Genomic DNA, 240,917 nt, shown 5'->3' with positions numbered 1-240,917 from the left:
GAGGGGCATTGTTCTCTCACCACCACCCTCCAAAAGGGTCGCATCTGGATGGATGATGAGACCTACTAACCTAGGCGTATATTCTGGTCGAATTAAGCCAAGGTTGAATTAAGCCAATGTATGCACCTGAGATCTGTTGCAAGAAATACATAGCAATAACAATGCTGGTAACACACCTAGTCTAGACCCTACCCAAAAGGCACGGGGATATTTTAACGTATCTGAAACAAAGGCCTTACTCTTAGATTTGTGGCCCTCGAGTTCCATAAATATTTACTGGCCTTTCAGGCCCTGTGGTAGCCACTAATTAAAAACAGGCCCTGCCAACGAAGAGCTGCAACCAGTGTAGGGGGGGGGGGGGGCTATCGTAAAGGCAAAAGCAAGGAACTGTGGGACACAAAGAAGGGGTCGCCCTCTGGGAGAGAAGAGACAAAGGAGGCTTCCAGAAGGCAGGCCTGCCGGCACAGAATCTTGCAATTCTAAGTCTTGCGCTCAAGGTTCAGAATAAGTCCTTGTGTTATTGAACGACATAATGTTTAGGAAAACACTTTGTAAACCATCGAAGCTGGTAGAACGGAGAGATATTACCGTTGTTTCTAAATCCCCCTGCAAATAGGACAGCCACTCTCTAACCTAAGACCCCCCCCCAATCACCACACACATGCGCTTGTTGACATTTGCTATAAACATTATACAATAAGTTTATAATAACATTTCCAAAGTGATTATGTCATCTGCCTTTTAAGAAGTCTCCACTTGGAACTGGAACCCCTGGACACTGGCTTCGTGCCACCGTGGGCACTGTCTGGCATAGTTTGAGTGAGTGCTTAATGAAATGAGCAGTAATGGCCGCAAATGATTAGAAAAATAAGGGTCACAATTTGTCATTAGCCTCCAGAAACGTCCCTGTGACTTAAACATTGTGAGGCAAGAGACAAAGAAAGGGCAGTGGTGCGGCCATAATGGTACTGGCCTGCTGACCACAAATACGAGTGTTCTAGCCAATTCTACTTCCTCTCTACCCTAAACTTGAAGCAATGTTTTTTTTTAAATGGTTTTGGGGGGCGCCTGGGTGACTCAGTCGGTTAAGCATCCGCCTCTCGGTTTCAGTTCAGGTTATGGTCTCACGGTTTGTGGGTTCGAGCCCCGCATCAGGTTCTGTGCTCACAGTGCGGGGCCTGCTTGGGATTCTCTGCCTCCCTCTCTCTCTGCCCCTCTCCCACTGTCTCTCTCTTTCAAAATAAATAAACATTAAAAAACATTTTAAAAAAATGTTTTGGGGCGCCTGGGTGGCTCGGTCCGTTGAGCCTCTGACTTCAGCTCAGGTCATGACCTCACGGTTCATGGGTTCGAGCCCCTTGTCAGACTCTGTGCTGACAGCTGAGAGCCTGCAGCCTGCTTCAGATTCTGTGTCTCCCTCTTCTCTGCCCCTCCCCCGCTCACGCTCGGTCTCTCAAAAATAAACTTAAAAAAATTTTTTTTAATGTTTTGAAGGGGGTGGTGAGGCTTAGGAATGTTGTTTCTTCAACATCAGTGTTTTATTTGTAATTTCTGTGTACTTTTGCTCAAAAAGCATCTTAGACTGAATTAGGCCACTGCTCTGCTCTGCAGGAGGATGAGGACAAGATGAGGACTTTTCAGGAACTGCCACAAACAGCTCTTATTTGGGCTTTGTGTAATCAAAGTCATAATGAGTCAACATCACGTTTAGCTCTAGTCCTTAATTCTTTGAGCCCTGATGATTCGGCTAATCACCTTTCTTTTCGCCTTGGCCTGACGTGACTGGAGTTCTGGGCTGATCTATGTACCTCGGCCTCTCCAGCTGGCTTTTGGGGTCTTTGCCCTTTTCCCTAAGGCTTTCCCCTTTTTTTGTAAGCGGAGTCAGAAAAGGGCACAGGCCAGGAAATATCTGGGGGGGAAAGAATGATGTTCCTCTTGCCACGGTCAGGTCTCCTTCCAGCCCGTTAGAAATGGCCTCCTGAGTTTCTAAAGGACACAGACACCAGCATACATACCAAGGGCTTAGCTACGAATTCTGGCCCCTTAGGTAAAAATCTCACAAAAGGTCTTCCACCTTTTATCAGGCGAAACCCCAACAGATGCTCACAGCCACTGCAGGGCAAAGAAAAAAAGGAAATAGCAAATAGGGAACTTCCCTTCTTCTGACATTAGTGCGCAGGTTCCCAATCAAGGTTGGTTTTTCCTCCCAGGGGACGATTGGCAATGTCTGGAGATATTTTTGGTGGTCACGCCTTGGGCTGGGGTGGGGGGAGGAAGGGGGGGCGTGCTATGGGCGTCTAGTGGGTAGAGGTGAGGGATGCTGCTGAACATCCCTGCCATGCAGGGGACCATCCGCCCCCCCCCACCAAAAAAAAAAAAAAAAAAGAATTATCCAGTTCGAAATGACAATAGCACCAAAGTCGAGAAATCCTGAGCTAGCAGACTCTTTGTTTCTTTTGTTCTTGGCTCCTAGCCACCCATTGTCCTCATGCCCACCACCAATTAGTGAGAGATTAATGCTAAAAGTACTTGTCCTTGATACCTCCCTTTCCTGTATCTAGTGCTTGTGGTTTTCCCGCCCTGCCTCCAGCCGTGCAGTCGCTGATCTCACAAAACATCTCTCGGGTCTATTCTCCTCCTTCCTCCCCTCCACTGTTCTCATCAGGTCCTATTGCCTCTCCCTTGTGCTATTGCAAGGGTCTGCAAATCTCCCCTCTGCGAGCCAGATCTTCCCAGTGTGCGAATCTGATCATTTCACCGCAGAGAACGTAAAGATGAAAGTGACATGGCCACTGTCGTGCTCTCAACGTCTGGGTTTCATCGACTTGAAGGTTCTTGCTCTTCGGCAAGTCGTTTCCTTTTTAAATTTTTGTTTTGAGAGAGAGAGAGAGAGATGGCAAAAGTGAGCGAGGGACAGAGAGAGAATCCCACGAGGGGCAGACGGGGGTGGGAGGCGGAGTGGGGGTAGGGAAGCAGGGCTCACCCGGGCCTCGTATTTTACCAGAAGCAGGGCTCGAGCTCACCCAAAGCGAGGATCGAGCTCACGAACGGTGAGATCGTGACCTGAGCCGAATCAGACACTTAATGACCCAGCCACCCAGGCGCCCAGTAAGTGTTTTTCTTCTACAGGTTTGGTGAAGCTCACCCAAGAGAGTGCTTGTTTGCACAAGGGGCCTGTGACAGGATCCTTTGGGTTTTAGCCTGAGGCAGAGAGGTGTGGTGCTGGGACGTCTGCCTGGGTCAAAGTCCCGAAGCCCATCCACGTCCGGGTCTCCAAACTTTACAGTGGCTATTAAACGGACTCTTGGATTCAACAAGGCACCCATCTGCTCAGAACCGTCCACCGCCCTCCAAGGCCCTTCCCTATCCCCCCTTTCTAACCTCATCTTCCACTGTTCAACCCAATGCAAGCTTCTCTGGCCACACTCACCTCTCAGCTATTCCTCACACGAGCCAAGTGCACTCCTGCCTCAGGGCCTTTGCCCTGTCTGTTTCCTCTGCTGTTTGCTCCAGCCTCCCCGGATAGCCACAGTCTTACTCCATCATTTCATTTAGGTGGCTCCCTGAGGCCTGCTCTGGCCACCGCGTGGAAAATTGCAAGCCCCACCGACACTCACTTCTAGCCCCCTTTCTGGGTCATTCCGCCCCGTTACACCGGAATGTAAGCTTCGTGTTTTCTGATTTGTTCCCAGCTGTATCCCCAGCACCGAGAACTATACCTGACACGTAGTTCATACACAATAAAGATGGGAATAAATATACAAAGGAAGAAATCGCACTGTGCCAAGTGCTCTCAGGGATCCCAACCAACCAACCAACCAACCAACAAAACGCAACCATTCTTGCCGTTGACCTTGGGAGATTCCCAGTCTCAGGTGTGGACAGGTATAGAAGACAATTAAGGAAAATGCAACAAACAAACAAATGTAAATGGCAAACATGTTCGTTTGTGAAACGGGTCTCAGAGAAAGGCAAGACAGGCCAGTGTGGCGGGAACTGCTTTTGAAGACTTCTTGGACTAGATGGGAATTGAACTAGGCCTTGAAGGATGACCAGAACTTGAGAGAGACAAACAGGAAGACAGAGAGAGAGAAAGAGAAAGAGAAAGAGAAAACGTGAACAGCATTTTATGGCTGGATCTTATACGCAATAAGGAGCCACGGAAGACTTTTACGAGCAAGGTGGTGACATTGTGAAGGTGATATTCGGGAGGGGTGCCTGGGTGGCTCAGTCGGTTAAGCGTCCACCTTCGGCTCAGGTCGGGATCTTGTGGTTGGTGGGTTGGAGCCGCGCGTCGGGCTCTGTGCTGACAGCTCGGAGCCTGGAGCCTGCTTCGGATTCTGGGTCTCCCTCTCTCTCGGCCCCTCCCCCACTTGTCCTCTCTCTCCCTCTCTCATATATAAATAAACATTAAACAATTTTTTTAAGTTCAAAAATATCTTTAAAAAGTGATACTTGGGAGATACTGGTTTTCTTGAATTATGAAAACTTCCCTAATTCTTGCCTGGAGGCAAGAAGGCTGGAGAAAGACTGAGGGGTTGGCACTCCGGGACAGGGCCGGCCGCCAGGCCAACTTCGGGCTCCTCCACCAAACCCCAGGGGCCGTGAGGTTGGTTCTTCCCTGGGCCCCACTCCTCTGTGAAAGAGCATGCCCTTGGGGCCTGGCACCCCGTTCTTTCTTGCACCCCTTCAAAGCGGGCGATATCCCCTCCAGTCACTCCCTTCAGGCTGCAAGCTCTTCCTCTCTGGCATCGGCCCTGTTCTGCTTTCCGACGCTTCGGTGTCCGAAAGAGGAAGAAGAGCCTCCATGCGTCAGCATCCAGGGCCCCACCTCTGGCTCTGGGTTTGGGGTGTTTTCACTGCTGCCACTACCCCAGCATCTCAGCCGGGACCCCCCACGACCTTTCACTGCACCCTCTCCCCCAACCTTGCGCCTAACCCAACTTAGGCCCTGCCCCCTACCCTGGCCCAGCCACGATCTGTCTAATCTTTGCACACTGTCGAGGGCAGCCTTTATTTTTTAATTTTTAAAGCATTTGTTAAGTGTATTTATTTATATTGAGAGAGAGAGCGGGCGAGGGAGAGTTGGGGAGGAGGAGGGAGGGAGGGAGGGAGGGAGGGAATCCCAAGCAGACCCCGCGATGCCAACACAGAGCCCGATGCAGGGCTCAAACTCACGAACCATGAGACAGTGACCTGAGCCAAAAGCAGCAGTCAGACGCTTAACCGACTGAGCCACCCAGGCGCCCCAAGGGGCAACCCTTTTAAAAAACAAAAAAAATTTTTTTTTACCTTTATTTATTTTTGATAGAGACAGAGCACAAGTGGGGAAGGGGCAGAGAGAGAAGGAGACACAGAATCCGAAGCAGGCTCCAGGTTCCAGGCTCTGAGCTGTCAGCACAGAGCCTGACACGGGGCTCGAACTCACAAACCGCGAGATCATGACCTGAGCCAAAGTCGGACGCTTAACCGACTGAGCCACCCAGACGCCCCTAAGGGGCAGCCCTTTAATTGCGTCACCACTTAGCTATCCTTAGTGTCTGTCTCTCCCATCTCAGCCTCAAGACTCCTCGGTTTAAAGATTCAAATGCGGGGCGCCTGGGTGGCGCAGTCGGTTAAGCATCCGACTTCAGCCAGGTCACGATCTCGTGGTCCGTGAGTTCGAGCCCCGCGTCGGGCTCTGGGCTGATGGCTCATGAGCCTGGAGCCTGTTTCCGATTCTGTGTCTCCCTCTCTCTCTGCCCCTCTCCCGTTCATGCTCTGTCTCTCCCTGTCCCAAAAATAAATAAAAAACGTTGAAAAAAAATTAAAAAAAAAAAATAAAGATTCAAATGCTTCGGGGCGCCTGGGTGGCGCAGTCGGTTAAGCGTCCGACTTCAGCCAGGTCACGATCTCGCTGTCCGTGAGTTTGAGCCCCGCGTCGGGCTCTGGGCTGATGGCTCAGAGCCTGGAGCCTGTTTCAGATTCTGTGTCTCCCTCTCTGCCCCTCCCCCGTTCATGCTCTGTCTCTGTCCCAAAAATAAATAAACGTTGAAAAAAAAAAAAAAAGATTCAAATGCTTCATTTGCATGTTAGTTCTCTGCACCTTCTTGCCCTGGAAAGTCTCCATTGTTCATTTGCCTGAAGCATGTGGGATAAACAGTATTTACATCTGAACCTAGAAACCTCCAGTCCCTCTGGCCTCTTAGCCACCCCCTCGTTCACAAAGCGCCTGGGTGGTGGCTCAGTTGGTTGAGCATCTGACTTCAGCTCAGGTCATGATCTCGCGGGTTCCTGAGTTCGAGGCCCACGTCGGGTTCTGTGCTGACAGCCTAGAGCCTGGTAGGATTCTGTGCCCCGCTCTCTCTGCCTCTCGGAGGAGGCCATTCGCATAGCTGTGATGCAGTGCAGAGGAATCAACGCTCAGAAGTCAGTTTGCCTTTCTACCTGTCATTTCCCTAAAGAAGCAAGGAATTGAGGCCTCAGGGTTCACTTGGAAAACACTGGGCTTGGCAGGGGCAGGGGGAGTGGGAACAACAAAACTCCTCCTTAGTCCCGAACTGGCCGATCTCTCCCACATGCCTTCACCTGGATCGCCTTTTCCGATTGTGCCGTTTGGAACCAGACCCCTGCGTGGCTGCAGCCCTCCCGACTTGGTGGCACCCCCAGGGCTGAGCCGGGCCGTGTGCACTGCGGGGGCCGTGTGCACTCTGTGCTAAGAACCAAAGCCCAGCCTCGCCGCCACTTCTCAGCCACAGAAGCGAAGGCCAGTCGTTTAAACTTCTCTGCGGCCTCAGTTTCCAGGACGGTACCAATCCTTGCAAATTTGACGAGGTTTGCTTTGTGACCCAGTGTATCGTTTACTTCCGTAAATGTCCGCGTTCGAGGATGAGCGTTTGAGGAAAACGTATACGGTTGACTCTTGAACAATGTGGGGCTTAGAGGCGCCATCCCCGGGGGCGGTTGAAAAATCTGCAGATAAGTTTTGACTCCTCCCCCCACACTTAGCCTACTCCCCCCAAATAGCCTACTGTTCATGTGACGCCTCCCCAATAACATCAGCAATCAATTAGCACACATTTTGTATGTTTTATGTATTATATACCGTCTTCTTACAATAAAGGAAGCTAGAGAAAAGAAAATCTTTGTAGGAAAATCATAAGGAAGAGAAAATACGTTCACAGCACTCTGCCGTATTAATTGAAAAAATCCGCGCACAAACGGACCCGCGCAGCTCAAACCTGTGCTGTTCCAGCAGCGACTGTATTCTCAAATTATTAGTGTTCTACCTGTGCCCGTTAAGTCAAATTTGTGAATCCTGTTGGTCACAATATTCTTGCTCTTTTTTGCCCGTTGGACCTATCAGTTGCTGAGAGACCAGTTAAAATCTCCCATTACGATACCATGATGGCAGATTTCTCAAATTCTCTGTAGACAGTAGTTCTTTTTTTTAATTTTTTTTTTTAAGTTTATTTATTTTTGAGACAGAGAGAGACAGAGAATGAACGGGGGAGGGGCAGAGAGAGAGTGAGACACAGAATCGGAAGCAGGCTCCAGGCTCTGAGCCGTCAGCCCAGAGCCCGACGCGGGGCTCGAACTCACGGACCGCGAGATCGTGACCTGAGCCGAAGTCGGACGCTTAACCGACTGAGCCACCCAGGTGCCCCCTGTAGACAGTAGTTCTAATACATTTACGCTTCTTTCTACCACTGATTTTGTGCCATTTGTCCCGCTTTTTTCTGTTTCTTTTTGTCCTTTCCTCTCTTGACTTCTTTCCAATGTTGTGGGGCCCTGGGGAGTCTGTTTCTCCTTACAAGAGCTTGTACCTTCGGGGTTTAGTTGTAAGGATTCAACGAGATGAAGAAGCTCACACCAAATGTTAATCCAGTGCCTAACATATAGTAAACACCAATAAATGGGAACTATTATTAGAAGGTTCTAGTACTCTTTCATCTTTAGGGTTCCCTCGTCCCTTACGGTTCCGCTTCTATTGTTCTCCTTTCTGCTGACATTGTCCCATTTGTTCTCAGTCCCCTTTCTTTCATTTCTCCTTTACTACCAATCGGTTGCCTGTTTCCTCTTACTTTTTCATCCCCAGGCTTCTCTGTGTGCAAGACGCAATGGCGAAGCCCCTCCGGGAAGCGAGTCACTGTGGAGGGGCGTGGTGGCACAGCGGGGTCAGGAGGCAAGACAGCACTGCCTTGTCCCCTGATGCCCGTTCCACAGGGTGACAGAGGCACCGCCTGGCTGGCACGAAGCGAACCCTGCGTGTCACTCTAGGTTGGCCACGGTACAGTTGGGTCAGCTGGGCTCATTGGCGTCTGTGAAACAGGTACAAAGCCATAGAACTAACTCACCACTTCGGGTACAGTCTCATTCCTCAGTGCCTTCGCCTATAGAATCCAGCTGGGGCCCAGGAGTACTGCTGTCGGAACATGGGTGTCACCTCGCTAGGAATTTGTGTACGTACAAACCGGAACCTGGAAAGAGGAACCATTTGCGCTTGAACACACTGCGGTCAGAGGAACATTTTGTCATCATCGTTGTGACAGAGGTGCAACTAAATTTAACAAGCTGTGGATTTGTTTGCGCTGGCGCGTGCGCGTACGTGTGGGTGTGCGTGCGCGCGCGCCCGTATGATGCTTGGAGAAAGCAACCCATAGATGTTTCCGAAAAGCAAAAACTCCCCAGACCAAAAAAAGAAGCCCTCTTCTGATGTGGTCTTTGCCCTGGCCATCCCTTACTCTTGTTACTTCAGAGTTTTGCTTTTTCTGTGTCCTTCGTAGCATGACAGTCTCTCAAGATAGATTGTGTCACCGGAGGAACATTGGCCCTTGGTGGAGTTTTGGGTGTTTTTCTCTTCTCTGGTGGTTTCCACACTTGGATTGAAATAAACAGGGGTGTCGGACTTCCATATTTTACATGGGCCTCGCTCAACTATAATCTTTGATAGCAACTGAACAGATGCTTTGCCTTTTCACAGGAAATTTTAAAGAGATGCTGTTGATATTTTTGAAATCTCTTTCATGCAAAAGTGCCATTTCCACTTCCAATGTAGAGGAAATGCGATACATTCCTGGCTGTTGGCATTTATGATCCCCAAATGCCTCTCTATGATTCAGAAGTTCTAAAAAAAAAAACAAAAACAAATGATATATAACATACTGGGTCTGTCTTCGTGAAAACAGGAAACAGGAAAACTTAATTTCTTCGAAGCCACAGAAAGGATATGGAGTAGAAGGTGAGATCAACATATGATGGGGGTAGAGGTGCAAAGCGGGAAAAGGAATAGAGATATGAGAGAGAGAGAGAGAGAGAGAGAGGGAGGGAGAGAGAGTCTTCCAATTTGGGTAGTCAGATAAATATTTGATTGAAATGACTTTTTTTTTAAACGTTTTATTTATTTTTGAGACAGGGAGAGACAGAGCATGAACAGGGGAGGGTCAGAGAGAGGGAGACACAGAATCCGAAACAGGCTCCAGGCTCTGAGCGGTCAGCACAGAGCCCGACGCGGGGCTCGAACTCACGGACCTCGAGATCATGACCTGAGCCGAAGTCGGCCGCTTAACCGACTGAGCCACCCAGGTGCCCCTGATTGAAGTGACTTGGAGTGGGTTTTACTTCCCCTAGTATGCTCCAGACCAGGGACTCTCTAAATGTTTACTCTTAGGACCCCTTTAAACTCTTAAAAATTATCAAGGACCCAGGGCGCCTGGGTGGCTCAGTCGGTTAAGCGCCCAACTTCAGCTCAGGTCATGATCTCACAGTTCATGGGCTCGAGCCCCACATCAGGCTCGCTGCTGTCAGCACAGAGCCCGCTTCCGATCTTCTGTCCCCCTGTCTGTCTGCCCCTCCCCTCCATGCACACACATGCGATCTCTCAAAAATAAATAGACATTAAAAAAGATTATCAAGAACTGTAAACTCTGCCTCAGAGTTTACTTCCTGGGGAGCCTAACCTGTGACAAGTGTCCAGCACAGCACCTATGACATTTGTGTTTAAATTTTTTTTTTACGTTTATTTATTTTTGAGAGAGAGAGAGAGAGAGACAGAGCACGAACGGGGGAGGGTCAGAGAGAGAGAGGGAGACACAGAATCTGAAACAGGCTCCAGGCTCTGAGCTGTCAGCACAGAGCCTGACGGGGGGCTTGAACTCACGAACCGCAAGACCATGACCTGAGCCGAAGTCGGATGCTTAATCGACTGAGCCACCCAGGTGCCCCTGACATTTGTGTTTAAACTATCGAAGCAACTAGTTTCCTCAGTTACAGGTATACTTGACCTTGAACAAACTACATCTAATAGCTTTTAGACACGCGTGGGGATTATTCATTTTGTTAACAGATTTTTTAAGTCGTTTAAGGTGTTTCTCGACCCTAGGATTTATGGAAAACTAAGGTGTAATAATTAGGGAAATGCAAATCAAAACCTCAATGAGATGCCACTTCACGGCCATTCAGATGGCTATGATTTTTTAAACAACAGGAAAAAGGGGGGCCTGGGTGGCCCAGTTGGTTCAGCGTCCAACATCCGACTCTCTTCAGCACAGGTCATGATCCCAGGGTCGTGTGATTGGTGGAATGGAATGTTAATCAGTCTTAAAAAGGAAGGCAATTCGGACACGTGCTACGACGGTGTTGAACGTCGAAGATATTACGCTAAGTGGAATAAGCCAGCGACAAAAGGACAAAGATTGTATTACTATTCCTCTTCTAGGAGGTCTCTAGAATGGTCAGGTTCATAGACACAGGAAGTCGACACGTGGTTGCCAGGGCTGGGGGAGGGGGAAATGGGGAGTCATTGCTTCGCGCATACAGTTTCAGTTTGGGATAATGAGAAAGTTCTGGAGATGGAGGGCGGTGATGGTGGCACAACCGTGCGAATGCCCTTAATGCCACTGACCTGTACACTTAAAACAGTTAAAAGGAACCAAGAAAGAAAGAAAGAAAGAAAGAAAATGGTTTAAATGGAAAACGTTAGGTTATGTGTATTTTAGCACAATAGAACAATGGAAACGAGTTTTAAGGTATAAATGTCTGTAATCTTGCAATACACTAGTAAAAGGTTGCTTAAAAGAGTTAATGAATCATTCCTTCTTATTGCCAAATAAAAGTTCATTGCATGGATTATACCACCTTGAAAACGTGAGGCTCTGTTTCCGATTCTGTGTCTCCCTCTCTCTCTGCCCCTCCCCCGTTCATGCTCTGTCTCTCTTTGTCCCAAAAATAAATAAACGTTGAAAAAAAAAAAAAAAAAAGAAAACGTGAGGCTCAGCGAAAGGAGCCAGTCATTCAGTAGGCTCCGCCCCCGACGTGGGGCTTGAACTCACAACCCTGAGATCAAGAATCCCATGCTCTACCCACTGAGTCAGCCAGGTGCCCCTGAATTCAATTTAAATGACTGAATTACATCTCAATAAGGTGGGTGCTCACAAAAAGGTTAACGAAAACCAAAATAATAGAAAGCCTCTCTTGAGGAATGTCTTTCCGAATTGACCCAGGAAATTGAACTTTGATGCCTCGGTGTGGAAAAGTTCATGGGTTTTCTTGTATTTCCCTTTGATCATCCAGTAAATATTTAGCGAAAACTGGTTGTGGGCAAATCACACTATTGAAGGTACAGAGCGATCTCCAAAAAAATTGTTTAAAAATATTGTGCCTGCATAGATCGATGGGACAGAACAGAGAGCCCAGAAATAAATCCATGCTTACACGGTCGGTTAATCTTTGATAAAGGAGACAAGAATATACAATGGGGATAAAGACAGTCTCTTCAATAAATGGTGCTGGGAAAACGGGACAGCTCCATGCAAAAGACTGAAACTGGACCACTTTCTCATACCATACACAAAAATAAACTCAAAATGGATCAAATACTTAAATATAAGACTTGGAACCATAAAACCCCTAAAAGAAAACCTACGCAGTAATCTCTTGGACGTCGGCCTGAGTAATATTTTTCTGGATTTGTCTCCTGAGGCAAGGGAAACAAAAGGAAAAATAAACTATTGGGCCTACATCAAACTGAAAAGCTTTTGCATAGCAAAAGAAGCCATCGACCAACCGAAAAGGCAACCTCCTGAATGGGGGAAGATATTTGCAAATCATATATCTGATAAGGGGTTAATCTCTAAAATCTTATAAAGAACTCATGTAACTCAACACCAAAAAACCCACAAATACCTGACTAAAAATGGGCAGAGGACCTGAATAGGCATTTTTCCAAAGAAGACATGCGGGTGGCCAACAGACACACGAAAAGACGTTCCACGTCGCTGTTCACGGGGGAAATACAAATCAAAACCACAATGAGATGTTACCTCGCGCCTGTCAGAATGGTTAGTATTAAAAAGGCAAGAAAGAAGTGTTGGCAAGGATGTAGAGGAAAGGAAATCTCGGTGACTGTTGGTGGGAATGTAAGTGGGTGCAACCACCATGGAAATCAGAATGGGGGCTCCTAAAAAATTAAGGATCAAAATGCCACGACCCAGTAATTCCACTTCTGGGTATTCACCCAAAGAAAACAAGATATAGAAGCAACCTAAGTGTCCGTTGGTAAATGAATGAAGAAGACGTAGCATGTATATGTACCCACACACACCCACACACCAGAATATTCTTTTTTGTTTGTTTGTTTATTTAGTTTTGAGACAGAGAGAGACAGAGCATGAACGGGGGAGGGGCAGAGAGAGAGGGAGACACAGAATCCGAAGCGGGCTCCGGGCTCCGAGCTGTCCGCCCAGAGCCCGACGCGGGGCTCGAACTCACGAACCGCGAGATCATGACCTGAGCCGAAGTCGGACGCTTAACCGACTGAGCCACCCAGGCGCCCCCACACCGGAATATTCGTACTCAACCATAAAAAAGAATAAAATCTTGCCATTCGCGACAGCGTGCCTGGACCCGGTACACTATCTGAAATAGACAGAAAAACACAAGACTTCCCTTACACGTGGAATCTAAAACGCAAAACAAGTGAACAAACAAGCAACAAGCAGAAAGAGATTCGTAAATATAGAGAACAAACCGGGCGTTGCCAGAGGGGAGGGAGGTAAGGGGATGGGTAAAATAGGCGAAGGGGATTAGGAGGCACAAACTTCCACCTATGGAAGAAATCAGTCATGGGGATGAAAAGTACCACATAAGGAATGAAGTCAATAACACTGCAATAACTTTGTATGGTGACAGGTGGTAACTACCCTTAGGGTAGTGAGCATTTTGTAATGTATATAATCGTCGAATCACTATGTTGTACACCTGAAACTATTGCAATATCGTAGGTCAACTATATTTCAGTTAAAAATAATATGGTGTCTTTCAGAAGCTTGCTCTCTGATTAAGGGGACAAGCCATACACACGTGAAATGACATTGATCAAGGCGATGCCATGTTGGAGTGCCTGGGTGGCTCGGTCACTTGAGCGTCCGACTTCGGCTCAGGTCAGGATCTCGCGGTCCGTGAGTTCGAGCCCCGCGTCGGGCTCTGCGCTGACAACTCAGAGCCCGGGGCCTGCTTCGGATTCTGTGTCTCCCCCTCTCTCTGCCCTTTCCCCACTCATGTTCTATCTCCGTCTCAAAAGTAAATAAACATTAAAAAATAATAACTAAAACAAAATGATCCCACGTGCCACATACAACCAGCCGAAAGTATCACTGTAAAATTAGTCATACTGAAAATAAGGTCTTTGAGTGGCTAAGGTCAAGGGATCTGAAGCCAGAGTGCCTGGTGTGAATCCTGGCTCGATCACTCACTAGCTGTGTGACCCTGTGTGAATTATTTAACTTCTCTGTGCCTCTGCTTCCTCCTTTGAAAATGGGGGTGATTATGATAATAACAGCACCCACTTCAGATGGGTCGTTGTGAGTATTAGGTGTGTTAATGCATGTAAAGTGCTTAGAGCCGACCCTGGCACATAGCAAATGCTTGAAAAAAGTATTAGTTACTGCTATTTGTGGAAAATGGTGAATATTGAATATTTGTGCCCCGTGAAAAACCTTAAGCATACATTAAAAGATACTTCTTAACCGAGCTGTGGCCCTTTGGACAGAGATTTCAACAGCACATATGACAGGGTGTGTGATTCAGGAATGTCACAGTGTTATTGGCTTGCGGTATCCAGAATGTTCAGTATCCTGATTGGGCACAAATTAGGGATTCAATTAGTACTAGAATGTAATGAAACAAATTAGATTAAAATGTTATCCAAAAAGTATAATGAGATTATAGTTTTTGCTACTTTCTAATTTTTTTCTCAAAATGACTGGGTTTCTTTTGTCTTAAAAAATTTTTTTTTCAATGTTTATTTATTTTTGGGACAGAGAGAGACAGAGCATGAACAGGGGAGGGGCAGAGAGAGAGGGAGACACAGAATCGGAAACAGGCTCCAGGCTCTGAGCCATCAGCCCAGAGCCTGACGCGGGGCTCGAACTCACGGACCGCGAGATCGTGACCTGGCTGAAGTCGGAGGCTCAACCCACTGCGCCACCCAGGCGCCCCGGGTTTCTTTTGTCTTTATATTTGCATTGTTAATATTTCAAGTATACAGAAATGCATAGAAACAACATGATGAACACACATATACCCATTACTTAGCCTTATTAAACTGTAACCCTGTTTACCTGAGTTTCCTTTCTCTCTAGGAATTAAAACATCATAAACAGAGTTGATACACCATGTCTCCATAGAGGTACCATTATCTTTAAAAAAAAATTTTTTTTTAATGTTTATTATTTTTGAGAGAGAGACAGCACATAAGCGGGGGAGGGGAGAGAGAGAGAGGGAGACACAGAATCCGAAGCAGGCTTCAGGCTCCAAACTGTCAGCCCAGAGCCCAATGCGGGGCTTGAACTCACGAACCGTGAGATCACGAACTGAGCCAAAGTCGGGCGCTTAAGGAACTGAGCCAGCCAGGCGCCCCATATATCTTGTTCTTCCATTCTATGTGGCTTCTGTTTCTCAGGTCACCTCATGGTCCAAGATGGCTGCTCTTGCTCAAGCCTTCACTTTTACATTCCAGCCAGCAGGAAAGACTAAGAGGTTAAGAATAAGAGACCTGGCAGTTGTCTTTTTTTTTTTTTTTTAATGTTTATTTTTGAGAGAGAGGGAGAGAGAGACAGAGACAGAGCATGGGCGGGGGAGGGGTAGAGAGAGAGAGGGAGACACAGGATCTGAAGCAAGCTCCAGGCTCTGAGCTGTCACCACAGAGCCCGATGTGGGGCTCGAACTCACAAGGGGCGAGATCATGACCTGAGCCGAAGTCAGACGCTTAACTCACTGAGCCACCCAGGTGCCCCGCAGCAGTTGTCTTTTAAGGAACATGCTCAGTAGCTTCCGTATGACATTTGCTTTTATGTCCCTGGTCAGAACTTAGTCACAGTAGCTATTATTCAGGGTGGCCATGTATCCAACTGAAAATTAGGAGTTCTCTTACTGTGGATGTACGGGAAAATGATGTTGGGGGCTAACAGTCTTGGCCACAAGGGTCAAACCTCATGTCAGTAGGTCACAAGTTGCCTGCACACCACCCTGGGTTTTAGCTCTCTTGTCCTCTCTGGCACCCGATTTTCTTGTACTCTCAACTGTGCCTTTCAGCCATTTATCCGATAAATATTTCGTTAAGCACCTACTATGGGCCAGAAACTGTTTTCAGAGCTGGGGTTACAGCAGGGACCACGACAAGGGCCCTGCCCTCACGATGCTTACATCACAGTTGAGGGAGACAGACCATAAAGGAACCAGAAAAGGCAACACGGAAATGTCGGAGGGTGTGGATTGGTATGGAGACAAATAAAGCAGGTTGCGAGGCAAATGATCGGGCTGAGAGTACAGCAAGCAGTTATTTCGGGAAGGCCTCTGCGGTGAGGTGACATTCGAAGAGAACCCCGCATGGAATGAGGGAGAGACCTATGGCGATGTTTCGGGCAAGAGCATTCCGGGCAGAGATAAGAGCAGGTGCAAATGCCCTGGGGTGGAAGTGGACATGGCGTGTTCAAGGGCCAGCAAGGTGGCCTGTGTGACTGAAGCAGGCTGGGAAGGTCGGAGAGGGATAGCAGCGGTGTGCCAGAGGTCTGCCAGGGCTTCGTAGACTTTTGTTTTTACTGGAGCGAGTAGCGAGGCCACGGGAGGGTTTAAATGGAGGCAAGACGGGATCTGCCTTATGTTTTAAAAGGATCACTTCCGCTACTGAGTTGAGTTGGTAAATGGTGGATGCAGAAGACCACGGTGGTTGGCCAGGCAGGGGACGCAAGTTATTTGAACTAAGACAGTAGTAATGGAGGGGCGAGAAAGGGTAAGATTATATTTTGAAGGTACGCCAAAAATTTGGCTGAGGGGTTGGTTACAAGCAAGGCGTAAGAGAAAGAGAGAGGCTGTAGAGGCGACTGCTAGGTTTCTGGCCACTGGTGGAGGGGCGATGCCATTTCCTGAGATGGGCAAAGAGCAGGTTTGGGGGATGGAAATCGAGTCCCGTTTCAACCAGGTTGTATTTGATTTATGGGCATCGGATGTTTGAGTTTAGAGAAATCTGGGTTGAAGATACGATTTGGGAGCCATCAGCACATACATGGCCATGAGATTGGATGAGATCACCAGGAAAGGCAGCAGGGAGGTTGATAGATTTGGCAACAGGAGGACAAGGACATTCTCTTCTGATTCTTCCTGGTGTTTTTTTTTTGTTTTTTTTCAGTGAAATCAGAAGAATGATTATTTGCCAGCGGGGTGGTGAGATGGTGAAGAGGAAACTGGAGGTTTGGGGAGACGGGAGACAGTATATCTATTCATGATGTTTTATATATAAATATATATATATATATTTAAATTAATTACTTAATTTCTAAAGTAGGCTCCATGCCCAATGTGGGGCTCGAACTCATAGCCCCGAGATCAAGAGTCTCATGTTCCACTGACCGAGCCAGCCAGGTGCCCCGGCACCCCCGTGATGTTATATTTTATAAAACATTTCTTTTTGTTTTAAATGTTTATTTGTTTTGAGAGAGGAAAAGAGAGAGAGAGAGAGAGACAGGGAAAGAGAGAGAGCAGGGTAGGGGCAGAGAGAGAGGAAGAGAGAGAGAGAGAATCTCAAGCAGGCTCCACACCATCAGCACAGAGCCCCATGTGGGGCTCGAACCTACGAACTGTGAGCTCATGACCCAAACCAAAATCGAGAGCTGGACGCTCAACCGACCGAGCCACCCAGGCACCCCTATTTTAGAAAACATTTCTAAGCGTTTGTCATGGGGAGGGGTTTTGCATTATCCAATGAGCAGTTTGTTGTCATAGCTCACTTTTATGAGGAAAAGTGGTCCTTTTTTTTTTTTCATTTTTAGAGAGGGAGAGAGAATCCCAAGTAGGCCAGGAGCCTGATGTGGGGATCGATCCCACGAACCATGAGATCATGAGCTGAGCAGAAATCAAGAGTCAGACGCCTAACCAACTGAGCCACCCAGGTGTCCTAAAAAAAGATCCTTTGAAATGAAAAGGCATGTAGCTACTTAAATCATCCTATCCAGCATAAGCCAAGAGATGCTTTATTAAGAAACTGACCTTGGGGCGCCTGGGTGGCGCAGTCGGTTAAGCGTCCGACTTCAGCCAGGTCACGATCTCACGGTCCATGGGTTCGAGCCCCGCGTCAGGCTCTGGGCTGATGGCTCGGAACCTGGAGCCTGCTTCCGATTCTGTGTCTCCCTTTCTCTCTGCCCCTCCCCCGTTCATGCTCTGTCTCTCTCTGTCCCAAAAATAAATAAACGTTGAAAAAAAAATTAAAAAAAAAAAAGAAACTGACCTTATTAGACAACAGAAAAAAAGGAAATCGAAAACCTGAAAATGTTTCTTACGTTCCAACAAATGAATAAAAGAGAAATGATAAAATAAAGGCTTTTTCCTTCTTTACATAGAAGGAGTGATGTCAGAGATTGATTTCTGTTTCTTGCTCCCACCAAGACTCGGTGACTGTCATCATGCAGGCAGGGTGAACTCCCACGTTGTTTGGCCTCTGGTCACGTGTCCAGAGAAGGCTGCTTCTGTCCAATGCCGCACTGTATAGGATAGACAGGACGGAGGACTAGAACTTGAGAGGCAGATGTTTCCGGGGTCCTTTGCAGATTAGCTGTGTCCTAGGCACATGCAGATAGTGTGGTTCCAAGCGAAAGTAGGTCCAAATGTCCCATCTGGAGACCACTGGAAAAAAGAGGCCAGACCCAGTCCAGCCAGTCCCCGAGGTTAGGCAGAGTCGGCGTGCGCTCAAGTCGTCTTTCCCATTCTTTTTGTAGTCCTTTCCACTGGGACTGCATTACAGAACACCATGTACTCTCTTCTCCCAGGCCACTGCAGAAAATGGTGGCATACCTTAACACATTGCATCTCCGGTGCCAGATGAAGGAAGGAACAAACTCATCTGTAGCTTATGCTGCATACTGCGAAGAACCTAAAAATATGAGAAGCACAGGTATTTTCATGTACCATAGCTGTAGAGGATCTTTCTTGCAGTCTTCCATTCTGCTTAACTGTCAGAAAGCAATGTGCGCAAGTACCTGAACTAAAACGATGTAAACATGGATGTTTGCCAACCATTTGCAGCTTCCCCTCTCCAAACTGCCCATTCCTGTCCTTTACCCATTTTCCTATGGGGGAATTCATCTTATTGATTCGTAAGAGCTCTTTTCATATTAAGGTTATTTATCCTTAATCTGTCATATGTGCTACAAATATTTTACTCATTTCTTCCTTTGACTTTACTTATGTTTTTTTTTTTTTAATTTATTCATTTTGAGAAAGAGAGAGAAAGAGAATGAGAATGGGAGGGGCAGAGAGAGAGGAAGAGAGTGAGAATTCCAAGCAAGCTCTGCCCTGTCAGCACAGAGCCCGATGTGGAGCTCAAACCCACGAACCGTGAGATCATGACCTGAGCCAAAATCAAGAGTCACATGCTCAACTGACTGGGCCACCCGGGCACCCCTACTTATGTTTTTAATTTAGCTTTTATGTGATCAAATTTATTAGTTGGTTTTCCTTTTTGACTTCTGGATTCTGTGTCTTCCTTAGCAAGACCTTCCCAACCTCAAGATTGTGCACATGGTAATACATGTTCAATTCTATTTCTTAAGGGTCTTGTTTTTTACATAATAAGACTCTGATAAACTTGACATTTTTTGTGTGTGTAAATAGGGAGGTAGGGATCCCTTAAATATTGTGCAAATACTTAGCCAGTTATTCCAACACGTCGGTTGAATAATCCCGACACAATTTATTGATTTATTTCTTGAAATGCAATCTTTGTCATATAGATTCGTACATACACACGGATCTTTTCTGTGACATCCTTCTGCCTGTTTTTATATTGGCAAATGCCCAGTTCCTAAAACATCTGTGAAGACTTACTTTTTTAAGAGCATTTTTTTAAGGTTCGCAGCAAAATTGAGGGGAAAGTACAGAGATTTCCTACATACCCTGTGCCCCTACATATGCGTAGCCTCCCCCATTATCAACAGCTTCCATCAGAGTGGTATATTTGTTACAAACTGGCGAGCCTACACGGACACATCATAATCACCCCAAGTCCATAGCTCACCTTAGGGTTCACTCTTGGTGTTGTACATCTTGTGGATTTGCCCAAATCTGTAATGACGTGTGTGCATCATTATGATATCATAGAGTATTTTCGCTCCCCTAAACATCCTCTATGGTTCATCTGTTCATCCCTCCCCACCCCCAACCCCTGGCAACCACTGATCTTTTTATTGCGGCCACAGCTTTGCCTTTTCCAGAATGCCATAGTTAGAATCAGGCCGTATGCAGCCTTTTCAGATTGGTTTCTTTCACTTAGTAGGATGCAATTTAAGGTTCTTCCATGTCTTTTCATGGCTTGATGGCTCATTTCTTTTTAGCGCTGAATCCTATCCCACTGTCAGGATGTATCACAGTTTATCCATTCACCTAGTGAAGGACATTTTGGTTGCTTCTGAGTTGTGGTAATGACGAGTAACGCCGCCATAAATATTCACGTGCAGGTCTTTGTGTGGACATGAGTTTTCTTTTTTTTATTAAAAGAAAATTTTTTTGAATGTTTATTTATTTATTTATTTATTTAAAAAAATTTTTTTTTCAACGTTTATTTATTTTTGGGACAGAGAGAGACAGAGCATGAACGGGGGAGGGGCAGAGAGAGAGGGAGACACAGAATCGGAAACAGGCTCCAGGCTCTGAGCCATCAGCCCAGAGCCCGACGCGGGGCTTGAACTCACGGACCGCGAGATCGTGACCTGGCTGAAGTCGGACGCTTAACCGACTGCACCACCCAGGCGCCCCATGTTTATTTATTTTTGAGACAGAGCATGAGCGGGGGAGGCGCGGAGAGAGAGGGAGACCCAGAATCCGAAGCAGGCTCCCGGCTCTGAGCAGTTAGCACAGAGCCCGACGCGGGGCTTGAACTCACGAACCGAGAGATCATGACCTGAGCCGAAGTCGGACGCTTAGCCGACTGAGCCACCCAGGCGCCCCTGGACATAAGTTTTCAATTCCTTTGGGTACATACCAAGGGAGAGTGCCGGATCATGGGAAGAGCATGTGTCATTTCTAGAAACTGCCAAACTGTCTTTCGGCCGTTCTAACAGGTGCATAGTGTTATGTCATTGTTGTTGAAATTTGCATTTTCCTGTTGATGTATCACGTGGAATAGCTTTGTAAATGCTTCTTCTTTTTTTTTTTTTTTTTTTTTTTTGCAAATATTTTCTCCTAGTCAGTGGCTTTTCTCATTCTCTTGGCATGGTCTTTCAAAGAGCAGAAGTTTTGATTTTAATGAGGTCCAGCTTATTCTTTCTTTCATGGATCTGTCCTTGGTGTATCTAAAAAGGCATCACTCTGCCCAAGGTCATCTAGGCTTTCTCCTATGTTATCTCCTAGGAGCTTTAAACTTTCTTTTTTTTAATTGGTTTTAATTTTAATTTTATTTTTTAGAGAGGGAGAGGGAGGGAGAGAGAGAATGAGCAGGGCACGGGCAGAGAGAGGGAGAGAGAGAATCCCAAGCAGGCTCCACACTCAGCTTGGAGCCTGATGAGGGGCTTGATCCCACGACCCTGGGATCATGACCTGAGCTGAAATTAAGAGTCGGATGCTTAACTGACTGGCCACTCAGGCGCCCCTAAACTTTCTTGGTTTTATAGTTTTGCATTTTACGTTTAGATCTATGATCCATTTTGAGTTAATTCTTGTGAAGGGTATAAGGTAGGTGTCTAGATTCATGGGCGGGGTGGGGGGGGGTTGCATGCGGATGTCCGGTTATTCCTTAACCATTTATTGAGTAGACTATCTTTGCTCCATTGTATGACCTTTGTTCCTTTGTCAAAGACTAATGGACTCTATTTATGAGGGTCTATTTCTTTTTTTTTTTAATTTTTTTTTCAACGTTTATTTATTTTTGGGACAGAGAGAGACAGAGCATGAACGGGGGAGGGGCAGAGAGAGAGGGAGACACAGAATCGGAAACAGGCTCCAGGCTCCGAGCCATCAGCTCAGAGCCGGACGCGGGGCTCGAACTCCCGGACCGCGAGATCGTGACCTGGCTGAAGTCGGACGCTTAACCGACTGTGCCACCCAGGCGCCCCTGGGTCTATTTCTTTAAAAAAATTTTTTTTAATCTATTTTTGAGGGGGGAGGGACAGAGGATCTGAAGCAGGCTCCGTGATGACAGCAGTGAGCCCAACATGGGATTTGAACTCATGAACCATGAGATCAAGACCTGAGCTGAAGCTGGACACTCAATTGAGTCACCCAGGGGCCCCTATGAGGGTCTATTTCTAAGCTCCCTATTCTGTTCCATTGATCTCTTTTTCATCAATATCACACTGTCTTCCTATCACCTCACAGTAAGTCTGCAGGTTGGGTAATGTTGGTCCTCCCATTTTGTTCTTTGGCAAATGCCCACTTTTAACTAGCTATAGATTATTTAATTAGCTATATCATTTTAATATCTGATAGGGCAAGCCTTTCTTATCCCTCTTTTTTAGGGGATACTCTTTTAGCTATTTTTACATTTTTGTTCTTTCTGATCAACTCTAGGATTGTTTTGTCACATTAAGAAAATCCTTTTGGGGCGCCTGGGTGACTCAGTCGGTTAAGTGACTCTTGGTTTCAGCTCAGGTCATGATCTCACAGTTCATGGGTTCAAACCCCGCATCAGGCTCCATGCTGAGAGTGCAGAACCTGCTTGGGATTCTCTCTCTCTCTCTCTCTCACTCTCAAAATAAACATTTTTTAAAAAGAATAAAAAATCCTTTGGGGATGTTGATTGGGATGGCATTGAATGAATTTACAGATAGGAAAGAAGTCGTATCTTTAGAATCATAACAAGGTATGTGTCTCTATTGATTCATGACTTTATTTTTACATCCTTCAGAAGATAGTCCTCTCAGGGTGCCTGGGGGGCTCAGTCGGTGAAGCATCCCACTTCGGCTCAGGTCGTGATCTCACAGTTCATGGGTTCGAGCCCCGCGTCGGGCTCTGTGCCGACGGCTCTGAGTCTGGAGCCTGCTTCGGATTCTGTGTTTCATTTTCTCTGCCCCTTCCCCGCTTGTGCTCTCTCTCCCTCTCTCTCTCAAAATTAAATACACATTAAAAATTAAAAAAAAGAAAAAGAAAAAGAAAATCGTCCTCTGAACCTAGCTACTGCTTGTGGTCTGCAAGCAGGGGGGGTGGGGGGAGGGGCAGATCGTTGCAACTAAGGACAAGCGCAGTCACCAGGAGGAAAGTGACCTCCCAGCGGACTTCCTGGTGGGATGCCCAGCCAAAGGGGCCCTGAGGACAAACCATCTGGTGGAGTGGCCATCGAGGAGTCCAGCGAGGCAGGCGGTCCTTCTTAAGCGGCATGACTGGCATTAGGGGCTGGGTAAACTTTTGCGTGAGGGTAGGGGCCGCCTGTGCATAGTAGGATGCTTAGCCACATCCTCGGTCTCTGCCCACTAGCTGGCCTGCTTCCCCTTGGGACAGCTAAACATGTCTCCAGACGCTGCCAAATGTCCCCTGGGGAGCAAACATCACTCCCAACGAAGCACCAAGGTCTCGGAGCCTATGCGGCAAACTAATAACCGACGGGAGCGTGTGTGGTCAGCCGGCCGGGTGCCGGCGGTGGAGGTGCCCGTTGGCCTCCTAGAAAGGGGAAGCGCGACATCCCCCACCCCCACTCCGCCACATCCTGGCGGCGGCGGGGGAGGGATGCTCGGGTAGCCGACTTGAAGCAGAGCAGGGGCAGAGACCGATGCGCTCGTGCCCATCTGATGGAAGAAATCGTTGCCGGGGAATCGCCTGGCAGGGAGGGAACCTGAGGGCAGAAAAGGTATCCATCTCTGAGAACTGCACGTTTGGGGTGGAGAAAGGGAAACCATAATACTTCCAGCTCGAGAGGTTTATGTCACGAAGACTTGGCCAATCCCGACTACATGTCAGTCTCCCCGGTGGGGGGGGGGGGGGGGCGGCAGCGGCAGACTTATCGAGAAATGCCTTTACGTGAGCCGAGCCGGAGTTACGGGTCATGGTTACGGACGCTGGTTCACGCAGACAGCGCGCATTGGAGGCCTGGTGTGAGGAGAGCACACGGCACACAGGTACGGGGGTGCTTTTGAAGAGACGAGAGAGCTTAGCGGAGGAGGACAGGGTCTAGGGGGGTATCAGGAGGCAGGGGCCAGCACCTTACGAAAGGAGGGTCGCCTGGCTGGCTCAGCGGGCAGAGCATGTGGCTCTTGACTTCAGCGTGAGTTCGAGCCCCATGTTGGGCGTCAAGATTACTTTAAAAAAGTAAAAATCAGTGGGGGCACCTGGGGGGCTCAGTTGGTTAAGCGTCCACTTCGGCTGGGGTCAAGATCTCATGGCTCGTGAGTTCGGGCCCCACACCGGGCTCTGCGCTGACGGGGCTCGGGATTCTCTCTGTCTCCCTCTCTTTCTTCTGCCCCTTCTGCTTGCTCTCTCTCTCTCTCTCTCTCTCAAAACAAATAAATTCAAAACAAAACAAAACTCGGTTGAAGGAGGCAGTGTGTTAGAGACTCTCTAGAGGGAATATCGAGGGAACAAGTCTCACCAGTTCAATTTCTTATCCAAAACCACTTTTGTGGGGGCGCCTGGGTGGCTCAGTGGGCTAAGCTTCCAACTCTTGATTTTGGCTCGGGTCATGATCCCAGGGTCGTGGGACTGAGCCCCTCGTCGGGCTCCATGTTGAGCATGGAGCCTGCTTAAGATTCTCTCTCTCTCTCTCTCTCTCTCTGCCCCCCCCACACGTGTGCACTCTTCGTCTCTCAAAAAAATAAATCCAAAAAACTTTTGTGTAGTTCTGACTTGGAGAAGGTGGCACTAAGCAGAGAGGCCATACAGTGGGGGCAGGGAGGGGGGAGGCAGGAGGGAGCACTCACCGATGCTCAGATGTGCATGGCACCCGTAAATAACTAGATTGTGTCCGAAAGGACAGACACAGGGGCAGGGCTGGTTAACGGCCAGCGTCCGTGTATATTTGTTGGTGCCTGTACCGCAAAGGGAATAATGTCCCCGCGCGCGTGGGCACAGATCTCCATCCTACAGCGAGATCTGGCGAGGCCAGAGGTGATCTGTGGAATATCAAATGGTAAAAAGGGCCTGACCTTGACCCATCCACTGTCCCTGCCCCACGTGCACTAACAATGGAGAGAAGGGTCCAGAGACACGGAAGATGCGGTGGCTGGCAAGATCCTGTTACGCTTTGGGGTAGGTTGTAGTCAGAACGAACACGTATGACGTATAGACGTGCCAGGCATCATTCTCTACGCTTTACACACGTCACTGAGTTTTCATGTTAGGAGGTAGGCACAATCCATACATCCATTTTAGAGATGAGAAAATGAAGGCATGGGGGGTGGGGTGGGGGCTAACCTAGCCAAGGTCCCACAGCTCGGTAAATGAGGGCCGGGATTCTCACTCAGCCAGCCGGCCTTCGGGGTCTGTGCGCTTAACCACCATAGGCTGTACAGAAGAAATGTCCAATCTCTCAAAATGAGAATCATCTAGAGAACGACCAAAGCTCCTGGGTAGGCTCCAGGGACCTGTCACTAGCCCATCCCCACCAAAGAGTCTCATCTAGAAGCACGGCTGGGCACCTGGGCGGCTCATTCGGTTAAGCGTCCCGACTTCCGCTCAGGTCATGATCTTGCGGTTCGTGAATTTGAGCCCCGCACTGGGCTCTGCGCGGACAGCGTGGAGCCTGCTTGGGCTTCTCGCTCGCTGTTTCTCTCTCTCTGGTGGTGGTAGGGTAAGATAGAGGGAGCCACAGGATCGTGCTCTCTCCCTCTCTCTCTCGAAAATAAAGAAACGAGCTTAAAAAAAGAAACTTCCGAAGACTCAATCCAGTTAGTGACAGAAAAAGACTGCCCTTGGATTATCCACTTATCACCTCCCATCTGCCTGCCTGCCTGCCTGCAGATTACTGCCTGGATCCCTCACACCCCGGCTCACAACGGGTTACCAAACACATACGTAATGAATCAATGACCTACAATTCCCAGACTGCAGCCCTGTTCGTATGATCACTTCTGTTGGTTTTCTATCAAAGGCACATGCGGTCAGCGTGCAGGATGCGTCCAGGGCCTTTAAGACTCGACCCTAAGAGATATCCTGAAGCAGTGATGCTCATAAATTCCTACAGTACATAAAGAATGAGACTTGTAGATCAGATGTCAACCGAGGTTGGTTGAAAAAAGTTCTCTCAGGGGGATGAAGCGAATTGAGCATGAGTTTTCTGAACAACAACCACCACCAAAAGGCTGATCCATTCAGTTGGAGTCTCAGGCCAGAGGATAAAAGAACCTGGGAAAAACAAGATGAAAAAACGTGGCTGATTTTACGTGAGCTCTTTGCACATTCCTGGCAGCAGTGATCGGTTTTAAGGGTCAGAGTTCATATGACAATTAGAATGAAGAAGTTAGTTTTTCAGCTTCCTGTTAAACTCTTTCTCAACACACACACACACTACTTCCTATGCATCCTTCAGTGCCGTGTTCATGCCCTGTCTTCTCTGCAAAGCCTTTATTTTTTTTTAAAATTTTTTTTCAACATTTATTTATTTTTGGGACAGAGAGAGACAGAGCATGAACGGGGGAGGGGCCAAGAGAGAGGGAGACACAGAATCGGAAACAGGCTCCAGGCTCTGAGCCATCAGCCCAGAGCCCGACGCGGGGCTCGAACTCACGGACCGCGAGATCGTGACCTGGCCGAAGTCGGACGCTTAACCGACTGCGCCACCCAGGCGCCCCTCTGCAAAGCCTTTAAAAGAACAAAAAACAAAAACAAAAACTTTAAGAACGCTACGTTCAACCCGGGGCTCGAACTCACGCCCCCAAGATCATGAGAGTCGTGATCATGAGCCAGCCAGGCGCTCACAAAGCCTTTTTTTGCTCTACATATAGAAAATCTCTGCCTATTCAAGCACTTGTCATCATCGCCACTGATTTGCTATTATCAGACTTCTTCATACCATCTTTCTATGCGACTAAGTCTTATCTCCCTCAACCACAATCTCTCTTGAGGGCTGAGATATCTGTCCACATTGCCTTTGCATATAACGAAGGCTCCAGAAGTATCTGCTTGTCTAAACCGGCTTCATTTTCTGGAGACTGTTCACGCACATATTCCGTGCCAGGAACTTTTTTGGTCCCAGGGAAACAGAGGTGAAAAATCAGACAAGGACTTCACCTCTACGGAGTTTACCTTTTCGGTAAAAAAGTGGACGATCTAAACCTTCTTGTCTCTCTAGAAAGTTGCAGGAAGTTGTAGCTGGAGACCATAAGAAACAGTACAGAGCAGTTGAAAACACCGTGGATTGTGAGTCGTGATCTACGTTGGCCTCATCCCTAATTTGATATATATCTTGAGTACGTTTCTTTAAAAAAATTTGTTTGAAATGTTCATTCATTTTTGAGAGACAGAGAGCACGGGCGGGCGGCGAGGGTGGGTGGTGGGGTAAGATAGAGGGAGACACAGAATCGGAAGCAGGCTCCAGGCTCCGAGCTGTCAGCACAGAGCCCGACGCGGGGCTCGAACTCACAGACTGCGAGAGCACGACCTGAGCCGAAATCGGAGGCTCAACCAACTGAGCCACCCAGGCGCCCCGAGTACACTTCTTAACCATTTGTCATCTATTTCCCTGTATGTCATATACGGATCACATAGTTACTGGGAGAATTGGATCAAAAAAGATGCAAATACCTGCCGGAGGGAACTTCCTCAATCGGACAAAAAGCATCTATGAAAAACCCACAGTTAATACCACACTTAAAAGTGAGACTGGCTGGCCTAGTCAGAAGAGCATGGAACTCTTTCTTGATCTAAGGGTCGTGAATTCGAGCCCCACATTCGGGGTAGAGAGGACTAAAAAACCCAGAAACTTAAAAAGAAAAGTTAGGGCTCCATCGGTTAAGGGTCCGACTCTTAATTTCAGCTCGGGTCATGATCTCACAGTTTGTGGGATCGAGCCCCTTGTTGGGCTTCACGCTGGCAGCATGGAGTCTGCTTGGAAGTCTCTCTCTCCCTCTCTGGAAATAAATACTTAAAAAAATAAAAGTTAAAGACTGAAAGCTTTCTCCTATAGTTACCGTGTGACCCAGACTAACGCCATCTTGGACAAATCTGCCCCGATGACCTGTGACATGAATGAAGCCTTCTTGAGCAGTCCCTTCCCCCACATTCTTTATTTAACCATACCCTTAAGTACACCCTTGGGGCATAATGTCCTTGATAGGGGTCCTCCTGGATGGTCCGCAAACATATAGTCCCTAGCCTCTAGGGCTATAAAAGCAGGTCTCATGGGAAGGTGGGATTGCCCTAAGATCTCACCATAAGTCCTCTTAATAAACCATTTCCTGTCAGGCTGGATTTGTCAGCCTTTTTCTTCAGTCTTAATGGCTCCTACAGCCTTCGGAGGTTGTTTTGCATATACTACCCCCCCTCCTCTCTTTCCCCCTCTTTCATGGAACAATCAGTAATAAGACAAGGATGTCTGTTCTCCCTGATGCTATTTGATATTCTACTGGAAGTTCTAGCCAGGTTCTAAGTACGAAAGTGAAATAAAAATAATGAAGATTGAAAAGAAAGAAGTAAAACTATCTCTATTTTCTTTCTTTCTTTTTTTTTTTAATATTTATTCTTGAGAGGGCGAAAGAAAGAGCGTGAGCAGGGGAGAGAGAGAGCGAGAGAGAGAGAGAGCGAGAGACAGAATCTGAAGCAGGCTCCAGGCTCTGAGCTGTCAACACAGAGGCCAACGCAGGGCTTGAACTCACGAACCACAAGATCATGACCTGAGCCAAAGTTGGATGCTTAACCAACTGAGTCACCCAGGCGCCCCAAACTATCTCTGTTTTCAGATGACATGATCTTATATAGAAAGCACTAAAGAATCCACCCAAAAAAACCCTGTATTAAAGCTAGTGAATTCAGCAAGGTTTCAGAATACAAGGTCAATATAATGAATCAGTTGTATTTCTGTAAGCTAGCAATAAACAATCTGAAAATGAAATAAAAGCTTCACTTACAACAGCATTGCAAAGAATAAAATACTAAGGAATAAAATCAACAAAATATAAAACTTGTATACTGAAAACTCCAAAACATTATTGGAAGAAATTAAAGAAGACCTAACCAAATGGTAAAACGTCCCGTGTTCAGGGCTGGGAAGGCTTATTATTGTTAAAACGGCAATAATCCCCAAATTGTTTTATAGATTCACAGCAGATCCTACTAAAATCCCAGTTCCCCCCACCCCCTTTTTCTTGCAGAAATTGACAAGCTACTCTGATCTCAAAATTCACATGGAGATTCAAGGGCCCCAGGAGATCCAAAAAATCTTGAAAAAGAACAAAATTGGGAGACTCACGCTTGCCCATTGAAAACCTTCCTACAAAGCTATAGTAATCCAGACTATGTGGTAACCGGAATAAGGATAGACGTATAGACCAACGGAACAGAGCTGAGACCCCAGGGAAAACCCATGCTTTTATAGCCAACTGATTTTTTTTTTTAATTTTTTTTTCAACGTTTATTTATTTTTGGGACAGAGAGAGACAGAGCATGAACGGGGGAGGGGCAGAGAGAGAGGGAGACACAGAATCGGAAACAGGCTCCAGGCTCTGAGCCATCAGCCCAGAGCCCGACGCGGGGCTCGAACTCCCGGACCGCGAGATCGTGACCTGGCTGAAGTCGGACGCTTAACCGACTGCGCCACCCAGGCGCCCCTAGCCAACTGATTTTTGATAAGGGTGCCAAGACAGTACAAGGGGGAAAAGAATAGTCTTTTCAACAAATGGGTGCAAGGACAACCAGATATCCACAAGCAGAAGACTGAATTTGGACCCCAACCTCTTACTATCTACAAAAATGGAAATGGATCAAAGACCTAAAAGTGAGAGTTAAAACCGTAGAACTCAAAGAAAACACAGGTGTATATCTATCTCTATGACCTTGGATTAGGCAAAGTCTTCTTAGATACGACATCACAGCACAAGCCACAAAAAAAGAACACAGGCAAATTGGACTTCATCGAAATTAAAAAAAACTTGTGCTTCGAAGGATGCCACCATGAAAGTGAGAAGGCGACCCAAAGGACAGGAGATATATGGAAATCATAGATCTGATAAGGGACCTGCATCTAGCACATATAAAGAACCCTTACAACTCAATAATAAAAAGACAACCGATTTTTGAAAAATCGGTGACGATCTGAACAGACACATCTCCAAAGAAGACATAAAAATGGCCAATCGCCACATGAAAGATGCTCAACGTCGTCAGCCATCAGGGAAATGCAAATGAAAACCACAAGGAGAGACGACTTCACACCCACTGGGAAGGTGATAATCAAAGAAGCAGAGAGGGAAGAGTGTTGTAGAGAACACGGAGAAACGGGAATCTTTATACGCTGCTGCTGGGGATGTAAGGACCGCAGCTACGAGAGAAAATAGTCCAGGTACGGGCGCCTGGCGGCTCAGTCAGTTGAGCATCTGACTCTTGATTTGGGCTCAGGTCATGATCCCAGGGTTGTGGGATCGAGCCCCGCATTGGGCTCAGTGCTGCGCATGGAGCCTGCTTACGATTCTCTTTTTCTCTCTCTCTCTGAAATAAAAAAAAAAAAATAAAAATAAATTAACAACAACAACAACAGAGAAAATCTGGGCAGTTCTTGGAAAGGTTAATTGTAGAGTTACAATATGACCCAGTAATTCTACTCCTAGGTATACGTCCCGGCAAACTGAAAGCCTGTCTACCCAAAAGCTTGTACGCGAGTGTTTACGACATTAATAATAGCCAGAAAATGGAAATAGCTCAAATGTCCATCAAGTGAGGAGTAGATAAGATGCGGTGTATCCATACAAAGGAATGTCGTCCAGCCTTAAAAAGGAATGGAGTGCCGATCCATGCTACAGCATGAAGGAACCTTGAAAACACATTAAACGAAAGAAGCCAGTCACGAAAGGCCATGTATTGTATGATTCCACTTCTATGAAATGTCCAGAGCAGGCAAACCCAGAGATATGGAACGTAGATTCGTGGTTGTCAGGGGCTGAGGGCTGACTGATCGGCATCGGGGAGAGGCTGCTGGTATACATGGGGTGTCTTCTTTGCGGGGGGGGGGGATAAAATGGTCCAAAATTAATTGTGGTTGATGGCTGCACAGCTCTGGATATGCTAAAAACCATTGGATTGTGCATTTTAAGGGAGTGGGTTGTGAGGCATGTGAATTATAGCTCGACAAAGAGGAAACACATAAAAAAAAAAAAGCACACTGGAGTAAGTTTTCCAATGCCACACATGGAGGCAAATCTCTCTGTGGGACTCAGTCACCACTTCAACCAGGGGCTAGATAAACACACATGCACTTAGAGAGCGACCATTACGTGGTTGAGGGCTAGAAAAAAAGCCTTTATTGTAACTGGAACCAGATAAACAAAGCACTCTTGCTGGCCAACTCTCAGGAGAGGGGAAGAGCCTTTGACACAAACCCACTCCCCATCCCCAACCAACTTTTATTCTATGCCTGGCCCTTGCTGTTTTGATGGCTCAAGTGGTGTACTTTCAGCACAAGACCGAGACTGAAGGCAGCCCACCATTTTGTGGGTCAGAACCCCAGAAGACGTAGCGGATTATTACTATTTTGAAGAGCTTGGAAATGCCTATTACTCCAATACGCCGCTCAGATTCTTCACCTCCGATAAAACTAGTATTTAGACACGAGAAGCCTGGGTTGTTACACTGACCTATTTAGTTTGTTGATTAACCAGTGACTCATCTCTAGTCCCACGATACAGAGGTCAAGGTTCCAAGGCTATTGCTACCACAGCTGCTTTCTATTTCAGTTTTAAGAAGATGTTTACATGATGTATATAGGCAGGCAAATCACATAAACATGGTCACAACAACAATCCCGTCCACAGAGACGATGCCACTGGCGACAGCTGGTTACCAGGAGAGTTTGCGTGGACTTAGGTTCTCTCCGGGTTGTCACCGCCGCGATAAACAAACACTATCAGGGATGACTTATTCCGGTTTTACAATGCGCTCAAAGACCTACCAAAACAGTTGCTTCCAGGGGGAACTGGATTCAAGCTTGACTGGAAAACAACCAGTATAGCAGAAATGTATTCTTTTGACGCGAGTTAGTTTGTAGAGGCCGGGTCACTTCATGAAATCATTCAACTATACAAACAGTAATACCTAACACAGATCGTGATTCCAAACACACTTTCCTGGCTTCCTCTAGCCCAGCCCACCTGGTTCTCTACAGCTTGCTGCCCTTTGTCCGAAAGCTGGGAGAAATAAACCCTCGTGACACGGTGTCCCCACCTGGGGGGACTCATTGGCCACAGGACACAAAATTATCCTTCGGGTTTCCCTTTTTTCCCCTGAGCCATCAATAGCCCAGGGCCGGTATTTCCACATAAGGTCTCTTATACTTGGTATTTCTCCATTCTTGGGCTTATCTAGGGGGTTAGGGCCTCATAATTAGATTGCTGCAATAGCTAATTGGTTTCCACATTTCTATCTCCCTCTGCCTCAGACACATCTGACAGCAATGTAAAGTTGTAAATATCTAAACGTAAGAACGAATCAAGCGATCTGTCTAAAAACCTTTGACTGGCTCCCCCATGTTTCCTGGGTAAAGTCCAAACACCGTCAGCCTGCCATTCAAGGCCTTCCACCATCTAGGTCCGTGTTTTCATTCTAGGTTTATATCCTCTACTACTCCCTTGAACAAAACTCGTCTCCTCGGGGGCGCCTGGGTGGCGCAGTCGGTTAAGCGTCCGACTTCAGCCAGGTCACGATCTCGCGGTTTGTGGGTTCGAGCCCCGCGTCGGGCTCTGGGCTGACAGCTCAGAGCCTGGAGCCTGTTTCCGATTCTGTGTCTCCCTCTCTCTCTGCCCCTCCCCCGTTCATGCTCTGTCTCTCTCTGTGTCCCAAAAATAAATAAACGTTGAAAAAAAAAAAAAAACTCGTCTCCTCGACACCCCCTGGACTCCCGCTATTTCGTTTTGCACTTCTGTGCACGAGGTTCCTTCTGCCTGGAGTGCCCTCTCATCCTTAAGAGCCTGTCCAGGGCTTCCTTTTGTCCACAAAGCCATCCCTGAACACCATAATCCATAGCGATCTCTCATTCCTTGAATGTGATGAAAGGTAAGGACAGTGTGGCTCTGTTGGCAAATGCTCAGGTAGGACTTTTCTGGTCTCAGGCTGTCAGTTCTTGTATTAGGTAATCTTGTGTGTATCTTGCCTCCGCAACTACACTGCAAGCTCCTTGAGCACACGGACCAGTTATGTTACTTTAAAAAATTACCCATGGTACAGAACACTGTGGTGGGGGCCGTGATATGGGGCCAGCTGTCGACTAAAGACCACTGAAATGTCCCCAAGAAGCCTCATTCTAGGTGACGGCTCCTTACACACAGATACCAAATCTAATCACTTTAAACGTGAAACTAACTCTACGGGTTACTCCAAGATATGAAGGAATTACAAACTGCTTCTGGAACACTTCTGAATCCCCTATGAAAGTACAAAGTTAACCTTCAATAAATAATTTCATGCTCCCCTCAAAGCTTCAAAAGGACACGTAAAGAAAAATGGCCAGCCAGGAGCATAATCCCTAAGATTTACTTGATCACAAAGCATTTAAAAAAGCCAAGGCTCCATGCAATTCATTTCTATTTCAGTGTCTTTTTTTTTTTCTCTGCAAAATAGGCTAAACTAGATAAGGAAACTATGTCTAGAACCTGAAGTTTACATGAAAGCCGGTCAAAATGACGTGGGTAATTCCAGCAAAAGAAGTTCATTACATCTTGGTTTCTCTTGAATGATTTCGGCAGTCTGAGAGGTCTTCGTGGTTAGAAATGTAATCCCTAGCTAGCAGTCGCTAAGTCTGCGGTGGGTGTGTATCCTGACCCCCACCAGCCAAAATGCTGCAACCATCAAGTTCTATCAAAATACGTGCCAATCTTGCAAACTGGAAAAAAAGAGTCATTATAAAATGCCTACCTGCCTCTGCTGCTTTGAAAGCTCTGAAGTTGCATAGGGTGCACTCACTGTGAATTCGCAGGAATGTTTTATCTAGTTTTGTGGATGGCCCCCGATGACGAAACCCTGGCAACAGATGCCGCCTTCCTAGGGAAACCTATGTCATATATGAACCCTCGTCCTGCAAGTCGGAGAGAGCCCGCCTTGATTACCTACCCAGCTTCGCTGGATCAAAACTTGAAGGAACGGTTAAGTGTTGGTATTTCTAGGTACAGCCTTTCCTTGTGCAAGTCTCCGCTTTAAGTAACAATTTTGTCTCCTGGAGCCTCGCCTTGACTGCCAGCAGGCAGGATTTCAAGTGCCCTCCCCACTTTGAAATATCCATGTTTTCTGGAAATCTGGTCACTTTTGTGCTCTCCAAGGACTAGCATGATCATGCCGTGGGCTCCTCGTCAAGAAAAATGCTAAGTTCAAAGTATTGTCTCCTTCACTTCTAATTACAAATAAGTTTTACCTTTTATTGTGTTCCATTATACAATTTTACATAGTACCATGGTTACTGTAAGCGATAATTAAGCAAACTGAATTCACGTTGTTGAGCTCTGCTTCTCCGTATGTAGATTTACCTAAAAAAGTACAAACCGAGCACAGTGGTGCAATTTACCAGGCACTTTCAAGTTGCTTAGATATTTACAAATATGTAAGCACCCTGTTTGAAAGCATGAAAATTTTGGTGTCAGGAAGAAACACTCCGTGTGTATCACATCTTTACATTGGAACGTTTGCACAGCTCCGCTCATTCCTGAGAAAGGTCACAGTCTCGTTGTCACTTGACAGTTGCACGTCCTCATATTTCAGCAGTGTATCTTGGGGAACCATAACCTCTGTCACTCGACGTACCGCTAATGGCACAAAATACATGTAACGTGTTCCTCATCCAAGGGGAATGTATTGTGTCTTCTTGTAATATCTAAAACAAACAAAAGAAACGTACGTGTTTATCACGAGGCATAATGGCCGCTGTCAAGAAAGTATGTGCATGTGAAATTACAGGCATATTTCAATTTGTCACTGACACTTAGCTATTTAAAATGACATAAAGCAGAAAGAGCAAAGGATAACGTTACCGACTTAAGTCTTCAAAGCTGTATTACAGAGGCCGCATATTAAAAAAGCAGAAAAGATCTGGTTACTCATTTGGAAAAACAAAAGACTGTGAAATGCAAAATTCAAGAAAAAGTGAGAGGTAATGCGATCTTGAAAATATTTTTTAACGAATACTCATAACAAGAGCTCTAAACAGTGGCTCTCAGAATCACCCGTAGGGCGTTTCAAACACACAGATACCCGTGCTCCTTACCGAGAGACTTGGAAAATAATACCCAGTAAAGTCACAAGTGCGTATTTCTTTTCGAAAGATACACTACAATTACATAAGCTGATCGATGCAGAGGATTTTTCATGGAAATGAAGAACTCCATACATACAAAATATAAACTTTATATCCCATAAGTATATAAACATATATATTCATATTGATACAGAGATTTAAAAAATTTTTCCATCTTGTGTGACCAAAAGCAACAGAAAGCTCCTGCGTGGATTAGATGGAAGAAAAGAATACCATATACATCACATCTGACCTCCTTACTATGCGATCCCCACTTAGATCTCAAGCTTTCGATACTTGGTTCTCAAGTCAGCTTTTGAAAATTCAGTATTAAGCCCACAAACTGGTCTCTGGTGACAGCAATGAGTCACATCGTTTGTGTTGCTACAAACCACGTCTTGTAGAAACTCCATAATAATTTCCTCTTACAAAATTTGTAACTCATGACACTAATCTGAGAGCCAAGCAGAGGTTGGAGGGATGACTAATTATTTATCCACACCTGTCAGATGTGATAAGCCAATATGGGACTCACTGCGTAGAAAACAAAACATAGAGTTGGTAGCACTCTAACTCGTTAAGAAATCTGCAATTATGGGGCACCGGGGTGGCGCAGTCGGTTAAGCGTCCGACTCTTGATTTCGGCTCAGGTCATGATCTCATGATTTGTGAGATCGAGCCCCATGTCAGGCTCTGTGTTGACGGCTCAGAGGCTGCTTGGGATTCACTCTCTCCCTCTCTCTGTCCCTCCCCATTTTGCTCTCTCTCTTTCCCTCTCTCTCTCTCTCTCAAAAATAAACTTAAAAATGGATTTGCAATTAATAGTTTTTTAACTTTAGTTTTTTTTTTTAATTTTTTAACGTTTATTTATTTTCGAGACAGAGAGAGACAGAGCATGAACGGGGGAGAGTCAGAGAGAGAGAGGGAGACACAGAATCTGAAACAGGCTCCAGGCTCTGAGCTGTCAGCGCAGAGCCCGATGCAGGGCTTGAACTCACGAACCATGAGATCATGACCTGAGCCGAAGCCAGATGCTTAACCGACTGAGCCACCCAGGCGCCCCAAACTTTAGTATTTTAAAAAATGTTGATTTATTTACTTTGAGAGAGAGAGAGGGAGTGCAAGTGTGGACAGAGAAGGGGCAGAGAGAGAGAGAGAGAGAGAGAGAGGGAGAGAGAGAATCCCAAGCAGGATCCATGCTGTCAGTGCAGAGCCTGACAGGGGGTTCGATCTCACGAACCATGAGATCATGACCTGAGCCGAAATCAAGAGCTGGAGGCTTATACTGGATTCGACTCCTGAAATCATTATTGCACTATATGCTAACTTGGATGTAAATATAAATAAATAAATAAATAAATAAATAAATAAATAAATAAGTTGGAGGCTTAACCGACTGAGTCACCCAGGTGCCCCTGCAATTAATAGTTTTAAGATAATATAAATCCCCTTTTCAGAGTCAAAAGCTTGAAGAAGTTCTAAAAATAACTGTATATTGTGGTATACTGTAACAGATTATACCGAAAAGGGCCAAGGAATCTCCAGGCCATATATCTTTTGTCAAGTCATCATTTATGGAGCACAACAGAATAATTTATATGTCACAACACAGCTACACTTTATTTTATTTTGTATTATTTTATTTTCCTTTGGGAAATAACGTAGGCCAAAGTGTGACTAAAAAAAAAGGCTCTCTTTTATGGAGAAAAAAAAGGCTCCCTTTCCTTCTAATAGGAAAGCCTGAATTATAAAAACTCACTATAAAGTCAACATTTACTCAAAACGAGGCACACCTAAATATGATGCATTAGGACAGGACAGCTCACGTAAATATACACCAATAGAAACTAAGATTTTTCTTGGTTATCTATCAATGTATAATGTCAAGGATCTAAAATATAGGTCTCTACAACTAAATAAAATAGCCACGGCTTATGGGAATTAAATGAGAGATGGGAAACAGGACAGCAGATTTGTAAGATCCATACTTCAGGGGGGAAAAGAACTTTATTACAGTGACTGCTCTAAATCTCTTGATCACCGAAATAGCAGTAAACTGAATAATTTGTTTTCAGTTTGAGTGATTTAGAGTTCAAGGCTAAGTCATGCAGTTGCATGCAAATCAAGTAACCGCAATAGACTATACACTGGCTTAAAGCAGCGTGTGTCAGTGTTGTGTCTTTTGTGAAGAACTTTCTGCTGATTTTCTATGGATTATGAAGAACAGAAACCCATACACTGGACAGCTCCTAGGAACAGATCATGTAGTTACTTGATGAAAATACGCTTCTGAACAGTGATGGTAAAGAAAGGTATATCCCTACGCTTCTGAGCTTGAGATACAGACAACAGGGGCCCCTGAGTGGCATTATCAGTATGTTAAGCGTCTCTTACTTTAGGCTCAGGTCGTGATCTCATGGTTTGTGGGTTCGAGCCCCACGATTGAGCCTGCTTGCGATTCTCTCTCCCTCTTCCCCTCCCCAGCTCTCTCTCAAAAAACAAAACAGACAAAAAAAAAAAAAAAAGGAAGAAGAAGAAAGAAAATGAGCCTCCTGGTCATTCAATGCAACCTTGTGCTAACTAAATTTCCCACAGCCTTCCCTAAAGGGAAGCATACAAGATAAATTTGGAGAGGCAGAGCTTGATTCAAAGTCAACTAGCCTGTTTTCCTAGAAATATCTCTTCTTTTCCTCATCATTTCCATGCAGTTCTTTGGACACTAGCCACTGCTGGCTTATTTGTAAGTACACCCTTGGTGTGACAATCTCATCTGGGGGAATGCCTTCATCAAGCAATCACTGAAACGCAGCTACCAGGACAGAGAAGGTTCTGGAACCAGCTTTAAGAATGTGTTCTCAGGGTGCCTGGGTGGTGCAGTCAGTTAAGCGTCTGATTGGCTCTGGTCATGATCTCACGGTTCGTGGGTTCAAGTTCTGCGTCCAGCTCAGAGCCTGCTTTGGATTCTGCGCCCCCCCCCACCCCTCCCCCGGTCGTAGTCTGTCTCTCTCTCTCAAAAATAAATAAACATAAAAAAATTAAAAAAGAAAAAAAAAGAATATGTTCTCTAAAGAAGGGTTGTAGTTTCCCTTGTTTCTTTTAAGAAGTCTTAATTCCTTAAAAATTCAGAGTCTGAAGAATTTCTGAAGCAAATATTTATCTTATTGGGTGTTTTCATTAGTAAGGATATGAAGGTGACTTTAATAATAAGCTTACTAGGCTCAATCACTGAGGGATGAGACCATAATGCTAAGACTTTTACAAACATGTTGAAGATGTTAAAATACTTAAAGTAACAATCCATGTATACAGTGGTCAGGGTTCTGGCATAAAAATTCTGACGTTTAGGGGCACCTGGGTGGCTCAGTCGGTTGAGCGTCCGACTTCAGCTCAGGTCATGATCTCAAGGTTCGCGAGTTCAAGCCCCACATTGGGCTTTGTGCTGTCAGTGCGGAGCCCGCTTCGGATCCTCTGTCTCCCTCTCTCTGCCCCTCCCCTGCTTGCGCTTTCTCAGAAACACATAAACTTTAAAAAAAAAATAACCTAGGAACACTCTGGCTTTAAGATAAATAGATGTATAAAAGTCCTAACAACTTAATTATGACGTAATGTGGCTGGAAGTGGCGAACAGGTCTCGACTTCCCTATTTTTTAGGTTGTGGTTTTAATAAAGTAGCTGCAATTGTCAGGAACACTTAGTCATAGATGAAAATGCTAACAAGTTTTATGAAAACAGAGTTTTGGGTAGGCTGTTCAGGCATTAAGACAATTCTCAGGTTTTGGAAGCCTCTCAGAACATCACCTAAACTATAGTTTCTTATGGCTGAGACAGGGATATTCTTTTTTTTTTTTTAAGTGTTTTTTTATTTTATTTTTGACAGAGAGAGAGAGAGAGAGAGAGAGACAGAGCATGAGTGGGGGAGGGGCAGAGAGAGAGGGGGAGACCCAGAATCCAAAGCAGGCTCCAGGCTCTGAGCCGTCAGCACAGAGCCCGATGCGGGGCTTGAACTCAGGAACCTCGAGATCATGACCTGAGCCGAAGTTGGAGGCTCAACCGACTGAGCCACCCAGGTGTTTTTTGTTTTTGTTTTTGTTTTTTTTGAAAGACAGGGATATTCTTTTAGGGATTTGCCTCCCGTGCTCATCATTTTGCTTCTTGAGAGACTCTTACCCATGTTGACAGTAGAGCAGGTCAGATTTGCTCAGCTCATTACTTTCAATAGCACTGTGGCCCAAAGAACAAAATGGCTAATGACCGATAATTGCTTTAGCAACTGCTTCAGATAATGACTTCCCAGGCCATTTGCATTATATCATTGAAACGATTAAAGACAGTAGGAGCGAATGTGAAAACACCGACGGGACCATTTCAAGGGAATACATTTTGAACTAACAGATTCGGCTGAGTAACACTTCAGGGGCCCCAGATCATGTTTTCATTTTCAACCACCCTAAGACTTGCCTGCTCGTGGATAATGTCAGACAATTCTTTTACCATGTCTCTGAAATTTGACTTTAGCCCTTCATGGTATTCAATTTGATCCTCTTTAATTAGCCGCTCATTTAGCTCAAGTGCAATGCTGCATGCCTGTATGAATTTCCTGTAGACAAAAAGCAAAGACAATAAGGGTTTCGTCATTTATTCCTACAAAGTCTCACGGACCATCAATTTGATATTCACTTTAACCATGGCTTGCCTAGAAGGAAAATTAGAATCCTGTATTTGCTCACTGCTACTCTTTGCTGATGCCACTTCCTGAGTCTGAAATACCTTTTCCTTTCTTTCCCACCTTTCCCTTCTGGTTTCTTACTTTCTTTAAAACCTGGCTCAAAACGCAGGCCTTCTAGAAAGCCTATTTGCTCAGTCACTTGATCTTGTATCAGCTAACGTTATTGTGCTCACGTTAATTTGCATGTGCAGACAACGAGTCGTGCATTCAATTCAAAAGTAATTTATTTGGGGTTAGTATGTACCCAGTACAGTACTGGGTGCTACAGGTAAGAGTTATCTGCCCTGTGCTGGGAGCGGGGACAAAGATTGCGGGGGCGGGGAGGAGTGAAATCGGTGAAGGAGATTGAGAGCTACAAAAACTTGTTATAAAATGAGTAAGTCACAGAGATGAAAAGTACAGCCTAGGCAATGTAGTCAATAATGTTGTAATAACGTTGTATGGTGACAGATGGTGTGACCATACTTCCCGCGGGGAGCACTGAGTAATATAGAGAATTGTCAAATCAGTGCGTCATAGGCCTGAAACTAATAACACTGCATGTCAACTACACTTCAATAATTTTTAAAAAGTGGGGACAGTCGATGACTCATTGTAAAAGTCTTTCTCCATCATTTCAGGTGTTTATCTATTTAAATGCCCACGATCGGGCTGCAGGTCTTAGGGGGCAAGGTACCTCACTGCCCATTTGCTTTGTATCCCTATCATAGCAACTAGTAGAATCTTTCTGCACATGCCAGGCATTAACAAATACTGGCGAATGAGTGATTACTGGTTACTCTGCAACCTGGAAGGGCTGAGAACACACCGACAGGAAAAGTAAATGAAATAAACCAGCAGCAAACGAGTGGATAAGTTCTCTTTCTCCTTGGTGTGTTTTACTCAACCCGTCTCTCTTATTCTGAATATAAACTCTACATATTAAACAGATTTGTAATGCAAGACCATTCAGACATGCCTGGGGATGCTCAACTCAAGCCCTGGACCAGCAGAATCCCAACTGGAACTAAGAACACAAGATAGGAGGGGCGCCTGGGTGGCTCAGTCGGTTGAGCGGCCGACTTCGGCTCAGGTCAGGATCTCGCGGTTCCTGAGTTCGAGCCCCGCGTCGGGCTCTGGGCTGACAGCTCAGAGTCTGGAGCCTGTTTCCGATTCTGTGTCTCCCTCTCTCTGCCCCTCCCCTGCTCGTGCTCTGTCTCTCTCTCTCTCTCTCAAAAAATAAACATTAAAAAGAAATTAAAAAAAAATAAAGTACCATTAGAGGGTCACTTAGCTATTGTAAAAAAGAACAGAATGTCTTTTTTTGGAAGGATACCATTTGGTGAATATTTTGGTTTCTATGAGGAAGAAAATGGAGTCAAAGATAGAGGTCTAAAGGGAAAATGACAAAGCACTTACCTAAACATGTCTTTCAACTCATTTACTTTCTTTGGTGGATACTTGCTAGCTTGACTATCATTTAAGAAAGCTCTTGCATATGCTAATGGACCAGCATTTACCTAAATTACAAAGGGAGAAAAATAAGAGAGTTGTTAGAATGTAATCAAAAAGAAATGTCTACATTTCTCTCTTTATTATTTTTTTAAGATTTTATTTATTTATTTTTTAAGGAATCTCTACACCCGACATGGGGCTTGAACTCACAACTCCAAGACCAACAGTCGAGATCAAGAGTCACACACTCCACTGACTGAGCCAGCCAGGTGCCTCTGCACTTCTCCTTAAAAAAAAAAAAAAAAAAAAAAAAAAAAAAAAAAAGGGGGCGCCTGGGTGGCGCAGTCGGTTAAGCGTCCGACTTCAGCCAGGTCACGATCTCGCGGTCCGTGAGTTCGAGCCCCGCATCAGGCTCTGGGCTGATGGCTCAGAGCCTGGAGCCTGTTTCTGATTCTGTGTCTCCCTCTCTCTCTGCCCCCTCCCCATTTCATGCTCTGTCTCTCTCTGTCCCAAAAATAAATAAACATTGAAAAAAAAAAATTAAAAAAAAAAATCCCTGGGGCGCCTGGGTAGCTCAGTCGGTTGAGCCTCTGACTTCGGCTCAGGTCATGATCTTGCACTCTGTCAGTTCGAGCCCCGTGTCGGGTTCTGTGCTAACAGCTGCGAGCCTGAAGCCTGCTTTGGATTCTGTTGTCTCTATCTCTCTCTGTCCCTCCCCAACTCATGCTCGTGCTCTCTCTCTCTCTCTCTCTCTTAAAAGAAATAAAAATTAAAAAGCCCCCTCGATGCATTAAAAATCTGTACCTGAGAACCATATTTACTATTCTTACTGTAAGCTTATTCAAAAAAAAAATGACTAAAGCCAATAATCTGCAACGATCATATTCCAGTAAGGTACTTAATGACTTCTGCTCTGTAAATACAGAGCTTGGCTGCAGTCAGAGGAGTTTATGTTAAAGTCTTCTGCCATAATGCAAATTTTATGGCCGCTGAACATTTTTTTCGGTTAATCGAAAACTGCACAGGTGTTTGCACTCAGTAAGCGCAGAATACACACCGCGGTTCATGCTTGCTCTGTGCCCTCAGGAAAGCAAGCCTATCGAGAAACGTCTAAGACGTATTCAGCCACCGACATACCTGCACTGAGACACAACCCTGCAATTTCAGCTGCAGCTGAATCATGTCCACGTCGGCAGAGGAGCAAAGTTTTTTCAGCTCTGCCGTCTTATCTTTGATCTCATCAGTCGCGACATCGATGGGCTTTAAATGAATCTGCTGCTCATAGTTTATAGGGATCCTCTTCTTCACATACGGAAAGGAGTTTGAAGCTGTTAAAATGTTCAGATTGGTTGTGGTTATCTTTAAAAAATGATCCGTTCAAACGGCCAGGTCAAAGGAAAAAAAAAAAAATCCATGATGCTTAATTGCCCCCACCATGCTTTCTCTAGAAAGTACCGTAGGGTATCAGAAAGCACCGCAGTACTTCGGGATTGAGGGGGAAATTCTTTTTATCAGATACCCTAGAGCAATCGTGAATTACATATGGGGAAACTCTGGTATATAACATTGCCATGTCTGTGCAAGCTAGTGACAGAACAGCAGAAAAATGAAGGATTAAAATTTCAGTTCACACTTCCCTGCTGGCCACCTGCTACTTGTGTGTATCAAAAAGAAGCAAGTCAAACAAATGTTATCTCGCGAGGTCCTACTTACTGGTCAAGATGGTGCGGCGTTTACACTGTTCTTCTATGCAGCCTTGCTTTTTGCCTGATAATGTATAAGGTGCTTCAAAAACAAATCTGTTGATATTATGATTTCTTTCAAACTCGGTCTTTCTTTCTGTGAGTTCTTTGTCATCAAAGTAGGGCTTCACATAAGTGACTTGGATATGAGCATATTTTGGATCGAGATCTTTAGCGTTCACCTATCAAGTAAGAAAGTTTGGCTTTTTTTAATTCAACGGAAGGGAAGAGCAGGTACAGGTAAGATAATAAACTCCTTGGAGACTACTTGAGGAACACTGTCATTAGGATTGTGCTCCCAACTGAACACACACCTGGAGGAGAGCTTTATTCTTTTCGTAAGGATCATTTCCTCCTGATTGTAAAGAAGTTACAGAAACTTACATGGAAATTACAGAAATGTAGGAAGATAATATAAATTGTAATCCTGCCACTCAGCAAGGACCGTCGTTCACATTTTCACAGATTTCCTTTCAATCTGTACTCTGTGCACACACATTTACAAAGCTGAGGTCACGGTAGACGCTGTTTCATACTCTGATTCTTTAAAAATACATTACAATGGTTAACTGTACATTTGAATTCTGCCTCCATAAAAATAAGAATCTGGAGAGGATTCTGAGAAGGCAGGAGAGCACCAGAAATCTATCTTCCTACTTAGGCAACATTTACACGGGCAGAATCTGTCTGCTCTAACTATTTTGGAACTCTGGAGTCCACTGAAAGCTTGTAACCTGGAGGGGAAGGCCTGGACGGAAAATCGCAGTTAGGCCTGATTTTTGTCAATTTCAGCTCTTGGCACAACCCGTATCCTACCCCTCAGCCCCATGGCAGGCAGCTGTGCACATGTTCCCGAAACAGCTTGCAGGAGCCAGGGTGGGCAAGAAGGACCCTGTCTTCCAAATACTGGGGACCTGTGCTCTGACTGCTGTTTCTGATTATAGGGGTACAAAGAGGATACAGCCATTTTCGTTATAATCCCCCACCCCTGGCTGAACTGACTTCCAGAGGACTTTTTTTTTTTTAAGTTTGTTTGTTTATTTTGAGAGAGAGAGAGAGAGAGAGAGAGAGCGCACATGTGTGCAAGTAGGGGAGGGGCAGAGAGAAGAGAGGGAGAGACAGAATCCTAAGCAGGCTCCAGGCTCTGAGCTGTCAGCACAGAGCCCGACACAGGGTTCGAACTCACAAACCATGAGATTATGACCTGAGCTGAGATCAACAGTTGGAGGCTTAACCAACTGAGCTACCCAAGTACCCCTGACTTCCGGGGGATTTAAAAGATCTCTCCCCTTTATTTTTCCTTTTCCCTCTTGGGAGCCAGACATTGAAGACCAGGGCACTCAAAATCAACTGCATAGAGGAGGGAAGTGAGAAACTCACTACACATGCCCAGGGGAAGGTGCAGGTTCAGAAAAGACCCGAGAAGACCCTGAATTTAGGCAGATCCGTGATACAGAGACAGCCTACGGCAATTAAAACAAAACCCAGCAAATCCTGGAAAAGGGGGAGAATCTGATTTCTGGAATGATCACAGGATCAGTCCAAATGTACAGTTTTCAACAAGAAAAAAAAATCACCAGGCATCTAAAGAAACAGGAAAGTATGGCACATTCGGAGGGGAAAAATAAACCAACGGACACTTGTCTCCCCAAAAAGACCTGATAGCAGACCTACTAGAAAAAGACTTTAAAATAACTGTCTTGATGATCAAAGAACTAAAGGGAGCTGTGGAGAAAGTCAAGAAGACAATGTATGAACAAATGTCAACATCAATAAACAGGTAGGAAACCTAACAAGAAACCAAACCAATTTTTGGAGCTGGAAAGCACGATAAATAAAATGAAAATTCACTAGGGGGATTCAAAGGCAGACTTGAGCGGACAGGAGTTAATAGTCACAGAACCTGAAGATATGACAATCATGAGGAACATCACCCCGTGGACCAACACGCACACTGTAGGAGTCCTGGAAAGGAAAAGAGATGGAAAGAGGCAGAGGTAATAGTTGAAGAAATAATGGGTGAAAACTTCCCAAATTTGATAAAAGGCAGGAGGACTATAAACAGCCAAGAAGATTCTGAGTAGGGTAAGTCAAAGAGACCCACACTGAGCCACGTTAAAACCAAACTGTCAAAGAGTTTTGGAAGAATCAAGAGAGAAGCGACTCATCACACATAATAAGGAAGTCTCAATACGATGATCAGATTTCTTATCAGAAACTTTGGAGGCCAGAAGGCAGTGGGTGAGTGTAGTCAAAGCGCTAAAGAAAAAAAATCTGTCAACCAAGAATTCTGCATTAAAAAAAAAAATTTTTAAGTTTATTTATTTTTGACAGAGACAGAGCGCGAGCATGAGCTGGGGAGGGGCAGAGAGAGAGGGAGACACAGAATCCGAAGCAGGCTCCGGGCTCCGAGCCGTCGGCACAGAGCCCGACGCGGGGCTCGAACCCATGATCCATGAGATCGTGACCTGGGCTGAAGTCGGACGCTCAACCGACTGAGCCACCCAGGCGCCCCAGAATTCTGTATTTGACAAAACTGCCCTTGAAAGTGGGAAAGAAATGAAGATAGTCCTCAGCAAAGAAAAGCCGAGGGAGTTTGTTGCCACTAGAACCGTCCTACGTAAGATGCCGCAGGAAGTCTTGCAGCTTGAGATGAAAGGACACCAGACGGTAACCTGAAGCGGCGTGAAGAAATAAAGACCTCAGTAAAGGTAAATCCGTGGGCGATTATAATAGCTAATGTTATTGTGACAATGGTATGTAACTCCATTTTTTGCTTTCTACATAATTTAAGAGGCAAATACATTAAAAAATTATTGGTCTAAAAGCTAGTATTGTTGCAATTTTGGCTTGTAACTTAAAAATTTCGTTTTCGGGGCGCCTGGGTGGCGCAGTCGGTTAAGCGTCCGACTTCAGCCAGGTCACGATCTCGCGGTCCGGGAGTTCGAGCCCCGCGTCGGGCTCTGGGCTGATGGCTCGGAGCCTGGAGCCTGCTTCCGATTCTGTGTCTCCCTCTCTCTCTGCCCCTCCCCCATTCATGCTCTGTCTCTCTCTGTCCCCAAAATAAATAAATGTTGAAAAAAAAATTTTTTTTTAAATTTCGTTTTCTACAGAATTTAAGAGACTAACGTGTTAAATCATTAGCTTATGGTTTTGGGACACACAAAACATGTAATTCTACAACATCACCAACAGGAAGGGGTAGGGAAGGAGCTGTTAAAGAAGCAGATTTCTTGGTATGTTATGGAAATTAAACTGGTATAAATTCGAATTAGAGTGGTATAACTTTAGGATGTTAAATATCATCCCCATGAAAACCATAAAAATATACTTACAGGATATAGTCAAAAGGAAATGGGAGACAAATGTAACCATTCCACTGTAAAAAAACATCAATTAAACCAAAAGAAGACAGTAATGCAAAAAAAATGAGAGACAAAAAAGCTATAAGGCACATAAGAAAACAAATAGCAGAAGGAAAGAACTCTCTCCTTATCAGTAATTACTTGAAATGTAAATGGATTAAAATGTAATCAAAAGGGAGGTTTGCAGAATGGATAAGAAATTATGATCCAACTATGTGTGGTCTACAAGAGATTTATTTTAGGTCCAAAGACACACATGGGCTGAAAGTGAAAAACAGAAAAAGATATTCCATGCATACAGTAACCAAAAGAGAGCAGGAGTGAATATACTAACATTGAACAAAGTAGACTTTAAATTTTTAAAGGTCACAAGAGACAAAAAAAAGGACATTGTACAGTGATAATAGGTTCAATGCAGCAAGAAGATAAAACAATCATAAACATCTACACATCTAATAACAGACCATCAAAACATATAAAGCAAAAATTGACAGAGTGCAAAGGATAAACAGTTTTACAGTAATACTTGGAGGCTGTAGCACCCCACTCTCAATACCAGATACAGCAAGCAGACAGAAGGTAAGTAAGGAAGTAGGGGACCTGAACAACACACTTAACCAGCCACATCTCACAGACATATACAGAACACTCTACTCAGCGATAATATGCATTCTTCTCAAGTGTACATGGGACATTTTCCAAGATAGGCTGTATGTTAGGCCACAAACGAGTCTCAATAGATTCAAAAAGACAGAGACCATAGAAAGTATCTTCTCTGACCATGAAGGGATGAAGTTAGAAGTCAATAACAGAAGTAAAATAGGAAAGTTCATAATTTTGTGGAAGTTCAACACTTAAAAATCAATGGTCCAGGGGCGCCTGGGTGGCGCAGTCGGTTAAGCATCCGACTTCAGCCAGGTCACGATCTCACGGTCCGTGAGTTCGAGCCCCGCGTCGGGCTCTGGGCTGATGGCTCAGAGCCTGGAGCCTGTTTCCGATTCTGTGTCTCCCTCTCTCTCTGCCCCTCCCCTGTTCATGCTCTGTCTCTCTCTGTCCCAAAAATAAATAAACGTTGAAAAAAAAAAAAAATCAATGGTCCAAAGAAAAACAATCACAAGGGAAGTTGGGACATACTTAGAGAGTAATGCAAATGAAATCACAACATACCAAAGCTTACAGGACACAGAAAAAGCAGCGCTAAGGAGGAGACTTATAAACACAACATTACAAAACAGGAAAGGTCTTAAATCAACAACATGACTTTACAACTTAAGGAACTAGAAAGAGAGGAACTAAACCCAAAGCTAGCAGAAGGATGGAAATAAAGGTTAAGCAGAGATCAATGAAATAGAAAATAGGAAAATAGGGGCGCCTGGGTGGCGCAGTCGGTTAAGCCTCCGACTTCAGCCAGGTCACGATCTCACGGTCCGTGAGTTCGAGCCCCGCGTCAGGCTCTGGGCTGATGGCTCGGAGCCTGGAGCCTGTTTCCGATTCTGTGTCTCCTTCTCTCTCTGCCCTTCCCCCGTTCATGCTCTGTCTCTCTCTGTTCCAAAAACAAATAAACGTTGAAAAAAAAAATTTAAAAAAAAAAAAAAGAAAATAGGAAAATAGAGAAAAGCAATGAAACCAAAGGTCAGTTCTTTGAAAAGATCAATGAAGTTGACAAATCTTTAACTAGATGGACTAAGAAAAAAAAAGGACACTCAAAAGTGCTAAAATAGGAACTGAAAATAAGGACATCACTACCAAATCTACAGAAATAAAAAAGATTGTAAGAGTACTATGCACAACTGTATGCCATCAAATGAAATAACCTAGACGAAATGAACAAATTCCTAGAAACACACAGCCTACCAAGACTAAACCATGAAAACAAAATAGAAAACTCTGAATAGCGCTATAACTAGTGAGGAGATTGAATCCATAATCAAACATTGTCTGATGGAAAAAAAGCTCTGACCTGATGTCTTCACTGATGAAGTCTACCAAACACTTAAAGAAGAACTACCACCAATTCTCAGACTCTTCTAAGAAACCGAAGAGGAGGGAACACGCCCTGACTCATTCTGTGATGTCAGCATTACTCTGAAACCAAAGCCAGACAAAGAAAATCTATAGACTAGCATCCCTTACGAACGCTGCTGCAAAAATCCTCGACAGAATATTGGCAAACAGAATTCCATGGCATATTAAAAAGGATTATATGCCATGACCAAGTAGGATCTACTCCCGGAATGCAAGGATGGTTCAACATATGAAAGTCAATCAATGTAAATACAACCACATAAACAGAATAAAGGGGGAAAAAAACTACATGATCACCTTAATTGATGCAGCACATGCATTTGACAAAGTTCAGCATCCTCTCATAATAAAAATACTCAACAAGCCAGGAATAGAAGGAATTTTCCACAGTCTGATCAAGGGCCACTATGAGAAACCCAGAGCGAATGTTATACTCCATGGTGAGAGGCTGAAAGCTTTTCCTCTAAGATCAGGAATAAAGCAAGGAGGCCTGCTTTTGCCACTTCTATCCAACACGGTGCCGGAAGCTCCAGTGAACGGCACACGCAAGGATGGTGAGAGCAGTGAATTAATTCTACGCTACGTGTCCATGCAGCAAAAAGCGTATTATACTGATCACAGTTCTATGTGGCCATCAACATGACTTTTGACGGATATAGGAATGAACATGATTTATTGGATCGGTCCCTCATCAAGAGAGTCTTCGGTTGTTTCCCAATGTTTTGCTATTGCAAAGAATGCTCTGATGAACATCCCTGTATTTAAAACTATGTGCGTTTTTTTTTCCTGACTTAGTCCTCAGGGTCAATTCCTAGAAGTTGCTCAGTTACAAGATTTACCTGGTTTTAAGGATTTTGATATATATTACACAATTACCCTACAGAAAAACCTACCGGTTTGTATATCCACAAGAAGTGACTGACGTTGGAAGAGGGCGTACCCTTGACTACATTAATCCTACCTTAGGTCCTCCCGTCCTTCGAAGGGGACCACAGGAAAGAACGGTTCTCTTCCAGAGACATAAAAATTATGGTAGTTATGGGCCCTTTCATGAAGAGTCTATATTCCATGTTTATATTCTGCTGGAGGCAAAACTCAGAACTGTCCGTGCTGGACTTTCCACCTGTGGGCTCTAGATACCCTCCCCTCTATCAGTCTCCCCATGAACCTGACACTATGCCCAAGCCCCTCTCTCAGTGTTCTCTCAACTCAACTGGCTTGTGACTTGAGTGTTGAGGACTCTGTCAGTGTCGTTGCACTTTACGACAGGCCTGGTTCTGTGTTTAGTGTAGAAAGCAAACATTGAAACAAACAAAAGAGACAACAAAAACCTCTCTGGAAACAGTCTCTGTATCCTTTTTTTTTTTTTTTTCTCCACATATATGGGAGACGGCCAGGAGATACAAAGTTCCTTAGCTTCTTTTAGCTTCTCCAAATCCATTCTATCTGTTCTTACGTAAATATCTAAAAGCCTGTATCTGGAAATCTTCATCTTTTTTCTCCCAGTACATAGCTAGATTTCTCGACAGAGAACACACTGGTGGTTGCCAGAGGGGAGAAGGGTGGGGGGCGAATGGGCAAAATGGGTAAGGGGAGTGGGAGATACAGGCTTCCAGCTATGGAGTGCATAATCAGGGGAATAAAAGGCACAGCACAGGGAGTACAGTCGATGGCATTGCAGTAGCTTGTACGGTGACCGACGGTAGCTCCCCTGGTGGTGAGCACAGCGTAACATACCGAGAAGTTGAGTCACTATGTTGCACACTCGAAACTAATGTACCATCGTGTGTCAACCACACTCAGAAAAAGTAAGCTAGATTTCTCCTAAGAGGCACCTCAGGAGATAGGTGAGGTAATTATCTGGGCTAAGACAAGACACAGAAGGGAAATACACAAAAAGAGGTCAAGCCTGATTTTAACCTTATAAAAGTAAAATATGTACATGGTAAAACATTCAGGGGGGCCTGGTGTGGGTGGCTCAGTCGGTTAAGCGTCCGACTTCGGCTCAGGTTGTGATCTCACGGTTCGCGGGTCCGAGGCCCGCGTCGGGCTCTGTGCTGACAGCTTGGAGCCGGGAGCCTGCTTCGGGTTCTGTGTCTTCCTCTCTTTCTGCTCCTCCACAGCTCACACTCTGTCTCTTTCTCTCTCAAAAATGAATAAATGTTAAAAAAATTAAAAAAAAAAAACAACCACATTCAAACAGTACACAAGGGTATAGGGGAAAAGTAGAAAATTTCTTTCTATGTAAGATTCTGGTCCCTCTCCTCAGGGGTAAGCATGGTTAACAATTTTGTATGTATCATTCCGGAAATTTCCTAAGTATATACAAGTTATTGTGAATATCAATGTTTGCACAAATGTGATCATCCTATCCATGACATCCTGCACCTCACCTTTCCCCCCCGCCTCAATAAAGTATCTTGGTAGGTTCAAACCAACACTTAGAAATCTATCTCAATTAAAAAAAAATTTTTGGGGCGCCTGGGTGGCGCAGTCGGTTAAGCGTCCGACTTCAGCCAGGTCACGATCTCGCGGTCCGGGAGTTCGAGCCCCGCGTCGGGCTCTGGGCTGATGGCTCAGAGCCTGGAGCCTGTTTCCGATTCTGTGTCTCCTTCTCTCTCTGCCCCTCCCCCGTTCATGCTCTGTCTCTCTCTGTCCCAAAAATAAATAAACGTTGAAAAAAAAATTAAAAAAAAATTTTTTTTAATGTTTAATTTTGAGAGAAAGAGCACGTGAGCGTGAGTAGGGGAGGGGCCGAGAGAGACAGAGACAACAGAATCCGAAGCAGGATCCAGGCTCCGAGCGGTCAGCACAGAGCCCGACGGGGGGTCGAACTCACGAACCGTGAGATCATGACCTGAGCCGCAGTCGGACGCTTAACCGACTGAGCCACCCAGGCGCCCCTATCTCAATTTTTTAATGCATAGGTTGCCACATCCATTAGATTGATAATACAATTTCTTTAGCCACATGGACGTTTAGATGGCTTCCCGGTTTTTGCTACATAAACCCTGCAGCAATGACCACCTTTAATCACACATCTTTATGGTAGCGAACACCCACAAGATAAAATCTTAAAGGTGACATCATTGGGTCCAAGGAAACGCAGGTTTTGAAATATTAGAAAACCTCGCCAAACGGTTCTTCAAATGGTCTGTGCCCTCCAGCGGAGTTTGTTCTTTGGCAAGGTAAAAGAGTGTTTTTAATTTTCACTTTCACACATGAAGAAAGAAACAAGGAACTTGTAAGCAACTGCTTATTATGTCTGTTGTCTACGGAGAAGGACTAAAATATTGTGCCTACAAATAACGTCAGGGGCCCAGCTGCCCGACGGTGCTTTTCCGCTAGCCCTCACGAGCCAGGTTTTCATGGGCAGCTTAGAGTAGAAAACTGCACATGCTGTTCAGCAAGCCTGGCTTTCCATTAACTTTCCATTTTTGGTATCAGTTATGTGGCAGTGAGCCTAAGACTATCTGGCTGCAAGGAGCTAAAATCTTCCGTTGTCTTAACTTAATAAACACCACGAACATAGCGAAGCTGGTAAGAGGTAGAGAGGGTTTGCCAAATATTAATGAATTCCAAATCTACTGGCCTGTCAACTTTTACATGTCTAAGGCATACGGTCAAGATAAAAGCAAGAGAGACAGGTGAGTCTACAAAGGGAAGACATCGTTTTCTTTTCTTTTTTTCCTTTGAGAGAGAGAGAGAGAGAAAAAGAGGGTGCAGTGGGCGAGCAGCAGAGAGAGAGAGAAAGAGAGAGAGAGATTGAGAGAGAGAGCGAATCCCACAAGGGGCAGAGACAGACAGAGAGAGAAACGGGCCTCACCCGAAGTGGGACTCAAACTCACGAACCGTGAGATCGTGACCTGAATCAAAGTCAGATGCTTAACTGACTGAGCCACCCAGGTGCCCGACATCATTTTCGGGGTAGGCCAGGACGTGTCTTTACCGTGGCCGTGAGCTTTCCACTCTGGCAATGCTACCTACTAGCTGCTAAGCCACTTGCATCAGAGTCGCTCGGTAAATACTGCCGTGGTCTGCAGATCCTGAACCGTGTAGGCCCCTTCCTACCTTAGAAGCCAGCTCTCGTTCTGGGCACACCAGTGGCGACTAAGAACGGTCAGGCAGTCCCACTGTGCTTTCCCAAAAGTCTGCCTCGAGGAAACTATGCGTCTCTAGCAGGGAGCCTTTCTTGCTAGAATCTTTCTCATCCTGGCCTGGCAAGGCCTGCTGGGACGGATACCCTTTAGAGCAAGTCCCAAGGGATCTCTCCTAAATTTACTTCATTGCAAATGTAACTACCAAACTAAGGATACTTTATAATAAAATGCACTAAAAGCACTAGTATCATCTCCATTTTATTAAAGAGAAAATATGAGGCACAGAGAAATTCAGTGCCTTCCCTATGGTCAACCAGCGGGCAAATGGCAAGAGAATGGAGATTTGAATCCTTCTCTCTCAGACTCCAAAGCCCCTGTCCTTTCTCTCTCTCTTTTTTTTTTTAATGAAAAAAAAATGTTTATTTATTTTTGAGAGAGAGAGAGAGGGAGAATGTGAGCAGGGGAGGGGCAGAGAGAGAAGGAGAGAGAGAATCCGAAGCCGGCTCCAGGCTCTGAGCTGTCAGCAGAGAGCCTGACGTGGGGCTCGAACTCACGAACCGTGAGATCATGACCTGAGCTGAAGTCGGACGCTTAACCGACTGGGCCACCCAGGTGCCCCTCCGGTCCTTTCTTTCAATATCTGGACAGGCTCTATTTCCAAACTTCTCCCCCACCAGCCAGAAAAGGAAAGAGTCAGGAGCAGTGTAGCATGCTTGGAACAAATAATGATTTCAAAATGCAGGGTCTAGGTTACCTTGTCTGAATCCTGAATTATTTTCACATTCTCTGTACCGAATTTTTCACCATAAAGTTTAACGAGTCTCAGGGAAATCTCCGAGAGGCCGGTGAGCTTGGGTTCTTTATAGATGTATTCCTTCCCATCCTCTTCTTCAAAAAAAGACTATGGCAAAGTGAAACACACAATCACTTACAAATAGCACGAGCCGGCACGGCATTTACAGAAAATGTACGAGATAACTAGCAATAGTATGCTTGAGATACATTTTAAGCGGCACCAAGAGCCACATGGGTACTGACCCTTTTAACTTCAAATAAATATGAATTTTCCGATTCACAGTCACATGGCCATGTACTTGGCCTGAAGATTTCCACGCTCGTGTTTTCTCCTTCCCTGTCACACTTACCTATTTTTCGTTTGAAAGCTCTCAGTACTGGGTATTAAATATATACCTTAAGAGGTTTAACAGAAAATGAAACTGAGGGAGAAATTCCAATCTTCTGCGTTGGACTCTGACCTACTGGATTTAGATAGGGAAACCAAAGTGAGCGTCACACTTACAGAGGCTTCCGGCTGTTGTGCTAGCCGCTCTATCTAGACAGAAGGCAAGAACCAATGCCTGCTGCTATAGTAATCTAATAATTCAAAGGTGAATGTTTAGAAAGAAAAACAACTTTATGAACGAAAGTATACTTACTTGGCCATAAAAGGCAACTCTGAAGAAAGTCCCTAAAAGTCTTTTTTTTGTGTGCATGACCTCTAGAATTTTTGTGTAAGCTCCATGAAGAGTTCTATAAACTTGAGTAAGTTTCTGAAAAAGGAGAATATACAAACCAGCTTTATCTTTTGGTTAATTACTAAATGGCTAAGATAAATACACAGCGGCGGGGGGGGGGGAGGGGGTTGGGGGAGAAGCAACGCTATTTCCTTTTCAAAATGTGTTTTGGGGTCAGCCACACTCCCCTGCCCCTCTGTCACAATTAGACGAAATTCCTCAACAATGTCAAGGCTAAGGGTAGAAATTAAAATGGTCAATAACCATTGCTACTAGATGCGTATCTGTGGGTTTATTTCATTCATACCTCAATGGGAAGGCATACTTTAAACCTACTGTATTATTGACTACAATTTGCGTTATATCTGAATTAGTTTAACTGAAAGAGAAGCCAGATGCTTTTTGGCTTGAGCCTTTAAGGCAAAGGCGAGAATTAAAAATTCGTGCAAAAACTTCTGGAGATAAAAATAAATGCAGATGCAGTCAAGCTCAGAGAAACAGCAGACGCTGGGGGTAATTTCCTCTCCCATTGTTGGATGAAGAAATAGGGTGGAGTGATGAGGAAAGGCTTGATTTAGGATGCTAGAGAGATCTGGATCCTTCCATTCTGAGGCATAGATAGTAGCCCCAGAAATACAGCAGACCACCAAGAGAAAAAAACAAACAAACCAAATATGCAGATACAAAAATAACAGTATATGCCTCAGTGAGGACTGCTTTTATACAAGTTTACAGAAGTTTTCTTTTTTTTTAAATTTTTTAAAAATGTTTTTATTTTTGAGACAGAGAGAGACAGAGCATGAGCAGGGGAGGGGCAGAGAGAGGGGGAGACACAGAATCCGAAGCGGGCTCCAGGCTCTGAGCTGTCAGCACAGAGCCTGACGCGGGGCTCGAACTCACAGAGTGTGAGATCATGATCTGAGCTGAAGTCGGATGCTTAACCCACTGAGCCACCCAGGCATCCCTAATTTGGATTACTTTTATTTTTATTAAAAAAAATTTTTTTATGTTTATTTATTTCTGAGACAGAGAGAGACAGAGCATGAGTGGGGGAGGGGCAGAGAGAGAGGGAGACACAGAATCCAAAAGAGGCTCCAGGCAACGAGCTGTCAGCACAGAGCCCGACGCGGGGCTCGAACTCACGGAGTGTGAGATCATGACCTGAGCCGAAGTTGGACACTCAACCGACTGAGCCACCCCATCTGTACACCCAGAAAAAGGGAGCACATTGTGCCAAGTACATTATTAAGAATGTGAAAAGCCAACCTACAGAATGGGAGAAAATATTTGCCAATCACAGATCTGATAAAGGTTTAGTATCAGAAAATAATAAAGAGCTCTCACAGTTCAACAACAAAAAGACAACCCAATTTAAAAAGGGGCAAGGCTTTTGAACAAGCAGGTCTCCAAAGAAGATACCCAAATGGCTAAGAAGCACATAAAAAGATGTTCAAGATCCTCGGTCATAAGGAAATACAAATCAAATACCATAATGTGAACACACTTCACATCACACTAAGATGGCTTTCATGAAAAACCCAAAACAACAGGTGTTGTTCGGACCGTGGAACGTATACATTGTGGGTGGGAAGGGAAAAGGGAAAACAGTTCAGTGGTTTCTTAAAACGTTAAACATAGACTCATCCCATGACCCAGCAATTCTACTCCTAGGTATATACCCAAGATAAATGAACACAGTTGCCGTGCAGAAACGTCGACACAAATGTTCACAACAGCAGCAAGTCTCCGTAATAGCCAAAAGGTGAAAAACGACCCAAATGTCTGTCAATGGATACGTGGATAAACAAATCGTGGCGTAGCCATGCAATGGAAAATCATTCAGCCATAAAAAGCAATGAAGTTGTGACAGACGCTACAACGTGGACGAACCTCTAAATATTATGCTAAGTGAAAGAAGCCAGACACAAAAGGTCACATCTCTATGAATCCTTTTTTAATGACACATCCAGAATAGGGAAACCCACAGGGATGGAAAGCAGATTAGTGGTTGCCAGAGGAGGGCGGGTGGGAGGGAGAGGAACCACTTAGTGGGTAGGACGTGTTTTTCTGGGGTGATGAAAATGTTTTGAAAGTAGAGAGAGGCGGCGGGTTCAGAATATCACGAATGCACTGAATGATACTGAATCGTACACTTTAAAAATGGTTAATTGTGTATTACGTGAGTTGCACCTTGGTAAAAACGGGGAGCACAGAGAGGCTGTGCTCAATTTGAGGGAAATCTTCCTTATCTTTATGGCTGCTGTCTCTGACACTTTTTCAGCCCGTCCCATAAAGATGCAGTGAAAAATGATATATCAGTGTCCGAGAAACAAGGACTACATCTCATGTGGAACGCTAGGGGATCTGCACAGACCTTTACAAGCCGACAAGGGAATAGATGGAGTATCCCTATAGAAAACAGCGTTTCCTTTCATGTGTAAAGATATATTTTTCTTTCTTCCCTATTAGTTGATTGAGTAGCAAAATACTCCCTGAGGTTCTTTTCCTTTTTAAGATTTTTTTTTTTTACATTTATTTATTTTTGAGAGACAGAGGAGAGACAGAGCACAAGTTGGGGAGGGACAGAGGGAGAATGAGACACAGAATCTGAAGCAGGCCCCCGGCTCTGAGCCTGAGCTGTCAGAGCCTGACGCGGGGCTCGAACCCACAAACGTGAGATCATGACCGGAGCTGAAGTCAGACGCTTAACCCACTGAGCCACTCAGGCGCCCCCTCCCTGGGGATGTAATAGCCTTATCTTCAAGCTGGTAAGAAAGCGGGTATTCTGGAAATTTTACAAAGGTTCTTAGGATGTCATGTTTTGCTAAAAGGGGCAATCATCTTGTGGGCTATTCTTTGCCACCTCTGTGACCTAGGTTTAGTTATTAATAGAATCACTTGAACTCCGCTATGATTTTTCAGGCATGCCTCACACACCCTAAAACTACGGCAGAGAGAGAAAAGGCCTAGAACCTGGGAAGAAAAAGTGAGTTTGATCAGGGCCAGTCTGAAGAGAGATTAGAACAATGCAGATGATATTAAATGTATGTGTTTTCCTTCTGGGAAAACGATGAAAGCATACTTGCTATACTTAAGGATAAATTGCTTTGCTTTTTTTTTTTTTTAATTTTTTTTGTTTTAACGTTTATTTATTTTTGAGACAGAGAGAGACAGAGCATGAACGGGGGAGGAGCAGAGAGAGAGGGAGACGCAGAATCGGAAACAGGCTCCAGGCTCTGAGCGGTCAGCACAAAGCCCGACGTGGGGCTCGAACTCCCGGACGGCGAGATCATGACCTGAGCCGAAGTCGGACGCTTAACCGACCGAGCCACCCGGGCGCCCCCAAATTGCTTTGCTTTTTAAAAAAAGGGGTTGAGGGGCGCCTGGGTGGCTTAGTTGGTTGAGCGTCAGACTCTTGATTTCAGTCCAGGTCACGATCTCACGGTTCCTGGGACTGGGCCCTGCAATGGATTCTGGGCCAGGCGTGGAGCCTGCTTGGGACTCTCTCTCGTGCTATGTCACTCTGCTCCTCCCCTGCTCACGTGCTCTCTCTCTCTCTCTCTCTCTCTCTCTCTCTCAAAATAAATAAACATTTTTTAAAGAAGGCTTGGATCCTAAACCACCCCTTCCTAATACGATAGGCGTAGAAATTACGATTCGGACTCCAAGACTTGAATATAAAACCTGGGCCGGTGGCAACAGGCATTCCTTATACGACGTTCTTTATTAATTACCCTTTACCAACAGCTTTATCTGACAGACTAAATTGGAAAAAAAACTCGTCCCAGTAGGGCTACCAGCCCCTTTGGTCTCCCCATGGAACTGCCAAGAATCATAAAAGCCTATGACTCTTCCCGGGACAACATGGAAATTCAATAGCTTTTTTTTTTTTTTTTTTAAGTTTATTTTCAGAGAGAGAGAGAGAGAGAGAGGGAGCAGGGGCAGGGGCACAGAGAGAGGGCCAGAGAATCCCAATCAGGCTCCGACGTGGGGCTCAAACTTATGAGATCATGACCTAAGCTGAAATCGAGAGTCGGATGCTTAACTGACTGAGCCACCCAGGTGCCCAGGAGATTCCATACCTTTATTAGGCGAAGGTTTGGTGAAGACAGCACTGAATTTTTTTATGCCCTGAGGGGAAGTGGTGGGGGAGGTGCTAGATTAAAATATTTTAAGAACCACTTGTATAATCTAAAATTTAATTTATATTCTGGATGTTTTACCCTCAATTTCCTTTGGAAAAAAAATTTTTTTTAACGTTTATTTATTTTTGAGACAGAGAGAGACAGAGCATGAACGGGGGAGGGGCAGAGAGAGAGGGAGACGCAGAATCGGAAACAGGCTCCAGGCTCTGAGCGGTCAGCCCAGAGCCCGACGCGGGGCTCGAACTCACGGACCGCGAGATCGTGACCTGAGCCGAAGTCGGACGCTTAACCGACTGAGCCACCCAGGCGCCCCTGGAAAATTTATAGGAATATAAGGTAGGATTCCGATTTTAGGATGTCACAGGACTTTTAAGGATAGGAACTTTCAGACTGGACAAATGTGTCAACACAACATAGTTAAGTATCTATGTTCTACAATAAAATACAAATGCCAGGATATAATTAACCTTTTATTCCTCAGAGGACACATATTAGAGGGATAGGAACATAACGATGGTACCGTGTTTTCCGAGACCAAAATAAAATATAGTTTAGGCCAATGATGCAAATGTTTAGACTTTTTTTTTAATGTTTATTTATTTCTGAGAGAGAGAGAGAGAGAGAGAGAGAGAGAGAGAGAGACAGGAGCCAAAGCGGTCTCCAAGCTGTCAGCACAAAGCCTAATGTGGGGCTCGAACTCACAAACCTCGAGATCAAGACCTGAGTCGAAGTCAGAGGCTCAGCTGACTAAGCCACCCAGGCACCTCCAATGATGCGAATGTTTCCATTACCCACCTCAAACTCACGACGTTTCTCATAAATGGGAATGATCAACTTGGAGATCTCAGAAATGACTTCATAGCGTTCTGCTTTCCATAAGCCATCCACACATTGTTCTAGCAACTCCAGCAAAACTTCCTGTGTTAAGGGCAAAATGCAATCAGGAATTAGAGGCGGTTTTAGAGTTTTGGCAAAGAAATTTTGAACCGTTTCAAGTTCGTAGAGAACAAACAACGTGTACAGAAGGGAGTATGCTTGTGTGACTCTATTTTCTAAATCAAACACTTGTAATGTCTGAAACTGAAACCACTCTTAAAAATATGAAATCAATATTGATAATAGTGAAGCGTACCTATGGATATCGTTTACTCACATAGTGAGGATGTTAACTGTACTTAGAAACGTAACCCTTGGGGCGCCTGGGTGGCGCAGTCGGTTAAGCGTCCGACTTCAGCCAGGTCACGATCTCGCGGTCCGTGAGTTCGAGCCCCGCGTCGGGCTCTGGGCTGATGGCTCAGAGCCTGGAGCCTGTTTCCGATTCTGCGTCTCCCTCTCTCTCTGCCCCTCCCCCGTTCATGCTCTGTCTCTCTCTGTCCCAAAAATAAATAAACGTTGAAAAAAAAAAAAAAAAAAAAAGAAACGTAACCCATTAGGAAGGCGTATCTGTTTTCTTTTTTTTTTTAATTTTTTTTTTCAACGTTTATTTATTTTGGGGACAGAGAGCGACAGAGCATGAACGGCGGAGGGGCAGAGAGAGAGGGAGACACAGAATCGGAAACAGGCTCCAGGCTCTGAGCCATCAGCCCAGAGCCCGACGCGGGGCTCGAACTCCCGGACCGCGAGATCGTGACCTGGCTGAAGTCGGACGCTTAACCGACTGCGCCACCCAGGCGCCCCCCCCTTTTTTTTTTTTTAATTTTTAAAAAATGTTTTATTTATTTTTGAGACGGAGAGAGACAGAGCGTCAACAGGGGAGGGGCAGAGAGAAAGGGGGACATAGAATCTGAAACAGGCTCCAGGCTCTGAGCTGTCAGCACAGAGTCTGACTCAGGGCTCGAACTCACGAACCGCAAGATCGTGACCTGAGCCGAAGCTGGACGCTTAACTGACTGAGCTACCCAGGCGCCCCCAAGAAGGAGTATCTTTAAAAGGGGATATATTATTTGTTCCAAACTGTATGTCTGATAAGGTAAATTCCCCTAAGCCTATAAATGTTCACAGCTTCCTTTTTATACTGAAGTTATATTTACACATAATGTAACAGAGTGTTCAGAAGACTGGACAACTTTCAAGCTGCTGTGTTAGTGATATACATGTTTACTAAAATGATGCAGTCTTGGTAAACAATGCTTCCTTCCTGACTGCTGGCCCTAAAGTCTGTGAGAAGGACAGGATAATAGCTCAAGACAGAGATCTCTGACCTTGCCAGAATGATAACAGCTGCTATAAGTTACTTTATGAACCCTCATCTCGACAATAAAAAGATGAGGCCCATTGCTGACACTATCTGTGAGTCTCAACAGCCTGTTTCTATCTATTTTTTTAATGTTTATTTATTTTTGAGAGAGACGGAGAGTGAATGGGGGAGGGACAGAGAGAGAGGGAGACAGAGGATCCGAAGCAGGCTCACGTGGTCAGTGCAAAGCCTGATGCGGGGCTGGAACTCGCGAACCTTGAGATCGTGACCGAGCCAAAGTCAGTCGCTCAGCTGACTGAGCCACCCGGGCGCCCCAGCTTGTTTCCATCTTAAAGAGATGTTCTTGCTTACAGCGCTGAATGCTAAAACAGTTTTTCCTGTATGCCCTTTAGGCAATTCTGAACTCAACTTCTTCCTAATAACCTAGTTCTTTCGCTTGTGCTTTCTATCTAGCCGGGGGCGACACCCTACGAACGCTTAGCTAGAAAACCTAAGAGTACTTTTGACTGGGCCCTGTCATGGGGTGACTTGTGTCCCTCAAAAAGAGATGTTGAAGTCCCGACCCCCAGTACCTCAGAACGTGACTTTATTTGTGGAAACGGGGCCCCTGCAGGTAGAGTTAGTTCAGGTGAGGTCAGACCGGAGGAGGCTGGGCCCTTAACCCAATAGGAGTGATGTCCACACAAGCGGACAGAGACGCGCGGGGAGAACGCCACCTGACTCCAGGGGCGGAGCTGGGGTAACGCAGCTATGACGTCAAGGGACCTAGAGACCAGCGGCTACCACCGAAGTTAGGAAGAGGCGAGGAAAGATTCTACCCAGAGTCTCAGAGGGAACATGGTCCTGCTGACACCTTGACTTCAGACTTCTGGATGCTGGAACTGTGAGATAATGAACGAGCACATACTTTGTTACCTCAGTCCCGGAAAACGGACACGCTCTCTCTTCACTCACCCTCCAATCAGCTCACCGCTGACTTCTGCCAGTGTTGCTTCCTCAACAGTTCTCAAATCTGACCCTTCCTCTCTATTTCATCGATCTTCCTGCCTCCGGCCTTGGCGCTTTTCAGTATGCGCCACAGGCTTCTGGTGAAAATGCATACCAGACCACATCCCTCTCCCCTTCTTAGAACCTCATGATGGCTGTTATCCCTTCCTTCAAAGAGCAAAGGACAAGCTCTTTCACTTGGCACCCAAGGCTTGCAATAGTCTGGCTGATATTTCTATAATCTTATCATTCACCAGGCCCAGCCTTGTACTTTATGCTCCAACAACAACGAACTCCTAGTAGTTCTCCTGAAGCACCACGGTGTTGTCTTAACTTTGTGCCTTTGCTCCTGTTGTGCCCTCTGCCCTTTCCTCCCCTTGCTTGGTTAACTCCCTTAAGACCGCTCTTTAAGATCACCTCTTCTGGGATCCTCCTCCTCATGAATACAGAGGAGCAAGACACTAGATGCCTTTTATCCTACTCTGGTCATTCATCGGGTGGGTATCTATCATCATACTTGCCCCTCGTCTATGTACCTGACTTTCCAAATAGGCCAGGTCTCTTCAAGGGTAGTGATGAGATCTTATTTTTATTGGTTTCTTTAGTCAGCAGTACAGTGGCGGTGCACAGATGGCCATTAACTGTTGCTGCTTCAATAAATGTATATTAACATTTAATAGCCAAATTAAAATTTCCAGTAACAGTGGGAAGGAAGAACTTTGGGGGTAATTAAAAATCTGTGACAAACTACTGGGTCCCAGGCATGTAGAGCTGGTTTACAATTAGGAAAAAAATTCAGTGTAACATAGAGAACAAAGCAGAATAAAAGAGAAACACGGTACCTCCAGTAATAGATGCAGAGGAAGCATTTGAAAAAACTCAACAGCCCTTCGTGATATTAAGAAAGAACTCTCCAGAAACAAGGACTAGACCAGACCTTCCTCAATCTGATAAAGGGCATCTATGAGAAGTCTATAGGCTGAATGCTGTTCTCATACGTTTGAGAACGAGTCAAGAATGTCTTCTCTCGGGGCGCCCAGGGGGCTCAGTCGGTTAAGCGTCCGACTCTCGGTTTCGACTCAGGTCATGATCTCACGGTTTGGGAGTTCAAGCCCCGCATTGGGCTCTGGGCTGACAGTACGGAGCCTGCTTGGGATTCTCTGTTTCCCTCTCTCTCTGTCCCTTCCCCCGGCTCACACACTCTGTCTCAAAATAAATAAATAAACTTCAAAAATAAAAAAAAAAGCCTGCTCTCACCGCTTGAATTCAACATTATGCTGAAGGTCCTAGGCAGCACGAGGCAAGAAAAAGAGAGGAAAGTCCTACAGATTGGCAAATATAAAACTGTCTGTGCAAATGCTATGATTGTATATATAGAAAAGCCTAAGGAATAAACAAACTACTAAAACCAATAAGCATACTTAGCAAGGTTGCAGATTACAAGATCAACATACACAAATCAACTGTAGTGGTATATATTAGCAACAACAAATTGAAAAATAAATCAAGCAATACTGTTTACAGTGGCAACAAAACATCAATTATCTAACAATAAATTCAGCAGAAGACTTCTGCCCTAAAAAAATCACAAAATACTGTTGGGAGAAATTAAAGATAACCTAAATAAATATTCACTGAAAGACTCAATATTGCTAAGCTTGCCATTTTCCATGTACTCGTATATAAATTTAACAAAATCCCCCCAAAACTTCCAGCAGGCTCTTTTGAGGAAGTAGAAAAGAGGAGTCTAAAATTTACATGGAAATTCAAAGGGTGTAGAATAGCCAAGATGAGTTTGAAAAAAACAGTTAGAGGGCTAACATTACCTGATTTCAAGACTTACAAAGTGAAAGCAATCGAGATGGTGTAATATTCGTATCAAGATGGACAAACAGGTCAGGGCTATAGAACAGAGAGCAGAAATAGGCTGCACACATACACAGAACTGAAATTTAACCACGGTGCCAAAGGAATTCGATCAGGCAAAAGGAAAGTTTTATTTTCCCCCATAGGGTATGAACCATCTAAATGTCTACCTTGAACCTTGACCTCTATCTAATTCCATGCTCAAAAATGTATTTTAGATTACAGACTTAAATACATTAAAAAAAATTTTTTTTAACGTTTATTTATGAGAGACAGACAGACAGAGTATGAGCAGGGGAAGGCCAGAGAGAAAGGGAGACACAGAATCCAAAGCGGGCTCCGGATTCTGAGCTGTCAGCACAGAGCCCGACGCGGGGCTCGAACTCACGAACCCTGAGGTCATGACCTGAGCCGACGTTGAATGCTCAACCGACTGAGCCATCCAGGTGCCCCTACAGACCTAAATATAAAACTCATATCCAGGGTTTATAGAAGAAAACGTAAGGGGCGCCTGGCTGGCTCTGTCAGAGGGGTGTGCGACTCTTGCTCTCGGGGTTGTGAGTTCAAGCCCCATGTTGGGTGTAGAGATTACTTAAAAATAAAATCTCAAAAAAATAAAAATAAAAAAGAAAGTGTAAGACAATATCTTTACAATCTGGAGGTAAGCAAAAAATTCTCAGACCAGACACAAAACGAACAAACCATTAAAATGGGAAATTGGACTTCATCAAAACCAAACTTTTTGGCTCAATTAAAAGACTCAATTAAGCAATGAATAAGCAAATCAAAGATAAATTTGCAGCACATATATCTGACACAGAACTTATATCCGGAACATACAAAAAATGTCTACAAGTCAACAATTAAAAAACGAACAATGCCATTTCTAAAAATGAGCAAAAGACCTGAACACACATTTCACAAACGAAGATATATGAAAGGCAAAGAAGCACATGAAAGAGTGCTCAACATCATTAGTTATCAGGAAAATATAAATAAAAAAACACAATGAGATACCAATTCATGCCTAATAGAATGGCAAAAATAAAAATTAAAAAAAAATCAGCAATATCAGATGTTGGGGAGGATCTCGACCAACTGAAACTTTCACCTGATACTGGCGGGAGTATAAAACGGGCCATTCACTTTGAAAAACTCTTTGGCAATTTCGTAGAAAATTAAATATACAACTTCCCGGGGATCCAGCAATTTCACTCCTAGGTATTTACCCAAGAAAAATGAAAGCATATGTCCACAAAAGGGCATAGATGAGGATGTTTAAAGCAACCTTATTCCTAACAGCCCTGAACTGGAAACAATCCAAAGTTCATCAACAGGAGAATGGATTACAAAAACAAATCAGATATCAATACAATGGAGTATTATTTAGTAGTGAAAAAGAACAAACTTTTGATATACTCAACAACGTGGATGTATCTCAAAAACATTAGGGTAAGCAAAAGAAGCCAGATACAAAACGGTATGTATCGAATGGAATGAATGAGTCCATTTTTATGGCACCAAAATACAGGCAAAACTCATCTATGGTGTGAGAAATTAGACGGTGGGGGAGGAGGGACTGACTGGAAATGGGCACAAGGGAACTTTCCAGGAGAATGGACGTGTTCTCTTTCTTGTTTCTGATGGGAAGTTACATGGGTGCATACAAGTGTCAAAGTTCATCAAACTGTTCATTTAGAAATGTGCATTTGACTGTATGCCAATTATATCTTTACAAACTATTGAAAATCAAAGGTCAGAAAAGTCATTTGAGAAACAAATTAAGTTTCACTATTATTGGTTTCATTCATGCGTTTAAATACAGGCACTAAATAGACAAACGTTTGTACTTTTCAATAAAACTCACAAATCAGTGTTGGTTATTTTTCCACTGGTGAGGGCATGAGGAGGAAGCCCTCTTACCTAAGCTGAAATATACAAAGGCTCTTTTGGAACAGGATTCTGTCTGTATACATCAAATAAAATATATAAATTTTTACTGTAGAACACAAAAGAGTTCCAACAAATGTGTTTACATACAAAACAGATCGGAGTTCTTGACGGATAAGAAATGTTACCCGTCTCCTTGAGAGTATTAAAAAGAGTCAGGATCAGGGGCGCCTGGGTGGCGCAGTCGGTTAAGCGTCCGACTTCAGCCAGGTCACGATCTCGCGGTCCGGGAGTTCGAGCCCCGCGTCGGGCTCTGGGCTGATGGCTCAGAGCCTGGAGCCTGTTTCCAATTCTGTGTCTCCCTCTCTCTCTGCCCCTCCCCCGTTCATGCTCTGTCTCTCTCTGTCCCCAAAAAAATAAAAACGTTGAAAAAAAAAATTAAAAAAAAAAAAAAGAGTCAGGATCAAGGCTATTTCTTTCTTTCCTTTTTTTTTAATGTTTATTTATTTTTGAGAGACAGAGAGAGAGGCTGAGTAGGGGAGGAGCAGAGAGAGAAGGAGACACAGAATCTGAAGCAGGCTCCAGGCTCTGAACTGTCAACACAGAGCCGGAGACCGGGCTGGAACTCACAGACCGCGAGATCATGACCTGAGCCGAAGTCAAGACACTTAACAGACTGAGCCACCCAGGTGCCCCTCCCACCTCTGAACTTTTGTCCCTGCTACTATCCTCCTCTGTTAGACTGCCTCCAGAGTGTCCTCTTTCTCCACCCCTCTCTGATCATACCTCCTCTGTTTTACTTCAGCTCAAAGGCATCTCTCTCACCTTTGACTTTACATGGAGCACACTGAGGCCATTATTCAAATGGCATAGTCTTTTTTTTTTTTTTTTTTTACCCATTTCCATGTAGGTATATTAGCTGTTCAGGTTGATATTGGAGGTCAGGGATTAGCCGTATGTGATTATTTTACAGCTCCTATATCACCAAGCCCAGAGCCTTGTTCCTAAGTCAATACGTATTCATTGATTGACAACTAAAGCTGTTTTGCTACCCATAAGAAGTTGACGGCAGGAATTTTCCAGTTTAGAAAATACTTTTCTGCGGATACTGCTCAGCTGTTGCATCGTTAACTCTATTTTTTATGGAGATTTTTCCAAAGTATGTGGACCCTGATCTGGTTACTGGGATGGTAATTTGAAGATGATAAATACTGCCTCTCTAAAACCAGACAACAGGAACCGCTCCAGAGGCCAGGCTCCACATTCCAAATAGGGACATCTCTGCCCTGGGCAGTTTTAATGCTTACAGTTCATCAGCCCTTGGTTACCTTCCAAATTAAGTTAGCTGTAATAATTTTTTAATATAAGTTTTAAGAAGTTAAATTTATATAACTGGCATTGCAGGCCCCGGAATCTTACCTCACTGTAATGGACATCCATCATTCCAGCATCTTCTTTCATTGCTCCTTCTTCATCTATATTGGGAGTTATTTTCTTGAAGGCTGAACATCCACTCGGGAATAATTCTGTATGCATAGAAAGAAGTGAAGTAAATTTATTCATTCATTCATTCATTCATTCATTCATTCATTTATTTGAGAGACAGAGCATGAGTGGGGGAGGGACAGAGAGAGAGGGAGACACAATTTGAAGCAGGCTCCAGGCTCCGTGCTGTCAGCAAAGAGCCCAATGCGGGGCTGGAACCCACGAGCAGTGAGATCATGACCTGAGCCTAAGTCAGATGCTCAACCGACTGAGCCACCCAGGCGCCCCAGTAACTTTATTTTTTAAAAAGTGCTTTGTGAAGAACAGCCTTACGTGGACTGCTCACCCTGAAAAACAAACAGAGATATTTTTGTGCCGGTCAAAGCCATTAGTGGCAATTTTCAGCTTGTAAAGAATTTTGCAAATTACTCCCATCTATGACACATTCTACCAGTCTTTTTCCCGAAAAGCGAGCTCAAGTTACTAACAAGTCAGGTTCATTCTCTGACCATGCGTCACCCTCAGTGGCTAGTATAGTAAATGTTTCCTAGTGTAACTGACCGCTTTGATCCTGTGTGTTTCTGGTCTGTCACCTAACCAAAAAGGGCATGTACTTTTCAGGCAGCCAGGGAATGTGCTTTGGTAACCGTTTCTAGTTCCTAATTTTCCTGAAGAACTGGAAAAAGGAAGTGGGTTGGGTGGCTGGAGGAAGCCTAGCCTAGGACTTGTAAGAGAGGCAGAGAAAACATGTGGCAGGACTGAAGCGTCCTTGGAGAAAGGGGACAGGCCCTGGGAGAATCAGCACGCTTTCAGAGTTAGATTGCCTCGGTTCTATCGCTAACGGCGTGATTTTAGACAGGCTTCTCTCTCTAGAACTGTAAAAAGCTTCATCGGCTACAAGATGGAGAGAATATCTACTTTGTGAGAATTTAAGGAAGTGCAAAGTGTGTGGGACGGAACCCAGCACCTAAGGAGTGTTGGATGAATTCTTAACAACCGAAGTTACCAATAAATCAATGAGCTTTTCCAAGGTTGGCCAATTGTGGCCAGCTGGTACAGTGAGTCTACAGCTGGACCCCTGGGAAGTAGCAAGTGAGCTGAAGCTGGGAACAGCTGCTGTGGGATCGTGGACCAAATGTTTGCCGTCAAGCAAGAGTTCAGGTATAGAAGGCAGGCTTTGTGGTTGCCCTACACATTCTGTGCATGTGTCCAAACACTCTTGGGAAAAGAAGAAGGAAGGTTTAAGAGAGTCAGGCTTCCCCGTATTTAAGAGATTTCTCAGAATTCTGGCAGAAAGAAAGGTCAGGTATCAGGGCTGGGGTTTTGCCAGCTCCCCGGTCTAAATGAAGGCTGCGCACATACATCGTCTTGTAAGATGCTTGATAGAGCGTGAGTTATCAAATAAGCACCACGCTTCTATGAGAGAGAGACAGACTTCTGGAGAGGGAAGATGGGGTTATTCTGAAGTGCTTTTTCAAGAATGGAGAGACACAGAGGGAGCAGTCAGTGGATTTCTGTGAAGAAAGGCAAGGCAGAAATGAAAATAAGGGACCCCTGGGTGGCTCAGTCAGTTAAGCGTCTGACCGTTGATCTTGGCTCAGGTCATGATCTCCCGGTTTTTGAGTTCAAGCCCTGCATTAGGCAGATTCTCTCCCTGTTCTCTCTCTGTCCCTACCCGGCTTGCACTCCCCCTCTCTCGAAATAAATAAATACACTTAAAAAATTAAAAAAAAAAAAAAGAAATGAAAATGAGATTTACGTTGACCCAATGGCCTTCAGGGCCATTTTTGTTGAAAGAAATCAGGTAATAAAAGACACTGAAGACAGAGCGGAACACGCTTCATTTCTGAAGATAAGCATGCCTAAAATGGTCTGTTATAGACTTCGAGTCAAGTTCTGTTCAAAGTGCTGGACCACAACAAGACAAGGAACTTGCACCCGAACGTAAATCAATTCATTTCCTTCTTCAACTCAGTCTATGGAAAAAAAAAAAAAAAGTCTGCTAAATTACATACACTCAGCGACATAGCTGATTTCCACTCAGGATAATACTCCTTAGCTTGTTGTGACCCAGTAACAAAGTTCTCAGATCAGCCACTCTTTGAATAGCGCATTAGGAGAACTTTCTGAAATTTAGGAGACAATGTCCCACTTGATCAACACTGCGAAGTCAAGAGCTAGGTGGTAGGGAAGGGGGCCCCCAATGGTCCTCAACAAAGAAAACTGTCAATCCCTGAAGGCCTCTGGCAGCTCGGTCCACGACTAGGGAAAAAAATGCCTGTCTGCTCTGAGACTTTTAAGTGATTCCCAAATCTAGGATTTTTCTAGAATGCTGTGATTTAGGGGAGGACAAAAAGGGGCACACTCCTATGCCTGAGATCAGATGAGGCTCAAGCAACTTGGGAGAGATATTTTAAGTAAATTTTAAGTAGATTTCAAATATATATTTTATTTTATTTTTAATGTTTATTATTATTTTTTAAACAATTTTTTTTCAACGTTTATTTATTTTTGGGACAGAGAGAGACAGAGCATGAAGGGGGGAGGGGCAGAGAGAGAGGGAGACACAGAATCCGAAACAGGCTTCAGGCTCCGAGCCATCAGCCCTGAGCCTGACGCGGGGCTCGAACTCACGGACCGCGAGATCGTGACCTGGCTGAAGTCGGACGCTTAACCAACTGCGCCACCCAGGCGCCCCAATGTTTATTATTTTTGAGAGACAGACAGAAGGAGACACAGAATCCGGAGCAGGCTCCGGGCTCCGAGCTGTCAGCACAGCACCTGATGCAGGGCTCGAACTCATGAACCACGAGATCATGACCTGAGCCGAAGTTGGACGCTTAGCTGCCTGAGCCACTCAGGCGCCCCTCAAGTATATATTTTAAGTATAAGGAGGGCAAATTATGTTTTTTCTCATAAACTGACAGGTCAATGCCCAGTTTGGAGTTTGTTGTCTGCTTCATGGATTGTTAGCTTCAGAGTCCACTATACGTGGTAAGCGTGTTATCTGGAGTCCTATGCCTAATGACGTATCTCCACCTAGAGGAGAATATATCCCCCTTGTTTGCATAAGTTATTAGCACCCACCAAACTATCCAATGACATAAGGACCCTTTTCGTTGTGAGGGTCTTTAAAATGCTTGGGGAAATTTCTGATTGCCCTTAGCCCTAGAAAGACTTTTAAAGGTTTTTTTTAATGTTTATTTTTTTTTAATTTTTTTTAATGTTTATTTATTTTTGAGACAGAGAGAGACAGAGCATGAACGGGGGAGGGGCAGAGAGAGAGGGAGACACAGAATCGGAAGCAGGCTCCAGGCTCCGAGCCATCAGCCCAGAGCCTGACGCGGGGCTCGAACTCACGGACCGCGAGATCGTGACCTGAGCTGAAGTCGGACGCTCAACCGACTGAGCCACCCAGGCGCCCCTTAATGTTTATTTTTGAGAGAGAAGAGACGGAGTACGAGCGGGGAGGGCAGAGAGAGAGGGCGACACAGAATCTGAAGCAGGCTTCAGGCTCTGAGCTGTCAGCACAGAGCCCAACGTGGGGCTCAAACTTGTGAACGGCGAGATCGTGACCTGAGCCGAGGTTGGCCACCGAGGTGCCCTTCGAAAGATTTTTAGATGAAACAAGCTGCTGAATCTGGAAGTGGCCAGTGTATATATCCCAATAGAGGGAGGCACGCATTTTGGGGATCTCCCATGGCGCTCTGTAGCATTATATAAGGTGGTCTTCAAGGGTCTGCTGTCAATCTTTCTGGTATATGACCTGGATTCCTGACCTTGCCCTTCAAAGCTATAGCTTCTGTAGTCCTGACTGCTGTCCTAGGGAAAGCAAGATGCACACTGTCCAAGGACAGACCATTACCTTGAGCACAAGTGTCCCAGGAAAAAATAAAAGCCGGGAGGCGTTTGGAGGGTGGGGAGGCAGTTCAACCCTTGGTAAAATAAGACTGCTAGTCAGAAGGATAAGAGGTTAAAAGTCCTGAAGGGGGAGGGCAGGCAAAAGGCGGGGAGGGTTGTGATTGGCAAGGAGTCAGGAAATAAAAAGCCTGTGGAACTTAAGCTATCAGATCCTGGGTAAAAAGACTTGGGAAAGGGAGCAACATTACCCTATAAGGAATGAAAGGAACAGACTCTATGGGAAAGGAAATTCCTTTTTCTGGGTTGTTGGCGGGGGGAGGGGGGCCTCTAGGACCGAAGCTTTGCTGAGCCTTGGATGCCCAGTGGTGATGGAAGGACGCAGACACCTGACTCTTGTCTTCCCCGGGTCAGAACAGTTGTGCCCTCTCTCAGGAAGAGGTACATCAAGTCTCGCCTCCAAAGAATGAGGTCTAGAATACTTGGGGCGGGGCGGGGGGGGGGGGGAGGGAGGTGTTCTCAGATAGAACCGAAATAGGGACATTGAGACCTTTTTTCTTTTTAGATCCGTGGGGGTGAGAGTACCCAACACCCAGTAAGTATCACCACTTAGAGGGAACTTAGGTCAAAGGAAGAGAAGGGTATCCTTAAGGTCTCTCCGGGAGGAAGAGCAAGGGCTTTGGCTGACTGAAAGAAGGGTGGGGGCAGGGAAAACTGCACACCTCCTCCCCCTTTCCCGTTCAGTCCAGTGCTTGAAAGATGAGAAAAGAAGGATCTAGAAACAAGCCATCACCGGTGTTTTGTAGTCAGCCCTAGGGGGCAGGGGCCCAAGCCTTTGCTTGCTTAGGCAACCACCCAATGGAACAAACTCTTTAAAAAAAAAAAAACTCTCATCAGAACATCTGTTTCCAATATGTCAGCTGGTAAGTAGTATTTCATTTCATCTTGATTAAAAGAAGCGCTTTATAATGACTTCAAGAGAAATGGCTTAGGAGTTTGAGAAAAAATTTTTGCAATTGCTATGGCCAAGATTTAAAATACTTTCTAACTCTCCTTCCCTTTTGTCTTCATTATCAAAGGACGCTTAACAGTAGAAAACAAAGGGTTGTGGAACTGCTCAACTATTTTTGTGAAGTCTGTCTTAAGGACTAATAAAATCTTTTTTTTTTTTTTCAGTGCTGAACTCAAATGTTTGTTTTATTTACTCTGTAAATAGCCAGCTCTTATCTAGATCATGAAGTTCTCGGGCTAGATGACAGGTTAACAGATTAAATTTTTAACGTGTTTTCCATTAATAGGGTCTATTGGTATAACTATCGTAGTTTAATCAACTCATCACCAAAAGAAGGTGTTTTGGATCATCTGAGTGACTAAAGCCAAGGGTGGGGGCACCCTGAGGATTTTACTACTGCCACCATTTAAGTTTTTTTTTTTTTAAGTTTATTTATTTTGAAAGAAGGCGGGGGAGAGGGGGACGCTGAGACAGGGAGGGAGAGAGAGAGAGAGGAAGGGAGGGAGGGAGGGAGGGAGGGAGAGAGAGAGAGAGAGAGAGAGAGAATCAATCCCAAGCAGGCCCTGCGCTGCCGGCACAGGGCTCGAACTCACGAGCCATGAGATCATGACCTGAGACGAAATTGAGAGTCAGAGGTTAACCAACTGAGCCACCCTTAGAATAAGGTTGGCTAGTTTAAGCAAGTAGGATTTTCCAGGTTTAAAAATAAACGGGGCCTATAAATAAATACATGAACTCCTAAGTGTTAACATGTTTTGTTAAATGCAAAACATTCTTTTCCTACTCAGAGAGGGACTCTTTGCTTTATAGGAAGGATAACCTCTTAAATACCTTGGGGTATTAAGAAGTAAATATTTCAGCGGGAGGGGGATGGGCAAAATGGGTAAGGGGAGTGGGAGATACAGGCTTCCAGCTATGGAGTGGATAATCAGGGGAATAAAAGGCACAGCACAGGGAGTACAGTCGATGGCATTGCAGTAGCTTGTACGGTGACCGACGGTAGCTCCCCTGGTGGCGAGCACAGCGTAACATACCGAGAAGTTGAGTCACGATGTTGCACGCTCGAAACTAATGTATCATCGTGTGTCAACTATACTCAAATATTCAGAAAAGTTTTTAAAGCACTATTTCCACTTACTGAAACAGGTCGCATTGTTTTGTGTACAGGCTAGCTGCCCCCAACTCATGTCCAACAAACCACAGCAATATTTATATTCTATTTTAGTTGCTATCTTGCCCAGTCTTGTATTTTCAAAGTTTAAGGACTGATAATGGAGATTAATAATTCTTGATTTTTGCCTAATTTTAAGTCTTTGTACCTAGGGGGAAAAAAATCTAGGGAAATATTGTAACATATTTAACAATTTTCAACATCTAAAGGGTACAGTTTGATACTCCGCGGACATAAAAATCTTCCTGCAGATTTCTCTAATTAGAGAGAGGAGATAATACTACCCTCGTTTGTCGGAAAACTACACCTAAAAATGCATTACCGTGTTTTGGGTTCTCTTATCAGTTTATTTGGAACTGCAGATGCTCAATTTCAATATTTACTTTGACTATAATTTCACAGGCAGACTGGTGATGTAGGGGAAAAAAAACCCCTCAGATGGAGCCTTCTTTTGATAATTATTATTTTTCCATTTTAAAACCAAGTCTAGGCACTCAAAGGAGAACACTAGAGTCTACCAATTTCAAACACATGGGTTGTTAAATATTCCAGTACCAAACAGAAAGTGTTAATTTAAAATATAAGTGAAAAAGGGCCACCTGGGTGGCTCAGTCAGTTGAGCGCCTGAGCCTTGATTTTGGCTCAGGTCATGAACACATGGTTCCTGAGATCGAGCCCCGTGTCAGACTCTGCACTGACAGTGTGGAGCCTGTTGGGATTCTCCTTCCTTATCTCTCTGCCCCCCCCCCCACTCTCAAATAAATAAAGATTTAAAAAAATAATAAAAAAATAGAAGTGAAACGAATCTACATGTTATTCATGATACCATGCTTGGGATGACTCTTTACATAGAAAGAGGTTCTCCCCACATGGGTGGTATTATTATATGAGGCAATCGACTGGAAACGTGGCTGTGTTCTCCTAGATCAAACCAGAGTGATAAGGCTCCCACAAGATGGTTTCATTTTGCCCTGATGTGACTCATTTAACTACCGTAAAGGAAATCGCTTGGCCGTTATGATAGATAGCAGAAGGTTTCTAACTCAACTATTTTACTATTTGGGTAGTTTTATAGTAGTCAACAATACTGGCTTTGGAAAGGGAAGCTTTCAGGCAGATTCTTGAATTAGATCTGCTGGATCCTGAAGCCCTTCAAAACCCCCGACTCCCTTTTTGTTTCTCCTTCCCTCGCCTCCCCGCCAGCTCTGTTGAGACACAGCTGAAATAGAACACTGTGTAAGCTTAAGGTGTGTGTGTTGATTTGATACGTGTATATTGCGAAATGAATGGCCCTCCCCATAATTACCATTTGCGGGGAGATGAGAATATTTAAGATCCACTTTCTCAGCAACTTTCAGGTATATAATACAGTATTCACTGTCATCACTGTGCTGTACGTTAGATCCCCAGAATTTATTCCTCTTCTAACTGAAAGTTTGTACCCTTTGGTACAAACATCTTCCCACTTTCCCCACCCCCTAGCCTCTGGCAACTACCATTCCACGCTCTGCCTCTGTGGTTTCGAGTTTTTAGATGCTACATGACAGTGAGATCATACGGTGTTGGTCTTTCTCTTTCTGACTCATTCCACTTAGCATAATGCTATGCCATGCTATGCTATGCCATCCATGTTGCCCAAACTGGCCAGATTTCCTTCTTTCTTGTGGCTGAATATTGTGTATATGTGCCACATCTTCTTGACCCATTCTTATGGATCCATTTCACAGGCTTTCATGTTATTAATTAGCATCTCTTCATTTCGGCTTGAAGAACTCCTTTCAGCCTTTCTTGCATGGCAGGTGTAGTGGGGATGAACTCCTTCAGCTTTTGTTTGCCTGGGAATGTCTTTATCGGTCCTTCACTTCTGAAGGACTTTACTGGAGTCCTCTTGGCTGGCAGTTTTATTCTTTCAGCTCTTTGAATACTTCCTCGCACTCTCTCTTTGCCTGCAAGGCTCTGCTGAGAAACCTACCAATGGCCTTATGGGGGTTCCCTTGTCAGTTACAAACTTCTTTCCTATTGCTGCCTTGGGGTTCTTTGTCTGTTGGTAGTTTTATTATAACGGGTCTTAGAGAAGCTCTCTTTATGTTGAGTGTTTGGGGGATCTATGAGCTTCGTGAACATGGATGTCCAAATCTCTCCCCAGATTTGGGATGTTCTCAGTTATATTTCTTGAAATAAAAGTTTTCTGTCTCCTTCTCCCTCTCTTCTCCTTCTGGGACTCAAAGAATTCACAGATTGTTTCTTTTGATGCTATCCCAAAGATCACGCCCGGAGGCTTCTTTACTCTTTTTCATTCTTTTGTCCTTGTTCTCCTCTGATGAAACAAATTCAAAGGTCCTGACTTCCAATTCACAGATTACTTCTGTTTGATCCACTCTGTTGGCAATGCTGTTGCATTTTTCACTTCATTCATTGTATTCTTCAATGCCAGAATTTTTTTTTTTTAATTTCCTATCTGCGTTTAACTTCTTGTTCTTGTACTGTTCTCCTGGTTTCATTGAACTCTCTGTTTTATCATAGCTCATTAAGCTTCCTTAAAACAGCTATTTTGAGGGGCGCCTGGGTGGCGCAGTCGGTTAAGCGTCCGACTTCAGCCAGGTCACGATCTCGCGGTCCGTGAGTTCGAGCCCCGCGTCAGGCTCTGGGCTGATGGCTCAGAGCCTGGAGCCTGTTTCCGATTCTGTGTCTCCCTCTCTCTCTGCCCCTCCCTCGTTCATGCTCTGTCTCTCTCTGTCCCAAAAATAAATAAACGTTGAAAAAAAAAAAATTAAAAAAAAAACAAAAAACAAAAAAACAGCTATTTTGAATTCTTCATGAGGTACATTGCAGATCTCCAGGACTTTGGCCTGGGTTACTGGAAGATTATTGGGAGCCTTTGGTGGTGCCATGTTTCCTTCATTTTTCCTGTTCTCTGAAGTCTTTTGCATGGCTGTCTTTGCATCTGAAGTAGCAGTCACCTCCAACCACCTTTACTGACTGACTTTGGGGGAGAAACACCTTCCATCTGCCCTGCTACGGAGTCTGTGGCTTTCACGGACCTCCTATGGATACACTGGCTTCATACTTCTTGCTCCCTTTTGTGGCAGATTTTTTTTTAATGTTTATTTTTGAGGGAGAGAGAGAGACAGAGTGGGAAAGGGGAAAGGGCAGAGAGAGGGAGACAGAAGCTGAAGCAGGCTGCAGGCTGCAGGCTCCAGGCTCCCAGCTGTCAGCACAGAGTCCGATGCGGGGCTTGAACTCGTGAACCATGAGATCGTGACCTGAGCCGAAGTCTGACGCCTAACCGACTGAACCACCCAGGTGCCCGTTTTGTGGCAGATTTCTGAGGCTTGTATGCCTTCTCTCCATCGTGCAACACACCAGGCCAAAGTGCTAAAGCTCAAGCTTGTGGTCTCTTAGTGGCCCACAGATGCTGGATGGCCTTCTAGTCGGCTGCCAAGGCTTGCTCTTAGCCACCCATCAGGAGCACACACAGGGAGCCGGCTACAGGATAAAGGAGTGCAGGGTTTAGATGCATAGAGCACTGGAGGTGCCTGTGGGCTAGGTGGGGGTGGGGGCAGGAATCCATGAGCTATGTGTCCCTAGTGCCTTGGGCTTCTAGATGGAGCCTGCGATGCGGTTAGCAGGATCCGCGTCTCTTTAAGGCCCTCTAAGAGTCCGATCTACTCCCACCTCTTCCTGCCCCTAGTCATGCGGCTCATGAGCCAGGTACCCCTGATGGGGCAAGGGAGAAATGCGTCTCTTTGGCAGGCCTTATACTGCTGCGGATGCCAGGGGCCCACTCACATGCTCCCACTTGTTCCCCACAGAAGAAATCATGGGCGAGAAGGTCTCTCCTGGCACGGAGCTGTGCCACCTTGGGGGAAGGGGTGACATGAGTTAAGTCAAACCGTTCCTTTCACCCTCTACGATGCATCTGAACTTGTATTTGTTTTGCTCCAATGGCATGCTGGAACTTTGCCACAGGCCTCCTGGACGTCCACCAAGGTCCTCTGGTCTGTGGATGATTATCTAAGACGGGGCTCTCCAGGTGTGCTCAGACCACAGCTGAGAAAGGCTAGGGCCAGTTCATGAGCCACTACAGGGTCCACGTCCAGGACCAAGGTCTGTCTGCCTATTGCCTGAGGCACAGGTGGGGGAGACTCCTCCCAGGTCCCTGGCTGTATGGTGCTGAATCCCACAGCTCCCACAGAGGCACCTTTGTCCGCAGACGGATGGCAAACTGCTGAGGGGGGGGGATACAGAAACAAGGGGCATCTTACTTGGCCATCTTGCCGATGCGCTGACTCCCCTTTATTTATTTGTTAGGTTCATTTATTTCAAGAGAGAGAGAGAAAGAGAGAGCACGCAAGAGCCGGGGAGGGGCAGAGAGGGGGAGAGAGAATCCCAAGCAGGCTCCGCACAGGCAGCGTGGAGCCCGATGAGGGGCTTGAACTCACGAACCATGAGATCATGACCTGAGCCGAAACCAAGAGTCGGACGCTTCACCGACTGAGCCACCCAGGTGCCTCCTGACTCCCTTTTCATATTGTTTTCTTTTTAATTTTTTAATATTTATTTTTGAGAGAGAGACAGAGCACGAGCAGGGGAGGAGCAGAGAGACACAGAATCCGAAGCAGGCTCCAGGCCCTGAGCCGTCAGCACAGAGCCCGATGCGGCGCTCAAACCCACGAATCGCGAGATCATGAACCCGAGCCGAAGTCGGACGCCCAACCAACTGAGCCGCCCAGGCGCCCCCTCGCCCCGAGTCCCTGTTAATACCAAAGTATTGTGGCACTAAAGTGGCTATGGAGCTGTAACCTGTGTGCATTTTTGAAGTCGAGACGGACGAGGGGAAAACAAATGATCTGTATTCACCAGAGCTCCTCGTGAGCCCCGAGAAGAATTTAATTTGTGGCAGTCTTCCAGGGAGACGGTCTTGGAAAATAAACATTGGGCATCAGGCCTGGCCCTGTGCTATTTAACTTATTCCTGTACTCTCAATGAAAGCAGAAGGCAAAGTGAATAATCCAGTTTTCCAACACCTTCTCTTTGAACACCAACTGAGGCTAAAGGTGAACGTATATTTCAGAGCTCAATCGTATCACATTCAAGCTACAGAGACAAAAACGCCGGGGCTAACTGAAATTCTCCCCGTCTCTAGGAGCAGAAATCTCTTACTTTTGCGATGGAGAAACTCGGCAACCAGAGCTGCCACGTGCACGTAACACATTGCGGCCTGGAAAAGGATGACAAAGGAAGAGCGGTCAGAATGCGTTCCGGAGCTTTCCGCAGGGTGGTGTTTAGAACAAAGCCCGAAGCAGTCACCTCTGAAAAATCTCCATTTTTTACATGAATCTTGGCCATGCTGTCAAGCCAGGTTTTCCTGAGCTCCGGGGTGCTCGCATAGGACTTGGCTAGGCTGTACTGGAGATCAATTAACATTTCAGGATCCTTCTCATGCTCCTTCATCTGAGCGGTGGCCATAAGGACAGTACGGATTCTCTTGGTCAAGTCTTTGACTTCGGCGGGAAAAGCAGTGGCCTAATTTCAAAACAAACAAACAAACAAACAAAGAAGACACGTTGATCAACATTACCCACGTGCTCTAAGCCTTGGCATCCAATCCTGGGAATCCCATGATTTATACTCCTGATTACAGTTCTTGGTATACCACGTGTCTCCGGAGCTTTGGTTGTTTTCCTTGTACGGGGTGCCCGGGTGGCTCAGTCGGTGTGGAGCATCCAACTCCCGATTTCGGCTCAGGTCTTGGTCCCAGGATTGTGGGATCGAGCCCTGTGTCGGGCTCTGCACTGAGCATGGAGCCTGCTTCAGAGTGTCTCTTTCTCTCGCTCCCTCTCTCCCTCTGCCCCTCCCTTGCTCGTGCTCTCTCTCTCAAATTAAGTAAATAAATATTAAAAAATAAAGAGCTTTATTTTTTTTTTAACGCTTATTTATTTTGAGAGAGAGCACCCACGGGAGAGAGCGTGAGTGGGGGATGGGCAGAGAGACACAGAGACAGAGACAGACGGAGAGACTCCCAAGCAGGCTCTGCACTGTCAGCACAGAGCCCGACACGAGGCTCAATCTCACGAACTGTGATGACCTGAGCCGAGATCAAGAGTCGGATGCTTAACCGACTGAGCTACCCAGGCACCCCTGAAGCCGTGTAAATGAATTCTTTTTTAAAATGTCCAATTAGCTCAGGCTTCAAAGGCTCTAAACTTGACGGCAGTATATTCACAATACATAAAAGCATGGATCTGGAGGCAGACTTGTCCACGGTAAATTCGACAGCCAGAAGAATTATTTGCCATTATTGTGTGATTTTAGTTATAACGGTAACTAAAAATTGACAGCTTACTAGGTACTCGTGTGGTCTAGGCGGGCCTTACATGCTTTAACTTTTGCAGCAACCCTATGAAAGAAGTACAGCAGTTAAACAGCTTGGCCAAAGCATCACAGTTGGGTTAGGTGGTAGAGACAGGATTTATACCCAGACATTCGGGTTCCAGAGCTAGTGATCTCAGCCACTCTTCCATCCAAACACGGCCACGTACGCTAAAGTAAAAACCTTACACCAATACCGTAACGATTTCCACTTACACAACTAAAAGGTTGTGAATCACAGAAAACCCTAAAGAGTGAATAGCCTCTCTCAAAATGTTGTTTTGTCCTCCAAACCCATTAAGCTACAGTTTCCTTTTTATCCTGGCCGCTACTAAGAACGTATTCTCACTTCCTCTTGACCCCAATGGAGTAATCACAGTTATCCGTAGGATTCAGAGAAGACGAGGAAGGGACAACACAGGGGTTGGGGAGCTTTTCAATGTGAATGTAACCAACTGTGGAGGAAACGGTTTTTCAAAGTGCCTTCCTGATCCCTTCGAAAATAATAAGTATATACAATAAAGTTCCTTCTTATACCCCAGTAGCAGTCCCATTTCCTGGGGTGAAGGCATAACTCGTTGTCATAGGGTTTATTGGTAATGACAGCCCCACCAGAGTAAAGCGAGGTCATTTCAGAAATGAGTCATGCAAAAGATTTCTTACCAAGGTCAGCCAATACAGACCTCATTTACTTTGAAAATGATGCTAAGACAACTTTTATATAACAAAGAATTAAGGATGGTCACAAGTGGTAAAATAAACTCTCAGAGTGTGAGATCCTAAGTGGCATAAAATGTTTTTGTGCTCATGGGATTAGTTGGAGCATACGCTGATCTCCCGGGGAACCAGTAGAACTGGCTGAAAAGCAAATTTTCCCAGCCTGAGAATGGCTGGCACTAATCAGTGTTGTTTTTTTTTGTTGTTGTTGTTTGTTTTTTGTATTTTTTTTTCAGTCTAAGCAACGTTCCTATGGGAATTATTTTTTGGTACACAGATTCTACACGTCCCGAACATCAAGTATGCTGTGACTATGTTTGTTTTTTTTTTTCTTACAGTTTTTACACAATATGGTTAAATTATCCTGGAGGATGACCTTTCCCAAGAATGGCGATGATCCCCTGGGGAGGAAAAGTCCTTGACTGACAAAAAGATTCTTCTTCCCTTGTACACGTGCATTGCTGAAGATCAGAACCTGTTTTCCGTGCAACAAGACAAACGAATTTTTACAATGGCATAGGTTCTGAGTATGTGGGTAAGGAATACGACCGGTGGTCAGGGTCTTAGGCTTGGCCTCAGCCAGCTGCTACCGGAGAACGACAGCCTTGGCCTTGGGTTTGCCCACACATATCCACGGCAAGCCATAATCAGCTCAAAGAGAATTCTCAAAACTCAGAAGACCATCAAGTGGTGAATTCCTTCTGCGTTATTCCTCCTCTGTTGGCCACTCTCAGTGACATTTTGTGGAAGTTCAAACTCAGTGCTTCATTAACCAATACCATAAATGGTATTGGTATAGCCAAATGGTAGTCAAAAAGGAATCCATGCCTTGTCTGAGCAAGTGTGGAAATCAAGCTCAGGAAAAAATTCCAATCCTACTAGCTCTAACGGCTGTGTATACATAACATAGTCATTCATCCATCCAGTCAACGAATACTGAAGCTCTGTTCCGTACCGGGCGGCGCTCTGGATGCCGTACCAAACAGAGCCTTGACTCGTGAAACCCACGTTCTATATACGCCCTGTGCCATCAAAAGCTGTGAGTCCAATGAGGGTTTGACTACAGGAGTGTAAGCTTCTCTGACAGTGAATGTGGTGCTAGTTTATTACTTGTAGTGAGGACGTACCTTCATAGGTCTGTCACTGTTTGCAAAATTATTGATAATGAACAGGGATTCCTGAAATCGCGATCCTCCGCTTAGTGCCACGTCGGCTATCAGCTGGCTCACAGCAATTATGATCTGTGGGAGGAAGCACACGTTGGTTTTCGAGTGTCTTTTGAACAAATGCTGCTTATCCTCATCATTGTATGAGCCCATAAGCACCCGTAGGAAACGCTTCTTTTATTTTTATTGTTTGAAAAATTTTTTGGGGCGCCTGGGTGGCGCAGTCGGTTAAGCGTCCGACTTCAGCCAGGTCACGATCTCGCGGTCCGGGAGTTCGAGCCCCGCGTCGGGCTCTGGGCTGATGGCTCAGAGCCTGGAGCCTGCTTCCGAGTCTGTGTCTCCCTCTCTCTCTGCCCCTCCCCTGTTCATGCTCTGTCTCTCTCTGTCCCCCCCAAAAAAATAAATAAACGTTGAAAAAAAATATTAAAAAAAATAAAAAGAAAAAAAGAAAAATTTTTAGATGTTTATTTCTTTTTGAGAGAGAGAGAGAGAGAGAGAGAGCGAGCATGAGCAGGGGACGGGCAGAGAGAGAGGGAGACGGAGGACCAGAAGTGAGCTCCCCGCGGACAGCAGAGAGCCCGGTGTGGGGCTGGAACCTCGAGATTAGGATCTGAGCCGAAGTTGGATGCCTGACTGAGGCACTCGGGCGCTCCTGAAATGCTTCTTTTAAAAATGCCTCACCGGGGTGCCTGGGTGGCTCATTCGGTTAAGCGTGGGACTCCTGATGTTGGCTCGGGTCATGTTCTCACGGTTTGTGAGATCGAGCCCTGCCTTGGGCTTTGTGCTGACAGCACGGAGCCTGCTTGGGATGCTCTCTCTTCCTGTCTCTCTCTCTCTCTCTCTGCCTCTCCCCTGATTGACCTCTCTTAGAATAAATACACCTAAAAAGATTTTTTTAAATGCCTCACAGTTCCATCATAATCGAGTTTCTTCATACGTGAGGGGTTTAAATTCTGCTAGTGTAAGAGCAGCTCCAAAGGTCCCAGTGACAAACGTTATTGGGACGTTTCTTGGTTTAGAGGTGAACGGCTGTTCCAAACTCATAGCACAGCTAGATCTAAAACGGTTTTCAAAATCATGAACTGCTAACAGGGGCGGTCGGACCCCCACTGTAAACACGCTTTGCTAAGGAGTAGCTCCGGCAAAGCCGGGAACAAATGACGTTTGTCTCTGACGGCCTCTCGCCCGCCTTTCGCTGGTCTATTTCCGTGTGCCACACTCCCAACTCCTTGGCTTCTCGCTGGGGTCTGTCTAGTTTAGACAGCAGTGGACGGAAGGGCCTTTGATGGGAATTTGAATCTCTCAAGCTCCCTTGGATGATTACCTAAATGATTCACGTTAAGGTGTCGATGGCCGCTCCCGGGAAGCAGGGCTTTGTGGGAACAAGGAGCACAAGCTCTAGGGTCAAACTGCCTTCGCTTCAAGTTTTGACTCTATCGATTATTCACCGTGTGGCTGTGGGGAAGCTACGGAACGCTTCTGTGCCTCCCTTTCCCCATTCGTAATAGGGGGGTGACGACAATACCTGTTTGAGTTGGCCTCGTGTCACAGATGAGGCACACGGTTAAAGGCAGACGGAGTAACTCGCCTAGGGTCACATGGTAAGCAAGTAGCCGAACTAGGATTTAAACCCGGGTAGGTCTGCTTCCAAAACCCATGCTTTCCACTAAACCTTGAGCCGTCTCTCATCCTTTACAAACTGGGCATGCTGGAACGTGAAAAACAAACTAAAAGACCTGTTACTGTAACGTACGGGCTCTCACCGGTCATGTTCTCCAACCAATATTTGGTGTGGTATTTCCTTATCTCACTCAATCCTCATGAAACCCTATGAGGGAGGTACAGACACTTGCCTCTATTTCACCTATGAAGAAACTGAGGCAGCCACTGAGAGACTCAGGCAGTTGCTCAAGGTCGCACGGTGAGTGGGAATCTGGGACTCCGCCCTAGAGTCTGGGCTCTTCACATCTACACTCTGGAGCAGCACTGCCCAGCAGAAATAGGTGAGCCACATTCGTAATTTTAAAGCGTCCAGTGGCCACGTTAAAAAGCAAAAAGACATAGGTGCAATTTAATAGGTTTTACTTCACCCAATTATGTCCAAACTATCACGTCAACCTAAGGTCAGCATAAAACAACGGCGATATTTTACTTTTGTGCCCTCGGCCGTCCAACACCAACGTGTATGCTACGCTGACGACACGGTCAGGCACTCAGGGGAGACCTAGGTGGCTAACCGCTACCGTCGTGGACCGAGTATCGCCAGGCCTCGATCTAGAGGCTAAAGAGGGAACAGAAGAGAGAACAGGAGCTTCGGTGTTCACTGACCTGCAGATGGGTCCTCAAAAAGGTTTTCCTCTTGGTATACTCAAAGTTGTTCCTCATCAGAAGATACAAAAGCGCGGACGCCTCGTTCCTGGTTGAGCTGATCTTCGAGGTGCAGCACTTGAGAACCTCGTAGCAAAATGCGGCACACATGTTAACCCTTCCTTTGAAAAACGCGGAGGGAAACTAAAGAGCAGGAAAAACGGAAGTTAGTATCCGGAAACCCACTGCCCCCCAAATCACTCACCCATCCAACGCCTTCCATCTTCTCATTCACAACTGTACCGAGTGCCTCGAGGACACAAAACCAAACTAAGGTCAGGGCTCTGCTCCAGAGAACCGGAGACTGGCACACATTAATAATAGAACAATTCAAGTCAGCGGACAGGTCACGACACAAATGTGCAGGGCAGACTGTAAATGCTACAGATCCGAGAAGAGCTCACGATGGTCTGGAAAAGACGATAAGTAGGCTCTTTTGTTTTTGGTTTTTGGGTTATTTTTGTGTTTTCTGAGAGAGAGAGAGAGAGCATGTGCGAGCACGGGAGATGGGCAGAGCAGGGAAGAGGAAGAGAATCCCAAACAGGCCCTACGCGGGGCGTGGAGCCCAACACGGGGCTTGATCCCATGACCCTGGGACCATGACCTGGGTTGAAATCAAGAGTCAGAGGCTTAACCAACTGAGTCACCCAGGCGCCCCGATAAGTAGGTTCTTGATAGTACGTATTAAATTAATGAATGGCTGCAATGATGAATGATTGATGGGTCTCAGTTTGGGCTTTGAAAATGGGAAGGACAGTCTGCATTATTTACTCTTTTGCTGTGTATTTAAAGAGTTCCTTATGTTCCGAACTCCCAAATGCTGAGAAAATTATAGTGGGAATCTAATCAGCAAGTAAAGTTGATCTTTTAACAAACTGGGGTATAGGCAAAGTATACGCCCACAAACATACATACGCACGTGAGTCTTCTCATAAATAGTTGTTCAGTAAGATACATTGTGGCGTTAGAAAGAGAGTGCAAAAGTTATGCTCAATCTTCAAAACAGCCAAGGGGCTATTACTTTGAAAATGTATTCAGGCTGCTTTGTGGAAGATAAACTATTCATCATAACATAGGCTTGTTACAATCTCCCATGCTTACATGTCTAAGCAAGCAGGAAGTTGCTTTGAGGGCACACAATGGATTTTTTCAGGGAGTGTGAAGCTAGAGGGCCACCCTTTCAAAATTATTCCTTGGGAATCTTGAGTTTAAACCCATGTTATAGGAACCTTTTTTTTTTTTAAGTTATCTCTATGCCCAACGTGGTGCTCAAATTCATGATTCAAGAGTCACATGCTCCACCGACTGAGACTGGCAGGTGCCCCAAGAATGTATTTCTTCTTGTTTTTTTAATGTTTATTTGTTTTTGAGAGACAGACAGGGTGTGAGTGGGGGAGGTGCAGAGAGAGAGGAAGACAGAGAATCCGAAGCAGGCTCTAGGCTCTGAGCTGTCAGCACAGAGCCCGACGCGGGGCTCGAATCCAACCACCGTGAGATCACGGCCTGAGCTGAAGCTGGATGCTTAACCGACTGAGCCACCCAGGAGCCCCAAGAATCTATTTCTTTGCAATCACCTTAACACCAAGTACAAAGCTATGCGGATAATGAATGTTTAATGAACGTTTTCTGATTGGCAGTTGGGAAATCTCATCAACAGTTTCACCAGATTAGACCAAATATTGCCGGGCAAGATACTCTAGTATGAAAATAAAGGTGTAAGGGAGGGCATGGGAGTAGTGTAATTAATCCCCTATCATTAGTTTCTACCTCCATCACACTTCTTTGAGCGGGCAATGGCCAAAATCATCAATGACCTCCTAACTGCCAATCCCAATGGATTTCCTTTCCTCCTTACCTTATTAGACGGCTCCATACCTCATAATAACGTTGAAACTTTTTTCTCCTTTGGCTTCCAGGATATCCTTCTTTTTTGCCTTTCTTCCTACTTCTGTGACTGTTCCCCTCTCATCTCCATTGAGTTCTTTTCCAGCCCCTTCCATGTTGTTTTTCTCCCATGTACTGCTCTTGACCTTTGTGTGTGGGGGGGGGGAGGGTGCTGGGGGGGGGGGGAGGGTCCTTCCTCTACATGTTCTCCAGGGGAAATTAAACCACTCCCATGGCTTCAATTACCACTCTTATGCTGCTGATCTCCCTAGTTCACTATGTTCCAGTGAAACTGGGCCTTTCAGTTCCCAGAGCTTCTGGGCCTTTGCCTATGCATGTCCTTCTCCCTAGAGTGTTCTTCCTTGAGCTTTTCAAACAGCTGGCCCCTTTTTGTATTTCAGGTCTCATTTTAAAAGGGATAAGCCTATCTAAAGTAAGGGATCTCCCACAAATCCTTATTCTCTGTCTTAGCACCTTCAGTTCCTTCCTAGAACTTACAATTACCAGTTAATTTACTTGTTTATTTCACTAGACTAAAAGCTTCATGAGAGCAGAGACTATGTTTCTTTTGTATCTCCACCACTGTATGTCTAGTACCTAGTACAGTGCCAGACCGAGAGAAGGTGTTTGGTAAATACAGGATGGATGGATGGATGGATGGATGGACGGACGGACGGACAGACGACTCCAAGTCTAGCTCTCTAACCCAGATCACTCTCCAGAGCAAAGATCCATATATCCAACTGCCAGTCCTAACAGCTCTAACTGGATGGCCTAAAACAAAACAGAACTCATGAGCTTTTACCCCAAATGTAGTTTTTTCTCTATGTTTCACATCACCCACCCTACTCCACCATCCAATCGGTGAGCTGATGACCAAATCCTATCAATTCAATTTCCTTCCCATGTTTTATGTCTGCCTCTGACTCTCCATCTCTACTGTCACTGCCTTATTTTAGGTCCTCATCTCTTTCCTAGCTTATTGTAGTAAGTCTTCTTCCCACCTTTATTTAGTACTGCCACCAATCTACCGTCCACACTACTTTTGAGAGAGTTTTTCCCCATTGGCACCGATCTGCTCTTAACACAAATCTTTTTGTGTTGGTTCCATGCTTCCCGATGCCCAAAAGAGGAAGTCTAGTCCCTAGGATGAGTACATAACCATCTGGTCCCCATTTACCTCTTCAGTCTCCTCTCTTGCTCAGTCCATACTAAGTTCTATCGCTACTGCTGCGGGGAAACTTCCGCCAAATTAGAACATTTCTCCTCCAGCCAGCCCTCGGTTCCCTATATAGACTTCTTTTATTCTAATGGTATTCATTCGTGTGTGTGTGTGTGTGTGTGTGTGTGTGTGTGTGTGTGTTTCCCTCTACTGGACAATAAGCCCTTAGACTTAGTATCCAAGTATCCAAGTATCCTGACACTTAGTATCCAAGCCCTGACAAAGTATCCAACACCAGTAAGTACCTATCCAGTAACTGTTTGGTCAATGAAATATTTCTGAATCTCTTCCCCTTAGTTTCTTTCTTTTCTTTTTTTTCTCCCCTTAGTTCCTTATAATGTGCTTCTGTTGAACCCAATTCTCCGGATACTTCTTTATTCAAAAATTATATTAAGGAGTGGCAATTAAAAAACAACCTTCAAATCCACCTAAGTTCTCCATCAACTAAACGCAATAAGCTTCCATACAAAGAATGATGGCAAAAAAAAAAAAGTGTTCCATGCTTAGCTGTTCCACTACACAAATCAACTAATTGAATTTCTTGGTCTTGTTGGAGTTTTACATACCAGAGTGGAAGCCTAGGCTGTGCCTTTCCATAATTTTAACTCCATCCTGGTTTATGATGCTTTTGATTATGTTTACAAGCTACCAAAAACAGACAAGAAATCAATGTTTTGCTAACTCTTTCCGTCGTATTTATTCCTAAAAGCCTGGTCTGAGGTTTTTGTTGAGATGAGGTAAGCAGCCTGATAACGTAAAGCCCGCAGACACAATTAGCACGGAAAGGCAGAATTCATTCATCTGAACGCCTACCGTTTGCAGGACATCATGCGAGACCCTGGGGCTATAAAACTTGGTCTCTGCTTTCCGCGTGCTTGGACATAAGTGCACTGAGAACTTCTAGATCCTCAGCGTCTCAAGAATAGTTTCAAAAGAAGCAAACCGGAAGAAACACTGGCAAAGTTGGTAATTTGAAAATAATACTTTTCAAAGGGGCCTGCTGAAAATGGGAAGGAATGACAAGGTGAAATAAAACGCAAAAAGCATGGGGGCGCCTGGGCGGCTTAGTCGGTTAAGCATCTGATCTTGATTTTGGGCTCAGCTCATGGTCTCGCAGTTTTGAAATGGAGCCCCGCGCCGGGATCCGTGCCCAGTGTGGAGCCTGCTTAAGATTCTCTCCCTCTCTCTCTCTCTTTCTCTCTCTCCCTCTGCGCTTCCCCCACACGTGCATGGGCACACACGGTTTCTCTCTCTCTCAAAAAAATAAATAGGGGTACCTGGGTGGCTCAGTTGGTTAAGCGTCCATCTTCGGCTCAGGTCACGACCTCGCGGTTTGTGGGTTCAGGTTCGAGCCCCGCGCAGGCTCTTTGCTGACGGCTCGGAGCCTGGAGCCTGCTTCGGATTCTGTGTCTCCCTCTCTCCCTTCCCCTCCCCTGCTCGCACTGTGGCTCTCTCTCAGAAATAAGTAAACATTAAAAAAAGTTTTTAAATAAATTAATTAAAATTTAAATTAAAACAAAAAAGCAAAAAGCACGTTCAGATTTTAAGGGGTTTTGGGTGGGTCCTCTTTGTGTATTTCGCTGTTCTGTACTTCATAGCTTCATTATCTGAGGCTTGTAGATGTCACTGCAACGATCACCGTTGCCCTGTTTCTTTCATGTGGCAGATGGAGCCCGCCAGCAGCTATAAAGCTTTTCTCCTTACCTTACTGATGAAAGCTCGCAGTGAGGCAAAAACATGTTTCAGTGACACTTCAGACTGTCCATTTTTAAGAAACGCCAGGTGGATATCAAATACTTTTTTCATTAATGGGTTGTGGCCATCATTATTTAAAAGCTGACTCTGCAAAACAACAACAACGAAAATACATCTTGCAGAAATAGTTTATGCTGCCCGTCCCCCAATGAGAGAGCCAACTTTACTTACACCCGTTTATCAAGCCACTGCTTGAACGTTGCAGCAAAAGAAAAAGCTTAATACAACTTAGAGACATTTGTGCTGTCTTTCAAGTTGGAAACCCTAAAATACCACACAAACTGCGTTTACACTTAATTCCGCCATTTCAAACAGATGAAAAAAAAATGATTTTTCCAATCTAGTACGGGAAGAATATTTTCTGTGAACCTGTTAATATTTTGTTTTCAAAGATTTTATTCTTTTTAAGTCATCTCTACGCCCGACGTGGGGCTTGAACCCACAACCTCGAGGTCAAGAGGTGCGTGCTCCACAGAATGAAATAGCCAGGCGCCCCCTCTTACCCTATTAATATTACGCAATATTAACCATACTGCTTCTCAATGAAGAAATCAGTAAATTAAAAATGGGCACAAGGCAACCAGGCTTTGTATTTCTTCGGGGAAGACTAAATAATGTAAGAATTACGGACAATATCATTTCCATTTTAAAAGTCTATTATCTAATTTACTTTTAAAAGTATGTTTAGTAGAAGATGTATTTGGCTACCGGGGACAAACCTCAGGAAGAGAGATCATAAGGGGCACGACAACTGAACAGACTATGTAAAATGTTTACTCCTCGCAAACAGAGGCAGAAAAGAAACAACAAACTGTAGAGCAGTAGCTACGGGTTTGTGAACCTTTTTTTCTTTTTTTTTTTTTTAAAGCATTGGCTGACTTCTCTAGGCCGACCATCCCTGAAGAAACGAATTAGGGAGTTACAATTTGACCCAAAGTAACAACAAAAAACACAAAATAATATACCAAATGGTGACAGAGCTAACTGATGGTGACATCAGGAGCCAGAATCCCTGAATTAATAAGACTTTTCTGGTTCTTTCCTTAGTGCACTACTTTGAGGCAGGGTGTAGTGGTTAGAAGCATGGATTCTTGTGAGGACTGGCCTGGATCTGAATCCTGAGTCTGTCACTGATCAGCTAGGCGACATCACTTTCCCCGTGAGCCCCAGTTTCCTCATTTTAAAAGGGGAATAATGGGGCGCCTGGGTGGCTCAGTCGGTTGAGCGTCCGACTTCGGCTCAGGTCATGATCTCGCGGTCTGTGAGTTCAAGCCCCGTGTCCGGCTCTGTGCTGACAGCTCAGAGCCTGGAGCCTGCTTCAGATTCTGTGTCTCCCTCTCTCTGACCCTCCCCCATTCATACTCTGTCTCTCTCTGTCTCAAAAATAAATAAACATTAAAAGGGGAATAATAACTGTCTACATCATAGAGCTATTCTAAGGAGCAAAAGCGGGTTCGTGTTTGTATGTTTGAGTTTACTGGGTTATAGTTCATGCCCCATAAAACTGACCTATCTTACATACATGACTTAATTATTTTTAGGAAATTTACAGGGCTGTTCAACCGTCACGATCCAATTTTAGTGCGTTCTCATCACCTCAAAAAAAAACCCCACCCTGGATCTCATTTGCAATCACTCCCCTTTCCCGCCCCCGGCCCCACAATAAAAAAGTAAGTTAATAGTTGTAAAGTGCTTAAGATGGTGCCTGACCTCTGGGCCAAGACATGTTTGTCAAATAAGAAGTATCTGCATTTTATTTTATTTTATTTTTTTTCAACGTTTACTTATTCTTGGGACAGAGAGAGACAGAGCATGAACGGGGGAGGGGCAGAGAGAGAGGGAGACACAGAATCGGAAACAGGCTCCAGGCTCCGAGCCGTCAGCCCAGAGCCCGACGCGGGGCTCGAACTCCCGGACCGCGAGATCGTGACCTGGCCGAAGTCGGACGCTCAACCGACCGCGCCACCCAGGCGCCCCAAGTATCTGCATTTTAAATCAGAACAAACCTAATCCTTGATAAAGAAATTCTGTAGCCTATGTCTTATTAGTATCTAATTCCATTTTCAAGGATCATAATCATTCCATTTTCAAGGATCATAATCCCTGACCTGAAAAGCCCAGGCCAGGCTTCCATAATCAATCTGGAGGGCTGAAGCAATGAACTGAATTACAGAGAGAAGAGGGGAGAAAAGAATCAGTCTGTGTAACTCAGGGGAAAGCAGGCAAGATTTTTCAATTTTGAGTTCTCCCGCTAAAGTTACATTATGTTACAGTTAGGTCATTTTTACTCTTCAAAGCACTCTCCTAGTCATTATCTCATTTTACTCCCTCCACAACCCTGCAAGATCACTGCTTTTTACCTTCTCCTTTAGTAAAATCCCAGTAACGACGATCTGTATTGAGAGGCGGACATCTGAGAAAAAGCACAAGGCGCCTGGCTAGGGAAGCCAGCCAGCCTGCCTGGACATCACCTAGCCCTGGCAGAGCACCTCACCGTGCTGGGTATTTGGGCAAACCGACTCGATCCCAAGCCAAGCTAAAAATGACTGGACATAGTCTTCATAAAAGCGTGATGGAAAGCGGTTGTGAAACCCACAAAAATCAAACAGCAGAATTTAAGCGGCAGAAGGAAGCTGAAGGGCAAATCGGCCCCAACCCCTCCCTCTACGGCCAGGGGAAAGTGAGTCTCTGTGAATTCCCAAGGTCACGCAGGAGCCGGGCAAACAAGGTCTGTCACGCAAGTTTCCAGACTGTTCCTTCGGGGCTTTTTCACTGCACTCTGCTACCTCTGACTAATTACTTCGCGTATATTGTTTTCTTCGCAATGACACCAACTGAATTCTAACTTTTCATTTTTACCTTGAAGCACTGGGTGAAAAACGAGACGGTATCTAGTACTGTCAGGGACACTTCGGTAGCAGTGTTGCCTTCAAGAAGGGCCTGATGGAAAATATCCGCTTCGGTGGTCGCAGAACCTAGGATTAAAAAAAGTAAATGAAAACTGCCCAACGCAGAGACGCGCGTGCCAGTTTTGAATGCTTCTTGCTCCCCCCGAAGACTCAGAGAGAGACAAGCGAGAAGGAAAGACGCTCTTGACGCCTGCAGACCTAACGAGTCTTGCTGTATTTATCCCTGAATCAAATACGCTCCTGCTTCGTCAACTCTGCCAATTCTAACTTCGGCTCCGTATCCAGAGCTCTGCAACACCGAATTGCGTGCCCCCTTCTTCGGAGACAAGATTTCAGTGATGAACTGCGGTGATGTAACTAGGAATGACACAGGAAATTATGTGCGCAAAAATGAGAAATAGACAATCAGCTACATCACATACAGCCTCCTACCGTTGTTTCTAAATCAGAAGGAAAACAAAGCATCTGGGCCAACTGAAGGAAGTAGGTCCATAATGTTTTCACAAGCGATGAGAGCAAAGCTGAAGGCTGTAAAACTTGCATTTTTTTTTTTTTTAAAGGTCTTGAGTCTATTATTAGCTCAGGTTCCATCTGCTCAGGATATTTGTTTTTATTATTAGTCCTTATTACGAAGCCAGTGTTGCTGGCTTCCTTTTCTGTGACCTCCAGAGGACTGTATGGAAATGAAAGTTTTCTCTTTGACTTTTTATTAATATTTGCTCTTCAGAGGATCACTTCTATTTACAGAACCCTCCGGCTTCCCCAGACGGGGCAACATTTCTCTCCTGGTCGGATTCTCCTCGTCAACATTCCAACACGTGTGAAATATACCTTTGTCAAAATAGTATTTACAGTTCTTTGATTTCTGCAGTCAGCTCAGTATGTGCAATCCCTGAAAAATCACTGAAGGAACGGACATTCTATATACTAAACAGATATTACATATACTATTATATTAAGATGCCATTTTCCACGCTGATGGTGCAAAGCCTGCTTGGAATTCTCCTTCTCTCCCTCTCTCTCTGCCCCTCCCCTGCCCATGCTCTCTCTCTCTCTCTCAAAATAAATAAATAAACTTAAAAAAAATCCTTAAAAAAAAAGATGCCACTATTTGCATTGAAGTTTAACAATAGGAATGAAGGATATCCAGTGTAAAATAATATGATGAGAACAGCGATTCAGTGGGAAAAAGCTCATTTCTTTAATACTGAACTAATGGTGGTTTTTCACCATTGCCTAAAATCGCTGGAAACCCATGCACATTTTATTAGATATCCAGGTATGATGAAAGGATTGTACATAATCACAGAGGTATGCAAATATATCCACGAATGTAAAGTCATTTCCAGTCGTGCTGGTGATTGAAGCTAGAATTGCTGTAAGGTTAAATCGCATTACATGTGTATTTCAAACGGGTATCCTACCCACGTTTCTACTTACTGTGATTAAGTGTAAATGAACTTTCCAGGCTACTAAGATGCTGAAGCCGGGCCTGCATTACTCCTGATCGGTTTCGAAGGGCTGGCATGGTTTGTGATTTTCGGTCTATCCCAAAGTGCTTTGACAGCCAGGCATCATGCACCCTAAAATAAATTTTAAAGTTAGGAAAGGGAGTACTCTAATAATAGATCTCATTGTTCGATTTTTTTTTATTTTTATTTTTATTTAAAAAAAAATTTTTTTTTTCAACGTTTATTTATTTTTGGGACAGAGAGAGACAGAGCATGAACGGGGGAGGGGCAGAGAGAGAGGGAGACACAGAATCGGAAACAGGCTCCAGGCTCTGAGCCATCAGCCCAGAGCCTGACGCGGGGCTCGAACTCCCGGACCGCGAGATCGTGACCTGGCTGAAGTCGGACGCTTAACCGACTGCGCCACCCAGGCGCCCCTCGATTTTTTTTTTAAACTAATAACTGATTAGGTTTCCACATAAACAGTGTACTATGTTCAATATTCTATCAACTATTACTTGGCTTAAATGAGGCATCATCACTGGAAACTGTATGGAGTTTTAATGTGTATTTATTCATTTTTTAAAGATCTTATTTTTAAGTAATTGCTATACCCAACGTGGGGCTCGAACTCACAATCCTGAGATCAAGAGTCACATGCTCTACAGACTGAGCCAGCCAGGTACCCCTTGAAGTGTATTTAAAAGAGCTTTTACTATGAGCATATAATTAAAGCATTTAGAAAAACAGTTTCTTACTTCCCTCCTTCTCAGAAACATCAGAGTCAAGTGGCCAACACTGCAGTAAGATTCCGTCTTTTCCCAAAAGGTGAGGAAGGGCAGAAGCCCGAGAAAACAGTGAGAGGGGATACTCAGAATTGAAATGAGGTGGGGAGAGTTCCTGGGGTTAGGTGTGCGAGAACGAAGGCCAATCTACTCTGTTTCTGGACTGGAGTTCAATCTGGATCAGAAATTTTTACTCTGTAAACATGTCTGTTGATGGATGTGCCAATTTTTGTTTTCCTTCAGTTTTGAGATTCCGTTAAAAAAAAAAACAACAACAACTACAGCTGGGTCATAGGGGAACTAAGAAAGGAGTTTGACTGTCCTCTAGTAAACTGTGAGAATTGACAGAATCTTAGAGGTGAAAGCTCATGGTGGTAGTTACCATGCCAGCTCCAAGTTACCAGGAAAGACAGTGGAAACCGTCACCTGAATTACCTACTATTAGGATGTTCCCGAAAGTTAGCAATAAACTCCATCCAAAGTGCCTCTGTAGTTTTTGGAAGTGCCATGGAATGTGAATTTTTTTTTTTAAAAAAAAGAACTCTGTTTGAGCTTCTTAACTCTACCTCTAAAATACATCTTATTGGAATAAGTAATCTTTTCCTTAGGGTCCCTCAAACATTTTCTAAAGTATTTATCTCATTAAGACTTAGGTAACGAAAAGAAGAAAATAACTAACATAGAATGCACGTCCCAATCACTGTTGGGGATTTCTATTTACCTTAGTAGCTGAAGTCAATATTAACAGGTTGTTGCTACAAGTACAGACCTTATAGCTGTTCCCACTTCATGATTTCCTGCCTTCTCCTGAATCTAAGCCCGTTCTCACCTCTTCCAGGAAAGACAAGCATCTGTTCTAGGAATTAGAACAGAAACTCTGCGTATCGGGCTAACCACTACCCTTTGGAAAACTTAAAAAATGTATCAGTCCGCATTAGTTTAATTTACACTTTGAGTTGAGATATATTCAATACATCATGGGCACCTTCATGTGAACTCAAAATGAACAATCTAGGTTTTACATGGTATGATCAAGACTGCCCTCTGTTGGAATAGAAGGAAAAAAGTGGAAATGGCAGTGGGAATTACCTTGCTATGTTTCTTTTCCCCATATATCTAAAGTGAAACAAACATACTCTAGAAGGAAAGAAAAAAAAAAAATAGCACGTTAGTAAGATACTATCACGCTTTACATTTTAAGACATCATAGCTGAAAACCCGGGTGTTACAAAGAGTGGCCCATTTAAACCATATTACAATAATATGTTTTGGTATACAGACATGTACACATAACTACTTGTGGGCTTGTGATACTGTATCTTTCTAGATTTATTTGCTACAACTACATTAGCACCAAAAAGCTCCATGCCTTCACATACAATTCTAACGACATTTAAAAAACCTGTCAATGTAAGTGATGATTCTACATTGTGCTCTGTTAACGTTTCATAGCAAAGATCTCTGGCATAGCCATTAATACCTAAGGAGAAGCTTCTTAAGCCCTAAAAATTGGAGCAAGTGGTATATTTTTATAATGACACTAGAATACTTTCTATTATTTAAAATCTCAAACACATACGTAAGTTGGGAGGACAGCATACTGAACTCGCACATACCCAGCGCCCACCAGCTCCAACGGTTATTAACTTATGGCCATTCTTGTTTAACCTCTACTCTGAACGTGTCCCTGCTCTCCCCCCACTCTCCCTAATTCCTGTATTTTTCTGAAAGCAAACCCCCAACATCATATATTTTCATTAGTAAATGTTTCAGTATGGTTTTTTTTTAATGTTTATTTATCTTGAGAGAGAGAGAGACGGCACGCACGAGCAGGGGAGAGGCAGAGAGAGAGGGAGGGAGAGAGAATCCCAAGCAGGCTCCACGCTGACAGCTTGGGAGCGAGAGCCCAACGCAGGGCTCGACCTCGCAAACTGTGAGATCATGACCCGAGCTGAAATCAAGAGTCGGACGCTTAAGCGACTGAGCCACCCAGGTGCCCCAGTATAGTTTTTTCAAAAACCTTAACTACCATTTTGTTTGCTGACATCTTCTGCAAAATTTTGAAAGCCTTTAATAAACGTGCGTGGATTATCCTCTCTTTGTTTTGAAAGACATGCACATAAAAACATCACTTATGTGCGCTACTTATTTATTTATTTTTAAAGTAAGCTCTACGCCCAGCGTGGGGCTCGAACCCACGACCCTGAGATCCAGAGTCGCATGCTCTACCGACTGGGCCAGCCAGGTGCCCCTGTGTGCTATTTGAAAATTTCTTCTGATTCATTCTCATTTTTCTTTTAGCGTTGAGTAAGGATGTACAAATAGCTCAGCAAACAATCTAGGGCAACTTCCCACCTTGAACTAGGAAGCAAGACTGAATTTTCCCCCAACAGCTTTGGAATGGAAATGCATTATATACGTATATACATATAATAGATATGATACGATATATACACATGTATGTATATATACATATGATATACAACATAACACATACGTATATGAATATATACATGTCATATATATAACATAACATATGTACATACATATATGTATATATACATACACACACGGTTCTGACACTGGTAGAATTACTCAGCTCTACAGAAGAGTACAAATTCCAAATTCCAGTCACTGAAGCTGCTCCCTTAAGCCAGCATCTACTCCAAATGAATGCTTTCGGACAGCTGAGGCCATCTCGAGTCTTCCAGATCACAGAAAGACTGCTGCTGGGCTGAAAGACGGTCTATCTCTTAGCTAATTTCTATGGTGGCGTAAGCATTCCACCACCATGTTTTCTCCTATCTGTGCGAAGAGCCTGTATTGCTAGCTTTGATGTTGCCAAAAGAGTCGCGTATTTCCGACATTATTAGCAATTAAGCTGTTGGGAAACAAAGGTTATTATTTTATCCCCCGAATAAGGAGAAAATTTATGAAAATAAATGAACAGGACTTACTCTAGAAGTATGAGGATGTTTATGAGCTCCTGAGGAGATACTTTATTCCAGTAAGTTAAGAGAGTATCTGAAAATGAAATAAATAAGGTGGTGGATCTTGAAATCAGTACAGCAATGAGTATAGTGCACCCCAAAGTACCAACAACGTAGCTTCAACAACCATCCACCCACGGCCAGCTGTTTCATCTAGAGCCTTCCCTCCCATCTCATTGCCCAATGCACACACTGTATTTGTTTGAAATAATCCCAAATGTATCGCTTCATCTGTAACTCTTCTAACAATTATTTTTATTTGCTTTGTAAATATTCTTCTGTACAGCCGATACTCATCTTCATATCATTCCTGAGACAGAGGAAGGGAAACAGAGCTAGGGTTTTTAATGGGCTTCTTCAGATTTTATGCAACGGGGTGTACTTATGTGTATTTTCTCCAAGGGAAGGTCAAATACCTTTGCCTGCTACTCAGAGGGCTCTGTGAACCAAAAAGTTTGAGAACTTTAAGCTTTGGGAGAGAGATTTTTTTCTTCCTCTTTGTCTTTGCATTATAAACTCTGAAGTCCTGGTAATATGTAAATACACACACACACACACACACACACACACACAGTTTAAAAAAAAAAACAACAACAGGCTGAAAATGGAGTTCTTATGCTAAGCCCCACATCACCAAACCAAGACAATAACAGTTTGGGCTCTCCCAGGAATGGAGTCTTAAACTGGTCAATTAGGAATCATCTGGTCAGCACTAGTAAGGCAATCTGCCTGATGGAGCCCTAGCATCCCCTAAAAAAAAAAGTGACTTTGCAATAACCAACCCATTTTCTTTCCTTGTGTAAACTTTCTTGTTCCAGCTCCCTTTCGCCTATAAAAGGCTTTCATTTTGTATAGTTCCTCAGGAATTTTATCTGCTAGATTGAATGCTACCTGATTCTAGTCAACTTCTGCTCAAATAAACTCTTAAAAATATGCTGTTTATCCTTTAGCCATATGTCCGCGCACATATATCAAACTGTTTCAGATATAAAACTCCCTACAACCTATCGCATATACTTCTCTTTTGGCCTGCTTTCTTTACTTCCAAAGAGCTACTTAGGGAGATTTAAAAAAAAGGGGGGGGGAGGGGGAGGGGGAGGGGGAGGGGAAGGGGAAGAAGAAGAAGAAGAAGAGGAGGAAGAGGAAGGGGGAGGAGGAGGAGGAGGAGGAGGAAGCGGGGGAAGCGGGGGAAGAGGGGGAAGAGGGGGAAGAGGGGGAGGAGGAGACGAAAGGCTGCCGCCACTTAACTCTCCTTTATTTTTTATTGTTATTTTTTTTAGATTTTATTTTTAAGTAATCCCTACACCCAAGGTGGGGCTGGAAACACAACCCCGAGATCAAGAGTGGCAAAGCTCTACCTACCACTGAGCCAGGCAGGTGCCCCTCTCCATTCCTTTTCTAGGCTACTCAGCTATCATAGTGCCCTAGCTCTTCTTCTCAACGTAAAAATCGTATAGGTTGTGGCCAAAGCGGCAAACGACAAAATTGCCAGCCCAGCTACAACCCGGGCAAGATAGGGATGGAAGACTTGGCCCTGTCGGCTATGGGGAGGGGGGTGGAGGAGGGAGGAACGTAGGGATTTTGCCTTTAGTTCCAACTGTTTTTAAGACCATGAGTATTGACGGTTTCCAGTGATTACAAAACACGGATCCTCAAGAATAAAAATGCTAAAATAAGGTCAAATTAGATTTGTTTAAAAAAAAAATAATCCCACAGGGACTTCCGGTCTCCCCTGCTTCCTGCGTTTGGTTGCGTCTCCGCTCACAGAAGCGCAGATAACCCAGAAGCCGCTGGGTTTCCGGCCTCTCCTCAAAGGGGCAGCGTGGAGGCGCCATCTTCCCGCTCCCGTGCACCAGATTTTCCCACCGAAAGTCTGGTGCCCCCTTTCCACCGGAACACCAGAACTTTCTGTCCGGCCGTGAGCCACCCCTGTGCCAGCCCTGTGCCCCGAGAGAGCGTCGGAGAAGGTCTGTCAAACGGGTGAAGGCCTCATTCGTGCCGCGGCCTAGTTCTAGCCAGCAGCCCCTCCGCCATTTTGTGGGCGGCCGCGAAGGCGCTGTCAAGCCGTTGGCCCGTCTCAACCGTTTCTAAATCCCAAATCGGTGAGACATGATGCAGGGAGGGAACGCGGGGAGAGGAAACAGGGGAGGTGGCAAGAAACCTTCGGGAAAAGAGAAATTACAGCTTAGTGTATGTGATCTGTCGTCTGACGAATTTAAAAAGACCTGGCTAAGGCTCAAAGAGCTCCATGACAAAGAGCTACGCCGTTTACAGGCAAAATTAGCCAGTTTGAGGAAAGAGCGATTGGCTGACAGAAGGTGGTCGGGCTCCATAGCCAAAATTAAAGAGCTGACCCAGCAACAGAAAGTCCTCAACAACACCATTCGTGACTTGCGAGATCAGTTAAACTCGAAAGAATGTGAGCGCTGTTTAATAAACGAGACCTACAGGAACACACTGCAGCATGAGTTTTATGGGATCCAGCAACAAAACCTTCACTTTATTATGGAGCTTACCGCAGAAAGGAATAACTTAAGAGAAGAAAACAAAAGGCTTTCTGCAAAGCTGAGAATGACCGAGCGACAGCGTAACGCTTCTCTCAGTAGCGACGACGTAATTCCTTGTACTCAAGCGACTCTGCCACTTCCTTCGGACAGGGCGTTTGGTCAAGGAGCTCGGGTGCATCTGTCCATGATATCGACACAGGAATCAGATACCGACCAGCCGAAATCCGGAGTTCAAAAGGAATCGCAAGAGAGTTTGAAGTTGCAAGAGAGTTTGAAGTTGCAAGAGAGTTCGAAGTTGCAAGAGAGTTCGAAGTTGCAAGAGAGTTCGAAGTTGCAAGAGAGTTCGAAGTTGCAAGAGAGTTCGAAGTTGCAAGAGAGTTCAAAGTTGCAAGAGAGTTCGAAGTTGCAAGAGAGTTCGAAGTTGCAAGAGAGTTTGAAGTATCCGGTCCCGTTTTACAGTCAGGACCTCTTTGAGGTGCCAGAGACCTCTCCTGAGATGATTTCTTCTCAAGGCAGTAAGTCCACCTTAGAGAGCCGTGCCAACCCGAAGTCGCCTGAAAGTTTAATTTTAACACCTACACTCAATATTCAAAAGAGGTATGGATTTCACGAGGGTTCGGACACTCAGGAAGAAAAGTTCGGCCGGCCAAAAAGGAAATACATCTCAACACACAGGACCTTCACAGATAAGTGCAAAAGTCGGATGGGCTTCTGTTGGGCCCTTTCCAGTCCTTCTGCCTCAGAAAACCCACCTGTTCCATTGGTGTCTGAAACTTCAGAGGAAAATATGCCTACTTATACTAGACGTAGAATCTTTTCCTCTTTTATAGAGACAAAGGAAGATTCCCCTTTAAGTGTACCTGTTGTTGACTCTGGCGGAAAAAGTGGTGGGAAAAGAAGATTAATGGCTAGTGATGTGCAACACGGCACTGGGTTTCCTGTAAGAGACGGCGGGAACCAGACAGCTTCCAATGAACAATCCACTGAACGATTCACTGTGAAGAACAGTAATGAACCTACAGGTGCAGGGTATGGTGCCAACAAGTCTCAAGATGATACCCAAAGCATCAGAATAAAGAGAAAAGCCAGGGTACAGTCCCAAAAAAGGGAGAAGTAACTTCCCCTCGTCCTCTCAAGAAAAATGTTTTTCTTTAACAAGAGGACAATTTTCTTGTCACTTCAGACTGTGTAACTGATTACCCCTGACTCTGGTTCCGTTTCCTACCCGTGACTCTGATTCCGTTTCTTACCCGTGACTCTGATTCCGTTTCTTACCCCTGACTCTGATTCCATCTCTCAGGAAATAATATGCACAACAACAAGAACAAAACAAGTTGGGCAAATGACTAAGACATCAAAACGGTGAATTATTGCCAGTGAATCAAAATCAAATACAGCCACAAAGAGAGAACGACGTTCATTCTTTAGAAGTGTTCGACCTCCATATAAAAATGTAGAGGTCTACCGTCTTTTTTGTTGAACTTAAGTTGCTACTGTTTATGAATCGAAAGCCAAGAGAGGACCTGAAGAGTGTGGACTTGTGAGAGTTCAACACTTAAATGTACATAGACTGACTAAAATATTTACCAGGCAAGACAACGTAACTAGGATACATCCATTGAGAAAGATCCAGAAGCGGATTTTTTTCAGAACAGGATGAATAGGACTTTACACGTACAAAAGATAAAGAGGAGATACGACACAGACCGTATATGAGTTATGAGGAATGTGCTTTTAAACATCAAAAAGCAAGAGCAGAGGAAAGAAAAACCTAATGAACAAAGACCACAGATTTTCAACAAGCACGGTCAACGTTTACAAGAGAAGCAAGAACTATGAAGTTCTCAAGAAACAAAGCAGTTATGGTCTTACCCATGACTTTAAAAAGGCAGCCAGAAGCTCGTCACTGGCTACCAGAGCGGCGTGTGTGTGCACGTGTGCACACACATATGCCAACCAAAGTGGAGGAGAGAAGAACCAGTCATCAGTACCTCTCCCCCTCCTCCCTTTCTTCCTCCCCCTGCCCCCATCTTACTTTCCCTGGGCTGGGGTGGTATTCAACGACTTTTTTTTTTTCTTTTTTTCTTTTTTTTTTTTTTTTCCTGTTGTCGTGGGTTTTTTTTTTTCATGTGTCTTTTGGGCCTTTTTTTTTTTTTTTTTTAAACATTTATTGAGAAAATTCACGTGCCATATAACACGGCCCATTTAAACAGTGCACAAGACAACAGTTTATAGTATTTTCAGAGAGATGTAAAACCCATCCCCCCAGGGTTAGAATATCGTCATTACCCTGAACAGAAGCCCCGCACACAGCCGCAGTCACTATCCGCACATGCCCACTTTCTGCCTTGCAGGACAACAAAAACAGAGAGCTGTGGCTGTAGTTGTTTAACCGATCCATTATCTCTTAGAATGAAATACCGCCAGCATTGAAAATGATCTCCCTTTATTGATTTCTTTACCAAAACAAGGGAAGACATCCTATATAGCCTCAGTATAATCTTTGATTTTTATTCTAAATCATATAGTCTTAGAACTTAAGGATTATAGTTGTTTTGCTATTTGATTAATATATTCTAGTATTTGTTATTAGTATCTAGCTATTTTTAGGATTACTTGTTTACTTACTTACTTAACTATTTTGAGAGAGAGCAGGTAGGGGAGGAGCACAGAGAAGAGGACAGAGGATCCGAAGTGGGCGCTGTGCTGACATCGAGAGCCCTATGCGGGGCTCAAACTCATAAACCGTGAGATCCTAACGTGAACCGGAGTCCGATGCTTAACCGATTGAGCCACCCAGGTGCCCGTGCCCCATATCTAGCTATTTTTATTAATGCTTTATTTATTTATGTTTTGAGCATGAGAGAACGCGAGCAGGGGCGGGGCAGAGAGGGGAACCGAGGCTCTGAAGCAGAGAGCTTCAGCAGAGAGCTGTGCTGACAGCAGAGAGCCCTGTGGGGAGCTCGAATTCACAGACTGAGATCGTGACCTGAGTCGAAGCCAGACGCTTAACAGACTGGAGCCATCCAGGTACCCCATATCTAGTTGTTATTTTTTATTTATTTTTTAATGTTCGTTCAGTTTTTTTTTTTTTTAATTTTTTTTTCAACGTTTATTTATTTTTGGGACAGAGAGAGACACAGCATGAACGGGGGAGGGGCAGAGAGAGAGGGAGACACAGAATCGGAAACAGGCTCCAGGCTCTGAGCCATCAGCCCAGAGCCCGACGCGGGGCTCGAACTCCCGGACCGCGAGATCGTGACCTGGCTGAAGTCGGACGCTTAACCGACTGCGCCACCCAGGCGCCCCTGTTCATTCAGTTTTGAGAGACAGACAGACAGAGTGTGAGTGGGAGAGGGAGAGACAGAATCTGAAGCAGGTTCCAGGCTCTGAGCTGCCGGCACAGAGCCTGACGCGGGGCTCAAACTCACCATCCGTGAGCTCGTGACCTGAGCCGAAGTTGGACGCTTCACCAACTGAGCCACCCAGGCGCCCCTCTAGTTATTTTGTAATGTCTCTCTAGCTAGGTAGCTATCAAATTATTTCATGTTTTTATATCCTAAGTTATTATAAAAGAAGATTTAAAGTAATATTGACTAAGAATAAAGCAAAAAATAGAAAATAAGTAAGATATAATAATAATCAGAACCCAGGTGCTTTTATGTTCTTCATTCCTGCCTACAGGTTTTTTAGTAAAAATACTGAGAGAAGGAAGAAGGGAAGGAATTGTGTAAATAAATGTGGTATTTTGGAATAAGATAACCTTCTGATTTTATTTCCAGAGGACATGCAGTTTATGAAAATCCTTCGGTTATTCTATCATATAAAGAACTGGTAATACCAGCAAATAATACAACAGAACACCGAGGGACAACAAAACGGAGGCTGAAAACGAACTCGACACTGTCCAGTGCGACACAGTGGTTCTGTGAAGATAACACCGGCATTCGTTCCCCTCGGAAAACCCCCTCCTGTCTTTTTGTTTGCTTCTGTGTTCCAAATCCTGGGTCAAATAAAAGCTAAAGTATTAAATCTGACTTCCGCTTATTGTGGTTTCCTTCTGTTTACATCGGTCATTTAATGCGTTATAAGTGCTGCCTGAAGAAACACGCTGAGCACGTCTAAAACGAAGGTCTCATCTTAGAAATTAAACTTGAAATTGAAAAAAATTAATTCAAAGAATCAAACCCGTATGGCCCAAACGATCCTATGCGAAATTAAAAATACAGCCAACACGTAAAGGTCAGGGTCTCCAAAGGTGTGTTTCTACGGTGCGTGTATTCTGCCTACCGATGACGATCAAGTATTTGTTGCACGAACCCGGGAGGGTGGGTGGGTAGGAGAGATCGTGCTTAATCTGCTGGCAACTCACCTTCAGAAATCATTTTTACTATATACAGGTAGCACATTAAGAGGCTTCTGATTTCATACGGATCCAGTCGGTTATACTGGGATATACTGTTCCTTGCAGAGCTCTGTCGGGTCTGTAACACAAAGACAGGACTTTTGTGAAACAATATCCGTACTGGAGTTTCCCACAGCCTTGAACTCAACCATCTGCGGGCTTTTTGGTTTTTGTTTGGAGGGGGTAGGAAGAGCAGAGGGAGGTGGGGAGAGGGAGAGAATCTTAAGCAGATTCTCAGCCTGACGCAGGGCTCGATCTCACGACTGTGAGATCATGGCTCAACCGACTCAGCCACCCAGGCACCCCAACTCAATAACTGCTTGTATCCGCAGTCCTGTTTGGGAAGATTCTACACCTAACCCCCAGGTTGTTTGTTTTGTTTTGTTTTTTTTTTATCATACTTAGAAGGTGCATGAGCCGAATCTTTGCTGCTACTGCGTAGAATATTAGCACTAGAAATCACCCTGCGGTCTTCACCAACAGAATAGCCATGAACACCCTGTTTTGTTCCCAGAAGTTCTGTGGGTTTTAGCAGTAGGAAAAACATTTAAATAATCAGATGTGGCTCTTCCAGGAAAAACAGCTTTTGCATGGAGGAACTTAACTAAGGTATATGGAAGCACAGAAACGCTTTAATTTGAATCTTTCAGAGTTTCTTAAAACCCACCCTACTCGGGGCGCCTGGGTGGCGCAGTCGGTTGAGCGTCCGACTTCAGCCAGGTCACGATCTCGCGGTCCGTGAGTTCGAGCCCCGCGTCGGGCTCTGAGCTGATGGCTCAGAGCCTGGAGCCTGTTTCCGATTCTGTGTCTCCCTCTCTCTCTGCCCCTCCCCCGTTCATGCTCTGTCTCTCGCTGTCCCAAAAATAAATAAACGTTGAAAAAAAAAATTAAAAAAAAAAAAAACCCACCCTACAAATAATAGGCCAGGAAACCTCTAGTTTTAAAAAAGAGCTAATAATACACGATAATTACACCAAGGAGAACCCAGTGATGCTTCAAAACTAGAACTTCTACAGAGTAGCGATGTTCCTATTATTTAATGACTTTTGTTAAAATATCAGTTGTTAAGCATGACAAGATCTGACTTGTTCGGGGATTTATATGAATAAGAGTATTAATAATCCAAAGATTATTCACAGGTCTCTTTAACCTCTTTGTCCTTTATCTGCCTTACCTGTGACAGCGCCTGTTGACATAATTCTAAATGACGTGAAATGGGAACCTTTGTGAATAGAGTACTATTTACCCCAAGGCTCAAGGAAGTATATGCCAGTGGTTCTCAAGGGGTGGGTTCCCAGCCAGCGGCATCAGCATCGCCTGGCAACTTAGAAGTACAAATTGGCAGGCCCCATCCCGGGCTGAATCAGAAATTCTGGGGGTGAGGCCCAGCCATCTGTTTTTATTAAGCTCCCCAGGTTATTCTGATGCCCACCAAGAATGCCGTGGTATAGGAGAAACATTGCTCGAATCAGAAAACCCGGGTTCAGATCTGGCCTGCCACGGCTGTGTCCCGACCCCAGCTTTCATTTGTAAATTGAGTTGGAATTTATTATTATTTTTTTCATTTTATTTTTAATGCTCATTTATTTTTGAGACAGAGAGACAGAGCGTGAGTGGGGGAGGAGCAGAGAGAGGGGGACACAGAATCCAAAGCAGGCTCCAGGCTCTGAGCTGTCCGCACACAGCCCGACATGGGGCTCGAACCCACGAACCACGGGATCACGACCTGAGCTGAAGTCGGACGCTTAACCGACTGAGCCACCCAGGCGCCCTGGAATTTATTCTAAGCCTAATTTTATATGATTCTACGATCTTACATAGCCGTGTGACAAGGCTGTATTGGTCTAAAATGAGGTTTCTTCTGGTTCAAGGCAGACATATCCCAAACTTTAATGTTAGAGACTGTATTCTGATTAAGTGGTGCTGGGACACTGAGATCATCAATTTGAGGACCTAATCTGTTTTGCTCCCATGTTAATGACTCTACCACAAAAGCACAAAAGGCTGAATTAACCCTGCCAGGAAGGGATTTAAATGACAAGGTGCATTCGATATTTTAAACCTGAACCTGCCCTATCTAGAACAGGTTACAGTGTGTGAGGATTCAAGGAGGTATTCAAAGTGAGAACTCTTAATGATGAATGCCTTCTCCTCCATAAACAGTTTTAAATATCCAAGTAGCAGCTGCCACGATAGGAAGGGACCACCACAACGTCCAAGAATTATTATGGGATGCTTTTCACAGGTCCAGGATGGACTACAGGAGAGTCGAAAGCCTTTTACTTACATAAAAAGACTGTCGTCGCCTAACGTATTACTAGGGTTATCCCATATATTTAGGTTCTTACGTTTTCAACAGTTCCGCTCTGATCTGGAAGTCCTGTTACTCCTTCCGGGATGAGGGAACCTCTTGAATCTTCCCTCTTAATCCCATGTCCATTTTGAAAAGCCCCATAAGCTGGAAAAAAGCCAAGTCCTTATCACCAACAGGAAGAACGGTCAAAAAACATTTTTAAAAGTAAGTGCTTGGTTACTTAAAATAAAGATAGATGTTAGGGAATAGATCTTGGTCATCTAAAAGGTAAAATTTCTATATTGTATCAAAATGCCCTAAGCCTAACATAGGGTGATTTTTTTTTTTCTTTACCTCTTGAAATACTTTACTATGTATGAAGCTACAAGAAGTTCCTTGCAAGTAACAAATGAAAGCCACACAATTTTAGAGATAATTTTACGGATAAGGAGACTTGGGCCCAGAAAAGGGAACTGTCTTGTCCCAGCCTGGAGACAGATAAGAGGATTGGAAGGCAGTGTTTTTCTCATTATCCCCTCTTCTGTCAGTCTCCCAAAGCTCCGTTTTCAACAAGCTGAGATAAGGAAACTTAAACAAAAAGAGTGGCCGCCAGTGTGAGTCAGATTTGAATGAAACTTCAGTAGAGATCATGCTATGTATAGTTTTTATTATGAAATATCCCCCCCCCAAAAAAAACCACCCCAGAGAAGCACAGGGTGCATTTCTAAACAGCCATGCGATGTATCATCTTTAAAGGACTGAAGTACCCGTGTCTTTGTCAGCGGTCAGACTCCCTCTATTTGTAGGTGAAGTGAAGCCGCAGGCGAACTCATCCCTGGATGCCTGCAACACAGCGTGAGAACTAGGTCATTTAAACAAACGTGCCCACGAGGAGGAGAGAAATCGGAATGAACAGAAGGAGATGGGACCCTAACTTGAAACAAAGCTCACTGTGGAAGTCCGAGTCAGGTATCGCCATTGGTATTTAGGGGACACCTCTTTAAAATGGGACACTAGCATACTGTGGCCAGCATGGCCTCTGGCCGGGTACTAGAACTCTGGGTGGCTGGTAAAAGCTGTAACTGACTGCAGTCTAGTCTCGGTTCAGTTCTCTTCCTTGGTACCAGGGGCGATGCTGGCAGGGCGGGCGTGACCGGAAGCCCTAGGTGAGCTTGAGCCACAGAAGAAAAGAAGAGAGAAGTAAAATATTTCCCAACATCACTGTCCGATGTTGTGGCGTGAACCTGGGCAGGAGTTACTGCGTTTGTGAAGAAAGAGCAGCCTGGAACCCAGGCACCGAAATGTGGCATCTGCACGGAGCCCATTTCCGCAGTAAGCTGTAGGTAATCAAGCCACCGGGGAGGCTCACGAGCAGCTTTCTCAGGAACCCAAGGCCGGCTTGACAAAGCGACTAGGACATTTGATCGGGGTGGTTTCCAAAGGCAGCTGTGAAGGACACGGTTTAACCTGCCACCGAACAAAATGACACGGCTACTTGAAAGCGTGAGGGAGATCTTGGGCCATTATGGAACACGGAGCGGGGACAGGGCAGGACTTAATGGCTAAAAAGTGTACAGTTCTGGGTACTACATTTTATTTATTTATTTACCCGAAGTTTATTTATCTTTGAGGGAGAGAGAGAAAGAGTGTGCACAGGGGACGGGCAGAGAGAGAGAGAGGGAGAGAGAGAATCCCAAGTAGGCTCCACACTGTCAGCGCACAGCCTGATGCGGGGCTCGATCCCACGAACCGCGAGATCGTGACCTGAGCCGAAATCAGGAGGTGGACGCCCGACCAACTGACCCACCCAGGCGCCCCTGAGCACCACATTTTAATAGGGTGATCAGCAAAATGGAGCATATCCAGAAACGTGTAACCAAGATTGTAAAGGGTTTTAGAATGACACATGATGAAGTGGAGATATCTGGCCTGGAGAAAAATTTAGAAGGCACTTGTGTAAGGGGTATCATGTGGAGGTGGGAACAGATGTGTTCTACGTAACTCTAAGAATGCAAAACCAGGACAAGTAGATCAGAGAACGTTTCAGGCCTAACGTGAGAAGGACAGTTTTAATTATCACAATGGTAAAACGTTCTTTTGCCAAATGGGAGACTGACCACCCTCCAAAGTTCTTTTTTTTTTTTTTAAATTTTTTTTTTCAACGTTTATTTATTTTTTGGGACAGAGAGAGACAGAGCATGAACGGGCGAGGGTCAGAGAGAGAGGGAGACACAGAATGGAAACAGGCTCCAGGCTCTGAGCTATCAGCCCAGAGCCCGACGCGGGGCTCGAACTCACGGACCGCGAGATCGTGACCTGGCTGATGTCGGACGCTTAACCGACTGCGCCACCCAGGCGCCCCCCAAAGTTCTTTTTAATGCTAAGATTCTAAAGGGAGAAAAAGTACACACCAATTGGGCTGAGCAAACAGCAGCTCATCAAGAAGAAACGAAGGAAGGCTGTCCTGGGAAGGGAGAAGCAAAGGAATACGGTTTAACCCCTGGTGCCTAACATTTGGGAAAGGAAGAACCTTTTCATTCAGTTTTCCAGTTGAATAAATATATGAAGGCAAATAACACATCTTAACAACCAACACCGGGTACAAGGGATTCCTGGTACTCTCTGGGACCTTGTTACTCAAAGTGGGGTCCTTGAGGGGCGCCTGGGTGGCTCAGTCGGTTGAGCGTCCGACTTCAGCTCAGGTCACGATCTCGCGGTCCATGAGTTCGAGCCCCGCATCGGGCTCTGGGCTGACGGCTGGGAGCCTGGAGCCTGCTTCCGATTCTGCATCTCCCTCTCTCTCTGCCCCTCCCCCGTTCATGTTCTGTCTCTCTCTGTCTCAAAAATCAATAAACGTTAAAAAAAAATTAAAAAAAAAAAGTGGGGTCCTTGGGCCAGAGGCAGCCAAAAGGGTCTTAGAAATACACAGCCTCAAACGCCACCCCAGGCCTACTGAATTAGAATCTCTGTTATAACAAATCCCCCAGGTGATCGTCGGCACGTTAAAGTTTGAGGAGCGCTGCTCTAGAAAAAAAGTATGCAGAAGTCAAAAATGGAATGAAAAGGGATGATGAAGACAGAGACCACAGAGCACAGGACCCCAATTCTAAACGCATTCAATAAAACAGGATAAAACATCAGCGGGAACACATTGCTACTTACAGAACTGGGCACGGCTGCACAAGGGTACATAGTGTCTCGACCAGCTAATCGCTGTATATTTTCCAAGAGCAGTCCAACAAACGGGAGGTACAACTGTGCTATTTTGGCTTGTTGGTTCTGGAAAAGAATGACCAAAAGCTTAGTAGGCAGGCAATATGCATACATCACAAATAAAGTTGGCCCCGTCTATCAGTTTTAAGGCTCAAAGGGGGCTAATATCCTCAACAAATTAGGGAAGCAGGAGTCTGTTTGTACTCACGGTCTCAAAACTAACTACCGCCGAACTTTCTTGGTATTTGGATTTACACATGATACAGAGTCAAATCACCTCCTTCAAACGTAACTACATAAAGTACAGGGCAAAAGTTTATTCTTTAAAAATTGCTTTTATGTTTATTTATGAGAGAGACAGAGCCTGAGCGGGGGAGAGGCAGAGAGAGAGAGGGAGGCACAGAATCTGAAGCTGGGGAGGGCTGAGTTTACATGAGCACAGAGATTGTGCCTGTCTCGTTCACTGCTTCAACCCCAGTGCCTGGCCAGATGAAAAGATGGTCAATACACATTAAGCTGAATGGATCAACAAACAGAAGAAGTGAAAAATAGTGAGTTACTCTATTCCTTAAAGAAACGTTTTTTTGTTGTTTTGATCAAAGCAATGAAGATAATGTGATCTTGGGGGTGCCTGGGTGGCTCAGTCGGTTAAGCATCCAACTTCAGCTCAGGCCATGATCTCGAAGTTCATGAGTTCGAGCCCCACGTCGGGCTCTGTGCTGACAGCTCAGAGCCTGGAGCCTACTTCGGATTCTGTGTCTCCCTCTCTCTCGGCCCCTTCCCCACTCATGTTCCATCTCTCTCTCACAAATAAATAAACATTAAAATATATATATAATGTGATCTTGGCCTCTTGAGTCAATTGGAAGACTTGGGAGATTAATATATTTGTAAATAAATATATTTATTTATCCACAGGCCACTAGTAGTCTTAATGTGATACCTCTTATAAAAATATATATTTTTTATAAATGTTTATTTTTAACAGAGATAACACACGCGTTTGAGCTGGGGAGGGACAGAGAGAGAGGGAGAAAGAGGACCTGAAGTGGGCTCTTTGCTGAGAGGGGACAGCCCAATGTGGGGCTCGAACCCACGAACCATGAGATCATGACCTGAGTCAAAGTCAGACGCTTGACCGGCTGAGCCACCCAGGCGCCCCTCTTATGAAAATGTATTTACTGCTTTTCTCAGCTCTAGACATTCCTCATCCAAGATGTACTCAAGTCAGCAAAAACTGTGGTTGCCACGGCATAAAAGTTGCCCTCCGCATTTCATGACTTTGGGACATCTGTCCGGAGACTTAGGTAAGGCCTCGAGGGCTCAGTAGTCAACCTACGGAACACAGAAGATCAACAGTATCTCATGGTTCCTTGAGTTTGAACAATGTTGCATATCGTTCATTATTTCTGGGAACCTGTCCCAGACCATGCTGATGTGCGGGGAGGTTAGAGAACCAATGATCTAGTCCAAGTGCAGTCCAAGACAGGAACGGCCCTTACCCGCATCCCTGACAAATGGTTAACTTTTACACTTCTCCTTAAACACGCCAGCCTCTTCCTGGCTTCTGTCAGAAAGGCCGTTTAGCTGATTTAGTCCTTGTAAGTTCTACTCGCTAGGTATAGCTCTGCCCTTTGGAGCGACAAAGAGTAAGGATGCTTCCACTCTTACGTGGCAACTCTCTAAGTATTTAAAGACTGTTACCCTGAAATCATTTCGTTCATCCTTGGCATGGCCAAATGGCCCTAGTTACTTTCCTTTATTACTTTTTTATTAAGTTTTTTCTTTTTATTTGGAGAGAGAGAAAGGGAGAGAGAGGGAGAGAGGGAGAGAGGGAGAGAGAGAGAGAGAGAGAGAGAGAGAGAGAGAATCCTAAGCAGGTTCTGCCCTGTCAGCACAGAGCCTGACAAGGGGGCTCGAAATCACGAACCGGGAGATCATGACCTGAGCTGAAGTCAGATGCTTGACTGACTGAGGAGCCACCCAGGGGGCCCCAGACTGTGGGGCCCTCCTTCATTCTTCACATAACCTTGGTCTCAAGATTTTTCACCATCATGATCACTCTTTTTTGGCAGTTCTCTAGTTTTTCAGTGTCCCACTTTGGATCTGACAGGTAGTACAGTCTAGTGGCTAAGAGCATAGATTGTGGATTTAACATTTTTTAAATGTTTTATTGTTTATTTTTGAGAGAGAGAGAGAGAGAGAGAGAGAGACAGAGCGCCAGCGGGGGAGGGGCAGAGAGAGAGGGAGACACAGAATCAGAAGCAGGCTCCAGGCTCTGGGCTGTCAGCACAGGGCCCGATGCGGGGCTTGAACTCAAGAACCATGAGATCGTGACCTGAGTCGAAGTTGGACACTTAACTGAGCCACCCAGGTGGCCCCAGACTGTGGATTTTAGACAGATGTGAATTCCAGGTCTCCTGTTCCTAGGCTGTGATCAAGTCACTGAACCACAGTTTTCTCTTTGGTAAAATATTTAACACACTGTCTGACATGCAGCAAGTCCTCAGTAAATTTCAGCCGCTATTATTATAGCTTCTAGATGCGAGTCCACTTTGGTTGGATAGTGAGTGATCACTAGGGAAGGAGATAATTACAATTCTCTCAGGGGAACAGGAACACAGGGAAACAGTGTAAAACATATTAAGCCTTGCCTGCACAAAAGACAAAAAAAAACAACCTAAGAATCTAGCACTAGAAGATGGTTTAAAGTAAGGTGCTATCCAGGGGCGCCTGGCTGGCTCAGTTGGTGGAAAGTGAGACTCCTGATCTCGGGGTTGTGAGTTCAAGGCCCACGTTGGGTGTGGAGCCTACTTAAAAAATAAATAAAATCAGGTATATCCATCCATGTGGTGGAATAATATGCAGGTTTTTTAAGACTCTTCAGGATGTATTATTAAATAAAAACAGAAAAACGCATAATGGCTTCCAATTATACATACACACATATATACATATACATATACGCCTGTGCATGCACAAAGTAGAACTATGTAGATAAAACTGGCAACAGTAGCTACTGCTGGAGAGATGAACTGGGGCATGGGGATAAGGAATGGAGAGAAGCATTTTGATTTTTTTTAACCATGTACATTGATTAAAAAAAGGTGGGGGGGGCGGGGGAGGAGGGAGTACAGCAAAACAATCTGCCCACAGCCCAGGTAGGCATTGCAATCCTCTTAGGTGTCAGCATCATTTGCAGTGGGTACAGGAACAGATACAAACGTCAAACATTGGACGTTTTTGTTCTGAGTAGGAAAGAGGTCTCGTAGTAATTATAACAAGTTAGCAGATCTCCCAACGCCGTTTACGAGTAGCACAGAATAGGGACCAGTGACATCTTGAAAATTTCACTGGAGGAGAGGAAGAGGAGTAGCAAGTATGACAAGGGGACCTCAAAGCAGCCTTTCCGTTGGAAGCATTTTGTTTTCCTTGACTGTGTATTTATTCGGGCTCACTTTGGGAGACCCACCCCCCAAAATTATGGGAGCCTACGGGCGCCTGGGTGGCTCATTTGGTTGAGCATCTGACTCTTCATTTTGGCTCAGGTCATGATCTCGAGGTCCATGAGATCAAGCCCCACGTCAGGCTCTGTGCTGACAGAGCAGAGCCTGCTTGGGACTCTCTCTCTCTCTCTGCTCACACTCTCTCTCTTGAAACACACACACATACACGCACACACACACACACACACACACACATTTAAAAAAATTATGGGATTGATGGGGGGTGGGAGGGAGGAGAGGGTGGGTGATGGGTATTGAGGAGGGCACCTTTTGGGATGATCACTGGGTGTTGTATGGAAACCAATTTGACAATAAATTTCATATATTAAAAAAAAAAATTATGGGAGCCTAACGCTTCCCCCTCTATCTTCACCTTGGCATCATCATTAATGGTGAATACGTTTTACTTGAATGTCTTTGACAAATGACTCAGGCCACCCGTGAATTCTTTGGACCCAACAGAGAAAGGAACTGAAGCTTTGGCTAACCAGGCCCATGAAGCAAAGTTCTACTGGAGAGGATTTCATAGTCTTTTAATAGCTGTTTAAAGCCTTTGAACACAGAGAAGAGGGCTTTAGAAGCTCCTGAAAGGGTAATGAGCTTAGCATTTCAACCTTTCCCCTCCTCCAAAACCTCAAACACTCAAAGGGGCATAGTGCTGAACTTACTTACAGGTAACAATAGTTACGTGTGTATGTGTGTACGTATACTGTTCTCAGAATTTTAAAAAGGAAATAATGTCCAAATAGGTGACAGAGAGTATTTAAAATCCCACGTCGAGGCAAGACACAAGTGATATCCCATGTTCCTTCACTTTCATCTGAAGAGGTAGGGGTAAATATGACACAGCTTCCTGCGCCTGGGAGGGGAAGTTCATCTTGTACTTTTCCCGCGAACCCTTTGAAATCATGGCTAAAGACCTTTTCTCCCGCACTGCACAAGATTCTCTTCTGTACTACTAGGCATCAGCAGCAGGGGTAACTGGCAGTTTTAAATTTTTTTTTTTTTTCAATGTTTATTTATTTTCGGGACAGAGAGAGACACAGCATGAACGGGGGAGGGGCAGAGAGGGAGGGAGACACAGAATCGGAAACAGGCTCCAGGCTCCGAGCCATCAGCCCAGAGCCCGACGCGGGGCTCGAACTCACGGACCGCGAGAAAGTGACCTGGCTGAAGTCGGACGCTTAACCGACTGCGCCACCCAGGCGCCCCATGCAGTTTTAAAGGCTTGACAAAGTCTGGGTGGAATGGCTGACGTTTGAGAGATGTGTCCGTTTAGATGCATTCTACTGGTTAACTCGCGTGACGTCACCATCAACATTCACGAAGAAAGAAAATGGCACAAAATGGAGTGAAGCGCCCTAAGTGGGCAGATGTTACTATATAGTTATAAGGTGCCCCAAACCAACGTAAACCGCAGTAACAAACCACATCTTAAAGCCGAGTTTAAACCTACTTTAAGATAGAATCTAAAGCTGAGTTTAAATTTACTTTCAGATAGAATCACATAAAGAGAATTAGCAAAATCGATAGGAAACAAACAAACAAACAAAAAAACCTTTGTAATTAAAGAAGTATAAGCGGAACGGAGCCGGCAGGCATTTTCTGTTATTTACTTATTTATTTTTTTCAGTTTATTCATTTTGAGAGCGAGACCGAACAAGCAAGCGCATGCACAAGCGGGGGAGGGGCAGAGAGAAGGAGAGACAGAATCCCAAGCAGGCTCTGTGCTGATGGCGCAGATACGGGGCTGGAACTCACGAACTGTGAGACAGTGACCTGAGCCAAGATCAAGAGTCGCAGGCTGAACTGACCGAGCCGCCCAGGCGCCCCAGGCATTTTCTGTTTACTAAGAACAAATGGGAATACTGTAGAAAAAGAATAAGCCCTATCTCCAAGGCAGCGTTCCAAAGTGATTATAATAATAAATGATTTCCTAACTTTTATTTGTATTTGAACGTGAAAACAAAGGGACACGTTATTTTTTTATTTAAAAAAAATGTTTTTTTTTAAATTTTTACTTATTTATTTAATTTTATTCAAATTCTCGTTAGTTGACATACGCTGCAATATTGGTTTCAGGACTCGAATTCAGTGTTTCACCGCTTCCATACAACACCCAGGGCTCCTCACAACGAGTGCCCTCCTTAATACCTATCACCCATTTAGCCCATCCCCCACTCACCTCCCTACGTCAACCCTCGGTTTGTTCTCTATCATTAAGAACCTCTTGTGGTTTGTTTCCCTCTCTTCTCTTCCCCCCTCTTCCCCTATGTTCATCTGTTTTGATCTTAAATTCCACATGTGAGTAAAATCATATAGTATTTGTCTTTCTCTCCTTGACTTATTTAGCTTAGCATAATACATTCTAGCTCCATCATTGAAAATGGCAGTGGGACAAATTATCAATCACGAAACAGTAGGATGTTACCTTGAGGCATTGGATTCCAGGTATGTAAGTTAGGTCACTCTAAATCCATAGAGTTCGCACTCTACTTAAGAAAAATGTCTTTTAATGTTTATTTATTTTTGAGGAAGAGAGACAGAGCATGAGAGGGGGAGACAGAAGCCGAAGCAGGCTCCAGGCTCTGAGCCGTCAGCACAGAGCCCGAGGCGGGGCTCGAACTCACAGACTGCGAGATCATGACCTGAGCCGAAGTCGGACACTTAAGCGACTGAGCCACCCAGGCACCCCTGCAACCTACTTTTTTAAGCCCATAGGGTTTAATGGTAATAAGAGCGGAGAATACTTGTTAAAGGTACAGCCAACAGCAACTACAGCTATGGCCTTCACACATAGACAAGGTGTAATGTATATATAAGGTTTATAGCCACATCCACATTTTTTTAGTAAGAAAAATCTTCATTGTCCATACTTCATATTTGACATAGTTAACGTGTCTTACTACTAATCATTTAATCCATAATATAACCGACTTGAGCACATATATTAAGTTATATATTTGAAAGAATGCACGTGGCCATAACCGTGTATGATTTTTTAAAAATCATTAGTTTACGTACCAATCATAAGCAGTTATGTTGTTCTTTATACACGATTTGAGAAACCAATGTTTTTCTCCAATAGTTAACTGAACAGTACTTTATTTTACTTTTATGTATTTATTTTTTGCAGTAGGCTCCACGCCCCCCTGGGTGGCTCAAGCAGTTCGGCATCCGACTTCGGCTCAGGTCATGATCTCGCCGTTTGTGAGTTCGAGCCCCGCGTCGGGCTCGGTGCTGACAGCTCAGAGCCTGGAGCCTGCTTCGGATTCTGTGTCTCCCTCTCTCTGCCCCTCTCCCGTTCACGCTCTGTCTCTCTCTCTCTCTCTCAAAACTAAACAAACATTAAAAAATTAAAGACAGAACAAAAAAAGGAGGACCCACACACCAAGGTGGGGATTGAACTCAAAAGCCTGAGATCAAGAGTGGCATGGTTTACTGACTGAGCCAGCCAGGCAACCTCCTAATGAACAGTATTTTTATTTTTATTCTTATTTTTTTTTTGAACAGTATTTTTAAAACCTAACCATACTGAGACAAATCTTACTTACAAAAGTAAGTTCGCCAATGCTCATATTACGTTCCTTACTGAAGACTCCATCTTTAATGTAATTATCTCGGCAGAAATTGACTAATGCGATACTGATTATACGGACATCCTTACCTTGTGCTGGTATCTAGTGTCAAATGCATGTTTTATCAAAAGATTCTTTATGACAGAGATAGCTGTATATCTGATCTCGTAATTGTCTTGCAGAGCAATGGAGGTTTCCCTCAGAAGTAAACCGACCAAGAAGTGATGCTTGCAATATTCATCTGATAAACTGTATTCAAGATTTGAATCTGCAGTACAATGAAATTTAAAGCCCGTTTACAAAGACAGTAATTACTTTAACATTAAAATACTGCGTTTATTACTTAGCAAACACGTGGTCATGCTCGCAAGAGCTATCACTTTGCCATTAACAAACGTGAACAATTCTTTTGTCATACAGAAGGAGCATGCAAAATTTTTACAAGACAGGCACACTCATAATTAGGGTATGTGATAGCCTTCATGATCACATCAGTGGGTAAGAGAGTCCCTAGATTTCTTTGTCCTACATTCTGTTGAACTCTTAGGAATCTTAAGATAGAACCCAGAATGAAAGAGTACTATATTTGGCAATGTCTTAACACATTTCTTTCGATCCGAAGAGCTTTAGTTACAACTACAAATTGGACCGATTCCATGCAACAATGCTTGAATTACTGATCTGTTTACACTTGTCAAAAGTAAGAAAAAGAAGGCAAAGACAACTGAATCGTTCTAATGGGATTAACTATCGACTATTCTAGTAGATGTTCCATCCCCGCCTGGACGCATGTCAACCCCCCTTCATCAGCAAATACAGACCTTTGATTTCATAAAATCACTTCGAACTAGGTCTTTCGCTCCCTTTTGGACCTCAGTCCATTTTAAATCCCCGCTGCCCATATCTTGGTTGGGACTTGCCTTATAACTACTCACAAGGGATCGTGATCAAGTTGAGCAATTTCTAACGGTAGACTTTTACCATCTGTATTTCCTCTCCTCTACCCTACCCTTGAATTGAATGAGGCCATAAAGCTGAAGGATAGGTTTTCTTTTTTTTTTTTTTTTGGCCTCCTCTTTAGCGGTTAATATAATGCTATGTATTCAGTTAGGACATAATAAGTGCTGTGAGTAGTCAGATTCAATCCTAAATCCTGATGATCCGTCCACCCCTTCTGTTCTCGGACTTCCTCATAGCTACCAATAAATCACGGGCAAGTATTCGAGCCACACATGCTCAGAATCTAACACGGGAGTGGTTGAACGGGGATGCTTGGTTTCTTAAATATGTTGCCTTCATTTACGCTGGCTAGAAATCAATGCCTGAAACCACTGCTCAGCAGCTACTCCCCTGGAGACCAAGGCAGCTGATTTTCTTCTTGCCATGGGTCACCCTCTTTTGTGAACCCCCACCACTTTCTACGCACGAGGGCCAAGAATAACTGAGCAGGCGGGGGGGGGGGGCTTTATGTGGGGAGATTTTGCAACGGCAGTAGGTTTTTCACTTCAGTGCTTTGAATAAATCCAATCAGGTAGTTTCATCCACGCCTTCAAAACTGTCACCAAGCAGTCATTAGACAGGGTCGGAGAGGAGGGAGGGAAGCCTGGGACAGAGGGCACTGGCTCAAAGAATAGATACGCCCTCCGGTCCCCTTGCCGGCTTGAGCAGGAACTTGTTTGCAAGCAATCGGTGTTCAAGCTTATTTTAAGAGGAAACAAATATACTGCCTCATACACCACCTCCTAGGTTTCCTAAGTACGTTAGCTTAAAGCCTCACTGTGTGTGGCTAGGGAGAATGTGAATAAGCAAACAAAGCCCCCCCGTCCATCTTAAGCCATTCATCAAATCAATGGTTTTTCAAGACAGTTAACTACTTTAGAGTGAACCGAGTTAAACCTACCTACTGAAGTCAAACGGTCCACCGCAAATGAAAAAAAATCTAATTAATATATGAAAAGAAAAGGGACAAATAAAAAACATAGTAACATAAGAATTGTGCTACACAACAAAGCATTCAATAAAACTAGCAACGGAGATAACATTTAATACATACATATTACTATTCCACTCTGCCTTTATACGTTCCTTGCAGTGGAAATGCATTCATATGGTTTTTTTTTCTTAATTTAGTCTCATTTAAGAGTCCAAACACTACTACAGAAAGCAATTTGACTAGTATCTGACATCTCTGTTTAAGCAGCGATCTATGTAATACACCTGATCTCTCCACACTATGAATACTATCACTGACGCTATGAAGAAAATGCAGATACTGTAAATGAACATATCCTCACGTAGCTAACAATTCTGACGTTACCTTTAAATTCACAGGTTTACCTAGAAAACATTACACTATGCTAGCACTAGCCAAAAAAGAAAAAAAAAAAAGAAAAAAGAAAAGAAAAGAAAAGAAAAACACGTTCTCAAGTGATGGAAAATGCAAACACGTACCTTGCACTCGCTGGAGTTTCGGTTTGGCAAATGCCATTGGCAAATTCAGAGGAATGTAATGCTCATGGTTGCAAATTGTTTGCAAAAATTCAAACTTGTATTCAGCCAGAACCTAAAGGGAAAGAAATTATACACGAACTCCTGTTTAGTCGACACGTACTATTTTAATAACGAAACACAGAGCGTTAGTTTCCAAAACGGAAGTGTTCAGTGGTTTAAGTATACCTTGAGATGTGGCCTACGTAGGAAAGAGTTAACACAGCAGGCCCAAGGCTGCTCTCCTTAAAACAAAAACAAAAAAAAAAAAAAAAAAAATGCCTGCTTGCAAGGTTGGTTGCAGGCTGGCATTTGGGAAATTGGATTTTGAAATGCTCCCTACATGATAAGGTCGTGCCTTCTCTGCCAGCCTGCTCTATTTGTACAAACGATGTGATTTATTGCTTTCTTTTCCTTTCCTGACTCTGAAGGTTGACCAGTCTCCAATATACGACCAGCCCCCAAGAAAAAAAACTTGAACTCCAAGTCTCAACTGGGCTTCCCTGAACAGAAATGTGGCACGCACACGGCTGCGTTTTCAGGGCTGGAGAGACTCCGTGTGACCTTCACAGGAGGGAAGGCACTCGGGGAAGCCTGCATGAGAATTGCCAAGGACTCCACTTGGGTTTTGATCTTACTGTTCCAGCTAAGCAGCCTTACTGCGTCACTCTAATGAATGTCAGCCGTGACTGAGACCGCCCTGAGTATATGTTGAGTCCCATGAGTCTTTCTAGTTAACCACTGAGCGTGTGGGTGGTCTCGGGGACTCCCAAAACACCATCCAATATCCCCTGCGTTGAGGTACAGATATCCGCAAAGTACAAAAACAAAGACAGCAGTTCCAAACCCTCCAGAGAATAAATGTCACTCTTGGTCTCAAGCTCTAATGTCTGACAGCTGTTATACGTCCTTATAACTTACCTTAGGATCTTTGGGGCTGAATCCAGATATATAGTCATTTATCAAATTGAAAACAAATCCTCTATCCATTAGTGTCAAACAGCGCTATAGAAACCAAAACAAATGAACAGTGACGTAATTCTAGAAGTCTGTCATGACAAAAGGCAAGTGATTGATTGTTGGAATTGGGTCCCAACTGTACAATTTTCATATATATGTAAGTATTTCCATGTATGTGTATATATGTACATATACATACATGCACAAATGCATATATCTTTATATACATACATATGCATGTATACACACAAATACGTATGCATATATACGTACACATATATACGTAATCTATTGAGCTACAGGGACTCATTTTGGTCAATCTGAAAAGCTCTAAGTGAAGTATATGGTGGTCAGCTAGCGACGAAAAGTGGGGTTTGGCTATGTAAACATTTCAGACCCAAAGAGAAGGTTCTCTCTGTGTTCCGTGAAGTCTTGGCCTATTAAAACATCCTTCCTCTGTGGAGAAAGAGGAACCCTTTTGCACTGCTGGTGGGAATGCAAGCTGGTGCAGCCACTCTGGAAAACAGTATGGAGGGTCCTCAAAAAACTAAAAATAGAACCACCCTACGACCCAGCAATTGCACTAACTAGGTATTTATCCAAGGGATACAGGTGTGCTGTTTCGAAGGGGCACATGCACCCCCATGTTTATAGCAGCACTATCGACAATAGCCAAAGTATGGAAAGAACCCAAATGTCCATCGACGGGTGGATGAATGGATAAAGAAGATGTGGTATCTATATACAATGGAATAGTGCATTGTATACATTGTACAGTTGAGTATATACTCAACTATAAAAATGAATGAAATCTTGCCATTTGCAATGACGTGGGTGGAACTAGAATGTATTACGCTAAAGCGGAAGAAGTCAGGCAGAGAAAGACAAATATCATATGACTTCGCTCACGTGGAATTTAAGAAGCAAAACAGATGAACATAGGGGAAGGGAAGGAAAAATAAGATAAAAAACAGAGAAGGAGGCAAACCTCTTAAATACAGAGAACAAACTGAGGGCTGCTGGAGGGGAGGTGGGTGGGGAATGGGCTGGGTGGGTGATGGGCACTGAGGAGGGCACCTGTTGGGATGAGCACTGGGTGTTGTCCGTAAGTGAGGAATCACGAAGTTCTACTCCTGAAACCATTATGACACTATACGTTACCTAACTTGGGTTTACAAACAACATCCTTCCTCCGTGACAGGCCTAATAGCTGTTCACACTTGCCTGCGGGTCATTCTCCTAGTCGCTCATCATGCCAGGCCTGGCTAGTAACTCCAGCACTCTTCTGCCGAATCCTACCCATCCTCCTTAGCCACCCCGGCCCACAAGCCTAGCCTATTCCTGTGAAACAGAAGGAACCCACTCTGTTTGCACCTCATTTCTCATTTCTAGAGAAATACGAACGTGAATATGACATGGTCTTCACCCCCGTCCAGGGGTAAAGACAGGCAAGATAAACAAGTAATTAAAATACAGCACAGTAAGACGCAGCACAGGGGCATGTAAAGGACGGGTGAACAACAAAAAATCTTTGGTCTTGCTCCATTGCATACAGATCAAAACCAAAACTCCTTAGCCGGACATTCAATGCCTTCCATCCTAAACTCTCTGCCGCACAAGGCTTGCTCATCCCTAAACAATTCTGGAACACGCGTATCTCTCCGTCTTTGCTCGCGGACCCTCCTCTACATGCAACACCTTCAACTCTTCTAGAAGAACTTTTCTTCTCGGCCCTGGTCATAGTTCCTGGTCATAAACCCTCCTGTTCTGGTCTTGCTACTGTAGTTTGTTTCTATTTTCCAAGTAACAGTCATCACACTTTACCTTGAATACGTATTAGAAATGTGATTTCAGGGGCGCCTGGGTGGCTCAGTCGGTTAAGCGTCCGACTTTGGCTCAGGTCATGATCTCACAGTTCATGAGTTCAAGCCCCGTGTCAGGCTCTGAGCTGACAGCTCAGAGCCTGGAGCCTGCTTCAGATTCTGTCTGTCTGTCTCTCTCTCTCTCTCTCTCTCTCTCAAAAATAAACATTAAAAGATTCTTTCTCTCTTTCTCTCTCTCTCCCTCTGCCACTCTCTCTCTCTCTAAAATATAAAAATAAATAACAAATAATAAAATAAAATAAAAAGAAATGTGACTTCTGAGACAGCCTCTTGTCTCTAAATCTTCACAGAGAAGACAGGCAAATGGTGACTCAAATGAAGTAAATACAGCTATGACATCAACTGGGTTCTATTTATTCCCTTTACATAGTAGCTTTCAAGTTTAAACCCCATGGGAGAAACTGAGAGTTTACATTTCAAATAGCATCCTCCTTAATTTACTTTAAATTTGTTTTTTAACGTTTTATTTATTTTTGAGACAGAGAGAGACAGAGCATGAACGGGGAGGGGCAGAGAGAGAGGGAGACACAGAATCAGAAGCAGGCTCCAGGCTCTGAGCCATCAGCCCAGAGCCCGACGCGGGGCTCGAACTCACGGACCGCGAGATCGTGACCTGAGCTGAAGTCGGACGCTCGACCGACTGAGCCACCCAGGCGCCCCAATTTACTTTAAAATGATAGGTGGGGACGCCTGGGTGGCTCAGTCGGTCGAGCGTCCGACTCTTGATTTCGGCTCAGGTCATGATCTCAAGGTTCGTGACACTGAGCCCCGTGTTGGGCTCTGCACAGACAGGGCGAAGCCTGCTGGGGATTCTCTCTTTCTCTCTCTCTCTGCCCCTTCCCTGACTCGTGCTGTCTTTCTCTCTCTCTCTCAAAAGAAGTAAACATTTTTAAAAAAATGGAAAACAAGGGTACGTCAGACACGAAAACTGCTTGGATGGAGTCTCGACCGTGAGGTTCTTTACGTGAGGCTGAGATATGAGGAAGGGCTGGGAGAAGAGGGGTAGCAGAAAGGAGCAAGCAAACACTAAGCGCATTTACAAACCCGTGCCCCTTCTCTGCGACAACTCAAATATTGTCACCCGCTTTATAGAACAATTACATTCTAGCACTGCCCTTTACGTACCAAAAAACTAGAACTACGATAAGCCAGAACAGTGATAAATGCGTGGTTCTTCATCCATATAGGAGCTTCTGGTATCTCTCAAACAGAATCATCTCGCTGACCGAAATGAACAATCTTCCCTCACGTGGATTAATAACATGTAGACTGCGGTTACATCAGCAAACAGGTTGCTTTCGTTCCAGAGTTGCAAACTCAAAGGCCGACAGGGGTCAGAGAAGTGATTTAAATGCATAAAGAGTCAAGGGTATACTAGGGAGTGGTGGGGCCTGTGGCAACCTAGAAAGTACATGCCTCGTCTAAAGGCACTTAAATTAATATATTTGAAAAAAACATCCCGTGAAACAAGCAAAACATGCCTTCTGGCTAAGCCACCCCTGTATGGGACCTCTGATTTAATTAATTAGGCATTTCAGTGTGTGTGGGGGGGGGGAGGGATCAAACCTGGCTGTTTTACTAAACTGATGGATGAATTCAGTCAAAAGTTTCTCCCGCATTTTACAAAGACCTAGCTGAGTCTCTAGAAAGTGGGTAGCTTTCTCCTTTGGCTTTAAAAGACCATATTGGTGACGAGTATCTCCTTACCATGTTCTGGCTGCCTTTAACTCACCTTCAGGAAGCTAGCCAAACTATAATTGACATTTCTGGACTCATCGGGAATCTCGGCATAGCGAATAGTCACATGGGGAATTATCGCAAGAAGCAATGAATGTAAGACATGATGATATGCCTCTGGAAATCTCTGGCCTCTGGGAAGCTTAAATCAAACAGACATAGCAAAGAGTCAGAGCTGCAAAAGGTTAAAATCAATTGCTATTTTTATTTTCAAACACATTCCAGATATAAATGTGGCTTTTCTTAACTGGAGTATCACTTTTCTCCCAACTTAAAGATGACATCACTAGTTCAACATACACTTCAGATCCTTAGAGGAACTATAATGAACTGACTGAAATCATCAACAAACCAACTTTGGGGGCGCCCGGGCGGCTCAGTCGGTTGGGCGTCTGACTTCAGCTCAGGTCACGATCTCACGATCCGTGAGTTCGAGTCCCGCATCAGGCTCTGTGCTGACGGCTCAGAGCCTGGAGCCTGCTTTGGATTCTGCGTCTCCCTCTCTCTCTCTCTCTCTCTCTCTCTGCTCCTCCCCCACTCATGCTCTGTCCCTCTTACTCTCAAAAATGAGTAAACGTTAAAAAAATTTTTTTTAAGAATAAAAAAAAAAAACAACTTTGGAATTATGTTCCTGAGATCTACCCACATCCCAGATTTTCATTCCAGTTTCTTTTCCTGACACACAATTTCAGCAAACCTATTCTGTGAAAAGACTGACGAAAACGGTAAATAGGTGAATATTTACATTTCACAAATCTCGACTCTGTAATTGCTAGAACTAAGAAAATTTCTTTGTACTTTTATGAGAATCTAAAAATACAACTCAATGTATATGCCACATTCCAGAAACACATCTATTACAGAAGGTGTTTTGAACGTCATACATGCGTCAGACCTTTCTAAGGGGTGATTTCTGATCTGGTACTGGGTCTCCAAATGAATGTTTCAACATAGACATTTCTAAGCTATAAGATAAAAGGCAAGCTTCAAAGAAAATGCATTTTACATGGCACATAACAAAAAGGAAAGAATGAATGTGAACAAGCCTCTGAGGACTTTGAAAATGTATGAACTGTCAGACCTCAGATTCATGCAATACATCCATTGGTGTTTGGTTTCGGTTTGTTTTCTTAGGCAAAACTGACAAAGTCAAGGGCTAAGAGCCCTTCGGTATAAGAGGATCTGTGCATCATTGCTACCTGTGAACAGGATTAGCCTTCTTTGCCTATGCTAAATATTATCCTTGGGGCACCTGGATGGCTACGTCTGTTACACGTCTGACTCTTGGTTTCGGCTCAGATCATGATCTCATGGTTCATGGGATCGAACCCCACGTCAGGCCCTGCGCTGACTCTCTCTCTCTCTCTCTCCCTCTCTCTCTCCCCCTGCCTTGCTCGTGCACTCTGTCAAAATAAATAAATATTTTCAAACATAGATTATTCTTAGCCTACTTACCTTAATTTTATTCTCTTCCAACAAGTATGTGGCCATAGACTTTGCAATAATTTCAAAAAAAAACCACGAGTACTAAAATAAACCAACAAATACATAAAATCAATTTTTAATAGTTACCCAAATCCTGAAGCTCAGCAAAGTTCAACAAATCAGTATGGACCTTATCTCTGAACTTTAACATTTTAAAGTGATGGCAATTCACCATCGAAGCTGCACAAGGTAATATTGTACCACCTCAGCGCCAGCCGGTGAGGTGCAAAGGGCATGTGGTGGGAATGTTTGCCGTGTGGGGAGGGGCATCTTATCACAGACCTTATTTGGATTTGCTTACACATGGTGCTGAGAGGAAACCAACTTTTAGTCTGTCTTATGATTGCTCTTAAATTCTCTACAGATGGGGCACCTGGGTGGCTCGGTTGAGCGTCCAACTTTGGCTCAGATCAGGATCTCGGGGTTCATGAGTTCGACCCCACATCGGACTCTGCGCTGATAGCATGGAGCCTGCTTGGGATTCTCTCTGTCACCCTCTCTGTCTGCCCCTCCCCTGCTCTCTCTCTCAAAAATAAACAAACACTAAAAAAAAAAGGGGGGGGGAGGGTCACATGAGCAAATGACGAAAAGACTAGAACCGAAATGGTTCCTTGTGTCCTGGTTCCTTACCTTTAGCAGTTTGTTTATCGATAAAAAGTCAGCAGACTGTTTCAACACCGCGATCATCGTAGTGGCCAGAGTTTCATGTATCAGCTGGGCCTGAGGCGCGTTCGGTTTTTCGGGTCGGAAGCTATACTACAAATGAAGGAAAATGCAGCCCTAAGTCAGAATCCTCACATGAAATACACTGCTCCCAGAGAAAGCTTATTCCACAAACCTTGATGAAGGATCTTAAATAATTATCCAAGCCTTCTTCATGGCACTTTGAAACGATATGTAAGAGAACCCTGCAAACACATTCACAGAAACCAGCATGTGAGTTACCACAGTTGGAGTATCTAACCCCCCAAATACCCCCACACTGCCTGAAGAATTCAAAGTCAGAGGATTGCATAGGATGTCCTAAGATGGTCCGACCAAGATTTCGGCATCGAACTTGCTCGGGGCCTTGCACAACATTTCCTGGGTCAAAACAAGGGCATTGTAGTTGGGCAACCCAGATGCCTCGCTTCTGTTCTGCACGCGTTTCAAGCATGGTCATAGCTTCTCTACAGTAGAAGACCTCGGGTGCCGTAAATATTGAAATCCCCTCCAGGGAGTAAAAGGAAAGGAAGAGAAAGATGGAAAGCACGGCAACAGATGGGGAAAAAGGAAGAGAGAGACCAGACAGGTGTAATGACAGGACCTGGGATGAGAAGTAAATATAAAATCCATATACGAGACTAGCAGTGGTTCTCAAACTTTATCGTGCATCAGAATCACCTAGAGGGCGCACTGCTCAGCCCCTCTTGCAGAGTTTCTGACTTTGTAGCTCTGGGATGAAGTTCAACGATGAGCGGTATTTGTTGTTTGTTTGTTTGTTTTTTGTTTTCCCCTAAGCTCCCAGGTGATACTGATGGTGCTGGTGCGGGAGCCATATTGGACAACCACTGGACTAGAATAATGCTTCTTAAGTTTTCAAGCAAACTAGCCCCAACAGCAGAGCAAAGCAAACGGTGTGCAGGGCCGTAGCTTAAGACCCGCTGGGACAGGTCGTGGCAACGGCAGAAGCAGCAAAGCCAGAAACATCCAGCACTGAGCTCTCAATTCTTTGGAGTATCCTATTTTCGTTTCAAAATTCAGTGCATTTTCCATTCAACTCTACCATAGATCCTTGTTTGTCTCTATAAAAAAATAATAATCCTTTATCCTTTTCACTAAAAATTCATGGTTCAGGGCGACTCTGTCCAACATGAGAGCCACTAGCCACTTGTGGCTATTTAATTAAAATGAACTACAGTTACAAATTCAGTTCCTCAAACAGATGAACACAGGGGAAGGGGCGAGGGAAGAGGAGAGAGGGAAATGAACTATAAGAGACTCTTAAATATAGAGAACAAACTGAGGGTTGACGGAGGGAGGTGGGTGGGCGATGGGCTAGATGGGTGACGGGCATTAAGGGGGGCACTTGTTGGGAATGAGCACTGGGTATTATTGGATGTAAGTGATGAATCACTGAATTGTAGACCAATATTATACTGCATGTTAACTAAATGTAAATTAAAGAAAACTCAGTTCCTCAGTTACGCTAGCCACATTTCGAGTGCTCAGTAGCTAAATGGCCAATGGCTACCATATTGGACAGCACACGTGTAGAACAACTTCATGACTGGAGAAAGTTCTATCGGACAACGCTGGTCTAGGGCAATGGTTCTCAAACTCTGTTGCATTATGGAATCACCTAGAAAACTTTAAAAAAAATTGCTGACGCTGAGTTCCATCCCTAGACATTCTGGTTTCACTGGTACGAATGTGGTCTCGGCACACACATCTTTAAAAGCTCCCTGGGTGATTCTAACATGCAGTAAAGTTTGAGAACCCCTGGTCGAGGAAAACACATTCAGTTTGTCCTTTGATGTCTGGTACCATCTATCCCTGGGGATACAAGGTCCCCCAGTCTGAGAAGCATGAAACAAGAGAGAACAGATATTAGATTTCGGACTTTTGCGTTCTCGTTTGGAAGATAAATTTGTCTTTAACATGCAGAAACACAAAAAGAAACAAGAGTTGCTTCTCCGTATTATAGGGCCGAAACTCACATGGTACAGTTGACAGGAACGTCATCTTCGTGGGTCATGTTCGTGAGAACCCGGAAGAGTTGCATAAGAATTACAGGCAGAAACTGTATCATCACTTGGATCTCCATGGCATGCAAACACTAAAATAAGCCATTGTTAGTTACGAAAACAAACAGAAATAGGACGTAACTTGTCAATGTGAAACAACAAAAAATCAAGTCCTGAGAGATGTACTCACTAGAATAGAAGCTCACGTAAACGTGAGCTTTGTAAGACAGGGCGCTTTGGTTAGCTCCTTTGGCCACATCTCTATTTGGGCACTCAGATTTTGTTAGGTTATTTCGCATTAGATACTTTGTTTACTGAAGATAAAAAAGTATGACTGGGATAAGCGGGTTTTGGAACAAAGACGCCCGAGTCTCGGTAAACCGACACGTCCCAGCAGGCAGTGTCTTTGACAGAATGGGGACCACCAGTCGATCTGCTGAGAAGGGAGATTCAATCAAGTGCACTGCTCTACATAATCGGCTTTCCACTGGCCCCACCCACGAAACTGAGGCCACGCGACATTCAGACATCCTCCTAGTACATTTCTTCCAAGTTGTAACCCCCTGTCTCTGGCGGTAGGTGCGTTGACGGCAAAAAGAAGCCATGTGCCCACATATACGTAGAAACGACGCAAGCAGCGGAATCTGTAAAATTTCTTTCTTCTTCCTTCCCTTCTCTCCGCGTTCCTTCATTCACTCAGGCATTCACTCGATCGTTTAACCAACCAGCCAACCAGAAGGCGAAAACAAGTCTCACTGTTTCGCCCTCCCTTCAAGGTTTCGTGCTGTGGGGAATACAGAGATGGAGGGGACAAGTCTCTGTACCTAAGGAGCTCACTCTTTCTCTTTCCCAGGCCCCCGTACATAGCCTCGCCTTCCAGGTTTTCCTTCCTTTTGCCCCCTCTCTTCCAGCCTTACTTGCCATCACCCCCTCTGAACCTATAATCAACATAGTCTAATCGTTTCCTAGGAGGCCTCTACAGGTTCTCTTTACTCCCCACACATCCACCTCTCCTTTCCAAATTCATCACCCTCCGACTGGGTTACAGCAGATCACCTCCTGTCTGGGATGCCTCCCCATGACCTAGGGCAGTGCTTGGCAGCCAGGGGCCACTCTGCCCCCCAACGGGACGTCCCGCCGTGTCTGGAGACATTTTGGGGTTGTCACAACTGGGGGTTGCTGACACCTAGCAGGCACGGGCCACCGATGCTGCTAAACATCCGACAGTGCACCGGACAGCCACGTACGACAATGAAGCTGTCCAAAGTGTCAATATTGCCAAGGTTGAGAAACCCTGGCCTGGGGTTCAAGATCACTTGAGACCTAACCTGTGTTTTTAGCCTTAACACTTTCCACATTCTTCACAAGGCCAAACTGGTACCTTGGTTGCTCTGCGAGTAGATCATATGCATTCCTGCCTTGGTGCTTCTGTTCAGTTCGTGGCCACATCCCAGCCACCTTTCCAAGTCAAGTTCAAACCCCTACTTCGGTGAAGCCGCTCATCCCACTCATTCAACGAAGGCATTGTGAATGAACTTCCAAATGCCAAGCACACCAAAAAAAGCCCTGGTTCCCACCATCAAGCAGTTCACGGTCTATGGGGAGTGGGGCCGGAGGGGGGGTAAAGACCCGGGACTAAATCTGCAATACGAATGGCAACGTGTACAAATAGCGGTCTATACAAAACGCACAAAGGAAGAAACAACGGAGTCTTCAATAAGGCTTCAGAGAGGAGGAGAGTTAAAGGGCAAGTGCGATCACATCAGGTAGAAAAGAGAGATGGGCAGTCAATGCAAAACTAATCCTGTATCGCTCCTCGGTCATTTATTCTCGATGCAACAGCGCTAGCGTGCTCTTTTCCCCCTTTGTTACAAACAGAACCACCGCGAACCTGCCCCCTCCAGCTGCTCCCTGCGTTCCAGCTACACCATCTTTTCTTTCCTTCTGTCTTTCGAACATGCCATCGCGAGACGTTTACATCAGCTCCTGAGACAGCCCCCCCGTGACAACTCCGTCTAGAACGCGCTCCTGTCACGTCGGACCCCGTTAACCTGTCCTCTTTGCTTCACAGCATTTATCTTGACCTCAAGTTACTCATTTATACTCTCTCTACCCCAACTAGAGCAGGTATGCAGTCTGAACAGTTCCCCATTATATTCCTAGTGCCCTCACCGATATCCGGCCCATACGAAGTGCTCAGTAAGGATTCGGTGAATGACGAGATCAATGAATAAAATAAGGAACCAACAGGGGCGCCTGGGTGGCTCGGTCGGTTAAGTGTCCAACTTCGGCTCAGGTCCATGACCTTGCAGTTCGTGAGTTCGAGCCCCATGTCGGGCTCTGTGCTGACAGCTCGGAGCCTGGAACCTGGAGAGGGAGTCTGTGTCTCCCTCTCTCTCTGCCCCTCCCCTGCTCGCACGGTCTCCCTCCCTCTCTCTCTCTCTCTCTCTCTCTCAAAAAAAGATTAAAAAAAAATTTTAAATAAGATAAGGAACCAATTAAGATGGGAGGCCTGTAGTCTCCGTGGTGCCTAAGTTCCCTGAGCCCTCAGCACACCAACCTGTACCATGCACTTGATATCTATCATATCTTGCTTTCGACTCTCGTTTGTACTGATGACTTACATTGTCATTTCATTTATGTATGTCCTCTCTCTCCAAATGGTCTTAAGATGGGCGATGACCCTCAGTTATTCTTCTCTGCAAGCCTCGCAGCATCGGGGGAAATATTCCATACATAAGTAGATGTTAAGTGAATTGGTAAAACAAGGCCATTTACAGGGACAACAGACAGCGAGACCAGGAGTCAAGACACACGTGTCGCAGGCTGAGCTCAGCTCTGCTACTGACTAGCTGAGTGACCACAGGCAAATCCCCTCTACTTGGGCTTCAGTTTCCTCATCAAAGAAATCTCAAGACGCCCTTTCAGTGCCAACGGTCCACACAGGAGTTCCGCTCTTTCTGCAATCGTGTGGCCTTTCACTCACTGCCACTAGAGGGCGAGCAAAGGTCACATAAATATCAGAAATTCCACACCCTTAAAGACACAAATAGGAGTGCGTTTCTTTTACTCCATTTTAAGAATACCAGTATATGAAAATGATGCTCTGCTCCATTCCATTCTGCTAAAACTTTTATGGAGCTTTCCCCCTGGAAGAAAAGCCAAAGATCTTAACAGACGAAGCATTCGTACCCAGAGCTGGCTTTCTAGACGTTACCCGAGGAAAGGATTTGAAAGCTGGATGACAGTTATACTGCTTATGATAATTAAGAATAATAGCCACCACAGGGGCACCTGGGTGGCTCAGTCGGTTGAGCGTCCGACTCTCGATTTTTGGCCCGCTCCTGGGATCAAGCCCCATGTTGGGCTCTGTCCTGAGGTCTCCCTCTGCCTCTCTCCCCCATTCAGGCACCCTCACTCTCTCTCTGTCTCTAAAATTTAAAAAAAACATTTTTTTTTCAAGAATAATAGCCACTGTTTATCAACCATCTCCCGGCTTCTACCCTACCAACAGTATCTTCCCAATATGGTAGGCAGAATGATACTTTAAAAACCCAAATCAGGGGCGCCTGGGTGGCGCAGTCGGTTAAGCGTCCGACTTCAGCCAGGTCACGATCTCGCAGTCCGTGAGTTCGAGCCCCGCGTCAGGCTCTGGGCTGATGGCTCGGAGCCTGGAGCCTGTTTCCGATTCTGTGTCTCCCTCTCTCTCTGCCCCTCCCCCGTTCATGCTCTGTCTCTCTCTGTCCCAAAAATAAATAAACGTTGGAAAAAAAAAAAAAAAAAACCCCAAATCACAGGAACACCTGGCTGGCTCAGTCAGTTAAGCCTCCGACTTTGGCTCAGATCGTGATCTCGCGGTCTGTGGGTTCGAGCCCCGTGTCGGGCGCTGTGCTGACAGCTCAGAGCCTGGAGCCTGCTTCCCATTCTGTGTCTCCCTCTCTCTCTGCCCCTCCCTACTCGCACTCTGTCTCTCCCTCAAAAATACACATTAAAAAAAAAAACAAACAAACCCAAATCATGCCATGTCACTCCTCTGTTCAAAGCCCTGCCACGCTCCCACCTCTACTTAAGGGATAATTCAAACTCCTCATCACGGCTTAGGAGGCCTTACCTGCCTAGTTCCTCCAACATGATGTCCTCACACTCTGGAAGTCCCGCTGGACACACCAAGCAAGCTGCTCATATTTATATATATTTAGATTTATGTACATATATATAACACACTCATTTACTTGTTTATTTTCCATCTGCCTCCACAAGAAAGTAAGCGCTCGACAACAGGGATTAGTGTTTGCTTTCTTTCCTTATATTCCAAACACTCAGAATGATGTCTCTGACCCATAGAAGGCACTCAACAAATAAGTGTACCCCCGAGTGATTACGATATGGTGGATGTCCGATCTCACTTAAGCCCCACAACCACCCTACGGGTTGGCATCACAGGTTATCCCTGTGTGACAGATGAAGAAACCAAGGCGTGGAGTAGTTCAGTAACTTGGCCAAGGTCAATCACAGAGCTAATAGGGGACAGATCTGGGACACAAGCTCGGTGAAACGATTCCAGAACCCATACCTGTGGTCTCATGTCATACTACCTCTCTGAAATGAAACAAACATTTTTGGGGGCGCCCGAGTGGCTCAGTCACTTAAGCGTCTGACTTCGGCTCAGGTTGTGATCTCACAGTTTGTGGAGTTCGAGCCCCGCATCAGACACTGTGCTGACAGCTCAGAGCCTGGAGCGTGCTTTGGATTCTGTGTCCCCCCCTCTCTCTGTCCTTCCCCTGCTCACGCTGTCTCTCTCTCTCTCAAATAAATAAACATTAAAAATTTTTTTTAAAAAAGAGACAAATGTTTTGGTCTCCTGAGAACATCATTAAGTAATAACATACATCCAAAGGGAAATCCTGTAGAGATTTCATTTAAAATAAAAATTCCATGGGGCGCCTGGGTGGCTCAGTCGGTTGGGCGACCGACTTCGGCTCAGGTCACGATCTCGCGGTCCGTGAGTTCGAGCCCCGCGTCGGGCTCTGGGCTGACAGCTCAGAGCCTGGAGCCTGTTTCAGATTCTGTGTCTCCCTCTCTCTGACCCGCCCCCGCTCATGCTCTGTCTCTCTCTGTCCCAAAAATAAATAAACGTTAAAAAAAAATTTTTTTTAAATAAAAAAAAAATAAAATAAATAAAATAAAAATTCCTGGGGTGCCAGGGTGAGTCAGTCGGTTGGGTGTCCGACTCTTCATTTTGGCTCAGGTCATGATCTCCCGGTTCGTGGGTTTGAGCCACGCATCGGGCTCTGTGCTGATGGTGCGGAGCCTGCTTGGGATTCTGTCTCCTTCTCTCTCTGTCCCTTCGCCTGCTCGCTCGCGCGCTCTCTCTCCCCAAATAAATACATAAATATTTAAAAAATTAAAAACAAACCAATAAAATAAAAATGCCCCAGACTTTCCATGGCTGACCTACGAAAGGAGTAACCAGAAACAGTCCCTGCCAGCTAAGTCCCACGATGTACAGTTCAGTCCCACCGTGTTAGGGAATAAACAGAGCCTTGGGTTCTCAAGACATTTAAATAAAATATGGTGTTTCTTAAGACTCTCTCCCACGCGACACGCGGAAACTGGGCTTTTCGGTCTTCAGTGGACCCTGCTGATATCATCTTTCACCCACAGACACAGGAATCGTCCATTTTACTCCCAGCAAAAGAGACGCGCTCCCATGTGTCCTGACCCTTTTCCCCACGGCAGAGAGCCACCTTCACCAGGCAGTCAGCAGGAAGAGAAAAGAGCCAAGAAAACCGATTTATAGAACCGAAGTAAACATTTTCATGAGACTTTCAAAAAATATGTCGACAGAGTCTGGCTGTAACAGTTTCTTCCTAATGTAGCAACTCTGCTGTCTGCTCCTAAATAGGCAACTGATAGAAAAGCACATTACAGAAAGTATTCCCTTGAGGATACACAGCCCCAACTATTTTAAGGTGTTCGTTTCATTTCCATCCCCCCCCCCCCCCCCATCAAAACGTGGCAACGAGAAAGACACGAGAAACCAACCTTCCGCCGAAAGCTGCTGTTCATTTACCTTTAAATATTTAATGAGCTCCCCCGGAACTTCTGTGGAGCCCGACTGAATCAGCTGGCAATGATGGAAGAATTTGTGGACATGTAGATCCTGCAAAACAGATGGACACAGCCATAGAAATCTGATTCATCACCCTCAAACACAGGCGCTCTGACGCTCCGTCCCCCCCCCGCATCCGCGTCTCACAAGCTGATCGATCTGGGTCTTCTGACTCCCAGATTCGGCAGCTGCAGTCACCAACATGTGTGCCCGTGTCCCGTGGTCCCCTCGGCCATCACAAAAAGCAGCAAAACCGGGCAGAGTGAGCATGTACCCACGCATACCGGGCAGGCCACAATCTTTGCGCAGCTAGCCAAATGTTCATTTAATTCCTTTTTTTGACGGGTGTGGTCTGTCGGGTTGGGCAGCCTCTACATCTTAAGCAGGCTTCATGCCCAGTGTGGAGCCCTATGCGGAGCTTGAGCTCACGACCCTGAGATCCAGACGTGAGCTGAGATCAAGAGTCGGATCCTTGACTGACTGAGCCAGCCAGGTGCCCCGGGCTGCTTCTAGATTTTAATGAAATGAGTAGGAACAGAGGTCTGGACTGATAGGTGAAGAAAAGGTATCAGCAGGGAGTTACCAGATAATAATAGTCTCAGGCATTCAATGCCCAAGCGATCGTGGCAATTTGGTCGGCAAGTATCCAGCCGTCCTATGTGGGATCTAGATATTGTATACCGAGAAGGACCTTATAGGCCACACCAAGGAACGTGGACTTCATCTTCCTCATCGGTGAATTTCCAAACTGTGCTTGAGAACCTCCAACAGATATTTTGATTGTAATTTCATGGATGCCAAGGACAAGGGTAAACTACTAGCCATCCATGATCCACTGACTTCACATTGCTATGTTCAATTCCGGTCTATCTATGAGAAAAACATCAAACAAATTCCAACAGAGGGGCATCCTACAAAACTTCACTACTCATGAAAACTGACAAGGCCATCATAAACAATGAGTGTCTGAGAACTTGTCACAGCCAAGAGAAGCCTAAGACGATGTGACAACGAAATGTAATATGTTACGCTGGATAGAATCCATAGGTAAAAAAGAAGGAAATCTGAATAAATACAAACTTTAGTCAATGGTTATGGATCACTACTGGTTCATTAATTAGAACATACGTGCCATACTAATTTTTTTTAAATATTTATTTATTTTGGGGAGAGCACAGCAAGGGAGGGCGAGGGAGAGGAGGACAGAGGACCCAAAGCAAGCTCTTTACAGAGCTGACAGGCCGACAGCAGCGAGCCTGATGTGGGGCTCGAACTCCTGAACCAGGAGATCGTGACCTGAGCCAAAGTCGGACTCTCAACACACTGACCCACCCTAGTGCCCTTGTGCCATACTAAATAATGTAAGAGGTTAGTAACAGGGGAAACTCGGCACAGGGTATATGGGAATTGTGTGTACGACCCTATTTTTCTGCAAATCCCAAACTGTTCCCAAAACTTAAATTTATTTTTTAAAAAAGGCGCCTGGGTGGCGCAGTCGGTTAAGCGTCCAACTTCAGCCAGGTCACGATCTCGCGGTCCGGGAGTTCGAGCCCCGCGTCGGGCTCTGGGCTGATGGCTCAGAGCCTGGAGCCTGTTTCCGATTCTGTGTCTCCCTCTCTCTCTGCCCCTGCCCCGTTCATGCTCTGACTCTCTCTGTCCCAAAAATAAATAAACGTTGAAAAAAAAATTAAAAAAAAAAAAAAAGGTGATGATAGCCTCTAACCTTCCTTTCAGAGTTTTGTAAGGCATGAATCCATTAATGGGAATAAACGGATTTGGGGATTTGACAGGGATTATACAACTTGAGCTATTACAATTAAGAATGATGTTATTGCTAATGAGAAAGTCTTTGAGGCCACAACTTCTCTGAGGCTGCAGGAATCGAACATAGTCTATTTTAAACAAGAAATGGATTCAGGAGCCCCTGGTTGGCTCAGTTAGAAGAACATGTGACTCTTGACTTTGGGGTCCTGAGTTCAAGCCCCACACTGGGTGTAGAGATTACTAGGGAAAAAAAAAAAAAACAACAACAACCAAACAAAGAACTTTAAAAAAATATTCAAATAGCAAAATTGACGAAATTCACATGATGCAACTTACTTGAGTATAAACGGTAGACTCTAAGTGGCTTTTAATCTTCAACAAAGGCTTAGCGCCATCTACCCACTTAATATCCACATTAGATTGCTGTGAACAGAAACAAATGTGTTAGTTTCACACATAGGGAATTCCTGGAGAAAATAGTCTGCCTTTAGAGTAAATGGATCCTAAACCATTTTGAATTTCCAATCTTTGGCAGGCTGACACTTTTATAAATTACAATAAAAATGAACTAGTAACTGAAGGAGTATTTTCCGATGATGCACAAACTCCAAGCCCCAGCTTTTGAAACTTATTAGAATCAATAGACACAAGGTAACCTGGGTCAAATTGCTATCAGAGTTTTACACTGATTTTCCTGACTTATCTTTCTTGTGGACCAGTCCTCAGACCACAGTTTGTGAAGCTATCCTCTAGAATACAGCATTCTACTTTTCATGTTTTTGAGAGAGAGAGAGAGAGAGAGAGAGACAGCGTGAGAGAGTGAGTGAGTGCAGGGAGGGGCAGAGGAAGGGGGGAGGAAGGAAGGAGAGAAAGAAAGAGGAGAGAGCGAAAGAAAGTGAAAGAGAGAGAGGATCTTAAGGAACTTCCATGTTCAGTGCAGAGCCCAACTCGAGGCTCGTTCCCACGTCCCTAGGATCATGACCTAAGCCAAAATCAAGGGTCAGACGCTCACCGACTGCGCCACCCAGGCGCCCCCAGCATTCTACTTTTTATTTATTTATTTTTTCAACGTTTATTTATTATTTTTGGGACAGAGAGAGAGACAGAGCATGAACGGGGGAGGGGCAGAGAGAGAGGGAGACACAGAATCGGAAACAGGCTCCAGGCTCTGAGCCATCAGCCCAGAGCCTGACGCGGGGCTCGAACCCACGGACCGCGAGATCGTGACCTGGCTGAAGTCGGACGCTTAACCGACTGCGCCACCCAGGCGCCCCCAGCATTCTACTTTTTAAACGCGACATTGCGATTACTTCAACGAAGACAGTTATTCTCCTACCCTTCTTGATTCTGCATCATTCACATTCAAGTAGCCTGGAGGAAGATTGGCTGAAACCGGCAGCTGCTGCTCAAATGTAATGATTCTACCATCCTTCAGCAAAGGTACCCAGGCAAAGCCAACTGCCAACACAAGAATCAACCGTGAGAAACGAAATCGCAAATGCAATTAGCTCCACAAATCTCGGACTGCTGGGGAGCAGGGCAGGGTGGCGATGTTTCCTGCGGTGGGGGTGGGGTCCATATGTGGGAGTCCAGGTGTTGGGCGTCCGAATACCCGGGAGGGAAGGCACAATGCATTTGGATGGCTTCCTAATCCCAGCCTGGCCACTAATGACTTATTTGCTCAATTTCCTGGACTATAAATTGGGAACAACACACACTCTTTCCATCTCTTAGTTAGGAGAGAGCAAAGACAGGTAATAATATACGAAAATACTTTAAGTTTTTAAAAGTGCATCAGGACCGTTATGTTTACCCTTTGGGGGATAATTTGTGGTAGACTTATTTTTTAATTTTTTAAATGATTACTTATTTTTGAGACAGACTGAGACAGAGCAAGAGCAGGGGAGGGGCAGAGAGAGAGGGAGACCCAGAAGCCGAAGCAGGCTCCAGGCTCTGAACTGTCAGCACAGAGCCCGACACGGGGCTCGAACTCACAGACTGTGAGATCATGACCTGAGCTGAGGTCGGACGCTTCGCCGACTGAGCCACCCAGGCACCCCTAGACTTATTTTTTTTTTTTTAAAAAGGACTCAGATCTCTCTCATCCATTCTTAGTAGAAGTAAAGAGTCTTGTGTCTGGGACAATCTCAGACCACCAGCAGTAAGTTCCAAAGTTTCTGACAGCAATCCAACAGTAGGGGACTACGGAAAAATCAAGGTCACAAGCCAAGGTTGCAGTCCGTATTCATACAAGGCAGTACTCAGTTGGGCGGTTTTCCTGAGTACAGAAGGAGGAAAACGCAGGAGGAGAATGCAGCCAGTGCATAAGTGTTTACAACTTGCATCCACTGAGAGATTTTTCCCAGTCTCTATATTTCCTAACGGTTCTACTCAAGAAAGCCTCTTGGATTTCTATTAAAGAACTCATCATGTTCTAGCTAAACGAGTCAGAGCCATCTGTATTCCTCAGGTTGAACAGTGTCAGTATTTCCATTATAGAGATTACTCTGGGCTTTAAGTGTTTATAACTCAGCGGTAAAAAAGCTTGCTCTGGACCCAGTTCTGGCATACGAGACAGGGTGTTGGCTGGAGAGCACTTTTTAAAGCCGCTGCCTTCTGATTCTTTAAAATTCTTTGCGTGAGCGTGTGTGTGTGTGTGTGTGTGCGCGCGTGCGTGCGTGTTTATACTGTGAACACAGAAGTCAACACAAATCTGGTTAGAATGTTTTCATTCACGTGTTTAATTTGGCAAATGCTTTAATTCTTAAAAGAAGACAAATATGTTGTTTTCTCTAAGTAGACTAAATGGCTTTCTCAGACTCTGAAACACGCCCGCAGGGATCTTTACTAGTACAGCTTCAGAAATGGTTTACCCAGAGCTGTTCTCCTATAAAGAACACAGGAAAGTAACAGGAGTGCAAGAACCATTCAAAAGGACTCTGTCAGAGTAATTAACCGAAAACTGGACAGGAGACAAAAGGCTTCCGGTCCAGAAAATAGGAAAATCTCTTTCTTGTTCTTGGGCAAAACTTTTCCCCACAGAAATTTGTAGTGAGCTAGAATTCAGATACCATACAATCCATCCGTTGTTTTTTTTTTTTTTTTAAATATAATTTACTGTCAGGTTAGCTAACATACAGTGTATATAGTATGCTCTTGGTTTCGGGAGTAAATTCCCGTGATTCATCGTTTCCATACAACACCCAGTGCTCATCCCAACAAGTGCCTTCCTCGATGCCCATCACTCATTTTCCCCTCTCCCCGCCTCCCCTATCAATTCATCCGTTTAAAGCGCACAATTCAATGATTTTTAGTCTATTTCAGAAAGCTGGGCATCCACTGCTACTCATTCCAGAACTCTTTCATCACGCCGAAAAGAAACTCCACACCTCTTAGAAGCTACTCCCTATTTTCCCTTCTCCCCAGTCCCTGGCAACCGCTAATCTACTTTCCGTCTCTATGGAATTGCTTAGGCAACACCTTCCGCACGGTGAATTAATCAAAAGCACGACCAAGGGTGTCTCTCAGTGAAAACGCATATAGAGCACTTGGAAGCTGGAAAGGTACGATGTCAAGCACACGCCATCTGGCTCAAAGGCGTGGAGCCACTTAAGGATGGGCAGGAACACGTGACAAGTGGCCCACAGAATAACCATCTCCTGCTCCACCGAGCACCTCGCCCACTGCTGTCTAGGATGGAAATAAGGAAGTAGCCATTTGTCTTTCAAGAGATGCACGGCCTTGGGTTCCTACTGTTCCGCCAGATTTCTTCTCAACCCTCAAGGTCCCTGCCCTGAACAAACTGCGATTTCTACGGACTTCCCGCAGAACAGCTCTTACTGGTGTTTACAACCCTTCTGTATTTCCATATTGGTGACAGAATGCAATCAAATCCACAGCCTGGCATTCAAGGCTTTCCACAATCTGACGCCTCCTTATCAACCTGACATTCTGTGGCTCCCCCTCCCAACACCCTGTGCTCTCGTGGTATTGAACTATGTGTGCTTTCCTGGCCATACCCCTCAACAGTCCGCCTCTCTCTGTACAGGCTGGTCCTTTATCCTCGAATCCGCTACCTTCCTACCATCACTGCATTCTCAATCTCAACCCCGCCCCTCTAAGGCCTCACCCAAACACCATCTCCTCCTGGAAGCCTTCCCAGATTCCCAGCCACTCGTCCCGCCACCAGTTGAAGTAATAACTCAATATTCTCTGAGATCACATCGTACCACTCTCTCAGTAACTACTTTTGATCTCGTATTGTAGTTGTCCACACAGGTCTCATTTCCCCGGCCAGACCATACGCCCCCTTAAGACGCGATCTATGTTTGGTTCTCCACAGTACCTACTACAATGTGTTTCTTGCACATAATAAACATGCAGACGTGGTTGGTGAACGAATGAATGAATGAATGAATGAATGAGTTTAAGGCCGATCCAGGCCAGCTTGGATCTGAATCCCAGAGCATGCTGGCATCTATACAGTGGGGGTGGCACACAATGTTTACAGGGCCCCTACTTCTTTACCTCCAGCCTTGCCGAATGGGACCAGGACTGGGGCTTCACTACTAGAGTTTATTCCAGTTCATGGCATCTGTTCTCACTAGAACCAATCTCCCTCAAGCTCAACAATGTCCCCAGCTCTGGGCTCACCTCCCACTTCCTCAGGGAGCCGAACTGGAAAGTTCTGGTTGCTGGGCCATTCTACATAAGAGAAATAGCACAAATACTGCCTATCACCATATGTGTCCCCGCATGAGAAGCATGACTTTATGTTGTATGTGTGCTTTTTAAGAAGTGGTTCGCAGCCTGAGGAAAAGAGGCCTGTTGCATTCTAGACAATTCCGTCTCAAACAGCCGTAGAAAGACACTTTTAAAGAATACACGCACCTGGAGTTTCAACTGTGTCCTGCTTTTTGGTTGTTCCCTTTGTGTTAATTTCACAACTTACATGATAAAACGTGAAGAGCAAATGATGCTTTTGATGCAGGTGAATGGGAAGCTCGATTTTAATCTGCAATGACAGCAAAATCGCACACAGCATTTTGTTTCATTTTTAATTGTCAAGCTGGACTGTCAGACCTTTAGTTCAGTTGCATTGTTACTTTCCCAATGACGTATTTTTCTAAATGACAAGCCAAGTCACCAAATAATAGACACTGTTAAAACATACTTTCAAGGCTTGTCCAGTCCGTTTCAACTTGAAAACAGTATTCTCCTGGGTTGTGAGGGCTGATTTATTACTTTCGCTGGAGAGGTCAGTGGATTCTCCCGGACTGAACTTTGCAGCAGGATTTTCTAAAACACTGGATCACAACCACAGCCTCACAGCCCAGGGATACTATGTAACTCAATCTGCGTCAGTGAATACAATCTATCCCAAATGTGTACTGAATTCGAAAGGCTTCTTTTCTCTAAATTGTTGTCTTCCTTTATGCGAGGGGGGTGGATTAAGCTTTGCAAATAAACCTGCAAAGTCACTGTGGTATTATGGTATGCACCAATTACAGTCACGTAAATATCTTTTGAAGCAAAATGTAAGTTTACTTAAAGAAATAACAATTGTAGGGGCACCTGGGTGGCTCAGTTGGCTGAGCATCTGACTCTTGCTTTCGGCTCAGGTCACAGTCTCATGGTTGTGTGGGTCTGAGCCCCACATCTGGCTCTGCACTGACAGGGCAGAGCCTGTTTGGGATTCTCTCTCTCTCTCTCTCTCTCTCTCTCTCTCTCTGCCCATCCCCCACTCACACTGTCTCTCTCTAAATAAATAAATTTTACTTTTATTTTTTTTAACATTTATTCATTTTTGAGAGACACAGTGTGAGTAGGGAAGGGGAGAGACAGGGAGACACAGAATGTGAAGCAGGCTCCAGCTGCCAGCACAGAGCCTGACACGGGGCTTGAACTCACAAGCCATGAGATCACAACCTGAGCTGAAGTCAGAGGCTTAACCAACTGAGCCACCCAGGTGCCCTTATAAATAAATTTTTAAAAAAAGAAAGAAAGAACAATTGTCACCCTTGACACGTGAATTTAATCCTAAAAATGAATACTCTTTTCTTAAGATTTATTTTATTTTGAGAGAGAGAGAGAGAGAGAGAGAGCCATGAGTGAGGGAGAGGGGCAGAGAGTGAGAGGGAGAAAGCATCTTAAGCAAGTTCCATGCTCAGTGTAGGGTCCGATCCCATGACCTTGGGATCGTGACCTGAGCCAAAATCAAGAGTCAGACGGTCAACCGACTGAGGCACCCAGGCGCCCTTTCAAATGAAGACTTTAATACAAACCCCCAACCTCAAGTGATTTTCCAATCAGGACCCAACCAAATATGTGCAAAGCCTCCCCCAAGTATGTCAGCGACAAATTACGGGTTAACTGATTTGACGCACGTGCATTTACCTGCACAGAACACATGCAATGTCCCTCTCCCTCTCCCGGTCCTGGTCAAGACAGACTGGATGACTGAAAAGCCTGCTTCTTTCTGGCATCCTAAAAATAACGTGGATTACTTCTACCTGATCAAGTTTTCTGCAGCGACTGGCGTTGATTACAGAGGGGGCCAAATTAAAACAGCTCGGGGCGGGACATCTGGCCGAATTATCATTCGTGCAAGGCGTGGTTTTGGCGTTAGAACTGATTTCTGTCATAGGTAGATGTCGCCAGAGCGTGCCTATTCACAGCGTCCACGCCATCTGGGTATCTAATGGTCTGTTGCACATAAATACGGGCCTCCCCTCTCCCTGGGGGGCTAACCCACAAAGCCGCCGCCTGTATCCAGGTTCGTGGAGACACGTAGGAGTCAAATCCAGTCGGCGGATCTGGAGAAGCCAGGGACATGCCGACTAGAAGAGGCTGTGACAGAGACACTAAGAGAGACTCTGGGAGGCACACAGAGATGTAGAGGTGGAGAAGGAAAGAGAGACAGAGACAGGGCCGGAGAGGTAGACTGGGGAGCGGGGCACAGAGCCTGGGAGACGGTATAGGTCCCACTGTCTACACTACTGAGGCATTAGAGCAGCCAGTGGGATGCTGGTGGCCCTTAAGTGTTGCTGTGTCTCCCAAAGCCTTTCACTTACAGAGAGGCTGCACCCCCAACCGCATGCAAAACCACAGGAAGAAAAATCTAGAAGGGCCTTGAACGAAATCTGTTCTGAATTTCTTATTTTATTTTTCTAAGTTTATTTATTTCTTCTGAGAGAGAGAAAGGAGGGGCAGAGAGAGGGAGAGACAGAATCCCAAGCAGGCTCCGCATTGTTAGCACAGAGCCCGAGACGGGGCTCAAACCCACGAACCGTGAGACCATGACCTGAGCCGAGATCAAGAGTCATCTTATCTGCCGTTGCAATCCCTTGTCCTATGATGATGGAAATGAAAAAAAAAAAAAAAGAGCCACCACCGTGTTTTATAAACATCAGAAAAACGCATTCTTACCTCATCATAGAACTCTGGATTTTGGTTGTGATGGGAGACAACAGCGTAAGCATTTGTGGTAAAAACAGATCCTGCAGGTTTTCCATAAATACACTGCAAAAGAAGGAAACCGAATCACCAGTCTCGGTGAGAAGGTCTTTAAACATAATGCAATGGAACCACATCCAGTCAGAGGCATGTGTGAGCACAAGGCCACGGCCAAGCCCACTCAGTTCTCACCGTGAACTTATAAACTCCGAATCATTTACCCGCACTCCAGCGATCACCCCCAGACATCACCTAACTTGGCTGCATGGGTGCTTCCGGATTTCCGGCCATCAAAGAAACGCACTTCCAAATTTGTCGATGGCAAGGAGTCAAATATGGCTAATCACGTGGAAAGGAAACACTCTGAAACCAGATCTGGAAAGCTTACGTTCTCTGATGCTACTTGCTATCTTAACTGAAGAGGCTCCCCCTAAGCCAGTTAGCAGTATTTGCTGAACGCTCCTTGTGTGGTGGGCAAGGTGAGGGGTTAGAACACACACACACACACACACACACACACACACTAGCAGATACATGAGGCTACAGACGAGCTCACTGTTCTCTCACTTTATGAGCCACATTTTAAAAGTCACCAGCTTTCTGTTATACCAATAAAATAAATGCGAGGCTTTCTATGGTTCCACGAAAAGATCAAATTTCATTTCTGGTGTGAGTTTTTCACTGCCATAGGGCCTAACTGCTTCACCCTGTCACTTCAGAGCCAGCCTCTAGGCCAGCTATGAAATGAAATAGAGACTCCGTGTGAATGCATTGCCAATTCTCCTTTAAACACGGTTGTGAAGGCGATTTGCAGGAACTGCCGAGAGGTAAGGTAAGAATCTTGAAGTGTACGAAAGGATATTGCATGGGGGAGAAAAGGAATAGTTATTCTCATCTGCAGTGAAGGGAAAATCAGAGAAAATATACCTAATTTGAGCCAGCGAATTCTTAACCTAGGTTTCTGGAGGGGGGGGGGGCAGGAGGAATGACACAAAAACAAAAAACCCACAAAAAAACACAAAAAAACGCACAAAACAAAAAACAAGAACCACAAAAACCACCTCTTTTCAAAGGCAGGGGTTATTAAACATTCAACGACTTAGGGGCCTCCAGCCTCTTTCCCCAGGAGGGTTGAGTCGAAGCCTAGCCATCCATCTGTCTGATTTAGGCTCAAGCTAGAGAAGCAGGGAGCCAGATAAACAATTCGTGACGGCTAGATGTTCTCAGACTTCTCTCTCAGGCCTCTGATGAATGTGCTCAAGAGTGAAAACGTAAAGGCGCTATGAAGTGATAGGTATTTAAGGATTGCTCTGTCAGATAATACGGAGGCACCATTTGGCCGGTCACAGAGAAGAAGTCCTATCTCAGATCAAAGCACTCATGCTGTGCTTCTGTTTGCTCAAAGACTGTTCAGGTTTCAAGGAGAAAGGAGTTTATAGTCCCCTGATGATACCATTATAAACTGTCAGGTCATAGGAGAAAATGACCTTGTGATTGCACATCAGAGCCATGAAAAATCAAAGTGGAGCAAAGGCAAAAATCTGGTATATGAAGCTTCCCCCGTTTTTCAAAGCTACATACGCTCCTACCTCGTTTTGTTATTTCTTAATATTTAATCCTCGCAGTCAAGGCGTGAGGGCAGAAAAGGCAGCACTGCTTTTGTCACGTTAGCACATTTTCCGTATGGCGCTTAAACGAATTAAACTTAGCCACCAAGTACCATGGTCTTTATCATTCCTAAAAGTGCACGCTTATCAAGATCGTGAACAAACCTTTAGAGCGCGAGCGTCGCTTTCATCTGAATCCCGGAATTCTACACAGACTGCGATGTTCCTCGCCTAGAAAGGATTAATCATTCAAAATGAGTCCTAGAACCGGAGAACGGTAAATAGCATGTTACACTCCAAAATGTACAGTTCACGCGGCGTTACCTTGGCAAATGTCTTCTGGCTATCATATTTTAATTGCAAGGGATACACATACAGATGGTTTTTATAAACAGTAAACGGGTAACAATATTTTGTCATTTCTGGAACAAACTCTTCGACCTCCACGGTAATATTTTGACAATTCTTTTCGAAAGGCTTCAGGGGCACATATGAGGAAGTAATGCAATCTGTATCGGAAAAAAAAAAAAAAAGAAAAGAAAACAGGCAAAGAGAAAACAACTGAGATGACGGACACATTACTGCACTGATAAAAATATACGTGGACTGTGTTCCCAAAGAGCGATTTAACAGATTTCTGAGCGGCTGACCAAAGTCCTACAACCACTGTAAGAACCCAGAAGGACAAGATGGCGTAGCCTGGGCCTGATTTGAGTGGAACCATCCAAACCAGACACGGATTGCTAGTTCCTTCTCAATGTGGAATGATTTGCCAAATATAACACATCATAATTTTGACAAATTTAACTCTGCAGAGAAATCCATTACATTTCTGCTCCTATGGCTGCAATTTAGCTTTCACTGCAAATTTTTATTGGTATCGGGGAACTAACAGCAAATGTAGGTCTCCAATTAGCTCATGGATAGTCACTCTGAAAAACTTGGTGCAGGTGCAATTTTCACCCAGGAAATAACGGAGGCCTTTGGAAACAACAGATCTTGGGATGTGCTACCAGTGATAAATTCAACACTCCCGAAGGTGAAATACACAAAGGCTCAGAAAAGGGCGGCAGCCTGGGTTACTGAAGTAGCCATCACGGGGCACCCGGGTGGCTCAATACGTTAGGCATCCAGCTGTGGCTCAGGTCATGATCTCGCGGTTCGTGAGTTCGAGCCCCACGTCGGGCTCTGGGCTGACAGCTCGGAGCCTGGAGCCTGCTTCGGATTCTGTGTCTCCCTCTCTCTCTGCCCCTTCCCTGCTCATGCGCTCTCTCTCTCTCTCTCTCTCTCTCTCTCTCTCTCTCAAAAATAAATAAACGTTTAAACAAAAATTGAAGTAGCCATCGGAATAGAGGGGATTCATATACTGACGGAGCCCTAAGATGGTTTCTCCTTGCTGCACAGAGGTATTGACAGAGCAGGGAGACCCAGGAGGAGTCATAGATGATGAGGGTATGGTTTCCTCCAATTACTGTGATACTTACAACAGACTCTCTGGAGATACAGAAGAAAGGCACACAGAAACAAGTGACCACTCTACTATCCCAAGATAACTACTGTTAGTATTTTGGCGTATTTTCTTCTAGTCTCCTTTCCATGCATGTTCTGTATAATAATACCAAAAATCCTACTGTATATACAGAACTTTACCCTGGGATAGTTTTAGCATTTGATGTACCGTTTTGTCCAGTGAGTTCTTTATAAACATCATTTCTCTGGGCTACATAAAGTCTCCCGGTATAGGTGGACCGTAACTGCCTTAACCACACTGACAGTGCTGGACTCTTAGGTTGTTTCCAATTTCCCTCCAATATAAACAACACGGAAAAGAACACCTAAGAGTACAGTGGTTTATGTTTTCAGTTCCAGAGCCGAAGGAAGGCCCCTGTTGGCCCCCCTTCCTAACGCAGTCCGCCCCAATCACAGATTCGAGTCGCTCGTTTGTTTTCTTACTTAGTGTCAGTCACTCCTTCTAGACTTTAATCCCCATAATTGCAAGGCATCTTGTAGCTATGCAATAAGTGTTTATTCAGTAAATGCTGATTCAGTGAATGAATGGATAGATAGCAGCTCAGAATCAAAATGCCTTAGTTACGGACATCGGTGAATGTCGATTGCCTCCTGTACTCCTGTACTCCTGCACACTGTAGTCCTCCTCACGGTAGGTGAGGGTGCCTGGCTAAAACCTAGCCAGCATTAGATAGTCTCACGTTAAATATTCTCATAAATTTGACAGAGGAGCAAAAGCATCTTGTGATTTTCATTTGCATTTGGGGCATTAGTACTAAGATTTGAACATTTTCCCAGTTCTTATTAGCCACTCCATTTTATTTCTTTCTTTTTTTTTTTTTTTTAATTTTTTTTTTTTCAACGTTTATTTATTTTTGGGACAGAGAGAGACAGAGCATGAATGGGGGAGGGGCAGAGAGAGAGGGAGACACAGAATCGGAAACAGGCTCCAGGCTCTGAGCCATCAGCCCAGAGCCTGACGCGGGGCTCGAACTCGCCGACCGCGAGATCGTGACCTGGCTGAAGCCGGACGCTTAACCAACTGCGCCACCCAGGCGCCCCTCCATTTTATTTCTTACCAAGTGCCTTTTCTGTCTTCTGTCCATTTTTCTCCCGAGATCTGAAATTGCTGGCTTTAGAGAGGAAAAGAAACTCTCCTCCTTTTGGATCCCTTCGTTGGGGACACTTATCCAAGGCACAGAACAGAAACTGACTAGGGAATACTCACAACATTATATATTATATATGAAACTGCATCTGACAAAATCAACTTCATCCTCTTCCGAATCTGTTAACTGTCCACTGTGTGTACTGGATGGTGTACTGGATGGTCCCTCCAAAAATTCATGGCCACCAGAACCTCAGAATGTGACTTTATTTGGAAATAGGGTCTCTGCAGATGTCATTAGTTGAGATGAGGGCATACTGAATTAGGGCAGGCCCTACATCCCCTGACTGCTGATTCTTCCTTAGAGCATTCAGGGGGAACACAGCCCTGCTGATGCCTTGACTTTGACATCTAGCCTCCAGAACCTGGAGAGAATAAATCTGTCGTCTTAAGCCACCCAGTTTGTAGTTTTTTCTTACAGCAGCCCCAGGAACTTAATACGCCACGTAAACCTTAAGAAATATATTGAAAAGACAAAAACCCTGAGATTCAAACATAGCCCTCTAAGGTTTATTTGTAACATGTGAATTCTTACTTGATAAATCCACAGGAACACATTCTACCGTGACGTTTAGCTGCCCAGGAATAATCTGCAATTTGGTCTTCTCCGGCCTAGGGGTCAAATGAGAATATTTTATACTTAAAATCTATGATTACGGAATGCACCGGTTGCCCTCTATGCAAACTTCCAAATGCTTCCAAATGCAAAAATGCTCCAAAGCATTCAGCTTCTCCCATATATGACTCACATTTACCACTTTAAGAAATTATAATCCATCTATTGTATTGATTTACTACGATAACACACTTACTTCTTGTATTCTGAGAGTAACTTGAGAATGTCTTCATTTGAAAGCTTGCTACTGTCTTGTTTATACAAAGGAGAAAACCTCCCATCCAGATCCAGAGAACCTTGAGTATCTTTGAAAATGGGTCTAAAACAGCAAAAGAATTTTTTTTGTTTTTAATTCTGAAGTACTGAGAAACGAAGACACACTTAATGCTGGTATGTGTACAAAATGGTAAAACTACTTCGGAAACTCGCTCGGCCATTTCTCATGAAGTTGAGCACACACCTGCCCTCTGATCCCGCCATGCCGCTACTCTGGGCATATTTCCGCATGGTGCATGAACGTTCAGAGCAGATGTGTTTGTGATAGCCCCCAAAGGAAACGGCCCAGAGAGTCATCCACAAGCGAATGGCTAAACGGTGGGGTATTCATACAAGAAACCAAACGCAAGAGTACATTCTGCACGACTCCGTTTGCATGAAGGTCTCGAGTAGAAAAAAAGCCCTCGGTAGTGATAACCATCGGTCGATGGCTGACTGGTGAGAGTGGGATGACAGACCGGACAGGGGTGTGAGGAAATTTTCTGAAGTGATGGACACGTTCTAGACCTTGGTTGGAGCGGTAGTTACAGGACAGTAAGCACGTGTGAAAATTCATCAAGTCGGATATATAAAATGTGTGCCTTGGAATCAAAGGTAAAGAGTATCTCAAAGTTGAGGACCGTTAAATTCGATCTTTGGGGCACCTCTGTTAGGCATCCGACTCTTGATTTCAGTTCAGGTCATGATCTCCCGGTTCGTGAGTTCAAGCCCCTCATCGGGCTCTGTGCTGACAGCTCAGCCTGGAGCCTGCTTGCGATGCCCTGTCTCCCTCGCTCTCCCTCACTCTCTGCTCCCCACTCCCCGCCCCCCACCAAGGCTCATGCTCTCGCTCTTAAAATAAATAAACATTTTTTTTTAAAAAAACTAGATCTTTAAGATCTATTTACAAAGTTTACAAAAGGTCTATAGAGTTTCCGATATGGATTTGGATTATTCCCTGCCTCTTCCCCTTCTCCCGTTTGTAAGCAGTGACTTACTACTAAAATGAAAAGTAATGTACAAGCACCCAGCCCGACTGAAGCAGCCCTAACCAGAAACATAATTCCCCTTGGCAGAGCCTCTGAAGATTCGGTTCTAGGCATTAACTACTGTTCCTACTTCTAAGCATACCTCCTTTAGTTTCAGTAAACAGGGCTTTATCATATATTGTTAAAATATCCCAGGCAAGCCTTTAGAGTGAGTCTTTGCTGCTGTTGACAAGCAAAACAATTCCAGAAGGAAAAAAGAGGGTCATTCCTCATCACAACTGGGGATCAGAGCTCCCAACTTTGAAGACTTTTGAATTAATTTTCCTCCTGACAAAACGGCATCAAACGGCTACTACAGCCCGCGCCGGGGGCCGGAGTGGGCGGAGGTCACGGGCCGTGGGTGCTGAGTCCTACTCTGCTACATGCTGTGGGAAGCCGGACAAGGATTTTTCGGTAATTTTTTTTTTTAAATCCTTATTTATTTTTGAGAGAGAGAGAGAGAGAGACAGTGTGAACAGGGGAAGGAGCTGAGAGAGAGGGAGACGCAGAATCCGAAGCAGGTTCCAGGCTCCGAGCCGTCAGCACAGAGCCCGACGCGGGGCTCGAACTCACGGACCGCGAGATCACGACCCGAGCCGAAGTCGGACGCTTAACCGAATGAGCCATCCAGGTGCCCCAAGGGTTTTATTGTTTTTGTTTTTGTTTTAGTTCTATGCCCAAATTTCCTCATCTCCAGGGTAGGAATAACAGTACCCCCCTCTTAGGAAGGTGCACGTTAAGCACTTAGACCACTGTCTTGTGCAGGGTTAACGCCTAACTATAAATACGAACCACGGCAGCAAGTGACTGCTCAGGCTGCAGCACCACTAAGGACGTGCAGATTTACAAGCCATGCTTCGCCTTCTATAACGCCTAAATAGACCCACAACCTCTGCTCCTCTTCGCCATTCACCTAACCTCGGCTGTCATTTTTTCTTCACCAGTCTGCGAAGCAAGGACCATGTGCCTTTTCGTCTACCGACACGCAAAGCATTTTGAAACCTTCCCCGAGGGGCGCCTGGGTGGCGCAGTCGGTTAAGCGTCCGACTTCAGCCAGGTCACGATCTCGCGGTCCGTGAGTTCGAGCCCCGCGTCGGGCTCTGGGCTGATGGCTCGGAGCCTGGAGCCTGTTTCCGATTCTGTGTCTCCCTCTCTCTCTGCCCCTCCCCCATTCATGCTCTGTCTCTCTCTGTCCCAAAAATAAAAAAAATAAATAAATTAAAAAAAAACATTAAAAAAAAAAAAGAAACCTTCCCCAAAATGAAGCGATTATAAATAGCGACAGAAGGGTTAATTAACTTAGCATCTCCTACCCTTCTGCTACTTCCCAACACCCACTGAACATAATTGATTGAATTATTCAGAACACGGTGCCCTTCCCTTCCCCCAGAAGTTCCAGGGAGCTGTACAGGCTGTACCTCAAACAAGCCAGTGAACTTGTATTTCAAAGGGGGGATAAGCAACAAACACATGTGAAGTCGTCACTGTACGTAGACTTGGAAGATGTGGGGGAAAACTAATGTGACCTCCCATACGACAGAAGGTATAGATAACATGCTTTCAGATACACTACCCGTGAAGGGCCAGAAAAGCAAGTCGATTCATTAATTACACACTTGCAGCGCTTAACCGCATTCTCTTGCCTTCTGATTTTTAGTACGTTTTCCAGAAATATCCCAGGATAGCTTTTCGAAGCCTAAACCTAGCCAACTGTGAAATAGTGGGCACGCCGTACAAAATTCCCTACAATTGCTGGTTTTCTGGGGCAAACAATTCCCTTAGTTTAGCAAATAAGTTCTGCTTTGAAATGCAATAAAATTAAGTGGGGTCCGTCAGCTCAGGAACCCCAGCCAAAGAAGATTTCCCTGAGGCACGGACGTATGAAGAAATGAGAGGGTCTTGAATGCACGGCGAATTTTAAGAGAAAGAGTTCGTATATCCTGTTATGGATTTCACGTTTGTGCCCTCCCGCCCAAGTTCCCATGGTGGAAACCGAAAGCCCAAGGTGATGGGTATTAGGAGGAGGGGCCCGGGGCAGGTGATGAGGTCCGAGGGCGGAGCCCTGGTGAATGGGATTAACACCCTTAGAAAAGGCCAGAAAGCAAGCTCGCTTCCTTTCCCCTATGGCAAGACAAAGGAGAAGTCGGCTGTCCTGTCCGCAACCTGCAAGGTGCTTTGCTCACCAGAACCTGGCTGTGCTGGCACCTTCATCTCAGACTCCCAGCCTCCAGCACCGTGAGAGAGAAATGTTTTGTTGCTGAAGCCTACTATCGGTCTCCAATGATTTGTCATTGCAGCCACGGACGGATGAAGGACACACCATGAGCGTCCCGAGACAGAACCGGGTTGGCAGAGACCAACTGCTAAATGCCGCCGGCAAGGACCACAACCCTGAACTTTACACAGGAGGGCGAACAGAAAGGTCAGGATTATATGTGCACAAACCTGGCAGCCCAAGCAAAGGGCATTCTGTACTGTCCGAGGCGGCTACATACTTGCTTTGCTGTCCTGTGCACCTTCTGCGCCGTCTAAGGTCAGAAATAAGAAGAAACGCTCATATTTGTTGAAACTACCAGAGACTCGCCGCGAAAAATCACACCCCCCCCCGCCCCCCCGCTTACTGGTGGAAAACATCAAAGTCCAGCCAAAGAGATAAGGAAGGTGCTACAAATAAGACACAACACGCGTCACAATGCTACCCACCTTCCAGGGCCAACGTTTTCTTAAGAGTTTTGTGTTTTCTCATTGGATGGAAATAGATGTAGGGCACGTTTTGTACCAAAGACCCGTAGTGGGGAAATTCTGAGCAGGTCTAATGTGTGTTTCCTTTCACACACGAGCAGGCAGACATTCATTATTCTTGGGAGAAGTTTGTTCTCAATACAGTTGACCTTTCTACTCCCAAGATAAAAGCCGAGTGACCAAGAGTCAATGCAATTAGTTTAGTTAGGCAAGGAGCTGCTGTTTGCGCAGGCACTAGGAGATGACAAAAGATTAACGGCCCATAGAGTCTCAACAGGCTGTGAAACGCTGGCTGGATGCTTATCCCTTGGGATGTGAAATGCTAGCAGGCCTTTATCTACGTCCTGGAGACTCCCCCCCACCCCCAAACACACAAATTAGCACAGCTAATGAGCTGTGCCATGAACGCTTCCCCTCTCTGGGCCTCCGTCTTCTCATTTATAAAATGAGGGGAAAGGACCACGTCGCCGATTGCCAAAGTGCGGATTTCGTGATCCAGACCTTTGGATGATTACATGCCATCTGAAGACACCCAGCAGTAAAAACCATCGCTACCGTTTAAAATGCCAACATTTCACGAAAAGACTCATCGGTGTGATGTTTCAAACGTAGGAAGAACAAAAATCTCAGAATAAAGGGCAGCCCCTCGTATCACAGACAGGAGGAAATTTCAGTGCAGACCGGCATTTGGGAACTGCGGGGCCGGACTTCCCAGCTCTGTCATTCTAGGGCTGTATGTGAGGGCTGGAAATAAAGAACAGCTATCGCCAAGGATACGGCGTCAATGAACAGATGTCGCCTAAAAGCCTTTAGCTCTTACTTTGATAAGCAACCAGAAATCAGACTGTCAAGTAAACAGAACATAAAACGGACAAAAGTCACGTTCAAGCTTAGCATGCATACTCACATAGCATACAGTATTTCCAGAATATACCGTGTATTGAGAGAATGAGGTTTTCTTGGGGGTTCATTAACAATACCGTCAAAAACACCAGGAAAACGCAATTTTTACATTAGGCTGAAACGCTCGCAAACGGTCTTTATAAATACCTTTGCTGGGTCTGAATTTTTGATGTAGGGTTCTGCACAGTGTGTAATGTTTCCCTGGAGCACCTTTTCAATTCTCGCAACTAGAAAAATTTCAGGATGTGGATTCGTCACCGAGAAAATTCCCTGGGGAAAAAAAATGGCTTCCATTAGATGTTTTTATGTAACTTCATACATATAGTTGCGTGGCTAATGGTTCCTAGTAGTGTGTTTAGCATAGCATGTTGACATTCAACACAGGGTCGTGTCCAGGACCCTGAAAATAGACAGCGTTTCCTTTCATACAGTTTCTAAAACTCCCCATACTTCTTTCAAAACAGATTTTCTATTTTTAAAATTTTTTTAATGTTTATTTATTTTGAGAGAGAGAGAGAGAGAGAGAGAGAGAGAGAGAGAGAGAGGGCACAAGTGGGGGAGAGGGAGAGAGAGGGAGTGAAAATTCCCAACAGGCTCTGTGCTGCCAGCACAGAGCCCGATGCGGGGCTCAGACTCACGGACCTTGAGATCGTGACCTGAGCCGAGATCAAGAGTCAGATGCTTGGGGACCTGGTTCAGTTGGTTAAGCGTCCGACTTCAGCTCAGGTCATGATCTCGCGGTTCGTGAGTTCGAGCCCCGCGTTGGGCTCTGTGCTGACAGCTTGGAGCCTGGAGCCTGCTTCTGATTCTGTGTCTGCCTCTCTCTCTGCCCCTCCCCTGCTTGCTCTCTATTTGTCTGTCTGTCTGTCTGTCTGTCTCTCTCTCTCTCTCCAAAATAAACATGAAAAAATTTTTTAAAAGAGTTGGATGCTTAACAGACCGCACCACCCAGGCACCCTCAGGTTTTCTACTTTGTCACCAACTTCACATCTAGTAGTCCCTGAGGGGCAGCTGTCACCATTGCGGCTTAGCCTCTTGTGTTTGGCTGTGTCTGCAAGGTACATTCTTCGGCCTAATTAAGACAGCGCGTATTGTTCGGCTTCGTCGGCATGTGCTAAAATAGTGTGCACTTCTCAAGTGGACTCCACTTGAGAAGGACTGGATATGCCTTTTCAAAAGTAGCTGTGCGTAACTCCAGAGCAATTCACTCACAATTAATACTAATTGCAGCTGAGAGGAAGAAAATAAAATACTTCACTGCAGTTAAAGAGCTCCAGCTTTCAATGTGGGGACAGAGGATCCAAAATGTCGTTTTCTCCTGCACGCTCCATTTGAGGACACGAACGCAGACGCGACCAAAGTTACGTACGTTTTCTTTTTTCTTTTTAATTTTTTTTTAATGTTTATTTTTGAGAGACAGAGAGAGAGACAGAGAGAGAGCATGAGCAGGGGAGGCGCAGAGAGAGAGGGAGACACAATCTGAAGCAGGCTCCAGGCTCCGAGCCGTCAGCACAGAGCCCGACGTGGGGCTCGAACCCACAGACCGTGAGATCGTGACCTGAGCTGAAGTCAGAGGCTCAACCGAGCTACCCAGGCGCCCCTTACGTTTCCTATGAATACATGTGAAACGACCATGTCATCCGCTGTCCAGCTCGGCTCCTTCCAAATACATTATCTGCCAAACAGCCTGTTAGTTGGTTATGTCTGTTGTTCCAAGGAGCGCCGCGCAAATGAATTCAAATGGAAAAAGCCATCATTGGGACTCTACCAAGTTTTATTTTGCTACTTGGTATATTACCAACTGTGTTAAGATCATGCGTTCCAGTTTTCAAAACATTTCAGACACATTATCTCATCTGCTCTGGAGAGAACACTCTACAGCATACAGCAAAGAGGAGAAAACTCAGTGTAAGACCCCCAGTCATTCCCCTGCAAATCCAACGACTTGTAAGGACCCTAAGAACGGCAGATTCACCTTTGAATTCCCAAGCCTCGAGCAGGGAAGGAAGTGGTTAAAAACTGCTTGGGAGTCAAATTTCCTGGGTTGAAATTCTGGCTCCACCATTTATAGGTTTTTAGGCAAGTTGGGGCGCCTGGGTGGCGCAGTCGGTTTAGCGTCCGACTTCAGCCAGGTCACGATCTCGCGGTCCGTGAGTTCGAGCCCCGCGTCGGGCTCTGGGCTGATGGCTCAGAGCCTGGAGCCTGTTTCCGATTCTGTGTCTCCCTCTCTCTCTGCCCCTCCCCCGTTCATGCTCTGTCTCTCTCTGTCCCAAAAATAAATAAACGTTGAAAAAAAAAATTTATAGGTTTAGGCAAGTCACGTCCTGTGTCTATGCCTCGGGTTTCTCATCTGCAAAATGGGGCCGAGGATGGTAATAGCTATTCCAAAGATTTCCTGTATGGTTTCCATGTACTGCACATTAGGTACCCAGTCACTACTAAAGTGGCCCAAAGCACTGCAAGGTCACAGAACTTGGTTTCTTTTTTTTTTTTTAATTTTAATTTAATTCATTTTGAAAGGGAGAGCACGAGCAGGGGAGGGGCAGAGAGAGAGAGAGAGAGAGAGGGAGAGACAGAATCCCAAGCAGGCTCCGCACTGTCAGCACAGAGACCAAAGCTGGGCTTGAACACACGAACCGTTGAGATCACGACCTGAGCCGAAACCAGAGTCAGACGCTTAACCCACTGAGCCACCCAGGCGCCCCTGGATCTCTGGTACTCCCAGGAACATGCTGCTCGGGCGTGGAGAGGCGCCTGGCAGCTAGCCCCTGCTGACCTTGCAGAACGTATGCTCAACAGCACAGAGTGCAGTCTCACCCTTCACGGTTGTCACCTAGCTGTCCCGGATGGTTTTGAGAGAGAGAAAGACAGAGCATGAGTTGGGGAGGGGCAGAGGAGCCTGGCAACCACGGCTTCCAGACTATACATATAGCCCAGGCTATGCTGCCTCAGCCCTGGAGCGCACGCATCCGACATCTCACACAACGAGGCCGGATGAGAACAGCAACACTGGTTATTGTGACAGCTAACGCTCACTGAGCACCTGCTATTCTCCTTCCCCAGGACGCTGAGCATCTTCCCACACGGATGCCAGCAAGGAGTATTAGAATTTGGAAAACTCTGACAGTGGCGAGGAGCAAGGTGCTTTCAGAGAGCGAGGTGCCCTCTCCCTGCCCCCAGAACACAGAAGGGTAGCCAGAGAGTGCCCGGGAATGCCATATGGGCTGCGAGTCTGGCCCTTGTAGACAAGGCCTCTGGCCCAGCCATCCTTTCCCACCAAGGAGGCATGGGTGTGCCTGCCCCCAGCCCCAGGGTAATTCTAACCCACTTCAGTGCCCCTCTCCCTCTAAAGAGTGGGTCAAGTCCCCCCATCCCAGTGCCCGGCACTTACATACCCCATAGCACGGCAAGGCTTTGGGGGAGGGGGGAGTCTGTACCCTTTCACCAGCCCAACAACTGGTCCCCCCGCCAGGGGGGGAGCCCACACAGCCACAGGGAGGCAGGCCCCCACGAGTCAGCATCTCCCCCACAACCCCAACCCAAAGTAAATCAGGTCTGACCTTGGGAGACACGGGGGGCCGAGCTCTGTCAGGGCATCTGGGAAGAAAGTGCCAGGCAACTGAGAATAAAGGGACTGGTCATAGTGACTGTTTGATGTCAGGGAGGCAGAACTACTCGATGGATCCAACTCCTTCCTTCTCCTGTGGTCACCCTGTCGGTCCTCAGGGAAGCCACTGGAGAGAAAGACTCCAATGAACAGGTGGCAATGGAGGGCCTAGAATGGCCCCCAAACACCCACCGTCCACCAAACCCTGGGAGCTGCCTCTTCCTATAGATAATGCTGCCATCTGAATAGCCCTGCTGGAAAGGACGGAGCTGCCCAACAGTCCTTTCTGGAAATGCCTGGGGAACTGGGTAGTTTCCCTCTTTCTAGGGTGACACGGAAGCAGTACAGTACAGGGGTAAAAACCTGGCCTTTGAAACTGGCCAGAGCCAGTTTCGGGTCCTGTCCTTCATCTTCCAAGTTCTGGGACTTTGGGCAAGCTACTCCTGGAGGGCTCTGTGCCTCAGTGTGCTCATCTGTAAAATGGGACTCTGTAAAGGAGCAAGAGAAACACAATGGCGCCAAGAAGTGCTTAACTTGTTGTTACTGCTCAAGAACCGACAAGCTGGGATTTGGACTCCGACCTGCTAACATCCAGTCTCTCTCTGACACAGCACGGTTTCCTAGTCGTAAATGGGAAGAAGTCGGCGGGGGGGGGGGGGGGGGGGGGGGGACTTCTCCAAAATAGAATGTTCAACTAATTGGAGTAAATGACCGCCTCCTGGTATCATCATCAGCTGACCTGAAAAGGGTGCAAGACGATAAAGCCATTTAGGGCCACTGCCCATCGCTGTCCCCTTCTCACCTCTCACGTATTCCTGAGGTTTCTGTCAAGCCCCACATCTTCCGCGCAGCCCCCTCTACGTTAACTCCCGACCCCTGAACCCTCCTTGCGTTCCCGAATGCGTCTCCTACCACTGCGTTAGAGGCCGCAGCCCTTACTTACGTTGTTCCAGACATTGTCGATTGGGGTCTTTCGGCCCGACCTTGGTTCCAATCCTGCCTTCCCCACTCTGTGACCACGTTATGGTGGCCAGCTTACTTCACCTCCCGATCTGTCCTTCCCTCACCTCCCCAACAGCAGTAATGATACTATTTCACAAGACTGTGATGATTGCATGAGACCCCAATGGAAAATTCTGGCATACCAGAGATATTGGAAAAAAAAAACAAAAAAACAAAAACCTGCTGCTTTTCTTCCTGACCTAGATTACAGGTGGGATGATGCCCACGACCACAATTACAACTCCATGCCTTGAACATACAAGCTGAGCAATGGGGAAGTAATATGGTAAATACATCATTGGCTTCAAAGGACTTCTTTGATATGGTGCAGGAAATTTTACGCAAAATTCTGTAGCAGACTCTTAAATACTTTTACGCTGTATTTGCTCAATCTTTTTTAAATTTATTTAAAAAAAATTTTTTTATAATGTTCATTTTTTTTTTTTTTTTTGAGAGACAGAGAGAGAGACACAGTGTGAGCAGGGGAGGGGCAGAGAGAGAGGCAGAAACTGAAGCAGGCTTCAGGCTCTGAGCTGTCAGCACAGAGCCCGACGTGGGATTCGAGCCCACAAACTAGGAGATCGTGACCTGAGCCGAAGTCTGACGCTTAACCGACGGAGCCATGCAGGTGCCCCTCAATGTCTTTTTTTAAATGTTTGTTTATTTTTGAGAGAGAGAGAGCCAGCAGGGGAGGGGCAAAGAGAGAGGGGGACAGAGGATCCGAAGCAGGCTCTGCACTGACGCAGCGAGCCGTCCCGATGCAGGGCTCGAACTCACGAACCTTGAGATCATGACCTGAGCCGAAGTCGAATGCTCAATCTCTTTCAGAAGCATATGCTGCAGTAGTGAACATATGTTCACATACGTGATAAGTATAATCTGAGCAACAAACTAAGAGGCAACATGGGGAAAGCCCAAAGGGGGAAGTTCACTGTAAAGTCTTCCCCCAGAATGCAGCAATCTGTACCAGTGAGCATAATCCTGAACCCAGGAAACCCGGATGCCTGGTATTTATTCTAAGGAGATAACTCAGCAAGCGAGCTAACATGTGTGCACGTGGACGTTCAAAGCAGTGTTATTTACGACACCCCCAAATTACAAATATCCTGGTTAGGTACGTCAATGGAATACTATAAGAGCCTTTAAGGACGTGAGTGACCCAGAGGGCGCCTGGCTGGCTCGGTCGATTGAGCCTCCGACTCTTGATTTCAGCTGTCATGATCTCATGGTTCATGAGCTCGAGCCCCACATCGGGCCCTGCGCTGAAAGTGTGGAGCCTGGTTAGGATTCTTTCCCCCTCCCTCTCCCTCTCTGCCCTTCCCTGACTCTCTCTCTCTCTCTCTCAAAAATAAATAAACATTAAAAAAAAGAAGGGCACCTGGGTGGCTCGGTCGGTTAAGCGTCCGACTTCGGCTCAGGTCATGATCTCACGGTTCGTGGGTTCCAACCCCAGAGTCGGGCTCTGTGCTGACAGCTCGGAGCCTGGAGCCTGCTTCGGATTCTGTGTCTCCCTCTCTGTCTGCCCCTCCCCAACTCATGCTCTGTCTTTCTCTCTCTCAAAACCAAACAAATATACATTAACAAAAAGCAATTTAGGGGCGCCTGGGTGGTTGAGTGTCTGACTTCGGCTCAGGCCATCATCTCACAGTTCGTGGGTTCGAGCCCCACATCAGGCTCTGTGCTGACGGCTCGGAGCCTGGAGCCTGCTTCAGATTCTGTGTCTCCTTCTCTCTCTGCCCTTCCCCCACTCGCATTTTCTCTCTCTCTCTCTCTCTCTCTCTCTCAATAATAAACGTTGAAAAGAAGAAAGCAGAAACTTAAACTCTATGCTACATTCTATTTTCCTTTGAGTTGCAAAAGTCGAGAAGGAAGACCATCAGTTCTGCTCTGCCTAACCTCTCATGGCTGCCAGTCTGGTCAGAGGTCAAAATGGCAGGGAAGCGTCAGGCTCCTTGTGAAGGGGCTTCTTTGCACCAGACAGGACAGAAGGGCACAGCATTACATATGTGACATGAGCAGCTCCCTCCCGTTGCTCTGCAACCAGAACTCCTCGTTATAAAGACCCTTTATGCTCCATTAAAACTACCTATTCATGTGGAGTCAGCATGACCACTGCCAGCTCACAAATGAAGCTTCCAGATTCCAGACAACATGGGAGACTGGCTCGGGGGCATCCACCGCCAAGCCACCGACAGGAATAATTTCTGGAGGAATCTGTGGGGACCTTTTGCTGTAGGGGGGTTGGCTGGCCAGGAATTTGAGGGACACTGACCTTAATGGCACCTCAGCCAGGGGTGTAGCCAGATAGACACATGGAACCCCTAGGCTGTTCTCGAACCTTCCGGAAACAGAGCCTCCAGTCTGTGACCATCACAAGACTTGCCCTGATGGTGGCCGAAGTTTCATTCAGATGGGCACCTTCCCTTCCTTGCCTAATTTCCTCTTCTTCATGGAGTCTGCTGGGAACTCCATTCTTGGATCCATAGTCAGGCTTCGGCTACAGTGTTATCCTCTGTTCTGTAAAGTTCTGTACACAGTTCCTAAGTTTCCGCAAGGGGGTGACCTCTGCTCATGTCCTAAGGAAAAATCTAATGTGGGGGCACAAAGCCGGCTCAGTCAGAAGAGCGCGTGACTCTTGATCTCGGGGTTGTGGGTTCGAGCCTCACACTGGGTGCAGGGATTACTTAAATAAAACTCAAAAAAAACCATTTTTTTTAATCTGAGGAAGGGGCGTCTGGGTGGCTCAGTCGGTTGAGCGTCTACCTTCAGCTCAGGTCATGAGCCTATGATTTTTTGAGTTCGAGCCCCGCATCGGGCTCACTGCTGTCAGTGTCCCCCTCGCCCTCTGCCCCTCCCCCGCTTGCAATCTCTGTCTCTCTCTCCCTCCCTCAAAAATTAAAGAACAAAACAAAACCTAAGGAAAAACCTAATGGTGTCTTAAGAAATCTCTGAAATAAAGACTGCGCACCAAGACAAAAACCAAAAGCAAACACAAGCTACCTGCTCCTAATGGAAATGGGAATTAGGGACAGGAGATGATCGTCGGGTCAATTTCTTTCTTCAGAGAAACTGGCCTTTCAGGCACCTACTGCCTTGCTCAGAAGTGTGCCCGAGTGTGGCCGTGTGTCTGTGCCTGTCCGCGTCACCTTCGTTCTCCAGCTCACAGGATACTTCCTCTGAGACTCCCGTCTCGGCCCCGCTGAAAAGGCGACTTCGCTGACCCACTACCGGCGCGTGCTGGTTTCCATCCTGTCCCTCTAACGTCAGTCCCCAGGGGAAAACATCTAGCCACACCCCTTTACAAGGGACGCCCACGAAAGCAGAAAGCATCGTGTGAGCGGATGAAACCACCCGAGGGGCTTTCCGTTTCTTATTCCGAACGCTAGGAGATCGCGCTCTACCTGCTTGATGTAGCGTAACTGGGATTCTGCAATTCCATGAATAAAAGACTCTGGTAAAGAGCTTCTCGGGTGTCCGTCGGCGGCCAGTTGCGCAGAAGCACCCCACAGCATTTCACGGACAGGCGGGGGATTCAGGTCTATGTGGAAGTCAGCTGAAATCTTACAATTGTTCCTCACATCGAACAAAGCGAGATTGATAAAAAAGGGTTCAACCTGCAATGAAAACACGGGCATGTTGAAGGGGAGACCTTTCAGTGGGGTGCGGGAGGGAAGACGCACGACAAAACAATGTTTTTATTCCTCGAGGCGCGGTGATTACGGTTCTTTTCTGAGTACAACAGCTACGATGGCTTTCGGGCTCGTTTGCATATAAGAAAGAGTATTCTAAAATAACAGGCTATCCAATGTTCGCTTTTGTCGGGCGTAAATAATTTTACAAGTCGCATGTTTTTCCTAATGCGTCCGACTCCGAAGGCACATTTAAAGCACGCCAATTGCTCTATGAATAAAATGTAATCCTCGGTAGGTGTACTGACATTACCGAGAAATAATGCCAATATTGTAGAATAGACCTAAATCTTCCCTTTTGTTATGCTACCGCTTACTTGATGATCCATTTAATAAGTGCTAATATCCATCAACATCAAATTACTTGACAAAAGCTTTGCCCCGTCAGCAGTTTGGGAAGGCCACGATTCCTCCCTACAGATGGCATTTGAAAGCCGGTCACAAAGAGCGATTTTGTGCCAAACGGCATAAAGATTAACCCTTTATCCACAGAAAGTCTGCTGGTGCCTTGCAGCTACTTTGGAAGGGACTAAATCCTCACTGTGGATACTTTTCAAAGACAAAGCCAGGACCAAAAACTAAAGATGAACAGAAAACGCCGTCTCTTTGGGGATTTAACATTTACAGTTGCAAGTATTTCTGAGTAATTCAAATGATCCGTGACAGCTGCTAATTACAGTTTTCGGTGAAGAACAAAATGAACTCACTCGAGGAGAACGAGTGAGGCTAGCTGACTGCAGGTTCTGGGGACATGTCCCTTGTGAACGTCAACACCCTACTCTGTCTGCTGTTTTGAATAGGTCAAGACGTTCGGGAATCCTCTCAAGACGAGACCATATTCATATTTTGGCAAAAGAGAAATGCCAAACGACACGAAATGCCTCCGTGTCAAATCTATCACAGCGTATAGCAATGGAATTTTCATCCCATAAATTCGTTCTAGTGGCAAAGCAAAAACAGCATTTCCTCAAGTCATACATACATTTGTGGCTGGTCCTCTTGCATGGTCTCCAACTTGACCCAAGACATTGAAAGTTAAATCATGGCAGTTTACCAGGAAACGTTTATTGCACTTTTCCTCGAATGGCTTTATATCAGGCTCGATTCCTGAAAAGTCCAACCTCTACAAAACAGAGGAGAAGAAGTCATTTTGTTAAAAAGAGGATTCACAGGAATATAGGTCTTTAAGTAAAAACCGCAGAATCCTACAGTTTTCCATTCATACTTCATTTGAACTTTTTATTTTATTTTTTTCACTCGGTAAGCCTTTGTAGAGAGCTCTTACACTAAGGTTCAAACACCGACAGAGAAATCCTAGAGGGAGATGATGAGACTCTGATCTAAGGCATTGGAGAAGTCACAGGTCTGTACCACGGCCGACAAAGCCCTATACGACGTGAGTCCCTACCTCCCCCAACTCCTCTGACCCCATCCCCCACCACTCTTGCCTCCCCCCCACCCCCATGCTCTGTTCCAGCCACACTGGCCTCCTTGTTTATTTCTCCAAGACCCCAAGTACACTCCCGCCTCAGGGCCTTTGCACTTGCTGTTCTGTCAGATGCATGCCTTACTCCCTAATTTCATTCATGTCTCCGGTCAATTGGCATTTCCACAGAGACCTTCCTTCACTCCCTATAGAGAACTGCACACTCTGACAGTCTATACACTCCCTTTCCTTGATTTAAGTTTGCTAACACGACTTTTTTTGGTATGTACTTAGTGGTGACGGGCCTTCCCCACAAAACATACATTCCAGGATGATAGAGATTTTTTTGTTGTTGTCTTTTATGAGGTGTGCAGGGGGGCAAAAGTGCCACGAATGGACATGCGAGGCATCCAGAATAACACGGTGGTCCCTAATTGACTGTGCTGTTAGGAACTCAGCTGCGGAATAAAAAAGAATAGCAGATGTGGGGGGAGGGGGAGTAGAGACGGTGAGCTCAGTGTGGGATGTGTTCGGTTGGAGTGAGGTTACGAAGCGGCTGGGAAAATAGCAGGGGTCTGGGCTGGAGATGTGAATTCGGGAGTCAGTGGTAACTAGACCCCGGGGACCACCTACGTTTAAATGATGAACAGAGGGAGAGGCGTCTGCTTCGAAAAGTGACAACGGGAGGGGATGCATGGATTGGGGCACAGCTCACTAGACCAGAAGATCGGCAACCGGGCCTACATAGAACATTCGTACCTGAAAGCCCCCTTTTCCTCCCGAGTCTATTTATCTACAAACCGAGCACAAATGTGTGGGACTGGACAGCTCCCTCTTAACACTTATCTGTAAAGCCGGCTGAGGCCAGTCATTGCCATGGAGATCAATTCTAATTTCCGCCCATTTATCTGCTCTCCTTTCTATCTTCCTGAGACAGCGGAATGTGAGGAAAACTGGACTAAACCACCCCAGCCCCCAAATCCTTTCCCTTCTGAGGCCCTCCAAGTACAGACGCTGGGACACAGAGCCTTCCCGCAGGTCTGCCGAGGTGGTCTTTATGCTCTAAGGTCGGGGGTAGAGAGTCTCTCTCAAGACATCGTACTGGGGTCAAAAGAGAAGGCTGATAGCATAGGATGGCGGCACTTCACCCAGCAAAGGGACGCAACACATACGACACAGATTTCTCTGCAAGGACACTGCCTTCCCTACATTAAAATCAACCGTTTGGGGCGTCCAAGTGTCACTGCAATGGTGAATTCTTCACCGACGATTGTAGCTCACTGATAACTGCTTTTATGCTTGAGTTCAGTTCCATGACCACAAAAACACTACACCACAAATTTTTTAAAGATACTGGATTGAGTTTCAACCACAGTCAATTGGCTTCTTTGTATACAAGGAAAGAGCCTGACATGTCCAATTAGAGCCCAATCGTGTGGCGGGGGGGGGGGGGGGGAGTGGGAGTCGGCGGGGCTCTATGAAAGGCTCAGGCTTGTTTGGAATCAGCAACTTTCTGAATGAGTATCTAAGAACCAGTACTCCGAAGGTCCTACTGTACCCCCCCTTTTATTTAAATCACATAACTTACGCAAGCAATCTAATATTGCTACGGAAAAAAAGTAGGACAGGGGTGCCTGAGTGGCTCAGCCGGTTAAGCATCCGACGCTCGGTTTCGGCTCAGGTCATGATCTCACGGTTTTTGTGAGTTTGAGCCCCACATCGGGCCCTCCACTGACAGCTCAGAGCCTGGAGCCTGCTTCAGATTCTGTGTCTCCCTCTCTCTTTCTCTCTCTCTCTCTGCCCTCCCCAACTTGTGCTCTCTCTCAAAAATAAATAAACATTTATAAATAAATAAACTTAAAAAAAAAAGAAAAAAGGAAATAAAACAGGTTTTAAAATTTTTCCTCCAAAATTATTTTCTCATATGGTATTTTTATTAAGGAAAAATGCCTGCATTATTGATAGACTATATACTTTTCCCGTGTCAAATTAAAAAAAAAAAATTAAAAAACCGTGCGAAGCAGAAACAAAATCAGGTCTTCCCCAAATTATATTTTTCTGATCTATTTTCACTGAGAAAAAAACATAAATGCTATTTATGTAATGCAAACTTTTCGATTTCAAAAAAAAAAAATCCCAAAATTTTCATTATAAATCTCACTAGAAAAAAGTGGAAAAAGAATCCGTCTTTCCCCAAATAATTCCATTTTCTCGTGAAGTATGTTAAGAAAAATATTTGTAGGGGTGCCTGGGTGGCTCAGGTGGTTAAGCGTCCGACTCTTGGTTTCAGCTCAGGTCATGATCTCACAGTGATGAGATCGAGCCCCGCATCGGGCTCCCCGCGGAGCGTGGAGCCTGCTTGGGATTCTCTGTCTTTCCCCCTCGCCCTGCCCCACTCTCTTCTCTCTCTCAAAATAAATGAATTTTTTAAAAAAGAAATATATCTGTAACACTTACATACTGTCGAGTTTTTCCATTTAAACAAATCAGCCTTTGAATGAGAAAATACGGAATTAAACATGAAGTGCACAGATCTTAGTACAAAAAGTGCCTCGCTCTCACGAAAGAGGTTAAAATACGCAACTGCCCGTAAACCTGCACATCCCCGCACTAATTACCCCTTGAAGTGGGATCAAGCCAGACATGAACATCGAGAGTGGAAAATCAACCACATTTCTCATAGGACCTCTTTATACTGCAGAGATCTGCTGTCTCTGGATCACACTTGTATTTAATGGGTTAAAAGAGTACCAGCACCATCTTCAAGGGTTCTTTAATTTATCTCTTTTGAGGAGTGAGATGAACTAAAAAGAATATAGGGAAGGACGGGGGAAAAAAAAACAAACGTGTATTCAGTCTCAAACTATTTGCATATGTGACAGTCCTCTTGAGGAAGTTAGCTGTTAAGCTACTTGTTCAAAGTGAACATGACAAATACAGAACAACAGGTATGACCCGGTGGTACAAAACATCAATGGTTTCAACATTTCACAGATGTTGTTTACCTGACTAAGCGATGATTCTTTGATTATTTAAAGAAATAGGTCATTGATACCTGGACTTCCGAATCAAAAGAAAAGAGATTCTGTCTTCCGTCCCCTCTGCTGAGTTTATTTAGCTGTTCAGTTTCTCTGCCGTACTAAAATTAAAAATACACACACCGAACGTTACTTCATTTCCTTCAAAACAGTATTAAATAACATTTAAATATCTAGTTTAGGTGGGGCGCTTGGCTGGCTCAGTTGGGAGAGCGTGCGATTCCAGATCTGGGGGTCGTGAGTTCAAGCCCCGTGGTGGGTGTAGAGATTATTTTTTAAAAATACCTAGTTTGTGAAACTACCCTCTGACAGAGCTTCAAAAAATATACTATTTCCCAGTTCCATATAACTTAATGCAGATTAAAAAACGTGTGCTGGGTGGAGAGTCACCATTGCTACGACCCATGATAAGCTGTAGATCAGGTTCTTATACCTTCTTTGTGCCTCTCATAACATCAAGAATCTTGATCAACCCACCGCAGTACAAAAAAGGAATATGAGAGATTTGGATGCAAAAGAAAAACGAACGACAAAACACTATCTTCTCCACACCCACGGTGCTAGCCATGGGATAGCATATACAATTCCGATTCCACCGCTTGAGGAAAAACATAATGGGCTGTATAGCCTGGAATGTCAAAGACTCCGAAAGGATAGATTAAAATCTACAAAATCACAGAAAACCTAGATCAGGGGCTCATGAGCGTGTTCCTAAGTTTTGGAAAATTGCTGTGAAGTTTAAGAGAAGGGAAATTTTTTTTCTTTTAAGAGAAGCGTAAATTTCAAGTAGAAAAAAATAACTTCTAAGCTTATGTAATTTAGTAGTCCAAGAAGAAGAATCAAGTGAAAATATCAACAGGTTTAACGAGGATTTAAATGAATAAATGGGGTATAAGCTTCTGCTCTACGATGGTATAGAGTCCACAGAGTAAAATATGTAACCTACTAAGATAGGTAGGATAATCGCCTCTACACTTTCCAAGTTAGCTCATTTCGAACTTCAAAGAGTGGAGTAATTAACACAAATGATGTCTGGTCACCAAAATCTTTCTCTGATGAAATTATTCATATACGCGTATGTATGTGTTCACATACAGACAGAATACGTGATTTTCACACGAAATTAACAGATGCAGATCATTCGACTGAATATCACGTTCAATATGCATCAATACCCCTTGAACGAAGAATATTTATTTTATGAATGACATTAATAAAGTCACAAAAATTTAACAGTACCTCCTGCCATCTAGGGGGAAAAAAAAAGATATTCTACACTGTTAGCAGGATTTATAGTTGTAAATCCAACTGTAGGAGTGTAACTTTTCTCTTACAATCTCTACCTGTTTCACTAATTTGCTGTGGTTTTTAACTCAGAAATGACATTGCCAAATGGAATCCAGCATTAAAACTAATAGCTAATCCTGCACTGTCTCAGTTGAAGGCAAGTTGCCATAAGAAAGATGTACCTTCATCAGTTCCGGATGCATACTCCTTTCCAAGCTGGCCATGATGTTCTCGGCTTTTCCTTGGCTGCTAGTTTCATCTTCTGCAAATTCATTAAAAGCAGATGTTCCAAACCATGCAGACCATTACTAATCACCTAAGAAGAATATCCTAACTATCTCTCCCACCCCATCCTCTCCTACTAGATTTACTGCAAAGAATTTTGATTATGAAAGCATGGGGAAAACTTTAATGGACTTTTGACAATCTGCCATGAATTCCCTATCCGTTTTAGTCTGGTGATATTTCATGTGTCAGAGCCCGTGAAACATCAACTCTTCAAAACAAAAAAAAAAAAAGAAAGAAAGAAAGAAAGAAAATCTATCAACCTCCATAGTCACTTTTAATGAGGAAGTAGGTCAACCTTCAAGATTAAGAGTTCTGTATTTACCCTACACAAAGGACATTCCCATGGATTAAAGATAAGAGCTCTACCTCGATAATGAATCATTTAAAAATTCTGACCTTGTGTTGTTTCTACCGTCTCCTTTTTCTCTTGCACTAAACTGTCGGTATTGATCTGAATAATCTTTTTCAAAGTTAGCAACCATTCCTCCATTTCCTGCTCAGTCTCAGCAGCCAGATAGTGGCTATACTTATCTAACATCTTGAGTTCGAATGCATGACGGCGCATTTTGGGGCACTAGAGAAAAAGAAGAAAAGAGAAAGAAAAAGCATGTGTCCAGTTAGTTACCTTTTCAATATTAGATTTCATTAGTTTATTTTTTACCTCTGCTCAGCACATATGCACGTCAATACCGTCATGAAAGAATTGCTTCTTTCGACAAGAAACAGAAACTCCCAGACGATGAATGACCATGTCAAATGTGCCATTTTTATTCCCCTCTATACTGGGCACAGTGCTACACGCACAAAGTTGGCATTAAGACATGACTTGTTGACTGAGGATTATCACTTAAGGCCTTTTCCCATCTAGAGAATCGAACCACCAGCATCAAAATAAGCAAATGTTTTTAATTCTTTCTACCCTGCTTAAAGTTTTTCTTGCATATTTATAGATTTTCAAAATCAGCCCTTGGAAACAAGCTTCGACGTGCTTTGAAATAAACCTGGCACTTGCTTTATATCACACCATAAAACGAGGTTTCGATACCTAATTCACGTTACTGTGCATAACATGAAATGCATCACAGTAGCATAAACGAAGACTATGGTTGGTTCACATTAAATTGTGGCTCTCGGTAAAAATTATGGGAATGACCTATGCTGAATACTAGCACAGAAGGAAAATAAAAGCCTCCTCCTCTCCTCAAACATGATGACACATTCTTTTACATTACCACCTTCTCTGTCATGACAAAAGAAATGACACACTCTCCCCGCTCCCCACTACCTCAGCGTTAATTTCAAGAAAGGTTCATGAATCAGTCATTTTCCACCACGTGGTCATCATTCAAGAAGGAACCAACAAAGTTCCTCCTTCTCATCTTCAAAGTATAGCAAAGCATGAAATCAAACGGCGGTAGCAAATCATCAAGATTTATATATTTGAAAATATTTGGGAGCGGGAATCATAAATGCAAGGAGAAAGCAGCGGCGGGGAACATTATAAAGGGCGGTCAATCTGGACTGGAGCTAATCGAGAAAATCTAGGAGTCACGTACCTTCCTTATTCCAGTAAGATAAGAAAGCTGTAGCTTTCTATATATAGGTAACTTTTATTTACATAGATCTTTATATATTTTTTAAACGTTTATCTTGAGAGAGAGGGAGGGAGCGTGCACGTGCACACACCCACACAGACACGTATGCAGACTCACGTGCAAGCTGGGGAGGGGCAGGGCGGGGGGGTGGTGAGGGTGGGGGGGGTGGGGGGGTGGTGGTGAGGGCGGGGAGGGGAGAGAATCCCAAGCAGGCTCCATGCGGTCAGCGCAGAGCCCGACATGGGGCTCAACCTCATGAACCGTGAGACCGTGACCTGAGCCAAAATCAAGACCCAGATGCTTAACCGACTGAGCCACCCAGGCGCCCCAGATCTTGTTATTTTTTAAAGTGTTCTATTCGATCCGCATGACAATCTCATTTGAGTTGAATTCATAGTAAGTGGGATTGACAATAAGATTCAGGCAGGATGAGGACACTGAACCAGCATCTCCTGCCTCTTCATCAGCTGGCTCTGTAGTGATGGCTCCATCTCTTGACCAATCGACTTCCTACTTACGCCATCTGTCTGCCCTGTCTCCCATTGCCTCTTTGTCCATGCCCCCCTCAGTAATTCAAATCAGCAAACACTCGCGAAGCCTCTACTCAGTCCACAACGCTGCTAATTATTACAGGGGACAGAGACATGAATAAGAGACAGTCCCTCTAATCCCAACATGAGCGGAGTAGAGCATAACGTGAGCTGTATATAAGGGGTGAGGCCAAACCACTGTAACCTGTAAGGTCACAGTAAGAGGTTCAGCTCTCCCACTGCAAGATAATAAATCAAGAACCAAGAGGTTTTAAGTAGACAAGTGAAGGACCCTATCTATGTCTGAGGAAGATGGGCTGCCACAAGAAAAATGCTGACGTTCTTAATAGTTGATTGATAACCCTCTTCAAGACAGAGAAGGAGGGGCGCCTGGCTGGCTCAGTCGGTTAAGCGCCCGACTCTGGCTCAGGTCATGGTCTCAAGGTTCGTGAGTTCGAGCCTCGCATCAGTACAGAGCCTGCTTCTGATCCTCTGTCTCCCTCTCTCGGCCATTCCCTGGCGAGTGCGTGTGTGTGTGTGTGTGTGTGTGTGTGTGTGTGCACGCGCGCACGTGCGCAGGCATGCGTGGGCTCTCTTTCTCTCTCAAAAAATAGTAAACGTTTAAAAAAAGAAAAAGAAGAAAGAGAAGAAAAGGTAACGTCTAAAGCCTTACCTGAACAACGTCGATGCAGGCGTCCAGGTAGATGCAACCTTTAGATTCTTTTGAATTTTTCTCATCTTTATAGGAATTGAGAATATATGAACCGTCAGGAAGTTGAGTCAAGTAAAAATACCGTCTCTTGAATACCTACAAGGGGAAAACCCAGCAACGATACATTTGTTACATATACAATGCATCTGAACAGCTTATTCGAACTAAAAACCTTGAAGGGCTTGCCACAGTCATTACATCTGGACAATCTTCAGACAGCTCTGAGAAGTTATCAGGAATTACAATTATCTTCACTTTCTTAAGATGAGAAAGTTCAAGCCAAGGGATTTCCTCTCAGTTAATCTAGAGAAGACCTTTTTTTGTTTTTTTGTTTTTTAACACATTTTAACACTTTATTTTTTTTTTTAAAGATTTTTAAGGAATCTCTACACACAACGTGGGGCTCGAACCTACAACCCCGAGATCAAGAGTCACGTGCTTTTCTGAGTGGGTCAGCCAGGCGCCCCTGTTTTAACCCTTTAAAGTTGATAAGGCATTGGGGCACCTGGGTGGCTCAGTTAAGCGCCCACCTCTTGATTTTGGGTCAGGTCACGATCTCATGGTTTGTGAGTTCGAGCCCCACGGGAGGGGGTCTGTGCGGACAGTGCGGAGCCTGCTTGGGATTCTGTCTCCCTCTCTCTCTGCCCTTCCCCTGCTTGCTTGCTATCTCTCTCTCTCTCAAAATAACTGAAAATAAGCTTTTTAAAAAGTCAAGTCTATAAAGCATTTTTGTATCTGACTCACTGTCCGTTTCACCGTAGCGTCCTTTCCCCCATTTAATTGCAAAACCATGAGTGGCTTCTCATAATTCCATTCACATCACCACAAATCCAAGCACAAATACAAAAATATTCTGGAAGTTTCAAGAAAAAGACAGACATGTACGGCGAAAAAATAAAAATACAAAATGTATATACATACACATAGCCCCCATGATGTATTTTCATCTCACCTGCACACCTTAGTGGACTCGCCTATATTGTTCCATGTCCTCATTTCTGGAAGCCCAGCCTAGAATGTACTTGCAGGGAAACAGGGAGAGTCACTGCTTGCCTCCCAGTTGTCCCCCGAGTGCCCAGAATGCTGAGATCTGAGTCAATAAGCCCAATGGGATTGTGATTTGCAATCAGGCATTCACAACAATTACGGAGGAACCTTTCACTACCAACTCACAGCAAAACCCACAGGAACGGGGAGAAGGAGGTAGACAGTCGGATTTGTTCTTGCCGGCCCTCTAGGCTCCCTTACGAAGCCTTAGACCTGATCAAAGAGGTGGAAGGGGGATTTGGAGCTCTCTGATGAGCCTATGCTTCTTTTAATAAGCCACAGCCTGGAGACTGTGTCAAGCATCTGTTCTGGTACAATTCCCCAGGATGCTGGATCTAACATCATTCCAGGGTGGGAATGGAAAGAGGCTGGGACACAGGCTCTTGGCGATTATTGAGGAAGCACTTTCTTATGCTTCTTGCCTTACAGAAGTTGGCTTTAAGATTTAAGCTTGCCACTTCCAATCACCCATCTGATTATCCAGTACAGTCTCAGACTATTTGAAGAACTTTAATTATGGAAAGAGTATTATTTGGCAAGATCATTCTCGAAAATGACAATTTCTGGCCAAGTATTTGAAATGCCAACAATTTATTTTTCCATAGCATGAATAAGCAAATATATATACATTTTAAGGGGCATTTCTTTTTTTTTTTTTTTTTTTAAATTTTTTTTTTCAACGTTTATTTATTTTTAGGACAGAGAGAGACAGAGCATGAACGGGGGAGGGGCAGAGAGAGAGGGAGACACAGAATCAGAAACAGGCTCCAGGCTCTGAGCCATCAGCCCAGAGCCTGACGCGGGGCTCGAACTCACGGACCGCGAGATCGTGACCTGGCTGAAGTCGGACGCTTAACCGACTGCGCCACCCAGGCGCCCCAAGGGGCATTTCTTTTTAGGAAAATCAATGAAGAGAAATAATACGCTCGTAATTAATTTCGACTTGTTTCAGAATCACGGATTTTAGAACGAATGACAAAAATATACCAGTGCGAGGAACACCCTAACAGGTTAGACTGGTAAATGCTACGGCTTCTATTTCAGGGAGCGGCCATGTGGGTTTGCAGATCAACAGAAAGGAGTCCAAACAGAAAATTATCGCTTTGTTTTGCAACGCCAATCAGGCAAATATTACTACGAAGGTACAGAAAGTGTGTGTGCGTGATCTCACAATATGAGGATGTATACTTCTCATATTTCATTCACCTACATTTAAGTTTACAGGAGCTATAGCTGAAGAAACCTAGATTCATATATAAGGAAAACGTTAATCACAGTGCTGATTTTATACACACACAAATACATACACACAGCTGACTCTTGAACAACGTGGTTTTGAACTGCCCGGGTCCACTTACACATGGATTTTTTTTTTTTAGACACATTACCATACTGTAAATGTATTTTCTCTTCCTTATGACTTTCTTAATAACATTTTCTTTTCTCTATTGTAAGAATACAGTATATAATACACATCACATACAAAATATGTGTTAATTGACTGGCTATGTTATCCATAAGGCTTCAGGTCAACGAGTTATCAGTAATTAAGTTTTCGGGGAGCCAAAACTTAACATAGGGATTTTCCACTGCGCAGGGGGTCGGCGCCCCTAACCCGTTCCCCACTTCCCTGCACTGTTCAAGTCAACTGTATATGTTTGCTTATTTTCATGACGATGGTTCATATCTGTTATTTATATGATGAGACCAGGGGTGCTGGGTGGCTCGGCTGAGCATCTGACTCTTGATTTTGGCTCAGGTCATGATCCCAGGGTCGTGGAATCGAGCCCTATCAGCCCGGGCTCCATGCTGATCATGGAGCCTGCTTAGGATTCTCTCTCCCTTTCCCTCTGCCCCTCTCCCCTGCATGTGCTCTCTCTCTAAAATAAAAATCGGGGCGCCTGGGTGGCTCAGTTGGTTAAGCTCCGATTTCGGCTCAGGTCGCGATCTCACAGCTCATGGGTTCGAGCCCCGCATGGGGCTCTGTGCTGACAACTCGGAGCCTGGAGCCTGCTTCGGATTCTGTGTCTCCCTCTCTCCTTGCCCCTCCCCCACTCACGCTCGGTGTCTCTCTCTCTCTCTCTCTCTCAAAAACAAACATTTAAAAAACTTTTAACAAAAATAATTTTTAAAAATAATAAATAAATGAAAATGATGAGACCAGACAACCTAAAACGACACACTGTGCCCAAAGGAACAAAACACCCCGGTTTCAAAGCTATTACAGTAATCATGCATGGCACAAATGAAAGCTCATTTCCCAGGTGAAAATTACAACCCCGTTAGAATCTGACCTGTGATTCAAACCTAAAACTCGAGTAGAATCCACTTGCAGAGTCCATAGCCAGCAACAAAGAGAGTGGCAAGGGAAAGGAAAACACAGAGCAAAACACTTGTGGTACGGAGTCAAATTATAGTCCGCGAAATTTTTTTTCACGTACAGCTGCCTCACCAAGCAAAGACGTTTTGTGGCAGCCGCCACTTCCAATATTAGCAAAGCACATCATTACAATAGAGAGGGAAAGGGATCTGAAATTACAGTAAATCACTTCCTGTAACATTGCAATTATGTCTAAATGGGGGTACTGAGGTAGGTAGCTCATGAATCCGGGGAGACAACAGATGCCTGCAAATCCTCCGACCTTGATTCTCGGCCAGCACGCCTGCTCACCAGCATGAAGCTGTCCTCAAGACTCTGCTTCTCGGCTGCCTCACTACACAATCTACAAATAATTGTATCGAAACTGAACAAGTTACACAGCAGCCTTCCTAGGGTAGGGGCCACCCCCTTCAAGCAATTTCTCACGGGCTCGAAATGCAATTGATACAGGAAGGAATTTTAAGTCATTTCTATGGAAATCAGGCTCTGCAACGACAGATCTGAAAGATCTGGAAGATCTCTTCTCATCCTAAGAGTCTGGGCTCTATGTCGGGGTTTCAACTTCTGGGGAGCTGTTAAAATAAGGGCTATATCGGGGCGCCTGGGTGGCTCAGTCGGTTAAGTGCTCGGCTCTTGGTTTCAGCTCAGGTCATGAGCTCACGGTTCCTGGAATCGAGCCCCGGGTCAGGCTCTGTGCTGACAGTGCGGAGCCTGCTTGAGATTCTCTTTCTCCCTCTCTCTCTGCCCCTCCCCTGCTCGTGCTCTCTCTCTCAAAATAAATACATACGAAAAAAAATTTTAATTAAAAATAATAAAATAAAATAAGGACTATATCAAACAGTGGCAATTACTCTGTCGCATACCTCTCATTCTGCAGCCCTCAAGTCCTCTGTAACCAACAGCTAATTCTTTTAATGTCACTGGAGATAATAAGCTAATTAGCCACACTTTACGTAACAGCAAACTGAGCGACCAAGAGCTCACTCAAGTTGACACAGGCAAGTCAAGGACAGAACTACAATCAGGGGCCCCTGGGTGGCGCAGTCGGTTAAATGTCCGACTTCGGCTTAGGTCATGATCCCACGTCGGGCTCTGTGCTGACAGCTCGGAGCCTGGAGCCTGCTTCAGATTCCGTCTCCCTCCCTCTCTGCCCGTCCTCTGCTTGCACTCTCTCTCAAAAATACATAAACACACAAACAAAAAAGAACTAGAATCAGAAGGCTAGGAGGATGACAAAGAAAGTCTTGCCCAAACCCTCCAATCGAAGGCTTCCCATCGAAGACCACAAGCCCTCACCATAGCCTATGATGATGTACGTGATCTGGCCTCAGATGACCTCTTGGGCTTTATTTCTAATTATGCTACTCGAGCTACACCAGCTTACCTGCTGTTCCTCAAACACCCCACCCAAGTGCCCTTGGGTCTTTGCACTTTCTGTTTCCTTGGCCTGGAATCCTCTTCCTCCCCATATCCACACAGTTCACTCTGTCACTTCTAAGAGGACCACCTGCCCTCGTGATGGCACAACATTCTATCTTTTTCAATCAGCGATCGCTATCCAAATATATCTTCTTCATCCGTTTGTTTATTCGCTGCCTGGCACTTTTAGTCTGCTAAGGCCCACATCTCATCCATTGCTACATCCCCAGTACCTACAACGGCACCTGCAGACTCAGTGCAAGTTTGCAAAAGAAATGATGAATGAATGAGTAATTCATTCCCCAGTACAGATTCTCCAATGGTTGCATCCAATAGAATGGTATTTCTCTGTAATGTGCATATTCTTCCTCCTCCTCGCCTTTATTGTTTTTCCTAGATGGTGGACACAGCTGAAAATTGCCCCACCTTATTCAGTGAGGAGCCTGGATCCTACCAGTGGCCCACTCAGACCACCCAGAAGAGTAACACAGAAAGGAAGCCAAAAGAGAATTGTAATTCTCTGGGATCGAGTCTTGCCAAGTCTCCTTAAAACCCTGAGCTGTCTGGATGACAACCTTTTAAACATTTACCACATGACCCTCTCTGGAGCCAGAACAAAGGCTTTCCGTCACTCAGCTGAATCAAAGATGGAGGGTAGGAAAGTTCGAGCACGAAGTATCCTCAAGTCAGGAGAGCCTTTTATCATGCGATATACCAAGTCTCAAGAGTGTTCACCTACGTGCGTTACCTGGAGGGTAATTTCTTTACTGCTAGATTACATGAACCAGGAGCCCTGAGAAAGAATGCTCTGAACGATTTAGCAAAGTAGGTAGGCAAGGTAGGTGGGCCAGGAGCGATGTGGGAACGGGGCTGGAGAAGCTTACTTGACTGATGTCTCAGAACAGAAGACAAGGGGCAGCGAGGAAGCGGAGAAGGCAGGAGAGCAAGACGACAGAAACAATAGAGAAGAAAACCCCAGGACTTATCAGAAAACCAAGTTGCAGTTAATTATACCAGAATGTCAGGAGCATAATCCTGCTGAAGAACCCCTACCGGTACGTTGGCAACCTAACAGATCACCTATCTCTCTTCACCGTATCATTTTACAGTCCTACCAGCTTTTAATATATCACATAGGTCTACCCTCTGGGAAACTGGTTACAAATCAAATAGCTTTTTTTTTTTTTTTTTAAATAACTCCACCATATCTGGGCACCGGACATTTTTTTTAACTATTTAGTCTGAAGCGAAGTCTAGTGGGAAAGGTCTACAAATCCGCCCTTCTCATTGCGGACGGGTTACTTTATCAGCTTTATTTCAGTGGTTCACGGCCCTGCTCAAATTTTTGGCGACCCTCAATCACCCACAGGGTAGGGCGCACATGACCGATCCCACATTCAAGGTGTTCCCACAATCCTCCTAATAATCTAAATCTAAATAATCTAAAATAATACAAATGGCTGACATCTGTGGAGGGGTTACTACCTTACAGTCTCTGGCTAAGTGCTTTCCTCATATTATATAGCACTTAATCGTCCTAACGACCTTGTATGAGGATTACTATTATCATCTCATGTTACAGAGGGGAAACTGAGGCACAGGGCGACACCAATGGATCCAATGAAATTTGCCCTCCCATGACTAGCCAACTTCCCCTAACACACCTGCTCTGTACATATATTGCCTCCAACACCCACCTCCTGATTTCCTTCCTTTGAGGCCCTACCCCCTTCAAAAAGCCTCCTGTGACTTCAGATCACAGTGAGCTAGACTCACAGAACACTTGGTCTCTGTACCACCTTTAAACAATATATTATTTTTTTTTAATTTTTTTTCAACGTTTTTTATTTATTTTTGGGACAGAGAGAGACAGAGCATGAACGGGGGAGGGGCAGAGAGAGAGGGAGACACAGAATCGGAAACAGGCTCCAGGCTCCGTGCCATCAGCCCAGAGCCCGACACGGGGCTCGAACTCATGGACCGTGAGATCGTGACCTGGCTGAAGTCGGACGCTTAGCCGACTGCGCCACCCAGGCGCCCCAATATATTATTTTTTTAAGTAAACTCTAACGCCCCATGTGGGGCTCGAACTCACCACCCCGCAATCAAGAGTCACACGTTCTACAGACTCAGCCAGCCAGGCACCCTGTATGCCATTTTTATTGGGTGTCTCATCTCCCTGAATGGGTTTTAAGTTCTGCATGTGAAACTTTTCTGTACCCTTTGCAATGCTAACACCTTGAGGGGCGCCTGGGTGGCTCAGTCAGTTAAGCATCCGACTTCGGCTCAGGCCATGATCTCACAGTTCGTGAGTTCGAGCCCCGCATCGGGCTCCGTGCTGACAGCTCAGAACCTGGAGCCGGCTTCAGATTCTATGTCTCTCTCTCTCTTTCTCTCTCTCTCTCTCTCTCTGCCACTCCCCTGCTCATGCTCTGTCACTCTCTCTCCCTCAAAAATAAACATTAAAAAAAACTTTTTTAACCAAATTAGTGAGAAATCCCTTACCCATAAAATGACTACAATCTGTTTGTTCCAATAAACATAGTGACCTTGGCCTCCCAGAAATTCTTCTAATATCGTATGTGCTTTCTTTCTTGGGTAGAACTCCCTCGATCTGTTGTTCTCCCAACACAGAAGGGAAAAAAACCCTCCTGTAACAGTCAAAGAATAAGTGAGGACTTTTTGACTCTGGATATATAACAAATGGCTCTCTTTTGTGCAAACGAGAAAAGGGGGAGGGGGCAGCAGAAGTGAGTCATACATCAAGCAGTTGAACTTACAACCCCGATAACATACCAAGACACTTCAACGTTTAATTGCTAAGAATGGGGAGGAGGAACTAGAGGAATGCGACCAAATTGAGCCAAGAAGAGGCATAAAGGTGGGTGTCCCAGGGGTTGGCCAAGAATCTGCCTTTTTTTTTTTTTAAATGAAAAACCACCCTCAAGATCAGACTCTTCCCTATTCCATAGATCATTATATCCCCTAGGAAAAATAGCTCTAAATACCAGCGGAAGGTCAAATCCAACATCATAGCTATCTAGTCCACATTAAACTGCCTCCACCGATATGGAAAGGAGCTGAAAAAAGCAGATGTTTCTAGCGGTTACTTGAGAGAGAATGTAAATGAACAGGTTTCTGTCAAGATTGGCATTTCTGTCTAAGAGATCATTATTCTCAATGCTATCTTAAACTATTCTCCAAAACTTTTCCAGGAATTGAAGAGTGGCAGTGGGGTGTGTTCTCATTAACTAGAAAGTACAAATTGAGGAAATTAATCACCGATGACAAGGCTTGTCTTGTTTTAACATGAACACCAAGAGCAGAGCAGATCATAAGCTCTGAGTAAAATAGTCGCTGCGAACAGACAACCCCCGAGAGCTGCGCGACGCCAGCAGCCTCCTCGGTGAAAGGAAGCCATCAGGCACCGAGAACTGTGACTTGTGCCCTAATGCACATCATGACCAGCTTTCCTGCAGCCTGGGCTCCTCACGACTAATATCCCAGCCAACAACGGAGAGGCTCAGCAAGCATTTTGGGGAAAATCATGACAACGGCAGAAAATGATATAGACACGATCTTAACCAACCTGAGCTGGAGGAATGGCTTGTGTTGGGGAAAATGCACATTTTTATTCCATAAAGAGGGAGTCTCCTAGTCTTCGCATATGAAGAAATCAGCTTAGCTCCTTCACCAGCCCCTTTTCCACAGAGCCCATCACTATCAACTTGAATGTTCTTGCAAAACGGTCTAGCAGCTCGCTAGGGAGGATTAACTTTCTGAAGCAGCCTATATATGAATGACTTTAGCTACATTATTTATGTCACCTGACAGATCATGTGGTTGCTTTCTCAAAAGACCTTATAAAGTAGGAGCCTCTTTTTTTAATGTTTATTTATTTTTGAGAGAGAGAGAGAGAGAGAGAGAATGAGCAGGGGAGGGGCAGAGGGAGAGGGGACAGAGGATCTGAAGCGGGCTCTGTGCTGACAGCAGAGAGCCTGATGCAGGGCTCACACTCACGAACTTGTGAGATCATGACCCGAGCCAAAGTTGGACGCTTAACCCACTGAGCCACCCGGGCGCCCCTGAAGTAGGAGTCTTCTGATTCCCTTTGATCTATTGGACCTTGCTGAGTTTCTTCTAACCCTTTCCTTCCTTATTTCTGATAGTCAAAAAGTCCAGGAAAAGGGGGCGTCTGGGAGGCTCAGTCGGTAGGCTATCTGATTCTTGATCTCAGGGTCGGGAGGTCAAGCCCCACACTGGGCGTGGAGACTACTTAAATCCAGGGAAAGGACTCGAGCTTGCTTATAAAAACAGCTGTCGTCCATAATTTCAAAGTTGCCAAAGGACTAACTTACATAATTTTTAAAACCCAGAAGTTTTTAGATGAATAAAGCCCCTTAAATTTGCACGTCAGCCGGAGAGGTACCAAGCTGCTCTAACTTTAATCCGTGTCGATCCCGGTGGAATCTGCAGGCCAATGTCAAGCCACAGCACACGAAGGAGGCAGAGATAAAATAGAAGGGAAGGCATATGGCTCCCATAGGCTGTTATTGGCTAATGAGTCATGATTCATACCAAGATCCTTCTGTTGGAGCTTCCTGGTGAGTCTCCTGTCAGTCGGAGGGGCTATCAAAGCTTGAGTTGTGTGACAGAAAAGGTTCTTTGCTCTCAAACCCTGCAAGCTCTAGGCCTGTGGTGCGCATCGCTAAAGCCGCCAAAGCTTCTCGCCGGTGCGGACTAGACGTGCTAGCCGGCCGCGGAGCCCGGATCACCGATGGTGAAACTGCCTCCGGTATGAGGAAAATAACTCAGATAATCACATGCCCCACTCATCTTCCCGTTTGCTTAGGAGACTCATTAGTATTCTTCACTTCAAAGGCTAACATAATAAAAACACATACAGAAGAGATCTTCCTCTCAGAATGGCTCATGAACTGTCAGCCCTTTGCCTCAGTGCCGCTGTCTCGACCTTTGCCAACTCTCCAAGAGCTGGGTCAGTGCTCACCCCATCTTTAGATTTAGACTCTCTCCTATGTCTGAGCCAGTCCAGGCCCGCACCAGGAAGAACGTGTCTGATCCGCCACCTAAGGGTGCAAGCCTCAGGCCCCCAGGGTGCCGCAGCTCACAGGCCCAGACTTCCACTTTGGCCCTCACTCCAAGTTCCAGTCTGGCCACTACGAACCTGCTACCTACACCCAACACCGCCCCCCCCCCCCCCACGACCCTTCTCCATAAGCCCTCTGTTTCCATAGAGAGGGCACGGTAAACGCTACGAGTTTCAACCAATTTTCATGATGCTGAACTAAATAACAGTTAAAACACAATTCTCACAGGAACAACAAAAATATCTTGGCAAAACCCCTCAGACACCTTTAACGGAGTCTGGCCGACCCTTCCTCTCTGCCCACCCTAGCTGTGATTAATCCTGAAATCCAATACTACTGCTTAGGAAGTAAAACCGGAAGAACACGGGATGTGTAATTCAGCTCCCAGAAATCCAAAATGGAAGGCCAGCATCCATAATGGAGACTAGCTGGGATCAGTGAAATCCGTGACCCGGCACAATTCCCAAATCTCATTGTGGCCGATTTCAAATTATTCCCTATTCGTTTGTTGTTGTTGTTGTTGTTGTTGTTGTTGTTTTAAGAGCTGTGTAGCACATATGTCACTTCGGTTTATTGTTCTTTTCCTTTCTTGGCCTACTGGGTGGTAGAAGTTTGAAAAAGAAGTGTTTTTAGCCTATGTGAATTATAGCTCACTAAAAAAAAAAAAAGAAGAAAGAAAGAAAGAAGTGGCCAAAACATGAGCAGCTGGGGTGAAAATAGAGGCAACATAAAGAGCCTCGCTCAGCAACAACAGCCCAACAATTAGCTGGAGACAAGCAGCAGCTGTCCCCTTCAGCCAGGCCATGTGGTCACCAAGTTGCCTCAAGTCCCACCACCCGCTTCATGAATTTATGGTCCCTGCCCGGCCCCTGTGAGTGGTGGACTTTGCAACCTCGGGGATAGATAATACAGACGCTAAACCATCCATCTTGGACCACTTGCCTGAATTAGTTTTCTGTTGTCGTTGCAACAAATCACCACAGACGTACGGGCTTCAAACAACACAAACGTATTCTCTCACGGTTCTATAGGTCAGAAGTCGGACGTGGCTCTCGCTGGGCTACATCGAGGGGTGTAGCAGAGCTGAGTTCCCTCCTAGAATCTCTAGGGGAGACGCCATTTCCTTGCCCTTTCCAGTTTCCAGAGGCCGCCTGCATTTCCTGGCCAGTGGCTCCTTCCGCCATCTTCCAAGCCGGCAAGAGAGCATCTCTCTCTAGCCCTGCTTCCGTCCCCCCCCCCCCCTACCCTTTCCCCGTCCCTCTTCTGCCTCCTTCGTCCACTTTTAAGGACCCTGTGATTACACTGAGCTCACCTGGATAACCCAGGCTACTCTCCCTATGTGCTGATTAGCAATCTTAACTCCCTTTTGCCACGTAAGGTAACATTTACAACTTCTGGGGATTAAGAGGCGGCCATCTTCGGGGGGAGGGTGGGGGGCGCCTTATTCTGCCACATCAACCAGTCTGTGCTTCACAAATTACGGAGGAAAATTAAAAGCATGTACCTTTTACAGGCAACTGCAGTTTGATGTGTAGTATATGGGCTCCAGAAAAGTTGAAGGTAAAGCAAATTACAATTTAAAGGCATTAGAGTAATTCACCGTTGCAAAGAATCCGGTGGTGAATTGTTTTGTAAAGGTATGAATTCCTCAAGGAATCCAACAGTAGGGGACAAGCCAAGGTTGCAGCTGAAGTATGGAGAGAACATTTTAATATTTTGAGTATGTTGGGGGCGGAATCAAAACCCATGGAACCATCTTCCGACAAGCCGCACAGAATTATGGCCTTCACGCATGCATTTCTGAACCTGATCATTCTGATGGGAGATGTATCATCATAAAGACTTCGGTCTCACTCACTCAGCTAGTAAGCGCTGATCGTGCGCTGTTTAAGAGCACAGGCTTGGGCGATTGCCCGCCGAGGTTCCAGTCCCATGTCTGGACATCTGGGGCCGTGTGGCCTTGGGTTAACCACTACATTTCTTTGTGGCTCACTTTCCACAGCTGTACCCTAAGAATGAAAAGAGGACCTCTCTCATAGGGCCGCCACAAGGATTATGTGAGACACAGAACACAAAACACTCCGTTATGGCGCCTGGAACATACTAAGTCCTCGATGCATGGATTCATCGCCACGCGCTAAGGCCCCTGGTGAGGTGCAGGGGACACGCAGGAAGCAATCCTACAACTGGGATTCATCATGTTCGGGGCTTGAAAACGAAAGGGGAGAACCATGATGTGACCTCCGATACTTAATGGAAGGGTGAATCATCCTCAGCGAACCACATGATCTTATATCGAATATCTGAACGAACAGCTACATTTGGTTATCAGAGAATACTTTGCCTTTCTGCTCAGACTCTTCAAGGACCTTGTTAGTTTTAACCTCTGGATTTGGACGGCTCATCACAGCCCCTGGAACAAAAGCCAACTTCATGCCCCCAGGCATTCAAGACCGTGCCCAATTTTCTCCCTCTGTTTCTACCTCTATCTCGTACAAAGCCCGGATGCAAACTCGCTGTTCGGGCCAAACTACAAAACGCTGCGATTCTCTGACAGCCCTAAGGTACCGCTTTGTAGAGTAGTGAATTTGCTAGGCTCCTTATCCAGTCTGGACACCACTGGAGGCCGGGGACCTCCTCTTAGGCGTCCATATATTTCCCCTCAGTGACCAGCATATAATCTGCACCAAATTAATATTTGCTCAATAAACGGATTACCCTGCCCTTCCATTCATTACCTTCATTTCCAGAACAGGAACCTGCGATGCCCTTTTGTTTCAAAGCTTTTATCTTCATTCAGCTGACAGCCTCCTCTTTAAATTTCTCTTATTTTTAATTGAGGTATAGTTTGAATGACAGCCTCCTTCTTCAACTTCCTGACTCAGAATAATTACACTTCTTTAAAAAGTTGCACTTCTAAATTTATCCTGGAGGTTGCAGATTTTTAAAATTCAGTACCTCTGCGGGAGCCTGGGTGGCTCAGTCGGTTGAGCGTCCGACTTCGGCTCAGGGCATGATCTCGCGGTCCGTGGGTTCGAGCCCCGCGTCGGGCTCTGTGCGGACAGCTCAGAGCCTGGAGCCTGCTTCGGATTCTGTGTCTCCCTCTCCCTCTCTGCCCCTCCACTGCTCATGCTATGTCTCTGTCTCTGTCTCTGTCTCTCTCTCTCTCGAAGACAAAGATTAAAAAAAATTCTTTTTTAATGAAAAACGAAATAGAAGAAAATCCGATACCTCTGTGAGGATCCCCTCAGTAAAGTTTTCTTCTGTTCTGTTTTGTTTTGGCTATCGGGCTCACTGGAAACTTTTTTTTTTTTTTTTAATTTTTTTTTTCAACGTTTATTTATTTTTGGGACAGAGAGAGACAGAGCATGAACGGGGGAGGGGCAGAGAGAGAGGGAGACACAGAATCGGAAACAGGCTCCAGGCTCTGAGCCATCAGCCCAGAGCCTGACGCGGGACTCGAACTCACGGACCGCGAGATCGTGACCTGGCTGAAGTCGGACACTTAACCGACTGCGCCACCCAGGCGCCCCTGGAAACATTTTTTTAAGAGAAATATTTTTCTCCTACACAGGCTCCTCATGACAATATCCTTGCAACGATGAAATAACATAAGAAGCACTTCTTACCTTCATGGTAACTGTGATGGTGCTATTTACGTTTGCTTTATGCAGCCAGCCTTGTTTTATTACACCGCCCTTCTGAGAACATAACGAAGACGAATCCTGAAACAGGGCAGAAACCATCAGTGAAACGGCCAGCCGTCCAATCAAACATTTGGGGGACACAAACTAGGCCCTGCCCCCATTTGCTAATTAAAGCATAAAGCCCCCACCCCACCACCGCAAAGGTACCCGATTAAACTGGAAACTGGAAACCAGGGAATGAAAGGCTTTGTGCCGTGTATGCAGTAGGTACTCAGCATTTACTGAATCCTAGGAGCTGTCTACTGGCAAGGTCTTCTGCATTAAGCGAACAGTCAAGCTGCACCTCAAAGTGTCACAGAGGGGCGCCTGGGTGGCTCGATCGGTTGGGCATCGGACTCTTGACTTCAGCTCAGGCCATGACTTCATGGATCGTGGGTTCGAGCCCTGCGTTGGGCTCCACGCTGACAGTGGGGAGCCTGCTTGGGATTCTCTGTCTCTCTCTCTCTCTCTCTCTCTCTTCTCTCTCTCTCTCTCTGCCCCTCCTCTGCTCACTCGAGCTCTCTCTCAGAAATAAATAAACTTTAAAAAAATGTCACAGATATCCGGGCCATCTGTCCCATGAGGGATCTATTAGGGAGCAGAGTCCAGATGAATCATCACACCGCGTGCCCAGACGGAGAAAACCAACTCCACGAGCTCGTCCCACAGGTGGGGAAACATGTTTACGGTCAAATCCCAGCCCATTTCACTTGATCTTTCCTAAACTCCATTTGGAAATGCAACAATTGGTAAAAACAACAACAACAACAACAATTTTTGTTGAAAGCTGGCCGCAGATGGTTCAAAAACCATTCTGTCCCTCATCTTTTCCCAAGGAAGTCTCTCTCGGCAGAAGCGACCTTGAGGAAAGCAGTGCAGGGGGGCCCCCCATCTTTACCTCATCTTTATCACAGTCCTCATCAATCTCAAACACATGGTTGGGTATCTTTTCTGGTCGCAGAGACTTGCTGAAAACGCAAGAGAATTATGTCAGATGCTGACGAGAACTGAGAGGAAAATAAAAGCAAGACGAGCAGACTTTCCTTTACAACCAAGAAGATGCCAAGACACAAGGAGGACGGATTCTGTCCCCCTTGCCAAACTCAGATGTTCCCCTCTGACTCAACGTATGGTACCTTTTGTATATGGACTCGCCCAGGCACAGCCAGCCGCAAAGCGACAGCTGAGGCCAGATACTTTGTCAGGGACAGCAGAGTCGTCAAAGATGGTGTGTCAGAATCTGTCAGTGGTGGCAGAACCTTGTCTTTCGCCGGGACAGAAAGCAACACGGTGTAATCCTGGCTCTTCCCTCTGTCTGCTGTAAGAACTGGGACTGGTCGTCCATCTTGGGATTCGATTTTAAAGGACATTTTGAGGACTGTTTTCTCCCCTAGGAAAGTGTTTCTGAAGACCCCAACGGGCTACACGACAGCTTATTTCTTGAAAACATTTCCCGTAGGACAGATAGACTACGAGGTCAGTAGTAGTATAGATGAGGAAAGGGCGAGCAGGGAGGTTCAAAGAGACTGAGTGACCGGCCCAAGGTCATCCAGTTAGTAAGTAGCAGAAAGAGGAGCTGAACTCTAACAAGGAAGATCTGAACTGATTCCTGGGCCAGTATGCTCGGGGCGGTCAGTCAACTCAACTGAGAGAGATACGCTTTTGGGGCGCCTGGGTGGCTCAGTCGGTTGAGTTTTCGACTCTCGATTTCGGCTCAGGTCATGATCTCACGGAACGTGAGTTTGAGCCCTGCGTCAGTCTCTGTGCTGACAGCGCAGAGCCTGCTTGGGATTCTCTCTCCCCCATCTCTCTCTCTGCCCCTCCCCCACTCGCACGCCCTCATGCACACGCTCTCTCTCTCAATCTCTCTCTCTCTCAAAATAAATAAATACACTTTAAGAAAAAAAAGAGCATGTCTGGGGTCACTGAACTAAGCCAAGTACCTTCTAGCATTTTCCTCGACGCCACTGGAAAGCGCTCACTGCATTATCCAGAATCAAATAAAGATGATTCTAAGATGCATCTAGGCCAAAAGGCAAACTCCTACTTGTTGAAAGAATTTCAATGAGCAAAGTAAACACATATTCAGCTTTCCAAAGTATGTTTACCAAACACGCGGGTTGCTTACGGCTTTGCCTTATTACAAATTACAACTGAGAAGCTTCAAAAGTGGTTAGGAAAAAGGTAAACCGCTGAGCAACTCTCCTCTTGAAGAGTCTCCGTTGAATTCTCCACTTACCATGGCAACATTCGGAAGTCCCCGGAGAAGTCTTCATACTTATAATTTACCACATGCCAATCTGTGCTATAGGTTTTAATACACTGAAAGAAAACAGAAATCCTTCACTGGAAACATTAAAAAGTACACACATATCCAGCTTCTTAAAGTCTCGCTGTAAGCTGACAGACTTTCAAAAATCATTTGGAAGATGTCGGCACTGGGATCTTCCTCTGGGGATGAACACGGTCTCCCTCACCCAACTGGCAGCAGTAAATCCCAATTCGTACAGCCTTTTGAACAACTGTCACTCCAAGTCCAGAGGGTGTTCAAATCCAAAAGAGAAAAACCAAGAACCCATGCCATTTGGCACGGTCTTTAAGCTGCATCCCCTCTCTCGCCTCCTCTAGACTCGCAATGGAGATCTGCCGAGTTATAGTAATTTTATTTCCCGTTTACAGTAAAGGAAGGATATTGTTTCAGTGTGATAATTACTCTGTGGACTCTGAGCGCCTTACCTCTTTGACAAACAAACTCTGGGCTCTTTTCTCAGCATCGTCTGGTACAGTGGACTGCACTGTTCTGCGCTGACGGCTTATCACCGAGATCTAGAAGGCAAAGGAACATTCTTGCCGTAAGAATTAGCTTGGAAAGTGCGAGGGTTTTCCTTTAAAGAAGTGCTTGTGGGGGCCCCTGGGGGGAGGGGGGCGGGGCTCAGTCGGTTGAGCCTCGCACTCTTGATTTCAGCTCGGGTCACCGCCCCAGGGTCATGGGATCGAGCCCCACATTGAGCACGGTGCTCCGCATGGAGCCTGCTTAAGATTCTCTCTCTTTCTCTCCCTCCCCCCTCTGCCCCTCTCCCCGACTCGCGCCTTCTCTCTCTCTCAGATTAAAAAAAAAAAAAGAAAAAAGTGCTTGCGAACTCACAGATATGTCTTCCATCGGAAACATAAGCAGGTCTCTGAGGGGGTCGCTGTAAATCTGGGTTTTCCGTTGGGTGATGACATTCTCATAGTCCAAGGGCTCAACAATTTTGGTCTTTTCCTTAATAAGAGACAAAAATAAAAGTTAATATGGTCAGACTCACAAGAGATAAGTTCCTCTCCGTGTGCCAAAGACACCTGACTTCATTAAAGAAGGGATTATTGATGATAATAGGCACTTGGACACTTTCACAACAGACGTAAGTGAATAAACTCCATAACTAAGACCCACACACACCAAACACATACATACACACACAGGTCTCTCTGCTGAAGTCAAGAGCTCTGGAGAGAGAGCACTGTCCTCTGTTTATCCACGTGCCATCCAAAAATGTAAGGTCAAGCAAAACCTGGTACATCTGGAAGGCTGTCCATCGATTTTTGTTGAATTGGCTCTGCTCACTGGGTGACCGAAGCAGAGAGGGTATCAGCATCCGTGTACCTGGTGCAGGCAACGGCCAGGGCAAGCCTGGGTATCGGAGGGAGGTGGTCGATCCACCGGGAAGGGCACAAGAGGATGAGGTTCTGGGTGGCACGGTCAGTGGGTCCCTGTCGGGACTTCCAGGTGACCTGGCTACTGATAGGAGGGCCCCAGCTTGAGGCTAGGGTTACAAGGAGCAGGATACGACTTAATTGATTAGAGCAATACTAGTTAGCATTTACCAAGCCCTTTCTATATGCCAGCCACTGTGCCAGATGCCTTCTCTGTGTTTTCGCATGTAATACTCATGACCCCCCTATGAAATGGGCTTGGCCTGGGGCTCCTGGCTGGCTCAGTCAGTGGAGCATGCAACTCTTGATCTCAGGGGTCATGAGATCGAGCCCCACATTAGGGGTAGAGTTTACTCATGAATGAATGAATGAGTGAATGAATAGAAATAAGCTTAGTCTTTGTCACCGTCTTACGGACGAGGAATCTTTGCACGCAACCCACGCTACGTATCTAGTCTGCCTTCAGAGCTAGGATTCGAACCTAGGTCTGGGACTACAAAAGCTCCGTTCTTTCTACCTCACCCAGCCTTTCCTCCCCTCAGAAGTACACAAAGAGGGGCGCCTGGGTGGCTCAGTCGGTCAAGTGTCCAACTCTTGATTCCAGCTCAGGTCATGATCTGAGGGTCATGAGATCGAGCCCCACATCGGGCTCCGTGCTGAGCGTGAAGCCTGCTGGAGAGTCTCTCTTTGCCCCTCCCCCGCTTGCGCGCACCTGCACACTCTCTCTCAGAAAAATTTTTTTAATTAAAACAACACGAAATACATAAAAATACTAACACGAGAGAAACTGAACTTGAAAGAGGACCCCACCACTGACTTCTATCCTATTTTTCTTCACTGAACTTATCACCGTGGGATATAATATCTACTTTACCTCTTTGCCTATTTGAGGGCACAGATTTCCCCTTTCTAATAATACTGCTCTCCTCGAATCGAATTAAAATTACTTAAAAATTTTTATTTAGAAAAACTACATAAAGAAAACCTGAATATAAGCTATACTGAAAGTTAGTGTCAAAATGGAATCGGAGTTATATTTATATTTGTGTACACAGTATTAGAGACAGTCTCCAGCATATTACATCCACAGACTCCTTTGAGAAGATTGTTTTTTTAAGTTTTTATTTATTTATTATTTTTTTTTTTTAATTTTTTTTTCAACGTTTTTTATTTATTTTTGGGACAGAGAGAGACAGAGCATGAATGGGGGAGGGGCAGAGAGAGAGGGAGACACAGAATCGGAAACAGGCTCCAGGCTCCGAGCTATCAGCCCAGAGCCTGACGCGGGGCTCGAACTCACGGACCGCGAGATCGTGACCTGGCTGAAGTCGGATGCTTAACCGACTGCGCCACCCAGGCGCCCCTTAAGTTTTTATTTAAATTCCACTTAGGCAAGGGGCGCCTGAGTGGCTCAGTTGGTTAAGCGTCCCACTTCGGCTCAGGTCATGATCTCGCAGTTCGTGAGTTCGAGCCCCGCATCAGGCTCTGTACTGACAGCTCAGAGCCCGGAGCCTGCTTCGGATTCTGTCTCCCTCTCTCTCTGCCGCCCCCCCCCCCCCACTCGCTCACGCGTGTGTGTGCGCGCACACACGCTCTCTCTCTCAAAAATAAACATTAAAAAAAATTTTCTTTAATTCCAGTTAGGGAACATACAGTACAATATTAGATTCAGGTAAACGATATACTGATTCAACACTTGCATACAAGACCCGGTGCTTATCAAGACAAGTGCCCTCCTGAATCCCCGTCACCTACCCCATCCACCTCCCCTCTGGTAACCATCAGTTTGTTCTCTATGGTTAAGAGTCTGTTTCCTGGTTTGCCTCTGTCTCTTTTGGTTTTTTTTTCACCGTTGTTCGTTAGTTTTGTTTCTTAAATTCCACCTATGAATGAAATCATACGGTACTTGTCTTTCTCTGACTGACTTATTTCACTTCGCATAATACTTTCTGGCTCCCTCCGTATCGTCGCAATGAGCAAAATTTCGTTCTTTTATGGCTGAATAATATTCCATATATATAAACACACATTCTGCTGCTTCTTTATCCATTCATCAGTCGATGGACACAGACTGTTGGCCTAATTCAGCTACTGCAAGTAATGCTGCTATAAATGAGAACAGTTTTTATACGTGGTTCACAATTAAGTCACAGCTGCATCTCAGTTCCGTATCTGAGGAGCATCTCAGAGTTTCCTCTATGAGAGTCCTTAGGAAGTTTAAATTTTTTTTTCAACGTTTATTTATTTTTGGGACAGAGAGAGACAGAGCATGAACGGGGGAGGGGCAGAGAGAGAGGGAGACACAGAATCGGAAACAGGTTCCAGGCTCCGAGCCATCAGCCCAGAGCCTGACGCGGGGCTCGAACTCACGGACCGCAAGATCGTGACCTGGCTGAAGTCGGACACTTAACCGACTGCGCCACTCAGGCACCCCTAGGAAGTTTAAACCACTTTAACCAAAGAGCATCCTATTCAACAAATCTAAAAGATCCTTAAAAAACGGTATGGGGGGGGGCGCCTGGGTGGCGCAGTCGGTTAAGCGTCCGACTTCAGCCAGGTCACGATCTCGCGGTCCGTGAGTTCGAGCCCCGCGACGGGCTCTGGGCTGATGGCTCAGAGCCTGGAGCCTGTTTCCGATTCTGTGTCTCCGTCTCTCTCTGCCCCTCCCCCGTTCATGCTCTGTCTCTCTCTGTCCCAAAAATAAATAAACGTTGAAAAAAAAAACGGTATGGAAGTGCCTCACGAAATTAAAAACAGAACTACCATATGATCCAGCGATCCCACTTCTGGGTCTTTATCCAAAGAAAACAAAATCAGTATTTCAAAGAGACATCTGCACTCCCACATTTACAGCAATGTTATTCCCAACGGCCAAGTCACAACGTAAGCGTCTGTCAACAGATGAACGGAGAAAGAAACGTGATGTATGCATATACTGAAATATTATTCAGCCACGAGAAAGAAGGCCATCTTGCCATTTGCAACACCAAGGATGAACCTCGAGGACGTTATACGGGAAATGAGCCAGACAGAGAAGGAAAAAACTGCATGGTATCTTGGATAAAGAAGATATGGGGTGTGTGTGTGTGTGTGTGTGTGTGTGTGTGTGTGTGTGTGTGGAACATTACTCAGCCATGAAAAAAGAATGAAATCTTGCCATTTGCAATAACATGGATGCACCTAGAGGGTATTAGGCTAAGTGAAATAAGTCAGAGAAAGACAAATATCATACGATTTCACTTTTATGTGGAATCTAAGAAAACAAAACAAAAACAGACTCAAAAATACAGAGAACAAACTGGTGGTTGCCAGAGGGGAAGAAGGTAGAGAGGTGTGTAAGGCAGGTGAAGGGGACTAAAAGGAACAAAAGTTCCAGTTATGAAGTCAAGTGGATGAAAATTACAGCACAAGAGGGGCGCCTGGGTGGCTCAGTCGGTTGAGCGTCCCACTTCAGCTCAGGTTATGATCTCGTGCTTCCTGAGTTCAAGCCCCGGGTCGGGCTGTGCTGACAGATCAGAGCCTGGAGCCTGCTTTCGATTCTCTCTCTGTCTCTCTCGGTCTCTCGGTCTCTCTCTCTCTCTGCCCCTCCCCCACTCGTGTCCTGTCTCTCAAAAAAATAAGTAAATGTTAAAAGAAAACTTTTTTTTAAAAAAAAGAAAATTACAGCACAGGGAACGCAGTCAATGATATCGTAAAAACTTCATTTAATAGCAGATGGTAACGGCATTTACCATGGCGAGCATTTCATAACGTATATAAATGTCAAAACACTACGTGGTGCACCTGAAACTAACAAAATGTTGTGTGTCAACTATACTTCAATTAAGATAAGAAAACCTTCCCATTGGGGTAGGACCCGAAAGGAGGACGTAGACTTGATCACTGTTTGACGGTAAAGATGGGTGATTAGTACCTGGGTTCTCATTATTCTCTTCTGACAACAACAAAGAAATACTATATGGTGCCATTTATATGTGAAATCTGAAAAAAAAAAAAAAGTACAGTGGTAGGTGCTGGGGCTGGGGGATGAGGGAAATAGGGAGATATCACTCAAAAGGTGCAAACTTCAGTTATAGGATGAGTAAATTCTGGAGCTATAATGCACAGCATGGTGACTATAGTTATGAATACTCTATCGCATACTTGAAATTTACTCAGAGACCAGATCTTAAGCGTTCTCATCAAAAACAAGCATGCAAGGGGCGCCGAGGTGGCTCAGTCGGTTAAGAGTCTGACTCTTGATTTCGGCTCAAGTCATGATTTGATTTCACGGTCCGTGGGATCAAGCCCCGCCATCAGGCACGGGGCTCTGTGCGTGCTGACAGTGGAGCCTGCTTGGGATTTGCTCTCTCCCTCCCTTCCTCCTTCTCTCTCTCTCTCTCTCTCTCTTCCCCTGTTGCCCACTTGGGCTCTCTCTGTCTCTCTCTAAATAAATAAACATTTTTTAAAAAGTATGCGAGGTTTGGGGCGCCTGGGTGGCGCAGTCGGTTAAGCGTCCGGCTTCAGCCAGGTCACGATCTCGCGGTCCGGGAGTTCGAGCCCCGCGTCGGGCTCTGGGCTGATGATGGCTCAGAGCCTGGAGCCTGTTTCCGATGCTGTGACTCCCTCTCTCTCTGCCCCTCGCCCGTTCATGCTCTGTCTCTCTCTGTCCCAAAAATAAATAAACGTTGAAAAAAAAAATTAAAAAAAAAAAGTATGCGAGGTGATAAATGTGTTAACTAATTTGATGGTGGTAATCATTTCGCCATCTATACGTATGCTGAATTTTCACACCTTACGCTCTAAGAATATACAATTTTCTTTTTCAATGAGACCTCAGTACACCTGGGTGGGGGGGGAAGATCGTCACAGAGATCTACGTCGTCTTAAATTTGAACTTGTAGACCCATAAGATCAAGTCAAGTTGATCATCCCCTATCACGTCTGTGAATACTAGTACAAAATGAGTTGAAACAGAAGAAACAGTTCCTGTTTCGGGCACTCAGATTTTCTGATAGTAAAATTGGACCCCCCTGTCCTATATCTACCACGTTTTCACAGACCCAGGTGAAAGGAAAGGGACGGCAACTTCAAGGCCGAACATTCAGAGTCTGTGATCAAGGACTCAGAGAAGTTAAGTGAATAAAGCCCCATCTAAGAAGGCAAGCCTGGAGAGCCTGCGTGGCTCAGTTGGTTAAGTGCCCGACTCTTGATATCATCTCAGGTCATGATCTCACAGTTCGTGAGTTCGAGCCCCGCATCGGGCTCTGTGCTGACAGTGTGGAGCCTGCTTGGGATTCTCTCTCTCTGCCCCTCCCCAGCTTGTGCTCTCTCTTTCAAAATAAATAGGTAGATGGGGGCGCCTGGGTGGCTCGGTCGGTTAAGCATCCAACTTCGGCTTCGGTCATGACCTCACGGTCCTTGGGTTTGAGCCCCGCATCGGGCTGTGCGGACAGCTGGAGCCTGGAGCCTGCTTCGGATTCTGTGTCTCCCTCTCTCTCTCTGCCCCTCCCCTGCTCGTGCTCTCTCTCTCTATCTCAAAATAAATAAATTAATTTTTTAAAATTATATTTAAAAAAAGGAAGGCAAGCCTGAGGCGCTGACAATAATTGCCAAGTCTTGCTTTTCGTCTTGCTTGCCAACTATCCGCTCAATACAGATTGCAAAAACAGTCCTCAAATTTCAAAGTTTAACCTGTTGAATTGGCATCTGTTAATCTCTCTGTACAATAATTTCACAAGTACCTGCTCCAAGTAACTCTGAAAAAGGAAAAAGAAAAACACAGAAAGAAAGAAAACCTTCTTTCAGCCTCCTAATGCAGTTGTGGAAACGCTTCCTAATGCGATGTGGGAAAAAAGCGTAGGTCCAAAATGAATCACTTGTTTAAACGTTCAGTATATGGGGCGCCTGGGCGGCTCCGTCGGTTGAGCGTCCGACTTCGGCTCAGGTCATGATCTCACAGCTCGTGAGTTCGAGCCCCGCGTCGGGCTCTGTGCTGACAGCTCGGAGCCTGGAGCCTGCTTCCGATTCTGCGTCTCCCTCTCTCTCTGCCCCTCCCCTGCTCATGCCCTGTTTCTGTCTCAAAAAAATAAATGAAAACATTAAAAAAAAATTTTTTAAAAAAATAAACGTTCAGTATAAAATAAGCCTTCCAGACCTGAAGCCTACAGCATGCCCTAGGCTTTGAAGGCTATGAATTCATGTTATGGAACAAGGTTTCACTTTTCATTTCAAACCAACTACACTGAAGCGCCTGGGTGGCTCCATCGGTTCAGCGTCTGACTTTGGCTCAGGTCATGATCTCGCCGTTCATGGGTTCGAGCCCCGCATTGGGCTCTGGGCTGACAGCTCAGAGCCTGGAGCCTGCTTCGGGTTCTGTGTCTCCCCCCACCTCTCTCTCTCTGCCCCTCCCCGGCTCATGCTCTGTGTCTCTCTCTCCCTCTCTCACAAATATATAAACATTAAAAAAATAACCTCACTGCATGAAGCATTCTCCTGCTTCATTTGCCAGGGGGTAGCTGGATTGTAGAAAAAGTTGGGGTGTCTATTCTGAGTCCCACAAAGCTTACCCTAATGGAAGATCTGGGGCTGTGAGTGGGGCTTCATCTCTTCAAGAAGAAAAAAAGGAGGGGTGCCTGGGTGGCGCAGTCGGTTAAGCATCCGACTTCAGCCAGGTCACGATCTCGCGGTCCGGGAGTTCGAGCCCCGCGGCGGGCTCTGGGCTGATGGCTCAGAGCCTGGAGCCTGTTTCCGATTCTGTGTCTCCCTCTCTCTCTGCCCCTCCCCCGTTCATGCTCTGTCTCTCTCTGTCCCAAAAATAAATAAACGTTGAAAAAAAAAAAATTAAAAAAAAAAAAAAAGAAGAAAAAAAGGAAGGACTGACCTGACCTCCCCCCCGCCCTCGCCAGGCCTCCAATCCTCATGTTTCCCCCACCCCCTCCCACAGGCTTGTTAAAAGCACAATTCAAATTGGAAGTGAAAGAGAGGCCACATTAGGAGTCAGCCCCCCAAAGAACCGCTCCCTCCGTCCTCTTCCAGTAGAATTCAGTTGTGAACTCTCTTGGCATCAGAGACAAGGAAAACCTTTGACTCTCAGCATTATCCTGATTTCACGGTGGCTCTGCCCTGTGGTCTAGAACGTATCCCCGGTCTAACTTTTGCTATTCAGCTTTACCATTTGACTCTTAGACTTAACAGGGTTGCCCTTAAGAAAGCTTCCCTCACACACAAAAAGGGTCTTTTCGCGCAGGTTCGGAATTTTTCCTTCCTGCCAGTGTGTGCGCTCACTGGTCAGAGAAGGCGCTTTTTCAGAACGCAAGAAAACTGGGTTTTAACCAACGGTACTTGATAAGCATTCAGAGAATAGCGAGGTCCCACCGCGAATTTCTGCACAGTTCTCTGGCGGCGTTAAGGGAAAGGCAAAAGCCTTCCTACAATCTGGAGAGAAGCAAGCATATGCTTCAGCCTTCTCCTCGTAAGCAGTGGCAGGAAAACCGTCAACCTAAATTTGGAACCTACTCCGTTTTCACCATAAAGAAAAGAAAAAAAAAAAAAAACCCAAACGGTTTGCCTTTGAAAGTTCTCACTCACTGATTTGGAAGCTCTCTTGAAATAACTTGCTAGTGATGTTAGTAACTTTTTTTTTTTTTTTTGAGAAGGCGGTGGGGGGTGGGGGGTGCAGAGAGAGAAGGGGACAGGGGATCCGAAGCAGGCTCTGCGCTGACGGCAGCGAGCCCGATGCGGGACTCGAACTCACAAACGATGAGATCATGGCCTGAGCTGAACTCAGATGCTCAGCCGACTGAGCCACCCAGGCACCCAATATTATTAAATTTTTCTTTTATTGTTTTACCTGTTTTTTTGTTTTTTTTGATGTTTTATTTATTTCTGAGAGAGAGAGAGAAAGCGCGCAAGCACATGCCTGGAGGAGGGACAGAGAGACAGGAGGACAGAGGATCTGAAGCCGGCTCTGCCCTGACCCCAGCGAGCCTGATGCAGGGCTCGAACTCACAAACCGCGAGATCATGACCTGAGCCGAAGTCGGACCCTCAACCGACTGAGCCACCCAGGTACTCCACATTCTACTGGTTTCTTACCACAACCTGCCAGGTAGACAAGGAAAATACCATCACTTCAACTTCATACATGGAGAAACAGCCTCAGAGGCTTAAGAAAGTTCAGCCATCTACATCTAGTGGCAGAATCAGGATTCAAATCCAGGTATCCCAACTCCGGATTCTCCTTTTAGCAGTGTTCTCCAAATTCAACTCGTTCACACACAATCTTCAGGACTTTGGCACACCTTCTGCACTATCCTATACTTCATATTTTTCTTCAAATCGCATCTCTCCTTCATTGAAATATTTATTCAAACAGCAAGCCGTATGTCACCCCCATGAAGGAAAATAAATCCGTATTTTTCTAATCTCTAATACAATAAAATTTTTTCTGGATTTCTTTTTTTTTAAAGGAAACTCTAGCCCCTACGTGGGGCTTGAGCTTGAACTCACGACCCGAGATCAAGAGTCACATGCTCTACCGACTGAGCCAGCCAGGTGTCCCACTCATAAAATAAAATTTAAAATATCAATCTTTGTAGTACGGTTTGGGACACAGTACACTTTCCCAGGCTTACTTAGGACCAAATCTGAATAGACTTCCATGTTGTAAACCCTAAAACTGTAAAGAAATGTACGGTTCCCCAACCTGAGATGACTTTCTGATTTCTAACATAGAAAGAAAGAACAGGAAAGAAAGGAAATTGATCAATACAAATTTGGTTACCGTCTACTTCCTGGTCCAAAGAGAGGAAACAACGGCTCCTTATTGGGTGTCACTGACAGCATTAACCACTTAGATTTTATGATTTTGTGGTGGTTCCCTCTACATCTACTATATGAGGTGACTGACCTTGCATCATCTTAACTATGTATGTATCATTATAAAACCATGCTTGTCGGGGCGCCTGGGTGGCGCAGTCGGTTGAGCGTCCGACTTCAGCCAGGTCACGATCTCGCGGTCCGGGAGTTCGAGCCCCGCGTCGGGTTCTGGGCTGATGGCTCCGAGCCTGGAGCCTGTTTCCGATTCTGTGTCTCCCTCTCTCTCTGCCCCTCCCCCGTTCATGCTCTGTCTCTCTCTGTCCCAAAAATAAATAAACGTTGAAAAAAAAAATTTTTTTTAAAAACCATGCTTGTAATCCTAAAAAATACGTAAATATATATACGTGCATGTATATATTCGACCATCCAACCACTCATGTACTTGTTTTAACTGACGTGAAATTAACATACAAAGTTATATCAGTTTCAGGTGTACAACATAGTGATTCGACAACTGCAGACATGAGTCAGTATGGTCACCATCTGTCACCACACAATATTATTATAATATTATCGACTATATTCCCTATGCTGTACCTTTCATCGCTAAGGTATTTATGCTATAACTGGAATGTTCTTAATCCCCTTTACTTATTTCACCCATGCCCCAACCACCCCCCGCCCCCGCCCCACGCTCTGGCAACCACCAGCTTGTTCTCTATAATACAACCACTCATGTATTTAAGAGCTCACGTCACCAGCAAGCCTCTTTATATTATCATTAGAAACGTAACCACATAATTTCCATTTTACTTAAAAAGCAATGATAATTGCATAATATATCTCTGTCTACAATGTGAAATCAGCCTGGGTTGCTTCTGCTTAGATATGACACCAAAGGTCATTAGTTTACTGGTAAATCTTTTACTCTAGCAACCGGTTCTCCTTAAGAATTCTAAGAATGTAATGTCTCTTCTGCAAGTCTTCTGGCTTCCCAGAATCCCTCCTGTAGCACACTGGGAGGGAGACCAGAAAGCTTAGCAGCGGAGTACTGGGCGAATTCAAAACCCATTACCACCACTAACCACCCCACTCTCCGAGGTTAAGTTTCACTGCAAGAAGGAGCACAGATAACAGCAACTAGTTTAGGAAATACAATGACTTAGCCCAAAAGTCAGAAGCCCATTTCCACGGCACTGTGATCACACTACTGTTTCGATGGCACCTGAACATCTTCTTCTTGGGACGCCTGGGTGGCTCAGTCGGTTAGGCATCCGACTCTTGGTTTCGGTTCAGGTCATGATCTCACGGTTTCGTGAAATAGAGCCCCGCATCGGGCTCTGCGCTGGCAGCGAGGAGCCCGCTTGGGATTCTCTCTCTCTTCCTCTCTCTGCAACCACCCCCCCCCACTCGCGCTGTCTCTGTCTCTCTCAAAATAAATAAATAAACTCAAAAAAAAAAAATGAACAGGTACACCTGGGTGGCTCGGTCACTTAAGCGTCCGACTTTGGCTCAGGTCATGATCTCACGGTTTGTGAGTTCGAGCCCCGCGTCGGGCTCTGTGCTGACAGCTCGGAGCCTGGAGCCTGCTTCAGATTCTGTGTCTCCCTCTCTCTACCCTTCCCCCGCTCGCTCTCACACTCTCTCTCTCTCTCTCTCTCTCTCTTCCTCAAAAAAATAACTAAACATTAAGAAAAATATTTTTTAAATGAACATATTCTTCTCGAAAACAATCTCAGGCAAGAAGAACCTACTCAAGGGGCGCCTGGGTGGCGCAGTCGGTTGAGCGTCCGACTTCAGCCAGGTCACGATCTCGCGGTCCGGGAGTTCGAGCCCCGCGTCGGGCTCTGGGCTGATGGCTCAGAGCCTGGAGCCAGTTTCCGATTCTGTGTCTCCCTCTCTCTCTCTGACCCTCCCCCGTTCACGCTCTGTCTCTCTCTGTCTCAAAAATAAATAAACGTTAAAAAAATTTTTTTAAAAAAAGAAGAACCTACTCAAAAAGAGGGCATTAGTCAATGAATCTCTCCTTCCCATCCTTCCTCTATCTCCCTCCCTCTGGAATTTCTCCAGATTCCCCCCCTCCCCCCACCAAGGCTTTCAGCTCCCCTTTTGTTTGAGACACTGGTCGCAGAGTCTGGAGTGCTTTCTCCACAGAGAATATCTTAAAATAACACTTTGCACTCAAAATGGCCACTGGGGGCATGTAACTTCCGGCAATGCAGAAAAGAAAAGTGAGTTTGCGATATACCAGTTATCGGGTCCCCTGCCAAGGTCCAGGCCCTGTGCTAGCACCTGGTAATGCAGAGATGAAAAAGAACCAGACCCTGCCCTTGAGAAGTTCACTGTTTAGCAGTGGTGGGCGGGGGGAGGGGAGATAGACCCAAGACGTTCAAGTTGATCGCAGAGGCTGTTGTAATTGAAACCCCGCTTGGCTTCCGTGCATCTGTCATACCCTCCGACAGCCCCATCTTCCAACAAAGCGACTGCACAAGTGTTTTTGCACACTCAAGCGTGCAAGCCTATATATTTATATTCGAATCCATCAGAAGAATTTCCCTGTGTGGGTGGATGTGGTCTCCGACGGTTTCCTCTGGTCTTCTACTTCTGTTGATAAACTCTGTAAGGTCAGAGACTGGGTAACCGTCAACGGTGGTGCGCCAGGATGAGCGGCGGGCAAAACAGAAGTGACAACGTGCCACCGACGGAGACTAGAGATCTCTGGGGGGCCCCCACAAGGCCCCAAGGAACCACGTTTGCGACAAATGTTTTCGTAAGGTTCGAAGAGAGGGTTTGACTTTTTTATGACCTTGTCTTTCCGAAATCACACGATTACCTTTTCCCAGCACGTCTCTTGCCCTCTTTCCCCAAAGGGACTGCAAGTACCGAAGAAGCTTTGTGTTAACATAATCTGACAACGATGCTGGGGGAGGGAAGGCCATCCTTCCAGTTAGCACAACGCAGCTTGGCAAAATAGACATGAACATATTTTAATGAAGATTGTTTTTCAGGGCAAATCTTGGCACAAAAACCCACATACAAACTGCATTCAAGACACCGACCTTTCTTAAAGCAGACAACTAAGGCGTTCACTCACATATAGCACGGAACTGCTTTGTGGGCGCTTTGATTCTTTGTCTCCTTGGCAAGATCACAAACACCTAGAAGGCGGAACCACGCCTCGCACTTTCTCTGTCACTTACACTGAGCATGACCGTATACCAAGTGAAGGCTTTTCTATCTGTTATCTCATGGAATTCTTTCCAAAACCCTGCAAGGGAGGTTCTTTTATTATGCCCATTTCACAGATGAGGAGAATGGGGGCTCAGGCAGGTCCAGGGTCGCACATTGGCGAGACAGGATTCAAACCTATTATCCAATGGAGCCCAGAACCGGCGCCCTTCCCCACGACACACATCGTAAACCTACGTGCGGCGAACTTAACAAAAACAACCCACCTCCCCACCGTGCTTCATTTCCTTGGACAGGCTTTGCGTTTGAGGATTTACTAAAGCTTACTCAAACTATGCGATCATTTTTACCAAAGGGCGATCTTGCCTTCTCGTTGCCTGGATGATGCTGAGCAAGACGGGCTTAGAGAGCCGGCCAGGTAACTGGGTAAGGAGTTTTGCATTTCCGAGCCGCTGCTCCCAATTTAGCATCTGCCATCCATGAGTAGGGATTTAGCACCTCAGGTCTTTTACTTGGGGGAAAGGAATTGGCAGGTCCAACATCAGGAGGGTAAGAATCAAATTACAAAAAAAGAACAGTAAGACATTGACCGAGAGCCTTGAGAACTACAAAGCCAGAAGCTTCTGTGGTTCATGAGGGATAACCAGCTGAATGATACAAAGAGACCGATGCTGCGTGTATGCCTTCCAAGCCCAAATGGCAGCACACGAGGAAAGCTATACCACTCTCAGAACGAATTTCCAGAGGTCGGCTTTAATTTAGGAACAACTTAACGTGCTAAGAATCGGCAAAGTGAGACTTTAAAGGTATTTAGATCCAACAGAGAAACACTGAGGAAAACGAAAACTCATTTTTCCCCCCTTTTTAGAGTTTCTGCATAGGGAGAAACCCTTTTTATGTTTTTGTAGTTTTTAAGGTTTTATTTCTTCATTATTTTTAAAGTTTATTTATTTTGAGAGAGAGAGCGCGCAGGAGAGGGTTAAGTGTCCAGCCCTACGTGCCACGGAGAGAGAAGAAGAGAGAGCCTCCCAAGCAAGCTCCTTCCTGTCAGCGCAGAGCCCGACGCGGGGCTCGAACTCACGAACCGTGAGATCACGACCTGAGCCAAGATCAGGAGTCAGACACTTAACCGACTGAGCCAGCCAGGCGCCTGAGGGAGGAAACCTTTCTAAATGTCAAATTACTTCCCTTTTCCAAGTCTATTTAGCTATTTATATAAACTCAAGAACTATTTTTAAAAACCTACAAAGAATTTACATAATTTTTAGTAACGAGATAAGTCTGTATATATACTATATGATCACTTCAAACTCCGTTAACAAGTGTTTTTCATTACAGCCAACTCAAAGACTATGCAAATAATCTAGATTATCTCCAAATGAATAAGCAGAATTTCAAAATAGTCTATCTTCCCCATAACTTCATTAAAAAAATTTTTTTTAATGTTTATTTATTTTTGAGACAGAGAGAGAGAGACAGAGCATGAATGGGGGAGGGTCAGAGAGAGACGGAGACACAGAATCCGAAGCAGGCTCCAGGCTCTGAGCCGTCAGCCCAGAGCCCGACGCGGGGCTCGAACTCACAGACTGTGAGATCATGACCTGAGCCGAAGTCGGACGCTTAACCGATTGAGCCACCCAGGCGGCCCCCTCCATAACTTCACTTTAACCACTAATCCTAAGTTTATTCCACTGGTTGGCTGACAGGAAAACTGATTTGAATTCAATCACCCCTGACTTCTTGTGTTCACTTTGTGCTAAGAAGCATTTAAATGACTCAAAGACAGAAAGAGGTAAAAATGAAGAGAAAGGCTTGAAAAAATTGAGTGGCAAAGTGTCTTTTTAAAACAAGAAGTGCCTTTTGTTTCTGTTCTTTAGCAAGCCTCGGTTGACGGTTGACGGCGAAAATGGGCCTTCGTTATACAAAATGGCTTTCCTCCTAGTAAATCAAACAGTTCAACAAGTTCACAGGGACAAGAAGAGTTATGGCAGAAAATCCATTCATGCAAGGAGAAATTAGATCGTCTTCATTCTGTGACCATCAACAAATATAACCTGCCTTGGATCTTGGTGCCCACTTCCAACTTAAAACAAAAAAGAAATATCCTTGACTTTTTCCTGAGTTTTATAAACACAAGTATAACATATCTTGCATTCTTTTTTTTTTTTTCTAACATTTTTAAAAATTTATTTTGGGGCGCCTGGGTGGCGCAGTCGGTTAAGCCTCCGACTTCAGCCAGGTCACGATCTCGCGGTCCGGGAGTTTGAGCCCCACGTCAGGCTCTGGGCTGATGGCTCAGAGCCTGGAGCCTGTTTCCGATTCTGTGTCTCCCTCTCTCTCTGCCCCTCCCCTGTTCATGCTCTGTCTCCCTCTGTCCCAAAAATAAATAAACGTTGAAAAAAAAAATTTATTTTGATAGAGAGAGAGAGCATGCAAGCAGGGGAGGGACAGAGAGAGAGGGAGAGAGAGAATCCCAAGGGGGCTCCGTGCTGTCAGCAGAGAGCTCGACGTGGGGCTCGATCCCAAGAACTGTCAGCCGGTGACCTGAGCTGAAACTGAGACTGAGCCACTCAACTGACTGAGCCCCTCAGGCACCCCGCTGTGAAAGGTTTTCTGAAGGTCTTAAGTAAATAACCTTGAGATGATAAGAAATGTTCTGGGGCGCCTGGGTGGCGCAGTCGGTTAAGCGTCCGACTTCAGCTCAGGTCACGATCTCACTGGTCGTGAGTTCGAGCCCTGTGTCGGGCTCTGTGCTGACGGCTCGGAGCCTGGAGCCTGCTTCCGACTCTGTGTCTCCCTCTCTCTCTGCCCCTCCCCTGCTCATGCTCTGTCTCTCTGTCTCAAAAATAAAACCATTAAAAAACAAAAAGAAGAAATGTTCTAGAATTGATCGTGGTAATGGTCGCACATATCTGTGAGTGCACTAAGAGCCTTGAAAATATACACTTTCTTCCCCCACTGTTGATATTTTTTGTAATTTTATAGGTGTTTTCTCCTATGCATATTGTAAACAGTTGCGATCCACCACACACATGGGATAGTTATTTCATGTAAAATCTGTGTCCCACATTTTCACTTCACATCGTTGCCTGAGCATTTTCCACGTCACTTAAAAGTATTGCAAAGCAGAATTCCCCTAACTGCAAAATATTCAGGCGATTCACCTAGTGTTGGGCACTTACGTTTTTAAACATTTGTTTGTTAGTTTTTTTTCTTTCTCTGTCATTTTTTTGAGTACAGTTGACATACAATGTTATGTTATTTTCAGGTATACAACACAGTGATTTGACAAGATTATACCGTATGCTATGTTCACCGCAAGTGTGGTTACCATCTGTCCCCAAACAACACTATTATAATATCATTGACTATGTTCCCTGTGCTGTGACTTTTATTCCCATGACTTAGTCGTTCCATAACTGAAAGCCTGTACCTCCCATTCTGCTTCTCCCATTTTGCCTAACCCCCACCCTGAACTACACATTTTAAATGGGTAAGTTGTATGGTATGTGAATTGTACCTGAACAAAGCTATTAAGAAAGCGAGGGTTGCCTGGCCGGATCGGTAAAGCATGTGGCTCTTGGTCTTGGAGTTGTGAGTTCAAGTCCCGTGTTGGGCATGGAGCCTACTTAAAGTTTTTTTTGTTTTGTTTTGTTTTGTTTTATTAAAAAAACAAGGGCGCCTGGTTGGCTCAGTCGGTCGAGCGCCCAACTTCAGCTCAGGTCACGATCTGGCGATCCACGAGTTCGAGCCCCGCGTCGGGCTCTGTGCTGACGGCTCGGAGCCTGGAGCCTGTTTCCGATTCTGTGTCTCCCTCGCTCTCTCTTCCCCTCCCCCGCTCGTGCTCTGTCTCTCAAAAATAAACAAAAAACATTAAAAAAAAATTACCAAAAAAGTTTTAAAAAGAAAAGTAGAAGAGAAAAAAATAACATACCCAGTTTCAGTTCCTCATACCTAAAAAAATCCCTCCAATATTTGGTAAGAGATGAGTTCCCAGTATACCCACCATGTTGCTCCCTATTAGAAAATGGTTAAGTGTCAATGTGTGGGGATCTTACACTCCGGCCATAGATTCCGCCGACTGGCCCGTTGCAGAAGTGAGGCTAGCTGCCCCACCACGCCCTGAGGGGTCTTCTGGAACTCTTACGCACAGAAATACAAGACACACAGCCTCGTCCTATACAGTCACTGAGCATCAACTGCGTGCCAGACAATGGGCTACAAAGGTGGGCAAGATGTGGGTCCTGCCCTTCGTGAACTCACAGGCTTGGGGAAAAGACAGACCCCTTGAAACAGAGTTAAAATACAACAGGGCAGAGGCTCGGACGGGCGACACAGAGACTGCTGGGGGGCTACAAGGAAGGGAGAGAGGAATTCCACTGGGGAAGGGGGGCTCAGAAAGGAGGCAGCGTGTGCGCTCAGCCTCGAAGCACCGAATAAAAATGCCCGTGGCGGACAAGATGAATAAAGGCATCACGGGCAAAGAAGAGAGCATAAGCAGGGGCGCCCGGGGGGCTCAGTCAGTTAAGCGTCTGACTCTTGGTTTCGGCTCAGGTCATGATCTTGCGGTTTATGAGTTCGAGTCCCACATCGGGCTCCAAGCTGCCAGGCGGAAGCCTGCCTGCGTTTCTCCCGCTCTGCCCCTCCCCTGCTTGTGCTCACGTGCTCTCTCTCTCTCTCTCTCTCTCTCTCAAAATAAATAAATAAACCTGGGGCGCCTGGGTGGCTCGGTCGTTTAAGTGTCCGACTTCGGCTCAGGTCATGATCTCGCGGTCCATGAGTTCGAGCCCCACGTCGGGCTCTGGGCTGATGGCTCAGAGCCTGAAGCCTGTTTCAGATTCTGTGTCTCCCTCTCTCTGACCCTGCCCCATTCATGCTCTGTCTCTCTCTGTCTCAAAAATAAATAAACGTTAAAAATAAATAAATAAATAAATAAATAAATAAATAAACTTAAAATTTTTTTAATAAGAATAAAAAAAAGAAGAGAAGGTGAATAAATAGCATGGAGGAATAAAAGCACATGTTCAGCGAGTCTGGGGACGGACAGAACGGGGAGAAATGGCAGAGATGGGCTGGAAAGGCACGTTTCTGAAGGGCTATGTGCGCCAAGGCAATGAGTTGGACTGTTTCCTGGTGTAGGTGATGGGGAGCCAACAGAGGTCCTGAAGCAGGGGAATGACACGAACAGATGTTTTACTCATATTTATGCACGGAAAGCCAGAAGGTCAGCGCTAATGGAAATTAATCCATAAAATGACAGCATAGGCTGAAAATTTGCCCCATTGTCTACATTTTCCAGGAGCAATACACTGAATTATGGAAAACTACTCATTAGAGCTGCATACAAAACTATTAAGGAAAATAGAGAGTTCTATTTATGCAAAGAGATTTTCCCTTAGAGAGAGAAATGCTTACAAGACGTCTTCCTCACGTGGCAGACATCAAATTAGCCTAAACATTTCATTTTGACAAAAAAAATCAGCTGCCAATCTGCACTTAATTTGTTCCCAACACCTTTTCAATGGCTAATTTCATCCAAACAGAAGTTGGATCACAGTACTCCTTTGTTTAAACCCCTTCAGGGGTGCCTGGGTGGCTCAGTCGGTTAAGCGTCCGACTTCGGCTCAGGTCATGATCTCGCGGTCTGTGGGTTTGAGCCCCGCGTCGGGCTCTGTGCTGACAGCTCAGAGCCTGGAGCCTGCTTTGGATTCGGTGTCTCCCTCTCTCTCTGCCCCTCCCCTGCTCACACTCTCTCTCTCTCGGTGTCTCTCTCAAAAACAAACATTAAAAAATTTTAAATAAACATTAATGTCCTCTTTTGTCTCTCCCCCAACTAGAATTAAAGGTCCGTGCTTAGGGGCGCCTGGGTGGCTCATTTGGTTAAGCGTCTAACTCTTGGTTTCGACTCAGGTCATGATCTCATGGGTTTGAGCCCCGTGTCGGCCCCCCCTTGCCCCCCCCCCCCGTTACTGCTTGGGATTCTGTCTCTCCCTCTCTCTCTGCCCCTCCCCTGCTCACTCTCTCTGTCTCTCTCTCAAAATAAATTTTAAAAACTTAAAAAAAAAAATTTTAGGGGGCGCCTGGGTGGCTCAGTCGGTTGAGAGTCCGACTTCAGCTCAGGTCACGGTCTCACAGTTGGTGAGTTCGAGCCCCGCGTGGGGCTCTGTGCTAACAAACAGCTCACAGCCTGGAGGCTGCTTCAGATTCTGTGTCTCCCTCTCTCTCTCTCTCCCCCCCTCCCCTGCTCATGCTCTGTCTCTCTCTGTCTCTCAAAAATAAATAAACGTTAAAAGAAATTTTTTTAATTTTTAAAGAGCTCCGTGCTTAGTCTCATTCGTTGCTCTGTCCCCAGCACCCCAAAAGTATACCTTGAATGACTGAATGACAAACCATGAATCCATTGGCAATATCTTTCTAACCCTGAGCATTGAGATTTTCTGCCTCTTCCAATTTTTCCTGACATCAAACGCAATCTGCAAACTACTCACTGAAATACACACTTCTGAGCAGCTGTCCCAAGGAGCCCTGCTATTGAACACCTTAACATGAATCATCACTCATCACTTTCTCTTTGGGGAAACTCATAAGGTCATATATGAAATTTTCACGTACAAGGTGGCTCAGTCGGTTAAGCATCCGACTTCGGCTCAGGTCACGATCTCACGGTTCGTGGGTTTCAGCCCCCACTTACCCTGTGAGCAGAGGGTACCCACAGGTGTATTCTCTAGCTTCCTCCCCTAAAGCCATGTGACACATGCCCAGAAGAAGCACTAGCAAGAAGCACACCCCCACGCTCTTAATGGAGTGCCCCCATTCTGCAATGCCAACCCTCAGCCCACGCAAGAGCCACCGTTGAGCCCTCAGACTTAGAACAACCTTGTCTCCACGGACCTGTACCCACAGCATGTGGCAGAACCACCATCATCGTGACAAAGCTATGTCTTTCCTAGGAAAGACTCCCTGTACCTTCCCCCCACCACCCCTGCCGTCCATTCTTCAACTACACTAGCATAACCCTCGCCCATGCCCATCCCGTCAATAGGACAGTGCATTCCTGTCTTGCTTTCATTTTCAATTCAACCTGGACCCCGGGGCCAAGAGCCCCCTCACTAACCCCTTGTCATTCAAAACGACATCCAGGGCCACTCCGCAATCCTGGATCAAACCCCCTGCTTATTTTTCTTTGCTGCTGCTGGAGAAAATCCTGACTCGGAGTTCAGGGGCTTCATTTACAGGGATACAAATCCTCGCCTAGGCTGGGTTCTCAGCCCCACCCTCAAGGCTTTGACTGACTGCCTGTTAGCTCCCTCTGACCCCCAGAACAGACACGTGAGGTTTCACGAATGGAAAATCCCCTCTCTCACACAGTGGCGTCTTGGTGGATTTGCATAGCCTGACGCAAGGGCTCTCCTACTTAAACAGATGTCCCCACACGGATGTGAATGCACATATAACACCACATCATTCCACATTTTTTGGCAGTCAACCCCTTTCGGGGTGCCACTTTCTCCATTCCTAAATAGGCTCCTAATCTGGGGTCTTAAGTGATCCTTGGATGGGATGTGAAACTCTGAAATTACATGGAAAACGCTATACATACATTTCTGTAGGAAAAGGTTCCAAGAGCTTTCAGAATCTCCAAAGTATAACCCAAGAAAGGTTAAGAGACACTGCCTTCCTCATCAAGATAAAAAGCTTCTGCACAGCAAAGGAAATCATCAATGAAACTAAAAGGCAACTGACGAAATGGGAGAAGATATTTGCAAATGACATCTTAGATAAAGGGTTAGTATCCAAAATCTATAAAGAACTCACCAAACTCCACACCACAAAAACAAATAATCCAGTGAAGAAATGGGCAGAAGACATGAATAGACACTTTTACAAAGAAGACATCCAGATGGCCAACAGACACATGAAAAGATGTTCAACAATGCTCATCATCAGGGCAATACAAATCAAAACCACACTGAGATACCACCTCACACCGGTTGGAGTGGCTGAAATTAACAACTCAGGAAACGACAGATGTTGGTGAGCATGTGGAGAAAGGGGAACCCTCTTGCACTGTTGGTGGGAATGCAAACTGGTACAGCTTCTCTGGAAAATGGTGTGGAGGTTCCTCAAAAAATTAAAAACAGAACTACCCTACGACCCAGCAGTAGCACTACTAAGAATTTACCCAAAGGATACAGGAGTGCTGACTCACAGGGGCACATGTATCCCAATGTTTACAGCAGCGCTTTCAACAATAGCCAAATTATGGAAAGAGCCCAAATGTCCATTAACTGATGAATGGATAAAGAAGATGTGGTTTATGTATACAATGGAATACTACTTGCCAATGAGAAAGAATAAAATCATACCATTTACAACAATGTGGGTGGAACTGGAAGGTACTATGCTGAGTGAAATAGGTCAGTCAGAGAAAGACATATATCATATGTTTTCACTCAAATGTGGAAGTTGAGAAACTTAACAGAAGACCATGGGGGAAGGGTAGGAACAAATGGTTACCAACAATGAACAACTCAGGAAACTACAGATGTGGAGAAAGGGGAACCCTCTTGCACTGTTGGTGGGAATGCAAACTGGTGCAGCGACTCTGGAAAACAGTGTGGAGGGTCCTCAAAAAATTAAAAATAGACCTACCCTATGACCCAGCAATAGCACTGCTAGGAATTTACCCAAGGCATACAGGAGTGCCAATGCATAGGGGCACGTTTATAGCACGTTTAGACCAGAGCTTTCAACGATAGCCAAATCGTGGAAAGAGCCTAAATGTCCATCGAGTGACGAATGGATAAAGATGTGGTTTATATATACAACGGAATACTACTTGGCAATGAGAAAGAATGAAATCGGGCCATTTGCAGCAACACGGATGGAAATGGAAGGTATTATGCTGAGTGAAATAAGTCAGTCAAAGACAGATACCATATGTCTTCACTCATATGGAGATCTTGAGACACTTAACAGAAGACCATGGGGGAGGGGAAGGGGAAAAAATAGTTACAAACAGAGAGGGACGGAGCCCAACCATAAGAGACTCTTAGATACACAGAGAACAAACTGAGGGCTGATGGGGGTGGGAGGCAGGGAGGGGCGGAGAAAGTGGGTTGGGATGAGCACTGGGTGTTGTATGTAAGTGAGGAATCGCGGGAATCTACTCCCGAAGCCAAGAGCACATTGTCTACGCTGTATGTTAGCTACCTTGACAACAAAAAATAATTAATGAAAAATAAAAAATAAAAAAAATACACTGGCTTCCTAACTTCATATAAACAGGTTGCTTTATTTTCATAGAAGATTTATTGATTTGTGTAATTCTAAAGCAAATGCATGTTCACCAAAGAATTTTTCATCCACAAATAAAGAGAGAAAATAAAAGTCACTTAGAATCCCACCGTCTGTAGATGATCACTGTTACCATTTTGGCGTTCCTCTGCCTCTTTTCCATATTTTTCTTTCAAATTGGGAGTCCCCCTACTGTTAATTTCTGATCATTACTGTCTTCCAAATAACATAAGAGAAACGCCAGAATATAGAGAATGTGGGATTAGTATTCAAAAATCCCTTTGATTTCCAAGCGACATCCACCCATAAATCATTTAATTGATCACCTGCTATGTGTGTGACACACTACTCCAAAAGTAGGAAGTAAATCCTTCTCTGAGTTCTCACACAAAGTGTTAAAAATTCTAGGGATTTGGGGGCGCCTGGGTGGCTCGGTTGGTTAAGCATCCGACTTCAGCTCAGGTCATGATCTCACTATTACTGAGTTTGAGCCCCGCATCGGGCTCTCTACTGTCAGCGCGGAGCCAGCAAGCAGCCTGTTTCAGATCTTTTGTCTCCCTCTCTCTCTGTCCCTCTCCCCTCTCTGTCTCAAAAATTAATATTTAAAAACACCTTTTTCTAGGGATTTCGATAGAGAATGTGAAGCTCAGCCTAAGAAAGCCAACCTTTTTTTTTTTTTTTTTAAGTTCTACACCCAACGTGGGGCTTGAACTCACGACCCTGAAATCAAGAGTCACATGCTCTACCGACTGAGCCAGTCGGGTGCCCAGAAAGTGAACCTTTTAAAGTGACTAGATCTTGGGGCACCTGGGTGTCTCACTCAGTTGAGCGTCCGACTCTTGATTTGGGCTTAGGTCATGATCCCAGCCAGGGTCTTGGGATCGTGCCCTGTGTTGGGCTCAGCGATGAACATGAAGCCTGCTTAAGATGCTCTCTCTCCTCTGTAAATTAAAAAAAAAAAAAAAAAAAAGTGACTGGACCTGTAGCAACTGGTTAAAAAAAAAAAAAGGCAGATTGTATTATAGTATCGATGAAACACAAACCATCAGAAGTGAGGTGTTTGTGGGGCGCCTGGGTGGCGCAGTCGGTTAGGCGTCCGACTTCAGCCAGGTCACGATCTCGCGGTCCGGGAGTTCGAGCCCCGCGTCGGGCTCTGGGCTGATGGCTCGGAGCCTGGAGCCTGTTTCCGATTCTGTGTCTCCCTCTCTCTCTGCCCCTCCCCCGTTCATGCTCTATCTCTCTCTGTCCCAAAAATAAATAAACGTTGAAAAAAAGAAGTGAGGTGTTTGTTTGTTTTTTTTAAGTTATTTATTTTGAGAGAGGCAGAGAGAAAGGAACAATCCCAAGAAAGCTCCGGCAATGTAAGCGCAGAGCCCAATGCCGGGTTCAAACTCGCGAAACTGCGAGATCACGACCTGAGCCAATACCAAGAGTTGGTCACCCAAGGCGCCCCCAGCAGTCGGGTTTTTGTAAACAATAGCTTTCTTTCCCTCTATTACCAAAACGCAGACTCTCATCTAATAATAAAAATGCATACACGATGAAAATAAACATGTGTGAGATGGGGCTACAGGGTAAAGGCTGGAGATCATCTCGACCCATAAACTCGTTCTGAGAAACATTCCCTGTGTTTTGAGCAATGACGTTAGTGAGTGTGGCCTCCTACAGTGGGGACTGTTCAAAGGAGAGCACTTGTTTGCCTGTTGAATTCTGCCGTGTTTAAAGGAGGAAGGTCAGTGTAATTACTTCGCCAGCCACTGCTTACATATTTCCCAACAAGAGAATTCTGGCAAAACAGAATTACTGCTTGTCTGCTTTAAATATATATAGGCAAAGGATGGGCCCACTGAAAGAATTCTTGCCATTGAAGTGTGCTCTCTCCAATGCCATTTTCATCCTGCATTTAAAGAATATTCTTTAAATATGGGATATTTAAACCCGTACTTATTTGCAAAGAGCAAATAAGCCTCTTCGCAGAATGGAAGCTGCCTCGGTCACCCCATCCCCGCCCTCCCTTGCTCCCCGCCCGGCTAATTACTGGGCCTGTTCCCCTGGCCTGCGACCGACTGTCAGAGGTTTCTCCGTGGGAGCAATCCGGGTCTAGCCCAGTGAGCTTCCTGGAATTCTAGAACACACTGGCTTTCCACTGGAGAACCCGCCACCTCTGGCCAACGCAAAGGCTTGCCCCGGCTACCTTGTAAATACAACCTGAGAGGAGCCACTTTGAAGCTGGGAGCAAGGTGGTCAGCAACCAAACCGGAGACAAAGCCGCTGGCAAAGCCTGGGCATCTTTCTGTCCCTCGGGGACCAGAGGCCAAAGCTGCTTCTGGAAGACCCTGGGGGCAGTTTAAGAACCCTCACTGTTTCTGGGGCGCCTGGGGGGCTCAGTCGGTTGAGCGGCCTACTTCGGCTCAGGTCACGATCTCACGGTCCGTGAGTTCGAGCCCCGCGTCGGGCTCTGTGCTGACTGCTCAGAGCCTGGAGCCTGCTTCGGATTCTGTGTCTCCCTCTCTCTCTGCCCCTCCCCCGTTCATGCTCTGTCTCTCTCTGTCCCAAAAATAAATAAACGTTGAAAAAAAAAAAAATTAAAAAAAAAAAAAAGGTAGCTGGAAGCCACACCTGCTGACCCGAGGTCCCTGTGCCCTGGCCAGGAGCTGGTCCCACAGTGTGGTCACGGCCCACGAACCACTGCACTGAGACCGGCTTTCCGCAGAATGCGCACCATGGGGTTGTTCAAGGCCCTGACATTTCGCCAGAGGATAACTGGGTGTTATCGTACCCCCTATTTGGGAAGTGGCAGAAAGGGAGTGTCATCTGTACTGACAAGGAGAGAGTAAATACGGTCAAATGAAACCATGAAAAACTGATGCATTCGGCGTGGCGGCATGAGGATTGTTTTCCTTCCTTTTTCTTTTTGTTTTTCCCCCGAAGTCTTCAAGCACACACAAGTATTACTGTTCTCATCCCAAAACATTTCGCTCTGTAACCGGCACCGCCCTCCATTTCCGAATTTTTTTCATCAATGCAACACCAACTCCTCCTTCCCACCCCCCACCCCCACCCCCAGGCCCTGGTAACAGCTAATCTGCCTTCTGTCTCTTTCAATTTGCCTGTTCCGGGTACCCCACAGAAATAGAAACACACAACACTTGTCCTTTTGCGTCTGGCTTATTTCACTTAGCATGACGTTTGCAAGGTTCATCCGTGTCGTGGCACGTGTCAGAATTTCATTCCTTCAAAGCCTGAATAATATTCCATTATACAGGGGCGCCTGGGTGGCTCAGTCGGTTAAGCGTCTTGACTCTTGATTTCAGCTCAGGTCACGATCAGCTCAGGTTCGTGGGATTGAACCCAGCGCCCGACATGCTGCGCGCGCGCGCGCTCTCTCTCAAAATAAACCCATAAATGCTTTTAAAAAAATTCCACTGTACGTATATACCATGTTTCGGAGATCTGCGGATGGACATTTGGGTAGTTAAGTCTCTTGGCTCCCGTGAAGAAATAACGCTGCTGTACGAGCCCCTGCCTTCATTTCTTTTGGGTATAGACCCTCGAAGTGGAGTTGCCGAATCATACGGGAATTCTAAATTTAAGTTTTTGGGCAACTTGCCAAGCTGTTTTCCACAGCGGCCGGACCACTGGTACATTCCCACCAGCCGTGCCCAAGGGTTCCAATCTCTCTACATCTTCTCTAACACTTATCAGTGAAGAGGGATCTCCTTGTGGTTTTGATCTGCATTTACCCCATACTTAGTTTGACATCGACTATCTTTTCCTATGCTTATGGGCCATCGGCGCCCACTTCTTGGGTGAACTGTTCCTGCAAGTTCTTTGAGCATGTTCAAACCATCCGTCCCCCACGTTAATCCAATAGAGGCTTCGCAAATTTTTTCTTCCACTCGGTGGGCTGCCTTTTCATCCTCTCGATGGTGTCCTTGGGTACACAAAAGTTTTTAATCCACTTTATTTTTTAAAGAAGGTACACGATAGGGGCGCCTGGGTGGCGCAGTCGGTTAAGCGTCCGACTTCAGCCAGGTCACGATCTCGCGGTCCGTGAGTTCGAGCCCCGCGTCGGGCTCTGGGCTGATGGCTCAGAGCCTGGAGCCTATTTCCGATTCTGTGTCTCCCTCTCTCTCTGCCCCTCCCCCGTTCATGCTCTGTCTCGCTCTGTCCCAAAAATAAAAATAAAAACGTTAAAAAAAAAAATTAAAAAAAAAAAAAAAAAAAAAAAAGAAGGTACACGATAAAATGCGTTAGCCTTATACGTCTTTTTAGACTTCTCTTGGGTGGGTACAGGCACAGGAACTGAGGGCCTCTCAATGAGGTGACAACTCGTTACTCCTCCCCCAACGTGGCTTCTCCCTGACACTTGTATGCTGAGAGTCGGAACTCACGCGGTGTGTGATAGGTGAGCCTTGTCGGGGCAGCAGGGGTGGTGGGGACACGGAATCCTGTAGACTTTTTTTTTTTTTTTAAGTTTATTTATTTATTTTGAGAGGAGGGGGAGAGCACGGGAGGGGCAGGGAGAGAGGGAGAGAGAGAGAATCCCAAGCAGGCTCCTCACTGTCAGTGCAGAGCCCGACGCAGGGCTCGATCCCACAAACCAGGAGATCATGATCTGAGCCGAAATCAAGAATCCGATGCTCAACCGACTGAGCCACCCAGGCAGGCACTTCATAAGCTATCCTTTCACTGGTTGGTTCTGGACTACACATCCTCAACCTTCCAAACCTCTCACCCACGAGATACACGTGCAGAGTTGTTACCACGGAACGGACTGGGACATTTAAGGCATTGTTGTGAAAAGCAGCATCCAAGTTCAGTTCCATCCTGAAGAATCAAACTCTCCACAAGTCATTCCCACTGTTTCGCAATGGTACGCATCGCCTTTCTTGTATCTCTGCCCTTTGTTTCTTTTCCCCGTCCCCCCTTCTCCCCAACTCCCACCGGCAACATGGGGCTTCTAGACAACTACAGTAAAACCTTGGATTGCGAATAACTTGTTTTGCGGGTGTTCCGCAACAGAGCGAATACTTCTGATAAATTTTAACTTGATTAACGAGCGATGTCTTGCAATACGCGTAGTTGCGTGATCACAACTGAGCCAATGGTTCTTGACGTTCGCTTTGATACACAACTGCGCTGGATTACAAGCACGTTTCCAGAACAAACTGTGCTCAGAAACCAAGGTTTTACTGTTTATTTGTCACGTGGGATTTTATTTTCGCACGAATTCTGATGTATGGCCAATTTCTACAGACAGTGAGAAGAAGTAACACATACTCATTTTCTTCCAGGGAGGACCCTGAAACCATCGTCAAGTCCCGATACGGCTGTGCTTCAGTAGCTTCTGGGAATAAATGAAGTCTACATTTCAGGACTATTCTGACGCCGAACTGTTGAATACCTTCGCGCCAAAGGGTAGAAACCCAGGGCGTGCCTGTAAGTTGGGATTTCCTGCTCTACCGAGTAAGCATTTGTCACCAAAGGCATTCTCAATTCTAGATCACTGGTCTACCAAGCCATTGTTTCCTAAGTAGAATAAGATCTGAAACTTTTACTTTAAACTAGGAAATAGGTCTCCACTTCTGAATCAAGTCAGAAGGATATCAGAAGGAAGGCCTCCACCTTCCAAAACAACTGGCTTAGAAATTTGTGTGGGGGCGCCTGGGTGGCTCAGTCGGTTGAGCGCCTGACTTTGGCTCAGGTCATGACCTCACCGGTTGTGAGTTCGAGCCCCGCATCCGGCTCCCTGCTGTCCGCGAGGAGCCCGCCTAGGATCCTCTGTCCCCTCCCTCTCTGCAATTCCCCGCGTGGCTCTCTCTCAAGAATAAGCAAAACATTTAAAAAATTGTTGTAATACAAGGGGTACCTGGGTGGCTCAGTCTCTTGAGCCTGTAGCTCTTGATTTTGGCTCAGGTCATGATCCATCCACAGGGTGGAACCTACTTAGGAGTGTCTCTCTCTCTCTCTCTCTCTCTCTCTCTCTCTCCCCCCCGTCTGCCTATCTCCCCTGCTCATCCTCGCTCTGTAAGAAAAAAAATAATAAAATTAAAAAGAAATTTGTGTTCAGTAACTTTTATTCTTAGGAAATCCCTTTTTGCACTTACATCGTTAGGGAAATAAAACCCTCAACTCCTTTAGCCTACGTTCACATGCTCTACCTACAAAGCCACTTTGTTATGGGGGCGGGGGGGGGGGTGGAAAAGGGAAAAGGAAAAGTAGCTCCTCTCTGCCACAATTTTTTTTTTGGATGTTTACTTATTTTTTTTTTTAATTTTTTTTTCCTCAACGTTTTTTTATTTATTTTTGGGACAGAAAGAGACAGAGCATGAACGGGGGAGGGGCAGAGAGAAAGGGAGACACAGAATCGGAAACAGGCTCCAGGCTCCGAGCCATCAGCCCAGAGCCCGACTCGGGGCTCGAACTCACGGACCGCGAGATCGTGACCTGGCTGAAGTCCGATGCTTAACCGACTGCGCCACCCAGGCGCCCCAATGTTTACTTATTTTTGAGGGAGGGAGAGACAGTGTGAGTGGGGGAAGGGCAGAGAGACAGAGGATCCGAAGTGCACTCTGTGCTGGCAAGCGGGGCTCAAACCCACGAACCAGGAGATCGTGACCTCAGCTGAGGTCACACACCTAACTGACTGAGCCCCACCCAGGTGCCCCTTCTCTGCCACAGTTAGAACACTTTATTGAAAGCTTGCTAAGCCCCGGGTGCTGTGCTAAATTCAACTACCGGTGTTAACAACTCACTGAACTCTTCCAATAATCCTAGGAGGTGGAAAATACGATCATTACTCAGATTTTTATCAGTGAGAAAAGGGAGACTGAGCGCGATTGGGTAACTTGACCAAAGGAGTGTTAACAGTCAATGGGGTAGGCCGAATCCTACGATGCCCCCTAAGATTCCTGCCCGCGGTCTACTTGCCCTGTATAAACCCCTCCCCTTGAATGTAAGTGGAACCTGTGAGGATTAGGAGGTGGCACTCCCCTGATTCCATGAGTAATAAATTGACTCGGAGTTGATCAAAAGGGAGATGATCTTAGGTGGGCCTGACCTAATCAGGTGATCCCTAGAAGAGGGACTGGGCCCTTCCTGGAGAGTGAATCACCTGCTGGCTTTTTATTTTTTACTTATTTTTTGATTTTAATTTTTTAGAGAGAGAGAGAGAGAGAGACAGAGTGTGCAAGCAGGGGAGAGGGGCAGAGGGGGAGAATCTCAGGCAGGCTCCATGCTGTGGAGCCCGAGGCGGGGTCCATCCCACGAGCCTGGGATCATGCGACCTGAGCCGAACTCAAGAGTTGGATGTTCAACCGACAGAGCTGCCCAGGTGCCCCCTCCTGCTGGCTTTTTTTTTTCAACGTTTATTTATTTTTGGGACAGAGAGAGACAGAGCATGAACGGGGGAGGGGCAGAGAGAGAGGGAGACACAGAATCGGAAACAGGCTCCAGGCTCCAGGCTCCGAGCCGTCAGCCCAGAGCCCGACGCGGGGCTCGAACTCACGGACCGCGAGATCGTGACCTGGCTGAAGTCGGACGCTTAACCGACTGCGCCACCCAGGCGCCCCGATCTTTGCCTGTTTTGATGGCCTTCTCAAGTTTCAGACGTGTTTTGATCCTAGTCTCATGCAGACAGACATTTTTTGATTCATTAAAGAGCTACAAATACAATACGGTATTAGGTAAATTGTGAAAAAAAAACCCAGCAGGACGGAAAACATAAGATTTTATTTACCAGGAACACCTTGTTGGAGCAGGCTCAGCCTTTGTAAGGGCTCCAGGCTGTGGTACTTAACAAATATTTTCCTTTTGACTCTGTGGCGTGATCTACAAGATCTGTCATCTGGTGCCTCCAAGGAGATGACAGCACATTACCTCTTTTAAGAGGGCCCAACTGAAACTTCACTGACCAGAAGAAGCCAGTGAATTTTTTGGCTGGAGTGATATCCATGTAGATAGAATCTGCAGAAATCAAACACTGGTAAAAATCCACTTCAAGAGAATCTCGGGGCGCCCGGGGGGCTCGGTCAGTTGAGCGTCCGACTTTTGATTTCAGCTCAGGCCATGATCCCAGCGTCATGGGATCGAGCCCCACATCGGGCTCCGCACTGAGCATGGAACCTGCTTCGGATTCTCCCTCTCCCTCTGCCCCTCCCCGGCGCACAGGCGGTCGCCCGTGCTCTCTTTCAAAGAAAAACATAAATAACAAATAGAAAAATAAAGAGAATCCGTCTAAAAGCAAGTGAACTGGATGCATCACGCTACTTAGAACTCCAAGTGTATGTTGGCCGACCATATACAGGAAGGTTTGATTCTGGCCCTAAGATCATAAAAAGAAAAAAGAAAACCAACCCAGTTTTCCAGAGTTTATTGCTTCCTTTTGGAAAAGCTTCTGCTACACATCTGGAAGTGATTTTCTAACACACTAGCTCCAATGAGTCATCTACAATATTAAGCAATGATTCCATAGGGTGAACCCTGATCATATTTTTCCATTAAGTGGCATCCACTGAGGTCAATGAAAGGCAAAGGCTAACCCAGTCTTGGAGAACCGCACCCTCCCCAGCCCCATTTTATATTGTGGAGAACGTGGGTTCTCTCCTTCTACTGGTTTCCTTCCACTGGTCATGTGCAGAAGATGAATCCAAAGGCTGCTTGGGCGTGGGGGGGGGGGGCAAGCCTAAGTAAAGCTGGCAGGAACACCATTAAGAGGCCATGTATAAACACAGAGCAGTCAGAAACGCAGGGGGTCGGGATGGAGGGGGGTGGTGGACTCCCTGGACAAAAGAAGAAGACAATCTATGCTACCCAGAGTTCAGCAGCTCAAGACTCCTCACTTGGCCAGCAAGGATTTCCCCAAGGAACATTCTAGAAAGGACTGCCAATTCACCCCTTGCTCTTTTGGCCACATCCTAATATACCGACTCCAACCATCAACTTTTAACCCATATCATATTGGTTTCCTAATATTTAAAACTTCTAGCATTGATGTTTACAAGTAGCATTCCAGTGCATTCCCCAAGTGTCTTCGGACACTTGGACTTCTTTCAGGTTCCAATGAAGGAATGAGTCATGTTCCTCCAGAGGCTAAGGAGCCACTTAGAGAGGCTATTTTAAATCTTTCAGGTGACAAGGGTATTATTTAGTTCCCAGAAACAATAATTGACTAACTGGCTTCTTCGGGGCTGAAGGAGTTAATGCAACTTTCCAGGCACCAAAACAAGTTGATTTTAAGTGGCACAGGAGCTAGAAAAACCTAAACCATTAAATCCTACCTTCCAAAAGATATAAATCAGTGGGTGTTCATTTGCATCACAAAAGGATTCTTTGCCTTGCCAAAGGATCCCAATCAAGTTTATTCAAAAATCAGATTCTCCTAATATATGCTAAATGATTTGATTTGCACGTGGGCTTCAGAGCAAACACAGCTGTCCTGAGTCGGATTAGCAGGTACCTTTTCGCCTCGATTTTGGTGCTTCAAGACCCATTTCAGAGATGCCATGCCCTCCGGGGTCACACAGTGTGAGGTCGACCTTAACATTTCTGACTCCTACTCCCCGATTCTAATGATAAAATTGCTTTGCTTTTTACCCAGCACTTTTCATCCGAAGCCTTCAAAGTGTTCAAATCCACATTTGCTAGTCTTCATAATTATGCCAAACAAGCTGGCACGAGAGCTGGCAGTGGAAACCTTCCAGAACTACCGGGGATGTGAAGAAAAATATTAGGACCACTGACAGGCAGAAAACTAAATGGTCCACAGAAACACAAAGGCCTACATTTAAGTTTATGTCTTACAAAACGCAAAATACAAGATTTCGTGAGTCTCACTTTTTAAAAAATAGACCATCTTTTTTTCAAGCAGTTTTAGGTTCAAAGCAAAAGGGAGCAGAAAGTACAGAGTTCCGTTCCCATATACCGCCCTGCGCGCGCGCGCACACACACACACACACACACACACACACACACACTGCTCTCCCATTATCAACATCCCACACCAGAGAGGTACACTTGTTACCATCCATGACCCTATACTGACCCATCATCATCTCCCAAGGTCCACAGTTCAAACCAGGGTTTTAGCAAATACACAACGGCATGCATCTACGTTCAAGTGTCATACAGAACAGTTTCACTGCCTCGAAAATCCTGTGCTCTGCCTATTCATGCCTCCCACCGTCCTACTTTTTAAGTTTTGAAGAAGAAACACTCAAAACCCAGTTTAAATACAACACATCGATGTTTACATATGTTTTATAGGATGACCAGAGTGGGGGCGGGAAGAAGTAATGGGGGAGAAGACCCACGGAGAGAAGGCACGAGAAAGAAATTAACTCGGGGATGTGCATGCTGGTGGAAGACAAAAAGCACACTGTACAGAGCGAAAAAAGACTCGGTTCACCAAGCTGCGCACCGTAATCTAATTATCTTAAATGTCAGAGGCGAGACCTTCCATTTCGGAGCTCCTGATTTATCAGTTAATTCTCCCATCCATTTGTTCTGAAAGCCACAAGAAGTCTACGATTATTTTTTAATGAAAGAACAAAGATACGGCATGTGCAAAATCAGGAGCACTGCGACCAGAAATCTCTGCAGCGTCAATGCACGTCGCCTATTAATTAGCTTTACTCGAAATGTAAGTCCCTCTAGTGATTAATATCATTAATGGCAGCAAAGGGGGAGAAAAGTCAAGGTAGGCATTTCTGCCTCTCAAAGTTTCTTTTAAAAAATAGGAAACAGGGGCGCCTGGGTGGCTCAGTCGCTTAAGCATCTGACTCTTGGTGTCAGCTCAGGTCATAATCCCATGGGTCCATGGGATCGAGCCCCACATTGGGCTCTGGGATGACAGCAGGGGAGCCTGCTTGGGATTCTCTCTCTCCTCTTTCTGCCGCTCCCCTGCTCTCTCTCTCTCAAAATAAAGAAACTGAAAAAAACTTTTGAAGTAAAAAATAGGAGATCTATAAACAGATCCCACGAGTCACATGTAAGTATAGAACACATAAATTCAGCAAGCCTGAAAGGGAAGTATGGAACTTGTCTGGGATTCTCCTTTTTCTGATTATAAAACTAATACCTGCTCCATACAAAAGAAATGAACATTTTCAACACAGAAAACAAATCGAGAATAAAACGGACTCATGGTCCCACCATCCAGAAATATGTACCGTTAATATTATAGATACACATGCACACTTATAAATATACACACTCTCTCACGCCCACCTTGAGAATGCTTTCTTTGAATATAATATTTATTTAGTGCTTGTGATGTTCCAGACGTTTTTCTACGTGCTTTATGGTGTTATTTTACTCAGCCCTTACAACCACCTTGTGAGGTCAGAACTATCGCTGCCTCCATTCTATAGATGAGGAAGCAGAGGCACAGAGTGACGAAGCAACTAACTGCACACGTGTCGCGTAATGCTCAATTTTACAAAAATACGATCATGCTTTTTCACCACCTCAGTAATAAATACAGATGTCGCCTTAATGACCGCATGGCTTGCCGGTGTTTAGATGTACCTTGGCCCAACCCTTTACTCTTGAACACTTGGGGTGTTTCAATTTGGGGGCGGGTTGTTGGCTTTGCTATTAGGACCCACGGCCGTTGTTATCATTATTTCCACTTGACTAACAAGCACAAGAAATCTCCACAAAGTTCAATCGTGTGCCCAAGGCAACGCAGACGGTCAGAGGAATTGCTGGGCCCTTCCAGCACTCTTGACTACCGTGCATTAGCTCTCTCCACTCTCTCTGCCAGCTCCTTATGGCACTTGCATTCTAATGGACAGAAGTGGTCAACAACTATAGTTATGGGACACATAACTATAACTAAGCAGGACGAAATCCTGCTTCGATGATTTCTCCGGGGAGGGGCCAAGAAATATGGCGATGGGATAAGACTTCCTCGATCAATTCCCTCTAAGACCAAAGAACTAGCGTGGGAGGATGGAGAAATGCCCCCCCACCCACCCCAAGATCTGCCCCCATCCCAATCCCTGGAACCCGCAGATGTCAAAGGGGGCCTTACACAAGTGATTGAGTCAAGGGTCTTGAGGTGAGTTGATCATTCCGGATTACCGGGGTGGACCCTAAAAGCCATCACCAGTGACTTTTTTTTTTTTAGTGTTTATTTCCGAAAGAGACAAAATGCTCCAAATGGGGGAGGGGGGCTGAGGGTGTGGTGGGGGGGGAGATGGCCATCGGACCTAAACCCTGCAGGACAGATAGAAGTCCCTTGAGCAGCGAAGGGGCTGGAAGGGCAGTCCAGGAAGAAAAATCAGCGTGCACAAAGGCATGGAGGTGAGAAAGGGGGGCAGTGCGTTTGGGGAGCAGCAAGGGTCCGGCATGGCCAATGTTCAGACCGTAGTCGACGGGATGCGGTGGGAGAAGAGAATTCAAAGGTGGGATGGGCCCCACTGGTGCACAGGAAGGGGCGTGAAGGCCCACTAGGAAATCTAGGTGCTTGTTTATAGTAACGTGGAGCAGACAGAGTTAGCATTTTTCTGGGTTTGAGGATTTTGTGATTCTCTTCCCTCACGCTCTCCGGAGCGGCGGCAGAATGGTGGTCGGTTTCTAGCTATTTCGAGACAATAGCGGGTTTTGCTTACTGTCAAAATGAATCCACTCTGACGCGTTATACCACCGGGGACATGTGGACGAAATCCTGCTTCGATGATTTCTCCGGGGAGGGGCCAAGAAATATGGCGATGGGATAAGACTTCCTCAATTCCACCCGCTGTCGACCGGAAGGATGTTCCTGCTCCCCGAGGCACCCACTCTGAAATGTACCTGCTTGCGCTGAAATACACGTGGCCTCTACCTAATAATTACCCCAACCGAGCAGAATCCTCCATTAAGGTAAGCTACAGGGACTTTGTCCTGTGGAAGGTTTCACTTTTGGAAGCTCTACTGAGCCAAAGGCCACCCTTTCCCAGCTCAACTCAGCAGAAAAAAAAAAAAAACAACAACAAAGTGATGCAAACTGGGCTCTGTATCTATAACTACACCATTTCTGGGGTTTGTTTTTTTTTTAATTGTAGTATTTCCTAAACCCTCCACTTCTTTTAGTTGGAACTAAACCCAAAGCCAGGACATTTTCGGGGACACCCTGGCCAGATGTGTAGCTCCACGACACGTCCTTGGCATCCAAGGCCATTGGATTTCCAGAAAAGGCACCCAGCCATCACTAGCTCAGGCCTCTGGAATTTTCCACCCTTGGCTAAAGAAAAGGTTAAAAAAAATAAACATGGCTCTGTCCCACGGAGAGCACTTTGTGGCCAAACACGGAGGAGAAGAGGAAGGAAGAGGTGAGAAACAGATGAGGAAGGGAGAGTGGAAGCGTGGCCACCATGGAATGAGGTTCCCCACAGCATGGTGGAAGGGAGCAGCAAAGGGCCAGCTGCGGGACGGCTCTGGAGCTGCGGCTGGACCAGGGAGCCAGACCCATGCACTTTACCGGAAAGGCGGCAGGGCATCCTCCACCCCCGGGGTACCTTGCCCTAAGATTTAATCCCTTAACGAGAAATCATTGGAAGCAGATTCTCTGCTTCGGTTGCGTGAACCGTTCTAAAAGCATTTCCCGTGAGATTTTAGCATGACCTGAGGCAGGCAAGTCTCTATCTTTTCTCTCGGCTAAGGCAGTTATCTTCCACAGCTCAGCATGCCTCTCTCTCGGTCTCTGTCTCTCCAGCTCCCTCTCCGGCAACATGCTTGGTTTCTAGCTCCTTCGAGTATACACCAGAGTCCCAGAGGTGCCAGAGTGCTAAGGCATCGGCTGTGTCACGAAGCTCACTGATCGAATGCACACTGAGGTTCAGGTGAGGGCCACCAAAACAAAGGAAAACCCCTGAAGCAGAAAAGTAGGAAATCAGGAAAATAATACGAAACAAAAGAAAAGAAGCCAGGCTGAAGGGAAAAGGGCCTTTAATTTGGAGAAAACACCGGTTTCTAAAGAAGATTTAAACAGGACTACCGTTTAATATACTCTTCCATATTTTACAGCTTGGTATAGAAGTGTATGGAACACATTAGAAAAAAACAATTTAAGATCATGCTACCGAGAACATCTGAATGTTTTCTTTTTTTTTATTTTTTTTTTCAACGTTTTTTATTTATTTTTGGGACAGAGAGAGACAGAGCATGAACGGGGGAGGGGCAGAGAGAGAGGGAGACACAGAATCGGAAACAGGCTCCAGGCTCTGAGCCATCAGCCCAGAGCCCGACGCGGGGCTCGAACTCACGGACCGCGAGATCGTGACCTGGCTGAAGTCGGACGCCTAACCGACTGCGCCACCCAGGCGCCCCTGAATGTTTTCACTGAGACGGCTGATAAGGAAAATCAGAATTGTTTTCCTACTAAGGGGGGCGGGGAATGTAACTAGAGAAAGTAAGGACGGTTAACGCATATTTTGTCTCTACAGATTTTTAAACAAAATCTGGGTTGGGGGGGGGGGGCTGTTTCCCCAACCCTTTACATCCTTTTCAAAGCACTCCAGCCAGGTCAGTTAGCCAAGGGCCTGAAAAAAGGCCAGGCCTCAGAGAAATATAGCCGTGGCCAATCAGAATGGATGTAAAAATAGAAAATGCAACCCCCATGTGTGATCGAGCGCTTCTTCAGAGCAGCGAATCTCTCTGCCGCCAGCTCCTCACGGATATTCTACCTGCCGGTGTGAGGAGGGCCACTGCAGACGCCATCAGCCAGTGAGTTTTTGTGGTGTATCTCTAAGATGGCAGCGACTAGATTCGGTGAAGAGAGGAAGTTTCGATTTCTCTCTCAGTTGAAATCCTCACGAAACCAGAAGGAAACCAGAGAGATTCTCCAGTCCTCTCTGTTTCTCCAATCATGTGTTTTAGAAACCCATTTCCGGAAAAGGGTCCTGCAATCACCTTGGATATGCAGGCAGGCCATGCCTGGTCTGGCTTGACCTTCAGGAGGAGTGAAGGGTCTCTCACACAGGACACATGAGAAGTGTCTTGGGGGTGGTCAGCCAAAGAGTTATTCTCTGTGATTGAAATCATCTCTTTTCTCTTTTAAACACACACGCGCACACACACACACACACACACACACACACACACCTCACTACTCTTCTCTTTAGCTGGGGGTGGAAAATTCCATAGGCCTAAGCTGGCTAAGTGCCTAAGTGTCTGGCCAGCCTGTATCCTGAAACACCTCAAGTCTGAGAGCGGTGCCCACTTACAAGAACTCCAGACTGAGGGAGTCTTGTGTGGGAAAAAAAATTTTTTTTTAATTATGAAGAATTTAAGACAACATCCAAATTGAAATCGCAGACGGCAGACCTGTATTGCTTTCTTTCAGCCAAAATTCTCAAAAGGGATTGTACTTCCTCATTTGAATTCTGCGAAGACGTCTGCACCTGGCTCACAGTTTACCAATCTAGCAGATCTCTGTTCCTCCTCCGCCATTTCAAGGATCCATGTTCTCCACATGGATCCTCAACCTCCAGCAAGACCCGTGGGGTAGGCAGAATGATGGCTTCCCAAAGAGGTCCAACATCCTAATCCTTGGGACGCATGTCTTTGTCACTTTACGTGGCAAAGGGGACTTTGCAGACGTGATGAAGGATTTTGAGCTGGGGAAGCCATCTTGGATTATCCAGGCAGGACCCATGTAATCCTAAGGGTGCTTCTAAGTGACAGAGGGAGGCGGGAGAGTCAGAATCAGAGGAGAGGCCAGAGTGACAGGATGTCAAAAAGACTCGACCAGCCATTGCCGGCCGAAAGATGGAGGAAGGGGCCATGAGCCAAAAGAACGCAGGCAGCCTCTAGAAGCTAGAAAAGGCCAGGTAACGGATTCTCCCCTAGAGCCTCCAGACGAAGTGAAGCCTTGCTGCCTTTCTGATTATAGGACTTCTGACCTCCAGAACTGTGAGAATAAACTCACGTTTTGAGCCACTACATTTGTGGCAATTTGTCACAGCAGCCATAGGAAATGAAGACGGCCGTGCGTCTAGTCCAAACGTCGGCAGGGCCACTGGCTGGGCCGCCTCATCCTGGACACTCTGCCTCTCCTCAATTCTCTAAGCAGACACTCAGCCCTTCAGTCCACTGGTCCCACCGTGCTCAGCTCAAGCTGTTTTAGGGTCACAGGGAAGGGAGGGCAGTCCTCCCCAGGACCAGCAGGAAGACCAGAACTCACTTCTAGAGCAACTGGGCAACTGGCTGGAAAGCCAAGGCAGGGGCTCAGCTACAGGGGATGGGGTAAGTCAAGGACACCATGACTGGGACAGTGACATAAAGAGGACAAGGAAGAAGACAAAACCCAGTGACCAGGAAATGAGTTTTAAATACAGGGCAGAAGCGGGGCGCCTAGGTGGCTCAGTCGGTTGAGCGTTGGACTTCAGCTCGGTAACTACCTCGCGGTTCATGAGCTCGAGCCCCGCGTGGGGCTCTGTGCTGACAGCTCAGAGCCTGGAGCCTGCTTTGGATTCTGTGTCTCCGTCGCTCTCTTCCCCTCCCCCATTCACACTCTGTCTCTCTCTCTCAAAAACATTAAAAAATTTTTTTAACTTGAAAGAAAGAAAGAAAAGAAAGAAAGAAAGAAAGAAAGAAAGAAAGAAAGAGGGCAGAAGCAGCAGCCCGTAGGAGTTGAGGCCTATCCAGAACCTGAAGTCTGGATTTGAGACTCCTCTGATGTCCCCTGCTTAGGCCCAGGCTGGTCTGAGCCTGGGACGGTGCTGAGCCAGCAGTGGACAGCAGAGCAGGAGTCAGGAGGAAAGGAAGGAGGGAGGGAGGGACGAAGGAGGGAGGGAGGGAGGGAGAGAGGAAGGAGGGAGGCAGGGAGAGAGGGCCAGGCTTCAGTTGCAGTACCAAAGTGAGGAGCCTTATGGAATTCTCTGCTGGCTCTCCTGGTGGGCATTCTGCCAGAATGTTCATTTGCAAGCGGGAAGACAGAAGCAAAATTCCTCCAGAGGCAGTCACGGCGGTCACTGGTAGTGGACAGTGGAGAAGCTCTTGTCCCGTGGGGTCAGCTTAGCGAGGAGAGCCTTCTCTGCTCCACAAGCCATAGAGCATCACGGAAACACTCTTCTGGACAGAGGGAGAGCGATTGGACCCTAGGAGCTTTTTTTCTTTTTCTTTTTTTTTTTAAGGTTTATTTATTTTGAGAGAGAGCGTGTATGTGATGGGGGAAGGGGCAGAGAGAGGAGAGAGAATCCCAAGCAGGCTCTGTGCCATCAGTGCAGAGCCCGACCTGGGGCTTGATCCCATGAACCGTGAGATCATGACCTGAGCCTAAATCAAGAGCCGGACAGACGCTTAACGGACTGAACCACCCAGGCGCCCCCGCCCCCTCCCCACCACCCAGGAGCTTTTAATAATGATGCAGTTCAATTTTTGCAACAGTTGATTCAGCGCCCTCCGGGACTGAAGTTACTTCTTGGTGGTTAAGTTAGGCACTTTACAAGGTGGTATTCCCTCCTTCAGGTCTCTAGGAAACCATTTAACGCAGTGAAGCATTAGAAACTTGTTAACCTACGAAAATAAACTGGTTATGCCAATAGCACTCTTCCATGGACACGAGGAGCACGGACACCGGGTCCTGCAAGGCGTAACAAGCTGGCCGTTTCGCAAGTGGGAAAACTAAGCTACTAATATCAAAGGCATGGAGAGACATACATATGTTATTTTTGGGCAGCGCTAACCCGTGCAAAAAAAAAAAAATCATAAAAACAGTTCCATGAATATGATCCCAGGTACCTCTGCAGAGCCAGTGTTCTGGAGATTTTTTTTTCCATATAGTTATTCAAATAGCAAAGAACGGAAGAACGGCCAATTGCAAACGGTTCTCAAAATCCTTAGGCTTACTTTGGCAAGGAAAAAACCTATACGGAGCTTGCCCACATTTTTCAATCACAACCCCACCCCTCTTTTTTTGTTTTTGTCCTCACCTCCTCCTTCCCCACTACGGAGACCTAAGCTCGCTCAGAAACAAACACTGCTTCCCAGGAGAAGGAGATCAGCACCTAAACCACACAAAAAGAGCTTCCACAGCCTGATTTATGGGAGAATCCAGCCCAGAAGCTAGTGCTTCCTTACCCGATTACACCAAAGGAGTCAAGACACCTGGAGTTCATTACCTGTTCTGTCATTTACTCCATAGGGATCGCCTGGGGCGGGGACTCAGTCGGTTAAGCCTCCGACTTTGGCTCTGGTCACGATCTCGTGGTTCGCGCGTCCGAGCCCCGCGTGGGGCTCGCTCCTGTCTGGGAAGAGCCCACTTCAGACTCTCTGGCCCCTCCCTTTCTGCCCCTCCCCCGCTGTCCCCCCTCTCTCTCCAAAATAAATAAAACGTCAAAAAATACATATTTAAATACGGACGGCCTACAGCCTGTCTCCCTTTCCCCCACTTACACAACAGGGGTGGCCAAACTGTGGTGTATGTTTAATAGTGACCTGTAAGAACATGCGAAGTCATGGGCATGAGAACATTTTGAACTCTTGGTAAGCCTGGGGCTGTTAAAATACGAGGTCTCGGCAGCGGCTAGAAAGCATTATCATACAAATGCATTTTCCCCGGCCTCCCGACACACTTCACTGAAAGACTTCAAATAAAGATGTTCTGTCTCAGAGGCACTTCTTAGAATATTCCGACATTTCTCAGCAGCTTGAATCATATACGATCCGACAGAAGCTGTCAAGAAACGCAAAAATACAACTTCCCGCGAACGGGCAATGAAAAAAAAAGGTGAAGCACAATTGCAGGAAATCATTAAGAGCAAATTTAGGCCTGATTGTTCGAGGTCGTGCACAGACAATAGATAAACCACATGTCACTGGAACAGCTGCCGTCTTTTCCATCCCATCGACTGTGCTGGAACCTGCGCGCGCCATTCCTAATAGAACTCACCCTGCTACCACGAAACCAAAGTAGCTGAATACAAAGTACATTCATTTCTTTTCAAGTTTTTGTTTATTCAAGGAATCTCGACACCCAACACGGGGCTTGAACTCATGACCCCGAGATTGGGAGTTGCACGCTCTTCCCACTGAGTCAGCCAGGCGCCCCCGAAGTACATTAATTTCTTAGGAGACACTGAGGCTTCAACATGTTTCCACTAAAATACACATATCCAAAATAGATCTTTAAAAAGGCTCTTAAATTCGAATTTCGGGGCACCGGTGGCTCAGTCGGTTGAGCATCCGACTTCAGCTCAGGTCATGGTCTCGCTGTTTGCGGATTCGAGCCCCACATCGGGCTTTGCTGACAGCTCAGAGCCTGGAGCCTGCTTCAGACTCTGTGTCTCCCTCTCTGTCCCTTCGCTGCTCATGCTGTCTCTACCTCTCAGAATAGATACATATTTTAAAAAAATCAAATTTCAATATTCACTTACGTTTTTAAAAAACAGACATTAAGGGGCGCCTGGGTGGCGCAGTCGGTTAAGCGTCCGACTTCAGCCAGGTCACGATCTCGCGGTCCGTGAGTTCGAGCCCCGCGTCGGGCTCTGGGCTGATGGCTCAGAGCCTGGAGCCTGCTTCCGATTCTGTGTCTCCCTCTCTCGCTGCCCCTCCCCCGTTCATGCTCTGTCTCTCTCTGTCCCCCCAAAAAATAAAATAAACGTTGAAAAAAAAATTAAAAAAAAACAACGGACATTAAAAACTAAATTAATTAAAAATTTAAAAATTTAAAAAGTGAAGATTAATGAGTGAAAGGGGTGTCAATAAAGTATTGAGAGGGAAAGGAAAGAGTACTGAAGCTCTCTTTTTCCATACAGAGCTCAACTCTCCTCTCCCCATCCGTCTGCGTAAACCACTCTGAACGCACTGTCATAAAGGTCTGTGCTTCTCCCAAAGCCCTCCCACACAAGTTCCAGAGTTCCCCAGAGGGGAGCACCATCTCCCCAGGCACAGGCCGGGGTGCTCCTCCCTACTAGACGACTAGCCCTCCTACATACTCATCAGACTAGTCTAGTCTGAAGGCAAGAATTGCCAAACACCCAGAGCCCCCGCTCACATCCACTGGGCTCTTCAATACGACCAAATCCAACTGGGAACAGATATTGCCAAGAATCTAATGGAGAGAGGTCTACCAGTTTACCGTTCCAGGAGGGGGAGGAGTCTCGGCTGAGCCACGCAGCTTACCTTTGGGGGCATCATTTGGAGCAAGGAAGTTAAAAAAAAAACAAAAGCCAGGGTCCACGCTTCCCATCTTACGGTTTACTTTTGTCCGGTGACCTGTGATACACAAAAGCCTTGTTGCCCGCCGTAAAGCCTGGGAATATTAATGAGAGCCAAAAGCACTGGGCAGAGCCACGGGCCAAGCCCTGCTCTAAACGCTTCGTAAGTGACGACTCCTTTAAGCCTTTCTTTTTTTTTTTTTTTAATTTTTTTTTTTTAACGTTTTTTATTTATTTTTGGGACAGAGAGAGACAGAGCATGAACGGGGGAGGGGCAGGGAGAGAGGGAGACACAGAATCGGAAACAGGCTCCAGGCTCTGAGCCATCAGCCCAGAGCCCGACGCGGGGCTCGAACTCACGGACCGCGAGATCGTGACCTGGCTGAAGTCGGACGCTTAACCGACTGCGCCACCCAGGCGCCCCTCCTTTAAGCCTTTCAACAAGCCCACCAGAGGGGTCATCAAGCGGCGAGAAAGCTAAGTAACTGACCCAAGATCACCCAGCTGGTAAGCAGCTGAGCTGAACTCTGAACCTGGGCAGTGTCCTCCCAGATCCCACTCGTAATCATTGTGCTCTGACAAGCCCTGGGTTCCAGGCAATGGAGCTCAATGAGACTGGCCCCTGGCCCCAGCGACTGCTCTGAGAGCTTCCAGGGTGGAGCCTTGCACGAATCAAAAAGGCTGATAAAAGCAGCAGGCCGATGTCCCCCACGAACCCCTCTGCCCTCCCGGCAAAGGCTGAAGGAAACCAAGAGATCTACATCCCAAAGAGATGTGCATCATAAAATTACCGTTGGATTTACAGAAAAGGGGAAACCGCTCTAGCTCCTTCTCCCTCCCGTGGTTTCTGGCCTTCCTTTCTGTGTTAAAAAAAACAAACAAAAAAACTAACAACTTTTCAACATGCCCTACTAATAATGATTCTGTATCTCGGAAGAAAGTAACACCCAGGTAGGTAAATGACTCCTTTGAACTGAATTCCCACAAACAAGCAAGGGGGTTTCCTGACGTGGAGTACTAAGGGTCTGGGAAGGTAGCAAGCATTCCTTCCAGCCCTTGGAGGTCAAGTAAAGGAGTGCCAAGGTGAGTTATTACACTTGTGCGCTACACAGGAATTTCTGAAAGTTAAACGTTACCATTGACTTTCCCCGATCCCGTAAGAAAATAAAAGGCTTCTGTAGTCAAATCAACGTGGCAAGGGCCACAGAGATGAACAGTGTTCATTAGCAAAGGCCTATTTAACATTGTTGAACCCGGAAAGGGCCAAACTCTTGAAAAACATTAAGGATCACAAAAAAAGGACGTGGGGCGGGGAAGGCAGCGAAGTCACTAGAACTGAACACCAAAGGCAGAATCTCTAGCCTGCTGCCAACTTCTGCCTTCTCAATTTAGGTTATTTGCATACATCTAATCTCCCTTCCGGGTCTGTGAGTCCCTTTAGGGCAGGAAACATCCCAGGCAGCCCCTCATCCCCACGACTCAAACCCCCCCCCCCAAGAGGGGGAGCCGCCCAGGGGGTGACCTAATTTCCCATCTCCGTTCTAACTGGAAGTCTGGGGCTGGCCTCCAGACCATTCCTCCACGCCCTGCCCCCCCACTTCCCTAATCACCCCCAAAGGTGCAAACCTCTTTAATCAGCTAATCTTGCCTACAATCTCATCTCAACCCGGGCTCTTCCACCCTTTCCTGATCCCATTTGGAGCACTTCCCTGCCCTCAAGAACCCTAGTCTTCGGGCACCCGGCTGGCTCGGTCTGGAGAGCATGCAACTCTTGATCTCGGGGTTGTAAGTTCGAGCCCCATCTGGACTCCACCTCCTCTCCTCTTATCCTCCCCCTTCAAGAAAAATCCCCAAATCCTGTTGATTCTATCACTGGAACATTTCTTACATCCTCTCCCTTATCTCCATTCTCACTGCCTCAGGTAAGCCTTTCTTATCTCTCTCCGGAACTATGTACTATATTTTAACTAGTTACCTGGCCTCCAGTCACCTAACACCTTGTCCATCCCACATACCGCCGCCAATATATTTCCCACATCCCAGGCAACATGTGAGGCACTGGGAACAGAGATGAATACACAGCCCCTGACTTCCTGGCTAGGATCCAGAAAGGGTAAGAAACACTTCCCCCTCCCCCATCTGTGACAGACTCTTCTAGAATACCTTTGTTTCCACCAGATCTTTTTAATTTGGTTTTTTTTTTTTAATTTTTGAGAAGACAGAGGATGAGTGGGGGGGGGGGAGGGGCAGAGAGAGAGGGAGACAGAGACTCCGAGCTGTCAGCACAGAGCCCCACGCGGGGCTGAAACCCACGAACCGGGGGGATCATGACCTGAGCCGAAGTCGGATGCTTAACCGACTGAGCCACGCAGGTGCCCCCACCAGATCTTTTTTTTTAAACCTTATTTTTTCATTTAAGAGAGAGAGAGAGAGAGAGAGCACATGTGCACGTGAGCAGGTGAGGAGCAGAGAGACAACCTTAAGCAGGCTTCATGCTCAGCTCCAGCAGGGAGGGGGGGGGGGGCACGCAGGGCTTGAGCCCAGGACGCTGGGATCATGACCTGAGCCAAAATCAAGAGTCAGACCTCCACTGGCGCCCCCTTTTCTAAACCTTTACGAACCACTTAGACATGAGACGCTTTCCACATACTACCTTCTTTAACGTTCATGAGAACGACACAAGGTGGGTACAACCATCTATCCCCATTTCACAGATAAGGAAAACAAGATCTGGTTACTTGCCTCTGATCTTGACCTGGTCACAAGCAGGTGACAGAAGCCAGATTCAAGCCCAGGTCTGACTCTTGAGACTGGGCTCTTGCCTCCCACATTTTAAGGAGGACAATGACATGTTGGACAAGAGCCCACAGGATGACCAGGCCGGCGAAGAATCTCGAGACCAAGTCACGTGAGCAACAGAGGAAAAGAAATGAAGTCTCTTTGGCTTTGGTGAAGAGTGAGTTTAAAAATGACATGGTGGATGGCCCCAAATATTTGAAGGGTTGTCATGTGAAAGAGGAAGCAAACATCGCCTATACGGCTCCAAACAGCAGGGGAAGGCCTGGCCGCGGTGGATCTTAGAGTAAATTTCAGCTCAAGAGCCTTTTCTAATGTACCCCTCTCTAACAGGGAGGGAGTGTTTAAGGAGTAGCTAAGTCCTCATTTGTCAGGGGTACTCGCAGGGGCCAGGAGTCTAGAGCAGCGTTTCTGTGCACATCAGAATCACCTTGGGTAGTTGGTTAAAGTACAGATGCCTGGCCCCACCCCAGACTTATCGAAACAGAATCTTGGGGTTGAGACCGTTATTGCAAGACTTACAAACAAGGAAATAAGTCTGTAAGAAGGTTCGCTCAAATCCTCAAAAGAAGAAATACGAATGGCTAATCAACGTTTGAAAAGCTGTTCAAGAGTAACTAAAGAAATACAAATTAGGACAGTGATGTACCATTTACCTCCTATCCTATCGGACTGCAAAGATTAAAAAATATTAATAACCAGTGTTGGCACGGGGGAGAGGGGAAATGAACACCGGCATTTTCTGACATAAGAGTAAATGGCGACAACGTTCTGCAGAGCAATTTAACAGCACGGTCCAGGGGCAGCTGGGTGGCTCAGTCGGTTGAGCGTCCGACTTCATCTCAGGCCATGATCTCACGGTTCGTGAGTCCGAGCCCTGCATCGGGCTCTGTGTTGCCAGCTCAGAGCCTGGAGCCTGCTTCAGAGTCTGTGTCTCCCTCTCTCTCTAACCCTCCCCCCTCCTCGCTCTCCAACATAGATAATAAACATTTTATTTTATTTTATTTTTAATCTTTATTTATTGTTGAGAGAGAGACAGAGTGTGAGCAGGGGAGGAGCAGAGAGAGAGGGAGACACAGACTCTCTGAAGCGGGCTCCAGGCCCCAAGCTGTCAGCATAGAGCTGTCAGCACAGAGCCCGACGCGGGGCTCGAACCCACGAACCGTGAGATCATGACCTGAGCCGAAGTCGGATGCTCAACCGACTGAGCCACCCAGGAGCCTCAATAAACATTTTAAAAATTAAAAAAAAAGTATGTTCCAGAGGACTTTCCTTTTTCCTTTAATTAATTTTTACCTTCCAGTATAATTAACATAGTGTAATATTCGTTTCATACGTACAACATAGTGACTTTTTTTTTTTAATTTTTTTTTTCAACGTTTATTTATTTTTGGGACAGAGAGAGACAGAGCATGAACGGGGGAGGGGCAGACAGAGAGGGAGACACAGAATCGGAAACAGGCTCCAAGCTCCGAGCCATCCGCCCAGAGCCCGACGCGGGGCTCGAACTCACGGACCGCGAGATCGTGACCTGGCTGAAGTCGGACGCTTAACCGACTGCGCCACCCAGGCGCCCCTATAGTGACTTAACAATTCTATACATTACTCAGTGCCCTTCACAATACATGTACTCTTGACCCCTTTCACCTGTTTCACCCTTCCCCCCACTCACCTCTGGCAACCACCAGTTTGTTTTCAGAGGGTTTTCTATTTACTATTTTTAAGAAACTTATTTCTTTTGAGTGACAGAGAGAAAGTGCGCGGGGGTTGGGTGGGGGGTCGGGGAGAGGGAGAATCTTAAGCAGGTGCCATACCCAGCACGGAGCCCGAAGCAGGGCTTGATCCCACATCCGTGAGATCATGACTTGAGCTGAAATCAAGAGTCTGTCGCTTAACCGACTGAGCCACTCGGGCACCCCTCCCGGAGGGTTTTTTTAATACTAAAAATGTGTCTAATGTTTGAGCAAGCAATTCCAACTCTGGAAATTTCTCCTAAAGGGACAATCTAGCAAGTTTGAAAATGCCTGCCCAAAGATGTTCCCCAGTTAATGTTTACACCAATGCTGTCCAAAAGAACTTTCTGCAGTGATGGAAAGCTTCCACGTCTGAGCAGTCTTATGTGGTGGCCACCAGCCACATGTGACTCTATGCATTTGAACTGTGGCAAATGCAATTTCAGAGCTAATTTTGGAAGTTAATTTATTATTTTTTTTAAATTTTTTTTAACGTTTATTTATTTTTGAGACAGAGAGAGACAGAGCATGAACGGGGGAGGGTCAGAGAGAGAGAGGGAGACACAGAATCCGAAGCAGGCTCCAGGCTCCGAGCTGTCAGCACAGAGCCCGACGCGGGGCTTGAACTCACGAACCACGAGATCATGACCTGAACCGAAGTCGGACGCCCAACCAACTGAGCCACCCAGGTGCCCCTAAATGTAAATGTAAATAGTCACAGGTGGCCAGTAGCCACTGTAGGGTACAACTCCCGTTTGTAACACCACAAAATGAGAAATGATCAAAACATAACACAATAAAGGATGATTACCTACGATACACTCATAGGGGAATTTTTGGCAATCTTTAAACATGACTATGTAGATTTATATCGACTGAAGCGAAGAAATAAATGTTCACAAATAGTAATAAGCAAAAAAAATTATTTTAAAGTTTGTATGATATTTTTTCATGTTTTCGTATATACATGCTTTCGTATATACAGAAGACTTTTGACATGCATATGCTAGAATTTTAACAGTTCCTCTGAGTAATGAGAGGATTATTCTCGTCTGCTTTTCTAACTTTTCTACAACAAATATGAATTTACTGTGTCACAAAGCAATAAACAGTTTTTAAAAAAGAAGGCTTAACAATGATTAGAATAGGAAAGGAATCAATCCAGGGATCTGTTTCACATGTTTGTCTCAGCCCACCACTGACAGTAAGGAGCCTACTTGGGAATCTATCTCTCCCTCCCTCTCTCTCTCTCTCTCTCTCTCTCTCTCTCTCCAACACCACCCCCCCCCCCCCGCTTGCACTCTTGGTCTCAAAATAAATAAAACTTAAAAAACAAAAACAAAAACTAATGCAACCGGCTTTATTCCACTGTGTTAAGTTGTTTGGTCCTATATTAAGTACGTTCCACAGATTCCCCTGGGAAGAGAGAGCAGGAAGGCCGATTCGTTTCCAGGCCTTCCCTAAATGCGAACCTAACACACATTCCAAGCCAAGGTGGCTGCGTGCGGTGGGTAGGGGGAGGCAACAGCTGCGGACGCTCTTCAGTAATTCTCAGCTTTTGGAGAGTTTTCCTCTACTAGAGTTATTATATATGAAATCTAGCTGGTGCCGGCCAGGGAAATATCCTGCCTCAAGCGGCTACACCCCGTAATATCTAGCAACTCTTTCCAGATCCTTCTCCGCACAAGGAATTGAGGGTCAGTTCCCCAGCAGTAGGCCAACAGTATTTAAACACCTACCAGGTGCCTTTCCCAGGCTGACACAGGGACTCCTCTTAAAGGCAGCCAGAATACAACAGGTTTAACAAATGCCTGTTTCCACCACCCCCCCCCCGCCCCCAATCCCGCTAGCACAAATAGCTCTAGCCCCAAATGTAACAGAAACAGCGTTAAAACTCTGCATTTTAAACGTGTATGTAAACACTTCTCCCTTAATCACAGACACCCTCAGGTTATAATACTCCTCCCCAAGTCCCTCCTGGGAAATCTCTGCCAGTGGTTAATTCTGTTATTATCCCTTTCCCCAGGTTAAAACTGACCTTCGTATAAACGTCAAACTTACAGGAAAATGCAGCAACTAAAACAGTCTCTTTCTCTGTCTGCTTCACCGTTAATAGAGTCACGGAAGCACTAATAACTGAATGAGAGTTTGAACCCACGACTACACGCTCTGCATAGCCCCGGCCGTCCGAGTTTTTCAAACAGTGAGCAAAAACTGAATGACGTTAGCACAAGCCAACAAGGGCGAAACTGTGTTAAAAAAAAAAAAAAAAAAAAAGAAGCAAAAAACACCTGAACAGGAAATACTGTATGTATGCTGTATATTTGTTCAGTTTGGAGGGTTTTCCAAGTTCTGGAGAGAGATCGCCAGAGGAAAGCGCCATGTGCTATGGGAATGGCTCCGTAGTGAAATCCTAGGAGCAGAGTCGTGATTCCTTTCCTTGCACTTCGCTTTATCGTGCTTCGCTGATGCTGCATTTTTGACACATGGAAGATCTCTTGCAAACCTGCATCAAGCAAGCCTACGGGCACCATTTTTCCAAAAGCACGTGCTCACTTCTTATCCGTGTCGCCTTTCGGTCACTTCCTGCAATATTTCAAATGTCTCCATTATCGTCTATTTGCTATGGTGATCTGTGATCGGGGATTACAACTCCCTGTAAGCTCAGATGATGGCCAGCAATTTTTTTTTTTTTTTTTACCACGGAAGTATTTTTTTAATTAAGGTACGTACATTGTTTTTTAGACACAGTGCTATTGCGCACTTAACAGACTACAGTATGGTGTCGACATAACCTTCATACGCACTGGGAAACCAACAATTTCACTCACCTCGCTTTATTGCGATAGTCCCTCTCCCGCAATGATCTAGAACAGAACCGGCACTACCCGTGAGGGATTCCTGTGTGTGACGCCACACTGAAGCCCTAACGCGAATGTCGGGGGTTTATAGCAGCAAGTGTAAATCCTACTTCAGCTGTCCCTAATAAACACGTTGGGGCTTAAGGCAGAAAAGAATCAGAAGTTATGGCGGCAGCTGCAACGTGGTCCACTTGTGCTCCAGCCACCCGTGGCCTTCCTAACATTGGTCAATGGCTCTTTGTGTCAGAAAAGCAGGGGCCAGGAAAGAGCCTGTTGGGAAAGTCCACTCCCTTTAAGGCTGTTTCCTTAGGTCCTCATTGACTGGACTGCTTAGAAACAGCATTCACCAAGGTGCTATGGATAATCCAAAACTGATCCGTGTACATACTCTGGGCGACAGACGCATACGAAGACCCAACCCCGGGCTGGAACTGATAAAAAAAAAAACAAATGAAGAAACTGGCAGTGACATTCACTTATAATTATGGGGGCACCTCACACTATGGCTTGAACGAAGAGGCTCAAAAGATAGTCACTGATTTAGATTCCTAGAATCTGTCCCCCCACCCCCGCCTCCTGACTCCCCAAATCTCAGCGTGGATCACAAACCAGAGTAGGAAATAAATATCGTTCCTGTGCCTTGCCTGGTAAACATCTGTGGACTCAGTCCCAAGTAAACCAGGCTGGCAGCAGCTCCCAGAAGAATCTGCTCCCGCTAACAGTCTTTCCAGCTTTGTCACAGAGCCAATGGTTAGGAAGGGACAGCTGCACCTGTGCCACACAAAATTCTTTTTTTTTTTTAAGGCTTATTTATTTTTTGAGAGAGAAAGAGTGCATGCGAGCTGGGGAGGGGCAGAGAGAGAGAGAGAGGGAGACAGGATCCGAAGCTGGCTCTGGGCTGACAGCGGAGAGCCTGATGCGGGGCTCGAACTCACGAACCGCGAGATCATGCCCTGAGCCCCACAAAATTCTTTTTAAAACCTAAAAGCCGGGGCAAGAATGCTAACTTTAACGTTTTGCTGCTGAGGGTGGCAGGTCAAATGCTGGTCAAATCCTAGTAGAGGTGTGCGGAGACCCATTTACTCTCTTGAGACCATCTGTCCACATCACAGGATCCCTTCACACCCTGCAGCAGGGGGCCAGCTACCTTGCTCAAGCATGGTTTTCTTTCTTCCCCATTTTAGGAAAGCGTTTCCTGTGCTAGGCAGATTGAATCACTTGTTTAACAATCACCCAAGATGAGAGCCCTGGTATAAATGCCCTGCACACAGCTTGCCTTCCTCTCTAAACTGGCTGTGATGACAATCGAGGTTCCAATGTGACCCCAACGGGACCTCATTCTAAAATCAGTGAGACACACAACAAGCCAAGTCCATTAAAACAACATTAAAGGTCTGGTTTTAGATCTGCTAAACAGCAGGATTAAACTTTCAAGGGTCCAGCCACGATAGAGAGATTTCTTTAAAGTCACTTGGCTTTGCACAGTTGTAGCTATTAGGGATCAGATCTTTATCTCAAAGGTACATATTTTACCTTTGATCCTCCTCCAGAACTCCCACTAATGTCAACTTTCTCCACTGTTGGGATCAAGCCCCTGGCCTCCCTTTAATGTTGGCTTTATCGCAGATTCTACAAGATCAACAGAAAAATTACAAGGAAAAGCTGTGAAGTTCCCTTCCAATGATAAGTTGTTTTAACAAAAAGAGCCCACACTGAAATGCTGAAATTTAAACATAGCAGACGAGACGCTTAAGGTAGAGGGAAAGGAGACCAAAAAAAAAAAAAAAAAAAATTTACAACAAAAACCCGAAGTAACAAAACAAACACTAATTAACCGGTATGATGGCTTATTTAAGGGTTTGCTCTCTAGCCCAGGAAATTGGCAACGAGTGTCTTCAAAACAGAAGGGACAAGTGCCCGTTAGCACCCGTCCGCTTTCCTCCGGAGCCAGACAATCCGAGCTAGGCAATCCAGATGAGGCTGAGGGTGCAATGGAGGGCTCCCAAGGGGTCGACACGCTTTCAAATCCCCATCCCCCAGCCCTGCCGGCTCAGAGGCACCCCCAGCCGTGAGCGGTGGGGCTCTGACCCCCAGGTCCGCCATCCCTGGACCGGCACACACCATCTTCCCTCACACCCACGGCCCCATCCATCTCCCTGCCTCCGGAGCGCTCCTGGGTCCCAGGGGACACCCTCGCCCAGTGGCGACCGACCCCGCGCGCACTCGCCCCGGAACCCCGTTGTTTGCAATTCTCCCCCTCCGCGGCAGCAGCAGCACCCCTTCGACACCCATCACCACCCTCTCCCCCGTGGCGGGAGGAAGTCGCTCTGCTTCCTCTGTTCTCACCGCCCGCCCGAGCTTGGGAGCCCGGGGCTTTTTGGGTGGGGTTCTTTTTTGTGTACACGATGTGTGCGTGTGTGTGCGCGCGTGTGTGTGTGCAAAACGCTCATCGCATCCTTCCGCCGCGGCTGCCTCAGGTGCCCGCAGGAGGGAATCGGGATCCCGTCTCCCCCCGGTCCCCGGCTCTTTGTGCCGGCTGCAGGGCGGCGCGAGGTCCGCACCCTAGCTCACACCCCCTCCCCCGCTCGGGCCCCGGTTCCGAGCGCGCCCGCCTGCCGCGCAGCCGTCCGAGCCCCGGATCGCCCGTCGGCGCCCGGCCGGGCGCACGCCTCCGCGGCGCCGGGCGGCCGCCGCGCTGTCAGCGGGCGCCGGGGACTCAGACCCCGGCCGGCGGCGGCTGGTGCGCAAACTTACTGAAGCGGAGCCGGAGAGCGCGGAGCGCGGGGCGCAGCGGGCAGCCGCCGCGAGCGCCGCTGCAGTCCCCGCGCGCGGAAAGCCACCCCGTCTCTCGCCCCGGAGCGCGTCCCCCGGGGCGCCCGATGCCCCGGCCACTCACCAGCACTACGGAGCCCCGCACGGCCTCCGACACGCTCTGCCGGAGCTCAGCCGCCGTGCCGGGCTTGCTGAGCCGCTTGGTGAATTTGCGCACTTCGGCCATGGCAGCGGCGGGCAGGTCGCGGCGGGCGCACTCACTGCCCCGGGCCGGGGCGGCCGCGGCCGCTGCTGCTGCTTCTTCTGTTTACCCGCCGGCCGACGGGCCACATCGCAGCTCGGCGGCGGCGCGGCTCCCGCGGCTCCTCCCTCCCGGCCGCGGCTCCTCCCTCGTTCCCTCCTTCCCTCCCCGGCTCGCCCGCGCGCTCCGCGTCCTGCCCCACGGCGGGGCCGCTCCCTCCCCTGGAGAGCCCGAGCTCGCTCGCGACCGGCCCCAGGAGGAGGGTGTGTCCGGCGAGGAAGGGTGTGTGCCGGGGGAGGGAGAGCTGGAGGGGGCGGGGGGCGAGGGTCACGAGGGAAGAGGGGGGAAGTGGCAGCCGCTCGGGCTCCGCCCGCAGCTGAGGTTGCTGGTGCAGCCGCATCCGGGAGGGGAGATCTGGCTGCTTCGTGTTCCGTGTGTGTGTGTGTGTGTGTGCGCGCGCGCGCGGGGGGGGGGGGGGGGGGGTAACGAAATATCTCCAAGTGTGGGGTGTGTGCTACCCCACTGCTCCTTTCCCGCCCCAGAGGTTGCAGTGCCTGCAGGAGAGCGGGGGAGACTCTGGCGTTCCCCCACCCCGCAAGCCCCCAGGGCCGAGGCGGCGCGGGGCTGGGAAACAACGTGGAGCGGACGCCTATTGTGTGCCGCGCCGGGGAGGGGTCGCGCCCGAGGCGGAGGAGGGAGAGCGGTTTTCTGGCCGGAGCTGCTCGCCTGGGTTCCCCCACCCCCCCCACACACCGTTTTCTTACCCGGGCGGTCCCGCCCGTGGGGCCGACCCGGGGAGGGAGCAGGCTTCGGAGAGTGGAAATTTGCAGTGGCTGAACCCACTCCCCCACCGGGGCGGGCGGGACCCGAGTGGCGGGGCCTGAGCCTGTGGCAGGTTGTCTGGTTCGGCAGTGACTGTGTGCTGGCGGTGGGGTGGGGTTGGTATTGGGAAGGCCGTTGCCCGGAGTCTGGGGGACCTACCGGTCTTCTAGAAGCTTTCACACGTGCGTGCGTGCGCAGCTATCCCCTCTCCATTGCCCACTCCTTTCCTTATCCTATTCACCTTCCAAGAAATTATTTTCCGAGAATCAAAGAATGTCTTGGAACTAGATGCAAACGAACATGCTTAAGACAGAAATAAGGATGGGAATCTTGAAGTACCGAGGACCCTGTAAAAGCTTCCCCAAGTGAAAATTGAGAGGCCCTGCTGATCGTGGCAATTTTCCGTCCGGTTACTTCATTTGTCCAGAGTTTGAAACCGACCAACGCTTGCTGAAGACCCTTGCAGCCTTTCTGAGAAGGTTCCTATCACTGCCATGGGGCATTTTCTGCACTTCGGAGATCACAGTGACCCCTACGTAAAGGACTTTGTTATGAAAACAAGGACACGGATGGTGGTTTCTGTGAACCCAGAAGAGGCCAAGTCTCTTCGCAGCAAATCTATTTTAGCAGCCATCACATTCGCCCCAATAAAGCACACAGGGAGAGTGGGAGAGGGCCTGATATCTGCAAGTCCTGTAAAGGTGACTGTATCACCAGTCTGGGCTTTGCACAGTGTGTATATAAAATTTGTTCACTGTTGGGGCGCCTGGGTGGCTCAGTCAGTTAAGCCTCTGACTCTTGGTTTCAGCTCAGGTCACCATCTCCCGGTGTCATGAGTTCGAGCCCCTCCCCCGTTGGCACTGTCTCTCAAAATAAATAAACAAACGTTAAAAAAAATGTTTAAAAAATAAAATAACATTTGTTCACTGTTGAGTGTAGGTAGATCAATCACGGATTCATGCCCTACATTCCATGAATGCCTGCGTGGCCCACACGGTTGATTACCTGCACAACAGCCATAGGGCTTTTTCTTTGCTAAGGGAGGCTGGATTTGCTTTCCCTATAGGGCAGAGCCACAGGGCTTGGAGAAGGTGGGCCCAGCGCCCAGTGAATTGTGACTGCTTTAAAAAAAATTGTAATAATCTCACTTTCCTTTACTAGAAGAATGGTCTTGACTCCCATTCAGTTTCGGCCAATGGCATATAAAAGAGAAGTGTGGGAAGAAAGCTCCTGAGAAAGTTTCTCCCCCTTGATAAAAAGAGATGGGCAGGGAGACCTCTGTCTCCTTTTCTTTCTGAGAGGGGTGTTTTCTCATGATGCGTCTGCTCTTGGCAGCCATTTTATAACCATGAGGAAAGATTTTTACAGAGAAGCCGATCCAGAATCTGAATAGCATGCACCTGCTGAACCAACCCTAGTACTGCCCATCTCTGATTTCCTTTTTACATGATAAAAGTAAGCCGTTTGGGTTTATGCAAATATTAGTTGCATATTCTGTTGCTTCCAGCCAAAAAGCATCCTTCCGACTACAGACTCCACTGTAGCCATTGGAAGCCCACAGGGTTGGGGGTGCCTGGATGGCTCAGTCAGTTAAGCGTCTGACTTCATCTCAGGTCATGGTCTCACGGTTCGTAGGTTCAAGCCCTGCAAGGGGCTCTGTGCTGATGGCTCAGAACGTGGAACCTGCTTTCGGTTCTGTGTCTCCCTCTCGCTGTCCCTCCCCTGCTTATTCTCTCTCTCTCAAGAACAAATAAGCATTTTTTTTTTTAATTTAGGAAAAAAAAAAGAAAAGAAAGCACACAGGGTTGATGTG

General features: G+C 45.8%; 1 protein-coding gene and 2 non-coding genes across 5 annotated transcripts; all 3 read right to left on the bottom strand.

The window, feature by feature from the left end:
- Positions 1 to 33,977: 33,977 nt before the first annotated feature.
- DOCK11 (dedicator of cytokinesis 11) lies at positions 33,978 to 238,416 on the bottom strand. 3 transcript variants are annotated; one of them, XM_043571397.1, is made up of 55 exons: positions 238,166 to 238,416; positions 185,904 to 186,020; positions 185,495 to 185,584; positions 184,998 to 185,080; positions 183,657 to 183,726; positions 182,702 to 182,797; positions 169,080 to 169,214; positions 166,678 to 166,855; positions 166,176 to 166,255; positions 164,724 to 164,807; positions 161,225 to 161,365; positions 159,955 to 160,167; positions 152,092 to 152,214; positions 150,745 to 150,827; positions 147,213 to 147,335; positions 146,936 to 147,012; positions 144,048 to 144,232; positions 143,889 to 143,954; positions 142,090 to 142,182; positions 139,552 to 139,675; positions 135,998 to 136,119; positions 134,998 to 135,084; positions 132,859 to 132,948; positions 126,759 to 126,877; positions 124,898 to 124,967; positions 124,690 to 124,815; positions 124,030 to 124,101; positions 122,570 to 122,716; positions 118,916 to 118,999; positions 117,959 to 118,070; positions 117,408 to 117,446; positions 115,597 to 115,775; positions 108,373 to 108,489; positions 105,978 to 106,053; positions 105,266 to 105,375; positions 102,885 to 102,996; positions 95,973 to 96,039; positions 94,105 to 94,152; positions 92,220 to 92,362; positions 90,730 to 90,845; positions 87,820 to 87,957; positions 82,971 to 83,153; positions 80,604 to 80,717; positions 77,698 to 77,913; positions 77,551 to 77,608; positions 66,281 to 66,387; positions 58,717 to 58,839; positions 53,699 to 53,812; positions 53,017 to 53,163; positions 42,744 to 42,954; positions 42,168 to 42,358; positions 40,995 to 41,095; positions 39,329 to 39,467; positions 34,608 to 34,625; positions 34,316 to 34,450 (listed from the first exon to the last, which is right to left on the bottom strand). In XM_043571397.1, the coding sequence occupies exons 1-54, from the start codon at positions 238,265 to 238,267 to the stop codon at positions 34,620 to 34,622; spliced, it is 6,147 nt and encodes a 2,048-aa protein (XP_043427332.1). In that variant the 5' UTR covers positions 238,268 to 238,416; the 3' UTR covers positions 34,316 to 34,450; positions 34,608 to 34,619. The 3 variants fall into 3 exon arrangements, with proteins under 3 accessions (XP_043427329.1, XP_043427331.1, XP_043427332.1); XM_043571394.1 differs by lacking the exon at positions 34,608 to 34,625 and having other exon boundaries at positions 33,978 to 34,450; XM_043571396.1 differs by lacking the exons at positions 34,608 to 34,625; positions 117,408 to 117,446 and having other exon boundaries at positions 33,978 to 34,450; positions 238,166 to 238,402.
- On the bottom strand, positions 95,190 to 95,262 carry TRNAQ-CUG. Its single transcript has one exon. It is a non-coding gene; the product is annotated as a tRNA-Gln (tRNA).
- Positions 208,427 to 208,499, bottom strand: TRNAK-CUU. The gene has a single exon. It is a non-coding gene; the product is annotated as a tRNA-Lys (tRNA).
- Positions 238,417 to 240,917: the final 2,501 nt, after the last annotated feature.

This window comes from Prionailurus bengalensis, chromosome X (genome assembly GCF_016509475.1).
Source record: "Prionailurus bengalensis isolate Pbe53 chromosome X, Fcat_Pben_1.1_paternal_pri, whole genome shotgun sequence".
In the NCBI taxonomy this organism is placed as follows: Eukaryota; Metazoa; Chordata; class Mammalia; order Carnivora; family Felidae; genus Prionailurus; species Prionailurus bengalensis.
This window is presented reverse-complemented; position numbering and strand designations above follow the sequence as displayed.

Coding starts and splice junctions, on each gene's coding strand:
- DOCK11 (XM_043571394.1), bottom strand. CDS start 238,267: ATGGCCGAAGTGCGCAAATTCACCAAGCGGCTCAGCAAGCCCGGCACG. Junction 186,021..238,165: donor TGCGGGGCTCCGTAGTGCTG/GTGAGTGGCCGG, acceptor TCTCTTATTAAG/GAAAAGACCAAAATTGTTGA. Junction 132,949..134,997: donor AGTCTACCGTTTATACTCAA/GTAAGTTGCATC, acceptor TCTGTTTTGCAG/GATCTACATGTCCACAAATT.